Source organism: Drosophila takahashii, chromosome 2R, assembly GCF_030179915.1.
Source record: "Drosophila takahashii strain IR98-3 E-12201 chromosome 2R, DtakHiC1v2, whole genome shotgun sequence".
In the NCBI taxonomy this organism is placed as follows: Eukaryota; Metazoa; Arthropoda; class Insecta; order Diptera; family Drosophilidae; genus Drosophila; species Drosophila takahashii.
This window is the reverse complement of record NC_091679.1, coordinates 19,238,774-19,527,131: the sequence shown is the minus strand read 5'-3', so window position 1 is coordinate 19,527,131 and position 288,358 is coordinate 19,238,774. Positions and strand designations below refer to the sequence as shown.

The 288,358-nt window shown below is 36.7% G+C and overlaps 3 protein-coding genes and 4 long non-coding RNA genes across 28 annotated transcripts; 4 read left to right on the top strand and 3 right to left on the bottom strand.

Annotated features, from left to right (window-relative positions):
• Positions 1-25,973: 25,973 nt before the first annotated feature.
• Positions 25,974-26,977, bottom strand: LOC138912481 (uncharacterized). Of its 4 annotated transcripts, none has more exons than XR_011418028.1 (3): positions 26,707-26,977; positions 26,564-26,656; positions 25,974-26,516 (listed from the first exon to the last, which is right to left on the bottom strand). It is a non-coding gene; the product is annotated as an uncharacterized lncRNA (long non-coding RNA). The 4 variants fall into 4 exon arrangements; XR_011418026.1 differs by having other exon boundaries at positions 25,979-26,505; positions 26,707-26,965; XR_011418025.1 differs by having other exon boundaries at positions 25,979-26,505; positions 26,564-26,792; positions 26,887-26,949.
• Positions 26,978-121,722: 94,745 nt separating this feature from the next.
• On the bottom strand, positions 121,723-254,347 carry LOC108054391 (uncharacterized). 10 transcript variants are annotated; one of them, XR_011417745.1, is made up of 6 exons: positions 253,988-254,287; positions 253,865-253,931; positions 253,644-253,802; positions 253,474-253,545; positions 210,963-211,084; positions 121,732-121,883 (listed from the first exon to the last, which is right to left on the bottom strand). XR_011417745.1 is itself a non-coding variant. In XM_070212186.1 (5 exons), the coding sequence occupies exons 1-4, from the start codon at positions 254,117-254,119 to the stop codon at positions 253,481-253,483; spliced, it is 423 nt and encodes a 140-aa protein (XP_070068287.1). In that variant the 5' UTR covers positions 254,120-254,287; the 3' UTR covers positions 240,586-240,610; positions 253,474-253,480. The 10 variants fall into 10 exon arrangements, 8 of the variants coding, with proteins under 8 accessions (XP_070068290.1, XP_070068287.1, XP_070068288.1 ...); XM_070212186.1 differs by lacking the exons at positions 121,732-121,883; positions 210,963-211,084 and adding an exon at positions 240,586-240,610; XM_070212187.1 differs by lacking the exons at positions 121,732-121,883; positions 210,963-211,084 and adding an exon at positions 251,888-252,889.
• Positions 177,522-239,502, top strand: ap (apterous). Of its 5 annotated transcripts, XM_044392715.2 has the most exons (9): positions 177,522-178,553; positions 179,004-179,061; positions 199,118-199,329; positions 199,385-199,601; positions 200,619-200,758; positions 237,298-237,471; positions 237,525-237,781; positions 238,008-238,204; positions 238,284-239,502. In XM_044392715.2, exons 2-9 carry the CDS (start codon positions 179,026-179,028, stop codon positions 238,455-238,457), a joined length of 1,407 nt encoding a protein of 468 aa, XP_044248650.1. In that variant the 5' UTR covers positions 177,522-178,553; positions 179,004-179,025; the 3' UTR covers positions 238,458-239,502. The 5 variants fall into 5 exon arrangements, with proteins under 5 accessions (XP_044248650.1, XP_044248649.1, XP_044248648.1 ...); XM_044392714.2 differs by lacking the exon at positions 179,004-179,061 and having other exon boundaries at positions 199,121-199,329; XM_044392713.2 differs by lacking the exon at positions 179,004-179,061.
• LOC138912245 (uncharacterized) lies at positions 253,493-255,974 on the top strand. Its single transcript, XR_011417747.1, has 3 exons — positions 253,493-253,610; positions 254,808-254,994; positions 255,062-255,974. It is a non-coding gene; the product is annotated as an uncharacterized lncRNA (long non-coding RNA).
• Positions 255,975-266,330: 10,356 nt separating this feature from the next.
• Positions 266,331-268,748, bottom strand: LOC138911816 (uncharacterized). Of its 5 annotated transcripts, none has more exons than XM_070212181.1 (5): positions 268,431-268,730; positions 268,308-268,374; positions 268,087-268,245; positions 267,917-267,988; positions 266,331-267,332 (listed from the first exon to the last, which is right to left on the bottom strand). In XM_070212181.1, the coding sequence occupies exons 1-4, from the start codon at positions 268,560-268,562 to the stop codon at positions 267,924-267,926; spliced, it is 423 nt and encodes a 140-aa protein (XP_070068282.1). In that variant the 5' UTR covers positions 268,563-268,730; the 3' UTR covers positions 266,331-267,332; positions 267,917-267,923. The 5 variants fall into 5 exon arrangements, 4 of the variants coding, with proteins under 4 accessions (XP_070068282.1, XP_044248726.2, XP_070068281.1 ...); XM_044392791.2 differs by lacking the exon at positions 266,331-267,332 and adding an exon at positions 267,345-267,735 and having other exon boundaries at positions 268,431-268,729; XM_070212180.1 differs by lacking the exon at positions 266,331-267,332 and having other exon boundaries at positions 267,784-267,988; positions 268,431-268,727.
• Positions 267,936-270,439, top strand: LOC138912246 (uncharacterized). Its single transcript, XR_011417748.1, has 3 exons — positions 267,936-268,053; positions 269,251-269,437; positions 269,505-270,439. It is a non-coding gene; the product is annotated as an uncharacterized lncRNA (long non-coding RNA).
• A 13,092-nt stretch (positions 270,440-283,531) lies between these two features.
• On the top strand, positions 283,532-284,561 carry LOC108054606 (uncharacterized). Of its 2 annotated transcripts, XR_011417985.1 has the most exons (3): positions 283,539-283,785; positions 283,837-284,287; positions 284,345-284,561. It is a non-coding gene; the product is annotated as an uncharacterized lncRNA (long non-coding RNA). The 2 variants fall into 2 exon arrangements; XR_001769764.2 differs by having other exon boundaries at positions 283,532-283,785; positions 283,837-284,561.
• The last annotated feature ends 3,797 nt before the right edge of the window (positions 284,562-288,358 follow it).

Below are 288,358 nucleotides of genomic sequence, written 5' to 3'. Positions count from 1 at the left end.
TGTAGCTTCATGTCCACTGTTGATGCCAGATATCTTAGTACATGCTTGATACCGGCCATATGTTCGGTATGTGGGTCCTGATTCCGTTGAGCCAGTTTGGAAACGGAATGCAAAATGTCCGGCCTGGTTGTAAGTGCAAGCCACATTAGCTCGCCAACAGCTGACTGGTATAGAGTTGGATCAACCTTTTTGCACTGATTGCTAGTGCATGCTACCTGGAATCCTGCGGTCCTGGAATCCAGTGGTGTGGGCGCCTGTCTGCAATCCTCAATGCCGTGTGCATGCAGCAGATCCTTTATATACTGCGAATGGCCCAGGGAAATTGGTCCTAGCTCTCCTTCACGCTCTATCTCCATGCCCAAGAAAAGGTTTAGAGAGCCTTTGTCCACGCATTCGAAAGACTTAGAGATACACGATTTGATTCTGACCAGATCCTCCTTTGACTGACAGGCTACCAGAATGTCATCGACATATATGAGGATTAGCGAGAGGTTTCCATTTCCAGTCTGCTTGTAAAGACATGGTTCGTTCTCGCAAGCAATGAAGCCGAGCTTAACCAGGGTACTGTCAAGCATGGAATTCCATTCCCTTCCTGACTGCTTTAATCCGTATATCGCCTTGTTGAGAAGCAAACTTTTACCAGGATGACTCTGATCGATGTACCCCTCCGGTTGCTTCATGTATACCGTCTCACTAAGACCGCTGTTTAAATACGTTGTACATACGTCCATCTGATGCAGGTACAGACCGAGCTCTGCTGCTAAGGCCAATATAAAACGCACGCTCTCTAGCCTGCAAACTGGAGAGAAAGTTTCTTGATAGTTAACGCCGTACTGCTGGGAGCATCCTTTTGCAACCAGACGTGCCTTGAAGCGTTCTATTTGGCCATCCTTGTCGCGCTTAACGTTGAATACCCATTTGCATCCGATCGCACGCTGATTTCTTGGTAAATCTGTCATCTGCCAGGTTTGGTTTGCGAGAAGAGAATCATATTCCCTTTGCATAGCTACGCGCCATTCGGATGCATACGGACTGCTCATAGCCTCTTTAAATGTTGCTGGTATCGGGACATCGTTTGACACTAAGGCACCTAGGATGTTGTACTGCTTTTTGGGACGACCAGGCTTGCCAGTCCGGATGAGCTTCGGCCGACCAGGCCCTACACGTATCTCATTTTGGTCATCTTTCTCATCCTGTTCTTCCTTGTCCTTTTCGTCCTTGTCCTTTTTGTCCTTATCCTTTTCGTCAGATTCTGATGCACTCTCGAACTGATCGGAACTTTCACTAGAGCTGTCCTCTCCACCAGTTTCGCTTGAATCGTGACCAATCCTATCACTCTCCGGGAAAAGATCGAAAAAAGCTTTATTGTCGTCTCCTGCATCATGATTCTCATCAAATAGGACATCTCTTTTTTCGACTACTAGTCGCGTAGTTGAATCGTACAGGCGATAACCTTTTGCCGCCACCGAGTATCCAACCATTGTATATTCTTTGCCTTTTGGTTGAAACTTGCTTCCCTTTCGTGGACCCTTGTCCAGAGCAACTGCAATAGAACCAAATACCTTTAGATGGTTTATAAAAGGTTTCTTACCAGTCCACGCTTCTATTGGGGTCATGCAATTTACTGCGCTGGTTGGAGAACGATTCCGAAGGTAAACAGCAGTATTAACAGCTTCAGCCCATAAGGATTCGCATAATCCCGAATGCACGAGTAGGCATCTAGACATTTCCACTAATGTCCTATTAGCCCTCTCAGCAACTCCATTCTGCTGTGGTGTGTAAGCTACAGTAAGCTGCCTAGCGATACCATGATGACGAAGAAAATCATCGAACTCTTTGTTGACGAATTCTCCTCCGTTGTCCGTGCGAAGACATTTCAGCTTTCTATCCGTCTGCCGTTCAACCAGATTCTTAAACTCCATGAACTTTGATAGCACTTCGTCCTTCTTCCGCAAAAAATACACAAAAATCCTCCTGGATTTGTCATCGATGAATGTCAGGAAGTACTTCGATCCCGCCAGCGATTGTGTGGGAAACGGGCCACATACATCTGCATGTATCAGTTCCAAAAGCTCATTGGCTCTGTTGGCGGTAGCTGCTGGAAACGGTAGTTGGTGGATTTTGCTGAGCATGCAAGTCCTACACTTGAAATCCTGTGGAAGAATCATATTTTCCACACCACGCACCATACCTTTGGAAACAATTTCCCTCAGACTAGAAAAATTGAGGTGACCATATCTCTTGTGCAATAAAACGCCGTCAATTACGGTGGCAGAAAAACATTTGCTGTTTGTGCTTTGAAACAAATATAAATTGCCAATTCTGTTGGCACTGACAATGCATTCGCCGTCTTGCATGACCATTGCGTTTTGCAGACCGAATTTTACCGTGCACCTGTTTTTCACCGCACTGCTAACTGACATAAAATTGCCATGCATTTTTGGAACATAAAGCACATTCTTTAATGTTAATGTACACAGCTCTGTCTGCAACTTTACATCACCTTTTCCTTCAGCTTCAAGGAAACCAGCATTGGCAAGCCCGATCATCTCTGTGTGTTTTTCTAGTTTAGTGAAAAGCTCTTTTTCACAACACATATGGCTTGTTGCCCCACTGTCCAGACACCACATCGAGTTTTGGAAATTGCTAGCGTCCAACGCATTTAGCAAGCTGCACTGTCGGTTCGATGTGCGAATGTGGTTGTCTCTGTCTACCGCTTGCGGACACTGGGACTTTATATGTCCACGCTCGCCACACTTGAAACAGACGATATTATTCCTTTTCTTCTGCTCATTCGTCTTCGAATACGAATTTTGTTTCTGTGTTGCGACAAACGCCTTGGTATTGTCGTCCTGCTCATTTGCGATTCCCCTTCGTTCGCCTTCTTCTTTGAGCTTAATGCAGAGAGTTTCAAACGAGGGCAATTCATCTCTGGTCTCGATAGCCACCACGAAATTTTCGAATTGTTCTGGAAGGCTCGACAGAAGAACAATTGTGCGTAGCTCCTCGTTTAGATCGATTCCAACTGAGGTTAGACCATCCAAAACCTCCAGGAATTCGTTAATATAGCTGGATATGTTTTGGCCATGTCCCATTCGCTTTCCAAGCAATTTCTTGTACAACTGTACCTTCCGTACCGGACCACGAGGCTGATGTACTTTTTTAGCTTTCCCCATGCTTCTTTCGAGTGCTGACAATTTTTTATGTAGGCCAACTGCGATGTTTTTACAGTTAATGTAATTGTCGCCAAAGCCTTTTGGTCTTGAGCACTCCAATCGACTCCTTCAGGTGCATTTGTAGCAGTCAAATCTCCGGACGTTACACTCCACAATCCAGAATGCACCAACACAGATCGCATCTGTATGCTCCACGAATCATAGTTATTGTCTTCTAACTTATCTATTTGATATAGACCACTCATATTTGTCTTTTGAGTTACACAAAGTTCTTAACTTTCAAACACTCTTCCGATTTAACCGTGCCTGGGCCCATAACCTATTGAGCTGGCAAATCTAATAATATAAACCGCCCTACGTGTGTTCACATGAAGAGTTTATTTGCAACTAACTTAAAAGAGAATACAATTATCATACATTGATATTGCTCCATCTTCGTAAGAGCGAGACCTCTACAGTACATGCCAGCATTGCCAGACTTCTACAAACGCAATTATTTTCTACATGCTATTTGGTCTTACTTTAATACTATTTCGTATACAGAGTATTCTATGTTAGCAATCATGTTAAGCTATTTTGTGGAAATGTTGGTATATTTCATACTATTTCATACTATTTTTGCAAAGGCAGTAGAAATATTATTAATTCCTTTTTAAAAAGCGAAATCTAAAATTGTTGCTTCTTTACTTTTAATATATTATTACCAATATTTTTTAATAATATTATTTTATAAAAATAACAGAAGCTAATTTTTAATTTAACAATATTCAGTTTTTGAGGCATACCGGCCTGTTCCAGTTTTCACTGGGAAGTGAATTTGTTAACATTATCGGATTTCCCGTTAACATTTTATAATATTTCCCTTTGGTCCCTTTTCAGTTTTGCAAGGCTCCCGACAGAATAGTAGGGGAGAGGTCTGTAGGTTGAGACAGTCTGTAAGTTGAGACACTCAATTTTTTCAAAACTTTTCCACTTTTTTTTTATTTTTTTTTTTGTAGTCCTTTTTAGTGACAAAACTTTTGGGGAAAACATTATAAGCCAGGCTCTAGCCAGATTTAAGCTGTGAGAGTCGTGTATCATTTTGCACCAAAAAAGTTTTTGTCTACTTTTTTCAAAATTCCATTTAAAATTAATAACGTCCTTAAATTAACTTGGTAAGAGATTTAAAACATTAGTATATTAACTGTTAACTAATTAAAAAAAGAATCAGCTTAATGTGACAGTCAGAACAAAAGTTATTAATTTTTTCCCGAAACATCCCATTTTGTGTAAGTTGAGACACTTTGAGCGTGTAAGTTGAGACACCCGTTTTTCATTCAAAAAGGCCTGAGGCCAACAGAGGTCGCTTTCTGCCTAGTACATTTCTTTGATATTAGGGGAAAAGTGAATGTTCAAAGAGCCTTTTGATTTTGATTGTTATTTGGTCTAAGTTCTTAAAAAATGGATGGGAAATGATTTAGGACGAGCTAAAATTGATTAAATTAACATAAATTAATAGTTCCTTATAGTTTGGAGTACTTTTTGTGTGAGTATTATTGACTTTAAAAAGTGTCTCAACCTACAGACCTCTTTTTCAAATTGTCATTTTTTGGCACTTTTCAAAAAAAATTATTTTTTAGTTTTCCCAAGGGAAAAAAATTTTTTTTTTGCTTTATTTTACAGCTAAAAGACTAAGCTTTCGATCGGTACCTAACACGTGAAGTTTCAAAAGCGAATGCCCAAATGGGAGACTAAAAACAAAAGGTGTCTCAACCTACAGACCTCTCCCCTATTTAAAATCAGTGTGAGAAACATAGTGTTGCAAACTGCTAGGGCATACAGAGATGTCAAAGTCGAAAAAGAAAGTCCCTACACACAAAAAAAAAACTTGGTAAAATCAACTGTAATAATTGTCAAACAGGCCCCAACCAGCAAAATTGTCAATTCTACTAAGTAAATAGTCATTCCGCAACAACGAAATACAGACAATTAGCAAAGACACAAACCCAAAGCAAAAACAAAATACACGTTACTATTTTAATAGTTACGTAACTATCTTTGTTGGTCAATTTTACCAAGCAAATTTTTTTGTGTGTATCAAATGTCCCCATTCAAATTTCACATGAAATAATGTGGTATTCCGAGCCAAAATATTTATTTCGTTAATTAGGATAAGATATCTTTCTTATAAAACAACCATTAACCTTATCGGATAAGTTTAGAATAAGTCCCAACGATATACAGTTGCGAAAAAAATAATAGCACCACTTCCGTTTTCTTTAAATAAAACGTTACGATGCGCTAATATTCTTGTGTATAAAGGATATATTTTATGAGATTTGACTAAAACTAACTTCTCCTGATATCCAGACATCAAATTGATTACCATTTGGCAATACAAGGACATGTGCAAAATTTTCCAAGTCGGAAAAGAAAAATATTCAAAAAAGAAACATATTAGATGGAAAACGGTCATGAAAACCGGTTGGATTGGTTAGGTTTTGGATCATCTTCATTAAGAATGGCATAAACTTTGAAGGATAACACAGAAAAACCGAGTCCTGGCCCATTTTTCCTTCAAAAATGTTATATCACAAAGCACAAAGAATCTTATCAGGGCCAAAAATAAACTAAAACACGTGCTTAAAATATCAGCGAATATTTTAATAGTTGTATAATGTTTCAATAAACAAAATTATAAAACATGCACTTAAAAAAAAAATCCTATCCGAAATGCGAAACACATTTACAAGGGCATAGGGCTCGTCAAAAAAACTAAAAAATTAATGCCCGCAAACTTATGAGAATGTGTGAAGGCAAAGTTAAATTGGGTAAGAAGAAATCCTTTTTATAAGTCATGTGTCTTCTAAACACCTAAATTGACCAAAAACATGGTACCAAAACATCCATTTATTGAGCATGGACCTAGTATTAACATAAGCTTGTTTTTCCTTCTTGAAGTAAGATCAATACGGATGAATACATCGTTCATGAATCATCCTATGATGTAAATAGTAATACGGTAGTAATTCGTAGCTTAAACTGAATACAAAATACTTCCTAAATGAATCTTTGACCAATAAAATCCGGCCAGGATCACGGTCAGGATAGCAAAGAAAGAGTTCGAAAGTACTCAGTAAGCAATATACAACCCTAGTCAAAAGTATTTTCTCAAATTTGAATGTTAACTGTACTCATATTTTGAACTTATAATATAAACATTTTGGCACCTATGGAAAGAGCACTTCAATTCCGTTTAAATGACACAAAAATTTTCTTAACCCATTAAGCACCCTTTGAAAAGTGAGCAATTGTCAAGGCTAGAATGTATCGGGTTTTAAGGTTCAACCACAAAATAATTATTAATAAGTCATATATGGGACGTTCCATGTCAACCCGGCCACCCCACTTTTTTCTTTTTATACCCTTGCAGAGGGTATTATGATTTCAGTCAGAAGTTTGCAACGCAGTGAAGGAGACGTTTCCGACCCCATAAAGTATATATATTCTTGATCAGCATCACAAGACGAGTCGATCTAGCCATGTCCGTCTGACCGTCCGTCTGTCCGTCTGTCCGTCTGTCTGTCTGTCTGTCTGTCCGTCTGTCCGTCTGTCTGTTTCTACGCAAACTAGTCTCTCAGTTTTTGAGCTATCGGGACGAAACTTTCGCAAAAGTCTTCTTTCTATTGCAGGTAGTATATATGTCGATATTCATAGCTAATTCCTCAAGAGAGATCCCACTTTGAAACCAGCGGCATAAAATCCGTTAAATCTAGGGCTTTTTGAGAAAAATATAATGGTATTTTTGCAGACTGGCCCTTTAGACGAAATCCTACTTTCAGACTTAAAAAACGCTATCGTTTGGTCATCTACGGTCTAATAAAATCTATTTTTTTTCTCGTAATCGGCTATGGAAAGACCGATTTTTCTGCTTTTGAACCATGCTAATTGTTTCTTCCGTTCGCAGGATAAAAATTATTTTGTGTTTTCTTTTCAACGCGATTATACGGCAAAAGAGTGGTAACATTGACAATTTGCAATCAATGTGGTACTGTCCACATAGAAAAAAAATCAAAAAAGGGGGTGGCCGGGTTGATATGGAACGTCCCATATGCAAATAATTTCGATTCCGATGATGAAATTACACACAAAAAAATTTGCTTGGTAAAATTGACCAACAAAGATAGTTACGTAACTATTAAAATAGTTACGTGTATTTTGTTTTTGCTTTGGGTTTGTGTCTTTGCTAATTGTGTGTATTTTGTTGTTGTGAAATGACTATTTACTTAGTAGAATTGACAATTTTGCTGGTTGGGGCCTGTTTGACAATTATTACAGTTGATTTTACCAAGTTTTTTTTTTGTGTGTAGGAACAAAAAACATCAAGGAATAGCATAAAAATATAATTGACTTATAAAGCTATCGCGGAGTTTATTTAAATAGTTAATTTGCATACTGCCGAATTTAAATCTGCCTGTCATATGCTTGGCGGAAAGTTTCCGTGTGAATTTTTCGGAAGCTACACACAAAAAAATTTGCTTGGTAAAATTTACCAACAAAGATAGTTACGTAACTATTAAAATAGTTACGTGTATTTTGTTTTTGCTTTGGGTTTGTGTCTTTGCTAATTGTGTGTATTTTGTTGTTGTGAAATGACTATTTACTTAGTAGAATTGACAATTTTGCTGGTTGGGGCCTGTTTGACAATTATTACAGTTGATTTTACTAAGTTTTTTTTTTTTGTGTGTAACAAAGTAACAACAGAGGGAAATTCGATTTCGTGCAGTTCTTACGGAAGTGAGTCTTGGAATAGGTCTGGGAAATTCCAATCCGTGCGAATCTTTCTGAAGTGAAAACTAGAACAGGGCCGATAAACTCCAGTTTTAAAGATACAAATCAAATTTTTTTTTTAACTTTTAAATCAGACATTTTCATCCTACGCCCACGCCGCATGTTTAAATTTAATGACAAGGATTTAAAGAAAATGTTATTTGCGTTGGTAAGACTGTAATACAATTTCGGTTTTTGTTAAAACTTGAATGGGACCATGTCTACATCAACCACCCACGCCGCATGTATACTTTTAAAGTCAAGGATCTAAAAAAATTTAGTTGTTTATAAGTATTAAATATTCAATGCCTTTTGCAACAAAAATGAAGTATCTTCTTGTTTGATGTTTTTTGGCAAATAGGAGCAGCATGCAAATGCAATGGCATAGAATTTTCTTTTTCTTTCGCCAATTTAGATGCTCTTTTAAGCTTTAACCGTGGTCCTGCATCAGAATAAGTGAGGCAATTGCGACAAGGTTTGTCACTTGGAGTGTCCTATTCCAAAATTTAAAATGTTAGGTTCTTTGAAAGCCACTGGGAATGATTTTCCTTGAGCCGGTCCATTACTCTGTGACATTTCTGCAAATTACGATTATAGAGGGCAAAAAACTGCTTAAGCTTCTTTTTAACTATTGTGTGCTGACTATCGTCTCTTTCCGTTTTTAGGGGTGACCGCCCCTCTCGTCGATGTGGTGGTGTCCTAATTGCCGTAAAATCCGACTTATCGTCCCATGCGTTGTTCATTGCTGACACGGCCGATATTGAGTTTATTGCTGTAAAAATATGCCTGCAAAACTCCAACCTCTTTGTAACTTGCTCGTATATTCCTCCATGTTCCGAAGCTTCTACTTATTTGCAGCACCTCGCCGCTATTAGGAACATTTCTTCATCCGCTGATGCTTCAGATCACCTTATTGTTTTGGGTGACTTCAATATTCCTCAACTATCCTGGCTGCCATATGATCTTGCTGCACTAGTTCCCAGCGATCAGAATGATTTCCTAGATGGTCTTATCGCCCTATCCCTTGGCCAAGTAAATTCCATACCCAATCAGAAAGGGAGATTCCTAGACCTTATATTTGTATCTGACTTTTGCGATACCACTATAACGCGCTGTACTCCGCTGTCCAGTCTTTCTTTTGTCTTAAAGTGCATTAAACAACCGACAAAATGAGGTATCGTTTATAAGAATCGGTCAAATAGGTCTCCAAGATCTAGGACGGCTTCAATGCGTTCTAGCGCGGATTGGCCAATGGAGTATGTACACACAAAAAAATTTGCTTGGTAAAATTGACCAACAAAGATAGTTACGTAACTATTAAAATAGTTACGTGTATTTTGATTTTGCTTTGGGTTTATGTCTTTGCTAATTGTGTGTATTTTGTTGTTGTGAAATGACTATTTACTTAGTAGAATTGACCATTTTGCTGGTTGGGGCCTGTTTGACAATTATTACAGTTGATTTTACCAAGTTTTTTTTTTGTGTGTAGAGTAAAAGGGTATACTAGATTCGTGCAAAAGTATGTAACAGAAGGAAGCGTTTCCGACCCTATAAACTATATATATTCTTGATCAGGATCATTAGCCGAGTCGATCTAGCCATGTCCGTCTGTCCGTCTGTCTGTCTGTATGAACGCTGAGATCTCGGAAACTATAAAAGCTAGAAGATTGACATTTTGCATACAGATTCTAGGAGTTCCTACGCATCGCAAGTTTGTTTCAAAAGGGTGCCACGCCCCCTCTAACGCCCACAATTGCTTATATAAGATTTTAAAAATTTCAATATTTCGGGAAAGTAAAAATGCAGTTTTATGGTGTTTATTAATACCTATCGAAATGTAGAAGACATTTTTTAAATCGGACCATTCGTTAAAAAGTTACGGCGGATCAAAGTTTTTATCTCCTTCGCACTTCCTTTAGCTGAGTAACGGGTATCTGATAGTCGGGGCACCCGATTATAGCGTTCTCTCTTGTTTTTACTACTTTTCATAGTTAAATCAAATAAATAAATCATTGAATTTAATAAAAAGCATATTTAAACCTTCGTTCAAATATAAAAATAATGAAATCGAAGGGAATTATATGTGAAACGATATTACTGATGCTGAAAACCAAAATCGCAATATTAGTTTTTATTGTTATAAATAGTAAGTTATATACATAGTATAATCAATGTTTTTTCTGATCCAATTAAATACTTTCGCAATTTATCCGGAATATAAACCATTTATTTTGAATAAAAAGTTTATTTGACACAATTATTTTTAAAGTCAAGATTCAAATAATATTAAATTAAATTTCCATAAATTGTATAAGTGAAAAGTAGCATTTTTAGTTTTAAAAAGTTATATGTGTTATGGATCGTGTTAACTTTACATTTAAATTGAACCTTTCCACTCGCGGGTAACATGGTGCGATTGATCAATGGGTAAGGCAAAGATCTCGGAAACTACAAAAGCTAGAAAGTTGAGATTTCCCACACATATTCTTTGGCTTCCTACGCAGCGCAAGTTTATTTTAGCCGAGCGCCACGCCCCCTCTAACGCCCACAATCGCCCACTAACGATTTTAAAATGGGTCCTGCGCTTACATCTTTAAAGATTTCCGAGAAGAATTTTGTTGTGTAGATTTATACCTATCGAAATGTAAAAGACATTTTTCAAATCGGACCATTCATTAAAAAGTTATACGCATTCAAAAGTGTCAATATATATCTATCTCCCTCGCACTCCCTTTATCTGAGTTTCGATTATTAGTCGGGACACCAACCCGAGTACAGCGTTCGCACTTCCTTTAGCTGAGTGACGGGTATTAGATAGTCGGGACACCAACCCGACTATAGCGTTCTCTCTTGTTTCATGTTAGGATCTATTTCGCTGGGAAAAATAATTGAAACAATGGTAAAATAGTGACATTTACCATTTTTTTTTTACCAGTATACTAACTCAACTTTCGATTGTAGCGAAACGTGAAGGAATATTTTAATGCAGTTAATTCTTTCATTATTATTTCTTCTGCACTCATACAAATACTTTTCTACATTTTAGAAAATCGCCCTAAAAAAATTATCGCCCTTAAACTGAGAACAATTTTCTATTTTCACGACAAATTTGTCATAAATTCAAGGCAGATGACAATAAAAAAATCTTTTTAGGGTTAATTTTTCTATTTATCTAATATTTATGGCGATTTGTTTCGATTTGCTTCGTTTTGACCTTTTCTAAATCCAACGGCAAATTGCCCTAATTATACCCGTTACTCGTAGAGTAAAAGGGTATATTAGATTCGTGCAAAAGTATGTAACAGGTAGAAGGAAGCGTTTCCGACCCTTTAAACTAAATATATTCTTGATCACGGGCACTAGCCGAGTCGATCTAGCCATGTCCGTCTGTCCGTCTCTCCGTCTGTCCGTCTGTATGAACGCTGAGATCTCAGAAACTACAAAAGCTAGAAGGTTGAGATATCCCACACATATTCTTTGGCTCCCTACGCAGCGCAAGTTTAATTTAGCCGAGCGCCATGCCCCCACTAACGCCCACAATCGCCCACTAACGATTTTAAAATGGGTTCTGCGCCCACATCTTTAAAGATTTCCGAGAAGTATAAATGCAATTTTGTTGTGTATATTTATACCTTTTGAAATGTAGAAGACATTTTTCAAACCGGACCATTCATTAAAAAGTTATACGCAATCAAAATTTATATATCTATCTCACTCGCACTATCCAGTACAGCGTTCGCACACCCTTTAGCTGAGTGACGGGTATTAGATAGTCGGGACACCAACCCGACTATAGCGTTGTCTCTTGTTATACCCGTTACTCGTAGAGTAAAAGGGTATATTGTATTCGTGCAAAAGTATGTAACAGCTAGAAGGAAGCGTTTCCGACCCCATAAAGTATATATATTCTTGATCAGGATCACTTGCCGAGTCGATCCGTCTGTCTGTCTGTCTGTCTGTCTGTCCGTATGAACGCTGAGATCTCGGAAACTATAAAAGATAGAAGATTGGCATTTTGCATGAATATTCTAGGAGCTCCTACGCAGCGCAAGTTTGTTTCAAAAAGGTGCCACGCCCCCTCTAACGCCCACAAGCCCCCTTTAACGCCTACAGTTTTGAAGCTATTATGAAAATGGTAACTGATATGTATTCGCTTCGTCAATACCTATCGATTGGCCAAGTAAAAAATAGCCACGCCCACTCTAACGCCCACAAACCCAATAAACGCTTTAACCTGGAGCGGCTACATTTCCGCCTTTCATGACCAGTAGTACCAATATCTGGCGGTAGATGGCGCAATACAATATACACTAGCGCCATCTATGAAATGGCATTGGAAAAAATCTGTCTTTTTTTTCTGTGGTCACTCTAATTCACAATATGTTAATGCAAATTTTAAATTATTTGAAATGGGGCTCGCATTTTGTCTCTTTTTGCTCGTATACGTTTTTCACAAGTGCATTCACCTGCGCTAGAGAGAGACGGAAGATGTGCAAGGCAGAATTAAAAGTTCTAGAAAGCCTCTTCTAGAAAGAGATCCCTGGGTAAAAATCGAGCGGCGAAAAACATATAAGAAGGCATATTTCTATTAAGTTGTTTAGCTGAGTAACGGGTATCTAATAGTCGAGGCACTCGACTATAGCGTTCTCTCTTGTTTTTTTCTAAAAATGTTCTAAATACAAGGGCGTATTCCTTAAAAATCATTCAAAAAGTGTGAAATTTGGTAGCCGAGCGGTCTAATCACTTGCGCTTTTAACTTTCCTATATGAGGACTAAGGTCGTGGGGTTGTGGGCTCGAACCCTGAGTGATTCAACTTGATTTTTTTATTTTCTTTAAGGTTATAATACTAAGGACATTTTTTCGTATTTTAAATTTAAGTAGTCTTTAAGCCTTAAAAACGTATGGGAATTCTAAGTCGTCAGAATATATATAAACATCGGCTGGCCGAAGTTAACTTCCTTTCTTGTTTTTAATCAAATTTTAACGCTTTAAATTAGGGTTTTAAAATGTCATAAAATCGTATAATGTTCGAATATTCCTATGAGAGCCATAAGATATGGTGGTCCGACCCGGCTCGTTCCGACATATGTACTACCTGCAGTAAAAATAAGACTTTTGGGAAAGTTTCATCGCGATAGCTTTAGAACTGAGAGACAAGTTCGCACGGAAATGGATAGACAGACATGGCTAGATGCACTCGGCTATTGGTGCTGATCAAGAATATATATACTTTATGTGATCGGAAACGTCTTCTTCACTGCGTTGCAAACTTCTGACTGAAATGAACTTCGGTTTATTTTGTTTTGAGTGTAGTAATCGCAATTCATACAAAAAACTGTTTTTTTATTTGGAATGGACTTTGTTCAGTTGAAAAGCACAATCGCTCAACGCACGCAATTAAAAAAGGAAAGGTAAATTTAGGTAATTTGCAATGTAAATGACAGCATGCCGCGCAGTATAAATACAAGGGTTGCAGGAAGAAGTGTTGGTCCAAGTTGACCAAAAGGGCCATGTTCGGAGCCAGATGGCCGAAGAGGTGAGCAGAGCAGCAGCCCAGTGAGCATTGACTCTGACTTGGCGTCACGGCAGCCGTACAGTATTGGCTTAGGTGGGGCAGAACCACTCTGAGACGCCGTTAATCACACCAATGAATGAGCAGCGAGCCAGGTGGAGTCGAGCCAAAAACCGCTTCGGAAAACAAATTCATTGCGTTTTACACAAGTGTCACGCGGCATGATAACTAAATGAAGTTAAATTGAAACAAATTGCAGAGAATCCGGACGAAGAGCACGCACACAACAATTACAAATTGGACCCGGCTAGGTCCATCGCCTTGCCGTCTTCCATGCCGACTGGCCAGTAATCCGATCTCGGTCTGGATCTGGGGAGGGAAATGTCGCTAAGCAGGCCCTCACATTCGTGTGGAAAGTGAAATTAGCCGGTGCCGGCTCTCTTGGCGGAGCTGATTTGCTACCCTCTGCCACTCACCATGTCCCATTTCTCGGTTTCTGTTCTCTCGGATTTGCTTGTCTCTGCGGTAATTGCCTTCCCTTAAATGACTTTGGTCCAGTTCAAATCGATCCACACTACTCCATTTCCGAGCTTTGTTTGCAGCCCGACCGTTGCTGCTGTTTTTAATTAATTTTGAAAACATTTAACAAAGAAATGCGCATGCCTGTGACCTTGAGCAATTAGGCCCGTCGGTCTCGTCTGGCGATTCCGTATCCGCATTCGCAATGGATGTGCCATATACCTACATGTCAGGGTCTCCATCTCCGCAGTGTGGGAGGTTTTGTGTATCAAATGCTAGTAATTAACACTTGATATTTTCAAGAGCATTAGTCTTTGTATACCCCTCCCTTTCGCTCTCCCTTTCGTACTTATTCTATCTCTATCTCTATCGGGTGTGTCTGGTCTGAGTGACTGGGGCTGTACCTGCGAATTTCAATTGAAGAGCCCGCCCAGCCTGTAGCTGCAAAGCCGTTTGTGGTTCAACGAACTTTAGGGGATCGATATAGCAATTTAAGCACACATGCACGGTGTGCTTTATGGAATTTTAAAATGGAAATGCCAAGGAAATACGTTGCACTGTCAAAGATAAAAACGTTTTCTTTTCGCCAAAATAAAGATTTGCAAATTTAAATAAACTTGGTGACAGTCTAAGTATGAATAAAACATTTGTATGATATTCCGGCCGGTAGCCAGACAATCAACAAAGACCGGCTAAAATCACAAAGGAATTGTTGAATGGAGATCAGAACAACAATTGCATCCTAAACTGCCAACTGTAAATGCAACTGCAACTATAAACGGTTAACCTGAACGTAATCGTTCGGTTTCTCGTTAATGGAAATAAAGGTCTGAAAGAACCAGGGCTTGAGCTGGTATCTGTATCGAATTCATACCACTAGCCATGGATTGCGTCGTGGCCAAAAACGGTTGCCTGTGGCGCTGATGCCACGGGTGATGATTCTGGTTGGGACGGCGGCAGTAACGCCGGACACTATATGGCTAACTCCTGTGCCTCCATTTCGATAGCATCCTCATTCACCCCTTCATTTTGATTTCTTTCCCAAGCACCCTCTCGCATTTGTGCGCACAGGCGCACTGCGAAGGAAATGGCGGACTCCGACCCAAGTCACAGCTTTTTTTTTTGCAGCTTCGAGTGTCTCTATCGCGGAGAACATATAACTAATGACATTCGAAGGACAAGCAAAGCCAGCTGCTGTCAAACGTAACCAATGCTGAGACCCTGCAGCAGCTAGAAAAACACAAATAAATTAATAGAAAACTTGGCTGCGCTCGGATGTCAGCATGGACTGGGCCCAGACTCAAGTAAAAATGGTCATCGACTAACGAAATCTCGACCGCGTACCTGGACAACCCTCGACGGTTGGTGGTCGGTAACCATGCGGGGTTCTTCGTCAATGTCCACTAACCGCAACTCTGTTATATCCCCCATCCCGTCGGCATTAAGCACTGAAATGTGCGGACATGTGTCCAGCTTTGGTAAACGACGCCCTGCGGCTACCAACCAATCGCACTGATGGGAGCTCGGATGCATGAGATGTGTATATGCGTACTTCCTCAAGGTGTAGCGGAAAACGAGAAGCTTTAGGCGTAGCCTGATAATGATAGAACTTAACCATCATACTTATTTATTTAAAATTATTTTATCACTGCTTATGCGGTTATTCCACTACATTGTTCGGCTCATTCATTAGAGCAATTTTTTGTCAGCCTATACGATTTTTCGTAGGTGCGAACAAAACAGATATATGTCGGCTGCAATGAGCAATCAATGAGCAAAATTGTAAAAACGGATGGACACTTTTGGTATTTTAAAATGTTTCAATACGGTACTAACTCGACCGATGAGCAATGAGCAAAATTTAATCTAAAAAGTAAAATTTTGTTCATTCATTAGAGCTACCGTGAAATGGGATTAATAATAAAAATTGATTTGATGCTTTTTGTTTGTATTGTCAAGCCTCTTGCAACTAATTAGGTGCTAGAAACAAATAAGAACAATACAATTATTATTTTAGCCGCCTAATTACTCCGTTGCGAACTAAAAATAAAGCTCACACTTCAAAATTAAGTCATAAATGCGTCTATAAATTTATATAAAATGACCTTTCTAGATATTACTGCCGGATATGAAAAAATTAACAAGAGAGAACGCTATCGTCGGGTTGGTGTCCCGACTATCTAATACCCGTCACTCAGCTAATGGGAGTGCGAACGCTGTACTCGGGTTGGTGTCCCGACTAATAATCGTAACTCAGCTAAAGGGAGTGCGAGGGAGATAGATATATTAATTTTGATTGCTTATAACTTTTTAATGAATGGTCCGATTTAAAAAATGTCTTCTACATTTTGATGGGTATAAATATACACAACAAAATTGCATTTATACTTCTCGGAAATCTTTAAAGAATAGGAAGCCAAAGAATATGTGTGGAAAATCTCAACCTTCTAGCTTTTGTAGTTTCCGAGATCTCAGCGTTCATACGGGCAGACAGACGGACATGGCTAGATCGACTCGGCTAGTGACCCTGACCAAGAATATATATACTTTATGGGGTGGGAAACGCTTCCTTCTAGCTGTTACATACTTTTGCACGAATACAATATACCCTTTTACTTTACGAGTAACGGGTATAAATATTGCAAAAAAATAATATTTATTATTTTATCTCAGGGGACGGCAAGTAAAATAATATGTGTCCCACGAGTGGTGCTGGTCAAAGAGAGCTAAATCAAATAATAAAAAGGTGTAAAACTAAAATAAAAATTAATTTTTAATGCCGAATAAGAACATTTAACATAAATTCTCATAAATTATAAGTAATATTTAAGTACAAGTTTCGCTCTTAATAACACTGTGCAGCATTTTTAGTGCTTTTTAAATTTACCTCGATGAATGCTATATTTTTGGATTCGTTACGAATTCCCAAGTTAAACTGCGTTTTCCAAAAAGTTCCCCGACGCAAGGATTCTTAGCAAAAGGACCTCAAAGTTCGAAAAATGCTGAAATTGGCCAACTTTGCGGAGCTCTCAGAGGCAAATGGATGCATAATTTGATTCGATGTTAAAGTTTTTTAAAAGATACACCCTTTATCTTTTAAACCCCATACCTAAAAAATTTTAAAGATTTTTTTTAAGGCAGAAACAAATTCTAGAAAACATAGTCAAAAAACATAAAAGTATACAGATGCGGTCAAAATGGTAGTAGTGTTGCCGCCCTGTGTATTTAAAAGTTTGTTGTTGTAATTGATCTTTTCCTGGTAATATTGTATTGATTATAATTTTACTATTAGACTAATTGGATAAGAAAAAATTACAACATCAAACTTTTAAAAACACAAGGCGGCAACACTGCTACTGTGTTGACCGCAGCTGTATGTTTTTCAGTTTTTTGACTATGTTTTTTGGAATTTATTTCTGCCTTAAAAAAAAATCCTAAAATTATTTTATGTATGGGGTTTGAAAGATAAAGGGTGTATCTTTTAAAAAACTTTAACTTCGAACCAAGCCATGCATCCATTTGCCTCTGAGAGCTCCGCAAAGTTGGTCAATTTCAGCATTTTTCGAACTTTGAGGTCCTTTTGCTAAGAATCCTTGCGTCGGGGAACTCTTTGGAAAACGCAGTTTAACTTGGAAATTCGTAACGAATCCAAAAATATAGCATTCATCGAGGTTAATTTTTGATGCTGCATAGTGTAATTATGTTTTATTTCGACTGTTTTTCTCATCCAAATCAATCAATTCGTCAAGTCAAGGAAACACCATCAGCAGCATTTTCATAGTTCACCCCATCTTGGCGAAAAACTCTCGAATAAATGTAAATACTTCAGGTTTCACGGAATTGAAGTGCAGGTAGCGAACAATAAATAAAATTTCAAGTAAGCCACACGGACACAAGAACAATGGGAACACATAAAGGAGCGACGGGAGTGGGTCGAGGCAGAGGGTTGCCGCCACCTGCATTAATGTCGCGTTCTTTGTCCAGGTTGGTTTTGGGTCTTGACCCGGGTTCCTGGTTGGATAGGGGAGGCTATTTTATTCAATGGGTAGGGTACCATCGCTTCTTGCCATTAGTTGCCATTTGTATGCGAAGCACAGAATTGATTTTTTCCGTTTTGGTATTTGGATTCACATTTTTATTTCTATCGCTCGCTCTCTAGCACCCTGTAACCGCGGTGACCCACGGCCGTGGGGCGAAATTTCTGCAACACGTCTCACATCCTTCAGCTCCCCTTTTCGTTCCCCATCCCATCCCCCAATTGTGTCGCAATCTCGCTCTCATACTCTGATCAGTTTCACACGAAAATTCTTATGCTTATTCTTTTCTACACGCCGCAAGGACCAATCGCATAATGGGGCGTGGTGACGACGACTTCCACGCGAATTCTGCGTACTCAGCCCTGGCTGTAGTCGTTCTACAGCCTCTCTCTCTCTATTTGATGTTGCTGTTTATGTTTCGCTATTGCGCAGCTACACGACGCAATCAGAGGCGGGTGGGGAAGGGACGACCGTTTTTTTCTAGTACAAAATAGCTTTCCCTAAGCTGGCATGGTAGGATTGTCTTTCACGATTCGTATTTGGCTTGGCAGCCATTTTCCTATATTTCGTTTCTTTTGGTTTGAGGCTGTCACCGCCACCAACATCGCTTCGATTTTGCAAAGGCGCTATGCTTTACGGATGCCTTTTAAAATGGAAAGAGGAAAATCAATGACATACTCTTCCGAAGTTACATCACAAAAAAAAATGGAAATACTAAACTTTTACACAGAGAAAAAAGATCACTGTTGACGGCAGTACACGTCGTGATGAAGCCGACCACAACACACAAAAAACAAGAGGGAACGTTATAGTCGGGTGCCCCGACTATCAGATACCCGTTACAGGTAAAGGGAGTGCGAGGGAGATGGAGATAGAGAAAGAAAACGTTGATCACGCATAACTTTTTAAAGAATGGTCCGACTTGAAAAATTTCTTCTACATTTCGATAGGTATTGATAAACACAATAAAACTGCATTTTTACTTTTCCAAAAATATTAAAATTTTTAAAATCGTATATAAGCGATTGTGGGCGTTAGAGGAGGCGTGGCATCATTTTGAAACAAACTTGCGCTGCGTAGGAACTCCTAAAATCTGCATGCAAAATGCCAATCTTCTAGCTTTTATAGTTTCTGAGATCTCAGCGTTCATACAGACAGACAGACGGACAGACGGACAGACGGACAGACAGACGGACAGACGGACATGGCTAGATCGACTCGGCTAGTGATCCTGATCAAGAATATATATACTTTATGGGGTCGGAAACGCTTCCTTCTCCCTGTTACATACTTTTGCACGAATACAATATACCCTTTTACTCTACGAGTAACGGGTATAAAAACTATGTAAAATCAACATAGATAAATAGTACACTCATAGAAACTTTTACTTTAATAACTAGCAAGAAGTTATTGTCCCACGTTGAAATTGGTAGGGATTTCTTTGTTATACCAAACTGCATTTTTATACCCGTTAGTCGTAGAGTAAAAGGGAATATTGTATTCGTACAAAAGTATGTAACAGCTAGAAGGAAGCGTTTCCGACCCCATTCTTGATCAGGGTCACTAACCGAGTCGATCTAGCCATGTCCGTCTGTCCGTCCATATGAACGCTCAGATCTCGGAAACTACAAAAAGTAGAAGGTTAATATTTTCCACACATATTCTCGGGCCTCCTAAGCAGCGCAAGTTTATTTCAGACGAGCGCCACGCCGCCTCTAACGCCCACAATCGCCCACTAACGATTTTATAGTGTGTCCTGCGCCCACATCTTTAAAGATTTCCGAGAAGTATAAATGCAATTTTGTTGTGTATATTTATACCTATCGAAATGTAGAAGACATTTTTCAAATCGGACCATTGATTAAAAAGTTATACGCAATCAAAATGTATGTATCTATTAGATAGTCGGGACACCAACCCGAGTACAGCGTTCGCACTCCCTTTAGCTAAGTGACGGGTATTAGATAGTCGGGACACCAACCCGACTATAGCATTCTCTCTTGTTCGTATTAGTTTTACCTAAATGGGAACGGTCGTTCTCCCGGAATGCATGAAGAACGAAAACTGTTCGTCTAATGTAATTTAATGTATAACAATGAAAGACTGCTTTGTTTTTTTTATTGTTTTATTAAATTATGCAGAAACTTTCAGGAGCCAACAAGAAATATGTATAGAACATTATACTATTTTTGTATAAATATTAAAAATACCGATTTGCAGAAAACCGCGAATGAAATATTTTTTTTAAGTTTGGACTATATTTTGCACTCCAACCAAATTACCCATAAAAACACTGTGCAACAAAATTAACGTTTTTTAAATTAACCTTTATGGATGCTATATTTTTAAATTCGTTACGAATTCCCAAGTTAAACTGCGTTTTTCAAAATTTTCGTATTTAATAAGTCTAATAGCACAATTATAGTCAATACAATATTACCAAAAGAAGATAAATTACAAAAAAAAAAACGTTTAATAACACAGGGCTTCAACACTACTACTATTTTGACCGCAGCTGTATGCTTTTATGTTTATACCCTTGTAGAGGGTATTATAATTTCAGTTAGATGTTTGCAACGCAGTGAAGGAGACGTTTCCGACCACATAAAGTATATATATTCCTGATCAGCATCAATAGCCGAGTCCATCTAGCCATGTCCGTCTGTCCGTTTGTATGCGAACTAGTCTCTCATCGGACCACTATATCTTAAGGCTCTCATAGGAATATTCAAACAAATATAAGAAAATTCATTGTAACTTTGTAGGAAGTAGACGTATTGACTTTTGACAACTTAAAAACCGTGTGCACCGAGTGAGCATTAAACTATAGGTATTCACCTTATCTGCAAGGGTATATAAGATTCGGCCGGCCGAAGGTAGCTTCCTTTCTTGTTATACCCGTTACTCGTAGAGTGAAAGGGTATATTGTATTCGTGCAAAAGTATGTAACAGCTAGAAGGAAGCGTTTCCGACCCCATAAAGTATATATATTCTTGATCAGGGTCACTAGCCGAGTCGATCTAGCCATGTCCGTCTGTCCATCCGTTTGAACGCTGAGATCTCGGAAACTACAAAAGGTAGAAGGTTAAGATTTTCCACACATATTCTTGGGCCTCCTACGCAGCGAAATGTGGAAGACATTTTTCAAATCGGACCATTCATTAAAAAGTTAAACGCAATCAAAATTTATGTATCTATCTTCCTCGCACTCCCTTTAGCTGAGGTTCGAATATTAGATAGTCGGGACACCAACCCGAGTACAGCGTTCGCACTCCTTTTAGCTGAGTGACGGGTATTAGATAGTCGGGACACCAACCCGACTATAGCGTTCTCTCTTGTTTTTGACTCTGTCTGTCTGTCTGTCTGGGAAAATCAAGGAAAGACTCTTCCAAAGTTACATCACAGAAAAAATTGAAATTTTAAACTTTTACACAGAGAAAACAAGAAAGGAAGCTAGCTTCGGCCAGCCGAAGCTTATATACCCTTGCAGATCATTCCCATTAACTTACAAATAGCAAAAATTTTAAATTTCGATTGTTTTGACATTAATCTTTCTATCCTTCCCAATGGCAGCTATATAATGTAGTCATCCGATTTTTGTTAAATTCGAAATTCCGAAATATTAAACAAAAATCATATCCTAGAGTAGAAGAGAATACAATGAAAATCAACGGAGCTATAACACAGGCCGACAGTGTTTTTGGTGCAGCCTTATGGGCATTAAATTGTGTTAATATAGACGGGGGGTATAAGCATATCTGCATACTTAGTTTTCGCGTATAACGGGTGGTATTTGTGCAATCGCGGTTTGAAAAAAATAGCAACATTTTATATTTTCATTTAAGATATCTTCGAGGGTCTGTGCTCAGTTGTAATAAAACCTATGCCAAAAAATTGCTTAGATGCCCTTCTAAATAATTGCATTTAAGGTTCCATCATAATTTGAGTCAATCAAAGCCTATGAGTTATTGAAGTAATTTGTTCACCTCTATTCCCAACCAACTTGATGCGGTGAACAGGCTTAAAACAAGAAAGGAAGCTAGCTTCGGCCAGCCGAAGCTTATATACCCTTGCAGATCATTCCTATTAATTAACAAATCGCAAAAATGTTCAATTTTCTAATATTTCTCATTAATTTTCCGATCGTTCCTATGGCAGCTATATGATATAGTCGTCCGATTTTGATCAAATTAAAATTGAAATTCGGAAATATTTAAAAAGAGTCATATCCTAGAGTAAAAGATAATACAATAAAAACCAAAGAAGCTAGAATTTATTTCCTATTACTTTTCCATTAATTTTCCGATCGTTCCTATGGCAGCTATATGATTAAATTAAAATTGAAATTCGGAAATATTTAAAAAGAGTCATATTCTAGAGTAGAAGATAATACAATAAAAACCAAAGAAGCTAGAATTTATTTCCTATTACTTTTCCATTAATTTTCCGATCGTTCCTATGGCACCTATATGATATAGTAGTCCGATTTTTTAAATAATTAATTCGAAATTCAGAAATATTTAAAAAATAACATCCCCAAAAATAGAAGGTAATATTTCAAAAAACACCGAAGCTAGAATTTTTTAAAGTTTTTTTTATCCGATTGTTCCTATGGGAGCTATAAGATATAGTTGTCCGATCCGGTCGGCTCCGACATATATACTACCTGCAATAGAAAGAAGACTTTTGCGAAAGTTTCGTCCCGATAGCTCAAAGACTGAGAGACTAGTTTGCGTAGAAACAGACAGACGGACAGACGGACAGACAGACAGACGGACAGACGGACAGACGGACGGACAGACGGACATGGCTAGATCGACTCGTCTTGTGATGCTGATCAAGAATATATATACTTTATGGGGTCGGAAAAGTCTCCTTCACTGCGTTGCAAACTTCTGACTGAAATCATAATACCCTCTGCAAGGGTATAAAAATACAAGGAAAAATATGTGCCCAAAAATATTTGACAGGCATCTAGAGGCGTCTTTCACCGAATTTTCAAGATAAATAAGACCATTATACGTCGAAGGATGGAATTTAAAGAATTTTTTTCATAGGAACGTAAAAAGTAACAAGTATTTTTGAGTAACTATTACGTAACGAGTTGGTCGTGACTTCACACAGTAGGTTTTTTAAAGATAACAGTGGCGTAGCCTTAAAATTGTGGGGGGAGATATTTAACAGGCATACAAACCCCTTGAAAATACAAATTTTCGATGTTCGGCGCCTACTGCTAAACAAATTGAAAGGCAAATTTCTAAGAATGTGTCAGATATTTATGTAAAATGGAATTTCAAAATTCTTGTTACTTTTCCCGTTCTTACGGAAAAAATTCTATAAATTCCATCCTTCCAAGTACAATAGTGGGTTTTATCTCAAAAATTCGGGAAAATTCGTCTCTAGATGCCTGTCAAATATTTTACGGCACATATTATACCCTTGCAGAGGGTATTATGATTTCAGTCAGAAGTTTGCAACGCAGTGAAGGAGACGTTTCCGACCCCATAAAGTATATATATTCTTGATCAGCATCACAAGACGAGTCGATCTAGCCATGTCCGTCTGTCCGTCTGTCCTTCTGTCCTTCTGTCCTTCTGTCCGTCTGTCCGTCCGTCTGTCCGTCTGTCTGTTTCTACGCAAACTAGTCTCTCAGTTTTTGAGCTATCGGGATGAAACTTTTCCAAAAGTCTTCTTTCTATTGCAGGTAGTATATATGTCGGAACCGACCGGATCGGACAATTATATCTTATAGCTCCCATAGGAACGATCGGAAAAAAAAACTTTAAAAAATTCTAGCTTCGGTTTTTTTTCAAGTATTACCTTCTACTCTTGGGAATATTATTTTTTATATATTTCTGAATTTCGCATTAAATATTTTAAAAATCGGATCACTATATCATATAGCTGCCATAGGAACGGTCGAAAAATTAAATGGAAATTAATAGGAAAACAAATTATATCTTTGTTGATTTTTATTACATTCTCTTCTGTTCTGGGATATGACTATTTTTAAATATTTCCGAATTTCGATTTTAATTTTAAAAAGATCGAACTACTATATCATATAACTTCCATAGAAACGATCGAAAAATTAATATAAAATAATAGGAAATTTAACATTTTTGCGATTTGTAAATTAATAGGAATAATCTGCAAGGGTATATAAGCTTCGGCTTGCCGAAGCTAGCTTCCTTTCTTGTTTGGCATAGGTTTTAATACAGTTGGGCAAAGACCTTCGAAGACATCTTAAATCAAAACATTAAATGTTGCTATTTTTTTCAAACCGCGATTGCACAAATACCACCCGTTAAACGCGAAAACGAAGTATGCAGATGTTCTTATATACGTCTATATTAACATATTTTAATGCCCATAGGCCTGCACCTTTTAATAAAGTCCATTTTGTTGACCTGTGTAATTTGTTTCCCATTAATTTTTCGATCTTTTTTATGGCTGCTATATAATATAGTCGTCCGATTTTGATCAAATTAAAATTGAAATTTTTAAAAAGAGACATATCCTAGAGTAGAAGAGAATACAATGAAAACCAAAGAAGCTAAAATTTATTTCCTATTACTTTCCCTTTAATTTTCCGATCGTTCCAATGGCAGCTATATGATATAGTCGTCCGATTTTTAAAATATTTAATTCGAAGTTCAGAAATTTTTAAAAATAACATCCCCAAAAGTAGAAAGTAATATATCAAAAAACACCGAAGCTAGAATTTTTTACCGTTTTCTTTTCCGATCCTTCCTATGGGAGCTATGAGATATAGTTGTCTGATCCGGTCGGTTCCGACATATATACTACCTGCAATAGAAAGAAAGTTTCATCCCGATAGCTCAAAAACTGAGAGACTAGTTTGCGTAGAAACGGACGGACAGACGGACATGGCTAGCTCGACTCGTCAAGTGGGGTCTAGTGGGGTCGGAAACGTCTCCTTCACTGCGTTGCAAACTTCTGACTGAAATCATAATACCCTCTGCAAGGGTATAAAAAGGTCACTGTGGACGGCAATCCACGTAGTATTGAAGGCGACCACTACACTGTCTGTCTGTCTGAGTGACGGGTATTTGATAGTCCGAACACCAACTATAACGTTCTTTCTTGTTCTTCGTGTGTATTCATTTTGTGTTTGCTACTGAGACTTGCGTCATTAAAAACAAATATGTTTCCTATTTGAGTGGTCTACGACTGAGACTGCTAGCGAACTGGGGAGGATCCCTGCGACAGCGAGGCATTTGAATTACCAAGTGGTGTCAAATGACACGGCCTGCGTGCTTTAATCCGTGGAAATACCTGCGGCGATGCTGGTAACCAGACCACACCCCAAACCTCGTCAAGGTTATTATACGGTCGCATGCTGGGCCCTAATGGTGGCGTGGTGGATGGTGGCTCAGTTCGAATTGTGCGAAAATTTGTAAAAGTCAAAATCTATCTTTTCAGTAAACAGAAGCTGTGGCCAAGAGTTCGAGTTCAGGTGGTTCAGATTTGCTGTACCCCTCGGGTAGCTCAGTGTGCGTGTGCTGCTCAGCGGGTGGGTGTGAGAGTGGGCTAGTGGCTCTAAACATGATAGCCCGACTGACGGGAATGCTTCGTACAGGAGCTCAGACGGGGGCTTTGTAGTTGTGTGTTTGTGCAGTTCTCGGTTCTTGATTATGTAAAATCCCGTGCACGTGCTCAAAGCAAAGATTTTTTCAATGCGAACAAGCCGCACGTGTACCCAGGCCAACGTATGTAGCGTACGTGGCATTGGACTACCGCAGCCTTCTGCCAATCCACCCCTTGACGTGCCCACCCACCCGAGATCAGGCTGCAGCTCAACGGGGAGTTTGTTTGCCGTGCCTTGTAGCTTTTATTCTATTATACAAGTTTATTATGAAAATCGGCAGTAAGTACGTGCGTCCGTCAAGTCAAAGAAAGTCCCTCCCACTCTCCTTCCCTCCTTTACCTTAGCCCTCACTCACATCCAAGCACAGTTCCGATTCCGGGAGCAGTTCCAACGTGGTTGCCAGCGAGCGAATTTTACTATTAGGCAGTCATTAGAGCAGAAGGAGCAAACCAAGCCGAGCTGCGAGGACGAGTACTTTAGGTACGGCGCTTGATGTTTGACATACGATGCACGGGCACTATACTATACGGTTGGCTGTGAGACTCGAATAAGTGCTGCGCAAAGCACTGCTCTCTGGCTGTTCCGTGTCGAAAGTGTGTAATAAAGCGAAACGCTCCCGCAAATTGAGCCATGCTACTTGAACCCTCAATTATGTGGCCATTGCAGCCTCAGATTCTCCGCCACACACCGGCCTTAGACCTCCAGCTCCGATTCGACTTACGCTTTACGGGCCAATGCAACATATGTATGTCTGTATTTGCTCCATAGCTTTTACTGCCGATTTGCACGCTTTAATTAAAGGAGCGCCTTTGCGTTGTTGGGTACTTATCATTGCTCTGTTTGGCAGCTGATTAAATTAAAATAAATCATTTAAAAAGGCGTTTGTGCACTTACAATGCCGTTGCTACCGTTTCGTGGCGTCAGGTGCAGAATAAGTCAACCGTTTTCAATGCAGACCAAAGCCCATCAAAGCGCCCCTGCACCCTTCTAATAATGTCACATCGATGTTATGTTCCATTGCTAATGATTATACGCACTGTCAACAAGCGCTTCCGGTGAACTCATATCTGCCCAGCGACCTCAGCTGACACCAAGGAGATTATCCTATGGACAAATAACAGCGCTGCCTGACCCAGCAGTCGAATTAAAATCATGCTCCTCGTTTGTTTTAAAATTAATTTTAAAGATCAACCAAATATATGTACATCAAAAATCACCTTTGATTTAAAAAATTCTCTATTATAAGAATAATGATTGCGTTTGAATATGGAAAATGCAACGAATTTCAAGTTTCAGGTTAGCTGTCTTGACAAGCGCCCCCCAGGTGCCTATACTCATTATCTCCATACACTCTTGCGTGCAAAGGACAAACTATACTTGGTGTGAGGATCACTACTCATCCTAGCCAGAAGAAAATGATTCAAAAATGGATAGGAAAAGGATTTATTTGCATCGTATCATGTCTCCGAAAGTTCAAGCTACGAGGCTTGATTTGCACACCCAACCTATGGCTACACTCAAAATAAATTGTACCCCAAATTTTAGTAAATCGCCATTCAAATTTCTTTTTGCTAAATACAAGAAAGTTATTTCTAAGTCTTCACACAAAAAAATTTGCTTGGTAAAATTGACCAACAAAGATAGTTACGTAACTATTTTAATACTTGTTTGTACTTTGTTTTTGCTTTGGGTTTGTGTCTTTGCTAATTGTGTGTATTTTGTTGTTGTGAAATGACTATTTACTTAGTAGAATTGACAATTTTGCTGGTTGGGGCCTGTTTGACAAAAAAGTAGAAAGTTTTTCTAAAAAATTTAAATATTTGTTTTCACACTGCAGGAAACGAAATTAGTTTTGGACCAGTAGAATGTTAAGTGCGTCAGGAAAGTTAACTAGTTTAAGTCATGTCCATTTCCATGTAACGAACTGGTCCATTTTACATAGGCTTGTTGCTACTACACACAAAAAAATTTGCTTGGTAAAATTGACCAACAAAGATAGTTACGTAACTATTAAAATAGTTACGTGTATTTTGTTTTTGCTTTGGGTTTGTGTCTTTGCTAATTGTGTGTATTTTGTTGTTGTGAAATGACAATTTACTTAGTAGAATTGACAATTTTGCTGGTTGGGGCCTGTTTGACAATTATTACAGTTGATTTTACCAAGTTTTTTCTTTGTGTGTAGTTTTGCACTAGTGGCTGTTAACCAATTTACACTGTTAAACTACACTAAAAAAATATTTTCTCGAAAAATCGAAAAAACTGGTCTATCAACCATTAAATCATTGTATTTTACTCATACTTGAAGATGTGTAATTTGACGCTCTCCTAATTGGTGCGGTTTATAAATTTCAGAGTGATATATTTTTAAAACAGTGATTTTTCACATATGCACACTGGGCCAGCCGATCAGATTTTTGGCCAAAAATACGTTTTTCTTTTTTAAGAAAATGACCAAATTGAGTTTGGGATCCTTTTTATAATACATTAAACTAATTTATGCCAAAGTTTCAAAGAATTCGGGCAAGTAGTTTTCTTTTACCATATTTTCAAAGTGAAAAATTCATAAAATATTGATGGAAATGAAAAAAAATTTAGAAGTCAAAGATGCTGATGTTGCTGTTCGACTTCTTTCCGAAACTTGCAGAAGGGATTATTTTCAACAAGTAAAAAATATAATATAGCTCGTATGTCTTACTTGTTTGCTAAAATAAATGTAATTGTTAATTTTTACGCTTTTTTTCAGCAAATGAGTACTTTGCTTTTCGAGTGCCTTCGAGTGCCATCCCCAAATTAGTTCATTCCTTCAAAAAAAAATTCGTTGATCAATTTACTAAAAGCGTAGCCCACCGACTCGATGCGGCTTTGCCTTAGTTTTCGGTAATTTAAGTTTTAATTGAAGGCTTAACTCGAAGTCGAGCTATTTTGAAGAGCTTAGCTAAGAGAGCCCAAGAGTATGCCATACTTTATTTCTTCAGGTTTTGGTGAACATTTTGCGCTCAAAAATTTGATTTTAGTGTGACTAACATCTAAAATCTACTTTTTACGTACACTAATCGATTATGGTATTTTCCAAACCTATATCTATCTATTTAATCAGGACTATGCAAATAAAAATGTAGCATACTTTTGTGATGACTTCAGAATATGTCAAATTAACATTAAACAAATCAAAAAACAATATTTTTAAACAATTTTTTTTACATAATTTGATTATATAAAACTTAAAAGGTAACAAGAACAAAAAAATAGAAATTTTTTTAAAATCGATTGTTTGATAAACGTTGATGTGGGAGCCTCCGAAAGTTGCACTTTTTAACGGTTCATAAATCTTAAATGACATAATATTTTTTAGTGATGTTAATTTTTTTTAGTTTGTTTTATCTCATACTTTATTGTTTTCGAAAATGGAAGAAGTGCGTCTTCTAGTTATTTTTTTAAAAATAAAAAAACCGAAAAGTACGTAAAATTTTCCGACTTTGGTCTGGATTATCTATATCATATAAAATTCCAAGAAATTTTACTTTTAGTTCGTTGGAAAGTTCAATCTTTTAAGAAAAAAACGCAAAAAACTGCATCCTTCTAACTGTCCTAGGAAAAAAATTACAGATTTTTGGCCAAAAAATTAACTTTCTGGCCCAGTGTGCATATGGGCAATTCTCTGGGGATGTCAACCAAGCACTGATATTTAATTCTAGTTAGATGGATCCTCAACTAAGCTAAGTAATTTGAGTATCCTTGGATAATTTTCCAGGACAATACCTGTTATATGGACAAAGAAGTCATTTTTTGATATTTTTAGGTATTTTTTAAGTGGCTCCTAAATGGGTTTATTGACGTTAAGCTTGCAGAAAAACCACCTACGAAAATGACGGAAAAAACTGTCGCGTGTAGCGTGTGACAGTTACTTCGATGCCAATAAAAAACAAGAGAGAACGCTATAGTCGGGGTTGTGTCTCGACTCTCTAATACCCGTCACTCAGGGATCGACTCGGCTAGTGATCCTGATCAAGAATATATGGGCAATTCTCTGTTGTCGCACGCGACGTTCGTACGCTTTGCAGGTTAAAACAACTATCTTCCAATACTTCTTTTCTTTTGGCACTAGGCTCAAATTAAAGGTCTTGATTAGCACTAAAATATGTGCTAGGGCTGACTTTGGGACATTTTTCGTGTTCAAGATACATATATCAAAAAACCAAGACTTTCGCACGCGACACCAATAGAAAATTATTGAGTGGTGCTATTTTGCTATTTGTATTGCGAAAAAATTTATTGCGACTTGAATCTAAAGTAAAGAAGTAAGTGCATTCATTTGATTTAACTAATTCCATATAATCAAAAACCATTATTAGAGGGAAACGACAATACAGTCATGGGTTAAGCTTCTAATAGCTCTTAGATTCTACACAAGCGGCAGTTTTCTTATAACGGTTGTCGATTTTTGTGGTGTTAGCGTGGCCACAGCCAGTCGAGCTGTTAAGGAATTTTTATTTGTTATAACGTCTTTTTCAAAACAATTTATGAAGCATCTGCATATTGAAGATCTTCAAGAAAATGTTGCTGATTTTTATGAAATGAAAGTAACAGGAGCCATAGATTGCGCGCATGTAACAATTCAATCTCCCGGAGGCGATTCCGAAGACACCGGTTCTACAATAATTGTCTCCTGTTCACGGGTATCATTTTTACCGCGAAATTTTCTTTCTGCCGACATTGTTTTTTTATTAATTTGAAATTTTGTTTATATCATCAGCTGTTAGTATGACTGTTTATGTTTTTTTTTCGATAGATTTTTGACTAATTTTTGACAATTAGTTAACTCTTCTGTTGTGGTGCTGCCACCTAATCTCAAATTGGTACGCCTTTTATTTGGAGTTTTATATGACGGACGAAAAAACGAAAACCGATTTGCCACCTGGATAAATTTACCCTTCCATTAGCTAAATTTTACTTTGCAGGTCGACGAGAACACGGCCCTAAACAAAGTTAAAAATAAAACTAAAGCATCATCTAGCAAACAAAAAACAAAAAAAATAATTTACAATGACTGGGGATTGAACCGAGAACCTCGAGTGTTTGATTTGTTCAAGGCTATATTTTTAGATCAAATGTATGTAGTTCAAGTGCAACTAGTTAAATTCCAGTTGTCTTTTAACTATACTTTAACATGTATTTCTACCAATTAAATATTTTTATGGTTTTTTTCGTCAGAAAGGTACCAGTCCGAGACAAGTTTCTATATTACTAGTTTTGTACTATTTATTTTTTCGACTAGCACAAACTTTCTAAGCCGTTGGTGGCCCTCGAATAATGCGATTGAGGTTCGAGTCCACTCTGAGGCGAAGTGGTTTTATTTTTATCTTCATTTTTATACCCTTGCAGAGGAAATAAATTCTAGCTTCTTTGGTTTTTATTGTATTATCGTCTACTCTAGGATATGACTCTTTTTAAATATTTCCGAATTTCAATTTTAATTTAATCAAAATCGGACGACTATATCATATAGCTGCCATAGGAACGATCGGAAAATTAATGGAAAAGTAATAGGTAATAAATTCTAGCTTCTTTGGTTTTTATTGTATTATCTTCTACTCTAGGATATGACTCTTTTTAAATATTTCCGAATTTCAATTTTAATTTGATCAAAATCGGACGACTATATCATATAGCTGCCATAGGAACGATCGGAAAATTAATGAGAAATATTAGAAAATTGAACATTTTTGCGATTTGTTAATTAATAGGAATGATCTGCAAGGGTATATAAGCTTCGGCTGGCCGAAGCTAGCTTCCTTTCTTGTTATACCCGTTACTCGTAGAGTAAAAGGGTATATTAGATTCGTGCAAAAGTATGTAACAGGTAGAAGGAAGCGTTTCCGACCCTATAAACTATATATATTCTTGATCGGGATCACTAGCCGAGTCGATCTAGCCATGTCCGTCTGTCCGTCTGTCCGTCTGTCCGTCTGTCCGTCTGTCTGTCTGTCCGTCTGTCTGTCCGTCTGTCTGTCTGTATGAACGCTGAGATCTCGGAAACTATAAAAGCTAGAAGATTGACATTTTGCATGCAGATTCTAGGAGTTCCTACGCAGCGCAAGTTTGTTTCAAAAGGGTGCCACGCCCCCTCTAACGCCCACAATCGCTTATATACGATTTTAAAAATTTTAATATTTTGGAAGAGTAAAAATGCAGTTTTATTGTGTTTATCAATACCTATCGAAATGTAGAAGAAATTTTTCAAATCGGACCATTCGTTAAAAAGTTATGCGTGATCAACGTTTTCTATCTCTATCTCCATCTCCCTCGCACTCCCTTTACCTGAGTAACGGGTATCTGATAGTCGGGGCATCCGACTATAACGTTCCCTCTTGTTTTGTACTATTTATTTTTTCGACTAGCACAAACTTTCTAAGCCGTTGGTGGCCCGCGAATAATGCGATTGAGGTTCGAGTCCACTCTGAGGCGAAGTGGTTTTATTTTTATCTTCATTTTTATACCCTTGCAGAGGGTATTATGATTTCAGTCAGAAGTTTGCAACGCAGTGAAGGAGACGTTTCCGACCCCATAAAGTATATATATTCTTGATCAGCATCACTAGACGAGTCGATCTAGCCATGTCCGTCTGTCCGTCTGTCCGTCTGTCTGTTTCTACGCAAACTAGTCTCTCAGTTTTTGAGCTATCGGGACGAAACTTTCGCAAAAGTCTTCTTACTATTGCATGTAGTATATATGTCGGAGCCGACCGGATCGGACAACTATATCTTATAGCTCCCATAGGAACAATCGGAAAAAAAAACTTTAAAAATTCTAGCTTCGGTGTTTTTTGAAATATTACCTTCTACTTTTGGGGATGTTATTTTTTAAATATTTCTGAATTTCGAATTAATTATTTAAAAAATCGGACTACTATATCATATAGCTGCCATAGGAACGATCGGAAAATTAATGGAAAAGTAATAGGAAATAAATTCTAGCTTCTTTGGTTTTTATTGTATTATCTTCTACTCTAGGATATGACTCTTTTTTAATATTTCCGAATTTCAATTTTAATTTGATCAAAATCGGACGACTATATCATATAGCTGCCATAGGAACGATCGGAAAATTAATGAGAAATATTAGAAAATTGAACATTTTTGCGATTTGTTAATTAATAGGAATGATCTGCAAGGGTATATAATAGCTTCCTTTCTTGTTTTTTATATTTTACTTTATTTTTTTTTTGTTTTATTTTTATTTTTTTAAATTTTTTTTTGTGTTTTTATTGTTTGTTTTTAATTTTGTACGTTCTAAAAGCAGAAGCATTTTGAGCAAATCTTTTAAATTCATTACTTTTGAATTAAAAGTTTATGAAATACGCATCCGAGATTACTTTTATAATTTTATTTAATTTTTAATTTTTATTGAAGTATACAATTTAAATGCAATTCAGGAACCAAAAATAACAATAATTTTAGTTTTTAAACAAAAAAGCAAGCACACAATCCCTAGAAATGATTTACACCGAAATCATTCAATCCTTTAATGGTCTTTATCTTTCTTTCAATTTTAAAAATTTATATTAAATTAACAATGTTTAAAAACAAAAAATTGCTTTAAAAAAAATGTTGTTTTCAATCGGAGTTGAACTCGGTCCGACAAGATTCGCAGTTGAGCGACTACACCCCTAGCCCACAGTGCCTTGTTTCGAGACGTCAGACAGATGCGACATTGAGCCTATTTCGCAGTAGAGCAAACGAAATTGCACACTAACACAACCAAAGAATCTAACACGGACAACGCACACTACACACAAAAAAAAAACTATGTAAAATCAACTATTTAATAGTGAAAACTGTCCCAACCCATAAAAAATAGAAAATGCCCCAAAAAATAGTAGATTACCTATAAAATAGTAGATGACCTACAAAATAGTATTTAACCCGAAAAAAATTGTTGATTTTTTTAATTTATGTTTTTAACTTTTTTTATTTTTAATTTAATTTGTTATATAAATTTATATGGAAGTTATTTATAGACACTTACATTTCACAGATACTTAAACTTACAAATCAGGTTTTTTGCCTCCGCTGGGAATCGAACCGGGGCCGCAACCATCGGAGTCAAGCACTCTAACCACTAGGCCACAGAAGAATGCTTTTTGTATAGGAAAATCTATAGACTTGAAATCAACATTTAACAAAAAAAAAAAAGAAAAATATCATCTGCAAAAGCGGGATTTGAACTCACGACCCAGAGATTATGGGTCGGATACTCTAACCACCCTAAGTCCAGAAAAATAGTTGACATACAATTATTAATCGTATTTTTAAAACAACAATATATATGAAGGAAAAAAATGTGTGACTAGCGCATTAAATTATAAGTATTATACTTGTAGCGTTAGGAAGAAGATATAAATAAATAAATAAATAAATAAATAGTTGTGCTACGATATTAATTGTGGTGTTACTATTTAATGCCCCAAAAAATAAAACAACAAAATACACGCAAACAAATAAAATAGTTTTGCTACGATATTAATTGAGACGTTACTATTAACTTGCCAAATCAATAAAACAACAATATACATGCAAATTTCGTAAATAGGTTTTCTACTATTTTTATTGTTAAATACTATTCAATGACCCAAAAAATAAAGCAACAAAATACATGAAAAATTCAGAAAATAGTGAAATACTATTTTTCTATGTTAATTTTACATAGTTTTTTTTTTTTGTGTAGGAAAATTATAAATCCACTTTCTGAATCCACACCAAAAATTTTGCCGTACATTCAGTTGTATGGGCGTTACACCTCTTAGTGTTTATATTCTCTTTGCTCTGGCACACCAAAATATTCAATGCCAGAAACTTGTCAGCTGCCGGGCGGCTGTACACCAAGAAAAACAAGAAAGGAAGCTAGCTTCGGCCAGCCGAAGCTTATATACCCTTGCAGATCATTCCTATTAATTAACAAATCGCAAAAATGTTCAATTTTCTAATATTTCTCATTAATTTTCCGATCGTTCCTATGGCAGCTATATGATATAGTCGTCCGATTTTGATCAAATTAAAATTGAAATTCGGAAATATTTAAAAAGAGTTATATCCTAGAGTAGAAGATAATACAATAAAAACCAAAGAAGCTAGAATTTATTTCCTATTACTTTTCCATTAATTTTCCGATCGTTCCTACGGCAGCTATATGATATAGTGTCCGATTTTTTAAATAATTAATTCGAAATTCAGAAATATTTAAAAAATAACATCCCCAAAAGTAGAAGGTAATATTTCAAAAAACACCGAAGCTAGAATTTTTTAAAGTTTTTTTCTTCCGATCCTTCCTATGGGAGCTATATGATATAGTTGTCCGATCCGGTCGGCTCCGACATATATACTACCTGCAATAGAAAGAAGACTTTTGCGAAAGTTTCGTCCCGATAGCTCAAAAACTGAGAGACTAGTTTGCGTAGAAACAGACAGACGGACAGACGGACAGACGGACAGACAGACAGACGGACAGACGGACAGACGGACGGACAGACGGACAGACGGACAGACGGACATGGCTAGATCGACTCGTCTTGTGATGCTGATCAAGAATATATATACTTTATGGGGTCGGAGACATCTCCTTCACTGCGTTGCAAACTTCTGACTGAAATCATAATACCCTCTGCAAGGGTATAAAAACCGTTCTCATCGATGTTGATTTTAGTATTTTTGATCACAAAACCTAGCCGAGATCGAAAATACTAAAATCAACATCGATGTCGTCTCGGTTTTGAGAATGGTTTTTAAGTATGTGTGCTATCGATATCGAGATGATTCTCGGTTTCAACATCGAATCGATGTCGATTTTAAGATACAAATTGAATAAGAAGAAGAAAAAAATAATTGAGGAATCGGGAATTTTGCCTCTTGCACCCCCTCCTGTCCCCGACGGTGTTGTTTTGTTGGTTCCCCCCGTTTCTCAACTTATTATACCCTTGCAGAGGGTATTATGATTTCAGTCAGAAGTTTGCAACGCAGTGAAGGAGACGTTTCCGACCCCATAAAGTATATATATTCTTGATCAGCATCACAAGACGAGCCGATCTAGCCATGTCCGTCTGTCCGTCTGTCCGTCCGTCTGTCCGTCTGTCCGTCTGTCTGTTTCTACGCAAAGCAAAAAATTAACTTTCTGGCCCAGTGTGCATATGGGCAATTCTCTGGGGATGTCAACCAAGCACTGATATTTAATTCTAGTTAGATGGATCCTCAACTAAGCTAAGTAATTTGAGTATCCTTGGATAATTTTCCAGGACAATACCTGTTATATGGACAAAGAAGTCATTTTTTGATATTTTTAGGTATTTTTTAAGTGGCTCCTAAATGGGTTTATTGACGTTAAGCTTGCAGAAAAACCACCTACGAAAATGACGGAAAAAACTGTCGCGTGTAGCGTGTGACAGTTACTTCGATGCCAATAAAAAACAAGAGAGAACGCTATAGTCGGGGTTGTGTCTCGACTCTCTAATACCCGTCACTCAGGGATCGACTCGGCTAGTGATCCTGATCAAGAATATATGGGCAATTCTCTGTTGTCGCACGCGACGTTCGTACGCTTTGCAGGTTAAAACAACTATCTTCCAATACTTCTTTTCTTTTGGCACTAGGCTCAAATTAAAGGTCTTGATTAGCACTAAAATATGTGCTAGGGCTGACTTTGGGACATTTTTCGTGTTCAAGATACATATATCAAAAAACCAAGACTTTCGCACGCGACACCAATAGAAAATTATTGAGTGGTGCTATTTTGCTATTTGTTTTGCGAAAAAATTTATTGCGACTTGAATCTAAAGTAAAGAAGTAAGTGCATTCATTTGATTTAACTAATTCCATATAATCAAAAACCATTATTAGAGGGAAACGACAATACAGTCATGGGTTAAGCTTCTAATAGCTCTTAGATTCTACACAAGCGGCAGTTTTCTTATAACGGTTGTCGATTTTTGTGGTGTTAGCGTGGCCACAGCCAGTCGAGCTGTTAAGGAATTTTTATTTGTTATAACGTCTTTTTCAAAACAATTTATGAAGCATCTGCATATTGAAGATCTTCAAGAAAATGTTGCTGATTTTTATGAAATGAAAGTAACAGGAGCCATAGATTGCGCGCATGTAACAATTCAATCTCCCGGAGGCGATTCCGAAGACACCGGTTCTACAATAATTGTCTCCTGTTCACGGGTATCATTTTTACCGCGAAATTTTCTTTCTGCCGACATTGTTTTTTTATTAATTTGAAATTTTGTTTATATCATCAGCTGTTAGTATGACTGTTTATGTTTTTTTTTCGATAGATTTTTGACTAATTTTTGACAATTAGTTAACTCTTCTGTTGTGGTGCTGCCACCTAATCTCAAATTGGTACGCCTTTTATTTGGAGTTTTATATGACGGACGAAAAAACGAAAACCGATTTGCCACCTGGATAAATTTACCCTTCCATTAGCTAAATTTTACTTTGCAGGTCGACGAGAACACGGCCCTAAACAAAGTTAAAAATAAAACTAAAGCACCATCTAGCAAACAAAAAACAAAAAAAATAATTTACAATGACTGGGGATTGAACCGAGAACCTCGAGTGTTTGATTTGTTCAAGGCTATATTTTTAGATCAAATGTATGTAGTTCAAGTGCAACTAGTTAAATTCCAGTTGTCTTTTAACTATACTTTAACATGTATTTCTACCAATTAAATATTTTTATGGTTTTTTTCGTCAGAAAGGTACCAGTCCGAGACAAGTTTCTATATTACTAGTTTTGTACTATTTATTTTTTCGACTAGCACAAGCTTTCTAAGCCGTTGGTGGCCCTCGAATAATGCGATTGAGGTTCGAGTCCACTCTGAGGCGAAGTGGTTTTATTTTTATCTTCATTTTTATACCCTTGCAGAGGAAATAAATTCTAGCTTCTTTGGTTTTTATTGTATTATCGTCTACTCTAGGATATGACTCTTTTTAAATATTTCCGAATTTCAATTTTAATTTAATCAAAATCGGACGACTATATCATATAGCTGCCATAGGAACGATCGGAAAATTAATGGAAAAGTAATAGGTAATAAATTCTAGCTTCTTTGGTTTTTATTGTATTATCTTCTACTCTAGGATATGACTCTTTTTAAATATTTCCGAATTTCAATTTTAATTTGATCAAAATCGGACGACTATATCATATAGCTGCCATAGGAACGATCGGAAAATTAATGAGAAATATTAGAAAATTGAACATTTTTGCGATTTGTTAATTAATAGGAATGATCTGCAAGGGTATATAAGCTTCGGCTGGCCGAAGCTAGCTTCCTTTCTTGTTATACCCGTTACTCGTAGAGTAAAAGGGTATATTAGATTCGTGCAAAAGTATGTAACAGGTAGAAGGAAGCGTTTCCGACCCTATAAACTATATATATTCTTGATCGGGATCACTAGCCGAGTCGATCTAGCCATGTCCGTCTGTCCGTCTGTCCGTCTGTCCGTCTGTCCGTCTGTCTGTCTGTCCGTCTGTCTGTCCGTCTGTATGAACGCTGAGATCTCGGAAACTATAAAAGCTAGAAGATTGACATTTTGCATGCAGATTCTAGGAGTTCCTACGCAGCGCAAGTTTGTTTGGTGCCACGCCCCCTCTAACGCCCACAATCGCTTATATACGATTTTAAAAATTTCAATATTTTGGAAAAGTAAAAATGCAGTTTTATTGTGTTTATCAATACATATCGAAATGTAGAAGAAATTTTTTAAATCGGACCATTCGTTAAAAAGTTACGGCGGATCAAAGTTTTTCTCCATCTCCTTCGCACTTCCTTTAGCTGAGTAACGGGTATCTGATAGTCGGGGCACCCGACTATAGCGTTCTCTCTTGTTTTAAATTAGAATTAGATGGGTGAACATTATAAACTTATAAACATATAATGTATTTTACATTTGCTTTAAACGCATCAATTATTATCAAATATATACACTTTACATCTTAAAATATACACTTGGACTAATGTTTAGAAATATGACTAGTAATATTTTGGTCTTAGGTAGGAAATACCGTTTGTACATGCCAATTTATCGATTCAAATGACTCTCTCTCTGCTCACTACTCTCTCGCTCTGCTTTTGCTGACGTTCGTGATTGCTGCGAAAAACAAAAACAACGTGCTGCCAAAGAGGCCCCCCGCAACCCACGCAAACAAAAAGGATCATATAAAATCAACCGTGGGTCCAAAAAAAAAAAAAATACCTTACTAATTGTATGGCATAAAAACGGATGCGATCGCAAAATCGGTGCGGAAAAATTAATTAAGTGCCCCAACCGGAAGTCGGTTGGGGCTCATCTTCTGGGCTTTCTAAGATTTCCACAAACAATACTTTAAAAAAAACAAGAAAGGAAGCTACCTTCGGCCAGCCGAAGCTTATATACCCTTGCAGATAAAAGAATGCTCACTCGGTGCAGTTCCAGGGATTCCAGATTCAGCGTTTCTATTTATTTAAATTTTGTTTTTAGGTAGTCAAGAAGCAAAAAGCCTACTTCCTACAAAGTTACAATGAATTTTCTTATATTTGTTTGATTATTCCTATGGGAGCCTTAAGATATAGTGGTCCGATCCGGCTCGCTCCGACATATGTACTACCTGCAATAGAAAGAAGACTTTCGGAAGAGTTTCATCGCGATAGCTTTAAAACTGAGAGACTAGTTCGCATAGAAACGGACAGACGGACATGGCTAGATAGACTCGGCTATTGGTGCTGATCAAGAATATATATACTTTATGTGGTCGGAAACGTCTCCTTCACTGTGTTGCAAACATCTGACTGAAATTATAATACCCCCTACAAGGGTATAAATATCAACTTGTTTGGCTGAAAACTGTGGGAATGGTTGATGTTTTAATCAACCAATTTTGCATTTTTCGAGAGTCCTGGAAGTCCTTAGGAGCCGAATTTTAAAAAATCCTTTCTTAGTGCACACCTCCTCCGTCCGTCTGTCCGTCCGTATGAACGCTGAGATCTCGGAAACTACAAAAGCTAGAAGGTTGAGATTTTCCACACATGTTCTTGGGCTTCCTACGCAGCGCAAGTTTATTTTATCAAGGTGCTACGCCCCCTCTAACGCCCACAAACCGCAAAAAACCGTGTCGGCCACAGTGTTGTGTGTGTAGTACCAATTCCGTGCCATAGATGGCGCGTCGCCGCGTGCTCAACACTCCTGCTGGTGCTGAAAAAAGCTGGTCACTCTAATTTGGAATATGTGAATGCAAAATGTAAATTATTTGAAATGGGGCGCTCAAAAAACATACAAGAAGGCATATTTATATTAAAGTTGTTAAGCTGAGAAACGGGTATTTAATAGTCGAGGAATTTGACTATAGCGTTCCCTCTTGTTTTTTCCTAATAATTTCCATTTAATTTTTCGGCCGTTACTATAGCAGCTATATGATAAAGTGATCCGATTTTTAAAATATTTAATTCGAAATTCAGAAATATATTAAAAATAATATTCCCAGAAGTAGAAGGTAATATTTGGGAAAACACCGAAGCTAGAATTTGTTCAACTTTTTTCATTCCGATAGCTCAAAAACTGAGAGACTAGTTTGCATAGAAATAGGCGGACAGACGGACCAACGGACAGACCCTATAAACTATATATATTCTTGATCAGGGTCACTAGCCGAGTCGATCTAGCCATGTCCGTCTGTCCGTCTGTCCGTCTGTCCGCCTGTCCGCCTGTCCGTCTGTCCGTCTGTCTGCCCGTCTGTCTGTCTGTATGAACGCTGAGATCTCGGAAACTACAAAAGCTAGAAGGTTGAGATTTCCACACATATTCCTGGGCTTCCTACGCAGCGCAAGTTTATTTCAGCCGAGTGCCACGCCCCCTCTAACGCCCACAATGGCCCACTAACGATTTTAAAATGTGTCTGGCGCCCACACCATTAAAGATTTCCGATAAGTATAAATGCAATTTTGTTGTTCATATTTATACCTATCGAAATGTAGAAGCCATTTTTCAAATCGTACCATTCATTAAAAAGTTATACGCAATCAAAAAAATGTTATATATCCATCTCACTCGCACTCCCTTTAGCCAAGTGACAGGTATTAGATAGTCGGGACACGAACCCGACTATAACGTTCTCTGTTGTTTTTCTTTACTTTATTTAAACACATGGAGAACACATTTAGTTTCAAATTTTAACTGAAACAATAACTGAAATTATTATATAATTAACAAATGATAAATATAAAAATCAAATAACTTACTATCTTGGGAAAAACACCTTTGGTCGGTCGTGGGAATCGAACCCGTCGCCTCACAGTTTTCAGTCAATCACTCTACTAGCTGCGCCATGGAAGCATCACATGAGGCGCTGTACAAAGTTCAATCACATTTTGTTCTCTTGGAATACGAATACTAAAATCAAGATCGGTCGATGTTGATTTTTTTCGTTCTCAATTTTTCTGGGTGTACGCGTAGCGCAGACAGTTAAAGCGCTTGGTTAGAAATCGAACCGACGCTGGTTCGAGTCCCAGCGCTAAGTATTTTTTACAATTTCATAATTTTTTTTTATTGTTTGTTTATCCTTTTGTATACCCTTGCAGAGGGTATTATAATTTCAGTCAGATGTTTGCAATGCAGTGAAGGAGACGTTTCCGACCACATAAAGTATGTATATTCTTGATCAGCAGCAATAGCCGAGTCTATCTAGCCATGTCCGTCTGTCCCTTTCTATGCGAATTAGTCTCTCAGTTTTAAAGCTATCGCGATGAAACTTTCCCAAAAGTCTTCTTTCTATTGCAGGTAGTACATATGTCGGAGCGAGCCGGATCGGACCACTACACTGAGGAAACTTGAGAACGAAAAAACCAAGAACGAATCTTCTTGATTTCAATATTTTGTCTACTCACTTTTTTAAGCACAAACGTTCTTGAAATCAAGAATAAAAGCATTCTTGATCTGGCTTTTTGAGAATACATCATTCTTGACTTCGTTTATGAAGCATGAACACTATTGAAATCGTCCCCAAGCATTCTTGAAATCGTTCTCAACTTCGTCTCAGAGATGAAAAAAAATGAAAGAGATTAAAAATGAGAGATAAAATAACATTAGTGTTAAAATAATAATAATAATAGTGAAAATAAGCTATATAATAAATAAATACTTCGAATTTGTATGTACATACACCTTTGTAAAAAAAAGGGACGCCACGCTAAATGCATCTATGTATGTATACATTTGTGTGTTTAAGCAGGAGCGTTCTTGTGCTTGTAAGGTTCTGTTTTAAAAAAGTAATATGAAATAATACTTTAACTATTTTTAGGCGCTGGAGTGTCTTCTAGGACAAGACAGAGAACAATGAGGCGATTCCGGCAATTGGTTTACTTATTGTGTTCCGGGAGAAGCTGTTCGCAAAACTCGAAAGTACAAATGTATATATATAAATAATATACAATTTGTATTATTAATTGTTATTTAAACTATATATAAATCTTGCAGTTTCTGGGACGTAAGCAGGAAAAGAGCGAGAAACAAACATCGCTGATCGATCTACCTAGAGGAAGTAGTACGCTTGGCAAGGTACATTTTAAACTTATAAAGCTTTATATTTATCGTACGTTTTATGTATGTTACTTAAATTTATCCGTACGTACTTATAATAATATTGATAAGATTGCTATTAGACTTAAATATGTAATATGTATATGTAATTATGTTAATAATAAGAAAATTAAAAAAAAAAAAAAAGTGAATATATAAAATTTTTAATTTTTCTGAAAAATTCCTTTTTGGATCCCGAGTGGAACATTCTTGAAATCGAGAAGAACGTATTCTTGAAATCAAGCACACTTAATAATGCAATCAAGAAGAATCGTGCTCGAAATCAAGGAGAGTTTCGTCTCGGTAGAGGATATTTGACTAAAATCAAGTACGCCTAATCTTGAAATCGAGAACGCCTATTCTTGAAATCAAGAACGCCTATGCTTGAATCCAAGAATTTTTCTTCTTGAAACCAAGAAGACGTTCTTCTTGGTAAGAGAAGACTTATACTGAAATCAAGAACACTTATTTTCAAAAAAGTAGTCTCAAATCAAGAACACTCGTTCAAATTTTAGTAAAACCGTTCTTGGCTCACTTTTGAGCACGGAAATACTGAAATCAAGAACGTTGAGAACGGTTTTTTTTCTCGGTGTATATCTTAAGGCTCCCATAGGAATATTCAAACAAATATAAGAAAATTCATTGTAACTTTGTAGGAAGTAGGCGTTTTGACTTGGTTATCATCTGTGTTTTTTTTTTTAATTTTTTGGTGTCTATTTAGGGGTGCTATGAATTTTTGAAGTTAAGAACTTAAAAAATGTTCTCAAACTTTATGTTCCTTTTCATCATTTAAAATGCGAATTTAAAAAAACCCTACACTCAGAAAAAAAATCGCCCTGAATTTTAGAAAATCGCCATACTTTTTAAGCCAAAGGCAGCTCGCCTTGTCTTTTAGAAAAAATTATTCTATAAATCAGAAATAAAATTTCTTAAATTTAGGGTTAGTTTTTGGAAAATTGAATAAGAAGAAAAAAAAAAAATTATGATAAACATAAAAATCAAATAACTTACTATCTTGAAAAAAACATTTTGACGGCTCGCGGGTATCGAACCCCTTACCTCACAGTTTGCAGTCAAACACTCTACTAGCTGCGCTACGGAAGCATCACGAGAGGCGCTGTACAAAGTACATTCTCATTCTGTTCTCTTGGGTTCTAGGTTTATACTCTTATTTATCCATTATGTGTGTGTTAGTTTTCCTAACTCCTTATTTGTATTAAAGTATACATATTAATGCGCCAAAAAACAAAAAAAAAAAAACGCAAAAAATGTCCGCCTCGACGTGGGATCGAACACACGCTTCCAAATATAAGCGTAGAAAACAAATAATCCGCTCGCATTAGACCCCTAGGCTACCGATTGGGCCAATTTCCCAAAATGTAAGGCGATTTTTTCTTAGTTTGAAAGAAATAGTTCTGAATAACAGAAAATTTTTCTAAAAGTGGAGAACAAGAGAAGTTGATCTAATCAGGGTAAGTTTTTCTTATTATTTTATATTAGGGCGATTTTTATACCCTTGCAGAGGGTATTATGATTTCAGTCAGAAGTTTGCAACGCAGTGAAGGAGACGTTTCCGACCCCATAAAGTATATATATTCTTGATCAGCATCACTAGACGAGTCGATCTAGCCATGTCCGTCTGTCCGTCTGTCTGTTTCTACGCAAACTAGTCTCTCAGTTTTTGAGCTATCGGGATGAAACTTTCCCAAAAGTCTTCTTTCTATTGCAGGTAGTATATATGTCGGAACCAACCGGATCGGACAACTATATCTTATAGCTGCCATAGGAAGGATCGGAAAAGAAAACGTTAAAAAAATTCTAGCTTCGGTGTTTTTTGAAATATTACCTTCTACTTTTGGGGATGTTATTTTTTAAATATTTCTGAATTTCGAATTAAATATTTAAAAAATCGGACTACTATATCATATAGCTGCCATAGGAACGATCGGTAAATTAATGGAAAAGTAATAGGAAATAAATTCTAGCTTCTTTGGTTTTTATTGTATTATCTTCTGCTCTAGGATATGACTCTTTTTAAATATTTCCGAATTTCAATTTTAATTTGATCAAAATGGGACGACTATATCTTATAGCTGCCATAGAACGATCGGAAAATTAATGAGAAATATAAGAAAATTGAACATTTTTGCGATTTGTTAATTAATAGGAATGATCTGCAAGGGTATATAAGCTTCGGCTGGCCGAAGCTAGCTTCCTTTCTTGTTATACCCTTGCAGAGGGTATTATGATTTCAGTCAGAAGTTTGCAACGCAGTGAAGGAGACTTTTCCGACCCCATAAAGTATATATATTCTTGATCAGCATCACAAGACGAGTCGATCTAGCCATGTCCGTCTGTCCGTCCGTCTGTCCGTCTGTCTGTCTGTCCGTCTGTCCGTCTGTCTGTTTCTACGCAAACTAGTCTCTCAGTTTTTGAGATATCGGGACAAAACTTTCGCAAAAGTCTTCTTTCTATTGCAGGTAGTATATATGTCGGAGCCGACCGGATCGGACAACTATATCTTATAGCTCCCATAGGAACAATCGGAAAAAAAAACTTTAAAAAATTCTAGCTTCGGTGTTTTTTGAAATATTACCTTCTACTTTTGGGGATGTTATTTTTTAAATATTTCTGAATTTCGAATTAATTATTTAAAAAATCGGACTACTATATCATATAGCTGCCATAGGAACGATCGGAAAATTAATGGAAAAGTAATAGGAAATAAATTCTAGCTTCTTTGGTTTTTATTGTATTATCTTCTACTCTAGGATATGACTCTTTTTAAATATTTCCGAATTTCAATTTTAATTTAATCAAAATCGGACGACTATATCATATAGCTGCCATAGGAACGATCGGAAAATTAATGGAAAAGTAATAGGAAATAAATTCTAGCTTCTTTGGTTTTTATTGTATTGTCTTCTACTCTAGGATATGACTCTTTTTAAATATTTCCGAATATCAATTTTAATTTGATCAAAATCGGACGACTATATCATATAGCTGCCATAGGAACGATCGGAAAATTAATGAGAAATATTAGAAAATTGAACATTTTTGCGATTTGTTAATTAATAGGAATGATCTGCAAGGGTATATAAGCTTCGGCTGGCCGAAGCTAGCTTCCTTTCTTGTTATACCCTTGCAGAGGGTATTATGATTTCAGTCAGAAGTTTGCAACGCAGTGAAGGAGACGTTTCCGACCCCATAAAGTATATATATTCTTGATCAGCATCACAAGACGAGCCGATCTAGCCATGTCCGTCTGTCCGTCTGTCCGTCCGTCTGTCCGTCTGTCCGTCTGTCTGTTTCTACGCAAACTAGTCTCTCAGTTTTTGAGCTATCGGTACAAAACTTTCGCAAAAGTCTTCTTTCTATTGCAGGTAGTATATATGTCGGAGCCGACCGGATCGGACAACTATATCTTATAGCTCCCATAGGAACAATCGCAAAAAAAAAACTTTAAAAAATTCTAGCTTCGGTGTTTTTTGAAATATTACCTTCTACTTTTGGGGATGTTATTTTTTAAATATTTCTGAATTTCGAATTAATTATTTAAAAAATCGGACTACTATATCATATAGCTGCCATAGGAACGATCGGAAAATTAATGGAAAAGTAATAGGAAATAAATTCTAGCTTCTTTGGTTTTTATTGTATTGTCTTCTACTCTAGGATATGACTCTTTTTAAATATTTCCGAATATCAATTTTAATTTGATCAAAATCGGACGACTATATCATATAGCTGCCATAGGAACGATCGGAAAATTAATGCGAAATATTAGAAAATTGAACATTTTTGCGATTTGTTAATTAATAGGAATGATCTGCAAGGGTATATAAGCTTCGGCTGGCCGAAGCTAGCTTCCTTTCTTGTTATACCCTTGCAGAGGGTATTATGATTTCAGTCAGAAGTTTGCAACGCAGTGAAGGAGACGTTTCCGACCCCATAAAGTATATATATTCTTGATCAGCATCACAAGACGAGCCGATCTAGCCATGTCCGTCTGTCCGTCTGTCCGTCCGTCTGTCCGTCTGTCCGTCTGTCCGTCTGTCTGTTTCTACGCAAACTAGTCTCTCAGTTTTTGAGCTATCGGTACAAAACTTTCGCAAAAGTCTTCTTTCTATTGCAGGTAGTATATATGTCGGAGCCGACCGGATCGGACAACTATATCTTATAGCTCCCATAGGAACAATCGGATAAAAAAAACTTTAAAAAATTCTAGCTTCGGTGTTTTTTGAAATATTACCTTCTATTTTTGGGGATGTTATTTTTTAAATATTTCTGAATTTCGAATTAATTATTTAAAAAATCGGACTACTATATCATATAGGTGCCATAGGAACGATCGGAAAATTAATGGAAAAGTAATAGGAAATAAATTCTAGCTTCTTTGGTTTTTATTGTATTATCTTCTACTCTAGAATATGACTCTTTTTAAATATTTCCGAATTTCAATTTTAATTTAATCAAAATCGGACGACTATATCATATAGCTGCCATAGGAACGATCGGAAAATTAATGGAAAAGTAACAGGAAATAAATTCTAGCTTCTTAGGTTTTTATTGTATTATCTTCTACTCTAGGATATGACTCTTTTTAAATATTTCCGAATTTCAATTTTAATTTGATCAAAATCGGACGACTATATCATATAGGAACGATCGGAAAATTAATGAGAAATATTAGAAAATTGAACATTTTTGCGATTTATTAATTAATAGGAATGAACTGCAAGGGTATATAAGCTTCGGCTGGCCGAAGCTAGCTTCCTTTCTTCACGATGACCTAGAATATTAGGCTATACGTGACCTAAATAGTAGGGCAAATATACCAAAAATTTAAATTTTTAGGCAGAACAAGACCTAAAATGGAACTTTTAGTCCATTTAAAATGTTTTAGACTATGCATGACCTAAAATGTTGTCCATAATTTTTCTGGGTGTGTATTGATAAATTTTGCCAGCTCCCTTAAATGAAGCGGCTCTTTTTTGGTAAGTAATTCATTAACAGGGATCGAAAATAATGATTATTTTTTTTTAGTAAAAAATAAAAATCTCCATTTAATGATTATTTTGTAAGCAAAAAAAAAAAATATCGTTCAGAAATAATGATTATTTTGTGAGGTTTTTAGGCGTGTATTTTTAACGATGCCATTTATGCCAGCATATTTTCATTTTATCTCACTTTTACAACTTTGACGAAGTGTAGCTTCTAAACTAATGAATGGAACTCAATGCAGTGTATAAGAAAGTTGGAGGGCATTCTATTACCTTCAAAATTAGTTATGGTTGAAATCGGTTAACCACAACTCAAGTTAGAAATTAAAAAAGTGTCAAAAACATTTTTTATACTTAAAAAAAAATGTATCCATAAAAAAAATTTTAAGTGCCACTTTATTAATCAGAAAGACGTACCTTACCTGAAAACAAAGGTTTCATTCATGGTATATTTCATCGATTTTTTTGTTGTAAATTGGTGTAAGCGTCACTAGACGAGTCGATCTAGCCATGTCCGTCTGTCCGTCCGTTTCTACGCACACTAGTCTCTTAGTTTCTAAGCTATCGGGATGAAACTTTCCCAAAAGTCTTCTATTTACTGCAGGTAGTATATAAGTCGGAACTAGCCGGATCAGACATTTATATCTTATAGCTCCCTTGGGAAAAATCGAAAAAAAAAGTAAAAAAAAATCTAGCTTCGGTGTTTTTTGAAATATTAACTTCTACTCTTGGGAATGTTAATTTTTGATTATTAATGAACTTCGAATATAATTTAGAAAAAAACGGTACAATCTATATCAAGATAATTGTAGACCAGTGGTGACCAGCAGAGGCAGCGCGCAGGGCCCACGGCACTATGGGGCATTCTTCCTGTTTTTTTGGCATAAATGTGTTTTTTACAAGTATTCAAATTTTTGAACCATTATTGGAAACGTATTAAGAATAGATCAAAATGAAATGTTACATACCGCAAATGTTAAGTTAACAGTCCAATGTTAAAATAAGAGCTGTTAAAGTCAGGCGCAGCAAGCAAACACAAAGTGTTCATACTTTGCTTGATTTTGCAGGGCATATATAAATTAATATCTCTTCAACGACAAGACGTAGAACCATAAAACTTGAAATGGATATTTATTAAAACTGTCCTTACTTCGTGTTAATACTACTGTGATGCTTATTTCGTGAGTGTATTTGTAGCAATGGCTTCATATACCAAGTAGTCTCTCTTAAAGGTTTGGAAAAAGAAAGTTCAACTTTGAATAGAGATTAGAAGAAATGTTGAAATTTGTTGAGCCTGTGGGTTGAATCATTTTAAAGGGGGGTCAATTCTCGATTCGGGACATCCAGTCTTAATGTGCAATTTTGGCGACTTTAAGAGAAATTCAGTTTTTACGGCACTGCCAAAAATGGTCAAATTAACACTTTATTTGTCTTCTTCTTGTTTTGTAAGATGAAATGTTAAATAAATTTAATACAAAAGTCTTCGCCATAACATTATATTTGATTTAAAAACATTCCGCGTCTTATTTTCATGGAAAATATTTTTTTATACGGCATATCCAGTATTTGGCATACAAAAATGTCGGATTTTACAGGAAAAAGTCAATATCTCTTTAAAGAAGAAAGTTTTCAAAAAAATGTTTTTTTGTTTGTTTTAATATGTTTCTTCATTATTAGAAACCATAAAAGAAAAAAATGTTTAATTTTTGCTCAAAAAGATGTATTTAATTATTATAAACAAAATAATTAAAAAAATAACCAAACTCAAAAAAGTTGCTTTGTTTTGGAATTATTAATTATTGCCAAAAAAACAGGTCAAATACCCCATAGTGCACTGCACTATGGGTCATTTGACCACTTTTGTTGGCCGAAATTAATAACTCGGTTAATTCAAAAGATATTGACTTGAAACTTTACCAGTCGCCTTTTTTACCCCTACGCATATTACACAGGTCAACAAAATGGACTTTATTAAAAGGTGCAGGCTTATTGGCATTAAAACATGTTAATATAGACGTATATAAGCATAACTGCATACTTAGTTTTCGCGTTTAACGGGTGGTATTTGGGCAATCGCGGTTTGAAAAAAATAGCAACATTTAATTTTTTGATTTAAGATATCTTCGAGGGTCTGTGCTCAGTTGTAATAATACCTTTGCCAAAAAATTGCTTAGATGCCCTTCTACATTATTGCACTTAAGGTTCCATCATAATTTGAGTCAATCCCAGCCTATGAGCCATTGAAGTAATTTGTTCACCTCTATTCCCAACCAACTTAATGCGGTGAACACGCTTAAAAAAATACAAGGAAAAATATATGCCCTAAAATATTTTACAGGCATCTAGAGGCGTCTTTCACCGAATTTTTAAGACAAATAAGACCCTTGTACGTCGAAGGATGGAATTTATAGAATTTTTTCCGTAAGAACTTAAAAAGTAACAACTATTTTTAAATCCCATTTTACCTAAACATCTGACACATTCGTAAAAATGTGCCTTTCAATTTGGTTAGCAGTAGGCGCCGAACATAGACAAATTATATTTTTAAGGGGTTAATATGCCTTAAAAAAAATCCCCACCACACTTTTAAGGCGACGCCACTGTTATCTTTAAAAAGCCTACTGTGTAAAATCACGACAAACTCGTTACGTAAGAGTGACTCTAAAATACTTTTTACTTTTCCCATTCTTACGGAAAAAATTCTATAAATTCCATTTTTCGAAGTCAATAGTGGGATTTATCTCAAAAATTCGGTAAAAGGCGCCTCTAGATGCATGTAAAATATTTTAGGGCACATATTTTTCCTTGTATTTTTTTAAGCCTGTTCACAAATTACTTCAATGGCTCATAGGCTTTTATTAACTCAAATAATGATGGAACCTTAAATGCAATTATGTAGAAGGGCATCTAAGCAATTTTTTGGCATAGGTTTTATTACAACTGAGCACAGACCCTCGAAGATATCTTAAATGAAAATATAAAATGTTGCTACTTTTTTCAAACCGCGATTGCACAAATACCACCCGTTAAACTCGAAAACTAAGTATGCAGATATGCTTATATCCGTCTATATTAACACAATTTAATGCCCATAGGGCTGCACCAAAAACACTGTTGGCCTGTGTTATATATGAGAATCTTCCGGATAAAAGTTTCGTAAAAATTTCGTTTCGTTTCGTTTTAAAGCCACTAAAGTCCACTTAAGTTAGTCAATGACAAAGATAAGTATTTCTACTCTATTTTGATAATAATTTAAACCCAGAAAAGTCCTTACTTCCTTAGCCACCAGTGCAAACGATAGGAAAAGTGGCGATTCTTACCATATACATTTTAACAACAATTAAATAATCTACACACAAAAAAATTTGCTTGGTAAAATTGGCCAACAAAAATAGTTATGTAACTATTGAAATAGGTACGTGTATTTTGTTTTTGCTTTGGGTTTGTGTCTTTGCTAATTGTGTGTATTTTGTTGTTGTGAAATGACTATTTACTTAGTAGAATTGAAAATTTTGCTGGTTGGGGCCTGTTTGACAATTATTACAGTTGATTTTACCAAGTTTTTTTTTGTGTGTACAAATTCTAATAGGTTCCTCAAGTGGACTCCGCTGGACTCACTTTGTTGCTCTATTTCAAATTTAGTTTCCTTACAAAAATGTACTTGTGAGACCACTCCCTTTAACACTTATTTATAAGAACAAGAGAGAACGCTATAGTCGGGTGCCCCGACTATCAGATATCGGATTACTGTAAACCCAACATTGTTATATGGTCTTCTGTGAGCACATCCTCAAACAACGACTTTTAAAAAATGGGTTCTTCTAGCTGTTACATACTTTTGCACGAATACAGGATACACTTTTCCTCTACGAGTAACGGGTATACAAATTTCTATAAAAAAAAATTATAAGTGGCTTCAAGCTTAAATAAGCACCATCGTTAAAGCTAAAACAAGAGAGAACGAGACAGACAGACAGACAGACAGACAGACAGACAGACAGACAGACAGACAGACAGACAGACAGACATTTATCAAAAGTTTTGTATGTTATACAAAATGTTACCTCGAAAGTAACGAATTTTCTATTTCAACAAATCCTTCTCAGTTCTTTCTTCTGTCTTCATAGCTCGCCAAAATATTGATTAAGTTGTCGGAGCTTTTTCGGTGTCAATTTTCATATGGTGGCCTTATGGAAACAAATTCAAAGGCCATTAATTAAATTCACGAATCATAACCAAATTCTGTCCATCTCAGTCTTGGCTTTTGCTACCGAATGAGGATTTTTATAATTTGGTCCCCTGGGTCCTAATTTGTGACAACAATCTTATGTTGTAAAACACGAGTTCCATCTAGATTGTAAGCATTGCGCTAGATTGACTCTTTGTTATTATGGCACGAGAACTGAGAACCCGACATCGGAATCACCAGAAACTGCCGTTATGTGTCCCCAAGGCTTTGTAATATTTCTGGCAGCGTTGTCATAAAAATTATTACTGTACTCGTCGGAGGGAGATGACAGGATTGGACCGTACACACAAAAAAATTGTTTCTGGGCGAAATATTCTTTAATACAGAAAACTAATTTCAATACAGACAATTCATATACCCGAGTGTAGGAATAATTTTTCTATATTATATTCTAGCGGCCTTGTACATAAAAAATACACGTATTAAAATGTCTGACCAATTTTTGTATTAGAAAAATTGTCTCAAATCTTAACCACCTTTAAAAACTGAATTTAATTTCTTGTTTCAATAAATATTTTTTCTTGGTTAGAAGGCGCCTTTCTAAAAAAAATGTGTTAAAACGAAAAATGTGTGGTCAAATTCAAGAACATTTTTTTTATAAGTGTATATATGAGTTCAACATTGTTCTCAATTGTTTGTCGCTATCCCCGTGCGCCTTATGTAGTAAGAGTCAACGAGTTGCAATATTTACTCTTCATAGCATTAACAAAGTGGTCACTACTTGATTTGCTTCATTACGGGTTCGGGGATGCGTTTCCGAACCGAGTTCGTTGGGAACCCAGCTTCAAATAAAGTTATGAAGGCGATAATGTCCTTAAAAACGTGCTAAAGCCTGCGCTTGGGTGGGATGAGAGTTCGAAGTTGACGGTTTGGGATTGAGAGACCAAACAACCCTAATTGAAATTATGCGGTGTGTCTTTGCAGCGACTGCTCGTTTAGGCCGCGGTATTCCGGAGGGAGTACTATAGGATTTCAACGGGTGGGCTGCGAACCTTTTGCGGCGGAACTGATTAGCAGACAATATGTCAGAGCTTGCCAAAGGGAGGGTGAGCACTGTAGCTTCACCCTTCAACAGGGCTTGGGACTGCTCCTGGGACTGAGCTACTCGAGGGTCGCCTGATAACGGAAAAAGTCATGACAAATAAACGGATACATGTGTCGGCAATAGTTTTGCTTATTGCCGCGATAATAATCGACATGAACAACAATGGCCTTTGTCCTGGTCATGCTCCTGCGCCCGCTGCCTGGGTGCCCACACAAAGGACAATCGCGGGCCTTCTCCAAACGAAAATTACAGGATCGTTTATGGTGCACGGGGCAACCGCCTGGAAGCAGTCTCCCGGTAGCACCCGCTGCCAAAACAACCCTAAGGCGATTAATTCAAGTGCTCGCCCTTCCCGGACTATGTTTGCCCATGTGCACCCTGCTGTAGATGCTTATCGATTACACGGCGCGCGATGAAATCATTGCTCCGAATTAAATAAACGTCAAACTCGGTTTTCATCAAAACGTGTTTGATGTCTCAATGAGCGTCCCATTGGCAGGGGAACCCATTTGCATCGGAGACGCTGGCATTCTGGTTGTATGTCAACAAGTCGCAATTAGTTGGTTTAAACGAGCGGTCCCGCATACTGTCTTTCGGGTAGGGTGTCTGTATGACGTCATGCCCCGACTGGTCACTTTCTAGTTCGTTGGGAGCCAAGCAGATGCCGGCCGGCCTCAACTCTCGCTCACATTGTTCGGTCCCATATTTGTATTTGTCGCACAACATTGTTGTGATTACTGCGATAAAGCGGCTCAAAAAAACTAAATCACAATAAAACGAAGGCCGGACCGAGTCGGTCAGAAAGAAAGTGTGAATAGAGCCGAGCTCAACAATCAACAACAATGGGGTCGGCGGACCAACAATGAGAAATGCCCATAGGTTTATGAGTGAGCATAGCCATAAAAGCAATAGAAATAATAATTGTGTCCACGTCATGGGCACGTCAGACACTGTCGGGCAGCAATTGCACGACACTTTCTTGGGTGTAAATTAAGTTACTTCTTAGCCAGGGTAGTGCCGTGTGTGCTTCCGCTGGCTACTGGTCTTAGACCATGGCCAGCTTGTGTCTTTCTGTATCATCTGATTTTCTATTGTTCTTTGCATGCGTCAGCGGTAAATTAAGCCGTCAACATATCCATTGATTTTTCGAACAGTTGTTCTGCATTATCATTGCCGGTTTGCGTTGAACTTGTGGCCATTTCCTATTCCCAACTTCGTGGGACTAGTGATCCCCTACTTCCCGTCGAGAAATGCCGTCACGTTCGTGCTCACCAGCGGTCCACAAATTAAGTTTGAATTGGCTCCTCAAAAAGTAGGGCGTCGTAATGACACTGATGTGTTTGTGAAATTACGGGGCAAATTATAGGAGGGCAGCTCTAAAACCGAGGGACCTGTTGAGGGCAGGTAGGAAATGCGAAATTCGGTAGCCTGATTATTAAATACGAAAATATCTGACTCAATAGCTGGCTGCCATGATTGGAGCTGTCGGACATGGGGAGCCAAGATCGTACCAGTGCGCTACCTGCCCTACCTAATTCCCGAAATCACACGAAATAGGCGTAGCTATAAATTAGATGCTTATCTCGTTGCCGAAGGAGTAAAAGAAGCATCCAAAGTGTGTTTTGTTCTGCCGATCTTCGAGCTCTGGGTGGCTGTCGCCTTTGGGGCGATCCAATTAAGTGGTAATTTTTATCATTTTGGCGTCGCCAGCCGGCCCAGTTATGTAGCGATGCTTTTACTGCGAAATATTTGCTGGCAAACGGAAGCGATATGTTGACATTGTTCTGCGCAAAAATTCCAACGACTTTGGCGGAGCCTGGGAGTGGGATTCGGAGTTGGAAATCGAATCGCGCGGTCACACCCAGCTTTGTATCGACTCTCCGCTTGATTGACTTTACTCAAGGATGAGTTCATAAAAACGATTTAAGATTGAGCCGCTAATCAGTCCTATACATAATATAAGTTGCTTGCCTTGATTATATGGACACTACGGAAGTGTCATGGCGAGGGCAGGGGTTTTCTTTGGTGCAACATGATTTGTTTGTCTAAGGCATCTTCTCGACTCTTTGTTCTTGACAGGCGTAGGAGGTACACCAACACTAAGTGGGCTCCTGCTTCACGTTAACATGGTAACAGGTTATCCCAGGCTGATTTTTGGCCTTGCTTAAGGTTTGTCCATCGCATTAGTATTTTCGGTGTAAGGTGAGAAATACTTTGATCATATTGTTTACATACATACACTCCAAAAAAAAAACAGCCCGAAATCGCCATTAAATCAAGAAATTCGCCATTGATTTCAGTCGATAACGATCAGGGTTCGGAAAATGACACACAATGTACTATACAAACGTATAATACATGAAAATGATTGACACGCACTGTCTATTATACATGTCAGATATAAAATGTGAAGTATTCTATTTAAATAAAAGACACGAGAAAAATACATGTACTTTATTTTGACATGTACAATAAGTCGCGTACTTTATTTCTGACGTGTACGAAATAATTTCTATGTCGTACATCACTGTTATGTTAATACTTAACATACTTGTTCGGAAGCAAAATTTCCATTATCCGAATACATTATGATGCTGCTATATAAATGACCACATTTCCTAAAGAATTCCCGGTTTTTCATATTTTATGATAAAGAAAAAGGAAACTTTTCTAAACATTTTTACCCAATTGGCTTTTTACGACTAACATTAATAGCTCTCAACGGCCCTATTACACTTGCAGTTCCCCTGTTTTTTACATTATTCATCATTCTATATAAAAGATATAAGCCATTTTTTAAAATTATTTTTAAACATTTTATTTATTGAGTATCATTGTCATTATATACAATAGTGTTTAATAAGTTTTTGTTTAGTTTAACAATCAAAATGTTTTGTAATGTGTCGGAATTCAGTCTGGTTCTCAGTTTAGTTTAAACGTAAGGCAATGCACTAAATGCTCTCTCAACCGAAACTTGTGTCGCCGGTACGGAAAATGCTACTTCTGCTATTTTGGTCAAAAGTGGTTGTTTTTGAGAATTTTGCTTCCAGAATTGTACCACATCGTCGTCAATTTCCATTCTATCTGAATATTGCATATTTTCAATCAAATGCTCAATTGATTTTGATTGAACAGGACCGTAAGCAACAGCGCTTTCCTTTAGAATGCTCAAACGGCTTTTAGACGTGCTTGGCGCTTCTTTTTCCGGTTCTTCTTCTATGGCCTTATTGAATTTCAAAAAGTTGTAATTTGAAACCAATTTGTTCTAAATACAAAGTATAAATAATTAAAGCAAAATCTAAACCAAATCTGTAACTTATTTTTACCTTCGCAGTTTTTCGATCAACATCATTGAAAAATGTCGAGCCTTTAAAATTATATCGAGGATCCATAAAAATGGCAGCTAGGAAAGCATCATTCTCGAAAAGTACCTTTTTTCTTACCTGCATTGCCGAATCCAGTTGCTGCGCTAGCTTATACTTCTTGCCAAGTTGGCTAAGGTGGGCTTCGCAAAGAATCCATTCACGATAAAAATCTCCCATCACCATATCCTCTGTTTGAAGCATAGTGGAACATTTAGCTATGTGATGAAAGGAATAGATAAATTCATCGACAAAGTCCCAGTTGATAGTGGCTCCCGCTAAAAGTTGAGGCATTTTCTGATTCATTTTGCTAAGAGACTGCAGCATGTTAAATGTCGAACTCCACCGCGTTATATTATCCAGTACAGGAAGTGTTTCCTGATGCTTGCGGCACTCTGTACGAATTTTTTTAACAATTTTTCGGCACTCCTCTAACTCCTGGTTTATGGTTTTGATGACATCCCAAGAAGCCAGCTGTAAAGTGTGCGCAGCACAGTGGACGACGCTCAGAGAGTTTTTTAATTCCATGTCTATCTCCTCAAAATTATCCGATTGTTCGTCATTGTCAACACCGGCTTCCTCGCACTCTTTCAGCAACTTTGATGTTTTAACAACATTTGCACCTATATCTGTGGTCATGGAGTACACTTGATTCATTCCAATGCTGTAAATATTTAAGACATCTAGAATTTCCGACTTCAAGTATTGGGCAGTATGTCTTGAAAAAAGCTGAACCATTCCAATTGTATAAACATGGATTTTAAAGTTCTCCATAAATTGAATATTCAGTCCCATTAAACTTCTGTCGTTGCGCGAAGCTATGTCCATTTTCAAGCAAACCATTTTGTTTTTAGCTTTTATAGAAATTGCCTCTCGTACCTTCTGCGCAGTCACATCAAGATGGCTTACAACGTTCCTTGAGTTGAATTTTACGAATTTCAGTCGATGGCGATTTACCGTATTTTTTAGAAAGAAATTTTCTAAAATTTAGAAAAAAATGTACTGAAAAGCAGAAATACTTTTCTAAAGTCAAGAAAAATTTCCTTAACATTGAGAAATTTTCCTAAAATCCAGAAAGTACTTTTCTTGAACATAGAATTTATTTTCTTAAAATAAGAAATGTTTTTTTTTTTATTTTCAACAACAAACTTTTAAAAACACAAGCCAGCAACACTACTACTATTTTGATCGCAGCTGCATGCTTTTATGTTTTTGGCTATGTTTTCTAGAATTTGTTTCTCCCTTAAAAAAATCCTAGAATTATTATAAGTTTGGGTTAGGGTTTGAAAGATAAAGAGTGTATTTTTTTAAAAACTTTAACATCAAAACAAACCATGAATCCGTTTTGTCTGAAATCTTGAAAAGTGTGGGCGCCAGACTCCTTTTAAAATCGTTTGTGAGCGATTGTGGTCGATAGAGGGGGCTGAGATAAACTTGCGCTCAAGAATATATATCAGAGACCGTAAATAATCATTACACAGGTACACAGCCAAAAATTTCCACGAACCATTTCAAGTTTTCCATGATATTTGGGTGATCCTGAGTAAAAGTCCCATACAAAATTATTTTCCATCGCCTACAGGTTCCGCGGTATAGCTAAGAATACAAAAAACCGGTGTTGGTCGACATTTTGAATTACGTGGCCTATATAATTGGACTAACCTTTGTTATTTTCGGTAGGACCTACTCTCAATACATCACGGCATTCCTAAAAAATAGTCCCCATTGTGAACCATTGCCCATGTCTTTGGAATTCGACGCCAAAGTTGAAAATCCCAAAATTGTAGAGATTTTTCTGATGTAAAAACAATTCTGAGGATTAAATCTTGAATGGAAGTAATTTTAACTTTTCATTGTATCTATTGTTCATTGTATGCTTTAATTTCGGTTTAAAGCGTTTTCATGAGAATATTTTTTATTGGATTTCTTATACTAATAAAACCGATTTTTTTATTTCATTATCTACTCCTAAATGTTGTCAAATTTTAAAAAAGTCAAGGCATCCTACAGAATGGGAGTAAACATTTACATTTTTCTATGTATGTTCAGTGAACGTATTTTTGTTTCTTACTTCTAGAGGTTGCCATGACTTATTCAAAATTTGACAACATTTAGGAGTAGATAATGAAATAAAAAAATCGGTTTTATTAGTATAAGAAATCCAATAAAAAATATTCTCATGAAAACGTTTTAAGCCGAAATTAAAGCATACAATGAACAATAGATACAATGAAAAGTTAAAATTACTTCCATTCAAGATTTAATCCTCAGAATTGTTTTTACATCAGAAAAATCTCTACAATTTTGGGATTTTCAACTTTGGCGTCGAATTCCAAAGACATGGGCAATGGTTCACAATGGGGACTATTTTTTAGGAATGCCGTGATGTATTGAGAGTAGGTCCTACCGAAAATAACAAAGGTTAGTCCAATTATATAGGCCACGTAATTCAAAATGTCGACCAACACCGGTTTTTTGTATTCTTAGCTATACCGCGGAACCTGTAGGTGATGGAAAATAATTTTGTATGGGACTTTTACTCAGGAGCACCCAAATATCATGGAAAACTTGAAATGGTTCGTGGAAATTTCACAAAGTTTAATTTTGTGTTCCTGTGTTATTTGAGATTTTTATTTTAAAAGGCCTACTGAGTTTTTTACAAGTTTTAATCAACAATTTAACTGGTTTTTGTGCACTTTATAGACATGAACAAATAACAGTTAATTTGCTTTCCAGATTTGTTGAAATGCATATACTTTGTTTACAAGAGTAAAAAGAACGTTATTTTTGACGTTTAAAACGAAATATCACAGTACCCTTTTTAAAATAAAAATCTCAAATAATGATTATTTACGGTCCCTGATATATATACTTTATAGGGTCGGAGAAGCTTCCTTTTCCCTGTTACATATTTTTGCACGAATACAATATAACCTTTTACTCTACGAGTAACGGGTATAAATTAGAGCCCTGCATTAATTATTTTGAATTTTTTGTTTTATATGAATGAGTTAATTAGAATTTTGAGTTTAATAGAATTAAATGAATTTAAATTTTGAGTTTAATAGAATTGAATGAATGAATGGCAGGAATTCCGAATTAATTCAAACCAATTAATTCAAAAAATTGAAGAAGAAAGGGCCATAATTTGTGATTAAATCTGCCTAAATTTTATTTACTAAGCAGTTAACATTGATTTTTACAAATTTTTTCACTTTTTGTTCTCAAAAGAAAGCACAAAAAAAATTTGGCAAATTCAAAAAATTCATAAAAATTATTCATTCATCATTCAATTCGAAATGAATTAGAAAAACATTCAATTTATTTCACATAAAATTGAATTAAACAAATCAGAAATTTCATGGCATACTATGAAAAAAACTTGAATGATTTACGCAGGGCTCTACATTCAGAAAAAAAACCAAGCACATTGTGCTTGTTTCAAGCCCAAATGGTCTTGAAAGTGCGTCAGGTACGAAATGGGCTTGTTTTTTCATTTCAAGAACGTTTTATTCTTAAACCGACATTCTTAATTTGAGAACATTTTCGGGCGTAATTAAGTATGAAATGTTTTTGAACCCAGAATTAATTATGCTTAAATTAAGTATAAATTCTACTTAAACAACGTATAATTTATAAAAAAAACATTTTAAAATGATAAAAATTTAATGAAAATTGCTTTGGAGTGAAGGGGTTATATTATTATTTGTACAAATTTAATCCGATTTACTTGTAAATGAGGTATAAGTTATGCTCAAATGAAGTATGAAATATTCTTAATCTAATAGTATAAATCATTGTGTTGCTTTATTAGTTAACAATACTTATTTTGTATAATCTTAAACTTAATTACTGATAAATGTATAAAGATTTGTAGATAAAAATGTGTTTTATACTTACGAAACATTTTTGTTAAAATCACATACCTCTCCTAGGATTCGATCCCGCAACCTCACGCACCACAGTCGGACGTTCTAACAGCTCGGCCACGCTCGCTCTTACGCGGCGATGACCAAAAAACCTACATAAGTACTTTTATTTGCATACTTAATTTAAGTACAACGTGTACTTGTTTTGAGAATTTAATTCTTAGTTTTAAAAAATATAAAACAAAAACACCTCTTAACAAGGTTAAATGGAGTGACGATCGCACCATCAACATACAAAAGTTCTGATAGCACATTTTGTGACGAAAAATGCTTGTACATTCGACTAAATAAGTATACTTTATAAAATAATCTCATTCGGCACGCTGCAATAGAATATGCTTTTAAAGACCATATCATTCGAGGCGATTGTCAGTAAAAATACAAGTCGGACATTTATCCCTACCGGCCCCAAAAGCTCCAATTTTCAAAATTTTCACACTTTCAACGCCCTCTCTCCCAAACCAATGGATTGGTGCATAACTCGTTACCATTAAATATTTTGAATTCTGCGGCTATATAATAGTAGTCGCCTTCGCAAACTCTCCTGGTGCGCTTCGTCACTACGTGGACTTACGCGCACAGTGATTTATCTCCTTGTGATTTTATGTAAATGTTTTAAAACACAAAATCCGTAATTTGCTTTTTTCTCCCCGAATTAAACATAAAATCGGCTTGTTTTGAGAATTTAATTCTTAGCTATGAATTTAAATGTTTTTCAAATCGAATCGTATTTTGGCATATATGACGCACGTTTTTCACAGTATTTAATAACAATTATTAATTTCAAAATTTTCTCCAATTTAACAAAATTTGCTTGTTTTGAGGATCTAATTAATTTAATTTTTAATAATATTGAACTACTTGTGTTTTATAAACATATGTACCTACATTATACAGTTTTTGTGAACTAATATTGTCTTTTTTAGTCTAATTCCAATTCTATTTTACTTTATTCAATATTGGTACGCGTTAACTAAATTAATTAGTACATTTTAACATTGGCTTAAGCACAAATTGTACTTTTCAAAATGCTTTTTATTTTTTAATTTTAATACTACTGATGAGAATAATTCATTCTTATTTACAGAATACTAAAACCTAATTTTCTGAAATTAAGAACTTTTAGTAATCACATTAAGAATATTTGTGCTTACCAAGAAAAATTATTTTTTATACCCTTGCAGAGGGTATTATGATTTCAGTCAGAAGTTTGCAACGCAGTGAAGGAGACGTTTCCGACCCCATAAAGTATATATATTCTTGATCAGCATCACTAGACGAGTCGATCTAGCCATGTCCGTCTGTCCGTCTGTCCGTCTGACCGTCTGTCCGTCTGTCTGTTTCTACGCAAACTAGTCTCTCAGTTTTTGAGCTATCGGGATGAAACTTTCCCAAAAGTCTTCTTTCTATTGCAGGTAGTATATATGTCGGAACCGACCGGATCGGACAACTATATCTTATAGCTCCCATAGGAAGGATCGGAAAAGAAAACGTTAAAAAAATTCTAGCTTCGGTGTTTTTTGAAATATTACCTTCTACTTTTGGGGATGTTATTTTTTAAATATTTCTGAATTTTGAATTAAAAATTTAAAAAGTCGGACTAATATATCATATAGCTGCCATAGGAACAATCGGAAAATTAATGGAAAAGTAATAGGAAATAAATTCTACACTCAAAATAAAATTAACCCTAAAGTCAAGGAAATCGCCCTACTTTTGTCTTCAAGACAAGCTCGCCCTAAATTTTAGGGTCACATTTTTCTATATTTTTGATTTTTTTTGACGTCATATTTCTAAATTTTCGGGTAATTTTACTAAATTTAAGGGCAAAAATTTCTAAAAAGTAGGAAATTTTCCTAAAAAATACAAATTAAAAACAAAACAAAAAAACATGTTCAATCATGATTTTTTTTTGTATATACGTTTATATTATGTACTCCTCCCTATATACATACATATGCAGGCGTTGTGTGTCTTGTATATTGTGAATGTTAAAGGTTATGTATTTATTATTATGTATTTGCGCTTGGATTTCTTATCTAACCAAAGCCAAATGTTGTTATAAATGTGGACTACGGGACTGCGGAAGATTGGGAATGTAGAAATTATGATTAGTTAATATTTTATCTTCATGAAAAAAACTTACATTTTTACTTGTCCGTCGGTGAGAATCGAACCCAGGTCTCCCGCGCGAGGAGCGAACGGCCTACATACTGGGCCATTGTAGCACTTAAATTTGCTGTGGCAAACCGAGCATTGTATGTAAAGGGTCAAGCGGAGAATACATTTGAATACTAATTGCATAATTTTGACCATTCGCGTTTTACTTATTTACATACATATATACTTATGTATATATTTATGCTATCGCAATTTATATTATGTGTAGTATATAGTAAATAGCTAAATATAAACCAAATTATTTTCGGTTTACCGCTTGCCATCAATAAAAAAAAGGAATAAAAAAAAGAGTAAAAAAACAAATTTAAAAAAAAATTAAAAAAAAAAATGTTAAAAAAAGGTAAAAAATAGTTTGCTCTGGGACTCGAACCAGGGTCGATTCAATTTCTAACCAAGCGCTTTAACCATCTGCGCTACGAGTACAGCCGTCCGGCAGCTGACAAGTTCTGGCATTGAACGTTTTGGTGTGCCACACTCATAGAAATTTTTACCCTAAATCGCCCTAAAAAACTGACTTTTCGCCCGTGGATTTAGAAAATCGCCCATAAATCGTATCCGCTGGCGATTCGCCCGTGTATTTAGAAAAATTTTCTAAAAAATCCCGATGGAAATTTGGTTTAATTTAGGGTGATTTTTCTTGAAATAAGAAATATTTTCCTGTTTTTAGGGTAATTTGCCCTAATTATACCCGTTACTCGTAGAGTAAAAGGGTATACTAGATTCGTGCAAAAGTATGTAACAGGTAGAAGGAAGCGTTTCCGACCCTATAAACTATATATATTCTTGATCAGGATCACTAGCCGAGTCGATCTAGCCATGTCCGTCTGTCCGTCTGTCCGTCTGTCCGTCTGTCTGTCCGTCTGTCCGTCTGTCTGTCTGTATGAACGCTGAGATCTCGGAAACTATAAAAGCTAGAAGATTTCCATTTTGCATGCAGATTCTAGGAGTTCCTACGCAGCGCAAGTTTGTTTCAAAAGGGTGCCACGCCCCCTCTAACGCCCACAATCGCTAATATACGATTTTAAAAATTTCAATATTTCAGAAAAGTAAAAATGCAATTTTATGGTGTTTATCAATACCTATCGGAATGTAGAAGAAATTTTTTAAATCGGACCATTCGTTAAAAAGTTACGGCGGATCAAAGTTTTATCTCCATCTCCTTCGCACTTCCTTTAGCTGAGTAACGGGTATCTGATAGTCGGGGCACCCGACTATAGCGTTCTCTCTTGTTTTAAGGTGTATTTTTCTAAAATTAAGGGCGAATTTTCTGTTTTTATAGGCGAATGCCCTAAAAAATTAGACAAATTAAAAAAAATCGTGTTTGAGCATGCTTAACTGAATTTGGGAAGCATGTTTTTTTTTTAATCGTCTATATTCTGGGAGCTGGGACTGCTTTAATTAAACAACACCGGCGGAGGACACCGTTGCATATTATTGTATTGGTGTGTAACTTATATGGGAGCCGCGTTAAGAGGGGGGCCCGATCTATACAGCACAGCCGTTAGAACTGAAAAATCATGTTTGTAAATGAATTAGGGAAATAAATATGAGGAGAAAAAACAACTTACTTTTTTTGGTCATTGCGAGAATCGAACCCACGACCTCTCGGTTTAGAGTCTAACGTCCTACCGCTGCACCACAGACCCCTCGCGCAAGACGACGAACAAACTCTGCACACATCTTATTTTCTTGAGGTCTACGTTATAATATGACTAAAGGCAACTAAACCGTATATTTTTTTTCCTGACGACTGTGACAATTAGTCCCGTTTTCTTGCCCGCAAACACAAAGTATGCTTTTAACTCAGAACTCCCATACGTTTTTAAGGTTTAAAGACTACTTTAATTTAAAATTCGGACGAAAAAATGTCCTCAGTATTATAATGTTTACAAAAAAAAAAAAAAAAAAATAAAAATCAAGTTGAATCACACAGGGTTCGAACCCACAACCCCACGACCTTAGTCCTCACATAGCAAAGTTGAAAGCGCAAGTGATTAGACCGCTGGGCTACCGAATTTCACACTTTTGGAGTGATTTTTAAGGCGAATCGCCCTTGTATTTAGAAAAATTTTAGAAAAAAAATTAGGGCAATTCGCCGTTGGAGTTAGAAAAGGTCAAAACGAAGCAAATCGAAAAAAATCGCCCTAAATATTAGAAAAATAGAAAAATTAACCCTAAAAATATTTTTTTATGGTCACCTGCCTTAAATTTATGGCAAATTTGTCGTAAAAATAGAAAATTTTTCTCAGTTCAAAGGCGAAAAATTTTTTAGGGCGATTTTCTAAAATGTAGAAAATTATTTTTATGAGTGGCAGAGCATGTGAAAACAACTATTTCTATTTTTTAGAAAAACTTTCTACTTTTTAGAAAATGTTTCTATTATTAAGGGTTAGCTTAATTTTAGGGTTAGGGCACTCATTTTTAGAAAAAGTGTTGCCAAAATATTTTATTATTTTCGTTTGCCTTTCTATTTTTCAGAAAATTATTTCTAATTTTAAGGGCATTTTTTCTAGATTTTAGGGTGATTTTAGTTCATGGTAACCATTTTCTACATTTAAGAAAAACTTCCTGGATTTAAGGAAAACTTTCTTGACTTTAGAAAAATTTCCTTAGATTTAGAAATAACTTTCTTGTATTTAGAAAAAAGAAATTTTAATGGCGATTTTCTAAAATTTAGGGTTAAATTTATTTTGAGTGTGTGTGATTAATCCCAACCTTCTAGCTTTTGTAGTTTCGAGATCTCAGCGTTCATACAGACGGACAGACAGTCATGTCTATATCGACTCGACTAGTGACCCTGATCAAGAATATATATACTTTATAGGGACGGAAACGCTTCCTTCTACTTGTTACATACTTTTGCACGAATACAATATATGTACCTACACTCAAAAAAAAAACAGCCCGAAATCGCCATTAAATCAAGAAATTCGCCATGAATTTCAGTCGATGGCGATTTAGCGTATTTTTTAGAAAGGAATTTTCTAAAATTTAGAAAAAAATTTCTGAAAAGCAGAAATACTTTTCTAAAATCAAGAAAAATTGCCATAAAATTGCGAAAAATTTCCTTAAATCCAGAAAGTACTTTTCTTGAAAATAGAATTTTTTTTCTTAAAATAAGAAAGGACTTTTTTTATTTTCAGAAAATTTTATTTATTTTAATAAAATGTATACATATTTATTTTACTATTTTATTTCCTAAACAAGAAAGAGAAAAGAAAATAAAAAGGATGAAAAGAAAATTATTAATATTTCCTAAACAAAAAAGGAAAACAAAACAAAAAAGATAAAAATAAGATAATAAATATTTCCTAAAGAAAAAAGAGAAAAGAAAACAAAAAATGATAAAAATTACATTATAAATATTTCCTAAACAAAAAAGAAAAAAGAAAAGAAAACAAAAAAGATAAAAATTATTAATATTAATATTAAGTAGGTATTTAATATATTACCTATTATTAAAATTTACTTACTGCCAAATTATCAACAATACCTGAAATTGAAATTATTCCTGCAATCGAAAATAAAAATTAATATTAGAGAAGGATAGTATTTGCGGCCTGCAATAGTATGGCCTTTGCTTACCATAAATTTTCACACACTTACCAAATTTATATTTAAATTTATTTAAATTGCTTACCTATTAATTGCCTCTTAGAGGGATCGCACTTTAACTTTCTTAAATGGGCTCAACACAAACTTATTACTTTGAATGCTCATCCAAAACTGAGCACAAGGGTTCAAAATGCAGCGCAACGCAAGCAACTCTCTCGCGAGAGACTGCATTTCCAAAACAACAACGCAATAAAAGTTACAGCTACGCACAAGAAAATTCTCGATCATACGCACAAACACACATAAACATATACATACATACGCCAAAACTGTCGTCGCAACGCGCCGCGGACTAACCCCTTGTCTTCTTCTTTTTCGTTTCGAAAAAACAGTGAGAAGCATAAAAGAAATACAAAAAGTTTTTCTTAAATCTATGGTGATTTTCTAATTATACTTTTTTGTTTTCAAGAAAACATTTGTTTTAATTCAGAAAAATTCTTAAAATTTAGAAAAATTTACCGTATTTTTTATGGCGACTTTCTAGATTATAGGAAGGGCTGAAGTACATTTTTTCTTAGTTTAATGGCGAAATCGCCATTAATTTAAGAAAACTTTTGGAGAGCAAACTAGGAAAAAACACCATTGATTTAAGAAAAAAAAATCATTTTTCTAAATTTTAGAAAGGTTTTTCATAAAATTCTGTTTTTATGGTCTTTTTTCCTAGATTCAAGAAAACAATTTCTAAAATTCAGAAAATTTTCTAAAATTAAGAAAAAATTTCATTTTATGGCGATTTTCTAAAATTTAGGAAAAAAAATTTTTTGAGTGTACACCCAGAAAAAAATCCGTTCGAAACGTTCAAAAATCAAGCCCAAACGGGTTCAAAAAGTGCGTAAGCCCGTTTGTTGTCAGTTCATGAACGCTTGTTCATAAAGTTTGACCGAAATATTTGGCATGCTTTGCGAACGAATGGGGTCACTTTTAGAACATTTTGGGGTTAATTTGAGAACAAAAAGTTCATAAAAAAAGCAAAAAGCCAAAATGGTTTTTATACCCGTTACTCGTAGAGTAAAAGGGTATATTAGATTCGTGCAAAAGTATGTAACACCTAGAAGGAAGCGTTTCCGAGCCCGTAAAGTATATATATTCTTGATCAGGGGCACTAGCCGAGTCGATCTAGCTATGTCCGTCTGTCCGTCTGTATGAACGCTGAGATCTCGGAAACTACAAAAGCTAGAAAGTTGAGATTTCCCACACATATTCTTTGGCTTCCTACGCAGCGCAAGTTTATTTTAGCCGAGCGCCACGCCCCCTCTAACGCCCACAATCGCCCACTAACGATTTTAAAATGGGTCCTGCGCTTACATCTTTAAAGATTTCCGAGAAGTATAAATGCAATTTTGTTGTGTATATTTATACCTATCGAAATGTAAAAGACATTTTTCAAATCGGACCATTCATTAAAAAGTTATACGCAATCAAAATTTATATATCTATCTCACTCGCACTATCCAGTACAGCGTTCGCACACCCTTTAGCTGAGTGACGGGTATTAGATAGTCGGGACACCAACCCGACTATAGCGTTCTCTCTTGTTTTTTTTTAAGATTTTCCAAAATGTTGCAATGCAACTTTAAAAACAATTCAATTCTCTATACAAATCCAAAAGAAAGAGTGATCTGTGATAAATGGTTCTCCCACTACAGATTTATAAAGTGGATTTTTCGAAATATAATTTTAGCCAATAAGAAAAAAAGGTATTTTTACACATCTTTGAAATTTTTCTGAAAGCGCCCAATGGCCTAAGTTGTATATGTAACGATTGAAATTTTAAGAGCAACCAATTCTTAAAATATTAAAAAAAAAATAAAAATTTTAGATACATAATTACTATTTTTTTTAATTTTTTAAAAGTGGTCCAAAAAAAAGGGGATTTTTTGGATATTCTTGGACGTAAAATAGTGTTACACCCTAGATCCCCGTTTAATTCTTTTTTAAAAAAAAAGTTTAGATATTTAACTACACATTTTGAAAAAATTAGCCTGCCTTTTTGTGCCTCTTCTGAGAAAACCGCAGTTTAAGTTAGCAAGAAATGTTCATAATGATATATCGTCAGCCCTGGTTCATCCGCGCGCCCTAACATCATGAAGATATTTTACTTATGTGAAGGTATTGATGAAGATAATGATAAATTAATAAACTTTGGGTTTAAAATTTTAAATTATGTTATTTTACTAAAAGTACAGAAATGAAATAAATTCCGGTTTCTACCAGTTTTTTTGAAAATATGCTATATTTCCTTGATTGATTCTATGACATCTATAAGATATCATTGACCAATTAAAAAAAAAGGTAAGCATAGAGCTAAAATGATAAGTAATGACTTAATCCCAATTTATATGAACCAATATTGAAATAGAACCGAGACATTCCCCTTTGTAATAAGCGTTTATATGGCAGCTATAAGATATAGTTGACCTATTTGAATAATTTTTTTTTTAAATCAAGTTAAATTAAACAAAAATATTGGGAAACTTAGAACCCGATAAGTAATTTATTTATATTTTTCCTTAAAAAACAATTTTTTTCTTTAAAATTTTCTACAACAAAAAAAATTTCACTAAAAAAATTCACCTTATAATATTTTTTACATATATAATTGCCTTTAACAATGCCCCATCAAAAAAAATTCGATATAGGGCTCCGCTGATTTAAGGCAGACTTTTGGCTTTTTGGCCCACTGTGGGACGGTCTAACAGCTGGACCACGGAACCAATTTTTCAAGTACGGACAAACGGAGCACTAGACTTGCATGTTTGTCGGTCCGGGCAAAAAATAGTTTATGAACAGCGTTCGCAATCTCAGAACCATTGTTCATAATCTGACCACAATCGTTCAAAGCTCAACACTTTTCTGTGACGCCTTCATAATTTTACCAAAAAGTTCATGATTTGACCCCGCGGCTTTCGTTTTTCATGAACGAAAAAAAGCGAACGGATTGTTCTTAAATCAAGAAAAATGTTCTTAATTTTTTTCGTTCTTTTTTTTCTGGGTGTAATAAAAACAAATCTTGGCTCCTGCTAAGAAGAAATATAACCACTGAGAATATCATACAGTTCAAGAGAAACAAGGCATTGTTCAGAAGATAACTAAAACAAGCAAAACGTACGTCACTTCAAAACTTTACGGTAGAAATCAACCCTAACTCAACTCCTGCAAAAATCTGGGCAAACATGAATACATTCTGCGGAAGAAAAATTAGAAATGAAATACACTGCATAACATCTCCCACAACCCCAACCTTAAACATTGTAAATTCGAATCTATAGCCCAAGTCTTCGTCTCTCACTGGTCAGAATCGTCTTCGGACTCTAATTTTAGCGAATCATTACAAACCAACAAAAACAGATGCATTATTAGTCGAAAGTACACTGGTAAAAAAAATGGTAAATGTCACTATTTTACCATTATTTCAATTATTTTTCCCAGCGAAATAGATCCTAACATGAAAATAGTAAAATCGTATATGGCGCATACACAGAGAGAATTTTTCATGGACGGTGCACTTAAATTGAGAATTTTCTACTCAAAATAAAACCAAGTACTCACTTTAAGTACAAAATACTCACTTTCAGTACAAATTTTTTAAACAAAATACCTTGGAATTGAGTCTTTTTAGAGATTTTTTTCTCAAAAAACGGGGACAAATAAGAGAAAACAACATGGTGAAAGAAATAGGCTTCTTTTTTCAAAATTTGTCCTCAAAACTAGTATTTCCTCAAATTGAGAATACAAATACTTAATTTGAGAACGTCAGTCCTCTTGAAAAATTTTCTCTGTGTAGTTAATAATGTTTTAAATATTTTTTATAGTTAATTCAAAGATTTTTGTATTTGATTTGACTTTTTTTTTCACCCAGGATCTTGTAATTATAATTTACATTTGTTTTTTTTTCGAATGAGCGCCTAAAATATTTACTTTAATTTTGAGAATTATTGTCATTACAATCAAAAATATTACTGTGAACTTAAAAGAGCATTCTGCCTCGATAGGAATTAATATGGGCATGGCTCAGGGGTCAAGGGCTAGGTTCTGATACTATTTTGTGCTCGGGGGTACCAGGTTCAAGTCCCGCTGACACCACAACTTAATCTTACAAATACGCTTCTTAAAAACTTTTTACTTACTCTGCCTCAGACGGTTTTCGAACCGGGGTCCTCTCGCATCAGAGGTAGATGCCTTACCCATTGATCCATCGCACCATGTTACGCGCGAGTGGATAAGTTCAACTTAAATGTAAAGTTAACACGATCATTAACTCATATAACTTTTTAAAACTAAAAATTCTACTTTACACTTATATTTTTTATGGAAATTTAATTTAATATTATTTGAATCTTGACTTTCAAAATAATTGTGTCAAATAAACTTTTTATTCAAAATAAATGATTCATTTTCCGGATAAATTGCGAAAGTATTTAATTGGATCAGAAAAAACATTAATTATACTATGTATATAACTTACTATTTATAATAATAAAAACTAATATTTCGACTTCGGTTTTCAACATCAGTAATATCGTTTCAAATATATTTCCCTTCGATTTCATTATTATACCCGTTACTCGTGGAGTAAAAGGGTGTATTAGATTCGTGCAAAAGTATGTAACAGGTAAAAAAAAGCGTTTCCGACCTTATAAACTATATATATTCTTGATCAGGATCACTAGCCGAGTCGATCTAGCCATGTCCGTCTGTCCGTCTGTCTGTCTGTCTGTCCGTCTGTCTGTCTGTATGAACGCTGAGATCTCGGAAACTACAAGTGCTAGAATGTATATTATATTATTCTTGGGCTTCCTACGCAGCGCAAGTTTATTTAAGCCGAGTCCCACACCCCCTCTAACGCCCACAATCGCCCACTAACGATTTTAAAATGTGTCTGGCGTCCACACCTTTAAAGATTTCCGAGAAGTATAAATGCAATTTTGTATTTATATGTACCTATCAAAATGTAGAAGACATTTTTCAAATCGGACCATTCATTAAAAAGTTATACGCAATCAAAAAAAATGGTATATATCCATCTCGCTCGCACTCCCTTAAGCCGAGTGACGGGTATTAGATAGTCGGGACACGAACCCGACTAGCGTTCTCTTATGTTTTTATATTTGAACGAAGGTTTAAATATGCTTTTTATTAAATTCGATGATTTATTTATTTGATTTAACTATGAAAAGTAGTAAATGAAATCAACTAAAAAAATTTTTGATTTTACTAGGCGTTTTTTTTACCAGTGTAGAGTAACTTACATAGAGTTCAAAGCAGCACTAAATAGACTTAAGGGAAAGACCTCTGGTCTCGACCGCATTTCATATCCCATGCTCAAAAACCTCAGCCGATCACTAAATAACGATTAATAAATCTTTTTAATAACAATTTCGATAGCCACATCCCTCAGCAATTTAAGAATAGTACTTTAATACCAATTCATAAACCGAACACATCCAAAACAGCCGTAACCTCTTATCGTCCGATTTCGCTTAATCCTTGCATATGTATAGACAAAATCATAGCAAACCGACTCTGGTGGCTTGCTACTAACAGCAAGCTCCTAGACAGTCGACAACTCGGTTTCCGAAAGGGTATGTCCGTATCTGAAGGCTTACCCTGTTTGGCTTCCAGACTACCGCCGCCCTATCAACCAGAAGTCATTTTTCAGTTATTAGTCTCGACTTCGAGCTTATCCAGAGGTATCCACGCCATAATAGACGAGTTAAAAAGATGGAAGAAAAAAAATATTAAATTTGGTAAAGAATTTCCTAACCAACCGCAAAATCAAAGTCAAGGCAGCAATAGCTTTTCCTAAAACAAACCACTGTACAATGGTATCCCTCAAGGTTCGCCACTGTCTGTAATTCTCTTCCTAATTTCATACAAAAAATTTGTTGTCCGATCCGGTCGGTTCCGACTTATTTACTACCTGCAATAGAAAGAAGACTTTTGGGAAAGTTTCAAGCCGATAGCTTTAAAACTAAGAGACTAGTTTGCGTAGAAACGGGCAGACAGACGGACGGACAGACGGACAGACCGACATGGCTAGATCGACTCGTCTAAGGATGCTGATCAAGAATATATATACTTTATGGGGTCGGAAACGTCTCCTTCACTGCGTTGCAAACTTCTGACTGAAATCATAATACCCTCTGCAAGTGTATAAAAAGGCGTTTGCGGTGTTCACTGTACCTCCGCTAAAATGATCGGATTTCCATTTTGTTTTTACATTTCGCTTAAGAATTAAAAAAACCCGCCCCTATGAAGCCCTTTTTTTTATTTTAAAGATGCACTTACGTACCTAAAGTCTTAGAGGTTAGGGTACTAGTTTTAGCATAACTTCTAAAGTTTTTGTCCGATTGACTTAAGACTTTTTTGTATAATCTTAAAAAAAAAAACTTTAAAAAAAATCGAAATTTTTTTTTGCAAGATCCAACCAAGCCAACTCTTTTAAAATCTTAGGACTTACGATATCAAACAAGTACAGAAGGAAAGAACATATAGAGACCCTGGCAGTTCAAATATCAAAGAGACTCAACATCATTAAATGCTAAGGAAGTCAAAGATACAACTGTGACTCCAGATCTTTAATAAACACAATAAACTCTCTTATAATGTCCAAGATAGACTACTTTTTACCATTTTATGGAAACTGCCCACCCACATATTTAAAAAAGATAATAACCATCTACCACACAGCTCTAAGACTTGCGTTTGGAGCAGTTCGCACCACTCCCATTAAAAACCTCCTTTTCGAAATCGGAATAATGCCGATCGAGCTCAGAGTTAAGATGACCACTGCAAGGATTTGTAAGGTGTTCTCACACGCCAGAAACACTATATTGCAAACTGTCCTACAAAAAATAAAGAAATCTAAAAGAAAGCCCAGAGTAATCTCAACTCTACACAAAGCCTCAAAATTCATCTACGAAAATGAAATATTCAGCAGTCCAGCTAAATTAAAGAAGCAAAAATATCCCCCTCGGTTTTTCTCAGAAGACAATATAGATCTATCTTTACATTACACCACTAAATCCAACACCCCTCCAGCAGTATTTCAATCCAAATTTCTATACCTCAAGGAACAGTACGACAGCTATATATTTATTTACACAGATGGATCAAAGTCCGAAAACGGAGTATCCTATAGCATCACTACCGACACACGTACCTTAAAAACAGCAATTCTACCAACACACAGCTCAATATTTATGGCAGAAGCGGCAGCAATCTATGCTGCTTGCCAATACGCTGTCTTACAAAAGCAGAGATTCGTAGTTTGCTCGGATTCACTATCTTCTCTACAGTCAATAGCCAACATAGGCAATCAATCATTCTATAGGACAAGAATCCGAGATATCCTCAATAGCCATCAGGCGAACATCAAATTATTGTGGGTCCCAGGACACACAAATATAACCTGAAACGACACAGCTGATTCAGCTGCACAGGAAGCACACATACTTGTCGTCTTCTCGGTTTCAACATCGAATCTATGTCGATTTCAAGATAAAAATTGAATTAGAAGAAAAAAAAATAATGTAGGAATCGGGAATTATGCCTGTTGCACCCCCCACTGTCCGACGGTGTTGTTGTTGTTGGTTCCCCACGTTTCTCAACTTATTTTTCTCTCCTTTATTTAAACACATGGATGACGTCACTATGTTCGTACATAAACACTCATTTAGTTTCAAATTTTAACTGAAACAATAACTGAAATTATTATATAATTAACAAATGATAAATATAAAAATCAAATAACTTACTATCTTGGGAAAAACACGTTTGGTCGCTCGTGGGAATCGAACCCGTTGCCTCACAGTTTGCAGTCAAACACTATACTAGCTGCGCCAGGGAAGCATCACATGAGGCGCTCTACAAAGTTCATTCACATTTTGTTCTCTTGGGTTCTTGGTTTTTACTCTTATTTAGACATTTATGTGTGTGTTAGATTAACTAAATCCTAATTTGTTTTAAATATGAATATTAATGAGTAAAAAAATAAAAAGACGCAAAGAATTTCCGACTCGTTGTTGTCAGCGGGATTCGAACCCTTAGTATCAGAACCTAGCACATGACCCTTGGAGCAATGCCCATATTATTTCCTATTAAGGCAGAATAATAAGTTCACACTAATATTTTCGATTGTAATGACAATAAATAAATCCATTCTTAAAATTAAAGTAAACAATTTAGGCGTAGTTTTAAATTATAAGCAAAAGATTCAGGGCGGAAAAAAGAGTGAAATCAAAAACAAAAATCTTTCAATTTACTAAAAAATATTTAAAAACAAGAGAGAACGTCATAGTCGGGTTCGTGTCCCGACTATCTAATACCTGTCACTTGGCTAAAGGGAGTGCGAGTGAGATGGATATATAACATTTTTTTGATTGCGTATAACTTTTTAATGAATGGTACGATTTGAAAAATGGCTTCTACATTTCGATAGGTATAAATATGAACAACAAAATTGCATTTATACTTCTCGGAAATCTTTAATGGTGTGGGCGCCAGACACATTTTAAAATCGTTAGTGGGCCATTGTGGGCGTTAGAGGGGGCGTGGCACTCGGCTGAAATAAACTTGCGCTGCGTAGGAAGCCCAAGAATATGTGTGGAAATCTCAACCTTCTAGCTTTTGTAGTTTCCGAGATCTCAGCGTTCATACAGACAGACAGACGGGCAGACAGACGGACAGACGGACAGGCGGACAGGCGGACAGACGGACAGACGGACAGACGGACATGGCTAGATCGACTCGGCTAGTGACCCTGATCAAGAATATATATAGTTTATAGGGTCTGTCCGTTGGTCCGTCTGTCCGCCTATTTCTATGCAAACTAGTCTCTCAGTTTTTGAGCTATCGGAATGAAAAAAGTTGAACAAATTCTAGCTTCGGTGTTTTCCCAAATATTACCTTCTACTTCTGGGAATATTATTTTTAATATATTTCTGAATTTCGAATTAAATATTTTAAAAATCGGATCACTTTATCATATAGCTGCTATAGTAACGGCCGAAAAATTAAATGGAAATTATTAGGAAAAAACAAGAGGGAACGCTATAGTCAAATTCCTCGACTATTAAATACCCGTTTCTCAGCTTAACAACTTTAATATAAATATGCCTTCTTGTATGTTTTTTGAGCGCCCCATTTCAAATAATTTACATTTTGCATTCACATATTCCAAATTAGAGTGACCAGCTTTTTTCAGCACCAGCAGGAGTGTTGAGCACGCGGCGACGCGCCATCTATGGCACGGAATTGGTACTACACACACAACACTGTGGCCGACTTTTTGCGGTTTGTGGGCGTTAGAGGGGGCGTAGCACCTTGATAAAATAAACTTGCGCTGCGTAGGAAGCCCAAGAACATGTGTGGAAAATCTCAACCTTCTAGCTTTTGTAGTTTCCGAGATCTCAGCGTTCATACGGACGGACAGACGGACGGAGGAGGTGTGCACTAAGAAAGGATTTTTTAAAATTCGGCTCCTAAGGACTTCCAGGACTCTCGAAAAATGCAAAATTGGTTGATTAAAACATCAACCATTCCCACAGTTTTCAGCCAAACAAGTTGATATTTATACCCTTGTAGGGGGTATTATAATTTCAGTCAGATGTTTGCAACACAGTGAAGGAGACGTTTCCGACCACATAAAGTATATATATTCTTGATCAGCACCAATAGCCGAGTCTATCTAGCCATGTCCGTCTGTCCGTCTGTCCGTTTCTATGCGAACTAGTCTCTCAGTTTTAAAGCTATCGCGATGAAACTCTTCCGAAAGTCTTCTTTCTATTGCAGGTAGTACATATGTCGGAGCGAGCCGGATCGGACCACTATATCTTAAGGCTCCCATAGGAATAATCAAACAAATATAAGAAAATTCATTGTAACTTTGTAGGAAGTAGGCTTTTTGCTTCTTGACTACCTAAAAACAAAATTTAAATAAATAGAAACGCTGAATCTGGAATCCCTGGAACTGCACCGAGTGAGCATTCTTTTATCTGCAAGGGTATATAAGCTTCGGCTGGCCGAAGGTAGCTTCCTTTCTTGTTTTTTTTTAAGTATTGTTTGTGGAAATCTTAGAAAGCCCAGAAGATGAGCCCCAACCGACTTCCGGTTGGGGCACTTAATTAATTTTTCCGCACCGATTTTGCGATCGCATCCGTTTTTGTGCCATACAATTAGTAAGGTATTTTTTTTTTTTTGGACCCACGGTTGATTTTATATGATCCTTTTTGTTTGCGTGGGTTGCGGGGGGCCTCTTTGGCAGCACGTTGTTTTTGTTTTTCGCAGCAATCACGAACGTCAGCAAAAGCAGAGCGAGAGAGTAGTGAGCAGAGAGAGAGTCATTTGAATCGATAAATTGGCATGTACAAACGGTATTTCCTACCTAAGACCAAAATATTACTAGTCATATTTCTAAACATTAGTCCAAGTGTATATTTTAAGATGTAAAGTGTATATATTTGATAATAATTGATGCGTTTAAAGCAAATGTAAAATACATTATATGTTTATAAGTTTATAATGTTCACCCATCTAATTCTAATTTAAAACAAGAAAGGAAGCTAGCTTCGGCCAGCCGAAGCTTATATACCCTTGCAGATCATTCCTATTAATTAACAAATCGCAAAAATGTTCAATTTTCTAATATTTCTCATTAATTTTCCGATCGTTCCTATGGCAGCTATATGATATAGTCGTCCGATTTTGATCAAATTAAAATTGAAATTCGGAAATATTTAAAAAGAGTCATATCCTAGAGTAGAAGATAATACAATAAAAACTAAAGAAGCTAGAATTTATTACCTATTACTTTTCCATTAATTTTCCGATCGTTCCTATGGCAGCTATATGATATAGTCGTCCGATTTTGATTAAATTAAAATTGAAATTCGGAAATATTTAAAAAGAGTCATATCCTAGAGTAGACGATAATACAATAAAAACCAAAGAAGCTAGAATTTATTTCCTCTGCAAGGGTATAAAAATGAAGATAAAAATAAAACCACTTCGCCTCAGAGTGGACTCGAACCTCAATCGCATTATTCGCGGGCCACCAACGGCTTAGAAAGTTTGTGCTAGTCGAAAAAATAAATAGTACAAAACTAGTAATATAGAAACTTGTCTCGGACTGGTACCTTTCTGACGAAAAAAACCATAAAAATATTTAATTGGTAGAAATACATGTTAAAGTATAGTTAAAAGACAACTGGAATTTAACTAGTTGCACTTGAACTACATACATTTGATCTAAAAATATAGCCTTGAACAAATCAAACACTCGAGGTTCTCGGTTCAATCCCCAGTCATTGTAAATTATTTTTTTGTTTTTTGTTTGCTAGATGATGCTTTAGTTTTATTTTTAACTTTGTTTAGGGCCGTGTTCTCGTCGACCTGCAAAGTAAAATTTAGCTAATGGAAGGGTAAATTTATCCAGGTGGCAAATCGGTTTTCGTTTTTTCGTCCGTCATATAAAACTCCAAATAAAAGGCGTACCAATTTGAGATTAGGTGGCAGCACCACAACAGAAGAGTTAACTAATTGTCAAAAATTAGTCAAAAATCTATCGAAAAAAAAACATAAACAGTCATACTAACAGCTGATGATATAAACAAAATTTCAAATTAATAAAAAAACGAGGACGGAAGCTAACTTCGGCAAGCCGAAGTTTTAATACCCTTGCAGATTTCACTAATGAAAACTTGACTAAAAAAGCAAATTGAATTAATAAACAGCAAAATATTCTAAAATTGAAAAAAATAAAAATTTTAAATTTTTCACCCTATTGTTCCTATGGGAGCTATATGATATAGACGTCCGATCGGCACGCGCTTTTACCCTGATCAAGGTACGCACAAAAAAATACGATTTGGAAAGTTTCATGGGAATAGCTTATATTTTGCGCGAAATATCCTGAAAAACGTCAAATTTTGACCGATTTCACCCTATTGTTCCTATGGGAGCTATAAGATATAGACGTCCGATCGGCACGCGCTTTTACCCTGATCAAGGTATGCGTAAAAGAATAAGATTCATGTCAAAAGCTTTTACACTGAGCGAAATATCTTCATTTTGTGAAAGCTATATCCGATTGTTCCTATGGGAGCTATAGGATATAGACGTCCGATCGGGTCGGCTTTCAAACTTGATCTGCGTACACATGTTTTAGGACGACTGTGAAAGTTTCAAGGCGCTAGCTTTTAAACTGAGCTCGCAAACGGTATTGAAACAGACGGACAGACGGACAGACGGACAGACGGTCAGACGGACAGACGGACAGACGGACAGACGGACAGACGGACAGACGGACATGGCTATATCGACTCCCCTATTGATCCTGATCAAGAATATATATACTTTATGGGGTCGGAAACGTCTCCTTCACTGCGTTACAAACTTCTGACCAAAATTATAATACCCTCTGCAAGGGTATAACAATGTCGGCAGAAAGAAAATTTCGCGGTAAAAATGATACCCGTGAACAGGAGACAATTATTGTAGAACCGGTGTCTTCGGAATCGCCTCCGGGAGATTGAATTGTTACATGCGCGCAATCTATGGCTCCTGTTACTTTCATTTCATAAAAATCAGCAACATTTTCTTGAAGATCTTCAATATGCAGATGCTTCATAAATTGTTTTGAAAAAGACGTTATAACAAATAAAAATTCCTTAACAGCTCGACTGGCTGTGGCCACGCTAACACCACAAAAATCGACAACCGTTATAAGAAAACTGCCGCTTGTGTAGAATCTAAGAGCTATTAGAAGCTTAACCCATGACTGTATTGTCGTTTCCCTCTAATAATGGTTTTTGATTATATGGAATTAGTTAAATCAAATGAATGCACTTACTTCTTTACTTTAGATTCAAGTCGCAATAAATTTTTTCGCAAAACAAATAGCAAAATAGCACCACTCAATAATTTTCTATTGGTGTCGCGTGCGAAAGTCTTGGTTTTTTGATATATGTATCTTGAACACGAAAAATGTCCCAAAGTCAGCCCTAGCACATATTTTAGTGCTAATCAAGACCTTTAATTTGAGCCTAGTGCCAAAAGAAAAGAAGTATTGGAAGATAGTTGTTTTAACCTGCAAAGCGTACGAACGTCGCGTGCGACAACAGAGAATTGCCCATATATTCTTGATCAGGATCACTAGCCGAGTCGATCTAGCCATGTCCTACCGTCCGTCTGTCCGTCTGTCTGTCTGTCTGTCTGTCCGTCCGTATGAACGCTGAGATCTCGGAAACTACTAAAGCTCGAAAGTTGAGATTTCCCACACATAGTTTTGGGCTTCTTACGCAGCGCAAGTTTATTTCACCCGAGCGCCACGCCCCCTCTAACGCCCACAATCGCCCACTAATGATTTAAAAATGTGCCGCGCCCACACCTCTAAAGATTTCCGAGAAGTATAAATGTAATTGTTTGTGTATATTTATACCTATCGAAATGTAAAAGACATTTTTCAAATCGGACCATTCGTTAAAAAGTTATGCGCAATCATATGCGCAAATTATATATCCATCTCCCTCGCACTCCCTTTAGCTGAGTTACGATTATTAGTCGGGACACCAACCCGCGTTCGCACTTCCTTTAGCTGAGTGACGGGTATTAGATAGTCGGGACACCAACCCGACTATAGCGTTCTCTCTTGTTTTTTTTCCGATTGTTCCTATGGGAGCTATAAGATATAGTTGTCCGATCCGGTCGGCTCCGACATATATACTACCTGCAATAGAAAGAAGACTTTTGCGAAAGTTTCGTCCCGATAGCTCAAAAACTGAGAGACTAGTTTGCGTAGAAACAGACAGACGGACAGACGGACAGATGGACAGACGGACAGACGGATATGGCTAGATCGACTCGTCTTGTGATGCTGATCAAGAATATATATACTTTATGGGGTCGGAAACGTCTCCTTCACTGCGTTGCAAACTTCTGACTGAAATCATAATACCCTCTGCAAGGGTATAATAAGCCTTTTATAAAACCTCTCGAAAAAATTAGCTAAAAACAAGAAAGGAAGCTACCTTCGGCCAGCCGAAGCTTATATACCCTTGCAGATAAAAGAATGCTCACTCGGTGCAGTTCCAGGGATTCCAGATTCAGCGTTTCTATTTACTTAAATTTTATTTTTAAGTAGTCAAGAATCAAAACGCCTACTTACTACAAAGTTACAATGAATTTTCTTGTATTTGTTTGAATATTCCTATAGGTGCCTTAAGATATAGTGGTCCGATCCGGCTCGCTCCGACATATGTACTACCTGCAATAGAAAGAAGACTTTCGGGAAAGTTTCATCGCGATAGCTTTAAAACTGAGAGACTAGTTCGCATAGAAACGGACAGACGGACAGATGGACAGACGGACAGACGGACATGGCTAGATAGACTCGGCTATTGGTGCTGATCAAGAATATATATACTTTATGTGGTCGGAAACGTCTCCTTCACTGCGTTGCAAACATCTGACTGAAATTATAATACCCTCTACAAGGGTATAACAAGAGAGAACGGGTTGGTGTCCCGACTATCTAATACTCGTCACCCGCTGTACTCGGGTTGGTGTCCCGACTATCTAATATTCGATTTGAAAAATGTCTTCTACATTTCGATAGGTATAAATATACACAACAAAATTGCATTCATACTTCTCGGAAATCTTTAAAGATGTGGGCGCAGGATGCATTTTAAAATCGTTAGTGGGCGATTGTGGGCGTTAGAGGGGGCGTGGCGCTCGGCTGAAATAAACTTGCGCTGCGTAGGAGGCCCAAGAATATGTGTGGAAAATCTTAACCTTCTAGCTTTTAGCTTTTAGTAGTTTCTGAGATCTGAGCGTTTATACGGACAGACAGACGGACAGATGGACATGGCTAGACCGACTCGGCTAGTGACCCTGATCAAGAATATATATACTTTATGGGGTCGGAAACGCTTCCTTCTAGCTGTTACATACTTTTGCACGAATCTAATATACCCTTTTACTCTACGAGTAACGGGTATAACAAGATGTTTATTTAGGAGTTGACTTCTGGCAGAGTTTCGGTCTTTTAGCTAAGTTACTTAATAAAGAAGAAACAGTAGGGGAGTTAGATACAGGAGATGATTCCTCCAGAAAAGAGGACCCAAAAATGCATTTATTAACGAAAGATCAGAAAGTTAAACTTGGAGTAGTCGCCTTCGCAAACTCTCCTGGTGCGCTTCGTCACTACGTGGACTTACGCGCACAGTGATTTATCTCCTTGTGATTTTATGTAAATGTTTTAAAACACAAAATCCGTAATTTGCTTTTTTCTCCCCGAATTAAACATAAAATCGGCTTGTTTTGAGAATTTAATTCTTAGCTATGAATTTAAATGTTTTTCAAATCGAATCGTATTTTGGCATATATGACGCACGTTTTTCACAGTATTTAATAACAATTATTAATTTCAAAATTTTCTCCAATTTAACAAAATTTGCTTGTTTTGAGGATCTAATTAATTTAATTTTTAATAATATTGAACTACTTGTGTTTTATAAACATATGTACCTACATTATACAGTTTTTGTGAACTACACTCAGGGAAAAAATTGTTCTGATTGTGTCTGAAAACGTGTCTGTTTGAGTCTCAAAAATAGCTTTATACCGTTTGGTATCATTATAAGAATTTATGGTATTATTTTAAGAACGGATTTTTAAGACCGCTGTTCTTACTTTAAGAACGAAACGTACTTAAATTTATATTTATTTTTAGTAAAAAAATAATTTTGTTTGAATGCTCCTGTAAGCATTCTGCCATGGAAGGAAATAATAAGGCCATGGCCCAGGGGCCAAGGTGCTGGATTCTGGTATTATTTTGTGTTTGGGGGTACGAGGTTCAATTCCCGCTCACAACACAACTTATTTTTTTTTTGTAATTAGTAAATTAACAACTTAACTTTTTTAATACATTTTTGTTCTTAAAGTTATAAAGGAAATGTTAATTGAAATACATTTGAAAAACTTTTTACTTACTTTGACTTATTTGGGTTTTGAACCGGGGTCCTCTCGCATCAGAGTCAGACGCCTTACCAACTGGGCCATCGCACCGTGTTACGCGCGCGTGCATAAGTTCAACTTAGATCTAAATTTACTGGTCTTAAATCAATACCCTTTGGTATTAATATAAGAATGTGGTCTTAAAAAAATAAAAGAACAACACGGTAGTAATCTAAGAAATTCGGTCTTAGATTTTTTCGGTCTTTTTTTTCTGGGTGTAATATTGTCTTTTTTAGTCTAATTCCAATTCTATTTTACTTTATTCAATATTGGTACGCGTTAACTAAATTAATTAGTACATTTTAACATTGGCTTAAGCACAAATTGTACTTTTCAAAATGCTTTTTATTTTTTAATTTTAATACTACTGATGAGAATAATTCATTCTTATTTACAGAATACTAAAACCTAATTTTCTGAAATTAAGAACTTTTAGTAATCACATTAAGAATATTTGTGCTTACCAAGAAAAATTATTTTTTATACCCTTGCAGAGGGTATTATGATTTCAGTCAGAAGTTTGCAACGCAGTGAAGGAGACGTTTCCGACCCCATAAAGTATATATATTCTTGATCAGCATCACTAGACGAGTCGATCTAGCCATGTCCGTCTGTCCGTCTGTCCGTCTGACCGTCTGTCCGTCTGTCTGTTTCTACGCAAACTAGTCTCTCAGTTTTTGAGCTATCGGGATGAAACTTTCCCAAAAGTCTTCTTTCTATTGCAGGTAGTATATATGTCGGAACCGACCGGATCGGACAACTATATCTTATAGCTCCCATAGGAAGGATCGGAAAAGAAAACGTTAAAAAAATTCTAGCTTCGGTGTTTTTTGAAATATTACCTTCTACTTTTGGGGATGTTATTTTTTAAATATTTCTGAATTTTGAATTAAAAATTTAAAAAGTCGGACTAATATATCATATAGCTGCCATAGGAACAATCGGAAAATTAATGGAAAAGTAATAGGAAATAAATTCTACACTCAAAATAAAATTAACCCTAAAGTCAAGGAAATCGCCCTACTTTTGTCTTCAAGACAAGCTCGCCCTAAATTTTAGGGTCACATTTTTCTATATTTTTGATTTTTTTTGACGTCATATTTCTAAATTTTCGGGTAATTTTACTAAATTTAAGGGCAAAAATTTCTAAAAAGTAGGAAATTTTCCTAAAAAATACAAATTAAAAACAAAACAAAAAAACATGTTCAATCATGATTTTTTTTTGTATATACGTTTATATTATGTACTCCTCCCTATATACATACATATGCAGGCGTTGTGTGTCTTGTATATTGTGAATGTTAAAGGTTATGTATTTATTATTATGTATTTGCGCTTGGATTTCTTATCTAACCAAAGCCAAATGTTGTTATAAATGTGGACTACGGGACTGCGGAAGATTGGGAATGTAGAAATTATGATTAGTTAATATTTTATCTTCATGAAAAAAACTTACATTTTTACTTGTCCGTCGGTGAGAATCGAACCCAGGTCTCCCGCGCGAGGAGCGAACGGCCTACATACTGGGCCATTGTAGCACTTAAATTTGCTGTGGCAAACCGAGCATTGTATGTAAAGGGTCAAGCGGAGAATACATTTGAATACTAATTGCATAATTTTGACCATTCGCGTTTTACTTATTTACATACATATATACTTATGTATATATTTATGCTATCGCAATTTATATTATGTGTAGTATATAGTAAATAGCTAAATATAAACCAAATTATTTTCGGTTTACCGCTTGCCATCAATAAAAAAAAGGAATAAAAAAAAGAGTAAAAAAACAAATTTAAAAAAAAATTAAAAAAAAAAATGTTAAAAAAAGGTAAAAAATAGTTTGCTCTGGGACTCGAACCAGGGTCGATTCAATTTCTAACCAAGCGCTTTAACCATCTGCGCTACGAGTACAGCCGTCCGGCAGCTGACAAGTTCTGGCATTGAACGTTTTGGTGTGCCACACTCATAGAAATTTTTACCCTAAATCGCCCTAAAAAACTGACTTTTCGCCCGTGGATTTAGAAAATCGCCCATAAATCGTATCCGCTGGCGATTCGCCCGTGTATTTAGAAAAATTTTCTAAAAAATCCCGATGGAAATTTGGTTTAATTTAGGGTGATTTTTCTTGAAATAAGAAATATTTTCCTGTTTTTAGGGTAATTTGCCCTAATTATACCCGTTACTCGTAGAGTAAAAGGGTATACTAGATTCGTGCAAAAGTATGTAACAGGTAGAAGGAAGCGTTTCCGACCCTATAAACTATATATATTCTTGATCAGGATCACTAGCCGAGTCGATCTAGCCATGTCCGTCTGTCCGTCTGTCCGTCTGTCCGTCTGTCTGTCCGTCTGTCCGTCTGTCTGTCTGTATGAACGCTGAGATCTCGGAAACTATAAAAGCTAGAAGATTTCCATTTTGCATGCAGATTCTAGGAGTTCCTACGCAGCGCAAGTTTGTTTCAAAAGGGTGCCACGCCCCCTCTAACGCCCACAATCGCTAATATACGATTTTAAAAATTTCAATATTTCAGAAAAGTAAAAATGCAATTTTATGGTGTTTATCAATACCTATCGGAATGTAGAAGAAATTTTTTAAATCGGACCATTCGTTAAAAAGTTACGGCGGATCAAAGTTTTATCTCCATCTCCTTCGCACTTCCTTTAGCTGAGTAACGGGTATCTGATAGTCGGGGCACCCGACTATAGCGTTCTCTCTTGTTTTAAGGTGTATTTTTCTAAAATTAAGGGCGAATTTTCTGTTTTTATAGGCGAATGCCCTAAAAAATTAGACAAATTAAAAAAAATCGTGTTTGAGCATGCTTAACTGAATTTGGGAAGCATGTTTTTTTTTTAATCGTCTATATTCTGGGAGCTGGGACTGCTTTAATTAAACAACACCGGCGGAGGACACCGTTGCATATTATTGTATTGGTGTGTAACTTATATGGGAGCCGCGTTAAGAGGGGGGCCCGATCTATACAGCACAGCCGTTAGAACTGAAAAATCATGTTTGTAAATGAATTAGGGAAATAAATATGAGGAGAAAAAACAACTTACTTTTTTTGGTCATTGCGAGAATCGAACCCACGACCTCTCGGTTTAGAGTCTAACGTCCTACCGCTGCACCACAGACCCCTCGCGCAAGACGACGAACAAACTCTGCACACATCTTATTTTCTTGAGGTCTACGTTATAATATGACTAAAGGCAACTAAACCGTATATTTTTTTTCCTGACGACTGTGACAATTAGTCCCGTTTTCTTGCCCGCAAACACAAAGTATGCTTTTAACTCAGAACTCCCATACGTTTTTAAGGTTTAAAGACTACTTTAATTTAAAATTCGGACGAAAAAATGTCCTCAGTATTATAATGTTTACAAAAAAAAAAAAAAAAAACATAAAAATCAAGTTGAATCACACAGGGTTCGAACCCACAACCCCACGACCTTAGTCCTCACATAGCAAAGTTGAAAGCGCAAGTGATTAGACCGCTGGGCTACCGAATTTCACACTTTTGGAGTGATTTTTAAGGCGAATCGCCCTTGTATTTAGAAAAATTTTAGAAAAAAAATTAGGGCAATTCGCCGTTGGAGTTAGAAAAGGTCAAAACGAAGCAAATCGAAAAAAATCGCCCTAAATATTAGAAAAATAGAAAAATTAACCCTAAAAATATTTTTTTATGGTCACCTGCCTTAAATTTATGGCAAATTTGTCGTAAAAATAGAAAATTTTTCTCAGTTCAAAGGCGAAAAATTTTTTAGGGCGATTTTCTAAAATGTAGAAAATTATTTTTATGAGTGGCAGAGCATGTGAAAACAACTATTTCTATTTTTTAGAAAAACTTTCTACTTTTTAGAAAATGTTTCTATTATTAAGGGTTAGCTTAATTTTAGGGTTAGGGCACTCATTTTTAGAAAAAGTGTTGCCAAAATATTTTATTATTTTCGTTTGCCTTTCTATTTTTCAGAAAATTATTTCTAATTTTAAGGGCATTTTTTCTAGATTTTAGGGTGATTTTAGTTCATGGTAACCATTTTCTACATTTAAGAAAAACTTCCTGGATTTAAGGAAAACTTTCTTGACTTTAGAAAAATTTCCTTAGATTTAGAAATAACTTTCTTGTATTTAGAAAAAAGAAATTTTAATGGCGATTTTCTAAAATTTAGGGTTAAATTTATTTTGAGTGTGTGTGATTAATCCCAACCTTCTAGCTTTTGTAGTTTCGAGATCTCAGCGTTCATACAGACGGACAGACAGTCATGTCTATATCGACTCGACTAGTGACCCTGATCAAGAATATATATACTTTATAGGGACGGAAACGCTTCCTTCTACTTGTTACATACTTTTGCACGAATACAATATATGTACCTACACTCAAAAAAAAAACAGCCCGAAATCGCCATTAAATCAAGAAATTCGCCATGAATTTCAGTCGATGGCGATTTAGCGTATTTTTTAGAAAGGAATTTTCTAAAATTTAGAAAAAAATTTCTGAAAAGCAGAAATACTTTTCTAAAATCAAGAAAAATTGCCATAAAATTGCGAAAAATTTCCTTAAATCCAGAAAGTACTTTTCTTGAAAATAGAATTTTTTTTCTTAAAATAAGAAAGGACTTTTTTTATTTTCAGAAAATTTTATTTATTTTAATAAAATGTATACATATTTATTTTACTATTTTATTTCCTAAACAAGAAAGAGAAAAGAAAATAAAAAGGATGAAAAGAAAATTATTAATATTTCCTAAACAAAAAAGGAAAACAAAACAAAAAAGATAAAAATAAGATAATAAATATTTCCTAAAGAAAAAAGAGAAAAGAAAACAAAAAATGATAAAAATTACATTATAAATATTTCCTAAACAAAAAAGAAAAAAGAAAAGAAAACAAAAAAGATAAAAATTATTAATATTAATATTAAGTAGGTATTTAATATATTACCTATTATTAAAATTTACTTACTGCCAAATTATCAACAATACCTGAAATTGAAATTATTCCTGCAATCGAAAATAAAAATTAATATTAGAGAAGGATAGTATTTGCGGCCTGCAATAGTATGGCCTTTGCTTACCATAAATTTTCACACACTTACCAAATTTATATTTAAATTTATTTAAATTGCTTACCTATTAATTGCCTCTTAGAGGGATCGCACTTTAACTTTCTTAAATGGGCTCAACACAAACTTATTACTTTGAATGCTCATCCAAAACTGAGCACAAGGGTTCAAAATGCAGCGCAACGCAAGCAACTCTCTCGCGAGAGACTGCATTTCCAAAACAACAACGCAATAAAAGTTACAGCTACGCACAAGAAAATTCTCGATCATACGCACAAACACACATAAACATATACATACATACGCCAAAACTGTCGTCGCAACGCGCCGCGGACTAACCCCTTGTCTTCTTCTTTTTCGTTTCGAAAAAACAGTGAGAAGCATAAAAGAAATACAAAAAGTTTTTCTTAAATCTATGGTGATTTTCTAATTATACTTTTTTGTTTTCAAGAAAACATTTGTTTTAATTCAGAAAAATTCTTAAAATTTAGAAAAATTTACCGTATTTTTTATGGCGACTTTCTAGATTATAGGAAGGGCTGAAGTACATTTTTTCTTAGTTTAATGGCGAAATCGCCATTAATTTAAGAAAACTTTTGGAGAGCAAACTAGGAAAAAACACCATTGATTTAAGAAAAAAAAATCATTTTTCTAAATTTTAGAAAGGTTTTTCATAAAATTCTGTTTTTATGGTCTTTTTTCCTAGATTCAAGAAAACAATTTCTAAAATTCAGAAAATTTTCTAAAATTAAGAAAAAATTTCATTTTATGGCGATTTTCTAAAATTTAGGAAAAAAAATTTTTTGAGTGTACACCCAGAAAAAAATCCGTTCGAAACGTTCAAAAATCAAGCCCAAACGGGTTCAAAAAGTGCGTAAGCCCGTTTGTTGTCAGTTCATGAACGCTTGTTCATAAAGTTTGACCGAAATATTTGGCATGCTTTGCGAACGAATGGGGTCACTTTTAGAACATTTTGGGGTTAATTTGAGAACAAAAAGTTCATAAAAAAAGCAAAAAGCCAAAATGGTTTTTATACCCGTTACTCGTAGAGTAAAAGGGTATATTAGATTCGTGCAAAAGTATGTAACACCTAGAAGGAAGCGTTTCCGAGCCCGTAAAGTATATATATTCTTGATCAGGGGCACTAGCCGAGTCGATCTAGCTATGTCCGTCTGTCCGTCTGTATGAACGCTGAGATCTCGGAAACTACAAAAGCTAGAAAGTTGAGATTTCCCACACATATTCTTTGGCTTCCTACGCAGCGCAAGTTTATTTTAGCCGAGCGCCACGCCCCCTCTAACGCCCACAATCGCCCACTAACGATTTTAAAATGGGTCCTGCGCTTACATCTTTAAAGATTTCCGAGAAGTATAAATGCAATTTTGTTGTGTATATTTATACCTATCGAAATGTAAAAGACATTTTTCAAATCGGACCATTCATTAAAAAGTTATACGCAATCAAAATTTATATATCTATCTCACTCGCACTATCCAGTACAGCGTTCGCACACCCTTTAGCTGAGTGACGGGTATTAGATAGTCGGGACACCAACCCGACTATAGCGTTCTCTCTTGTTTTTTTTTAAGATTTTCCAAAATGTTGCAATGCAACTTTAAAAACAATTCAATTCTCTATACAAATCCAAAAGAAAGAGTGATCTGTGATAAATGGTTCTCCCACTACAGATTTATAAAGTGGATTTTTCGAAATATAATTTTAGCCAATAAGAAAAAAAGGTATTTTTACACATCTTTGAAATTTTTCTGAAAGCGCCCAATGGCCTAAGTTGTATATGTAACGATTGAAATTTTAAGAGCAACCAATTCTTAAAATATTAAAAAAAAAATAAAAATTTTAGATACATAATTACTATTTTTTTTAATTTTTTAAAAGTGGTCCAAAAAAAAGGGGATTTTTTGGATATTCTTGGACGTAAAATAGTGTTACACCCTAGATCCCCGTTTAATTCTTTTTTAAAAAAAAAGTTTAGATATTTAACTACACATTTTGAAAAAATTAGCCTGCCTTTTTGTGCCTCTTCTGAGAAAACCGCAGTTTAAGTTAGCAAGAAATGTTCATAATGATATATCGTCAGCCCTGGTTCATCCGCGCGCCCTAACATCATGAAGATATTTTACTTATGTGAAGGTATTGATGAAGATAATGATAAATTAATAAACTTTGGGTTTAAAATTTTAAATTATGTTATTTTACTAAAAGTACAGAAATGAAATAAATTCCGGTTTCTACCAGTTTTTTTGAAAATATGCTATATTTCCTTGATTGATTCTATGACATCTATAAGATATCATTGACCAATTAAAAAAAAAGGTAAGCATAGAGCTAAAATGATAAGTAATGACTTAATCCCAATTTATATGAACCAATATTGAAATAGAACCGAGACATTCCCCTTTGTAATAAGCGTTTATATGGCAGCTATAAGATATAGTTGACCTATTTGAATAATTTTTTTTTTTAAATCAAGTTAAATTAAACAAAAATATTGGGAAACTTAGAACCCGATAAGTAATTTATTTATATTTTTCCTTAAAAAACAATTTTTTTCTTTAAAATTTTCTACAACAAAAAAAATTTCACTAAAAAAATTCACCTTATAATATTTTTTACATATATAATTGCCTTTAACAATGCCCCATCAAAAAAAATTCGATATAGGGCTCCGCTGATTTAAGGCAGACTTTTGGCTTTTTGGCCCACTGTGGGACGGTCTAACAGCTGGACCACGGAACCAATTTTTCAAGTACGGACAAACGGAGCACTAGACTTGCATGTTTGTCGGTCCGGGCAAAAAATAGTTTATGAACAGCGTTCGCAATCTCAGAACCATTGTTCATAATCTGACCACAATCGTTCAAAGCTCAACACTTTTCTGTGACGCCTTCATAATTTTACCAAAAAGTTCATGATTTGACCCCGCGGCTTTCGTTTTTCATGAACGAAAAAAAGCGAACGGATTGTTCTTAAATCAAGAAAAATGTTCTTAATTTTTTTCGTTCTTTTTTTTCTGGGTGTAATAAAAACAAATCTTGGCTCCTGCTAAGAAGAAATATAACCACTGAGAATATCATACAGTTCAAGAGAAACAAGGCATTGTTCAGAAGATAACTAAAACAAGCAAAACGTACGTCACTTCAAAACTTTACGGTAGAAATCAACCCTAACTCAACTCCTGCAAAAATCTGGGCAAACATGAATACATTCTGCGGAAGAAAAATTAGAAATGAAATACACTGCATAACATCTCCCACAACCCCAACCTTAAACATTGTAAATTCGAATCTATAGCCCAAGTCTTCGTCTCTCACTGGTCAGAATCGTCTTCGGACTCTAATTTTAGCGAATCATTACAAACCAACAAAAACAGATGCATTATTAGTCGAAAGTACACTGGTAAAAAAAATGGTAAATGTCACTATTTTACCATTATTTCAATTATTTTTCCCAGCGAAATAGATCCTAACATGAAAATAGTAAAATCGTATATGGCGCATACACAGAGAGAATTTTTCATGGACGGTGCACTTAAATTGAGAATTTTCTACTCAAAATAAAACCAAGTACTCACTTTAAGTACAAAATACTCACTTTCAGTACAAATTTTTTAAACAAAATACCTTGGAATTGAGTCTTTTTAGAGATTTTTTTCTCAAAAAACGGGGACAAATAAGAGAAAACAACATGGTGAAAGAAATAGGCTTCTTTTTTCAAAATTTGTCCTCAAAACTAGTATTTCCTCAAATTGAGAATACAAATACTTAATTTGAGAACGTCAGTCCTCTTGAAAAATTTTCTCTGTGTAGTTAATAATGTTTTAAATATTTTTTATAGTTAATTCAAAGATTTTTGTATTTGATTTGACTTTTTTTTTCACCCAGGATCTTGTAATTATAATTTACATTTGTTTTTTTTTCGAATGAGCGCCTAAAATATTTACTTTAATTTTGAGAATTATTGTCATTACAATCAAAAATATTACTGTGAACTTAAAAGAGCATTCTGCCTCGATAGGAATTAATATGGGCATGGCTCAGGGGTCAAGGGCTAGGTTCTGATACTATTTTGTGCTCGGGGGTACCAGGTTCAAGTCCCGCTGACACCACAACTTAATCTTACAAATACGCTTCTAAAAAACTTTTTACTTACTCTGCCTCAGACGGTTTTCGAACCGGGGTCCTCTCGCATCAGAGGTAGATGCCTTACCCATTGATCCATCGCACCATGTTACGCGCGAGTGGATAAGTTCAACTTAAATGTAAAGTTAACACGATCATTAACTCATATAACTTTTTAAAACTAAAAATTCTACTTTACACTTATATTTTTTATGGAAATTTAATTTAATATTATTTGAATCTTGACTTTCAAAATAATTGTGTCAAATAAACTTTTTATTCAAAATAAATGATTCATTTTCCGGATAAATTGCGAAAGTATTTAATTGGATCAGAAAAAACATTAATTATACTATGTATATAACTTACTATTTATAATAATAAAAACTAATATTTCGACTTCGGTTTTCAACATCAGTAATATCGTTTCAAATATATTTCCCTTCGATTTCATTATTATACCCGTTACTCGTGGAGTAAAAGGGTGTATTAGATTCGTGCAAAAGTATGTAACAGGTAAAAAAAAGCGTTTCCGACCTTATAAACTATATATATTCTTGATCAGGATCACTAGCCGAGTCGATCTAGCCATGTCCGTCTGTCCGTCTGTCTGTCTGTCTGTCCGTCTGTCTGTCTGTATGAACGCTGAGATCTCGGAAACTACAAGTGCTAGAATGTATATTATATTATTCTTGGGCTTCCTACGCAGCGCAAGTTTATTTAAGCCGAGTCCCACACCCCCTCTAACGCCCACAATCGCCCACTAACGATTTTAAAATGTGTCTGGCGTCCACACCTTTAAAGATTTCCGAGAAGTATAAATGCAATTTTGTATTTATATGTACCTATCAAAATGTAGAAGACATTTTTCAAATCGGACCATTCATTAAAAAGTTATACGCAATCAAAAAAAATGGTATATATCCATCTCGCTCGCACTCCCTTAAGCCGAGTGACGGGTATTAGATAGTCGGGACACGAACCCGACTAGCGTTCTCTTATGTTTTTATATTTGAACGAAGGTTTAAATATGCTTTTTATTAAATTCGATGATTTATTTATTTGATTTAACTATGAAAAGTAGTAAATGAAATCAACTAAAAAAATTTTTGATTTTACTAGGCGTTTTTTTTACCAGTGTAGAGTAACTTACATAGAGTTCAAAGCAGCACTAAATAGACTTAAGGGAAAGACCTCTGGTCTCGACCGCATTTCATATCCCATGCTCAAAAACCTCAGCCGATCACTAAATAACGATTAATAAATCTTTTTAATAACAATTTCGATAGCCACATCCCTCAGCAATTTAAGAATAGTACTTTAATACCAATTCATAAACCGAACACATCCAAAACAGCCGTAACCTCTTATCGTCCGATTTCGCTTAATCCTTGCATATGTATAGACAAAATCATAGCAAACCGACTCTGGTGGCTTGCTACTAACAGCAAGCTCCTAGACAGTCGACAACTCGGTTTCCGAAAGGGTATGTCCGTATCTGAAGGCTTACCCTGTTTGGCTTCCAGACTACCGCCGCCCTATCAACCAGAAGTCATTTTTCAGTTATTAGTCTCGACTTCGAGCTTATCCAGAGGTATCCACGCCATAATAGACGAGTTAAAAAGATGGAAGAAAAAAAATATTAAATTTGGTAAAGAATTTCCTAACCAACCGCAAAATCAAAGTCAAGGCAGCAATAGCTTTTCCTAAAACAAACCACTGTACAATGGTATCCCTCAAGGTTCGCCACTGTCTGTAATTCTCTTCCTAATTTCATACAAAAAATTTGTTGTCCGATCCGGTCGGTTCCGACTTATTTACTACCTGCAATAGAAAGAAGACTTTTGGGAAAGTTTCAAGCCGATAGCTTTAAAACTAAGAGACTAGTTTGCGTAGAAACGGGCAGACAGACGGACGGACAGACGGACAGACCGACATGGCTAGATCGACTCGTCTAAGGATGCTGATCAAGAATATATATACTTTATGGGGTCGGAAACGTCTCCTTCACTGCGTTGCAAACTTCTGACTGAAATCATAATACCCTCTGCAAGTGTATAAAAAGGCGTTTGCGGTGTTCACTGTACCTCCGCTAAAATGATCGGATTTCCATTTTGTTTTTACATTTCGCTTAAGAATTAAAAAAACCCGCCCCTATGAAGCCCTTTTTTTTATTTTAAAGATGCACTTACGTACCTAAAGTCTTAGAGGTTAGGGTACTAGTTTTAGCATAACTTCTAAAGTTTTTGTCCGATTGACTTAAGACTTTTTTGTATAATCTTAAAAAAAAAAACTTTAAAAAAAATCGAAATTTTTTTTTGCAAGATCCAACCAAGCCAACTCTTTTAAAATCTTAGGACTTACGATATCAAACAAGTACAGAAGGAAAGAACATATAGAGACCCTGGCAGTTCAAATATCAAAGAGACTCAACATCATTAAATGCTAAGGAAGTCAAAGATACAACTGTGACTCCAGATCTTTAATAAACACAATAAACTCTCTTATAATGTCCAAGATAGACTACTTTTTACCATTTTATGGAAACTGCCCACCCACATATTTAAAAAAGATAATAACCATCTACCACACAGCTCTAAGACTTGCGTTTGGAGCAGTTCGCACCACTCCCATTAAAAACCTCCTTTTCGAAATCGGAATAATGCCGATCGAGCTCAGAGTTAAGATGACCACTGCAAGGATTTGTAAGGTGTTCTCACACGCCAGAAACACTATATTGCAAACTGTCCTACAAAAAATAAAGAAATCTAAAAGAAAGCCCAGAGTAATCTCAACTCTACACAAAGCCTCAAAATTCATCTACGAAAATGAAATATTCAGCAGTCCAGCTAAATTAAAGAAGCAAAAATATCCCCCTCGGTTTTTCTCAGAAGACAATATAGATCTATCTTTACATTACACCACTAAATCCAACACCCCTCCAGCAGTATTTCAATCCAAATTTCTATACCTCAAGGAACAGTACGACAGCTATATATTTATTTACACAGATGGATCAAAGTCCGAAAACGGAGTATCCTATAGCATCACTACCGACACACGTACCTTAAAAACAGCAATTCTACCAACACACAGCTCAATATTTATGGCAGAAGCGGCAGCAATCTATGCTGCTTGCCAATACGCTGTCTTACAAAAGCAGAGATTCGTAGTTTGCTCGGATTCACTATCTTCTCTACAGTCAATAGCCAACATAGGCAATCAATCATTCTATAGGACAAGAATCCGAGATATCCTCAATAGCCATCAGGCGAACATCAAATTATTGTGGGTCCCAGGACACACAAATATAACCTGAAACGACACAGCTGATTCAGCTGCACAGGAAGCACACATACTTGTCGTCTTCTCGGTTTCAACATCGAATCTATGTCGATTTCAAGATAAAAATTGAATTAGAAGAAAAAAAAATAATGTAGGAATCGGGAATTATGCCTGTTGCACCCCCCACTGTCCGACGGTGTTGTTGTTGTTGGTTCCCCACGTTTCTCAACTTATTTTTCTCTCCTTTATTTAAACACATGGATGACGTCACTATGTTCGTACATAAACACTCATTTAGTTTCAAATTTTAACTGAAACAATAACTGAAATTATTATATAATTAACAAATGATAAATATAAAAATCAAATAACTTACTATCTTGGGAAAAACACGTTTGGTCGCTCGTGGGAATCGAACCCGTTGCCTCACAGTTTGCAGTCAAACACTATACTAGCTGCGCCAGGGAAGCATCACATGAGGCGCTCTACAAAGTTCATTCACATTTTGTTCTCTTGGGTTCTTGGTTTTTACTCTTATTTAGACATTTATGTGTGTGTTAGATTAACTAAATCCTAATTTGTTTTAAATATGAATATTAATGAGTAAAAAAATAAAAAGACGCAAAGAATTTCCGACTCGTTGTTGTCAGCGGGATTCGAACCCTTAGTATCAGAACCTAGCACATGACCCTTGGAGCAATGCCCATATTATTTCCTATTAAGGCAGAATAATAAGTTCACACTAATATTTTCGATTGTAATGACAATAAATAAATCCATTCTTAAAATTAAAGTAAACAATTTAGGCGTAGTTTTAAATTATAAGCAAAAGATTCAGGGCGGAAAAAAGAGTGAAATCAAAAACAAAAATCTTTCAATTTACTAAAAAATATTTAAAAACAAGAGAGAACGTCATAGTCGGGTTCGTGTCCCGACTATCTAATACCTGTCACTTGGCTAAAGGGAGTGCGAGTGAGATGGATATATAACATTTTTTTGATTGCGTATAACTTTTTAATGAATGGTACGATTTGAAAAATGGCTTCTACATTTCGATAGGTATAAATATGAACAACAAAATTGCATTTATACTTCTCGGAAATCTTTAATGGTGTGGGCGCCAGACACATTTTAAAATCGTTAGTGGGCCATTGTGGGCGTTAGAGGGGGCGTGGCACTCGGCTGAAATAAACTTGCGCTGCGTAGGAAGCCCAAGAATATGTGTGGAAATCTCAACCTTCTAGCTTTTGTAGTTTCCGAGATCTCAGCGTTCATACAGACAGACAGACGGGCAGACAGACGGACAGACGGACAGGCGGACAGGCGGACAGACGGACAGACGGACAGACGGACATGGCTAGATCGACTCGGCTAGTGACCCTGATCAAGAATATATATAGTTTATAGGGTCTGTCCGTTGGTCCGTCTGTCCGCCTATTTCTATGCAAACTAGTCTCTCAGTTTTTGAGCTATCGGAATGAAAAAAGTTGAACAAATTCTAGCTTCGGTGTTTTCCCAAATATTACCTTCTACTTCTGGGAATATTATTTTTAATATATTTCTGAATTTCGAATTAAATATTTTAAAAATCGGATCACTTTATCATATAGCTGCTATAGTAACGGCCGAAAAATTAAATGGAAATTATTAGGAAAAAACAAGAGGGAACGCTATAGTCAAATTCCTCGACTATTAAATACCCGTTTCTCAGCTTAACAACTTTAATATAAATATGCCTTCTTGTATGTTTTTTGAGCGCCCCATTTCAAATAATTTACATTTTGCATTCACATATTCCAAATTAGAGTGACCAGCTTTTTTCAGCACCAGCAGGAGTGTTGAGCACGCGGCGACGCGCCATCTATGGCACGGAATTGGTACTACACACACAACACTGTGGCCGACTTTTTGCGGTTTGTGGGCGTTAGAGGGGGCGTAGCACCTTGATAAAATAAACTTGCGCTGCGTAGGAAGCCCAAGAACATGTGTGGAAAATCTCAACCTTCTAGCTTTTGTAGTTTCCGAGATCTCAGCGTTCATACGGACGGACAGACGGACGGAGGAGGTGTGCACTAAGAAAGGATTTTTTAAAATTCGGCTCCTAAGGACTTCCAGGACTCTCGAAAAATGCAAAATTGGTTGATTAAAACATCAACCATTCCCACAGTTTTCAGCCAAACAAGTTGATATTTATACCCTTGTAGGGGGTATTATAATTTCAGTCAGATGTTTGCAACACAGTGAAGGAGACGTTTCCGACCACATAAAGTATATATATTCTTGATCAGCACCAATAGCCGAGTCTATCTAGCCATGTCCGTCTGTCCGTCTGTCCGTTTCTATGCGAACTAGTCTCTCAGTTTTAAAGCTATCGCGATGAAACTCTTCCGAAAGTCTTCTTTCTATTGCAGGTAGTACATATGTCGGAGCGAGCCGGATCGGACCACTATATCTTAAGGCTCCCATAGGAATAATCAAACAAATATAAGAAAATTCATTGTAACTTTGTAGGAAGTAGGCTTTTTGCTTCTTGACTACCTAAAAACAAAATTTAAATAAATAGAAACGCTGAATCTGGAATCCCTGGAACTGCACCGAGTGAGCATTCTTTTATCTGCAAGGGTATATAAGCTTCGGCTGGCCGAAGGTAGCTTCCTTTCTTGTTTTTTTTTAAGTATTGTTTGTGGAAATCTTAGAAAGCCCAGAAGATGAGCCCCAACCGACTTCCGGTTGGGGCACTTAATTAATTTTTCCGCACCGATTTTGCGATCGCATCCGTTTTTGTGCCATACAATTAGTAAGGTATTTTTTTTTTTTTGGACCCACGGTTGATTTTATATGATCCTTTTTGTTTGCGTGGGTTGCGGGGGGCCTCTTTGGCAGCACGTTGTTTTTGTTTTTCGCAGCAATCACGAACGTCAGCAAAAGCAGAGCGAGAGAGTAGTGAGCAGAGAGAGAGTCATTTGAATCGATAAATTGGCATGTACAAACGGTATTTCCTACCTAAGACCAAAATATTACTAGTCATATTTCTAAACATTAGTCCAAGTGTATATTTTAAGATGTAAAGTGTATATATTTGATAATAATTGATGCGTTTAAAGCAAATGTAAAATACATTATATGTTTATAAGTTTATAATGTTCACCCATCTAATTCTAATTTAAAACAAGAAAGGAAGCTAGCTTCGGCCAGCCGAAGCTTATATACCCTTGCAGATCATTCCTATTAATTAACAAATCGCAAAAATGTTCAATTTTCTAATATTTCTCATTAATTTTCCGATCGTTCCTATGGCAGCTATATGATATAGTCGTCCGATTTTGATCAAATTAAAATTGAAATTCGGAAATATTTAAAAAGAGTCATATCCTAGAGTAGAAGATAATACAATAAAAACTAAAGAAGCTAGAATTTATTACCTATTACTTTTCCATTAATTTTCCGATCGTTCCTATGGCAGCTATATGATATAGTCGTCCGATTTTGATTAAATTAAAATTGAAATTCGGAAATATTTAAAAAGAGTCATATCCTAGAGTAGACGATAATACAATAAAAACCAAAGAAGCTAGAATTTATTTCCTCTGCAAGGGTATAAAAATGAAGATAAAAATAAAACCACTTCGCCTCAGAGTGGACTCGAACCTCAATCGCATTATTCGCGGGCCACCAACGGCTTAGAAAGTTTGTGCTAGTCGAAAAAATAAATAGTACAAAACTAGTAATATAGAAACTTGTCTCGGACTGGTACCTTTCTGACGAAAAAAACCATAAAAATATTTAATTGGTAGAAATACATGTTAAAGTATAGTTAAAAGACAACTGGAATTTAACTAGTTGCACTTGAACTACATACATTTGATCTAAAAATATAGCCTTGAACAAATCAAACACTCGAGGTTCTCGGTTCAATCCCCAGTCATTGTAAATTATTTTTTTTGTTTTTTGTTTGCTAGATGATGCTTTAGTTTTATTTTTAACTTTGTTTAGGGCCGTGTTCTCGTCGACCTGCAAAGTAAAATTTAGCTAATGGAAGGGTAAATTTATCCAGGTGGCAAATCGGTTTTCGTTTTTTCGTCCGTCATATAAAACTCCAAATAAAAGGCGTACCAATTTGAGATTAGGTGGCAGCACCACAACAGAAGAGTTAACTAATTGTCAAAAATTAGTCAAAAATCTATCGAAAAAAAAACATAAACAGTCATACTAACAGCTGATGATATAAACAAAATTTCAAATTAATAAAAAAACGAGGACGGAAGCTAACTTCGGCAAGCCGAAGTTTTAATACCCTTGCAGATTTCACTAATGAAAACTTGACTAAAAAAGCAAATTGAATTAATAAACAGCAAAATATTCTAAAATTGAAAAAAATAAAAATTTTAAATTTTTCACCCTATTGTTCCTATGGGAGCTATATGATATAGACGTCCGATCGGCACGCGCTTTTACCCTGATCAAGGTACGCACAAAAAAATACGATTTGGAAAGTTTCATGGGAATAGCTTATATTTTGCGCGAAATATCCTGAAAAACGTCAAATTTTGACCGATTTCACCCTATTGTTCCTATGGGAGCTATAAGATATAGACGTCCGATCGGCACGCGCTTTTACCCTGATCAAGGTATGCGTAAAAGAATAAGATTCATGTCAAAAGCTTTTACACTGAGCGAAATATCTTCATTTTGTGAAAGCTATATCCGATTGTTCCTATGGGAGCTATAGGATATAGACGTCCGATCGGGTCGGCTTTCAAACTTGATCTGCGTACACATGTTTTAGGACGACTGTGAAAGTTTCAAGGCGCTAGCTTTTAAACTGAGCTCGCAAACGGTATTGAAACAGACGGACAGACGGACAGACGGACAGACGGTCAGACGGACAGACGGACAGACGGACAGACGGACAGACGGACAGACGGACATGGCTATATCGACTCCCCTATTGATCCTGATCAAGAATATATATACTTTATGGGGTCGGAAACGTCTCCTTCACTGCGTTACAAACTTCTGACCAAAATTATAATACCCTCTGCAAGGGTATAACAATGTCGGCAGAAAGAAAATTTCGCGGTAAAAATGATACCCGTGAACAGGAGACAATTATTGTAGAACCGGTGTCTTCGGAATCGCCTCCGGGAGATTGAATTGTTACATGCGCGCAATCTATGGCTCCTGTTACTTTCATTTCATAAAAATCAGCAACATTTTCTTGAAGATCTTCAATATGCAGATGCTTCATAAATTGTTTTGAAAAAGACGTTATAACAAATAAAAATTCCTTAACAGCTCGACTGGCTGTGGCCACGCTAACACCACAAAAATCGACAACCGTTATAAGAAAACTGCCGCTTGTGTAGAATCTAAGAGCTATTAGAAGCTTAACCCATGACTGTATTGTCGTTTCCCTCTAATAATGGTTTTTGATTATATGGAATTAGTTAAATCAAATGAATGCACTTACTTCTTTACTTTAGATTCAAGTCGCAATAAATTTTTTCGCAAAACAAATAGCAAAATAGCACCACTCAATAATTTTCTATTGGTGTCGCGTGCGAAAGTCTTGGTTTTTTGATATATGTATCTTGAACACGAAAAATGTCCCAAAGTCAGCCCTAGCACATATTTTAGTGCTAATCAAGACCTTTAATTTGAGCCTAGTGCCAAAAGAAAAGAAGTATTGGAAGATAGTTGTTTTAACCTGCAAAGCGTACGAACGTCGCGTGCGACAACAGAGAATTGCCCATATATTCTTGATCAGGATCACTAGCCGAGTCGATCTAGCCATGTCCTACCGTCCGTCTGTCCGTCTGTCTGTCTGTCTGTCTGTCCGTCCGTATGAACGCTGAGATCTCGGAAACTACTAAAGCTCGAAAGTTGAGATTTCCCACACATAGTTTTGGGCTTCTTACGCAGCGCAAGTTTATTTCACCCGAGCGCCACGCCCCCTCTAACGCCCACAATCGCCCACTAATGATTTAAAAATGTGCCGCGCCCACACCTCTAAAGATTTCCGAGAAGTATAAATGTAATTGTTTGTGTATATTTATACCTATCGAAATGTAAAAGACATTTTTCAAATCGGACCATTCGTTAAAAAGTTATGCGCAATCATATGCGCAAATTATATATCCATCTCCCTCGCACTCCCTTTAGCTGAGTTACGATTATTAGTCGGGACACCAACCCGCGTTCGCACTTCCTTTAGCTGAGTGACGGGTATTAGATAGTCGGGACACCAACCCGACTATAGCGTTCTCTCTTGTTTTTTTTCCGATTGTTCCTATGGGAGCTATAAGATATAGTTGTCCGATCCGGTCGGCTCCGACATATATACTACCTGCAATAGAAAGAAGACTTTTGCGAAAGTTTCGTCCCGATAGCTCAAAAACTGAGAGACTAGTTTGCGTAGAAACAGACAGACGGACAGACGGACAGATGGACAGACGGACAGACGGATATGGCTAGATCGACTCGTCTTGTGATGCTGATCAAGAATATATATACTTTATGGGGTCGGAAACGTCTCCTTCACTGCGTTGCAAACTTCTGACTGAAATCATAATACCCTCTGCAAGGGTATAATAAGCCTTTTATAAAACCTCTCGAAAAAATTAGCTAAAAACAAGAAAGGAAGCTACCTTCGGCCAGCCGAAGCTTATATACCCTTGCAGATAAAAGAATGCTCACTCGGTGCAGTTCCAGGGATTCCAGATTCAGCGTTTCTATTTACTTAAATTTTATTTTTAAGTAGTCAAGAATCAAAACGCCTACTTACTACAAAGTTACAATGAATTTTCTTGTATTTGTTTGAATATTCCTATAGGTGCCTTAAGATATAGTGGTCCGATCCGGCTCGCTCCGACATATGTACTACCTGCAATAGAAAGAAGACTTTCGGGAAAGTTTCATCGCGATAGCTTTAAAACTGAGAGACTAGTTCGCATAGAAACGGACAGACGGACAGATGGACAGACGGACAGACGGACATGGCTAGATAGACTCGGCTATTGGTGCTGATCAAGAATATATATACTTTATGTGGTCGGAAACGTCTCCTTCACTGCGTTGCAAACATCTGACTGAAATTATAATACCCTCTACAAGGGTATAACAAGAGAGAACGGGTTGGTGTCCCGACTATCTAATACTCGTCACCCGCTGTACTCGGGTTGGTGTCCCGACTATCTAATATTCGATTTGAAAAATGTCTTCTACATTTCGATAGGTATAAATATACACAACAAAATTGCATTCATACTTCTCGGAAATCTTTAAAGATGTGGGCGCAGGATGCATTTTAAAATCGTTAGTGGGCGATTGTGGGCGTTAGAGGGGGCGTGGCGCTCGGCTGAAATAAACTTGCGCTGCGTAGGAGGCCCAAGAATATGTGTGGAAAATCTTAACCTTCTAGCTTTTAGCTTTTAGTAGTTTCTGAGATCTGAGCGTTTATACGGACAGACAGACGGACAGATGGACATGGCTAGACCGACTCGGCTAGTGACCCTGATCAAGAATATATATACTTTATGGGGTCGGAAACGCTTCCTTCTAGCTGTTACATACTTTTGCACGAATCTAATATACCCTTTTACTCTACGAGTAACGGGTATAACAAGATGTTTATTTAGGAGTTGACTTCTGGCAGAGTTTCGGTCTTTTAGCTAAGTTACTTAATAAAGAAGAAACAGTAGGGGAGTTAGATACAGGAGATGATTCCTCCAGAAAAGAGGACCCAAAAATGCATTTATTAACGAAAGATCAGAAAGTTAAACTTGGAGTAGTCATAAAAACATTTCCATCATTTGAACGTGAAGGACTGGGTCGTACATCTCTTATTGAACACTCAATGATTATAAATACAGATGATTATAACTCCAGTTAAACAAAGATTGGTCAATCTCTCCGGCCAAAGAGAAATGGATGTTTGAGGAAGTGGAAAAGATAACAGCCTAACACACAAAAAAAAACTATGTAAAATCAACGATTTAATAGTGAAAACTGCCCCAACCCATAAAAATTAAAACAATGCCCAAAACAAGAAAGGAAGCTAGCTTCGGCAAACCGAAGCTTATATACCCTTGCAGATCATTCTATTAATTTACAAATCGCAAAAATGTTAAATTTCTTATTATTTCACATTAATTTTTCGATCGTTTCTATCACAGCTATATAATATAGTAGTTCGATCTTTTAAAAATTAAAATCGAAATTTGGAAATATTTCAAAATAGTCATATCCCAGAGTAGAAGGGAATGTAATAAAAACCAACAAAGATATAATTTTTTTGCCATAAATATTCATTTAATTTTTCGACCGTTCCTATGGCAGCTATATGATATAGTGATCCGATTTAAAAAACAAAAAAACCGAAATTCAGAAATATATAAAAAAAAATATTCCCAAGAGTAGAAGGTAAAATTTCAAAAAACACCGGAGCTAGAATTTTTTTACGTTTTTTTTTTTTGATCCCTCCTATGGGAGCTATAAGATATAGTTGTCCGATCCGGTTGGTTCCGACATATATACTACCTGCAATAGAAATACGACTTTTACGAAAGTTTCATCCCGATAGCTTTAAAACTGAGAGACTAGTTTGCGTAGAAACGGACGGACAGACGGACAGACGGACGGACAGACGGACAGACGGACAGACGGACATGGCTAGATCGACTCGTCTTGTGATGCTGATCAAGAATATATATACTTTATGGGGTCGGAAATGTCTCCTTCACTGCGTTGCAAACTTCTGACTGAAATCATAATACCCTCTGCAAGGGTATAAAAATAGTAGGTTCCCTATAAAATGTTTAGGTAAAATATTTGTTTTCCTATTTAATTGTAGAACTCCAGAAAAATTGTATCCTGACCTTTTAATTGTTATTGGACCAGAAAAATTGGAAAATAACGCACAAAATAGAATAAATCCTAATGAATGGTAGGTTGCCCATAAAACAGTATAAATCCCGGAAAAATAGTAGTAATCCAAGAAAAAAAGTAGTAATCCCAGAAAAATTGTAGTAGTCCCAGAAAAATAGATTTGTGTACGATTAAATTGTATTTATTTATTTCATTTTTATTTTGCCTTTGGAACACTCGTTGCTGCAAAGGATTTTTATACCCTTGCAGAGGGTATTATGATTTCAGTCAGAAGTTTGCAACGCAGTGAAGGAGACGTTTCCGACCCCATAAAGTATATATATTCTTGATCAGCATCACAAGTCGAGCCGATCTAGCCATGTCCGTCTGTCCGTCCGTCTGTCCGTCTGTCTGTTTCTACGCAAACTAGTCTCTCAGTTTTTGAGCTATCGGTACAAAACTTTCGCAAAAGTCTTCTTTCTATTGCAGGTAGTATATATGTCGGAGCCGACCGGATCGGACAACTATATCTTATAGCTCCCATAGGAACAATCGGAAAAAAAAACTTTAAAAAATTCTAGCTTCGGTGTTTTTTGAAATATTACCTTCTACTTTTGGGGATGTTATTTTTTAAATATTTCTGAATTTCAAATTAATTATTTAAAAAATCGGACTACTATATCATATAGCTGCCATAGGAACGATCGGAAAATTAATGGAAAAGTAATAGGAAATAAATTCTAGCTTCTTTGGTTTATATTGTATTATCTTCTACTCTAGGATATGACTCTTTTTAAATATTTCCGAATTTCAATTTTAATTTAATCAAAATCGGACGACTATATCATATAGCTGCCATAGGAACGATCGGAAAATTAATGGAAAAGTAATAGGAAATAAATTCTAGCTTCTTTGGTTTTTATTGTATTATCTTCTACTCTAGGATATGACTCTTTTTAAATATTTCCGAATTTCAATTTTAATTTGATCAAAATCGGACGACTATATCATATAGCTGCCATAGGAACGATCGGAAAATTAATGAGAAATATTAGAAAATTAAACATTTTTGCGATTTGTTAATTAATAGGAATGATCTGCAAGGGTAAATAAGCTTCGGCTGGCCGAAGCTAGCTTCCTTTCTTGTTTTAAATTAGAATTAGATGGGTGAACATTATAAACTTATAAACATATAATGTATTTTACATTTGCTTTAAACGCATCAATTATTATCAAATATATACACTTTACATCTTAAAATATACACTTGGACTAATGTTTAGAAATATGACTAGTAATATTTTGGTCTTAGGTAGGAAATACCGTTTGTACATGCCAATTTATCGATTCAAATGACTCTCTCTCTGCTCACTACTCTCTCGCTCTGCTTTTGCTGACGTTCGTGATTGCTGCGAAAAACAAAAACAACGTGCTGCCAAAGAGGCCCCCCGCAACCCACGCAAACAAAAAGGATCATATAAAATCAACCGTGGGTCCAAAAAAAAAAAAAATACCTTACTAATTGTATGGCACAAAAACGGATGCGATCGCAAAATCGGTGCGGAAAAATTAATTAAGTGCCCCAACCGGAAGTCGGTTGGGGCTCATCTTCTGGGCTTTCTAAGATTTCCACAAACAATACTTTAAAAAAAACAAGAAAGGAAGCTACCTTCGGCCAGCCGAAGCTTATATACCCTTGCAGATAAAAGAATGCTCACTCGGTGCAGTTCCAGGGATTCCAGATTCAGCGTTTCTATTTATTTAAATTTTGTTTTTAGGTAGTCAAGAAGCAAAAAGCCTACTTCCTACAAAGTTACAATGAATTTTCTTATATTTGTTTGATTATTCCTATGGGAGCCTTAAGATATAGTGGTCCGATCCGGCTCGCTCCGACATATGTACTACCTGCAATAGAAAGAAGACTTTCGGAAGAGTTTCATCGCGATAGCTTTAAAACTGAGAGACTAGTTCGCATAGAAACGGACAGACGGACAGACGGACATGGCTAGATAGACTCGGCTATTGGTGCTGATCAAGAATATATATACTTTATGTGGTCGGAAACGTCTCCTTCACTGTGTTGCAAACATCTGACTGAAATTATAATACCCCCTACAAGGGTATAAATATCAACTTGTTTGGCTGAAAACTGTGGGAATGGTTGATGTTTTAATCAACCAATTTTGCATTTTTCGAGAGTCCTGGAAGTCCTTAGGAGCCGAATTTTAAAAAATCCTTTCTTAGTGCACACCTCCTCCGTCCGTCTGTCCGTCCGTATGAACGCTGAGATCTCGGAAACTACAAAAGCTAGAAGGTTGAGATTTTCCACACATGTTCTTGGGCTTCCTACGCAGCGCAAGTTATCAAGGTGCTACGCCCCCTCTAACGCCCACAAACCGCAAAAAACCGTGTCGGCCACAGTGTTGTGTGTGTAGTACCAATTCCGTGCCATAGATGGCGCGTCGCCGCGTGCTCAACACTCCTGCTGGTGCTGAAAAAAGCTGGTCACTCTAATTTGGAATATGTGAATGCAAAATGTAAATTATTTGAAATGGGGCGCTCAAAAAACATACAAGAAGGCATATTTATATTAAAGTTGTTAAGCTGAGAAACGGGTATTTAATAGTCGAGGAATTTGACTATAGCGTTCCCTCTTGTTTTTTCCTAATAATTTCCATTTAATTTTTCGGCCGTTACTATAGCAGCTATATGATAAAGTGATCCGATTTTTAAAATATTTAATTCGAAATTCAGAAATATATTAAAAATAATATTCCCAGAAGTAGAAGGTAATATTTGGGAAAACACCGAAGCTAGAATTTGTTCAACTTTTTTCATTCCGATAGCTCAAAAACTGAGAGACTAGTTTGCATAGAAATAGGCGGACAGACGGACCAACGGACAGACCCTATAAACTATATATATTCTTGATCAGGGTCACTAGCCGAGTCGATCTAGCCATGTCCGTCTGTCCGTCTGTCCGTCTGTCCGCCTGTCCGTCTGTCCGTCTGTCTGCCCGTCTGTCTGTCTGTATGAACGCTGAGATCTCGGAAACTACAAAAGCTAGAAGGTTGAGATTTCCACACATATTCTTGGGCTTCCTACGCAGCGCAAGTTTATTTCAGCCGAGTGCCACGCCCCCTCTAACGCCCACAATGGCCCACTAACGATTTTAAAATGTGTCTGGCGCCCACACCATTAAAGATTTCCGAGAAGTATAAATGCAATTTTGTTGTTCATATTTATACCTATCGAAATGTAAAAGCCATTTTTCAAATCGTACCATTCATTAAAAAGTTATACGCAATCAAAAAAATGTTATATATCCATCTCACTCGCACTCCCTTTAGCCAAGTGACAGGTATTAGATAGTCGGGACACGAACCCGACTATGACGTTCTCTCTTGTTTTTAAATATTTTTTAGTAAATTGAAAGATTTTTGTTTTTGATTTCACTCTTTTTTCCGCCCTGAATCTTTTGCTTATAATTTAAAACTACGCCTAAATTGTTTACTTTAATTTTAAGAATGGATTTATTTATTGTCATTACAATCGAAAATATTAGTGTGAACTTATTATTCTGCCTTAATAGGAAATAATATGGGCATTGCTCCAAGGGTCAAGTGCTAGGTTCTGATACTAAGGGTTCGAATCCCGCTGACAACAACGAGTCGGAAATTCTTTGCGTCTTTTTATTTTTTTACTCATTAATATTCATATTTAAAACAAATTAGGATTTAGTTAATCTAACACACACATAAATGTCTAAATAAGAGTAAAAACCAAGAACCCAAGAGAACAAAATGTGAATGAACTTTGTAGAGCGCCTCATGTGATGCTTCCCTGGCGCAGCTAGTATAGTGTTTGACTGCAAACTGTGAGGCAACGGGTTCGATTCCCACGAGCGACCAAACGTGTTTTTCCCAAGATAGTAAGTTATTTGATTTTTATATTTATCATTTGTTAATTATATAATAATTTCAGTTATTGTTTCAGTTAAAATTTGAAACTAAATGAGTGTTTATGTACGAACATAGTGACGTCATCCATGTGTTTAAATAAAGGAGAGAAAAATAAGTTGAGAAACGTGGGGAACCAACAACAACAACACCGTCGGACAGTGGGGGGTGCAACAGGCATAATTCCCGATTCCTACATTATTTTTTTTTCTTCTAATTCAATTTTTATCTTGAAATCGACATAGATTCGATGTTGAAACCGAGAAGACGACAAGTATGTGTGCTTCCTGTGCAGCTGAATCAGCTGTGTCGTTTCAGGTTATATTTGTGTGTCCTGGGACCCACAATAATTTGATGTTCGCCTGATGGCTATTGAGGATATCTCGGATTCTTGTCCTATAGAATGATTGATTGCCTATGTTGGCTATTGACTGTAGAGAAGATAGTGAATCCGAGCAAACTACGAATCTCTGCTTTTGTAAGACAGCGTATTGGCAAGCAGCATAGATTGCTGCCGCTTCTGCCATAAATATTGAGCTGTGTGTTGGTAGAATTGCTGTTTTTAAGGTACGTGTGTCGGTAGTGATGCTATAGGATACTCCGTTTTCGGACTTTGATCCATCTGTGTAAATAAATATATAGCTGTCGTACTGTTCCTTGAGGTATAGAAATTTGGATTGAAATACTGCTGGAGGGGTGTTGGATTTAGTGGTGTAATGTAAAGATAGATCTATATTGTCTTCTGAGAAAAACCGAGGGGGATATTTTTGCTTCTTTAATTTAGCTGGACTGCTGAATATTTCATTTTCGTAGATGAATTTTGAGGCTTTGTGTAGAGTTGAGATTACTCTGGGCTTTCTTTTAGATTTCTTTATTTTTTGTAGGACAGTTTGCAATATAGTGTTTCTGGCGTGTGAGAACACCTTACAAATCCTTGCAGTGGTCATCTTAACTCTGAGCTCGATCGGCATTATTCCGATTTCGAAAAGGAGGTTTTTAATGGGAGTGGTGCGAACTGCTCCAAACGCAAGTCTTAGAGCTGTGTGGTAGATGGTTATTATCTTTTTTAAATATGTGGGTGGGCAGTTTCCATAAAATGGTAAAAAGTAGTCTATCTTGGACATTATAAGAGAGTTTATTGTGTTTATTAAAGATCTGGAGTCACAGTTGTATCTTTGACTTCCTTAGCATTTAATGATGTTGAGTCTCTTTGATATTTGAACTGCCAGGGTCTCTATATGTTCTTTCCATCTGTACTTGTTTGATATCGTAAGTCCTAAGATTTTAAAAGAGTTGGCTTGGTTGGATCTTGCAAAAAAAAATTTCGATTTTTTTTAAAGTTTTTTTTTTTAAGATTATACAAAAAAGTCTTAAGTCAATCGGACAAAAACTTTAGAAGTTATGCTAAAACTAGTACCCTAACCTCTAAGACTTTAGGTACGTAAGTGCATCTTTAAAATAAAAAAAAGGGCTTCATAGGGGCGGGTTTTTTTAATTCTTAAGCGAAATGTAAAAACAAAATGGAAATCCGATCATTTTAGCGGAGGTACAGTGAACACCGCAAACGCCTTTTTATACACTTGCAGAGGGTATTATGATTTCAGTCAGAAGTTTGCAACGCAGTGAAGGAGACGTTTCCGACCCCATAAAGTATATATATTCTTGATCAGCATCCTTAGACGAGTCGATCTAGCCATGTCGGTCTGTCCGTCTGTCCGTCCGTCTGTCTGCCCGTTTCTACGCAAACTAGTCTCTTAGTTTTAAAGCTATCGGCTTGAAACTTTCCCAAAAGTCTTCTTTCTATTGCAGGTAGTAAATAAGTCGGAACCGACCGGATCGGACAACAAATTTTTTGTATGAAATTAGGAAGAGAATTACAGACAGTGGCGAACCTTGAGGGATACCATTGTACAGTGGTTTGTTTTAGGAAAAGCTATTGCTGCCTTGACTTTGATTTTGCGGTTGGTTAGGAAATTCTTTACCAAATTTAATATTTTTTTTCTTCCATCTTTTTAACTCGTCTATTATGGCGTGGATACCTCTGGATAAGCTCGAAGTCGAGACTAATAACTGAAAAATGACTTCTGGTTGATAGGGCGGCGGTAGTCTGGAAGCCAAACAGGGTAAGCCTTCAGATACGGACATACCCTTTCGGAAACCGAGTTGTCGACTGTCTAGGAGCTTGCTGTTAGTAGCAAGCCACCAGAGTCGGTTTGCTATGATTTTGTCTATACATATGCAAGGATTAAGCGAAATCGGACGATAAGAGGTTACGGCTGTTTTGGATGTGTTCGGTTTATGAATTGGTATTAAAGTACTATTCTTAAATTGCTGAGGGATGTGGCTATCGAAATTGTTATTAACGAGGACGCAAGCTAACTTCGGCAAGCCGAAGTTTTAATACCCTTGCAGATTTTACGAATTAAAACTTGACTAGACTAGCAACATGAATTAATAAACAACAAAATATTTTATAATTGAAAAAATAAAATTTTACAATTTTTCACCCTATTGTTCCTATGGGAGCTATGAAGGTACGCACAAAAAAATACGATTTGGAAAGTTTCATGGGAATAGCTAATATTTTGCGCGAAATATCCTGAAAAACGTCAAATTTTGACCGATTTCACCCTATTGTTCCTATGGGAGCTATAAGATATAGACGTCCGATCGGCACGCGCTTTTACCCTGATCAAGGTACGCACAAAAAAATACGATTTAGAAAGATTCATGCCAATAGCTCTTACACTGAGCGAAATATCTTCATTTTTGTGAAAGCTATATCCGATTGTTCCTATGGGAGCTATAGGATATAGACGTCCGATCGGGTCGGCTTTCAAACTTGATCTGCGTACACATGTTTTAGGACGACTGTGAAAGTTTCAAGGCGCTAGCTTTTAAACTGAGCTCGCAAACGGTATTGAAACAGACATACAGACGGACAGACGGACAGACGGACAGACGGACAGACGGACAGACGGACATGGCTATATCGACTCCCCTATTGATCCTGATCAAGAATATATATACTTTATGGGGTCGGAAACGTCTCCTTCACTGCGTTACAAACTTCTGACCAAAATTATAATACCCTCTGCAAGGGTATAAAAAGATTTATTAATCGTTATTTAGTGATCGGCTGAGGTTTTTGAGCATGGGATATGAAATGCGGTCGAGACCAGAGGTCTTTCCCTTAAGTCTATTTAGTGCTGCTTTGAACTCTATGTAAGTTACTCTACACTGGTAAAAAAAACGCCTAGTAAAATCAAAAATTTTTTTAGTTGATTTCATTTACTACTTTTCATAGTTAAATCAAATAAATAAATCATCGAATTTAATAAAAAGCATATTTAAACCTTCGTTCAAATATAAAAACATAAGAGAACGCTAGTCGGGTTCGTGTCCCGACTATCTAATACCCGTCACTCGGCTTAAGGGAGTGCGAGCGAGATGGATATATACCATTTTTTTTGATTGCGTATAACTTTTTAATGAATGGTCCGATTTGAAAAATGTCTTCTACATTTTGATAGGTACATATAAATACAAAATTGCATTTATACTTCTCGGAAATCTTTAAAGGTGTGGACGCCAGACACATTTTAAAATCGTTAGTGGGCGATTGTGGGCGTTAGAGGGGGTGTGGGACTCGGCTTAAATAAACTTGCGCTGCGTAGGAAGCCCAAGAATAATATAATATACATTCTAGCACTTGTAGTTTCCGAGATCTCAGCGTTCATACAGACAGACAGACAGACAGACGGACAGACGGACATGGCTAGATCGACTCGGCTAGTGATCCTGATCAAGAATATATATAGTTTATAAGGTCGGAAACGCTTTTTTTTACCTGTTACATACTTTTGCACGAATCTAATACACCCTTTTACTCCACGAGTAACGGGTATAATAATGAAATCGAAGGGAAATATATTTGAAACGATATTACTGATGTTGAAAACCGAAGTCGAAATATTAGTTTTTATTATTATAAATAGTAAGTTATATACATAGTATAATTAATGTTTTTTCTGATCCAATTAAATACTTTCGCAATTTATCCGGAAAATGAATCATTTATTTTGAATAAAAAGTTTATTTGACACAATTATTTTGAAAGTCAAGATTCAAATAATATTAAATTAAATTTCCATAAAAAATATAAGTGTAAAGTAGAATTTTTAGTTTTAAAAAGTTATATGAGTTAATGATCGTGTTAACTTTACATTTAAGTTGAACTTATCCACTCGCGCGTAACATGGTGCGATGGATCAATGGGTAAGGCATCTACCTCTGATGCGAGAGGACCCCGGTTCGAAAACCGTCTGAGGCAGAGTAAGTAAAAAGTTTTTAAGAAGCGTATTTGTAAGATTAAGTTGTGGTGTCAGCGGGACTTGAACCTGGTACCCCCGAGCACAAAATAGTATCAGAACCTAGCCCTTGACCCCTGAGCCATGCCCATATTAATTCCTATCGAGGCAGAATGCTCTTTTAAGTTCACAGTAATATTTTTGATTGTAATGACAATAATTCTCAAAATTAAAGTAAATATTTTAGGCGCTCATTCGAAAAAAAAACAAATGTAAATTATAATTACAAGATCCTGGGTGAAAAAAAAAGTCAAATCAAATACAAAAATCTTTGAATTAACTATAAAAAATATTTAAAACATTATTAACTACACAGAGAAAATTTTTCAAGAGGACTGACGTTCTCAAATTAAGTATTTGTATTCTCAATTTGAGGAAATACTAGTTTTGAGGACAAATTTTGAAAAAAGAAGCCTATTTCTTTCACCATGTTGTTTTCTCTTATTTGTCCCCGTTTTTTGAGAAAAAAATCTCTAAAAAGACTCAATTCCAAGGTATTTTGTTTAAAAAATTTGTACTGAAAGTGAGTATTTTGTACTTAAAGTGAGTACTTGGTTTTATTTTGAGTAGAAAATTCTCAATTTAAGTGCACCGTCCATGAAAAATTCTCTCTGTGTATGCGCCATATACGATTTTACTATTTTCATGTTAGGATCTATTTCGCTGGGAAAAATAATTGAAATAATGGTAAAATAGTGACATTTACCATTTTTTTTACCAGTGTACTTTCGACTAATAATGCATCTGTTTTTGTTGGTTTGTAATGATTCGCTAAAATTAGAGTCCGAAGACGATTCTGACCAGTGAGAGACGAAGACTTGGGCTATAGATTCGAATTTACAATGTTTAAGGTTGGGGTTGTGGGAGATGTTATGCAGTGTATTTCATTTCTAATTTTTCTTCCGCAGAATGTATTCATGTTTGCCCAGATTTTTGCAGGAGTTGAGTTAGGGTTGATTTCTACCGTAAAGTTTTGAAGTGACGTACGTTTTGCTTGTTTTAGTTATCTTCTGAACAATGCCTTGTTTCTCTTGAACTGTATGATATTCTCAGTGGTTATATTTCTTCTTAGCAGGAGCCAAGATTTGTTTTTATTACACCCAGAAAAAAAAGAACGAAAAAAATTAAGAACATTTTTCTTGATTTAAGAACAATCCGTTCGCTTTTTTTCGTTCATGAAAAACGAAAGCCGCGGGGTCAAATCATGAACTTTTTGGTAAAATTATGAAGGCGTCACAGAAAAGTGTTGAGCTTTGAACGATTGTGGTCAGATTATGAACAATGGTTCTGAGATTGCGAACGCTGTTCATAAACTATTTTTTGCCCGGACCGACAAACATGCAAGTCTAGTGCTCCGTTTGTCCGTACTTGAAAAATTGGTTCCGTGGTCCAGCTGTTAGACCGTCCCACAGTGGGCCAAAAAGCCAAAAGTCTGCCTTAAATCAGCGGAGCCCTATATCGAATTTTTTTTGATGGGGCATTGTTAAAGGCAATTATATATGTAAAAAATATTATAAGGTGAATTTTTTTAGTGAAATTTTTTTTGTTGTAGAAAATTTTAAAGAAAAAAATTGTTTTTTAAGGAAAAATATAAATAAATTACTTATCGGGTTCTAAGTTTCCCAATATTTTTGTTTAATTTAACTTGATTTAAAAAAAAAAATTATTCAAATAGGTCAACTATATCTTATAGCTGCCATATAAACGCTTATTACAAAGGGGAATGTCTCGGTTCTATTTCAATATTGGTTCATATAAATTGGGATTAAGTCATTACTTATCATTTTAGCTCTATGCTTACCTTTTTTTTTAATTGGTCAATGATATCTTATAGATGTCATAGAATCAATCAAGGAAATATAGCATATTTTCAAAAAAACTGGTAGAAACCGGAATTTATTTCATTTCTGTACTTTTAGTAAAATAACATAATTTAAAATTTTAAACCCAAAGTTTATTAATTTATCATTATCTTCATCAATACCTTCACATAAGTAAAATATCTTCATGATGTTAGGGCGCGCGGATGAACCAGGGCTGACGATATATCATTATGAACATTTCTTGCTAACTTAAACTGCGGTTTTCTCAGAAGAGGCACAAAAAGGCAGGCTAATTTTTTCAAAATGTGTAGTTAAATATCTAAACTTTTTTTTTAAAAAAGAATTAAACGGGGATCTAGGGTGTAACACTATTTTACGTCCAAGAATATCCAAAAAATCCCCTTTTTTTTGGACCACTTTTAAAAAATTAAAAAAAATAGTAATTATGTATCTAAAATTTTTATTTTTTTTTTAATATTTTAAGAATTGGTTGCTCTTAAAATTTCAATCGTTACATATACAACTTAGGCCATTGGGCGCTTTCAGAAAAATTTCAAAGATGTGTAAAAATACCTTTTTTTCTTATTGGCTAAAATTATATTTCGAAAAATCCACTTTATAAATCTGTAGTGGGAGAACCATTTATCACAGATCACTCTTTCTTTTGGATTTGTATAGAGAATTGAATTGTTTTTAAAGTTGCATTGCAACATTTTGGAAAATCTTAAAAAAAAACAAGAGAGAACGCTATAGTCGGGTTGGTGTCCCGACTATCTAATACCCGTCACTCAGCTAAAGGGTGTGCGAACGCTGTACTGGATAGTGCGAGTGAGATAGATATATAAATTTTGATTGCGTATAACTTTTTAATGAATGGTCCGATTTGAAAAATGTCTTCTACATTTCGATAGGTATAAATATACACAACAAAATTTCATTTATACTTCTCGGAAATCTTTAAAGATGTGGGCGCAGGACCCATTTTAAAATCGTTAGTGGGCGATTGTGGGCGTTAGAGGGGGCGTGGCGCTCGGCTAAAATAAACTTGCGCTGCGTAGGAAGCCAAAGAATATGTGGGGAAAATCTCAACCTTCTAGCTTTTGTAGTTTCCGAGATCTCAGCGTTCATACAGACGGACAGACGGACAGACGGACAGACGGACATGGCTAGATCGACTCGGCTGGTGATCCTGATCAAGAATATATATACTTTATAGGGTCGGAAACGCTTCCTTCTCCCTGTTACATACTTTTGCACGAATCTAATATACCCTTTTACTCTACGAGTAACGGGTATAAAAACTTTAAAAAATTCTAGCTTCGGTGCTTTTTGAAATATTACCTTCTACTTTTGGGGATGTTATTTTTTAAATATTTCTGAATTTCGAATTAATTATTTAAAAAATCGGACTTATATATCATATAGCTGCCATAGGAACGATCGGAAAATTAATGGAAAAGTAATAGGAAATAAATTCTAGCTTCTTTGGTTTTTATTGTATTATCTTCTACTCTAGAATATGACTCTTTTTAAATATTTCCGAATTTCAATTTTAATTTTATCAAAATCGGACGACTATATCATATAGCTGCCATAGGAACGATCGGAAAATTAATGGAAAAGTAATAGGAAATAAATTCTAGCTTCTTTGGTTTTTATTGTATTATCTTCTACTCAAGGAAATGACTCTTTTTAAATATTTCCGAATTTCAATTTTAATTTGATCAAAATCGGACGACTATATCATATAGCTGCCATAGGAACGATCGGAAAATTAATGAGAAATATTAGAAAATTGAACATTTTTGCGATTTGTTAATTAATAGGAATGATCTGCAAGGGTATATAAGCTTCGGCTGGCCGAAGCTAGCTTCCTTTCTTGTTATACCCTTGCAGAGGGTATTATGATTTCAGTCAGAAGTTTGCAACGCAGTGAAGGAGACGTTTCCGACCCCATAAAGTATATATATTCTTGATCAGCATCACAAGACGAGCCGATCTAGCCATGTCCGTCTGTCCGTCTGTCCGTCCGTCTGTCCGTCTGTCCGTCTGTCTGTTTCTACGCAAACTAGTCTCTCAGTTTTTGAGCTATCGGGACGAAACTTTCGCAAAAGTCTTCTTTCTATTGCAGGTAGTATATATGTCGGAGCCGACCGGATCGGACAACTATATCTTATAGCTCCCATAGGAACAATCGGAAAAAAAAAACTTTAAAAAATTCTAGCTTCGGTGCTTTTTGAAATATTACCTTCTACTTTTGGGGATGTTATTTTTTAAATATTTCTGAATTTCGAATTAATTATTTAAAAAATCGGACTTATATATCATATAGCTGCCATAGGAACGATCGGAAAATTAATGGAAAAGTAATAGGAAATAAATTCTAGCTTCTTTGGTTTTTATTGTATTATCTTCTACTCTAGAATATGACTCTTTTTAAATATTTCCGAATTTCAATTTTAATTTTATCAAAATCGGACGACTATATCATATAGCTGCCATAGGAACGATCGGAAAATTAATGGAAAAGTAATAGGAAATAAATTCTAGCTTCTTTGGTTTTTATTGTATTATCTTCTACTCAAGGAAATGACTCTTTTTAAATATTTCCGAATTTCAATTTTAATTTGATCAAAATCGGACGACTATATCATATAGCTGTCATAGGAACGATCGGAAAATTAATGAGAAATATTAGAAAATTGAACATTTTTGCGATTTGTTAATTAATAGGAATGATCTGCAAGGGTATATAAGCTTCGGCTGGCCGAAGCTAGCTTCCTTTCTTGTTTTTAAATATAAATATATAAGTATAAAAATCGTAGTATGCAGATACTTCATAAAATTCTTTACAGTTGTCTTACATAAAGGTATATTTTTGAGAAACATTTGTAAAATAAACATCTTGTTTTATTCTGGAATCAAAAAAAATTCTATTTCCTTAACTTAATCTTGAAACCTAATTGGGACTAAAAGTTTGGCGATAACGGAAGAAGACTCATTGCTAGCTGTTCGTATTTTCCCTGAACATTTGCGGGTTTTCTAAACAACTTTCGGTTGCCCCCGAATCCAAAAGCGCTTTAAAAGTTGTACCTTATATTATAATGTCAGTGTATAAACGGTTATCTGAACTCAAAATGACTGCTGATATTATTCTGATCCGATCTGCTCTTACATTTTTCCAGAAATCCCGACTTCTTAATGTAGATCGTTTGGGTTTGATCCGTATATTGAGTAATGGATTATTATATAGCTCTTTTTCGTTTTTATATAATAGTTCGTCTAAAGTTTGAGTTGCGGCATTACTGACTAATTTTAAAGGATAAGAGTTAAATTTAAAAATTTGGTCTACTTTAGCGACGTTAATATTGAACATATTGAATGGCTCTACTTTGTCGAATGCGCTGATCGAGGCTGGTTCTGCGCATCCTGCTTCCGGTTTCCCGACGGATTGCATTTTGGACACTGAGGCTTGTATACATCTTTAGCACCGCATCCGTAGCAATGCAAACGCATTTCGGCCAAACACTCTTTTTAACCGTGGCCGATCTGATCACAGTTAAAGCAAGTCACTTTTGTCCAATCCCTTTTTACTATCTGTGCCACGGATTCTTCTTCCTCTTCATTATCGGTTAGGATCTCGGATATATTTTTTTATATATTTCTGAATTTCGGTTTTTTTGTTTTTTAAATCGGATCACTATATCATATAGCTGCCATAGGAACGGTCGAAAAATTAAATGAATATTTATGGGAAAAAAATTATATCTTTGTTGGTTTTTATTACATTCCCTTCTACTCTGGGATATGACTATTTTGAAATATTTCCAAATTTCGATTTTAATTTTTAAAAGATCGAACTACTATATTATATAGCTGTGATAGAAACGATCGAAAAATTAATGTGAAATAATAAGAAATTTAACATTTTTGCGATTTGTAAATTAGTAGAATGATCTGCAAGGGTATATAAGCTTCGGTTTGCCGAAGCTAGCTTCCTTTCTTGTTTTGGGCATTGTTTTAATTTTTATGGGTTGGGGCAGTTTTCACTATTAAATCGTTGATTTTACATAGTTTTTTTTTTGTGTGTTAGGCTGTTATCTTTTCCACTTCCTCAAACATCCATTTCTCTTTGGCCGGAGAGATTGACCAATCTTTGTTTAACTGGAGTTATAATCATCTGTATTTATAATCATTGAGTGTTCAATAAGAGATGTACGACCCAGTCCTTCACGTTCAAATGATGGAAATGTTTTTATGACTACTCCAAGTTTAACTTTCTGATCTTTCGTTAATAAATGCATTTTTGGGTCCTCTTTTCTGGAGGAATCATCTCCTGTATCTAACTCCCCTACTGTTTCTTCTTTATTAAGTAACTTAGCTAAAAGACCGAAACTCTGCCAGAAGTCAACTCCTAAATAAACATCTTGTTATACCCGTTACTCGTAGAGTAAAAGGGTATATTAGATTCGTGCAAAAGTATGTAACAGCTAGAAGGAAGCGTTTCCGACCCCATAAAGTATATATATTCTTGATCAGGGTCACTAGCCGAGTCGATCTAGCCATGTCCATCTGTCCGTCTGTCTGTCCGTATAAACGCTCAGATCTCAGAAACTACTAAAAGCTAAAAGCTAGAAGGTTAAGATTTTCCACACATATTCTTGGGCCTCCTACGCAGCGCAAGTTTATTTCAGCCGAGCGCCACGCCCCCTCTAACGCCCACAATCGCCCACTAACGATTTTAAAATGCATCCTGCGCCCACATCTTTAAAGATTTCCGAGAAGTATGAATGCAATTTTGTTGTGTATATTTATACCTATCGAAATGTAGAAGACATTTTTCAAATCGAATATTAGATAGTCGGGACACCAACCCGAGTACAGCGGGTGACGAGTATTAGATAGTCGGGACACCAACCCGTTCTCTCTTGTTATACCCTTGTAGAGGGTATTATAATTTCAGTCAGATGTTTGCAACGCAGTGAAGGAGACGTTTCCGACCACATAAAGTATATATATTCTTGATCAGCACCAATAGCCGAGTCTATCTAGCCATGTCCGTCTGTCCGTCTGTCCATCTGTCCGTCTGTCCGTTTCTATGCGAACTAGTCTCTCAGTTTTAAAGCTATCGCGATGAAACTTACCCGAAAGTCTTCTTTCTATTGCAGGTAGTACATATGTCGGAGCGAGCCGGATCGGACCACTATATCTTAAGGCACCTATAGGAATATTCAAACAAATACAAGAAAATTCATTGTAACTTTGTAGTAAGTAGGCGTTTTGATTCTTGACTACTTAAAAATAAAATTTAAATAAATAGAAACGCTGAATCTGGAATCCCTGGAACTGCACCGAGTGAGCATTCTTTTATCTGCAAGGGTATATAAGCTTCGGCTGGCCGAAGGTAGCTTCCTTTCTTGTTTTTAGCTAATTTTTTCGAGAGGTTTTATAAAAGGCTTATTATACCCTTGCAGAGGGTATTATGATTTCAGTCAGAAGTTTGCAACGCAGTGAAGGAGACGTTTCCGACCCCATAAAGTATATATATTCTTGATCAGCATCACAAGACGAGTCGATCTAGCCATATCCGTCTGTCCGTCTGTCCATCTGTCCGTCTGTCTGTTTCTACGCAAACTAGTCTCTCAGTTTTTGAGCTATCGGGACGAAACTTTCGCAAAAGTCTTCTTTCTATTGCAGGTAGTATATATGTCGGAGCCGACCGGATCGGACAACTATATCTTATAGCTCCCATAGGAACAATCGAAAAAAAAAAACAAGAGAGAACGCTATAGTCGGGTTGGTGTCCCGACTATCTAATACCCGTCACTCAGCTAAAGGAAGTGCGAACGCGGGTTGGTGTCCCGACTAATAATCGTAACTCAGCTAAAGGGAGTGCGAGGGAGATAGATATATAATTTTTGATTGCGTATAACTTTTTAATGAATGGTCCGATTTGAAAAATGTCTTCTACATTTCGATAGGTATAAATATACACAACAAAATTTCATTTATACTTCTCGGAAATCTTTAAAGATGTGGGCGCAGGACCCATTTTAAAATCGTTAGTGGGCGATTGTGGGCGTTAGAGGGGGCGTGGCGCTCGGCTAAAATAAACTTGCGCTGCGTAGGAAGCCAAAGAATATGTGGGGAAAATCTCAACCTTCTAGCTTTTGTAGTTTCCGAGATCTCAGCGTTCATACAGACGGACAGACGGACAGACGGACAGACGGACAGACGGACATGGCTAGATCGACTCGGCTGGTGATCCTGATCAAGAATATATATACTTTATAGGGTCGGAAACGCTTCCTTCTCCCTGTTACATACTTTTGCACGAATCTAATATACCCTTTTACTCTACGAGTAACGGGTATAAAAACTTTAAAAAATTCTAGCTTCGGTGCTTTTTGAAATATTACCTTCTACTTTTGGGGATGTTATTTTTTAAATATTTCTGAATTTCGAATTAATTATTTAAAAAATCGGACTTATATATCATATAGCTGCCATAGGAACGATCGGAAAATTAATGGAAAAGTAATAGGAAATAAATTCTAGCTTCTTTGGTTTTTATTGTATTATCTTCTACTCTAGAATATGACTCTTTTTAAATATTTCCGAATTTCAATTTTAATTTTATCAAAATCGGACGACTATATCATATAGCTGCCATAGGAACGATCGGAAAATTAATGGAAAAGTAATAGGAAATAAATTCTAGCTTCTTTGGTTTTTATTGTATTATCTTCTACTCAAGGAAATGACTCTTTTTAAATATTTCCGAATTTCAATTTTAATTTGATCAAAATCGGACGACTATATCATATAGCTGTCATAGGAACGATCGGAAAATTAATGAGAAATATTAGAAAATTGAACATTTTTGCGATTTGTTAATTAATAGGAATGATCTGCAAGGGTATATAAGCTTCGGCTGGCCGAAGCTAGCTTCCTTTCTTGTTTTTAAATATAAATATATAAGTATAAAAATCGTAGTATGCAGATACTTCATAAAATTCTTTACAGTTGTCTTACATAAAGGTATATTTTTGAGAAACATTTGTAAAATAAACATCTTGTTTTATTCTGGAATCAAAAAAAATTCTATTTCCTTAACTTAATCTTGAAACCTAATTGGGACTAAAAGTTTGGCGATAACGGAAGAAGACTCATTGCTAGCTGTTCGTATTTTCCCTGAACATTTGCGGGTTTTCTAAACAACTTTCGGTTGCCCCCGAATCCAAAAGCGCTTTAAAAGTTGTACCTTATATTATAATGTCAGTGTATAAACGGTTATCTGAACTCAAAATGACTGCTGATATTATTCTGATCCGATCTGCTCTTACATTTTTCCAGAAATCCCGACTTCTTAATGTAGATCGTTTGGGTTTGATCCGTATATTGAGTAATGGATTATTATATAGCTCTTTTTCGTTTTTATATAATAGTTCGTCTAAAGTTTGAGTTGCGGCATTACTGACTAATTTTAAAGGATAAGAGTTAAATTTAAAAATTTGGTCTACTTTAGCGACGTTAATATTGAACATATTGAATGGCTCTACTTTGTCGAATGCGCTGATCGAGGCTGGTTCTGCGCATCCTGCTTCCGGTTTCCCGACGGATTGCATTTTGGACACTGAGGCTTGTATACATCTTTAGCACCGCATCCGTAGCAATGCAAACGCATTTCGGCCAAACACTCTTTTTAACCGTGGCCGATCTGATCACAGTTAAAGCAAGTCACTTTTGTCCAATCCCTTTTTACTATCTGTGCCACGGATTCTTCTTCCTCTTCATTATCGGTTAGGATCTCGGATACCTGTTATTTTCCGCACCTATTCCTAGGTATGTCATTGTTAGTTTCTCTGCAAAAATTGTCATGCTTAGTTCGCAGCGGTTTTTAATTTTTAGGTGAAGACGCTCGTATTTATGTGAGACTTTAGCATTGCGCTTTAAAATATCCACTATTTTATCTTCTGCTACTTCACTGGAAAGAAGGGATACTAGATCTTCAATGGCTGATTGGACATCGTCAAATGATTCACCTTCTCTTTGTCGCCTTCTCCTTATCACCTCCCACAAGTCGAACTCATCTTTCGTATCATCGAATCTTTGTCTGAATGCTACAGAAAAGGTTTGCCACGAAAAGAGCGGATTCTTCCGATGAAAGTTCCAGAACCAATCACTGGCTTTGGCTGAGAGCAACAGGTGCAGGTTATCGCAGAGTAGCCCATAGTCGTTATTCAAAGTGGAAGATGTTAAAGACCTCAACCGCACCCAAAAAACAATAGTCATCACTGTGCCCCTAATTAGGTGTCAATGTGTCACTATTGAGTTTCAAATTGTCTCTGATCAGAAGGTCATCAAGTTGACCCTATTCTGGTGTCATTTTAATATTTTCGAAAATTATAATTTGACCCTTTTTGCTGTCAAAGACACTTTTTCGCAGTTACTTGATCCACTTTTGGTATCAACATGACCCAAAAAAATTTTAATTCCGCACCGAAAAAATTAAAACCATTGTTTTTGTTTTGCATTTTTTTAAGATGAATCAATTAAATATTTTATTTTAGGTTATTTTTTTATTTTAATTACATAATACATATACTTTTTCTAAAATAATTTTACTCGTACAAACTGGGTTCCATCCGATAAGATGTGTAAGGGAATGGGCGGTTCTTGTTAATGATATTAAACGGTCTGAAACAAAAATTTAGAAAAGAATTAGTTTGAGACTGAAACTCTTTGGGTAATTTATTTAAGAATAATTGCCTAATGGAATCTACTATAACGGTGTTTACTATTTCTATAGTGCTTACATACGCACATACATATGTACATTAGGGTGGACTTATTTTGTATGAAATTTCTAAGGCCATGCTCTCACCCCTTCATATATAGCCTTTTTGTATCCTTAATCCATTAAAAAAAGAAAAAGTAAAAAATAATTAGTTTTAGGCGGTGCGCAACGGCTTTAAAGTTTATTACGCATATTTCAGATACATCTAGATGCCGTAGACTTAATTTTATATTTTGACAGTATTTTAAAAAGTATCTTAATCACTTTCCCGAGCTTTTTAACAAGGGATGAATTCGTTGATAAAATTCGAGTCCCTGGGAGACAATTACAACTTAAAAATAACAATAATAACGAATAATCAAGGACTTTTAGAGTACAACATATAAATATTACGGTCTCTGAAAAATAAGAGTCAATATCGTTGTATCCTAAGCCAGCATTTCTCTGACGAACATTTTTATTGGCGGACGCAAAAGTAATAGTTAGTCTTCAAAATTGAAAAATAGAATCTATTTTATTGTGAGTCACAAAAAAAAAATCGTGAGTCGGGGATCGAACTCGGACAAAAGCTCTACTGGCTAGGCTACGTCCAACTGCCGAATATGTAGACTGAAGTTATAAAACATAAAGGGTATCAAACTCCGTACTAAACTCGACGTACTTTGCCCAAAATATTGCTTTTTCTAATACTCTAAGCATTTGTATGTACATTGTACATTAGGGTGGACTTATTTTGTATGAAATTTCTAAGGCCATGCTCTCACCCCTTCATATATAGCATTTGTGTATCCTTAATCCATTAAAGAAAGAAAAAGTAAAAAATAAATAGTTTTAGGCGGTGCGCAACGGCTTTAAAGTTTATTACGCATATTTCAGATTCATCTAGATGCCGTAGACTTAATTTTATACTTTGACAGTATTCTAAAAAGTATCTTAATCACTTTCCCGAGCTTTTTAACAAGGGATGTAGTCGTTGATAAAATTCGAGTCCCTGGGAGACAATTACAACTTAAAAATAACAATAATAACGAATAATCAAGGACTTTTAGAGTAAAACTTATAAATATTACGGTCTCTGAAAAATAAGAGTCTTTCTTCTTCTGGCTTTCTTCTTTGACGAAAATTTGTATTGGCGAACGCAAAAGCGATAGTTAATCTTCAAAATTGTTAAATAGAATCTCTATTTTATTGTGAGTCACAAAAAAAAAATGATGAGTCGGGGATCGAACTCGGTTTTTTTTTGTTCGGAGACAGAAGCTCTACTGGCTAGGCTACGTCCAACTGTTAATATTCATGAAATAAATTTCTACTTGACTCTTTTATTCGAGCGAAACCAAAAAGTTGACATGTTAAAATCTGACAAGAAATGGAATGGGGTAAATTCCTAGTTTTACACTTAATTTTCAGCGAAACTTTAGGGCCATTGCGCACCGCCTAAACGATGAAATAAAATTTTTCTGTTTTCGCATAAATTTATTGGACACAGAAACCTACCATTTAAGATGCTGAGCTCAGTTGACCTTAAAGAAATCCACCCTATTGTACATACATAAGTATGTATTGATTAAATTAGGCTAAAATAACGGATCACTCAATGCAGCCATTCTAAATCAAATATTTTGCAAAAATTTAAATTATGTTAAAGACGAGGGGCACACAAAGAAAATTGTTGGCAAATTTCGTCTCCAAAATTAAACCTAGTGTTTTCTCCAGCTGTTGATCCCCAGCCGACATTGGGGCAGATCCGTTTTTCGCTTAAAGCATTTTGGTCGTAGCCTTTCATAGGTATTTGGGTGTTATTTTTTATATATTTATACCCGTTACTCGTAGAGTAAAAGGGTATACTAGATTCGTGCAAAAGTATGTAACAGCTAGAAGGAAGCGTTTCCGACCCCATAAAGTATATATATTCTTGATCAGGGTCACTAGCCGAGTCGATCTAGCCATGTCCGTCTGTCCGTCTGTCCGTCTGTATGAACGCTGAGATCTCAGAAACTACAAAAGCTAGAAGGTTGAGATTTCCCACACATATTCTTTGGCTTCCTACGCAGCGCAAGTTTATTTTAGCCGAGCGCCACGCCCCGTCTAACGCCCACAATCGCCCACTAACGATTTTAAAATGGGTCCTGCGCCCACATCTTTAAAGATTTCCGAGAAGTATAAATGCAATTTTGTTGTGTATATTTATACCTATCGAAATGTAGAAGACATTTTTTAAATCGGACCATTCATTAAAAAGTTATACGCAATCAAAAATTATATATCTATCTCCCTCGCACTCCCTTTAGCTGAGTAACGATTATTAGTCGGGACACCAACCCGACACAGCGTTCGCACTCCCTTTAGCTGAGTGACGGGTATTAGATAGTCGGGACAACAACCCGACTATAGCGTTCTCTCTTGTTTTTTTATGTTTTTAAGGTTTTTGGGGGTTAGATCTGTTCGAAATAAACGGTGAAAAAGAGTAAGAGTTTTTCTCTGCATTCGCTTAGCTAACCAAAATGATATAATTTGCTACCAGAACGGTGGAGTTAAGGTGGGAATAAGGTGAGGTTAGGGGTTACGTTGCGATTAAGGAGGTATTACATAGATTGGGGTAAAAGTAAGGTAAAAGTAAAAGTAAGGGAAAAGTAAGGGAAGGGTGAAGGTGAGAAAGGTAAGCTTCTTTTGGGCTTTAGTGAGGATAAGGTCAAGCTGACAAACAAGTTTTAATAAGAAAAAGTGAAGTTAAAGTAAGTAAGTATAGTAAGGAAAATTTTTTTTCAGGTGAGACTAAAGTTAGGTTAGCTAAGAAGAGGAAAAATTGGTGCTAAGGTGGGCTTTGACTAGGAAATAGTGAAAACAGCATAAAGGTGCTAAAAAAGTGTGCCGAGGGTTAGAATAAAATAGGTGGGGTTAAGGTGAGGTAATATTAGGGTTAATGCGGTGTTAAGGTAAGGTATGTTATGGTTAGAAGGATTAGAATATTAGTGCGTTTTAGGTGTGTTTACTGTTTATCTAAGGTTACGCGGGATTTTACTCTGATATTAATTTGAATTTGAATATATGTAAAAATCAGCATTAAATGCTTTGCTAATAGTAGCGGACAACGTCGCTTCGGGTATTGCAAGTAAAATATAAAATTATAGTAAATTTAACATTTTTGCAATTTGCAAATTAATAGAATGATCTGCAAGGGTATATAAGCTTCGGCTTACCGAAGCTAGCTTCCTTTCTTGTTTTACCAGTGTAACTTACCATTTTTAATACGATTCGGCGAAATTTCAACCAAAAAACTTTTCAAGGTAGTACACAGAGAAAATTATGCAACGTTTTAGGTGCCGTTTTCATATAAAAACGTTTTAAAAATAAAAATGAAAACGTTTTAAAAATGCAAAGTAGAATAAATTTGTATGAAACGTTTTACTTTTTAAAATGTTTCACCCCTTATTTTGCACCTAAAACTTTTGATAATTTTCTCTGTGTATGCTTTTTCAGACAAATAAGAAAACTTACTTTTCAGGCGCCGCCCTTTTCTCCCTTATGTTTTCACAAAAAGAAATTTACTGTATCCGGATTTATCCACCCCCAAATAAAAATACTGAATACACCCCACCCTTAATGTGCCAGGTATCTTTGCCTCAGAGACGACAATGGAGTCTAAGTCCCCGGGCCCAGTTGCCCACCCTTTTATAGCACACGGCTCAAAACACACGCTATTTGCGTTTCAAGCTATCTGTCAATGATGCTAGGCAACGAATTGAAAAATCCAAGCTCAAAAAATTATGTACAATTTTCTGTCTATTTAACTTTTATGGATGGTATCCCAGCTTAAGGTGGTGAAGAAAAAACGAGCTGGCCTGCGGGTGAAAAGAGGTCGGTGGTTGTGGGGCGTTGAAAATTTTTTTTGCCAGCGCCCACATAAAGAAACATAAAATCCTTTTCATTTTGAAATACAGAAAAAAACAGCGTTAGCTGTGAGCCGTCCCTTCCCTATTCGCTCTGAGCTCCGTTATGCTTGTCAAAAGTTTTTTTTTTTTTTTTTTTTTTTTTTTTTGATATGCATAACAAATATTTATTGAAGAGTGTTATGTGAAACTCAATTCACTTTCACCCATGAAAAAAAAATAAAATTAACAAAAAGTGAATAAAAAGATTGGTTACAAAAGTTTAGCAGTGTTGCAGTCTAGGCGTCTAAGTCTGGAATGAGTTTCCCACAAGCGTGCCGTCCAAGTATCCAATTGTCAGATGGGTGCAATCTTTTTAGTCTTCTTCTGTTCATAGGTCTGGAAAGTGTGAGGGCAAGTCTGTTTGTGTGGGAGATGAGTCTTGATCTGTAGCGAGTGGCAGAATTGGTGATAGATTTACAAACAGGATTAATTTTGAGATCTCGAAAAATAGTAGTGTTTCTTGTATAATATGGGGCGTTTATCATATGTCTTAAAATTTTGGATTGGCAGGATTCAACTCTTTTTATAGAAGTGTTACAGGCAGTGCCTTTTTTTCAAAAGTTTACGTTTCACTTCGAGTACGTTGTGTTGTTTTATTTGTTAGTGCTGCAGGAGCTTTATGTGCGTTGAGATTGGGCGAAGCATTATGTGGGATGAGGGTGCTGTGGCGGCTGTTTTGGGGAGGTGCCCTACAAAGCAACCTTTTGATGCAAAGAACACACAAGAGCAATACAAACTACTGCGTCGGTGACGGCAACGGTGTCTCGGTGACTGGTTTCACTACGGCGGGTGTACGGGGAAACACAGTTATGTAAATACGAAAATCCGATATTACGTTTCCATTCGTCGGTCGACAAGTGTGTGTGTGCGCTTGTTAGACAAGAGCTGTGCTTTGGCACTTAAAGTACGAAAGCAGGGCCAGCAGAAGATGCAGAAGCCACCCTGAACGCAAAACCAAAGCACTCGCTGGAAATCCTTTTACTAAAACACTACAACCAAATACCTAAGGAACTGAGCACTATCGAACAAAAAGTTAAAATGCCAAATTCAACGAAAATAAGTGAGAACGCTATAATAGAATAATTCGACTATCAGATACCCGTTACTCAGCTAAAGGGAGTGCGAGGAAGGGGGCGCCATCTAGCAGCTGTTTCATCATTTGCTTTAAAAAATTTTCTTCCAGTGCGTTCAATATTGAAAACCAAAACAATTTTGCACACTCTCCGACGAATACAGTATACCCTTTTACTCTAAAAATCACGGGTTTCACAAAATAAAAAGCTAGCATAGTGCCTCGACTATTAATAACCGTTACACAGCTACCTAACTTTAAAACATTAAAGTAAAAGGGTATATTGTATTCGTGCAAAAGTATGTAACAGGGAGAAGGAAGCGTTTGCGACCATATAAAATATATAAATTCTTGATCAGGGTCACTAGCCGAGTCAATATAGCCATGTCCGTCTGTCCGTCTGTCTGTCTGTCCGTACAAAAGCTAGAAGGTTGAGATTTCCCACACATATTATTGGGCTTCCTAAGCAGCGCACGTTAATTTCAGGCGGGCGCCACGCCCCCTCTAATAACAGACAGACAGACAGACAGACGGAATTGCCCCAGTATATTGGTTTTACTTTTTAATTTTCTATAAATCATCAAGGTAATTAAAAAAAGGGGAATGTCACATTTTAAAGCTTGGTGCTAACCGCATTCAACAATAAAAATAGAAATATGATAACGTGTCTCAAGATGGACAAAAAGAAGCTTTAAAAAAATGCTGACGAAATTGCGCCACTCTCCCCTACATTATTCCTTAAAATAAGTACAAACTGTACTGTATGAGTACAAACATTACTCATTTTTGGAAATTACTTGGATGGTATTTTAAAATGAGTATTGCCATTTCTCAAATTGAGTACTGAAAAATGATGGAATTGAGAAAAAAATTCTCAATCCGAAGAACTTCCTTTCTAACTCACACATTATTTTAAGTGCTATACAGTATATGTTAATTGTTTCATAATTATGTGAATAATAAACTGTTATAAATAAAACAAACTTACTTTTTGTTCGACCCAAGTCGCCTTCTCCTTCTTGTGTTTATGCACGGGCGCACTAACAGGCTGAGCCAAACAAGCATCACATTCAGCAATGTCCAAACCTCGCATAAGATTTCAATTGTAATGCTTGCAATCAATTGGATTTTAAAAATTAAATGGAATTGGGCTGATTATACCATAATAAAATTATTAACAAGAGGGAACGTTATAGTCGGATGCCCCGACTATCAGATACCCGTTACTCAGGTAAAGGGAGTGCGAGGGAGATGGAGATAGAGATAGAAAACGTTGATCACGCATAACTTTTTAACGAATGGTCCGATTTGAAAAATTTCTTCTACATTTCGATAGGTATTGATAAACACAATAAAACTGCATTTTTACTTTTCCAAAATATTAAAATTTTTAAAATCGTATATAAGCGATGGTGGGCGTTAGAGGGGGCGTGGCACCATTTTGAAACAAACTTGCGCTGCGTAGGAATTCCTAGAATCTGCATGCAAAATGCCAATCTTCTAGCTTCTATAGTTTCCGAGATCTCAGCGTTCATACGGACAGACGGACAGACAGACAGACAGACAGACAGACAGACGGACAGACGGACAGACGGACATGGCTAGATCGACTCGGCTAGTGATCCTGATCAAGAATATATATACTTTATGGGGTCGGAAACGCTTCCTTCTACCTGTTACATACTTTTGCACGAATACAATATACCCTTTTACTCTACGAGTAACGGGTATAAAAATAAAAAAAAACGCAGGACTCACCCCCGAAATTCGCGAAAAAATTATCTTCGATGGCCCGCGATTTCTTAAGAATTTACGTGCAAAAAGAAGTTCTCTTGTAATTGAATTTCAAAGTTCCCGGGTTTGCTATAAAAAACAAGTATGCTTTTCATATATGTATATATGTACCCTTTTCCTTTCTTGTCAAAATAGGACTAATTTAAAATTCCAAACATCTGAGTAATTGGTATTAGAGGGAAGTAGTCGTCACAACCGCGTAAAAATTATCCTCGATGGACAGCGATTTCTTAAGAACTCTCATAACCATGGATGACCACATGTGTATTTTTATTATGATAATCAGAAGAAATCGCGGTCCAAGGAGGATTATATATTTAACCTTTTTTTTAGTCTTTTCCACCCAAAACCAAACTTAAAGATTGAATTTGTTTTTCTGAGCGACACAGCGACACAACAACCCTTATTCAGCTAAAACTACTTGTTTAATACAGACCAAGAAAAAGTGCGCCGCAGGCGAAAAAAATGTAAGAAAAAATCGCGCGATTTTTTTGGGATTAAAGAGCAGCTTGGAGAAGATTTTCAGAACTCCACTGTATTCAAAAAGGCATCAAGTCATTCCCTTGTATCGTCGTTGAAACTACCTGCCCTCGAGCTCCCCAAATTTGACGGGAATTATGCTGGCTACAAAAACTTCATTACATCGTTTAAGCAAGTGATAGATCAACATGCAGGCTTATCGAATATTGAAAAATTCAATCAGCTTATCAGTTGCTTATCTGGAGCAGCTTTAGAAACAGTAAGGGCCTTTCAAATTACTCCCGATAACTACCCAAAGGCTCTCGAGCGCCTTAAGGAGCGCTATGATAACCCCACTCTGGTATTTTTAGATAGCATATCATCCTTGTTCAACCTGCCAGCCGTTACCAAACCAAATAGTAACCAACTTCGTAGCCTAATAGATAACGCAGCCGCTCTATATAACTCGCTGAGGTCATTGGGCTCTGAATCCGAAATTGCTCAGGCCATGCTAATTTCAATTATAATGCAGAAAGTTGATCCGCTCACCAGGAAGAAATGGAACGAGTCATTAAGCTTTGCGGGCCTACCCAAATGGAAGGAGTGTATAGAACTAATTGATAGGCATTGTAAATACCTGGAAACCTCCGACCAGACCGAAACTAGTCCAAAAGCGCACCAGGCAGTTAGTGGCGGTAGATATCGCTATCAGCAAGGACAACGTCTAGGGGCAAGCTTTAATTGTACCACTCAGACCTGCCTCTATTGTTCCGATGCTAATCATAAAATATTTAGCTGCCCCCAATTCAAAACTCTAACAGCCCTGCAGCGGTATGAGGTTGCTAAAAGACAATTGCTCTGTCTAAACTGCTTAGGCAAGGGACACCATTTGTCTAAGTGTCCTTCTAGCCTGAAATGTCGTTTGTGCTCTCGATCACATCACACCCTGCTTCATCATGAGAGTGCAAATTTAGCTCAGCAAACCCAGTCGGAACCAGTCACACTCACACAGGCTATTCACATGACCAAGTCATCTTGGCCACGGCCATGGTTTGGTAAGGGATGCAAACGGTAGTTATAGAATTGGTCGAGCATTACTTGATTCATGCTCGCAAGTCAACTTTCTTTCTGATAGTTTCGCTCAAGCCCTTCGGTTACCACGGAGTAACAGCAATATAAATATCTGCAGCATCGGGGACAGCCAAACTCGGATAAGACAACTGGCAACAACAGCAATTAAGTCTCGGGTTAACCATTTCGAACTTGCGCTTGAATTCTGTGTCACTAAGCATATCGCCTATCAGCCAGATGCCGATATAGACACCTCATCTTGGAATTGGCCTCGAAATATTCCACTAGCAGATGATACATTCTATAGAACGCGCCCAATAGATTTGCTGTTAGGAACTGAAGCATTTTTCGACATCATCTCAGTCGGACAAATCAAACTTGGTCCTAGCCTTTCTACCTTACAGAAAACCTTGTTTGGTTGGGTTGTCACTGGTCGCTGCAAACGGGCAGCAACACCGACAACATCGCACTGTTATTCTCTTACATTAGAGGAATCGATTAACAAAAACCTGGAAAAACTTTGGCAGTTGGATAAAGTGGAAAGGGCAGACAAGGTCTTCCCCGAACATCGTCGTTGTGAGCAAGCCTATCTGAAAACAGTACACCAGGAGACGAATGGTAGAGTAGTCGCACAGCTGCCGTTCAAGGATGATCCTTCAATGTTGGGCAAGTCCTACGACCCAGCTCTTCGCAGATTTGAAACACTTGAGCGTCGTTTAAAGGGATCACCTGAAGTCAAGGCTGCGTACGTGGATTTTATGCGAGAGTACGAAGAGCTCAATCATTTAACACTGGTTCCTAAGCCCAGATTAGATGAGCCTCACTTCTATATCCCCCACCACTGCGTATTCAAACCAAGTAGTACCACAACTAAATTGAGTGTTGTTTTCGACGCGTCGTGTAAGACTTCTACTAGAGTATCGTTGAATGACATACTTATGGTGGGACCAACAATACAGAGTGACTTGTACACATTGCTTATTCGCTTTCGGACCTTCAAATATGCCATTACCGCCGATGTTGTCAAGATGTTTAGACAGGTTTTGATTGATTCGCCACATCGCAAATTTCAGTATATTCTTTGGAGAGACTCACCAGAAAACGAGCTGAAAACGTATCAATTGAACACCGTTACCTACGGTACAGCGTCTGCGTCGTATCTTGCCATCCGCAGCATGTTTTATCTGGCCGACTTGTACGGAGCTAATAATAAGGCTGGCTCACAAGCGTTAAAATCATCATTCTATGTGGACGATTTTCTTTGTGGTCATGATGCCTTAGACGGACTTAGGGAAATTAAACGCGAAGTCACTGACATTTTGAATAGGGGTGGTTTCGAGCTAAGGAAATGGCACTCGAATCACAAGGAATTCGTGGACAACCATAACTTGAAACCTCTGAACATCGAAGACAGTACAGTTGCAAGTACGCTGGGTATGAATTGAAACCAAAAAGATGATGTATTTCTTTTTGAATTCACGCATAAAAAGGCAGTCTCGGTGACTAAACGTGCCATACTTTCGATTTCGTCATCACTCTTCGACCCTCTGGGATTGATTTCTCCGATCACCATAACAGCAAAAATTTTGTTACAGAAGTTATGGTTGATGAAGCTGAGTTGGGATGAATCGGGGCCACAAAACATCGAACATGGGTGGAAATCATTCATCGAATCGTTATCGGCACTTCTACACACGCACGATCGATCAGAATGGCAAGATTACTGTGAGATTGCTTACATCGAAATGCAGAGTGGCTCCAACACGAAAACTGTCTTTGCCAAAATTGGAATTGGCAGGGGCACATCTTTTGGCAAAACTGATCTTAAGAATCCGTGGAATCCTTACAAATCATCGGTACAAAATATTCCTACGGTCAGATTCGCAAATCGTTCGATATTTGCTAGGACAGCACTCTGCTACATTATCAACATTCGTGGAAAATCGTGTGTCCGAGATACAGGAGTTCTCTACTGATTGTACTTGGCGATACGTTCCGACAAAGGTCAATCCAGCGGATATGGTATCCAGAGGGTGCACCCCCTTAGAACTAGCCGACTCAATTTGGTTCACTGGACCCTCTTATCTACAACAACCAATAGAAGACTGGACAAAAGACAAACGAGGTCAGATAGATCCCGAAGTAGTCTCATGTGAGAGGCGCAAAGCAGCATTCGTCGCAAAAATATATGACTTGCTCAACTTAGTCGCAAACACTAGCTCTCATCTTCGTTGCCTTCGTATCGTAGCGTGGATGCTTCGGTGAGCAATCTTGCTCAGCAGCAAGGACGAGTTCGTTCAGCGCTACATCAAACATCTTCTCATCCGAAATTATCACGCGGGTCCGAAGGCGTTAGTTGCTCTTCGACTTCGTTTTTGGATTGTAAATGCTCGAGATGCAGCCAGACGCGTTGTTCGATCGTGCATACATTGCGTCCGTTATAAGCCACAGCTGCAGCGACAAATGGGAAAATTCTCCGGTGGAGCGTCCAACAGTTTCAAGACCATTTGCACGATGCGGTGTTGACTTCGCTGGACCAGTCAACATATACATGCGTACAACAAAGGGTTATATATGCATATTCGTATGCTTTGCATCAAAGGCCGTCCATATCGAATTGGTTTCGGACCTTTCAACGGAGGCATTTGTAGCGGCCTTAAAACGCATGATTGGAAGACGCGGACTACCAACCGATATATTTTGTGACAATGCCACAAATTTTGTTGGGGCTTGTACCAAATTGAAGGCTCTCCGCGAATTCTTGTTTAAAACCGAAACTACATCAGCTATTACATCCTTTTGCTCAAACGAATTTATAAACTTTCGATTTATTCCCCCCAGGGCTCCACATTTCGGAGGACTGTGGGAGTCCGCCGTAAAGAGTGCGAAAGGACTATTAAATCGTACTTTCATAAACGCGAGCCTAACCTTCGAAGAACTCAGCACAGTTCTTATCGACTTCGAAGCGATCCTAAATTCGCGACCAATATCGCCACTAGCATCTGATCCTAACGACTTGGAGGCCCTCACTCCGGGTCACTTCCTCGTAGGAAACTCGTTACGTGCGTTGCCTGAAGACCCGTCCAAAGGCGAAAACATCGACAATTTGGAGCGTTGGAGAAGAGTCAGCGCAATAAAGCAACATTTTTGGCGACGATGGGTCAATGAGTACGTATTAGAGCTGCAGATGCGATCGAGCTGGAACAAGGTGATGGACAACGTAGCCATTGGAAGCATGGTCATCGTTCATGAAGACAACGTGCCTCCACAACGCTGGATAATGGGTCGAGTCGAAGCTACTACGTCAGGCAAGGATCGTCGAGTTAGAGTGGCTGACGTTCGCACATCCAAGGGCATCATTAGGCGTCCTATACACAAGCTGGCCCTATTACCTGTCTGTTGAAATTCACGAGCGTAATTTCAATGGGGCCGGGATGTTGGATCAACACAGAAACATTTCTGCTACAACATATATAATCATTTCCGATAAACTTATGAATTGTATTTAAACCTCGCGCGTATCATTCTTGCATTTTTTATTCACCGTTCACCATTCTTGTATTCACCACGAGTTGGCCGCTGCGCCGACACGAAAATGGTCATTATTAAAATCACGATCGCCCAGAACACACACAATTCGCAACTCGAGTTTCATTTTTATCAAAATCGATAAATTCGACCTAATCACACCGCCCAAATCACAACCCCGGCAAGAAAACGCTCTTGTCCCTACAGTTCGTAAATGTTGCGCATTACAATGTTTAGGTACAGTTTTAAGTGCTTTCCCCCGCTTTTCCCTCAATTATGTTTATATTCTGTTATTTACTAATACTTCAAGATTTTAAAAATGTTTTCATCAGCTGCCGAAACGTGCTTATGCACTTGTGCCATTAAAAAATGCAACCTAACCTCATTTATTTTAGCAGGTCCATTTAGAAGAAAGTTTTTTTTATACCCTTGCAGAGGGTATTATGATTTCAGTCAGAAGTTTGCAACGCAGTGAAGGAGACGTTTCCGACCCCATAAAGTATATATATTCTTGATCAGCATCACTAGACGAGTCGATCTAGCCATGTCCCTCTGTCCGTCTGTCCGTTTCTATGCGAACTAGTCTCTCAGTTTTAAAGCTATCGCGATGAAACTTTCCCGAAAGTCTTCTTTCCATTGCAGGTAGTACATATGCCTGATCGGACCACTATATCTTAAGGCTTCCATAGGAATATTCAAACAAATATAAGAAAATTCATTGTAACTTTGTAGGAAGCAGGCGTTTTGATTCTTGACTACTTAAAAACAAAATTGAAATAGAAACGCTGAATCTGGAATCCCTGGAATTTCACCAAGTGAGCATTACTGTATCTGCAAGGGTATATAAGCTTCGACTGGCCGAAGGTAGCTTACTTTCTTGTTATACCTACTTCGGGTTATATTTAAAAATATGCTTTTTATAAAACCTCTCGAAAAAATTATCTAAAAAAAAATCCGTCGGCAAACCGTCTACCTGGCAGTGTTACCAATTAGCTAGAACTTTATAATACCAAATTTGTCCAAATTTCGGAGTTAGTTATCGAAATGTCTTGTTAAAGAATTATTTATTCAAATGAACCTAGTATTGTAGTTAAAAATGAAACTTATTTCTGGTAAAAATTTCATGGTAAAAGAAGTTGTAGTTATAGAGAAATTAATAAAAACAGGCCGCCTTTTGCACAAAATTGGCATCACTGTCGTGAAAATGTCCTATTTTTTCCGGGTAAAACGCCGGCTCTGAAGAAGAAGATATGTAAGTAAACAAGTACAAAATTTTCAGGGGTAAACATAGGTCACCAGCGCAAGACGCTATATTCTTGCGATTCATTCGCGATAATATCGACATTGCCAAAGGATTTACTCGGGGCGACCGCGTTCTGGTGACCACCGCATGGTTAAGGTTTGGAAGAATTGGAAGCAGTCGATAAAAAAAAGATTGCGACCAACAAAAAAGAGACCAGGGCGACAGGAGGTGGTCCCTTTCAAAAGGAAGCATTGACGGCTACCGAGGACGCCATAGCAGTCGCTATCGACCTCTACCAGATGGTAGAAGGAATAGCCGGGGCTCAGGCTTTCGGGTTAAGCAAGGAAGAAGAGCTTAATATTAATACAGCCTTAAAGAACGACATTTAAACAATTGACAAAAAGCTATTTAACTATGGGACGATTCTTGCCAACTTATAAAAGTAAATAAACAAACGCAGCCGCTGCAAACAGCTGTACAGGGCTGCAATAGGTAGCCTGTCGGGTAGTTAAAATTTTTCATTTTTATACCCGTTACTCGTAGAGTAAAAGGGTATGCTAGATTCGTGCAAAAGTATGTAACAGCTAGAAGGAAGCGTTTCCGACCCCATAAAGTATATATATTCTTGATCAGGGTCACTAGCCGAGTCGATCTAGCCATGTCCGTCTGTCCGTCTGTCTGTCTGTCTGTCTGTCCGTCTGTCCGTCTGTATGAACGCTGAGATCTCAGAAACTACAAAAGCTAGAAGGTTGAGATTTCCCACACATATTCTTTGGCTTCCTACGCAGCGCAAGTTTATTTTAGCCGAGCGCCACGCCCCCTCTAACGACCACAATCGCCCACTAACGATTTTAAAATGGGTCCTGCGCCCACATCTTTAAAGATTTCCGAGAAGTATAAATGCAATTTTGTTGTGTATATTTATACCTATCGAAATGTAGAAGACATTTTTCAAATCGGACCATTCATTAAAAAGTTATACGCAATCAAAAATTATATATCTATCTCCCTCGCACTCCCTTTAGCTGAGTTACGATTATTAGTCGGGACACCAACCCGACACAGCGTTCGCACTCCCTTTAGCTGAGTGACGGGTATTAGATAGTCGGGACAACAACCCGACTATAGCGTTCTCTCTTGTTTTCTTTTATTGTGTGCAATATACGCTTTAAACATATATTATTTTTGTAATTTTGCAATAAAAACATAAATTAAGTTTAAAACTTATTGGAAAATAGTCAAACAAGTCAAATAAAATTCGATAATTATTAAATATTTGATATTTAGTGCATGCATCCAGCCCTGGTCGTTTTTCGGTAAATTTTCCGAAAAAAGCATATCTTTCGAATTCCTGTGACACCAACAGAAAACCAACAGAAACCGGCGACGGATTTGGGGACGGTTGGTTTGGAAACCAACCCATCAAAACCGTAGGTGTCACAAAATCTATAGAGTTTTCTAGAAGTTTCGGAGTAAATTTGCTCTGATTTTAGGAACATTTGCTTCAAGGGCTACTATTCGGTTGGTTTAAAATCGTGTACTTGATTTTCAAACGGTTCCTGTGTCACCGAGATTTTCTTTTGGGGGGGAATTTAGTTGGAAGGCATTTCTGTGACACCCCCCATTGTATTCGTGCAAAAATATGTAACAGCTAGAAGGAAGCATTTCCGACCGTATAAAGTATATATATTCTTGATCAGGGTCACTAGCCGAGTCGATATAGCCATGTCCGTCCGTCCGTCCGTATGAACGCTGAGATCTTGGAAACTATAAAAGCTAGAGGATTGGTATTTGGCATGAATATTCTTGGAGTTCCTACCCAGCGCAAGTTTATTTCAAAAATGTGCCCCGCCCCCTCTAACGCCCACAATCGCTTATATACGATTTTAAAAATTTAAATATTTCGGAAAAGTAAAAAAAAAGTTAAGTTTAAAGTGAAAGTTTTCTATCTCCATCTCCCTCGCACTCCCTTTACCTGAGTAACGGGTATCTGATAGTCGGGGCACCCGACTATAACGTTCTCTCTTCTTGTAACATACATTTATCACTATGGACGGCAGTCCATGTAGGGACGAAGCGCACAAGGAAAGTGTGCGAAGGCGACTATACTAATATACACGAAGAAATGAAAATCTGCTGTGATGGTCCGATCATAATGAGTAATACACCAATCGAAAGGTATCGCAACAACTATCAGGATTGCATACCAAGACTTTAAGAAAATCAATTGCCTTGGAAGAAAGAGCAAAGAAAGTAAAAAAGTTAAAATTTCGAATTTGGAGCTGTTGGGGCGGGTGGGGATGAGGGGTCATATGATAAAATCCGACGCTCCGTTCAAAAGTTATAGCCAAAAGAAGACTTTCTTCTTCTTCCCCAAATAAAAATTTACTTCTGTTTGTCAGTTTGTGAGTTTGTCAGTTTGTCCCAAAACGTTGGTTTAAAATCCTGGAAATTTTATATGGTGTTAAACAGCTCCATATAAAAAACATTAGTTCTACCACTTTTGGAAAAAATCGCTTTTTTAGCGGGAAAAAAGCTACAAATGGCTAAATTTCGTAAGTTCGTAACTTCTGAACTACTAAAGCTAAAGTAGGTTTAAAAGGCATTTTGAAATACTTAAACACTTTTTAACTTAATTTGTTTTAATACAATAGTTGTTGCGTCGGCAACTTAAATATCGCCGCCGCGACCATGCATCTTGTCCCATTCGCACTCACAATTCATCGCCCCGTACTCAACGCGCCCAAAACCGCGGTGGCGGCGATGCGCCCCTGCAAGATCGCGAAAATTTTCGAGAATTTACCGCTTCGAAGCCGCGGTACTGATATCTCTTTCTCTCTTGCACGTCTCCGCTGCCAAAGCCACGCAGTGAAGTTGAGCAGTTGCAAAAAGTTGGCGAACGGCGTAGACGTGCGAGCAGACAAGGAGAGCACAAATGTAAGATTATGTAAATGAATTAACACAAATGCTAACATGAAATAAAGATTTCTGTTTGGTCTCAATGTGGCTCAACATGACCAACGACCAACAAATCAAGCAGTACTACAGTTTGGTAACAGTACCAGGCGTCCAGTTGCACCCACGGCAGATAATAAGTGCTGATCAGCATATTCTACATAGTCAATTTCAACGGTTGACTCGATGTCTCACTGACCCGCCAAGCGGTCAGCACATTCTGCAGTGTCAGCCGATCCAACTCCCGTAGTCAAAACATACTGACCTACTCCAGAATACAACCCATTCCACTATTCTTTACTTTTAACTTCCTCATCTCCAAGTAGTATATAACCATCTACCAAGCTCACAATAAATCAGTTATCAACACATCTTATAACTCCGCGGTCTTCCTTTCTGCCCTCCGGGAAGAGGTATAAGAGTATACAAACTTATATTGATCCACAAGCCACGCTTGGGATCAAACAATTTCAGTTGTTATTTTTCTGATCGACTGTTTCACAAATTGAACTACTCGAAGTCTGTGTTTTACGTGGAAGGAACGTCTCTCGCACCAGTCGCGAGCCAACATTCTGAAATATTTTTCCCGGCTGAAACGTGGAGCCATCAATCGGAATCTAACGGCGTGACTGCAACCTTCCGGGGCAAGTTCAAGTCAGCCTGCGCTAAAGGAAGAAGTGTCACGGTGTGAGACGTTGGCGGCCGGAAAATATTGGAACCAGGCGCAGCTTCAGCGCTGAGCGAGGAGCCCTAACCTAAACGCGGTTGCGGCTCAACATAACCTAGAGGCTTACGTAACCCGAGTCACGTGAGGAACCGACCAGGGGGAAACAAGGACACAGAGGAGGACAAATCTGAAGGTGATTTGACCACGCCTCCGGGCGGACTCCCCACTGACTCAACGTTAACAAGCATGCCGGAAGGACCAGGTGGAGCTGATCACTCAAGTGCAGATCAGCCAGTCGGGCTGATGTCTACGCCCCAATCAGTCGGCGCGGGAGTCATAAAGAAAACAAACGGCCAGCGATTGTTTAATCAAACCGGCGAGCTCGACATCACCGCCATTGGGAATCACCTGACCCAAAGCAACAAGTGCGGGCCAAGCATCAGTTTGCCCTTTCAGGCCAACACGGCGCACTTAAACAACTCGACGAACACATGGGGCTTGAGAAAGCCGGACTCGGTGCCAGATCCGTTTCATAACCAAGCGCCGCTACTAACGCGTGGCCACGGAGGCGCATATGAGGAATCAACACCGCCTAGGCAAAGCGGCTCCGAATCGGCTATGCACGTAGCCGCAAGACAAGTTCTTAACAGAGAACTTCCTGTATTCACCGGCAAGCCAGAGAAGTGGTTGCTTTTTATTAGCAACTATGAACAGTCTACAGACAGATGCGGCTTCAGTAATGAGGAGAACCTGATACGCCTTCAAAGGTCCCTTAAGGGAGCGGCACTTGAGGCCGCACGTGGTAAGCTAATGTGCCCGTCCACAGTTCCTTACGCGATCGGGACTTTCAGGATGCTATATGAACGTCCTGAGGTTATCTTCGCTAGTCTCCAGCGAAAACTAAGAGAAGAACCCGCCGTGAGATCCAACAACGTGGATTCGATAATCCGAGTAGCGCTGGCCGTGCAGAACTACTGCGCGACAATATCAGCGATAGGTCTACACGAGTACCTACATGATCCAGCTCTGCTATGGGAACTTGTTGAAAAACTACCGACGGACCTGAAGTTCGACTGGGGCCGACACCGGCTCTCAACTGGAGGAATCACTGCCAATCTGTCAATGTTCGACAACTGGCTGTTCAATGTCGCTATGTGCGCCAGCATGGTCACGCCATATGCGCCAAACATAGGGGAACGCAGAACCACAAGAGAACGGATACTTGTACATTCAGAAATTCCACCACCAGACGAACCCCAAAGGCAAACCCGTGATCGGACCAACAGAAGTGCATCTTGTCGTAAATGTGGACGCGGTTACTTACTGTCGCTATGTCCCGATTTCCTAGACATGTCTCGGAATCAGCGTTGGGACTTCGTGCGCAATAAAAACCTGTGTTACTGCTGCCTAGAAGATCACACAGTTTGAAGCTGCAGGTCAAAAAGGGATTGCGGAGTTGATGGCTGTAGAAGGACCCACCATGCCCTGTTGCACTCCTACCAAGCAACCGAGGAAGCAGGAAACGCTACAACAGGATCCCGAAGGCCTCCAGCCGTGCTGTTTCATGGAGGAGAATCATCGAAGGCGCTGTTCCGTTAATCAAGGTGCAGCTGTATGGTCGAAACTGCTACATAAATACCTTTGCGTTGGTTGATGAAGGCGCCGCTTGCACCCTGATAGAGAAGGATCTGGCCGACGAGTTGGGACTAGACGGCCCGGAAAAGGAGCTTTATCTGCGCTGGACTGGGGAAATTTCCCAAACGGAACCGGCCTCCAAGTTGGTGAACCTTTAAATCTCGGCTGCAAACCAGGGTGCAACACGCTATGATTTAAAGGGAGTAAGGACCGTCGCTCATTTAGACCTGCCTACCCAAAGCCTAGGAGAAGAACTTATAAAGTCGCGATCTGATCTTCAATCCATCCCAATGCCAACCTACCGCAATGCGAAGGCGAGACTCATCATCGGTCTAGATAACATCAAAACCAGCGTTCCGCTCGAGGTGCGAGAGCTAGAAGGAGACGATATCGTGGCAGTACGTTGCAGACTTGGTTGGTCCGCTTATGGACGGCAGTGTTCTGGTGAAGCTTCGCGCCCACGTATCTTGCACGTTTGCGAGTGCAATAACGGGGACCGCCTGCACGTTCTGGATGAGGCTATGAGAAACCACTTTGCGCTGGAATCTCTGGGCGTAACCGTCTCCAAGAAGCCCCTTAGATCGAAGGAGAATGAACGCGCTGCTTGTATAATGGAGGCTACGACAACCTTCGACCCCGAAGCTAAGCGTTGGCAAACCGGGCTACTCTGGAGATACGATAAAATGGTACTTCCTAACTCGTATCCTATGGCGCTGGGGCGTCTACGATGTCTGGAGGCTAAGATGGCAAAGGACCCGGCCCTTAGCCAATTCTTGATTGAAAGTATGAAGAGTTACCCGGAGAAGGGTACACTCGGCAGTTAGTTTGAGAGGAGATAGTCTCCAATTCAAACTCCTGGTATCTCCCGATCTTTACTGTTACCAACCCAAATAAGAAGAAAATCCGGATGGTATGGGACGCAGCGGCTGAAGTCAACGGAGTGTCCCTCAACCATGCTCTGCTGAAAGGACCGGACATACTGGTATCGCTAATGGGAGTGCTGATGCGGTTTCGCGAAGGAAAAGTAGCAGTCGCTGGGGACATTCGTGAGATGTTCCACCAAGTAAAGGTGCGACCTGAAGACCAAGGGTCCCAAATGTTTTTGTGGAGAGGAGGAGATACGTCACGCGATCCTGATATTTATGCGGAGCGCTTCTCCAAACAGTCGCCGGAAGCTGTCGCGGCTATATGCAGGAACACCTTTGTCGACGACTGGCTCGAGTCCGCCGATTCGGAGAGCGACATGATATCACTCGCCGGCACAGTAAAGAAAATCCATGAAGAAGGAGCGCGAGCTAGAGAACGGCGCCGCCACCTCTGCCAGATGTCTCGCAGCAATTAACGAAAATCAAGAAAAGGTTCTGGGATTATGGTGGATGCCAGGTTCTGACCTCCTCACGTATGTGGTCAAGCCGGAAATGACAGCGCTAGGATCGACAAATAAGTACTCAAAGAGGAGAGTTCTAAGTATAATCATGACCATTTTTTGACCCACTTGCCCTATTAGGATTTTTCATCATCCGGGCCAAAATCATATTGCAAAACATTCGCTTCAAGACAACGATGCAACCGAGTGGAGGCATTGGCTGGACCTATTGCCGCGACTAAAGGAAGTCAGGATACCCCGATGCATCCCACGGAAAAGCGGCTGCCTACAAAGTCAGCTACACACCTTCGTAGACGCTAGTCTTAATGCGTACGCTGCTGTGGTGTTTTTACGAACCGAGGCTGATGGCGAAGTTCAATGTCCCCTGGTCGCCTCCAAGACGCGCGTAGCGTCTCTAAAGCCTGTATCAGTTCCAAGGCTTGAACTACTAGCAGCGGTGCTGGGCTTGCGGCTGTCAAAGTCCGTGGAGGCCGAGATGACAATACATATCAATCAACGAATCTTTTGGTCAGACTCAAGAGACGTTCTATGTTGGATACGGTCTGATGCGCGCAAATTTAACCAATTCGTGGCAGTACGAGTTGGGGAAATAACGTTGCCGACGACGGTACCAAATGGACACGAGACCCAAGTTTCGACGGATCCTCACGGTGGTTCGTCGGCCCGGGATTTCTGTATCGAGGAGAAGACCAGTGGCCGGATATGAATCCCTCTACAAAGAACGAAGAGATCATCATGCACCACGAGAAGAGCCACACCGAAACACCCGCAATAGCCTGTATTGTACCGGATCCGCAACGCTTTAGCAAGCTGGAAAAACTGCGCTCCACGCAAAGCAAAGTTCTTCAATTCCTGCGTTTGGTAATTAAGGAACCCAAAGATGGCCATCTACAACAGCTGCTACACCTGAAGCGGGCAGTAGACTCGGATGTGATTCTGGTGCGAGTCAGTCAGGAAATGGAGTTTCCCGAAGAAATCAAAACCCTAAGAGCGGGTAACAACGTATACGATCGCTAGAGCCCATTGTTTAAGTGCTCCCCATTCCTAGACGAATCTGGCGTGATGCGAGTAAAAGGCCGCATAAACGCGATTGAGGAGTAGAGTTGGATGTGAAGCAGCCCATAATCCTATCGAGACGCCACCGGGTGACATATCTTATTGCGGATTACTACCACCGACGGTTTCACCATTTGAACGACGAGATCGTCGTCAATGAAATGAAACAGCGGTATTGGATCAAAGGACTAAGGGCCCTCGTAAGGGAGGTTGCCAAGGATTGTCCGAGGTGCCGCATACGTAACGCCCGACCCGCGCCTCCAGAAATGGGAAGTCTACCGCAGGAGCGTCTCTCTCCGTACACTCTCCCGTTTACATTCACCGGGGTGGACTACTTCGGACCTATCGATGTCGTAGTGGGACGTAGACGGGAGAAAAGATGGGGCGTGCTGTTTACCTGTCTCACGACTCGAGCAGTGCATCTGGAGGTTGCGGTCTCACTCTCTACGGACTCCTTTTTATGTATCCTGAAAACATTCGTAGCCCGGCGAGGTGTCCCGCGGCGGATCCTATCAGACAACGGAACAACCTTTCGAGGAGCAAACGGAGCCCTGCAGCATCATATAGAGCGCATATCAACGTCCGCAATCGAACGAGAATACCCAACGTTGGAGTTTAGCTTCAACCCTCCTGGTGCTTCGAGCCGCTTTCGCTGACGTGGAGCACACCCTGAACTGCCGACCGCTTACCTACGTGCCCCTGGACGACGCGGACGCGGAAGCTCTTACGCCTAACCATTTCTTAGTGGGCAACTCAAGTGGTTTGCGGGAAAGAGGATCACTAATCCAAGCTGGTGATCGACTGGCCAAAAGTTACAGAATCGCAAGTCAGCTAGCCGATCGCTTTTGGAAGAAATGGCTACGGGAATATCTTCCAACGCTCACGAGGAGAACTAAATGGTTCCAGCCTCCGCCGCTGCCGCTCGCTATTGGGGACCTGGTAATTATTGCAGACGAAAATGCCAAAAGGAACACGTGGCTGAGAGGTCGGATCGTTGACGTTCACCAAGGGGCCGATGGCCAAGTTCGCAGCGCCGTGGTGCGCACTGTGGACGGACTGGTTACCCGACCGTCGGTAAAGCTGGCCAAGATGGACATATTACCTGGTAACCCACCGCGAAAGCAGGTGAATTACGAGGGGGGGAATGTTGCGTCGGCAACTTAAATATCGCCGCCGCGACCATGCATCTTGTCCCATTCGCACTCACAATTCATCGCCCCGTACTCAACGCGCCCAAAACCGCGGTGGCGCCGATGCGCACCTGCAAGATCGCGAAAATGTTCGAGAATTTACCGCTTCGAAGCCGCGGTACTGACATCTCTTTCTCTCTTGCACGTCTCCGCTGCCAAAGCCACGCAGTGAAGTTGCGCAGTTGTAAAAAGTTGGCGAACGGCGTAGACGTGCGAGCAGACAAGGAGAGCACAAATGTAAGATTATGTAAATGAATTAACACAAATGCTAACATGAAATAAAGATTTCAGTTGTTATTTTTCTGATCGACTGTTTCACAAATTGAACTACTCGAAGTCTGTGTTTTACGTGGAAGGAACGTCTCTCGCACCAGTCGCGAGCCAACAATAGTTCAACAATCATGGTTGAACAATTTAAATTTAAATGTATATATTAGCTCCTATGAGAGCAAAAGTAAACAAACAAAAACTTCTGATATCAAATAAAACAAGAGAGAACGCTATTGTCGGGTTCGTGTCCCGACTATCTAATACCTGTCACTCGGCTAAAGGGAGTGCGTGGGAGAAGGATATATAACCTTTGTTTGATTGCTTATAACTTTTTAATGAATGGTCCGATTTGAAAAATGTCTTCTACATTTCGATAGGTATAAATATACATGTCGGAGACAGGGGTCTCTTAGCCGCTTCGCGAGTTGATTTGTCCGTCATGACTTAACTTCCACTTGGGTTTTCTTAGTAAGACGCGCAGCGAGTTGCAATTGTTCGTGTTGCCCGTTCGAAGGTTCTCGAAAGAATGAGTCCTGAACCCTCTACTACTTTGCACAACTCTACGTTGCAACCACAATTGCGCCACACTCGGCTAAGGTGGGTTCCCACCTAGCCACGCTCTTGAAACCCTTAAACGGTCTAAGAAGGTCACACTTCCTTTTCTCAATACTTTATTTAAAATGACAGGTTTCTCTCAGTTATATTTAACATTGATTTGTATTATTACTAATTCTCTCGACACGGCTATCCTGACTATCACACGTCCTCGTGTGCATGGCTTAACATTGGATTGGCATCACATTTTGCTAATCTGAAACAAATTTGAAGTTACTCATTAACTTAAATCATGACTTTTTTTTTTTTTTTTTTAAATCCCTCAATACACTTTTTGTGTCTTCAAATGTCAGTTTGGCAGGATAACTCTTTCTTATTAGTAGCTTGTACTCTTCTGCGCAAACCCGACCATTTGGCTTACAATTTATCACAACACAGTGCAGGCTCTTGCCGCCACTTGCGACGATATGAACCTTTAGTGCCACAATCTCTCATTAGATCAACTTAGCCTCTGTGTGTGATGTCCTGTGCACCCCTCTTAGGTGACAGATCTCAACTCATCTTCTGCGTCTATTTCAACGCCATCACTCTCCTTGAGCAACTCAGATGCAACTCGATTATCTGGTAGTTTTCTCAAGCTCTCATGCGGATACTTGTATGTTCTTTTACTAGTCAATGATTTCAACAGGTAACGATCACCTTCCAACAATTCTGTTACAACAAACGGTCCCTTGAACTTGGGATCCAATTTCGTTTGATGCCGTTCCTCACTTCTTAGCAAGACATGATCGCCAATCCCATGTTTCACAACTTTTGCCTTATTTTGATCAACTCTACTCTTGTCATATTTTGCATTCTTATTCATATTCTCTTTAGCTTCTGCCCTAGCTTCCTTACAATCTATCTTAGGTTCGGATATTATGGGTAACATGCCCAAAGGTCTTGCCTGCTTTCCTATTAGTAACTCTAAGGGACTGAAATTAGTCACCCGATTACTAGTACAGTTCATAGCTAATTGGATGTCCATCAATGCATCCTGCCAAGAGCGTTCGCTTGTCTCAACTGCCGTCAACATTCCTTTCAACGTGCTCATCACGCGCTCCACTTGGCCGTTTGCCCTGCTTGCCCCTGTTGCAATTAAATGTAACTGAATTTTATTTGATGAACAAAAATCACGGAATCGACCACTGGCAAAGCTCCTACCTTGATCTGCAATGATACGGCTAGGAACCCCAAAAAGTGATATACCTGCCTTTACTGCGTTGATACAATTTTCCGTATCCAAATTCAGTGTGTGATATAGGTAAACATACTTGGTGAATGCGTCTATTTGTACTATGATATACTCCTTTAAGTCATTTTTGCCGCTCAGCTTCCCACTAATATCAATATGTACGGTATGCCAGGGAATTTCTACCTTGGGAATGGGGTGCAGTTCCATTTGTACTTTGCCTGTTGAGGGTTTGGAGAGCTTACAGGTTATACAGTTTTCCACAAACTTTCTAACGTACTTCGACATACCTTCAAACCAATATTGTTCATAGACCTTGTTTAGAGTTTTCTGCCAGCCAAGATGCATTATAGCCTCGTGTACATGATTAATGACCGACCACCTAAAAGCTCTCGGAATCACTGGTAAGCAACGAGTCTTGCCGCTTCTCTGAATTTTGCGATACAACAATCCGGCTCTTACTTCGTAAGTTTTAGCTCTGTCAACTTGCATCTCACCTCCATTTATTTGTGTCATGATATCAACTATACCTAAGTCCCTCTGCTGTTCAGCGATTAGCCAATTATCCGTTATCGCTGCCAAGTCAACGCGAACCTCAACTACTTTGTTTATCGTTTTCGGGACATCTGGAATAGGATTTCGGGATAGGCAATCTACGTGTGCCATTTGAGTTCCCTTTCTATATTCTACGCTAAAATCGAATGCCTGCAAGAACGCCCACCATCGGTGTACTCGTGGTGATAGTTCAGCCTTTGTGCGACTCGCTTTTAAGGAATTGCAGTCAGTATGGACGACGAACTTTCTACCATGCAGGTAATGTCGAAAATGTTTAACAGCATTATACACGGCTAAAGTCTCTAGTTCATATGAATGATATTTTGATTCTGAAGCCGATGTACACTTACTGAAATACTCGATCACCCTACATGTGCCGTCAATCCTGTGAAGGAGCATTGCACCGTAGCCGTATGCAACTCGATCGGAAGCTCAGGGTTGAATATGGTCAGCACAGGGTCACTTGTCAACACGTCAATAATCTTTTTTCGTATTTGTTCATGATTTTCCTTCCAAGCAAATCCATTTACCTTAGAAGTTAATTGATACAGAATCGTGGAACAAACTTTCTGAAATATGAAGCCAAACCTATAAATTGTCTTAACTGCGTGGCAGTAGTTGGTTGGCTTAATGCGGATAGAGCTTCTATTTTTCTTGGATTGGGTTTAATTTCGCCATCTTTAATATAAAACCCGAGATACTCTATTCCTGTCTTGAAGAATGTGCACTTCTTTATATTGAATGAAAACCCGGCATCTGACCAGGCTTTAAGAACAACTTTCAATCTTGTAAAAGCTTCTTCTTTGGAGTTTGCGACTATTAACACATCATCAATATAGACAATTGCATACGAGTATGCCAAATCACCTTAAGCTCGTACAATCAATCTTTGAAATACTGACGAAGCGTTCTTCAAACCGAATGGCATAGCAAGGAACTCATATTGGCCTTCTGGAGTCACGAAAGCTGTCTTCTCGATGGAATCAGTGTGAATCGGTATCTGATAAAATCCGCTGGCCATGTCCAAACTGCTAAAGTATTTACTACCACGTAATCTATCTATCTGATCTGCTATTAATGGCAATGGATATTTATCAGACACCGTATTCGCATTTAATTCGCGAAAATCAATGCATAGTCTATCACTGCCATCTTTCTTTTTAACTAAAAGCATCGGACTAGCGAATGGAGAGCTACTTGGGCGGATGACATTGCTTTCAATCATTTGTTGAATTTTGTCCCTGACTATTAGTTTTTCTTCTGCACTTAGTCTATACGGACGTCTTTGTACAGTCTTATGTTCATCAATTAGACGAATTTCTAATTCTCCTGTAGTTATACGCCTGTGTGGCACGCCAGTTATAAATCGATCTGAGAATTCATTTAAAATATTTCTTAATATTATCTTATAATTATCAGCTAATTCCACATTATCGTTAAGCAGATTTTCGAAGTTTCATTACTCACTACATTGACAATTTGATTCCTATACATTGTTAATTTGTTAGCATCAATCATGACACCAAGACCTAGCTGCAATATTTCTCGACCAATTATAATATCGTACTTAAGGTAATTATCCTTTACTACATGAAATAGGACTTCTACATTAAATTCGGAAATATTTACAGTTGCCAATACTTGTAAGTTGCTTTTAACAATGTTGTCACCTATTCCTCTTAGCACTACCGTATTATAAATCCTTTTTCCAGCCAGCTTGTTGCAAAGTTTCTCCTTGAGCAAAGAGCATTCGGCACCCGAATCGAAGAAGAAAATAAAACTCTCACCCATTTGCTTCATAATACTAGTTGGCTCCAACACTGCACACATGTCGACTCGCTTCTCGTTGTTGAAGTTGTTCGCCGATGTCGTTCCCTTCATACATACAGATGCAATGTGACCAGGATTGCCACACTTGAAGCAAGTAACTGCTGACCTCTCTCGTCCAGCCAAAGGTTTGCCAGCATGATGATTTGGTTTTGCGACGTTTCTTTCTTCTTCCTTCTTCTTGCGGCACTCAAACGCTTTATGTCCTATCTTGCCGCAATAATGACATTTGATTTGCGCCTGCGCCTTAAACTTCTTCCTGTCCGGTCCTTGATCCAATCCAGAGTAGTCGCTCACTTTGTTGAATGCAAACGCCTTTAAGAGCTGCTGCAGTTCATTCCGAGTTTTTATGTTTGTAGTGAAAACGGAACTTTGCAGTCTGGGCTCGATTTGCGACGTGTGGGCCAACACTAATGAAACAGCTATCTCCTCTTGGCTCATTCCTTTCCACTTCGTCAGCAGTGACGTCACCAGCCTGCTGCCATATACTGACAAGGACTCGTTTGCACTCGGCCGTCCGTTGAGAATGTTGAGCAACACGGCAGACGGTGGCTCGATGCCTTCATAGCGGTGTAAAAACAAATCCTTAAATTCCAGCCACGACATTCCAGCGAAGCAAATTTGTGACAGCCATTGCGAAGAGTTTCCAAGCAGCGACTTGCTAAGCGCCATGACTAGTGCTCCGCCTTCCAGTGGACGCTCGGATAAGATCATATCCACGGTTTTACACCACGCTGCGGCATCGGCTCCAGGCGCATCAGGATTAAACATTGGCAATGTCACCGAAATATTTTGCGAGGCTGCAGTCGATGTTGTCTGCACAGTTTTTAGCAACTCTAGAAAGTTTCGGTTCTGTGTCTCTAAAATCGCCTGCAACACACTGTCAGAATGTTCTTGTGGCGATGGGGATCCCACTTCTGATGTCGGAGACAGGGGTCTCTTAGCCGCTTCGCGAGTTGATTTGTCCGTCATGACTTAACTTCCACTTGGGTTTTCTTAGTAAGACGCGCAGCGAGTTGCAATTGTTCGTGTTGCCCGTTCGAAGGTTCTCGAAAGAATGAGTCCTGAACCCTCTACTACTTTGCACAACTCTACGTTGCAACCACAATTGCGCCACACTCGGCTAAGGTGGGTTCCCACCTAGCCACTCTCTTGAAACCCTTAAACGGTCTAAGAAGGTCACACTTCCTTTTCTCAATACTTTATTTAAAATGACAGGTTTCTCTCAGTTATATTTAACATTGATTTGTATTATTACTAATTCTCTCGACATACACAACAAAATTGCATTTATACTTCTGGAATATCTTTAAAGGTGTGGCCGCCAGACACCTTTTAAAATTGGTAAAGGGCGATTGTGGGCGTTAGAGGGGGCGTGGCGCTCGTCTGAAATAAACTTGCGCTGCGTAGGAAGCCCAAGAATACATGTGGGAAATCTCAACCTTCTAGATTTTGCAGTTTCAACTTTCTTCTTCTTCAACCTTCTAGATTTTGGAGTTTCTGAGATCTCAGCGTTCATACGGACAGACAGAAAGACAGACGGACAGACAGACGGACAGACGGACATGGCTAGTGACCCTGATCAAGAATATATATACTTTTTAGGGTCGCAACCGCTTCCTTCTCCCTGTTACATACTTTTGCACGAATACAACATACCCTTTTACACTACGAGTAACGGGTATAAACACCTCTTAACGAGGTAAAAAACTAGTGACGATTGCACCTTCAACATACAAAAGTTCTGATATCGACATTTGTGACGAAAAATTATTACACTCGTCATTAAATACATTTTCTAAAATTTTCCTCTTCGGCATGCTGCAATTGAAAGTGCCTAGGGCGCACACTGGGGTGAGCGACCCCAAAAGTGACGATTAATTCAAAATACAAATTTTGGATTTGCTCAATGATGTTCATATGTGGCGCAAATAGATAAAATTCTGCATTAGAAAGAGAAAGAATTATGGTCCTAGGTCTTACAAAAACCTCACAATGTGCACCCAAAGTTGAAACTTTGTTTTTTCGTTTTTAAAAATACGATTAATTTATATTTATACCCTTGCAGAGGGTATTAAAATTTCAGTCAGATGTTTGCAACGCAGTGAAGGAGACGTATCCGACCACATAAAGTATATATATTCTTGATCAGCACCAAAAGCCGAGTCTATCTAGCCATGTCCGTCTGTCCGTCTGTCCGTTTCTATGCAAACTAGTCTCTCAGTTTTAAAGCTATCGCGATAAAACTTTCCCGAAAGTCTTCTTTCTATTGCAGGTAGTACATAGGTCGGTGCGAGCCGGATCGGACTACTATATCTTAAGGCTCCTATAGGAATATTCAAACAAATATAAGAAAATTCATTGTAACTTTGTAGAAAGTAGGCGTTTTGATTTTTGACAACTTAAAAACAAACTTTAATAATAGCCACGCTGAATCTGGAATCCCTGGAACTGCACTAAGTGAGCATAAAACTATAGGTGTTTGCTTTATCTGCAAGGATATATAGCCTAGCTGCCTTTCTTGTTTTTTTGTCACTTTGAGTGATGATTTATACAATAAAAACAAGAAAGAACGCTATAATCGGGTGCCCCGACTATCAGATACCCGTTACTCAGCTGTAGGGAGTGCAAGGGAGATAGAGATATAAACTTTGATGAGCCATAACTTTTTAACGAATGGTCAGATTTAAAAAATTTCTTCTACATTTCGATAGTTATTGGTAAGCACAACCAAACTGCGTTTTTACTTTTCCGAAATATTTAAATTTTTAAAATAGTATATAAGCGATTGTTGGCGTTAGAGGGGGCGTGGGACCTTTTTGAAATAAACTTGCGCTGCGTAGGAACTTCCAGAATCTGCATGCAAAATGCCAATCTTCTAGCTTTTATACACTCATAAAAATTAATTTCTAAATTTTGGAAATCTCGCCATTGAATCGGCCTACCTTTGAAAATAGAAAAAAAATTTCTTGTTATTAGAAAATTGGCCTTTGAATACAGAAAACCTTTCTTGATGGAAAAAATTCAAGAAAGAATTTTTCTTAAAAATAGAAAAATGAAAATCTCATATGTCTGTTTTGCCGTCGCAGCCAAAACATTTTTGTACGTATTTTAGGACAAAATCACCTTTGAATATATGAATGAAATTACCCTAGAATATAGGAAAGTAGCCATTGACTTCCTTCGGCTGCCGAATGTTAACGACAAGAAAAACGAAGTGGGACGAAGGGCCTACTCGGCTACTACCTGGCTACCGACTTCTCTGATCCCCCGAGCGTCAGTTGTGAAAAGAATTCGTGAGTGATGGACGTGATTTTCAAGCGGATAAGAGGTGAAGCCTTTTTCCAAATATTCAAAGGTATGTAAATATATAATTTTTTGTATAGCGGGCGTACAATTGTATGTATGTAATTAAAGGATAAATTTCAAATCTCTTTACCAAGCGTATATCAATTAATTTGAATTGTTTTTTAGCTAAGAGCTACGTACTTACATACATTTGTACATATATTTGTGGGTGTACAGTTCTATAATAACTTTATCTTATTACTCGCATTTTATTTATTTTTCAGAGTGAAAATACCTGCAGTTGCATCAGCAAAATAATTTGTTTGGCGAAGCTGTTATTTTGTTTTAAAACCTTCTAAGGTAAGAAAAATATGTTGTATTTGTTTGACATACTTATGTATGCATGTAAATATCTATGCATGTACGCGGCTCACCCGATCTAAAACCCGATTTTCAACCCTTTCATATTCTGCTCCTCTCTCTCGCTCGCTTGACCTACGCGTCGCGATGTTCTCTCTTCTCCTTCTTAAAAATGACATGATCTGCCCTGCTTACATTCGGTCTCCCTACGCGCAAAGGACTGTATGTAAATATATATGTATGTATGTACGTGTCTCTTCCGTGCCTCTCTCTCTCTCTGAAATTCAATTTTCAACCCTTCATTTTCTACCTGTCTTGCTCCTCTCTCTCGGTCGTCTGACCAACGTGTTTGTATTTTGGCTATTATTAACATACATTATTTCAAAAAAGTTGTTTATCTAAAAACAAATCATTGATATCTCAATAACTCTTTTTTTCTAGATGAGGAAAGGCGAAGAAAATGGATCACCTTAGGTCATATGAAGTTCAACAGACCTTGGGTAATAACAATGTTTTCTTGAGTCAAAAATGTGTTATTTAAAAATGTTTAAATGTTAAGTGTTAAATGTTTTAAATGTAAATAAATATAATATGCAAAAGAAAAAACCAAGTTACATTTTATTTTTAGGGTTTCAGTGTTAATATTAAACTTCCTTTCAAGAAATATTATTTCTTAAACCAAGAAATAAAATTTCTTGAAAGGAAATTTAAACAAGAAAGAATTTTTCTTGTTTAAAAAGTGGCTTTCTAAAAAACCCTTTCTTGTTTTAAGAAATTTAATTTCTTGAAACAAGAAACAAACCACCTTTGAAACAAGAATCGCCTTTCTTGTTTTAAGAAATATTTTTTCTTGTTTTTATGGTGGCTTTCTAAAAAACCCTTTCTTGTTTTAAGAAATTTAATTTCTTGAAACAAGAAACAAACCACCTTTGAAACAAGAATCGCCTTTCTTGTTTTAAGAAATATTTTTTCTTGTTTTAATGGTGCCTTTCAAAAAAACCATTTCTTGAAACAAAGGTGAGGTCGCCTTTGGCAAAAATTCAAGAAAGAATTTTCTAGATTTTAAGGAAATTCTTCGATTTTTTTTTATGAGTGTAGTTTCCGAAATCTCAGCGTTCATATAGACGGACAGACGGACATGGCTAGATCGACTCGGCTAGTGATCCTGATCAAGAATATATATACTTTATAGGGTCGGAAATGCTTCCTTCTAGCTGTTACATACTTTTGCACGAATACAACCCTTTTAATCTACGAGTAACGGGTATAATAAACAAAAAACACTTCTTGAAAATGGGAGTAATAAATTTGAACCCTTAACTAGCTTTACAAATTTTTATACCCTTGCAGAGAGTATTATGATTTCAGTCAGAAGTTTGCAACGCAGTGAAGGAGACGTTTCCGACCCCATAAAGTATATATATTCTTGATCAGCATCACAAGACGAGTCGATCTAGCCATATCCGTCTGTCCGTCTGTCCGTCCGTCTGTTTCTACGCAAACTAGTCTCTCAGTTTTTGAGCTATCGGGACGAAACTTTCGCAAAAGTCTTCTTTCTATTGCAGGCAGTATATATGTCGAAACCGACCGGATCAGACAACTATATCTTATAGCTCCCATAGGAAGGATCGGAAAAAAAAACTTTAAACAAGAAAGGAAGCTAGCTTCGGCCAGCCGAAGCTTATATACCCTTGCAGATCATTCCTATTAATTAACAAATCGCAAAAATGTTCAATTTTCTAATATTTCTCATTAATTTTCCGATCGTTCCTATGGCAGCTATATGATATAGTCGTCCGATTTTGATCAAATAAAAATTGAAATTCGGAATTATTTAAAAAAAGTCATATCCTAGAGTAGAAGATAATACAATAAAAACCAAAGAAGCAGCTATATGATATAGTAGTCCGATTTTTAAAATAATTAATTCGAAATTCAGAAATATTTAAAAAATAACATCCACAAAAGTAGAAGGTAATATTTCAAAAAACACCGAAGCTAGAATTTTTTAAAGTTTTTTTTTCCTATCCTTCCTATGGGAGCTATAAGATATAGTTGTCTGATCCGGTCGGTTCCGACATATATACTACCTGCAATAGAAAGAAGACTTTTGCGAAAGTTTCGTCCCGATAGCTCAAAAACTGAGAGACTAGTTTGCGTAGAAACTGACAGACGGACAGACGGACGGACAGACGGACGGACAGACGGACGGACAGACGGACATGGCTAGATCGACTCGTCTTGTGATGCTGATCAAGAATATATATACTTTATGGGGTCGGAAACGTCTCCTTCACTGCGTTGCAAATTTCTGACTGAAATCATAATACCCTCTGCAAGGGTATAAAAACTCTAGCTTCGGTATTTTTTGAAATATTACCTTCTACTTTTGGGGATGTTATTTTTTAAATATTTCTGAATTTCGAATTAATTATTTAAAAAATCGGACTACTATATCATATAGCTGCCATTGGAACGATCGGAAAATTAATGGAAAAGTAATAGGAAATAAATTCTAGCTTCTTTGGTTTTTATTGTACTATCTTCTACTCTAGGATATGACTCTTTTTAAATAATTCCGAATTTCAATTTTAATTTGATCAAAATCGGACGACTTTATCATATAGCTGCCATAGGAACGATCGGAAAATTAATGAGAAATATTAGAAAATTGAACATTTTTGCGATTTGTTAATTAATAGGAATGATCTGCAAGGGTATATAAGCTTCGGCTGGCCGAAGCTAGCTTCCTTTCTTGTTTTCTTTTAAAATTATGGATTTCATTAATAAATTTGAAATTGCCATTAAATCAAGAAATTCGCCATGCATTTCAGTCGATGGCGAGTTACCTTATTTTTTAGAAAGGAATTTTCTAAAATGTAGAAAAAAATTTCTGAAAAGCGTAAATACTTTTCTAAAATCAAGAAAAATTGCCATAAAATTGAGAAATATTCCTAAAATCCAGAAGGTACTTTTCTTGAATATAGAGTTTTTTTCTTTAAATAATAAAGGATTTTTTTTATTTTCAGAAAATTTTCTTTAATTAAATAAATGCATACATAACACTGTGCAGCATTTTTAGTGCTTTTTAAATTTACCTCGATGGATGCTATATTTTTGGATTCGTTACGAATTCCCAAGTTAAACTGCGTTTTCCAAAAAGTTCCCCGACGCAAGGATTCTGAGCAAAAGGACCTCAAAGTTCGAAAAATGCTGAAATTGGCCAACTTTGCGGAGCTCTCAGAGGCAAATGGATGCATGGTTTGATTCGATGTTAAAGTTTTTTAAAAGATACATCCTTTATCTTTTAAACCCCATACTTAAAAAATTTTTAAGATTTTTTTTAAGGCAGAAACAAATTCTAGAAAACATAGTCAAAAAACATAAAAGTATACAGCTGCGGTCAAAATGGTAGTAGTGTTGCCGCCCTGTGTATTTAAAAGTTTGTTGTTGTAATTGAACTTTTCCTGGTAATATTGTATTGATTATAATTTTACTATTAGACTAATTGGATAAGAAAAAATTACAACATGAAACTTTTAAAAACACAAGGCGGCAACACTGCTACTATTTTGACCGCAGCTGTATGTTTTTCAGTTTTTTGACTATGTTTTTTGGAATTTATTTCTGCCTTAAAAAAAATCCTAAAATTATTTTATGTATGGGGTTTGAAAGATAAAGGGTGTATCTTTTAAAAAACTTTAACATCGAATCAAACCATGCATCCATTTGCCTCTGAGAGCTCCGCAAAGTTGGCCAATTTCAGCATTTTTCGAACTTTGAGGTCCTTTTGCTAAGAATCCTTGCGTCGGGGAACTTTTTGGAAAACGCAGTTTAACTTAGGAATTCGTAACGCATCCAAAAATATAGCATTCATCGAGGTTTATTTTTGATGCTGCATAGTGTAATTTATTATTATTTATTATTATTATTATTTATTGTGTTGGCTTCCTAACGCTACAAGTTGTACAACTTATAAATTACTGCGCTAGTCACAACGGATAATCCATTTTATATTCGAACAATATTGGTTTTTAAATCTAATGACATACATTTTACATTAATTAGTGAAAATACAGAATGAATGTAAAGTCGAACTAAAACACAAAGTAAGAGGTTTTGGTGATAAGTCGCAATGTTAAGATAGGATAATACAGCTTATAGCAAACTGGAGCTGCTATTTTTTAGGTGTAAAAGAAGTTTTGTCTTAAATAGTGGCGGAATCGCCATTAATTTAAGAAACATTTTGAAGAGCAAAATAGGAAAAAAAAATCATTTTTCTAAATTTAAGAAAAGATTTTAATAAAACTCTGTTTCTATGCTTTTTATACCCGTTACTCGTAGAGTAAAAGGGTATACTAGATTCGTGCAAAAATATGTAACAGGTAGAAGGAAGCGTTTCCGACCCTATAAACTATATATATTCTTGATCAGGATCACTAGCCGAGTCGATCTAGCCATGTCCGTCTGTCCGTCTGTCTGTCCGTCTGTCTGTCCGTCTGTCGGTCTGTCCGTCTGTCCGTCTGTCTGTCTGTATGAACGCTGAGATCTCGGAAACTATAAAAGCTAGAAGATTGAAATTTTGCATGCAGATTCTAGGAGTTCCTACGCAGCGCAAGTTTGTTTCAAAAGGGTGCCACGCCCCCTCTAACGCCCACAATCGCTTATATACGATTTTACAAATTTCAATATTTCGGAAAAGTAAAAATGCAGTTTTAAGGTGTTTATCAATACCTATCAAAATGTAGAAGAAATTTTTTAAATCGGACCATTCGTTAAAAAGTTACGGCGGATCAAAGTTTTTATCCTTTAGCTGAGTAACGGGTATCTGATAGTCGGGGCACCCGACTATAGCGTTCTCTCTTGTTTATCCTAGATTCAAGAAAACAATTTCAAAAATTCAGAAAATTTTTTAAAGTTAAGAAAAATTTTCATTTTATGGCGATTTTCTAAAATTTAGGAAAAAAAATGTTTTTGAGTGTAGATACAAGCAATAAAAGCTTCTTTCCCATTCTTAGCATATTGCTTTTGGCGTATATTTACAATAAAGTAAGCCAATTCTTAGTTCTCTTAATATATAGTCTAAATAAATACATACACGATTCGGATACAATTTCAGCCTTATTAATGAAAAATTACGAATTTTTTGGTAAAAATACCAACATTTTCGGAATATGTACTGAAGCAAAAAGAATATTAACAAAAAAAATACTCTTCGGAAAGTCCAAATGATATTTTTTTTACTTTTATTGTCGTCTGATTTGATCGTCACTATTGTGGGGTCTCTTACCCCAGTATGGGGCGGGCCGAATTAGAAAATTTTAGAAAGTGTATTTAATGGCGACTGTATTAATTTTTCGTCATAAATGTTGATATCTGAACTTTTGTATGTTGAAGGTGCGATCGGCACTAGGTTTTTACCTCGTTAAGAGGTGTTTTTATTTGATTAGTTAATTATCAAGAAATAACATCTTTAAAAGAAGTATGGGGCTGTCCATATATTACGTAATCACCTAGGGGGGGGAGGGGGTCATTGAAATGATTATGTTTGATTACATGGGGAGGGGGGGTCTTTCACAATGATTACGTAATCATTTTATATGTATTTTTTTATTTAAAGAATTTTTTTAAAAACTTTTTTTCTTTAAATATATCTGCAAACTTAGATAGGAAAGCAGAGAAAAAATTTTTTTTAGTGGCTGGGCGGCGAGAAAGAGAATGTTTAGTGGTTCAATCACACGAAGAATGCGAAGACCTGGAATGGCTTGACGAAGAGTATGTTGGAGATAATTTCAGCGTATACGAACCGAATGTGTCATACCAAACTCCATTTATAAACAATATTAAAGATTGGGTTGCATCTCTGTTTGAATCCACATATTAAAACAAAAAAAAATTTATTCTTGGGATTACGTAATCATTGCGGGGGGGGGGGGTGTATTTATTGAAAGATTACGTTTGATCACCAAGGGGGGGAGGGGGTCAAAAATCAGCAAAAACGTGATTACGTAATATATGGACAGCCCCTTATACATAACATATCGATAAACAAAAAATACAGGGACAAAGGGGAAAGGGTAAAACGAGGTAGCAAGGCCTGGATCAACAGGTTTTTTTTGGAGGACTAGGATGAATTTATTTTCTTAGACTAATAACACCAGTTAACAAAAAAAAATCGATGAAATATACCATTGTTTTCTGGCAAGGTACGTCTTCCTGATTAAGAAAATGGCACTTAAAATTTTTTTTATGGATAAAATTTTTTTTTCAAGTGTAAATAACGTTTTTCACACTTTTTATACCCTTGCAGATTAATTTCAGTCAGAAGTTTGCAACGCAGTGAAGGAGACGTTTCCGACCCCATAAAGTATATATATTCTTGATCAGCATCACAAGACGAGTCGATCTAGCCATGTCCGTCTGTCCGTCTGTCCGTCCGTCTGTCTGTCCGTCTGTCCGTCCGTCTGTCCGTCTGTCTGTTTCTACGCAAACTAGTCTCTCAGTTTTTGAGCTATCGGGACGAAACTTTCGCAAAAGTCTTCTTTCTATTGCAGGTAGTATATATGTCGGAACCGACCGGATCAGACAACTATATCTTATAGCTCCCATAGGAAGGATAGGAAAAAAAAACTTTAAAAAATTCTAGCTTCGGTGTTTTTTGAAATATTACCTTCTACTTTTGGGGATGTTATTTTTTAAATATTTCTGAATTTCGAATTAATTATTTAAAAAATCGGACTACTATATCATATCAAATAAAAACACCTCTTAACGAGGTAAAAAACTAGTGACGATCGCACCTTCAACATACAAAAGTTCTGATATCAACATTTGTGACGAAAAATTACACTGTGCAGCATTTTTAGTGCTTTTTAAATTTACCTCGATGGATGCTATATTTTTGGATTCGTTACGAATTCCCAAGTTAAACTGCGTTTTCCAAAAAGTTTCCCGACGCAAGGATTCTTAGCAAAAGGACCTCAAAGTTCGAAAAATGCTGAAATTGGCCAACTTTGCGGAGCTCTCAGAGGCAAATGGATGCATGGTTTGATTCGATGTTAAAGTTTTTTAAAAGATACACACTTTATCTTTTAAACCCCATTCTTAAAAAATTTTTAAGATTTTTTTTAAGGCAGAAACAAATTCTAGAAAACATAGTCAAAAAACATAAAAGTATACAGCTGCGGTCAAAATGGTAGTGGTGTTGCCGCCCTGTGTATTTAAAAGTTTGTTGTTGTAATTGATCTTTTCCTGGTAATATTGTATTGATTATAATTTTACTATTAGACTTATTGGATAAGAAAAAATTACAACATCAAACTTTTAAAAACACAAGGCGGCAACACTGCTACTATTTTGACCGCAGCTGTTTGTTTTTTTAGTTTTTTGACTATGTTTTTTGTAATTTATTTCTGCCTTAAAAAAAATCCTAAAATTATTTTATGTATGGGGTTTGAAAGATAAAGGGTGTATCTTTTAAAAAACTTTAACTTCGAACCAAGCCATGCATCCATTTGCCTCTGAGAGCTCCGCAAAGTTGGTCAATTTCAGCATTTTTCGAACTTTGAGGTCCTTTTGCTAAGAATCCTTGCGTCGGGGAACTCTTTGGAAAACGCAGTTTAACTTGGGAATTCGTAACGAATCCAAAAATATAGCATTCATCGAGGTTAATTTTTGATGCTGCATAGTGTTATTACACTCGTCATTAAATAGACTTTCTAATATTTTCTCATTCGGCCCGCCCTAGCAGACTATTCCAGCCTTTTTCCCTTCACAGGCATTTTCTATTGCAGCGTGCCGAATGAAAAAATATTAGAAAGTCTATTTAATGACGAGTGTAATAATTTTTCGTCACAAATGTTTATATCAGAACTTTTGTATGTTGAAGGTGCGATCGTCACTAGTTTTTCACCTCGTTAAGAGGTGTTTTTATTTGATATCAGAAGTTTTTGTTTGTTTACATTTGCTCTCATAGGAGCTAATATATACATTTAAATTTAAATTGGTCAATCATAATTTGTAAGCCATTGTATTTAAACAAATTAAGTTAAAAAGTATTTCAAAATACCTTTTAAACGAGGTATGGCACATGTCTGTACCTTTAGTAGTGTAGAACTTACAAACTAACGAAATTTAGCCATTTTTAGCTTTTTTCCCGCTAAAGTAGCGGCTTTTTCCAAAAGTCGTAGAACAAAAGATTCCTATATGGAACTCTTAAGTGCAAATTTACTGATTCCATGACCCTAAAATACAGTTCGGATACCCTCACACAAAATTCAATACTCAGGAAGCTTTAGTTGTTCGAGCTGGCAAAAGTGGCTATTTTCGTATAAAAATAACTTTTAAACGTGACTTTTTACAGTAATGTGTTATATACCAAAATTTAAGGAATCTCAAGGGCTATACAGCTTAAAGTTTTCAAGAAAATCGTTAGAGCCGTTTTTGAGAAAAATAAAAAAAAGCTAAAAAAAAAGTTTTAAAAAATTGTCTTTTGTTCATATCTTTTTAATTATTACATTTACACAAATTGCATATAGAAGGCGTTTATAGCATTTAAAAATACCTTTCAAACAAGATGCAGCACAAGTCTGTAGCTTTAGTAGTATAGAAGTTACGGTTTTCCGAATTTTAGCTATTTATAGCTGTTTTCCCGCTAAACTAGCGAGTTTTTCCAAAAGTGGTAGAACAAAAGTTTTTTATATCAATGGGATGAACGTCATATTAAATTTTCAAAACTTAAGAAACATGTTTTGGACAAACTGACAAACTGACAAACTGACAAACAGAATTAAATTTTCATTTTGGGAAGAAGAAAGAAATCTTATTTTGGCTATAACTTTTGAACGGAGCGTCGGATTTTGACAAATGACCCCTCATTCGACGGGTATTTTCAAAAGGAATACAACTAAAACATTGCGAGGGGGCATTTATCCCCACCGGCCCCAACAGCTCCAAATTTCGAAATTTTCACTTTTTCACTTTCACCGCTCTCTCTCCCAAGCCAATTGATTTTCTTAAAGTCTTGGTATGCAATCCTTTAAGTTTTTGCAATACCTTTCGATTGGTGTATTACTCATTACGATCGGACTATCACAGCAGATTTTCAATTTTGCGGCTATATAATAGTAGTCGCCTTCGCACACTCTCCTGGTGCGCTTCGTCACTACATGGACTGCCGTCCATAGTGATAGCTGCCATAGGAACGATCGGAAAATTAATGGAAAAGTAATAGGAAATAAATTCTAGCTTCTTTGCTTTTTATTGAATTATCTTCTACTCTAAGATATGACTCATTTTAAATAATTCCGAATTTCAATTTTAATTTGATCAAAATCGGACGACTATATCATATAGCTGCCATAGGAACGATCGGAAAATTAATGAGAAATATTAGAAAATTGAACATTTTTCCGATTTGTTAATTAATAGGAATGATCTGCAAGGGTATATAAGCTTCGGCTGGCCGAAGCTAGCTTCCTTTCTTGTTTAATTTCTAACTTGAATTGTTAAATTACCTTAAAAATGAGTCATTTATGGTTGAAATCGGTTAACCAGAACTCAAGTTAGAAATTAAAAAAGTGTAAACAAATTTTTTTACACTTAAAAAAAATTTTATCCATAAAAAAAAATTTAAGTGCCATTTTCTTAATCAGGAAGACGTACCTTGCCAGAAAACAAAGGTTTCATTCATGGTATATTTCATCGATTTTTTTTTGTAAACTGGTGTAATGAGCGTCCACTTAAGGGCGCCTATTGCGTAATTTACAGTAATTTTTATCAACCGTGGAAGGATGAACATCCTATCACATTTATTTAATTTAATTTATTTATTTATATCTTCTTCCTAACGCTACAAGTATAATACTTATAATTTAATGCGCTAGTCACACATGACAAGTTAACTTTGTGTTAATAATTGACTTAACTCTAATTCACAAATTGTAATTATACTTATATTTAATCTAAAGCTAGGGTCGCTATGTTTATTTTATGTCCTGTTAGCTGCTTGGAAATGAGAAATTAATTTTGCCTTAAACTGCGCTGCACTACTAATATTTTGAATACAGTTTGGTAGTTGGTTCCATGACCTTATTGCATGAATAAAGAATTGCCGGTCAGAAAGCAGGGATCTATGCCTTATTGGAATGATAGTTTTTGATCTGAGCGAATTGGCAAATCTAAGCGTTTCAAAGAGGTAGCTTGGTTGTTTAGTAATAATTATTTTATGTAGGTATACTAACACTCTCATTTTCATCCAGTCTGCCGAGTGCAGTTCAAATATTTTGTAAGCAAATCCTGTGACGTGATCAAATCGATGCAGATTAAATACGAATCTCGCAATGCTATTATAGGCCACTTTAATTTTGTGCTGGCTGATTGAATCACTGTTTGCAAAAACTTCAATCCCATAAAAAAGTGCTGGGATCAGACACGATTTGGCAAGCAACAGACGTATGTTTGTGGGTAAATAATTTCTAACCTGGTAAATTGCTCTGAGTAATCCATACGTTTTCCCTACAGCTGCGTTAATGTGATCACTCCAGGTCAGCGTACTGTTAAAAACAAAGCCCAAGTTTGTGGCTTTTTCAACGTATTCAATAGGTATGCTGTTTAAAACTAAGGGCTGGATGGAGTTAATGCTAATTTTCTTTTTGTAAATTATGAGACACTTGGATTTTGCCGGATTAAGACCTATCCCGTTATCTTTTGCCCAGTTGCTTATTTGGACCAGTTCACTATTACATATATCTACACACTCATCTATTCTACGTAGGGGACGACTCACATACATTTGGACATCGTCTGCGTACATATGGACATTACAATTTGATAACGCAGAAGGAAGATCATTCACATAAAGAGTAAACAGCAACGGACCAAGAACAGAACCTCGAGGCACGCCACGTTTTAGAGATACAAAAGAAGACGAGACATTTGAGATTACAACAGACTGACGACGATTTAGTAGATATGAGGACATAAGTTTAACGGCAGTTTTTGAAAAATTGAACTGATTTTTTAATTTTGCACATAGAACATCATGATTAACAGTGTCAAAGGCTTTACTATAGTCAAGGAGTACAAGGAAGGTCACAAAGGATTTGTCAGCATAGTCACGTATATCATTTGAAATTTTTATGATAGCTGAAGTGCAACTACGATTTTTCCGGAATCCGGATTGCATATGGTTTAGTAAATCATTTTCTTGCATAAACAAATTAATTTGGGCTGCCATTATGTTTTCAAAGGCCTTGGACAAATAGGGAAGGATAGAGATGGGCCTATATTCATTGTTTGCCTTTCGGACGGGGACTATTTTGGCGATTTTCCAACTGTCTGGAAATGTAGATGTTGTTATGGCAGTATTAAAAATGTGTGTTATGTATTGTATGATTTTATGAAGCAATAATTTTAAAAATTAAGGGTTGATATCGTCCAGTCCAACTGCATCTGATTTAATTTTAAGGATGTTGAAATGCAGTTGGACTGGACGATATCAACCCTAAATTTTTAAAATTATTTTGTATTTTGTTATTATTTTGTATCAGTTGTAACATTTCAAAGCGAACTCACATTAAAACAAGAGAGAACGCTATAGTCGGGAGGGTGTCCCGACTATCTAATACCCGGATATATACAATTTTTATTGCGCATAACTTTTAATTGAATGGTCCGATTTGAAAAATGTATTCTACATTTTGATAGGTATTTAAAAACACTGTAAAATTGCATATAAATTTTAAAAATCTTAAAAGACAAATCGCCAGACACACCAAGAAAAAAAAATTACCTTGATTTAAGTCCACGTTCCTTAAATTAAGGAACGATGGACTAAAAATGGTTAAATAAGGCTATACATGGACTTAAAAGTTTTCATCCGATATACATTTTAAGTCTACATGGACTAAAAAAAGCCATTATTCCTTAAATCAAGGTCAATGGACTTAAATTAAGGAAATTTTTTTTTCTGAGGGCACATTTTAAAATCGTTTATGGCGATTGTGGGCGTGGCATCTCGATGAAACAATTTTGCGCTGCATAGGAAGCACAAGAATATGTGTGGGTAATCCCAATTTTGTAGCTTTTGTAGTTTTCGATCGGATCGGAACACTATATCTTAGTATTATATAGTATAGTTTTCAAAAGTAGGCCTTTAAAACTATTTTGTATAGAAATTGTTGTTGGAATTGATTTATACTTTTACACTTTACAAAGTTTGAATTTGCCAATCTAGGGGGACTTAAATCAGTAGGAGTCTTATTTTTAAAGATATCGGCTTCGAATTTGGAGTGAATATTCTAGTAAACCCAACGATTATGTTGAACATAAAAAAATGGGCGAGGCACTTTTGGGGGCGTTAAAAATTAAAAAAAAACAGTTCTTTTAAAATAAAAAACCTAACCAATATTAAAAAAAATTTCGAAACTTTTAACTATTTTTATATTTTTTGTTATATCTTTCGCCAACTTAAAAAATTTTGTTTTTAATTTTTGGAGGCCATCTTTTTTTTTTCTTTTGAAAATGTTTAATTTTGGTTATATGCTCATGTTTTTAGATGTAACTTCGAAGTTATAAGCTAAACAGCTGCAAATAAGGTTTTATATTAAAGATAATTGATAAAAAAACAAAAAAAAAATGTTGTTTATATTTTTAAGATTTTTTTTATTAAATGGTAACAATTTAAACTTCATGTGTACATCGTCTAGTGGAGACAGTGACTCAAAAATGTCTTCTTGAGCACTTATCAGCCGTTTTACGGTATGATCAATAAGGGATTGTAAACTTATTTCAGCATAGGATTCTCTTACTTTTATACCAGTAGGATAGCATAACATTTTTGACTCCTTAACGAGATCATAACATGGATATAATTTTGGACAGACAATTTTTGTGGTATTGTACTGGTGCATTGATAACACTGTGCAGCATTTTCAGTGCTTTTTAAATTTACCTCGATGGATGCTATATTTTGGGATGTATCTTTTAAAAAACTTTAACTTCGAACCAAGCCATGCATCCATTTGCCTCTGAGAGCTCCGCAAAGTTGGCCAATTTCAGCATTTTTCGAACTTTGAGGTCCTTTTGCTAAGAATCCTTGCGTCGGGAAACTCTTTGGAAAACGCAGTTTAACTTGGGAAAAGCAAGGAAGGAAGAAAAACAATTTTAAAAATTCCAAAACAATTCACAAAAACCTGATGAGTGTCCTAAAAATTAAGTACATAAGGTGTCTTTGGATCAAAAATGCATCGTAGAAGAAAATATTTTTATTTAATTTTTAAACGCTGTTCACAAATGAAGATTTTTAAACTTTGCTGTGACTTTAAAATTTTGAATGCGCCCACCTCCTCTTGTGGTTGAGTTAGATTGAATTTTCCAAAACGACCGTATAAAAGAGACATGTAACTATTTAATTCCGAAAAGATTACCAAAATTGGTTAACCACTATTGAAGATATATCCCAAAAGCTGAAGAAATTTTGTGATTTTCTTAAATTAAAGATACCGCAAATACCAGAGCTGATGGACTATAGGCGTAGTGGCGACTTATGCTTAGAAAAGCCTCATTTATCGAAATAAAATGGTGGCAGGCCTGGACACCGACCCATGACACATTTTGTCGGCCTGTGTAACCACTCGGTGAGACCCTTTTAAGTTAACAGTCACCTAAAAGGGTTTCTGAAAGACTACTGTTAAATAAAAGTCAAAAAAATGGGTTTTCTCTAGAAAGGAAAAAGTATAGGCCTGCTGTGATATGTGCATAAATTTTACATAGGAAATCAAGATAATTCTAAAATGGCTTTGTACATATAAATTTTTACAAAATTGTATTCTGAATTTAGGTTATCTGCTATTTTTTTTGTTTGCTTCAATATATTTATTAACTATATAGAAGAAACGAATTACCTTTCAAATTAGCTATACCATAAGAATAAATGAGAACTACCATAAGTCTTAAGATAAAAAATGTCTCAAAGAATTCCAACCAAGCCTATTCCTACAAAATGGATCTATTTCTATAATTGAAATATTTTGAATAAAAGCAAATAATGTTGTGAAGATATTCTTAGATAGTTAGGATTTGATTTAAAGCAACATAAACAAAATTTTAAACTGCTAAGGAGGTTTAACCTGTTAAAAATCTTTACTTTTTCCTGCAGCTAAAGAGATTCGCTTCTTATTACTTGGATTTGGTTATTAATTACTACATATGTAAGAAAGATATGCCAAAAGTGGCATATCGATATACACAACAAAATTGCATTTATACTTTTTGGAAATCTTTACAGGTGTGGGCGCCAGACACATTTTAAAATCGTTAGTGAGCGATTGTGGGCGTTAGATGGGGCGTGGCGTTCGGCTGAAATAAACTTGCGCTGCGTAGGAAGCCCAAGAATATGTGTGGAAAATCTCAACCTTCTAGCTTTTGTAGTTTCCGAGATCTCAGCGTTCATACGGACGGACGGACAGACGGACATGGCTACATCGACTCGGCTAGTGACCCTGATCAAGAATATATACTTTATAGGGTCGGAAACGCTTCCTTCTCCCTGTTACATACACACAAAAAAAAAAACTTAGTAAAATCAACTGTAATAATTGTCAAACAGGCCCCAACCAGCAAAATTGTCAATTCTACTAAGTAAATAGTCATTTCACAACAACAAAATACACACAATTAGCAAAGACACAAACCCAAAGCAAAAACAAAATACACGTAACTATTTTAATAGTTACATAACTATCTTTGTTGGTCAATTTTACCAAGCAAATTTTTTTGTGTGTACTTTTGCACGAATACAATATACCCTTTTACTCTACGAGTAACGTGTATAAAAAACAATGTTACGACTGAAGCATTACTGAACAGGTCACACACACGCACTCATACATACACAAAAGACCGTTTTCCTTAACAGACCGAGCAAAGTAGTCAGTAGAAACCTAAAACGAAATAACTCTGAAAAAACACACAAAAAAATTTGCTTGGTAAAATTGACAAACAAAGATAGTTACGTAACTATTAAAATAGTTACGTGTATTTTGTTTTTGCTTTGGGTTTGTGTCTTTGCTAATTGTGTGTATTTTGTTATTGTGAAATGACTGTTTATTTAGTAGAATTGACAATTTTGCTGGTTGGGGCCTGTTTGACAAATATTACAGTTGATTTTACTAAGTTTTTTTTTTTGTGTGAAGGGTTTTGCACTGAGCGTAACATCTGTTAAGCAAAAACCCTTTGAATGTGTTAGCTTACTCCCAGTTTTCATAGGGTTTGTAAATGACAGGTTTTTTTCCAACACTTTGAAAAGGTTGACCAAACCTTGCAAGCTCTGTTGAATGGCAATGAAATGGGAATTTAATTACATGCTTAACGCAGTATCACATTTTATATTTAAACAATAAGGTTTGGACAATATACTAATGTTTTAAAGAAAATTATAGTAAGGCTTTGTGTCGAAATAGAAATTTGTTTGTTTCTGTTCTGTCCATCTCATAACTTATGCAAACCATCCATAAGAATTGTAAAAAGATTTAAAACAAGAAAGTAAGTCTATATACCCTTGCAGATCATTCTATTAATTTACAAATCGCAAAAATGTTAAACTACCTTTTATTTCCATTTAATTTTTCGACCATTCCTACACACAAAAAAAAAACTTGGTAAAATCAACTGTAATAATTGTCAAACAGGCCCCAACCATAAAAATTGTCAATTCTACTAAGTAAATTTTTACTCTTACGTAATTCGTAAACGTAAGGGTAACTATAAAAAATAGTTATGCAACTGTAAAAAAGGGTAGAATGTGCCCGAACCATAAATAGAAGTTAACTTACTATTTTTATAGTAAATATACAATTATTTATAGTTATTTCACAGTAATTTATAAGTAATATTAAAAAGGTAGTTGTCCAATTACCTTTTCAAAAAGTGACTTTTTCCTACACCTCATAAAGGTGCGGGTTGCACTTGACTTCCATCTAGTGTGGAAGTATATTAAAGACTTACACACAAAAAAATTTGCTTGGTAAAATTGACCAACAAAGATAGTTACGTAACTAATAAAATAGTTACGTGTATTTTGTTTTTGCTTTGGGTTTGTGTCTTTGCTAATTGTGTGTATTTTGTTGTTGTGAAATGACTATTTACTTAGTAGAATTGACAATTTTGCTGGTTGGGGCCTGTTTGACAATTATTACAGTTGATTTTACCAAGTTTTTTTTTTGTGTGTAAGATAGAAAGTAAGTCTTAGGGCCGTTCTCTCGTCCCTACTTTAATTTACCTGCCGGGACAACAGAGCGATAAACAAAAAATGGTTTACTCGTCCTTATGTTAGCGCAGGTAGCGACAAATTTTGTCTCGGTACTTCATCCACCGTGCAAAGTTTGTGCGGTTGGATTGTGCGCAAGTGTTGCCAGACATTTGAGCGTTGTCAATCTGGTTCCACTCTTCATTCGAAAACAGATGATTCTATTTACAGTTAAATATAAATAAAAATTGCTAAAGTCATCCAATTTATTTTAAAATGAATTCCCGAGCGATTTGTCTGAAGTGCGAACCTATCGGCGCAGATATCAAGACCAAAGAAATTACTTCCAACATTACAGTGATGAAGAATTTTTTAAAAGGGTTCGGTTGCGAAAAAGCGGTGCTATTTGTTTTGCAAAAAATTGTTTTGCGACTTGAATCTAAAGTAAAGAAGTAAGTGCATTCATTTGATTCTACTAATCACTACACACAAAAAAAAACTTAGTAAAATCAACTGTAATAATTGTCAAACAGGCCCCAACCAGCAAAATTGTCAATTCTACTAAGTAAATAGTCATTTCACAACAACAAAATACACACAATTAGCAAAGACACAAACCCAAAGCAAAAACAAAATACACGTAACTATTTTAATAGTTACGTAACTATCTTTGTTTGTCAATTTTACCAAGCAAATTTTTTTGTGTGTATGGACGGCAGTCCTTGTAGTGACGAAGCGCACCAGGAGAGTCTGCGAAGGCGACTACTATTATATCAAATAAAAACACCTCTACAAAAGTTCTGATATCAACTTTTGTGACGAAAAATGATTTTAGATGCGACTAAATAAGTACACACAAAAAAAAACTTGGTAAAATCAACTGTAATAATTGTCAAACAGGCCCCAACCAGCAAAATTGTCAATTCTACTAAGTAAATAGTCATTTCACAACAACAAAATACACACAATTAGCAAAGACACAAACCCAAAGCAAAAACAAAATACACGTAACTATTAAAATAGTATATCTTTGTTGGTCTATTTTACCAAGCAAATTTTTTTGTGTGTACGCTACCTAAAATTTACTCGTTCGGCCCACTTTAGCAAATATTTAATATCTACACGAAAGTTTTCTGTTGTAGCGTGCCGAATGAATAGCAAATATTTAATATCTACACGAAAGTTTTCTGTTGTAGCGTGCTTTGGGTCATTGAATAGTATTTAACAATTAAAATAGTAGAAAACCTATTTACGAAATTTGCATGTATTTTGTTGGTTTATTCATTTGGCAAGTTAATAGTAACGTCTCAATTAATATCGTAGCAATACTATTTTATTTGTTTGCGTGTATTTTGTTGTTTTATTTTTTGGTGCATTAAATAGTAACACTACAATTAATATCGTAAAACAACTATTTTTTTCCTTCATATATTTTGTTGTTTTAAAGACACGATTATAAATTGTATGTCAACTATTTTTCTGGACTTAGGGTGGTTATAACCACTCTATAGAGTATCCGACTCATAATCTCTGGGTCGTGAGTTCAAATCCCGCTTTTGCAGATGATATTTTTCTTTTTTTTTTTTTGGTAAATGTTGATTTCAAGTCTATAGATTTTCCTCTACAAAAAGCATTCTTCTGTGGCCTAGTGGTTAGAGTGCTTGACTCCGATGGTTGCGGCCCCGGTTCGATTCCCAGCGGAGGCAAAAAACCTGATTTGTAAGTTTTAAGTAGGGGAGTGTAGGGTAAGGTGATGAACGATTCGTTTTTTGAATGTAGCTTTTGTAAAAATCAATATTTTTCAAAAGTGTAAACGCAGAAAGTTGCTTACATCTACTGAGCATATCCCTGTAAAATTCGAAATTCGAAATTCCAATGCAGCTAAATTTCACAGCGTTTGGCGTGAACCCTACTTTTTTTGCACTTTCAAAAGTTGTAGGGTAATGTGACGAACGATTTGTTCTTTAATGTAACTTCTCCAAAAATCAATATTTTTTAAAAGTGTAAAAGCAGAAAGTTGCTTACATTTACTGAGCATATTTCTAAAAAAATTTGGATTCGAAATTTCAACGTAGCCAAATCCCACAGCGTTTGGTGTAAACCATCCTTTTTACAAACAAAAAAATACATTTTTTTATATATTATTTACGGAAAGGTTATTTTCGATACGGAAAAGAAAAAAGTAATAAGATAATACCCAAACTTGCTAAAAAAAAATGGTCAAAGTGCAAATTTTTTTTTAAATTAAATTAAACTTACGTCACTATTAAAAACAACAATAAAACTGCAGCAGTAAATGTTATCTGGTATTATTATATTTTTTTTACAAATAATCAACGATAACAGTTAAAATTCTTGAATAAAAAAAGTTCGTCACAATACCCTACAAAAAGTTCGTCACGATACCCTACAAGGTAGACTTGGAGCAAAAACGGTGTCACTCTCAAACGGCGCAAAAGAAAAAAACGCGAGGTACCAAAAACTGTTGATAAAGATCTCATGTATACGTGCATATATTTGCCTGATTTTATTTTCCACTCATCTTTGCTCTGGCACTGCTGAAACACAAGTAAATTGAATGGGTTTGCTAGTTTGCGCACCACATTTTTAGCGAAAATTACCTCACGAACAAATTACGGGACTTCTTATTAATATTACTGTAAATACATTGTCGACACGATAAGGGGAGACGACTACATTTATTTGGAATTTTTGTCGTGACGTCATATATGAGATTCGACGAGTTCGTCACATTACCCTACTCGTCAAATTACCCTACACTCCCCTATCTGTGAAATGTAAGTGTCTACACACAAAAAAAAACTTGGTAAAATCAACTGTAATAATTGTCAAACAGGCCCCAACCAGCAAAATTGTCAATTCTACTAAGTAAATTGTCATTTCACAACAACAAAATACACACAATTAGCAAAGACACAAACCCAAAGCAAAAACAAAATACACGTAACTATTTTAATTAAAAACAAGAAAGGAAGCTAGCCTCGGCCAGCCGAAGCTTATATACCCTTGCAGATCATTCCAATTAATTAACAAATCGCAAAAATGTTCAATTTTCTAATATTTCTCATTAATTTTCCGATCGTTCCTATGGCAGCTATATGATATAGTCGCCCGATTTTGATCAAATTAAAATTGAAGTTCGGAAATATTTAAAAAGAGTCATATCCTAGAGTAGAAGATAATACAATAAAAACCAAAGAAGCTAGAATTTATTTCCTATTACTTTTCCATTAATTTTCCGATCGTTCCTATGGCAGCTATATGATATAGTAGTCCGATTTTTTAAATAATTAATTCGAAATTCAGAAATATTTAAAAAATAACATCCCCAAAAGTAGAAGGTAATATTTCAAAAAACGCCGAAGCTAGAATTTTTTAAAGTTTTTTTTTCCGATTGTTCCTATGAGAGCTATAAGATATAGTTGTCCGATCCGGTCGGCTCCGACATATATACTACCTGCAATAGAAAGAAGACTTTTGCGAAAGTTTGGTCCCGATAGCTCAAAAACTGAGAGACTAGTTTGCGTAGAAACAGACAGACGGACAGACGGACGGACAGACGGACATGGCTAGATCGACTCGTCTTGTGATGCTGATCAAGAATATATATACTTTATGGGGTCGGAAACGTCTCCTTCACTGCGTTGCAAACTTCTGACTGAAATCATAATACCCTCTGCAAGGGTATAAAAACAAAAATTTTTTTCGAGTTAAATACTATTTTGTATGTTATCTACTATTTTATAGGTAACTACACACACAAAAAAACTTGGTAAAATCAACTGTAATAATTGTCAAACAGGCCCCAACCAGCAAAATTGTCAATTCTACTAAGTAAATAGTCATTTCACAACAACAAAATACACACAATTAGCAAAGACACAAACCCAAAGCAAAAACAAAATACACGTAACTATTTTAATAGTTACGTAACTATCTTTGTTGGTCAATTTTACCAAGCAAATGTTTTTGTGTGTACCTTACCTTAACACCGCATTAACCCTAATATTACCTCACCTTAACCCCACCTATTTTATTCTAACCCTCGGCACACTTATTTAGCACCTTTATGCTGTTTCACTATTTCCTAGTCTTAACCCACCTTAGCACCAATTTTTCCTCTTCTTATCTAACCTAACTTTAGTCTCACCTGAAAAAAAATTTTCCTTACTATACTTACTTACTTTAACTTCACTTTTTCTTAGTAAAACTTGTTTGTCACCTTGACCTTATCCTCACTAAAGTCCAAACGAAGCTTACCTTTCTCACCTTCACCCTTCCCTTACATTACTTTTACCCTAATCTATGTAGTACCTCCTTAATCGCAACTTAACCCCTAACCTCACCTTATTCCCACCTTAACTCCACCGTTCTGGTAGCAAATTATATCATTTTGGTTAGCTAAGCGAATGCAGAGAAAAACTCTTACTTTTTTTACCGTTTATTACGAATAAATCTTACCCACAACAACCTTAAAAACGTAAAAAACAAGAGAGAACGTTATAGTCGGGTTGGTGTCCCGACTATCTAATACCCGTCACTCAGCTAAAGGGAGTGCGAGGGAGATAGATATATAAATTTTGATTGCGTATAACTTTTTAATGAATGGTCCGATTTGAAAAATGTCTTCTACATTTCGATAGGTATAAATATACACAACAATATTGCATTTATACTTCTCGGAAATCTTTAAAGATGTGGGCGCAGGACCCATTTTAAAATCGTTAGTGGGCGATTGTGGGCGTTAGGGGGGGCGTGGCGCTCGGCTAAAATAAACTTGCGCTGTGTAGGAAGCCAAAGAATATGTGTGGGAAATCTCAACCTTCTAGCTTTTTTAGTTTCTGAGATCTCAGCGTTCATACAGACGGACAGACGGAGAGACGGAGAGACGGACAGACGGACATGGCTAGATCGACTCGGCTAGTGCCCCTGATCAAGAATATATATACTTTATGGGGTCGGAAACGCTTTCTTCTAGCTGTTACATACTTTTGCACGAATCTAATATAAAACAAGAGAGAACGCTATAGTCGGGTTGTTGTCCCGACTATCTAATACCCGTCACTCAGCTAAAGGGAGTGCGAACGCTGTGTCGGGTTGGTGTCCCGACTAATAATCGTAACTCAGCTAAAGGGAGTGCGAGGGAGATAGATATATGTTGACAATTTATAAAGCGTATAACTTTTTAATGAATGGTCCGATTTGAAAAATGTCTTCTACATTTCGATAGGTATAAATATACACAACAAAATTGCATTTATACTTCTCGGAAATCTTTAAAGATGTGGGCGCAGGACCCATTTTAAAATCGTTAGTGGGCGATTGTGGGCGTTAGAGGGGGCGTGGCGCTCGGCTAAAATAAACTTGCGCTGCGTAGGAAGCCAAAGAATATGTGTGGGAAATCTCAACCTTCTAGCTTTTGTAGTTTCTGAGATCTCAGCGTTCATACAGACGGACAGACAGACAGACAGACAGACAGACAGACGGACAGACGGACAGACGGACATGGCTAGATCGACTCGGCTAGTGACCCTGATCAAGAATATATATACTTTATGGGGTCGGAAACGCTTCCTTCTAGCTGTTACATACTTTTGCACGAATCTAGTATACCCTTTTACTCTACGAGTAACGGGTATAAATATATTAAAAATAACACACAAATACCTATGAAAGGCTACGGCCAAAATGCTTTAAGCGAAAAACGGATCCGCTCGCAGGATCGGTAGGTAAACAAAAAAAAAAGTGCCCCAATGTCGGCTGGGGAACAACAGCTGGAGAAAACAGTAGGTGTAATTTTGGAGACGAAATTTGCCAACAATTTTCTTCGTGCGCCCCTCGTCTTTAACATAATTTAAATTTTTGCAAAATATTTGATTTAGAATGGCTCCGTTTTTTTATCCTAATTTAATCATTAATCATTTATCCTAATTTAATCATTACATACTTACATATGCATGTACATGCCAATTTATCGATGTGTGTGTCATTGCGGCTCTCGCATGCAAATGTGACGACTGAAAGTTTTTCCCTGCTCTCCCCTTGAAAGCAAATTCAAAATTTTTTAAAATCAAAACAAAAATTTCTTATGCATTTAATGGGTTGGCTACACACTTTGACTTAGAATTGCATCCATTAGATAATCCGTTCTGGTATCCAAATAGTACTAATTTTATCAGGTGTTTCTAAGCCAGAAAAAAAACATTGGCCGCCTCTCTTTCGCTTCAAATGACTCTCTCTCTGCTCACTACTCTCTCGCTTTGCTTTTGCTGACGTTCGTGAGTCCTGCGAAAAACAAAAACAACGTGCTGCCAAAGAGGCCCCCCGCAAACAAAAAGGATCATATAAAATCAACCGTGGGTCCAAAAAAAAAAAAATACCTTACTAATTGTATGGCATAGCTCCACACTTTAAAACCAAAACGGATGCGATCGCATAATCGGTGCGAAAAAATTAATCAAGTTCCCCAAGTCGGTTGGGGCTCATCTTCTGGGCTTTCGAAGATTTCCACAAACAAAGCTTAAAAAAAATATCAACTTGTTTGGTTGAAAACTGTGGGAATGGTTGATGTTTTAATCAACAAATTTTGCATTTTTCGAGAGTCCTGGGAGTCCTTAGGAGCCGAATTTTAAAAAATCCTTTCCTAGTGCACACCTCCTCTAACACACGATTCAGACCCAATTATTTCCAGAATTTTAGGTCTTATGGTTTGGGCTGGGGGAACATGACGCAAATCGACATCTACTCTTTTATAGTAATACTCGATCTACTATTTTTTGGGGCATTTTCTATTTTTTATGGGTTGGGACAGTTTTTACTATTAAATAGTTGGTTTTACATAGTTTTTTTTTTGTGTGTAGACAGTCGACTATAGCGTTCTCTCTTGTTTTATTTTAGTTTCCGCAGGCGAAGCTGCGGGCTACCGACCCTGGTAGTTCTTAATATTTCAAAGGAACGAACTACATTTTTATACCCTTGCAGAGGGTACACCCAGAAAAAATGTCAAAAAATGGCCTAGAATTTAGGTAAAATTGGCCTAAAACTGGAGCTAAGTCCTTGAAATTTAGGATTGTATGACCTAAAATGTTAGGCCATTAATGGCCTAAAATGGGGTAATTTTTGGCCTAGATTTTAGGTAATTGGCTGCCTTAAAATATGAGAAAACCCCTATCAAAAATTTTAGGCTTTCTTTGGCCTAAAAATTTGTACTGAAAAATGTTTCATATTATAAAGTAAATACAGAGAAATTTATAGCTAACTCGAGGTCAATGTCGGCTTAGTCTTCAAGAAGTCGTCATTATTCCAACACACAAAAACGAGCGAAGAGGCTTCACAGTTCAGCAGTGAAATCGCTGTTTTATTCAACGATGGAAGTGGGTTACCATGCAAGCCGCGCTATAACTGGTTGGGAATTATAGCGTCGCTAGAACGGTATCAGAGTTCCGTGCAAATTTATTTAGGTAAAATTCATTAATTTTAAGGCCCACGATGACCTAAAATATTAGGCTATACGGGACCTAAATAGTAGGGCAAATATACCAAAAATTTAAATTTTTAGGCAGTACATGACCTAAAAAGGAACTTTTAGTCCATTTAAAATGTTTTAGGCTACGCATGACCTAAAATGTTGTCCATCATTTTTCTGGGTGTATTATGATTTCAGTCAGAAGTTTGCAACGCAGTGAAGGAGACGTTTCCGACCCCATAAAGTATATATATTCTTGATCAGCATCACAAGACGAGTCGATCTAGCCATGTCCGTCTGTCCGTCCGTCTGTCCGTCTGTCTGTTTCTACGCAAACTAGTCTCTCAGTTTTTGAGTTATCGGGATGAAACTTTCCCAAAAGTCTTCTTTCTATTGCAGGTAGTATATATGTCGGAGCCGACCGGATCGGACAACTATATCTTATAGCTCCCATAGGAACGATCGGAAAAAAAACGTTAAAAAATTCTAGCTTCGGTGTTTTTTCAAGTATTACCTTCTACTCTAGGGAATATTATTTTTTATATATTTCTGAATTTCGAATTAAATATTTTAAAAATCGGATCACTATATCATATAGCTGCCATAGGAACGGTCGAAAAATTAAATGGAAATTAATAGGAAAACAAATTATATCTTTGTTAATTTTTATTACATTCTCTTCTACTCTGAGATATGACTATTTTTAAATATTTCCGAATTTCGATTTTAATTTTAAAAAGATCGAACTACTATATCATATAGCTGCCATAGAAACGATCGAAAAATTAATGTAAAATAATAGGAAATATAACATTTATGCGATTTGTAAATTAATAGGAAAAACCTGCAAGGGTATATAAGCTTCGGCTGGCCGAAGGTAGCTTCCTTTCTTGTTAAAAGTCTTTTTGCTTCCCTAGGAAGAAATCTGTGTCCACTCATCCAACTCATCCATATTGCCGAAATAAATCCCGACATAAGCGGGGATTTTTATAAGCTCAAAGCGACATCAACAGAAGCTGGGGAGCATCAAGCCACAAAACTTTAAGGCCAAGAATACAAAAAAAATACGATAAATAACCAAAAGCGCATAAAAATACGAATAAATAAGACCTGGTCGATGTTCTTAAGCATTCTGCCTCCTTTTCAGTGAGGTAAGGGAGTGGATATATCGACGAGAAGCAGCGGCGGACGTAACAGCAACAGTATTAACTAGAACTGAAGAAGCAGCAGCGACAAGCGTACTCTAAATGTGTGAGAGTGTGTTGGCCTTGTGCGTGTTTGAACTAGCGTACATCCTATGCGAGACGAAATTTCTGTCATGGGCTCCAGATTTCTTCTGCCGCTCTTCTCCTGCTCCACCTGACTGCTGACTTTGCAATATTCATGTTTAGCTACCGGCCAGCGGCCCAAACCACTCTCTAAGGGTGGGCGTGGCGCATAGGGTGGTGGTTAGTCTATAGCGCTGGCTGCGCACCACGCCCTCTCTGGCCACTGGTTGTGCGTTAGAGGGGGAGCGAGCTACTGACGCAATCAGCTGAGAGTGCCGCCATTTGCCACTACGGTAAGCTACCCGCTGAGCGTGTGCGCAAGCAGGCCGACAACAGTCGCGCGACAGCGTGGTGTTGGTGTCGCACTTACTCACACCGGCGCGCGCAAACTACACAAAATACGGGGCTGTTGAGTTTTTGGGCTTATGGTTCTGCGCTCGCATTGCGTTTAAGCATTCCCAGTTTCTCAGCTGCGCCGACTGGTTGTTCTCGCGCCCCTAAGCAGATCGGTTGCAGGCTGTAATCGGTAATCGAATTTCGAAAACAAGTCGGTTTCTATTTTGAAGCCCTACGCGGGCGAGAAAATAACAACATTGATAGAGTTTTTGCGGATCGGGATTGAGTGATTAATCTAAACCTGCCTGGGGTTAAGGATTGCCAGAACAAAGCCTGCGACGGACTACGTACCTCGCTAGCAGCGTTTTAAGCTATCATAGCAGATGAGAAGGCGATTGACGAAACGGACCAAAACAAAAGTGGGACCGGGAATTGACTGGCCATAAATTATACAACGCCTCTATAATGCCTTATCATTAGCACGCATCATTTTCTGCCGCAGGAAGACACCGACAAAGGCCGACTACAACTCAATTTGGACCTGATGTGCCATTCTCGCGCTGTCTCGTAAAATATTGTCATAAATTAACTTTATACTCTGTTCCCTGACCGCTCGTTGTCACCGTCCCGAAATCGGCTGTCCACCTGTGCGGTCGGAGTTCAGACGGCCCCTAATCGACCTTATCATCCTACCTGACGCTGAGTCAAGTGTTTCAGTGAGTGCTTCATGCATGGTCGTGTGTGACCCTAAGTTCCTTAAATTACCTTGATGCTGAGGTAAATAAGCGCCAGCAAATTTAGTATTTATGCAATAATAATAGGCATACCAATGGTGCCAATCTGTAAGACAACGCTGAAGTGATGCTTGCCTGACAAGCAATAAATCTAGTTATATTTACACATATTATCGGCGGGCCATATCGGGTCGATCGCGACAAGTGTCAAGTGTTCTTTAGTACAACTGTCCCAGTCGAAAAGGATTATCCGGGAACAACAGTGCACAGAATTGTTCGAGAGGCGGTAGGCTTGCGAACGCAGCTCACAGCCTAAACAACGACAAACATATCACACCCGACGGATATCATCCTTGGAAATAGACCTCGGGTCATTCCAAAAGACGCACATGGGCGTCTGCACCGAGGAGCGCCCTGTGATGCATTGGGTAAGTGTCCCGCCGGACTCCAAAAAATGCACGGCTGCCAGCGATAACCGTAAATGATTCGCACAGCTATCCGCCCCTGCTCATCCTTACGCTGTCGTTTGTGATTAATCTTGTTCCGAGCCCGGGTTACTGGGAGTTATCAATGCCAGACCGAAAGCTAGGCCATTAACCGACAGCTGCGGTCAGTAGCGATAAGACCCTGATTCAAATGGATTCTTAGATTATTTCAATATTTCTCAATCATTAGGTACATAGTTCTTATCTGCAAAATCTAATTTGATTCCCCTTAGACTTAGACAGCCACCGACTTCGTACGTATCATGAGGGAACTTCTATATAAATACAAGCAATGCCTTTTCCACTTTATAAGTTAACATATAAGATCAATAATCATTGATCATATTAAGGCTATCAATAAAGCTACGACCATCTACTTCTCTACCGTTACAGAGCTCAATTCATACAAGGATCCATGAGGGGATTTGTTGTGAAATGTGGTAATCAAAAAGTTAGCAATTTGTTCTGGATTCCCAACCCAAAACCAAATCCAAGATTTGCACTGGCTCTATTTGATACCTATCAATTTGCGTATCAGATGATATATATATGCATAAGCTAAAAAAAAAAACCGTTCTCAACGTTATTGATTTCGGTATATCCGTCCTCAAAAGTGATCTAAATCAAAGCTAACTTTCTTTGGCATTAAAAAATCAAATACTTTGCGATATTTCCTGTAAAAACTGGTTCGATTAATTTAATTTAAACGTTTTGTATATTCTTAAATGCCATTTAAGTGACATCGACTAATTTTTATGCGCGTTCAAAATTAAGGACACAACAAGGAATAAAATACACGTATTTTTCTCGTGTCTTTTATTTTAAATAGAATACTACACATTTTATTTCAGACATGTACCTATAATAAATAAGGAATAGTATCAATCACTTTCTATCCGGCGACGGATTTGGGTACGGTTTGGAAACCAACCCATCAAACGAAGGCGTCACAGAATCTGTAAAGTTTTCTAGGAGTTTCGGAGTAAAGCTCGTATTTTACACACAAAAAAAAAACTTGGTAAAATCAACTGTAATAATTGTCAAACAGGCCCCAAGCAGCAAAATTGTCAATTCTACTTAGTAAATAGTCATTTCACAACAACAAAATACACACAATTAGCAAAGACACACACCCAAAGCAAAAACAAAGTACACGGAACTATTTTAATAGTTACGTAACTATCTTTGTTGGTCAATTTTACCAAGCAATTTTTTTTTGTGTGTATGCAAAAGGAAAAGGAAGCGTTTCCGACCCTGTAAAGTATATATTATTGATCAGGGTCACTAGACGAGACGATATAGCCATGTCTGTCTGTAAGTCTGTATGTCTGTCTGTATGAAGGCTGAGATCTCAGAAACTACAAAAACTGGAAAGTAGGGATTACCCATACATATTCTTGGGCTTCCTACGCAGCGCAAGTTTATTTCAGCCAAGCGCCACGCCCCCTCTAACGCCCACAAACAATTTTAAAATGTGTCTGACGCCCACATTTTTAAAGATTTCGGAGTAGCTGAGTATCGGGTATCTGATAGTTGGGGCATCCGACATGTTCTCATATCCATAAAAGAAATACAAAGTAGAAAATAATTAGATTTAAGCAGTGCGCAAAGGCTTTAAAGTTTATTAAATATATTTTAGATTTATCTTGATGCCGTAGACTTGATTTTATACTTTGACAGTGTTTCAAAAAGTATATAAATCTTTTTCCCAAGCTTTTTAACAAGGGGTGAAGTCGTTGATGAAATTCAAGTCCCTGGGAGATAAATACAACTAAAAATCAAGAAAGGAAGCTACCTTCGGCCAGCCGAAGCTTATATACCCTTGTCGATTAAAGAATGCTTACTCGGTGCAGTTCCAGGGATTCCAGATTCAGCGTTTCTATTTATTTAAATTTTGTTTTTAAGTAGTCAAGAATCAAAACGCCTACACACAAAAAAAATCTTGGTAAAATCAACTGTAATAATTGTCAAACAGGCCCCAACCAGCAAAATTGTCAATTCTACTAAGTAAATAGTCATTTCACAACAACAAAATATACACAATTAGCAAAGACACAAACCCAAAGCAAAAACAAAATACACGTAACTATTTTAATAGTTACGTAACTATCTTTGTTGGTCAATTTTACCAAGCAAATTTTTTTGTGTGTACTTCCTACAAAGTTACAATGAATTTTCTTATATTTGTTTTAATGTTCCTATGGGAGTCTTAAGATATAGTAGTCTGATCCGGCTCGCTCCGACATATGTACTCCCTGCAATAGAAAGAAGACTTTCGGGAAAGTTTCATCGCGATAGCTTTAAAACTGAGGGACTAGTTCGCATAGAAACGGACAGACGGACAGACGGATATGGCTAGATGGACTCGGCTATTGATGCTGATCAAGAATATATATACTTTATGTGGTCGGAAACGTCTCCTTCACTGCGTTGCAAACATCTGACTGAAATTATAATACCTTCTGCAAGGGTATAATAATACTTAAAATCGTTGAAACCAAAGTTATAATATCTAATCTCTATTTAAGTGTGAGTCACGCAAAAAAAAAACATGGTGGGTCGGGTATCAAACTCGGTCCTTTTAGTTTGGAGACAGAAGCTCTACAGCGTACGCTAAGTCCAACTGTAAATACTCTTGAAGTAATCTTGTACTTGGCTCCTTAATTCCAGCGGAACAAAAAAGTTGACAGGTTAAGGAAGGAAGAAAAATATTACGTTTCGATAAGTTATTTTTACTCAAACTTTGAGACTTTTGCGCACCTCCTAAACGTGAAATTTTTTTTTTCGTTTTCGCATACATTTTTTAAACTCAGAAACCTACCATTTCAGATGCTGAGCTCACACAGCCAAAAATTTGCTTAAGTTTTTTCTAGTTGTTCATGATATTTGGGTGCCACTGATTAAAAGTCTCGTACAAACTTATATTCCATCATTTACAGGTTCAAAACAAGAGAGAACCCTTTAGTAGGGTGGGTGTCCCGACTATCTAATACCCGTCCCTCAGCTAAAGGGATTGCGAGGGAGACAGATATATAAAATTTTGATTGCGCATAAATTTTTAATGAATGGTCTGATTCGAAAAATGTCTTCTAAATTTCGATAGGTAGGCGTGGCGCACGGCTAAAATAAACTTGCGTTGCGTAGGAAGCCAAAAAAAATGTGTGGGAAATCTTAACCTTCTAGCTTTTGTAGTTTCCGAGATCTCAGCGTTCATACGGACAGACAAACAGGAAGGCAGACAAACGGACAGACGGACATGGCTAGATCGACTCGTCCAGTGACCCTGATCAAGAATATATATGTGTACTTCATGGGGTCGGAAACGCTTCCTTCTAGCTGTTACAATATACCCTTTTAACGAGAATAAAAATAAGGAATAAAATGCCGACATTTGGAATTGTGTGGCCTATATAATAAGATAATTAAACTATTTTCGCTGAGATCTGCTCTCAGTACATCACGGCATTCCCAAAAAATAGTCCCCACTGTCAACCATTGCCCATGTCTTTGGAATTCGACGCCGAAGTTGAAAGTCCAACAATTTTCACGATTTTTCTGATGGAAAACCAATTCTAAAAATTAAATCTTAATTCTTTATTCATGGAATCTATTTTCTAATGTATGCTTTAATTTCGGGCTAAAGCCTTTTTTATTAGGATGTTTTATTGGATTTATTATAACAATAAAACCTTTTTATACCCTTGCAGAGGGTATTAAGATTTCAGTCAGAAGTTTGCAACGCAGTGAAGGAGACTTTTCCGACCCTATAAAGTATATATATTCTTGATCAGCATCACTAGACGAGTCGATCTAGCCATGTCCGTCTGTCCGTCCGTCTCTCTGTCCGTTTCCCAAAAGTCTTCTTTTTATTGCAGGTCGGAACCAGCCGGATCGGGCAACTATATCCTATAGCTCCCATAGGAATAATAGGAAAAATAATGAAAAAAATTCTAGCTTCGGTGTTTTTTGAAATATTACTTACTAATATTCTACTTTTGTAAACAATGTTTTTTATATATTTCTGAGTTTCGGATAAAATTAAAAAAAATCGGACGACTATATCATATAGCTGCCATAGAAATGAACAGAAAATTAATGGGAAAATAAAAGAAAAACAAGAAAGGAAGCTATATATATATACCTTTGCAATTCATTCTATTAATTTACAAATCGCAAAAATGTTACATTTCTTATTATTTCACATTAATTTTTCGATCGTTGCTATCACAGCTATATGATATAGTAGTTCGATCTTTTAAAAATTAAAATCGAAATTCGGAAATATTTCAAAATAGTCATATCCCAGATATTTTCCCATTAATTTCCATTTAATTTTTCGACCGTTCCTATGGCAGCTATATGATATAGTAATCCGATTTAAAAAACAAAAAAACCGAAATTCAGAAATATATAAAAAAAAATATTCCCAAGAGTAGAAGGTAAAATTTCAAAAAACACCGGAGCTAGAATTTTTTACGTTTTTTTTTTTGGTTCTTCCTATGGGAGCTATAAGATATAGTTGTCCGATCCGGTTGGTTCCGACATATATACTACCTGCAATAGAAATACGACTTTTACGAAAGTTTCATCCCGATAGCTTTAAAACTGAGAGACTAGTTTGCGTAGAAACGGACGGACAGACGGACATGGCTAGATCGACTCGTCTTGTGATGCTGATCAAAAATATATATACTTTATGGGTTCGGAAATGTCTCCTTCACTGCGTTGCAAACTTCTGACTGAAATCATAATACCCTCTGCAAGGGTATAAAAATTATAGTCTCTTTGGTTTTTATTGTATTCTCTCCTACTTTTAAATATATATATTTTTTTAATACTTCCGAATTTCGAATTAAATTTAACAAAAATCGGACAACATTATTATATAGCTGCCATAAGAAGGTCAGAAAAAATAATAGGAAATTTAAAATGTTTGCGATTTGTAAATTAATAGGAATGATCTGCAAGGGTATATAAGCTTCGGCTGGCCGAAGCTAGCTTCTTTTCTTGTTATACCCTTGCAGAGGGTATTATGATTTCAGTCAGAAGTTTGCAACGCAGTGAAGGAGACGTTTCCGACCCCATAAAGTATATATATTCTTGATCAGCATCACAAGACGAGTCGATCTAGCCATGTCCGTCTGTCCGTCTGTCCGTCTGTCCTTCTGTCCGTCTGTCCGTCTGTCTGTTTCTACGCAAACTAGTCTCTCAGTTTATGAGCTATCGGGATGAAACTTTCCCAAAAGTCTTCTTTCTATTGCAGGTAGTATATATGTCGGAACCGACCGGATCGGACAACTATATCTTATAGCTCCCATAGGAACGATCGGGAAAAAAAAACGTTAAAAATTCTAGCTTCAGTGTTTTTTCAAGTATTACCCTCTACTCTTGGGAATATTATTTTTTATATATTTCTGAATTTCGAATTAAATAATTTAAAAATCGGATCACTATATCATATAGCTGCCATAGGAACGGTCGAAAAATTAAATGGAAATTAAAAGGAAAACAAATTATATCTTTGTTGATTTTTATTACATTCTCTTCTACTCTGGGATATGACTATTTTTAAATATTTCCGAATTTCGATTTTAATTTTAAAAAGATCGAACTACTATATCATATAGTTGCCATAGAAACGATCGAAAAATTAATGTAAAATAATAGGAAATTTAACATTTTTGCGATTTGTAAATTAATAGGAAAAATCTGCAAGGGTATATAAGCTTCGGCTGGCCGAAGCTAGCTTCCTTTCTTGTTTTTTATCTTATTATATACTCCTAAATGTTGTCAAATTTCAAATAATTCTTGGCAACCTCTAGAACTAAGAAATGATATAACTTCACTGAACATGGATAGAAAAACGTACATGTATACTCGATGCGATCAAATACTAGTAGGGTTGCCGCCCTGTGTTTCAAAAGTTTGTTGTTCTAATGTATCTTCTGGTAATATTGTATTGATTATAATTGTACTATTAGACTAATTGGATAATAAAAGTAACAACAACAAACTTTTGAAAACACAGGGCGGCAACCCTACTACTATTTAGCCCGCAGCTGTATACTTTTATGTTTTTTGACTATGTTTTCTAGAATTTGTTTCTCTCTTTAAAAAAATCCTTAAATTATTCTAAGTATTGGGTTTTAAAGATAAATAGTGTATCTTTTAAAAAACTTTAACATCAAAACAAACCATTAATCCGTTTGCTCTTAGACCTCCGGAAAGTTGGCCAATTTCAGCCTTTTTCGAACTTTGAGGTCCTTGTGCTATAAATCCTTGTGTCGGGGAACTTTTTGGAAAAAGCAGTTTAACTTGGAAATTCGTAACGAATTCAAAATTGCATAGTGTAATTTATGAAATTAGAGAGAATATTTTGTATAAGTAACGAAAAGGTAAATAAGAACCAAATAATCTTGGGGATGAGCTAACGGGAAGGTATCCACAGTAGACAGCTCTGATAAGGGAAACCAATTGTTATTCGAAGCAATGTTTTGCTTTATTTATTTGACTAATTTAAGAAAAGGCATAAATAAAGCAATTCGATATTACTGTATTTTTGTTTTCATTAATTTTTCACCTTGATTAGAATAATATTAATAATAAGGAATGCAGGTAAAAAGGGATGCCGTGAATAAAATTGTTTAAACATTTCTATTTGTTAAAACAATATGAGGCACGTGTAAGGAAGAGCAAGAGAATATATTGATTTTAATATTTTTATACTCTTGTATAGGGTATTATAATTTCAGTCAGATGTTTTCAACGCAGTGAAGGAGACGTTTCCGACCACATAAAGTATATATATTCTTGATCAGCACCAATAGCCGAGTCTATCTAGCCATGTCCGTCTGTCCGTTTCTATGCGAACTAGTCTCTCAGTTTTAAAGATATCGTGATGAAACTTTCCCGAAAGTCTTCTTTCTATTGCATGTAGTACATATGTCGGAGCGAGCCGGATCGGACCACTATATCTTAAGGCTCCCATAGGAAAATTCAAACAAATATAAGAAAATTCATTGTAACTTTGTAGGAAGTAGGCGTTTTGATTCTTGACTACTTAAAAACAAAATTGGAATTCCTGGAACTGCACCGAGTAAGCATTACTTTATCTACAAGGGTATATAAGCTTCGGCTGGCCGAAGGTAGCTTCCTTTCTTGTTTTTATTACTTTCAATGCGATTTGAATTTAAAAACACAAAAATCTGAAAGAAAATGTTTTAAATCTGTTGCGGAAATGTAAATTAAATATTCCTTCAGCAAAAGGATATCAGTATTATCATGAATTTGAATCTAAGCGAATCTCACTTCTTTAGTCAGCTGCAATGCACACACACGCACATATCTAAGGATTGTGTTTGTAAAAAACTAATTTTGTGGCTTATATATATTTCGTCCATGTGTGCGTGCACCGAAGCGAATTAATGTTCAACAAATTGTCAATAACTCAACGTTTGAAAACTAACAAATAGTTTGCAGATCGGGTTTTTATAAACATTTCGACTGTAAAATTCAGCTTAATGCGATTTCTGTTTACCGATATTTTAAAATTTAACGTTTATCTAAAAGAAATGCGCAAAAGAAAAGATTTGCGATATAATCGATTTTTTAACCGCGCATTTTAAATGTGTTTTGACTGTGGTATTTTCATTTTTCCCCTTGGCTTGTCACACTTAAAGTGCGACGGCAGGACATACAAACATGTACGACTTTATGCAAAGTCCGCCAGCCGTGACGTCAGAATGACACATAAAATTTGGAAATATTGGGGACTTGGTAAAGGAGGCTGCAATTCAAAAAAAATTTAAATGCAGTTATTTGCGGACATGCCATAAGATTATGAACATCACATTTTTAAACCATCTTAACAATATTTATAACAGAGAAATGGAAAAAGAAAGAATTAAAAAAAAGAAATCGAATTTTGGGGCATTTTGGGGTCGTTTATTGTTCTAACTTGTACCTCGCACGCGGCTCCTAACTATTATAAGAACTAATGTGATTTTTAAAAATTTGTATGTCAATCCGTTCTGGGTGAAACTTGCTACTGACCGTTTTTAAAAGGGAGCCTTTTATAGTCGTGTATAGATTGTTTTGATTATTTCTATGGGAAAGCTTCATCGCGATAGCTTTAAAGCTGAGAGACTAGTTCGCATGGAAACGGACAGAAGACACGGCTAGATGGACTTGGCTATTATAAAACTAATTTCTGTTTTTAGGCGTGTATTTTTAACGAAGCCATTTATGTCAGCATTTTTGCGATTTTCCCAAGTTTTTCAACTTTGACAAATTTTAGCTTCTAAACTAATGAATGGATCTCTATGCTGTGTATAAGAAAGTAAAATGAGTCCTCGATGACCAAAATCGGTTAATCACAGCTCGAGTTAGAAATTAAAAAAGTTTTTTACACTTTAAAAAAAATTGGTATTATACAAAAAATTGTAAGTGCCCTTTTCCTAATCAAAAAGATGTTCCTTACCGGAAAATAAAAGTTTCACGAAGTGCGTATTTCATCAATTTGTATACCCGTTACTCGTAGAGTAAAAGGGTATATTGTATTCGTGCAAAAGTATGTAACAGATAGAAGGAAGCGTTTCCGACCCCATAAAGTGTATATATTCTTGATCAGGGTCACTAGCCGAGTCGATAGAGCCATGTCCGTCTCTCCGTCTGTACGTCTGTCCGTCTGTCTGTCCGTATGAACGCTGAGATCTCGGAGTTCCTACGCAGGGCAAGTTTGTTTTAAAAGGGTGCCACGCCCCCTCTAACGCCCACAATCGCTTATATATGATTTTAAAAATTTCAATATTTCGTAAAAGTAAAAATGCAGTTTTATTGTGTTTATTAATACCTATCGAAATGTAGAAGAAATTTTTTAAATCGGACCATTCGTTAAATAGTTACGGCGAGTCAAAGTTTTTATCTCCATCTCCTTCGCACTCCCTTTAGCTGAGTAACGGGTATCTAATAGTCTTGTTTTTTGTAAACTGGTGTAATAGTAGAAATCATTCAAAAAATTAGAAATGTTGTAAATGTATGTTTAATATAAGCGCAACAAGACATTTTTGGGGCTAGAATGTTCAAGGAGAATGAAGAAGACAATCTTTCCATTGTTGGTGGATCGCCTGGGGGCTAAACACAAGAAAATCGGGTGGCAAAATTGCTATTTTTTCGCATTGCTTTTGCCATTGTCATTGCTTTGAGATATTCCCGAAGTAAATCGCTGTTGATTAGGTCGACAGCTTGGCAGTGTTGGGAAAGGTACTGTGTTTTTGTACCTAGGTAAGGTAAAAGGTATTGGGCAAATTAAATACCTAGGTAAGGTAAAGGTACTTCAATTTCCCAGTACCTAGGTAAAGGTAAAAGGTAAATATATTGTTTTTTTATTTTTTATAAAAGCTGAGCTCAAGGAACCGAAAAAACGATTTTTAATTTTCCTTACAAAGTTCCATATTTGTCTTAGCTTTCATGGCCTCGTAGTCCGTGTAACTGCTTGGATGAACCCTCTAAAGTTGTTGAAATTAAATCCAATTATTTATAAATATAAGCTTAAATAATTTTGTGTATATATTTTTAAAACACGCGGCATGAATAATTGTATGCACGTATCACTTCATTAATATATTTATGAAACCCTCATGTACATATTTGGCGCGCAAAAATTCCGTATGTAGAAACATTGACTATATGTATATTGTGCATATGTATATGCCGTTTGTTTACGTACATTCGGCATTTTTGCGCGGCAAATACACTTTGGTTTCATAAATAATTTGATGTAGTGATGGGAACATACATTCGTGCACAAAATTATATAAAATAAAACCGCGATTAGTTTTCATTCTCAAATATGTACATACATATGTAAGTAATGTGTATATGTACATTAGGGTGGACTTATTTTGTATGAAATTTCTAAGGCCATGCTCTCACCCCTTCATATATAGCCTTTTTGTATCCTTAATCCATTAAAGAAAGAAAAAGTAAAAAATAATTTGTTTTAGGCGGTGCGCAACGGCTTTAAAGTTTATTACGCATATTTCAGATTCATCTAGATGCCGTATACCTTATTTTATACTTTGACAGTATTTTAAAAAGTATCTTAATCACTTTCCCGAGCTTTTTAACAAGGGATGAAGTTGTTGATAAAATTCAAGTCCCTGGGAGACAATTACAACTTAAAAATAACAATAATAACGAATAATCAAGGACTTTTAGAGTACAACTTATAAATATTACGGTCTCTGAAAAATAAGAGTCAATATCGTTGTATCCTAAGCCAGCATTTCTTCGACGAAAATTTTTATTGGCGAACGCAAAAGTGATAGTTAATCTTCAAAATTGTAAAATAGAATCTCTATTTTATTGTGAGTCACAAAAAAAAAATGGTGAGTCGGGGATCGAACTCGGTCCTTTTTGTTCGAAGACAGAAGCTCTACTGGCTAGGCTACGTCCAACTGTTAATATTCATGAAATAAATTTCTACTTGACTCTTTCATTCGAGCGAAACCAAAAAGTTAACATGTTAAAATCACTTTCTCGTTTAAATTTTCTTTTTCGGCCATGTCTGTCGCGCAAAGTCAAATTGTTTTGTGCATTTGAGAAAATTGCAATGCAAAGGTAACTTTACAAAACAAACATGAGAACGGCTAATTTGCAATGACTTTTAATGCTGCGTTCCGACTATTACAATTTCGAAACGAAATGATATAATGACGTGTAGATGTGGTGGATTTAGCTTATTTCAGTCTCGCAGTCAGATGTGGCTAGTTTAAATCAGAGCAATGTTTAATACCTATGTAAGTACCTTAATAGTTCCAAAGGTATATAAAAATTTGTAGCTAGGTAAGGTAAAAGGTACCCAATTATTTTTATACCTAGGTAAGGTAAAAGGTACCACTAAATTGTACCTAGGTAAAAGTATCTAGGTATGTCCCAACACTGCAGCTTGGTCTTCACATATTGTCGGGAAATATTAAACCTTATGGGCTGGGACATCTTCATAGGGAATTCTTCCTAACTCCGCGCAAGTCCACAGTGTTGTTCCTTCGATGTCTTGTGCTTCCGTTTTCCTGCAGTTTTGGTACCCTTGCAGAGGGTAGGGGAGTGTAGGGTAATTTGACGAGTAGGGTAATGTGACGAACTCGTCGAATCTCATATATGACGTCACGACAAAAATTTCAAATAAATGTAGTCGTCTCCCCTTATCGTATCGACAATGTATTTACAGTAATATTAATAAGAAGTCCCGTAATTTGTTCGTGAGGTAATTTTCGCTAAAAATGTGATGCGCAAACTAGCAAACCTATTCAATTTACTTGTGTTTCAGCAGTACCAGAGCAAAGATGAGTGGAAAATAAAATCAGGCAAATATATGCACGTATACATGAGATCTTTATCAACAGTTTTTGGTACCTCGCGTTTTTTTCTTTTGCGCCGTTTGAGAGTGACACCGTTTTTGCTCCAAGTCTACCTTGTAGGGTATCGTGACGAACTTTTTGTAGGGTATTGTGACGAACTTTTTTTATTCAAGAATTTTAATTGTTATCGTTAATTATTTGTAAAAAAAATATAATAATACCGGATAACATTTACTGCTGCAGTTTTATTGTTGTTTTTAATAGTGAGGTCAGTTTAATTTAATTAAACAAAAAAAATTTTTTTTAATTTAAAAAATTGCACTTTGACTATTTTTTTTTGTAAGTTTCGGTATTATCTTATTACTTCTTTCTTTTCCGTATCGAAAATAACTTTTCCGTAAGTTATATATAAAAAAATTTTTTTTTTGTTTGTGAAAAGGATGATTTACACCAAACGCTCTGTGATTTGGCTACGTTGAAATTTCGAATACAAATTTTTCAGAAATATGCTCAGTAAATGTAAGTAACTTTCTGCTTTTACATTTTTAAAAAATATTGATTTTTGGAGAAGTTACATTAAAGAACAAATCGTTCGTCATATTACCCTACAACTTTTGAAAGTGCAAAAAAAGAAGGGTTCACGCCAAACGCTGTGGCACTTGGCTCCATTGGAATTTCGAATCCGAATTTTACAGGGATATGCTCAGTAGATGTAAGCAACTTTCTGCGTTTACACTTTTGAAAAATATTGATTGATAGAAAAGTTACATTAAAAAAACGAATTGTTCGTCACCTTACCCTACACTCCCCTATTATGATTTCAGTCAGAAGTTTGCAACGCAGTGAAGGAGACGTTTCCGACCCTACAAAGTATATATATTCTTGATCAGCATCACTAGACTAGTCGATTTTTTTTATATCCAGACAAACTAGCGGGGTTTTCCAAAAGTTTTCTATCTTAAGCTTCTTAACATACTAATAAAGACTCCAAGACCTTTAATTCAAAAAGGGACTCATGAAAACTGACAAAATTGTTAACCGTTCATTTTAAAAAGCCCCCTATCTTGTTTTGCGTATAATTTTTGAACGGAATTTCGAATTTAGCATTAGTCGTTTAAAAACTAGAATCCGTAGAAATCGGACCTTTTTTTATATCCCGCCAAACTAGCAGGGTTTTCCAAAAGTTTTCTATCTTAAGCTTCTTAACATACTAATGATGACCCCAAGACCTTTAATTCAAAAATGTTGACCAAAATGTTAATTTTAAAAAGCCGCCTATCTTGTTATACCCTTGTAGAGGGTATTATAATTTCACTCAGATGTTTGCAACGCAGTGAAGGAGACGGTTCCGACCACATAAAGTATATATATTCTTGATCAGCACCGATAGCCGAGTATATCTAGCCATGTCCGTCTGTCCGTTTCTATGCGAACTAGTCTCTCAGTTTTAAAGATATCGTGATGAAACTTTCCCGAAAGTCTTCTTTCTATTGCATGTAGTACATATGTCGGAGCGAGCCGGATCGGACCACTATATCTTAAGGCTCCCATAGGAATATTCAAACAAATATAAGAAAATTCATTGTAACTTTGTAGGAAGTAGGCGTTTTGATTCTTGACTACTTAAAAACAAAATTTAAATAAATAGAAACGCTGAATCTGGCATTCCTGGAACTGCACCGAGTGAGCATTCTTTTATCTACAAGGGTTTATAAGCTTCGGCTGGCCGAAGGTAGCTTCCTTTCTTGTTTTGTGTATTATTTTTGAACGCAATTTCGGATTTTAGCATATGACCTCTTATTTTTCGCGTTTTATCAGCGAAAATAAGAATGATAAATAAAACAAGAGAGAACGCTATAGTCGAGTGCCTCGACTATTAGATACCCGTTTCTCAGCTAAACAACTTAATAGAAATATGCCTTCTTATATGTTTTTCGCCGCTCGATTTTTACCCAGGGATCTCTTTCTAGAAGAGGCTTTCTAGAACTTTCAATTCAGCCTAGCACATCTTCCGTCTCTCTCTAGCGCAGGTGAATGCACTTGTGAAAAACTTATACGAGCAAAAAGAGACAAAATGCGCGCCCCATTTCAAATAATTTAAAATTTGCATTAACATAATGTGAATTAGAGTGACCACAGAAAAAGTCAGATTTTTTCCAATGCCATTTTCTAGATGGCGTTAGTGTATATTGTATTGCGCCATCTACCGCCAGATATTGGTACTACTGGTCATGAAAGGCGGAAATGTAGGCGCTGCAGGTTAAAGCGTTTATTGGGTTTGTGGGCGTTAGAGTGGGCGTGGCTATTTTTTACTTGGCCAATCGATAGGTATTGACGAAGCAAATACATATCAGTTACTATTTTCATAATAGCTTCAAAACTGTCGGCGTTAGAGGGGTCTTGTGGGCGTTAGAGGGGGCGTGGCACCTTTTTGAAACAAACTTGCGCTGCGTAGGAGCTCCTAGAATCTGCATGCAAAGTGCCAATCTTCTAGCTTTTATAGTTTCCGAGATCTCAGCGTTCATACGGACAGACAGACAGACAGACAGACAGACAGACGGACAGACGGACAGACAGACGGACAGACGGACATGGCTAGATCGACTCGGCTAGTGATCCTGATCAAGAATATATATACTTTATGGGGTCGGAAACGCTTCCTTCTAGCTGTTACATACTTTTGCACGAATACAATATACCCTTTTACTCTACGAGTAACGGGTATAAACATCGAAAGGAAGCTAGCTTCGGCTAGTCGAAGCTTATATACCCTTGCAGATCATTTTTATTAAATTACAAATCGCAAAAATGTTAAAATTTGTATTATTCCGACATAATTTTTTCTATCCTTCCTACGGCAGCTGTATAATATAGTTGTCCGATATTTGTTAAATTTGGTTCGAAGTTCGGAAATATAAAGAAACAGTCATGTCCTAGAGTGGAAGAGAACACAATAAAAACCAAGGAAGCTATAATTTATTTCCTAGTATTTTCCCATTTATTTTCCAAACGTTCCTATGCACACAAAAAAAAAACTATGTAAAATAAACTATTTCATAGTAAAAACTGCCCCAACCCGTAAAAAATGGAAAATGGCCAAAAAAAATAGTAGATCACCAACAAAATAAGTAGTATTTAACCCGAAAAAAAATTGTTGGTTTTTTAAATTTATTTTTTTAACTATTTTTTATTTATTTATTTACTATGTTATATTAATTTATATGGAAGTTATAGACACTTACATTTCACAGATACTTAAACTTACAAATCAGGTTTTTTTCCAACCGGGGCCGCAACCATCGGAGCCGAGCACTCTATCCACTAGGCCACAGAAGAATGATTTTCGTAGAGGAAAATCTATAGACTTAAAATCAACATTAAACAAAAACAAAAAAAACATCATCTGCAAAAGCGAGATTTGAACTCACGACCCAGAGATTAAGAGTCGGATACTCTAACCACCCTATGTCCAGAAAAATAGTTGATATACAATTTATAAATGTACTTTAAAACAACAAAATATATGAAGGAAAACAAGAAAGGAAGCTAACTTCGGCAAGCCAAAGTTAAATACCTTTGCAGATAAAATAAAAAGTCAAAGATATACGCGGCATTTTTAATAATTTGTACAAATTTTTATTGTTGAGCTGAACCGAAAACTTTTTTTGTTATTATTATTATTATCTTTGAACTTAGCTCTGAGCACTGAACTGAACTCATAAACACTTTGAACTCAACTGAACTGAATACGTTTTGGTTGTTATGATTTCAAATTCAAGTTCAAAATCACCACGCCTACATGACATTTAAAATAAAGTCTTACTATTCCTATGGGAGCCATACGATATAGTGGTCCAAACTGGCTCGTTCCGACATATGTACTACCTGCAATAGAAAGAAGACTTTTGGGAAAGTTTCACAGCGATAGCTTTAAAACTGAGAGACTAGTTCGCATAGAAACGGACAGACGGACATGGCTAGATGGACTCGGCTATTGATGCTGATCAAGAATATATATACTTTATGTGGTCCTTCACTACGTTGCATACATCTGACCAAAATTAAGGTGTGTTTCAAAATTATACGACACCAACACACTTTTTTTTTTGCAAATTTGTAGAGTTGTTTTTGTTTATAGAAAGCGAAACATTTAAATGCAGATGGAAAGAACAATGTATGATGTGTACGAAAAAAATACCACGCGTCTTTGATCCTCTATTTAAGGACTTACCGCTAATTTTTCGAAATATAGTCTACTTTTCGGCTATGTGCGATTGTTTCATAATTATACGACACCATCGATTTTCTCCGGTTCCGATGATCAAACTTAACCGAGATTTTTTTCGTAAACTAAAAGATTCCATTTTGAGAGTATCCTGCCCAAAGGTCCTTCCAATCCTCGACCCATACATAAATATTGAATATTTCTCTCTATACCTTAAAAAAAGTAGTTTTTTGGAGTCATATCCCACAATTCGTCTTAACTTTTGTCTGGTCAATATTCTTAACACTATCGAATCAAATAAGGATCCTATTCAGTTCTTTACCTTATGCATTCCAAAAATATTCAATTTTTGTCGATACTTCGTCTGAAAATGAAAAATTTTTTCTTCAAAACCTTAATAAACTTTTTACATTTCATGCTGGAACATTAGAAACGCGACCCACAGTGAATGAAATCCCATAAAGAAAGCACTCAAATTTATATGAAAAAATTTCAAAACAAGAGAGAACGCTATAGTCGGGTGCCCCGACGGTTGCTTAGCTAAAGGGAGTGCGATAGAGATGGAGATATAAAATTTTGATCGGGCATAACTTTTAAACGAATGGTCTGATTTGAAAAATTTCTTCTACGTTTCGAAAGGTATAAAGAAACACAACAAAATAGCAATTATACTTCTCAAAAATCTCTAAAAATGTGGGAGCCAGACACATTTTAAAATTGTTTGTGGGCGTTAGAGGGGGCGTGGCGCTTAGCTAATATATACTTGCGCTGCGTAGGAAGCCCAAAAATATGTGTGGGTAATTCCAACTTTCTAGCTTTTATAGTTTCCGAGATCTCAGCGTTCATACGGACAGACAGATGGACATGGCTATATCGACTCGGCTAGTGACCCTGATCAAGAATATATATACCATATAGGGTCGGAAACGCTTCCTTCTCCTTGCATACAATATAACCTTTTACTCTACACACAAAAAAATTAGCTAAGTAAAATTAACCAATGAAGATAGATCAGAAACTATAAAAAATAGTAAGGGAGAGTGGGGCAATTTCGTCAGCATTTTTTCATCTTGAGACACGTTATCATATTTTTATTTTTATTGTTGAATACGGTTGGCACCAAGCTTTAAGATATGACATTCCCCTTTTTTTTTAATTACCTTGGTGATTTATAAAAAATTAAAAAGTAAAACCAATATACTGGGGCAATCCGGGCACATAGGGGGGTAAAATCGCCACACCACTGGGGCAATTTCGTCACCTGAAAAATGTAGGGAATTTTACGCCTGTAAATATGCTACACTGATCAAACGTACCATTTTTGTTGACGTCCTATGTTTGTTGCTGCTGCCGGTAGTCTTTTCGTTAGCCAGCTCGTCAAATAAAAAAATATGTATTTAAAATAGGTGCGAAGCATAGCATAGGGTGGCGAATTTTCCCCACACAGTACTTTTTTAGAAATAATTATTTTTCTTCCGAAATTAGGCGCGATGTTAAAAATTACTAACGCTGAAATGCACATTATAGCACTGTGTATTATATAAAAAAACCGCTATCTTATAAGACTTATGAATACCAAGATATTGCAGGTGACGAAAATGGCCCAGTGACGAAATTACCCCACTCTCCCCTACTTTAACAATAAAAATAGTCGTCCGTGTATTTGTTTTTGCTTTGGGAACTATTAAAAAGTTGTGTGTATTTTGATTTTGTACCTTAACACTATTTTAAATTGTTGTTTAACTATAAACAATAGTTACCTTAACGTAACTTCTTAGGGCCTGTCCATATATTACGTAATCATCTAGGGGGGGGGGTCCACCAAATGATTACTCTAGTGCAATTTTTTTTTTTTTGTATGAAGAATTGATTACATGGGGGGGGGTCAAAAATCGCCGAAATTGTGATTACGTAATATATGGACAGCCCCTTACCATAAAAGTATGCAACAGTAATTTCACAAATCTTCTGCGACGCCTTATTTCTAATTCCCAACTGAGTCTAGCCCTTCATGAACCAAGCCCAAGTCAGATTCTGAGTCATTACTATTTTTTATAGTAGCCCTTACGTTTACGTATTACTTAAGAGTAACTATTTTCTTGGTAGAATTGACAGTTTTTGTGGTTGGGGACTGTTTGACAATTATAACATTTAAGTTAAGTTTTTTTTTGGTGTGTACGAGTAACGGGTATAAAAACTTCAAAGTGGCGCAGACTGAGCATCGCGTTTCTAATGTTCCAGCATGAAATGTAAAAAGTTTATTAAGGTTTTGAAGACGAAGAAGTATCGACCAAAATCGAATTGAGATAAATACGGTGTTTTTCCAAACGGGCAGTTCTTAAGGGGGGAGATACATATAAAACTGTAATTTTTTCAAGTTTTTCGTGATTTTTTTAACAAATAAGGAATTGTGCTGGGATTTCGTAACTTGGCATGTTGATTAAATTGTTCTTATATAATTTTACCCAATTTTTATTTTGCTTCTATCTTTCGAAATGGCGGCCCTGGGAAATTTTTTGTCAAGCTATATTAAAAAAAAGTAGGCCAGCTGCGGATCGTCCACAGGTCGCTGTGTAGATACGATTTTTATGAAACTAAGTTTATTTTGTTAAGAAATAATGTAGAAACTGTCTGAACCTAACTTACGTAGAATATCTCAAAAACTATGGTTGTGGCACACTTTCAAACCTTTTTTTATTGTTTTTGGCTATCAAAAAATACTTAAACGTACAAATTTCTACAAATTTTAGACAGTGGCTAATTTTATTACAAACATTTCTGTAAAAGCAGCATGATGATCGAGGCATTACTTTACACGATCCGCAGCTGGGGAAAACGTGGTTTCGAGAAAAAGGCATTTAAAGTAACGGAATATATCTACTGCACAAGGAAGGAGGGTGCCGTCATCCTGGTATAAGTTCCAAAATAGGCAGAATTTCTTTCACACATTTTTAGTGAGTTATTCTACCAATTTAAGGAATAAAAAAAATTTCATTTTTTATTTTTTCTATATAAATCTCCCCCTTAAAAAAATGATTTTGGAGGTCTGTTTCGTGGACGTAATGAATGAACTGAACAGGATTCTTATTTGATTCAAATGTTTTAAGAATATGGACCAGACGAAAGTTAAGACGAATTGCGGAATATGACTTCAAACAAGAAAGGAAGCTAGCTTCGGCCAGCCGAAGCTTATATACCTTTGCAGATAAAGTAAATACCTATAGTTTAATGCTCACTCGGTGCAGTTCCAGGGATTCCATATTCAGCGTGCCTATTTTAATTTTGTTTTTACGTTATCAAAAATCAAAACGCCTACTTCCTACAAAGTTACAATGAATTTTCTTATATTTGTTTGAATATTCCTATGGGAGCCTTAAGATATAGTGGTCCGATCCGGCTCGCTCCGACATATGTACTACCTGCAATAGAAAGAAGACTTTCGGGAAAGTTTCATCGCGATAACTTTAAAACTGAGAGACTAGTTCGCATAGAAAAGGACAGACGGACAGACGGACATGGCTAGATCGGCTCGTCTAGTGATGCTGATCAAGAATATATATACTTTATGTGGTCGGAAACGTCTCCTTCACTGCGTTGCAAACATCTGACTGAAATTATAATACCCTCTGCAAGGGTATAAAAATGAGAATGAAATGATAATGAGAAATATTCATTATTTATGTATGGGTCGAAGATTGGAAGGATCAAATATCCAGCCCATAGCTTGATTACTCATAAAATCGAATCGTTTAGTTTATATTTAGGCAGAAAAAAATTTCGGTTAAGTTTGATCACTGTAACCGGAAAAAATCAATTTTGTCGTATAATTAAAAAACAATTGCAAATAGCCAAAAAATAGACTATATTTCGAAAAATTAGCGGTAAGACTTTAAAAAGAGGATGGTATTTTTTTTCTTACACATGATACATTGTTCTTTCGATCTGCATTTAAATATTTTGCTTTCTATAAACAACTACAATTCTACAAAATTAAAAAAATGTCTTGGTGTCGTATAGTTTTGAAATATACATAAAGAAAACAAGCAGTTTAAAACACGTACATTACCACCTTATCGGAGCGGGTTATATTTTCCGATGTATTCATCTATATATTTTTTTACTTACTAATCAGGATGGCGAAACTTTGAGCCAAAATGGGCATGACGTCTCTAGTACAAATGTACAAATACAGATTTAAGATCCACTTAAGGTAAATACGTATTTGTAAATGTCACAGAAAAGGTCTACAGAAAAACCAGAAGTTTCGTGTTGTACAAAGAAAACCTCTCATCCTTTTAACACAAAAGGGGGTAGTTGGGGATAAACAGGCACGCATTTGCAATCTATTTTTCACTAATTAATCAAAAATAAATAAACTGGATCATCGATGATTCGCGGCGACAGGCCCAGCCCAGGCAAGGCGATTGCAGGTGGAGTGGGGAAGAGCGTTGAACGTGAGTCCCACAGATGATCTTCTGCTTAATAAAGGGCGACGTGATGTCTACCCTCTTAATTTACTTAAAATAAAGACACAAGTTAGGCTATGTTGTATTCTTTAATTAGTAAAGCTTGGAGATGGCTTGCGAATGGTTGGTGCGGGATGAGCTGGGAATGGATTTGGTCGGAAAGGCAACTAGGCAATCGGGTGTCTCTCATATGTTGACGAGTTTTAAATGTCGCGCAGCGCTTTCTTGGAAAAATTAAAAATTCCTTTTCCTTTTAATTAAAACGAACTTTATCTTCCCCTTTGATTTTGCCGCCATTGAAAATAAAAAGCATCATTTATAAAACCATCCCTAAGGAATTGCTAATTTTTTTTAGTGCAGAGTGAAGCACAGCTTATCTGTTTTTACACCCTAGTAGAAGGGTAATACTTAAAGAGTATCTACATATCCGACTTTTTGCTTTTCCGATAATTGTAGCAGCAGAGCGCAAGATTTCTTGGGCCCGGCGCAAGGGAAAAAAGTCCAACACCACCTGTAGCACATCAAGGGAGCAGTCAATGTGGCAGTGCTGCAGGTGCAAGTAACAATCACCCATTATTCCGAGCATGCTCCTCATCCGCGTGTCCTGATATTTGTGATCATAGTACAAAGCCATTGGGCAATGCTTACGGCACCGAATCATTTAGAAGGTAAGAAAGTTTTTTTGTCCAAGTCTATCACTTCAAATTATATTCAATTCTCCAGCTATGAAACAGCGGAGCGCGCCACCTTCGAGGACTCCACGGCAAAATTTTCGATCAGCCGCAGTCGTACAGATTGCACGGAGGTGAGCGACGAGACGACGTCGGGAATATCATTTAAAACGGAGCCCTTCGGGCCGCCCAGCAGTCCCGAGTCTACCAACGATAGCAAAATTGGGCGCAGCCTTGATGACTGTTCCGGGTGTGGGCGGCAAATTCAGGTAATGATTAATTTAAGCGATTCGATTGATTAAATAATAATAAATGTACACTTTATGTTATTTTTCATTTGCTTATGCTAAAAAAGGTTATTTTAAATTACACTGTGCAACCAAATGAATGATTTTGAAATTTACCTCCATGGATGCTATATTTTTGGATTCGTTACAAATTCCCAAGTTAAACTGTGTTTTCCAATAAGTTACCCGACGCAAGAATTCTTAGCACAAGGACCTCAAAGTTCGAAAAATGCTGAAATTGGCCAACTTTTTTTCCAGAGGTCTTAAAGGCAAACGAATTCATGATTTGTTTTGATGTTAAAGTTTTTTAAAAGATACACTCTTTATCTATTAATTCCCATACTTAGAATAATTAGATGATTTTTTTGAAGGGAGAAACAAATTTTAAAAAGCATAGTTAAAAAAAAATAAAAGTATACAGCTCAGGTCAAAATAGTAGTAGTGTTGCCGGCCTGTGTTTTTAAAAGTTTGTTGTTCTGTTGTTGTTCTACTCTGGGATATGGCTCTTTTTTAATATTTCCGAATTTCGGTTTTAATTTTATCAAAATCGAACTACTATATCATATAGCTGCCATAGGAACGATCGGAAAACTGATAAGAAATAATAGGAAATTTAACATGTTTGCGACTTGTAAATTAATAGGAATAATCTGCAAGGGTATATAAGCTTCGGCTGGCCGAAGCTAGCTTCCTTTCTTGTTTTAAGTCTGTTCACCGCATCAAATTGGTTGTGAATAACGGTGAACAAAGCTTCTAAGCTTTATGTGACTTAAATAATGATGGAAGATTTAATGCAATTATATAGAATCCTAGCAATTTTTTGACATAGTTATCAGTACAGTACAATACAGAATCTCGAAGATGTCTGAAATGAAAACATTAAATGTTCCTATTTATTTCAAAACGCGATTTCACAACTAATAAAAATAAGAATAATAAAATAATAAAAAAAAAGATTTTCTGAAAATAAAAAAGTGTTTTTACGAACCCTATTTCTAGGATCGTTTCTACCTCTCCGCTGTGGAAAAACGATGGCACGCCAGCTGCTTACAGTGCTACGCCTGTCGGCAACCGCTGGAACGGGAATCCTCATGCTACTCACGTGACGGCAACATTTATTGCAAAAACGATTATTATAGGTAAGTCGCTAAGCCATTGGGCCAGAGCCTTACCATTGAAGAAAATTCCTATACTATACGGAGCAGTGTTTGAATCTCCGGCTAGGAGCTTCTGGGAAGCGAGTGCGAAGAGGGAAGAACTGATGAATCAGATAAAGCTGCGACTGCATGCCAAGACATTGACTAGAAAATTATTTCCAAACACGCGAGTGTTTATGCACGCGGATGCCTTTAAAATCTGTTCATTGTTTTCGAGCCACTGTGCGAAGACGAAGGCGGCAAACGCGATCGCGAATTCGCCAGGGGAAGCAGACCGCAACGAAGACATCAGCGACCGTCCGTTCGTGTGTGTTTTCTGCTGTTTGCTATTCAGCGCATTCTTAACAAGAAAGAAAGTTAGCTTCGGCCAGCCGAAGCTTATATACCCTTGCAGATCGTTCCTATTAACTTACAAATCGCAAAAATTTTAAATTTCGTATTATTTTAATATTATTTTTTCTATCCTGCCCTATTATAGCTGGGTAAGAATTTCCCTACTGCGCATATGAAATTTTAGATTTTCTTCAAACTCGGGTACTTTGAAGAGTTTGCCTTGGCTATCACCTGTGATTTTTTTGCCATTTGTAGGTGCCCATTTGTGGGCGCTATGAATTTTTGAAGATAAGAACTTAAAAAATGTTCTCAAACTTCAAATTAGTATATCTCGAGAAAGGCTTAGAAGAACAACGTGCAACTTTACACGTTTTTAAATGTGTACTGGGGGAGTTAGAAAATAATTTTCTTAAGTTTTTTGTTGTCCAATAAGTATGAATTTTAATTATTTGAAATTTTTTATCGCGGTTTTGAATGTCTTCTTCATCTTTTAAAAGAAACTTAACTATCCAAGATTGTCCATCTCATAACCAACTTAATTTATCCGAAGAAACATTTTTGTTTCTTTTCATCATTTCCAAGATATATATTTTTTATGCGAATTTAGAAAAACCCTATTTATATTTCCAATAAAAACAATTCTTATATGTTTAAGGTAAAAGTTTGCAGAATTCGATTACTCACTGATATTATGCACATATATTAATATCATAATTTTACCACCGTCCCTTCATATAGCTGCCATACAAATCGATGGATTTTCTTATTGTTAAGAAGGTAGGCTTTGAAAAAATTTTTAGTTTCAGATTGTAATTTTAATTTTTCAAAGCCTACTTTCTTAACAATAACAAAACTCATCGATTTGAGTTCTTATTTCAAAAAACACCGAAGCTAGAATTTTATTAACGTTTCCTTCCTATGGGAGCTATAAGATATAGTTGTCCGATCCGGTCGGTTCCGACTTATATACTATCTGCAATAGAAAGAAGACTTTTGGGAAAGTTTTAAGCCGATAGCTTTAAAACTGAGAGACTAGTTTGCGTAGAAACGGACAGACAGACGGACGGACAGACGGCCAGACGGACAGACGGGCATGGCTAGATCGACTCGTCTAGTGATGCTGATCAAGAATATATATACTTTATGGGGTCGGAAACGTCTCCTTCACCGCGTTGCAAAGTTCTGACTGAAATCATAATACCCTCTGCAAGGGTATAAAAACGCCCTACTCACCTGCTCAAGTCTCCTCACCGTCCGACCACCAACTTCTAGAGGACTGGGACATGTGGCTTCGCTAGCGTTGACAGTCTGGGTGGGTTTTCTAGCCCACAGCTCCCTCACTCCTCCACACACAGCCGCCGATGGCAGAAGCTGCAGTACTGCGATTTCGCGCATCGCAGCAGTCACGCAAGCTCCCAGAATGATCAGTACGAAATGTAACAGCAACGGATTATAACTACACGGAAATTCAATTCATTACTGCAGTCTTCTACAATTGTGAGACCTCAATTTTTGTTGAGTTTTTTCAGGGCTACTAATACGGCGGCGAGAGGTCCAGTAGGACAGGGCTAGAACCTGTTCTGCGGTACCGAATTAGTTTTCCATTCATGACAGAAACCATCGACTTAAGAAGCATAAATCCCCCACCCTGAAAACAAAATGGACTAAAAGGGGGCCTAATTACCTGAAAGCCATGCATTACCTAAAATGTTGGTCATGTGGAATATATTTTGTACGCAGCCTTAGATTTATTTTTGGTAATCGTTACGTAAAACAAGAAAGGAAGCTACCTTCGTCCAGCCGAAGCTTATATACCCTTGCAGATCATTCCTATTAACTTACAAATCGCAAAAAATTTTAAATTTTGTATTGTTTTTACATTAATTTTTCTGTCCTTCCCTACACCCAGAAAAATGATAGACAACATTTTAGGTCATGCATAGCCTAAAACATTTTAAATGGACTAAAAGTTCCTTTTTAGGTCATGTACTGCCTAAAAATTTAAATTTTTGGTATATTTGCCCTACTTTTTAGGTCCCGTATAGCCTAATATTTTAGGTCATCGTGGGCCTTAAAATTAATGCATTTTACCTAAATAAATTTGCACGGAACTCTGATACCGTTCTAGCGACGCTATAATTCCCAACCAGTTATAGCGCGGCTTGCATGGTAACCCACTTCGATCGTTGAATAAAACAGAGATTTCACTGCTGAACAGTGAAGCCTCTTCGCTCGTTTTTGTGTGTTGGAATAATGACGACTTCTTGAAGACTAAGCCGACATTGACCTCGAGTTAGCTATAAATTTCTCTGTATTTACTTTATAATATGAAACATTTTTCAGTACAAATTTTTAGGCCAAAGAAAGCCTAAAATTTTGGATAAGGGTTTTCTCATATTTTAAGGCAGCCAATTACCTAAAATCTAGGCCAAAAATTACCCCATTTTAGGCCATTAATGGCCTAACATTTTAGGTCATACAATCCTAAATTTTAGGCCATTCAAGGACTTAGCCCCAGTTTTAGGCCAATTTTAGGTCATTTGTAAATCCTAGAGTAGGAGAGAATATAATAAAAATCAACGGAGCTAGAATTCGTTTCCAATTAATCTCCAATTAATTTTTCGATCGTTCCTATGGCAGTTATATGATATAGTCGTCCGATTTTGATCAAATTAAAATTGAAATTCGGAAATATTTAAAAAGAGTCATATCCTAGAGTAGAAGAAAATACAATAAAAACCAAAGAAGCTAGAATTTATTTTCTATTACTTTTCCATTAATTTTCCGATCGTTCCTATGGCAGCTATATGATATAGTCGTCCGATTTTTTTAATATTTTATTCGAAATTCAGAAATATTTAAAAAATAACATCCCCAAGAGTAGAAGGTAATATTTCAAAAAACACCGAAGCTAAAATTTGTTAACGATTTTTTTTCCGATCCTTCCTATGGCAGCTATAAGATATAGTTCTCAGATCCGGTCGGTTCCGACTTATATACTAGAGGTCTGCATGAATGCATTCATTTCTCAGTCAACAGTACTGTACAGCAGTGTACTGCACTCAAGTATACTGAACTCATTTCTATCTGAACAGTATTTTCCATAACTCAAAAAATAGTGTACAACATTTTGGTGTTCTCATTTAGAGTGAGTGACAGTAAAAGTTGTACTCTCTATAAGTGAGTTCTATGCAATGTATCGTTTTACAACATTGTACACAAAACAAAATTATGGGTGCATATCGTGTGTTCTGTCAAACAACTGGGTTGCACCTAAGTTCCTTGAAAATTTAGTAGTTTGCAAAGCTTTGACATGGCAGCTTCTAAGGAAAACGACTCAAGCGCAATAAATTCGCAAGAATTGGTAAGTGATGATTAAAATAAATATTACATTGCCAATTGAGGTTAATGTATTGTTAAATCCGTTAAATAACTAAATATCTGCGTTTGTTTAGATGATTGTGTTTGTCCTTATATTAGTATAGAGTCGCCTAAACTGTGTTTGTATGTATGTATATAAAAATATGTGGTATTAAAGTATAACTGTGTTAAATCAGAATGCATCGTTGGAGAACTTAAATGAAGCGACCAGTTTTAAGCAACATGCGGCCAATATCAAATGCAAACTATTGAATGGACAATTCAAACTTTCGGCCAAACGAGGACGAAGCAAGGTTTGGGAGACTTTTTCCCGGATAGTCGACAAAAGCGGTGCCGAGCTAAATGATTTCGTTGCGTGCAACATTTGCAAAAGCGTGTACAAGTTCGAAAAAAGCACGTCAAATTTAGTTAAACACAGGTGCTACATCATGACGAGCTCCCGCAACCGCATCCATCCCGATGTTGATGTGGACACCGAAACAAAAAAAAAGTGCACCAAGCTAGTCACTGAATGGACCGTCCAAAATGGCCGACCTTTCAGTATTATAGCAGACTCCGGATTAAAGAACTTAGCACAATTTTTTATTTCTGTTGGTGCAAATGTCGGTCAAAATGTTAATATAGACTCATTATTGCCACATCCAACTAGTGTCTCACGAAACATCGGAGCACTTTATGAATTTCATTTTAATGAAATTAAAAAAGAAATAGTACATTGTAAGGCATTTGGATATAGCATAACCTCTGATATTTGGACAGACGATTTTTTTAAAGAATCGTACATATCCCTGACGATGCATTACATAAAGGAAGGAACCCTTAAAAACCGCTTGCTGGCAATAAAATCGATGAAGGGAGTTTCTTGTACCGGTAAGAATTATAAAATTTGTATAATTGCTTTGGTTTTAATATTAACAAAAACTGTATCTTAGGTGATAAAATAAGAAACAAAATAGAAAGTATTCTGGTCGATTTTGGATGCGATTTATCGGTGGATGCCCCAATAATTGTTACAGACAGAGGATCTAACATGAAAGCTGCATTCAGTGGATTAAATACATTAAATTGTGTTAACCACTTAGTACACAATGTTGTTGAAAAAGTGGTCAACCAGGTTCCTGAAATGAAGGAAATGGTAGATCGCTGCAGCAAAATTGTTAAATATTTCAAGAAATCAGGACAAAACAGCAGCCTAAAAAGTACTCTGAAAAGCTACTGTCCTACTCGATGGAATACGATATATAATCTTTTCCAATCAGTTGAGATTAATTGGATGGAAATAACAAATATATTAATGGAGAAAAATCAAATAAGTAGGATGCAGAACATTAACTTAGCCAACTTAAGTGCATTGGTTAGCCTTTTAGCTCCATATGAAAACTGTTCAAAAATACTAGAGGGCAACAGTTATCCTACTTTGCATCTTACTTTTCCCCACATTAACAATTTGAAAAAGATGTCCATAGTCAAAGAAAATGATGTGGAAATAGTCAAAAAATTTAAACTTTCGCTTCAAAACCTTTTGAAGACTGTTGTTGAAGATAATTTAAAGAATTTCCACATGGTCGCTCTCTTTTTGTTTCCACCGACAAATAAATTATCTCAATTTTTAGATTGTCAAAAACAAAAAACCATTGAAGAATGTGAGAAAATCATGATGAATATTCATTTAAATAGCCCAGTTCCCGAAAAAGAATGCCTGGAATCCAAACCACCAATAGATTCAATTTTCTTCGATTACTATCAACCCACTCAAGATACCAGCATATTGTCCCGTGTATCAAATGAAATTGTATCGTATCAAAATATTAACATAGCCTACGCTGAAGAATTTAATGTCTTGCAATGGTGGGAAAACAATAAGGAACAATTTCCGCTGTTATATAAGACCAGCTTAAAGATTTTAGCGGCTCCTGCGAGTAGTGCTGCATCTGAACGTGCTTTTTCAATAGCCAAAAATTTAATATCCGAAAAACGCAGCAAAATAGCCACCAGCGAGGATATGGTTAACAAAATAATGTTCTTGCATTCCAATATTGACGCTTTTAATGAATCCTTGTTAAAATAAAATGTTTAGAATTAATAATCACATATAACAAATAAATATATTTTTCACCCTAGCTAACAAATGTTGTTCTCAATTAAAACTTACTGAACAGTGTGTGAACTGCTCACCAATGCAGTGTACTCATTGTGTGCTGTACAATGTGTGTTTGAGTGAGCACAGTAGCTGTCATTACTGGCATTAGAACAATATTCACTCACATTCATTGAAAGTTGTACAGGAAAACTTGCACTCATTTTTAGAATGAATGATTCATTTGACCCTTTGGATGCATTCATGCAGGCCTCTATTATATACTACCTGCAATAGAAAGAAGACTTTTGGGAAAGTTTCAAGCCGATAGCTTCAAAACTGAGAGACTAGTTTGCATAGAAACGGACGGACAGACGGACATGGCTAGATCGACTCGTCTAGTGATGCTGATCAAGAATATATATACTTTATGGGATCGGAACCGTCTCCTTCACTGCGTTGCAAACTTCTGACTGAAATCATAATACCCTCTGCAAGGGTATAAAAATGGCTAGTGGACTAGATTTTTAGGTCAGAATTAGGTATTTTCTAAAAAGTTAAAATTTTTACTATTGATAGTAACATATTTGCTTATTTTAATTGCTTATCGAGTATTACTATAAAAGAGTAGATGTCATTTTGCATCATGTTCCCCCAGCCCAAACCATAAGAAATAAAATTCTGTAAAAAATTGGTTCTAAATCGTGTCTTAGAGGAGGTGTACACTAAGAAAGGACTTTTTCAAATTCGGCTCCTAAGGACTCCCAGGACTCTCAAAAAATCATTCCCACAGTTTAAAAAAAAACGGGGACGAAAGCTAACTTCGGCAATCCGAAGTTTTAATACCCTTGCAGATTTCACGAATGAAAACTTGACTAGAATAGCAACATGAATCACCATGACGGCAGTCCATGTAGTGACGAAGCGCACCAGGAGAGTGTGCGAAGGCGACTACTATTATATAGCCGCAAAATTGAAAATCTGCTGTGATAGTCCGATCGTAATGAGTAATACACCAATCGAAAGGTATTGCAAAAACTTAAAGGATTGCATACCAAGACTTTAAGAAAATCAATTGGCTTGGGAGAGATAGCGGTGAAAGTGAAATAGAGCAAGGGTCGAAATTTGGAGCTGTTGGGGCCGGTGGGGATAAATGCCCCCTCGCAATGCTTTAGTTGTATTCCTATTGAAAATACCCGTCATATGATAAAATCCGACGATCCGTTCAAAAGTTATAGCCAAAATAAGATTTTCTACGTCTTCCCAAAATGAAAATTAAATTCTGTTTGTCAGTTTGTCCAAAACATGATTTTTAAGTTTTGAAAATTTGATATGACGTTGATCATATCGATATAAAAAACTTTTGTTCTACCACTTCTGGAAAAACTCGCTAGTTTAGCGGGAAAACAGCTATAAATAGCTAAAATCCGGAATACCGTAACTTCTATACTACTAAACCAGACTTGTGCTGCATCTCGTTTGAAAGGTATTTTTAAATGCTATAAACGCCTTCTTTATGAAATTTGTGTAAATGTAATAGTTAAAATAATATGAACAGAAGAACATTTTTTTAAACTTTTTTTTTAGCTTCTTTTTAATTTTCTCAAAAACGGCTCTAACGATTTTCGTTAAAACTTTAAACTGAATAGCCCTTGAGATTCCTTAAATTTTGGTATATACAGTGGCTCCATCGCATAATCGGACACCTACTTTCATAAAATAAACATGCAAAAAAAATGAATAAAATGGTTTAAATTCGTCGTTTTTTTTGCTTTTACTTATACATAATGCTAATATCTTCCAAAAACATAAACAAAAATTACATATTTTCCACGAAAACACTTAGTTTTCCAACAAAAACAACAAAAAATCCGATTTTTAAGGTTCAACGAATAATCGGACACTCGCTAAATATGGTTATTTTTTATGGAACTTGCTGCAAACTTGGGGTTTTTGGCATTGAGATTACTTTGTAGTAGAAATTAAGAGAAGAAACCATCACTACACTGGAAAAAAAAGTTTAAATGGCTCCAAGGAAAGCCATTTTCTGTGAAACTTCGTCAGTTGATTGGAAAACTCAATTTCGAACTGAAAACTGTTCGGAAATTCACTGGATTGGTCGGAGAAGTCATTTTATGAAAGTAGGTGTCCGATTATGCGATGGAGCCACTGTAGCTCTAACGATTTTCGTTAAAACTTTAAACTGAAAAGCCCTTGAGATTCCTTAAAGTCACGTTTAAAAGTTATTTTTATACGAAAATAGACACTTTTGCCAGCACAAACTACTAACGCTCCCTGAGTATTGAATTTTGTGTGAGGGTATCCGAACTGTATTTTAGGGTCATGGAATCAGTAAATTTGCACTTAAGAGTTCCATATAGGAATCTTTTGTTCTACGACTTTTGGAAAAAGCCACTACTTTAGCGGGAAAAGCTAAAAATAGCTACATTTCGTTAGTTTGTAAGTTCTACACTACTAAAGGTACAGACATGTGCTATACCTCGTTTAAAGGTATTTTGAAATACTTCAACGCCTTTTAAACTGAATTCGTTAAAATACAATAATTTAAAAATTATGATTTATGACCAATTTAAATTTAAATGTTTATATTAGCACCTATGAGAGCAAAAGTAAACAAACAAAAACTTCTGATATCAAATAAAAACACTGCTAAACGAGGTAAAAAACTAGTGACGATCGCACCTTCAACGTACAAAAGTTCTGATATCAACTTTTGTGACGAAAAATGATTTTAGATGGGACTAAATAAGTACGCTACCTAAAATTTATTCATTAGGCACGCTACAACAGAAAACTTTCGTGTGGACATTAAATATTTGCTAAAGCGGGCCGAACGAGTAAATTTTAGGTAGCGTACTTACTTAGTCGCATCTAAAATCATTTTTCGTCACAAAAATTGATAGCAGAACTTTTGTACGTTGAAGGTGCGATTGTCACTAGTTTTTTACCTCGTTAAGAGGTGTTTTTATTTGATATTATATAGCTACCATAGGGAAGGATAGAAAAATTAATGTCAGAACCATACGAAATTTAACATTTTTGCTATTTGTAAGTTAATGGGAATGATCTGCAAGGGTATATAAGCTTCGGCTGGCCGAAGCTAGCTTCCTTTCTTGTTATACCCTTGCAGAGGGTATTATGATTTCAGTCAGAAGTTTGCAACGCAGTGAAGGAGACGTTTCCGACCCCATAAAGTATATATCAAGAATCAGCATCACAAGACGAGTCGATCTAGCCATGTGCGTCTGTCCGTCTGTCCTTCTGTCCGTCTGTCCGTCTGTCTGTTTCTACGCAAACTAGTCTCTCAGTTTTTGAGCTATCGGGATGAAACTTTCCCAAAAGTCTTCTTTCTATTGCAGGTAGTATATATGTCGGAACCGACCGGATCGGACAACTATATCTTATAGCTCCCATAGGAACGATCGGAAAAAAAAACATTAAAAAATTCTAGCTTCGGTGTTTTTTCAAGTATTACCTTCTACTCTTGGGAATATTATTTTTTATATATTTCTGAATTTCGAATTAAATATTTTAAAAATCAGATCACTATATCATATAGCTGCCATAGGAACGGTCGAAAAATTAAAAGGAAATTAATAGGAAAACAAATTATATCTTTGTTGATTTTTATTACATTCTCTTCTACTCTGGGATATGACTATTTTTAAATATTTCCGAATTTCGATTTTAATTTTAAAAAGATCGAACTACTATATCATATAGCTGCCATAGAAACGATCGAAAAATTAATGTAACATAATAGGAAATTTAACATTTTTGCGATTTGTAAATTAATAGGAAAAACCTGCAAGGGTATATAAGCTTCGGCTGGTTGAAGGTAGCTTCCTTTCTTGTTTTTAAATTGTGTTAAAGACGAGGCACCCACTGTTTTCACCCAAAAGAGTTGGAGCTTGTTTTTTAATTTTCATTATTTCCGGAAATATTTAACTCCAGCTGTTGATCCCCAGCCGACATTGGGGCACTTCTTTTTTTGTTTACCTATACAAAAAAAAATGGATAGGAATCGTAGGTCAATTTGACCTTTTTTAAAATCCTTCTTAACTTGATATGGGGCCAGGTAAATGTGATATGGTCGAAAATATAAAAACGATTCTGCGAAAATTTTCCTTATTCCTGACCAAAACTTATACTAGTGCGAGCGAGAAAACATGCTTGAAGTATGTCAGTTCGAATTTCGAATACGTCTTTCTCGCTTCCACTCATGCCATTTTGCTCGCCATATTGATTCCTGCGCTCTTTTTCGAAGTTAGAGAATCTCCGAGAGAGAGAATTCGGCAAAATGATATTATTGAATGTAAATTTTATGAATATTTCAGGTAGAATGGATATGAGCATGAATTACCTGAAAATTACCTGGACTTATCCATTTTACGGCGACGTGCTTTTTTTTGTGTGTACCGATCCTGCCAGCGGATCCGTTTTTCGCTTAAAGCATTTTGGTCGTAGCCTTTCATAGGTATTTGTGTGGGTTAGATCTGTTCGAAATAAACGGTAAAAAAGAGTAAGAGTTTATCTTCCGTTCGCTTAGCTAACCAAAACTATATAAATAGGTCACCAGAACGGTGGAGTTAAGATAAGGGAATAAGGTGAGGTTAGGGGTTAAGTTGTCATTAAGAAGGTATTAGATAGATTAGGGTAAAAGTATTGTAAGGGAAGGGTGAAGGTGAAAAAGGTAAGGTTAGTTTGGACTTTACTGAGGATAAGGTCAAGGTGACAAACAAGTTTTACTAAGAAAAAGTGAAGTTAAAGTAAGTAAGTTAAAGTAAGTACAGTAAGAAAAATTTTTTTTTCAGATGAGACTAAAGTTAGGGATGCATGTCATAACGCCCGGTGTCATAACGCCCTCGGGCGTTACATGCGCCTACATGGTAGAAAAACAACGTCCCGGGGCCTATTAATGCAAATAGTACATTTTAGCACATCAGCCATTTGGCTGAACTGCAAAGTATTTTCCACATCTTCATCTTCTGAATCAGAGCCGGAACATAACTCCTGAAATGTTTAACTGACTAAAATATGAAAAAGCATGATAGGTATCATAACAAACGGTACTCTCTTCTTGGTAATCTCATTGAATCGAATGCGCTTTACAACAAAAAGTAATTCTCTTATCGGTATTCTCATTAACTCAAATTGCGGGCGTTATGACACTTTTAAAAGTGTCATAACGCCCGAGGGCACTATGACATTTTTTGAAAAGGCGTTATGACACTCGTAAAAGTGTCATAAGGCGTACGGGCCCCGGTCTTCTGCGCGAGAGTCCAATAGGGTAGCCTCTGATCTACGGATCGACTTAAGATCCCTGCGGCAAAACCAAAGGCTGATTCTACACACAAAAAAATCTGCTTGGTAAAATTGACCAACAAAGATAGTTTTGTGTTTTGGGTTTGTGTCTTTGCTAATGGTGTGTAACTTGTTGTTGTGAAATGACTATTTACTTAGTAGAATTGACAATTTTGCTGGTTGGGGCCTGTTTGACAATTATTACAGTTGATTTTACCATTTTTTTTTTTGTGTGTAGGGTCACATGCGAATTCTTTTTGTAGAATAGTTCACTATTACCTTAAAGGTAGGAAAATAGTCCACGTTTCTATTGATTTTATATATTGAAACTTTTTCATCACTAGCTTTAAGCTAAGTTTAAAAAAATGTTTATATATTAAACTTAAAACACGAATAATTTTTTCATTAATATTAAGAACCATTATTTGTTTTAAATTGTGAGTAAAAGTCGATTTCAACCTATACCTAAAATTTAGGTCTCTTATAGGCCACCCTGTAAAAATCTTTGTAGCTTTACCTAAAAAGTAGGAACATAGTCCACATTCTAATATTTTCCGGTAACTCATTACCTAAATCTGAAATTTAAGTCTATTTAAATTTTTTAGGTCATACGTTACCTAAAAATTAGTCCCACATTTCTCTGGGTGCATGCAAGTCACGCTCGACACTCGTATATCGCCTCAAATGATTCTTGTGACATTTATTACCGCTCCATATTTCAAAATACACGCTGTCGGATTGGGAGACGCAGTTGCAGCCCGTGTCTGAGATTGGCGGCGAAGCCGATTGGATTTGGGATCGTACTAACCGTACTATCAGTGTGGGACCGATCGCAAGATTCCAGCAGCGCGACCGCTGCGCTCCGCTGGCAATCTCACAAACAGTCAGTAGGGGTCGGATCCAGAGAGTTAGGAGGACAGGGGCGCCTTGTCATGTTATATACAATTCATTTCGCCGTAATGTTTTATTTTGTTTCATTCTGGTGACTTTTAGCGCTGTTGCTCGGCATTATCAATCACATCGAACCTGCGACTCACCCTACTCAATTCTCCCCCATTCGTCGTTGATTTATACTGCAGATGTCAATTATGACATCCCCCAGTCGAATTGTGGCAGCGGGGAATAGAGCAGGCGAACTCATGCCATATGTACCGTTAACTGAATCTAGTGGGTGAAACGCGTCGCAGGGCAAATTTAAACTAAAACAAGAGAGAACGCTATTGTCGGGTGCCCTGACTATCAGTTACTCAGCTAAAGAAAGTGCGAGAGAGAAATCTTGAAAGGGGAGTTTGTGGGCGTTAGAGGGGGCGTGGCGCTCTGCTGAAATAAACTTGCGCTGCGTAGAAGATTATCACTATGGACGGCAGTCCATGTAGTGACGAGGCGCACCAGGAGAGTGTGCAAAGGCGACTACTCGTCATTAAATACACTTTCTTAAATTTTCCTCTTCGGCACGCTGCAAAAAAAAATGCGTGTGAAGGGTGAAAAAGAAAAAGGCTGGAATAGTTTGCTAGGAGGGCCAAATGAGAAAATTTTAGAAAGTGTATTTAATGACGAGTATAATAACACAGTGCAACATGAAAAATGTAACCGCAATTCTGATTTCATGGGCGGAAAGAACTCATCGAAATAAGCTAAAACCCATTTGGGTTTCTCTGGCTTAGCTCGCGTTTACCTTTTATAGCGAGTTAAAGTTTTACATACAAAATTTATTTGTAACGGCCATATCTTGTGAACCGATTAAAATTTCACTATCAAGTCTTCAGTGATTATGTAGCTATGAACCCAAGGAACTAAATTGACAAATGACTCTTGCGCACTTAGCACCTAGTGCACCTAGCGCGTTAAAAAACAAATTTGCCTAATTTTTCGATTTTTAACGCGCTAGGTGTACGTCTTCGCAAGAGTCATTTGTCAATTTAGTTCCTTGGCTTCATAGCTACATAATCACTGAGGACTTGATAGTAAAATTTTAATCGGTTCACAAGATATGGCCGTTACAAATAAATTTTGTATGTAAAACTTTAACTCGCTATAATAGGTAAACGCGAGCTAAGCCAGAGAAACCCAAATGGGTTTTAGCTTATTTCGATGAGTTCTTTCCGCCAATGAAATCAGAATTGCGGTTACATTTTATAACCCTAAAAATGTTGATATCAAAACTTTTGTATGTTGAAGGTGCGATCGTCACTAGTTTCTTACCTCGTTAAGAGGTGTTTTTATTTGATACATACACACAAAAAAATTTGCTTGGTAAAATTGACCAACAAAGATAGTTACGTAACTATTAAAATAGTTACGTGTATTTTGTTTTTGCTTTGGGTTTGCGTCTTTGCTAATTGTGTGTATTTTGTTGTTGTGAAATGACAATTTACTTAGTAGAATTGACAATTTTGCTGGTTGGGGCCTGTTTGACAATTATTACAGTTGATTTTACCAAGTTTTTTTTTTGTGTGTATATACTTTAACGGGTATAAAAATGAACGCACATCAGCGCATCCAATGATAAAAGCCCGTGTTTTTTGTCAATTTAAAGCGCGAAGAATGTTGTACCAATAGCCCAAGAAAAAGATATCATTTTGAATACAAGGGGGCATGCATGTGTACAAACCGTATTTTAATTATTTTAGACGCCCATCTGTTTATTGCCTGGTAACGAAACATTTTAGGTAAATACGCTAAGCAGCTTTCTGTTTTCACTGTCGTTTTTCACTAGACTTTTTAGCTTTGTAAGTAGCTTCCGTTTTAAAAAGGAATTACATTTGATATATTATTTAAAAGTTTTTAACATTTACCTATACAATTATAATTTCGTTAAATGCGACCAATTAAATTTTTTCTCGAAAAAATTGAATATAACATTAGAGAAATAATGTAAGAATTTATCAAACTTTTGTTGCCGACTCAAAGTCAAGAAATGCCAAACGTATTTCAGTTTTGTACGGGGTTTTGGTACATTTCGATCTCTGGACAGACCGACAGTGCAGATTTTGCGAATTGGTGTTATTCCGTTTGTTCATGTCCAATCGATTTCCTAGTTGTACCCGTTACTCGTAGAGTATAAGGTTATCACTATGGACGGCAGTCCATGTAGTGACGAAGGGCACCAGGAGAGTGTGCGAAGGCTCCACTGTGGAGCCACTGTATACACGAAGAAATGAAAATCTACTGTGATGGTCCGATCATAATGAATGATACACCTATCGAAAGGTATTGCGAAAACTAACAGGATTGCATACCAAGACTCTAAGAAAATCAATTGGCTTGGGAGAGAGAGCGGTGAAAGTGAAAAAGTGAATATTTCGAAATTTGGAGCTGTTGGGGCCGGTGGGGATAAATGCCCCCTCTCAATGTTTTAGTTGTATTCCTTTTGAAAATACCCGTCGAATGAGGGGTCATTTGTCAAAATCCGACGCTCCGTTCAAAAGTTATAGCCAAAATAAGATTTTCTTCGTCTTCCCAAAATGCAAATTTAATTCTGTTTGTCAGTTTGTCCAAAACATGTTTTCCAAGTTTTGAAAATTTGATATGACGTTCATCACATCGATATAAAAAACTTTTGTTCTACCACTTTTGGAAAAACCCGCTAGTTTAGCAGGAAAACAGCTATAAGTAGCTAAAATTCGGAAAGCCGTAACTTCTATACTACTAAAGCTACAGACTTGTGCTGCATTGAAAGGTATTTTTAAATGCTATAAACGCCATTTATATGCAATTTGTGTAAATGTAATAGTTAAAAAAATATGAACAAAAGACCATTTTTTAAAACTTTTTTTTTAGCTTTTTTTTATTTTTTTCAAAAACGGCTCTAACGATTTTCTTTTAAACTTTAAACTGTATAGCCCTTGAGATTCCTTAAATTTTGGTATGTAACACATTACTGTAAAAAGTCACGTTTAAAAGTTATTTTTATACGAAAATAGACACTTTTGCAAGCTCGAACTACTAACGCTCCCTGAGTATTGAATTTTGTGTGAGGGTATCCGAACTGTATTTTAGGGTCATGGAATCAGTAAATTAGCACTTAAGCGTTTCATATAGGAATCTTTTGTTCTACGACTTTTGAAAAAAGTCGCTACTTTAGCGGGAAAAAGCTAAAAATAGCTACATTTCGTTAGTTTGTAAGTTCTACACTACTAAAGGTACAGACATGTGCTATACCTCGTTTAAAAGGTATTTTGAAATACTTCAACGCCTTTTTAACTGAATTCGTTAAAATACAATAGTTTAAAAACTATGATTTATGCCCAATTTAAATTTAAATGTTTATATTAGCACCTATGAGAGCAAAAGTAAACAAACAAAAACTTCTGATATCAAATAAAAACACCTCTTAACGAGGTAAAAATCTAGTGACGATCGCACCTTCAACATACAAAAGTTCTGATATCAACATTTGTGACGAAAAATTATTACACTTGTCATTAAATAGACTTTCTAATATTTTCTCATTCGGCACTGCATTCGCTGCAATAGAAAATGCCTGTGAAGGGAAAAAGGCTGAAATAGTTTGCTAGGGCGGTCCGAATGAGAAAATATTAGAAAGTTTATTTAATTCACTAAATTCACAGATTATACAAAAAAGTTTTAAGTCAATCGGACAAAAACTTTAGAAGCTATGCTAAAAGAAGAGAGAACGCTATAGTCGGGTGCCCCGACTATCAGATACCCGTTACTCAGCTTAAGAGAGTGCGAAGGAGTTAGAGATAAAAACTTTGATCCGCCGTAACTTTTTAACGAATGGTCTGATTTAAAAAATTTCTTCTACATTTCGATAGGTATTGATAAACACAATAAAACTGCATTTTTACTTTTCCGAAATATTGAAATTTTTAAAATCGTGTATAAGCGATTGTGGGCGTTAGAGGGGGCGTGGCACCATACTTTATAGGGTCGGAAATGCTTCCTTCAAGCTATTACATACTTTTGCACGAATACAATATACCCTCTTACTCTACGAGTAACGGGTATAATTACCCTAGCCTCTAAGACCTTACGTACCTAAGTGCATCTTTAAGTGCGTTTTTCTCGAAACCACGTTTTGAAAGTCCGTGGTAGCCGGCATTTCTAAACGGGTCAACCAATTGTTTTCAAATTTGTCGCATATTTTTTTGATGCATAAAAAAAACCCGCCCCCTGGGAAGCGCTTTATTTTATTTTTTAACTTTAAGTATTTTTTTAACCCAAAGTCAAATTTTTTAGGTAAAAAACGCATTTTTGGCTTTGGAAAGGCCAAAAAAATTCTTAAAATAAATAAAAAATCGCGTTTCCCAGGGGGCGGGTTTTTTCTTTTCTTAAGCAAAATGTAAACGCAGAATGGAAATCCGATAATTTTTGGAGGAGATGCAGTGGTTACCGTAAAACGCCTTTTTTTAATAGTGTTCCAGCAATCGCATTGCCACCGATATATTAGCCGATAGTATCGGCTATAAAAATTATATATAAATGACACTTTATAATATACAATTGGTATAATTTAAATCCATCCAACCAATTTTTATACCCTTGCAGAGGGTATTATGATTTCAGTCAGAAGTTTGCAACGCAGTGAAGGAGACGTTTCCGACCCCATAAAGTATATATATTCTTGATCAGCATCACAAGACGAGTCGATCTAGCCATGTCCGTCTGTCCGTCTGTCCGTCTGTCCGTCTGTCCGTCTGTCCGTCTGTCCGTCTGTCCGTCCGTCTGTCCGTCTGTCCGTCTGTCTGTTTCTACGCAAACTAGTCTCTCAGTTTTTGAGCTATCGGAATGAAACTTTCCCAAAAGTCTTCTTTCTATTGCAGGTAGTATATATGTCGGAGCCGACCGGATCGGACAACTATATCTTATAGCTCCCATAAGAACAATCGGAAAAAAAAACTTTAAAAAATTCTAGCTTCGGTGTTTTTTGAAATATTACCTTCTACTTTTGGGGATGTTATTTTTTAAATATATCTGAATTTCGAATTAATTATTTAAAAAATCGGACTACTATATCATATAGCTGCCATAGGAACGATCGGAAAATTAATGGAAAAGTAATAGGAAATAAATTCTAGCTTCTTTGGTTTTTATTGTATTATCTTCTACTCTAGGATATGACTCTTTTTAAATATTTTCGAATTTCAATTTTAATTTGATCAAAATCGGACGACTATATCATATAGCTGCCATAGGAACGATCGGAAAATTAATGAGAAATATTAGAAAATTGGAATGATCTGCAAGGGTATATAAGCTTCGGCTGGCCGAAGCTAGCTTCCTTTCTTGTTATAGAAAAAATCGCGAAGTTAATTGATTTTTTGATGCCAAAGACCCTACCATAGTGCTCTCTCGATCGGTATCCACTTTAAAACAAACAAAGTTATAATGTTTTTATAGCCGTATTCTAAAGATCAGGAGGATTTTTTCTCTGAGTGAATGTGTGAGCATCTGCATATTCTGTATCCCAATGTCAGTAAGGCCAGTTGCTCTTATGGATGTATGTCCACTGCTCGACTCTGGGTGTGACATAAAAGTCGAGGCAGCAAGTGCTTATCTATCGCGCTGATGTTGTGTTGATGGCACAGCGGATAAGACGGCTGAACCAGCATCAGATTGGAGCTAGGAGGATTTTATAGCAGCAACACACTTTATTGTTTCGGTACAGAGGCACTGTCACAATTTTTAATTCATGTAGCCCTTAAAGAAATGGAGTAGAGTAGATCTGCTGCTGACTGCATGTGCTTCACTATCAGAGAGCAATGCCAAAGTGTCGATGAAATGTCTTAATCAGCGTTGGGGACGACCTCTGTCTATGCCTCGTAAAACACTCTACCAATTTAATAAGGTTTGACTACGGTGACCAGAAAAGTAGGTAAGTATAAAAAAAGGTTGGCATAGAATGTTTACAGTTATAAAAATCAGCGAAGCGCGACCATTTAATTGTGGTTAGTAAGAGAAGGAGACTCGAGCAACGAATTTATGGCCCCTCGGAAATCGTTGGTTATGCAATAAAATAATTTTTTCTACCTCACAATGAAGAGAGGGGAAAACCATTAAATAAATGGAGTATAAGAGCCTTACAACGCCGCCACTAAAGACTCTGCGTGATGAAATTGGAAACCGACAAAAACCAGAGACTGATTTTAAGAAGAAGGGTACACCAATTCAGTTTCACGTTGGGTTTTTATGTTCTAGTCACCGCCCTCCAGTGCTCAAAACGGTAGGCTCCAGCTTAAGCATGAGACTAAAATACCATCAAAGAACTGAATATAAATTGGATTTAATGGCTCTAAGAAACATGCACCCAGCGCACACACTCTCACGCCTGACAAAAAACGCTGAGAGAAGCACCGTATATATATTTTATGGACACTCGCTGGCGGTATCGTGTAGCGCCGGCCTGCCATTACAGGTCACAAAAGACAGCCACAATAACCTAAACAAGTCGTCTTCGCGATTCTACGTTAAGTTAATGGTTGAGCTTAAAGTAGGTTTTTAACTGAAACAAGAAAGGAAGGAAGCTTCGGCCTACCTCATATATCGTCCAGCCTTATATACCCTCATTCCTTTTAAATTACAAAATTGTAAATTTCTTTTTATTGTGACCTTAATTTGTATATCTTTCTATGGCAGCTATATAATGTAGTTGTCCGATTATCTTTAAATTTAATTCAAAATTCTGAAATATTAAAAAAATTCATATCCCAGAGAAGAAGAGAATTTGAATAGAATTTATATTAATATCCATTTAATTTTCAAAAATTCGAAATTCAGAAATAGAAGTTAATATATTTAAAAAAAACCCAAAGCTATCGGCCCTGATCTAGTTTTCACTTCCGAAAGATTCACACGGATTCAAATTTCCCAGACCTGTTCCAAGACTCACTTCCGAAAGAACTGCACGAAATCGAATTTCCCTCTGTTGTTAACTTCCGAAAAATTCACACGGATAGCTTTATAAGTCAATAATATTATTATGCTATTCCTTGATGTTTTATGTTCCTAATTGCATCATCGGAATCGAAATTATTTGCATACATGACTTATTAATAATTATTTTGTGGTTGAACCTTAAAACCCGGTAAATTCTAGCCTTGACAATTAATGCGAATCCGCCGCCAATGTTCTAAATTCCGCTCGGATTTGGTAAAAATGGCCTAGAGTTGTCACGGTATGGATATAAGTAAGTATTTCGTTGGGACTTATTCTAAACATACCCGATAAGGTTCATGGTTCCTTTATAAGAAAGATAATTTATCCTAATTATCGAAATAAGTGTTTTGGCTCGGAATACCACATAACTCATGTGAAATTTAAACGGGGACATTTGATAGGGACTTTGTTTTTCGACTTTGGCATCTCTGTATGCTCTAGCAGTTTGCAACACTATGTTTCCCTTGCAAAACTGCAAAGGGACCAAAGAGAAATATTATAAAATGTCCCTAACAAATAAGGGAAATTTAGTACTGTTAACGGGAAATCCGATAATGTTAACAAATTCACTTCCGAGTGAAAACTGGAAAAGGCCGGTGAGTCAAAATCTGCCAAGTGGGCCACCCCTGTTCCGAAAGTCCGATTTTCATCGAACTTTTTTACTTTTCCGGTTCACAACGAAAATATAAGAACTTCATTTGAACGGTTTTGCGAAATTTTGAGTTTTACCGGAGTTATAGGGGTCAAAACATGGCATTTTTGACACTTTTTCGAAAAAGTTGCACTCAGTCATTAATTCATAACTTCGGAACGGTAAGAGATATCTTTATGATGTTTTCACTAATCGCTCAAGAATTATTATGGCTTTCCATAAAAAAATGTAAAAAAAAATTAAAATTTATTTTTCTTAAAAATAAATCAACATTTTTTTTTATTTTTTATTTTTTTCAGTGTTCTTCACCAGCTATAGAGTTTAAAACCATTTGAAAATAAAGTTTGATTCATTACAAAAAAGATCCAAAAAAAAAAAGAGTGGCCCGGACAAAGGTTTTTCGCAATATCGATTTGAAGAAGGGCGCACAGCGGTTTTCCATACAAAAACGGCTTGCTCGTGAAAATTGGCTGGTCAACACATGCCGTTGCGCGCGTAGCGTCAGCCGACTGCAGCTGTCAATGAGGCACTTCTTGTCGTTTTGTATGGGAATCCGCTGTGCGCCCTTCTTCAAATCGATATTGCGAAAAACCTTTGGCCGGGCCACTCTTTTTTTTTTTTTGATCTTTTTCGTAATGAATCAAACTTTATTTTCAAATGGTTTTAAACTCTATAGCTGGTGAAGAACACTGAAAAAAATAAAAACTAAAAAAAAATGTTGATTTATTTTTAAGAAAAAAAATTTTTGATTTTTTTTTACATTTTTTTATGGAAAGCCATAATAATTCTTGAGCGATTAGTGAAAACATCATAAAGATATCTCATACCGTTCCGAAGTTATGAATTAATGACTGAGTGCAACTTTTTCAAAAAAGTGTCAAAAATGCCATGTTTTGACCCCTATAACTCCGGTAAAACTCAAAATTTCGCAAAACCGTTCAAATGAAGTTCTTATATTTTCGTTGTGAACCGGAAAAGTAAAAAAGTTCGATGAAAATCGGACCTTCGGAACAGGGGTGGCCCACTTGGCAGATTTTGACTCCGGTATAAATTTGTTTACGATTTTTTCCAATCCTTCATTTGGGAGCTATAAGATATACAGGCCTGTTCCAGTTTTCACTCGGAAGTGAATTTGTTAACATTATCGGATTTCCCTTTAACAGAACTAAATTTCCCTTTCTTGCTAGGGACATTTTATAAAATTTCCCATTGGTCCCTGCGCAGTTTTGAAAGGCTCCCGACAGAATAGTATTAAAAATCAGTGTGGGAATCATAGTATTGCAAACTGCAAGAGCATACAGAGCTGCCAAAGTCGAAAAACAAAGTCCCTATCAAATGTCCCCGTTCAAATTTCACATGAAAAAATGTGGTATTCCGAGCCAAAACACTTATTTCGTTAATTAGGATAAATTATCTTTCTAATAAAAGAACCATTAACCTTATCGGATAAATTTAGAATAAGTCCCAAGGAAATTCTAACTTATATCCATACCGTGACAACTCTAGGCCATTTTTACCAAATCCGAGCGGAATTTAGAACAAGGGCGGCGGATTTGCATTAATTGTCATAGCTAGAATTTACCGGGTTTTAAGGTGCAACCACAAAATAATTATTAATAAGTCATATATGCAAATAATTTCGATTCCGATGATGCAATTAGGAACATAAAACATCAAGGAATAGCATAAAAATATAATTGACTTATAAAGCTAGTATATTTAAAGAATTAATTTTTATACTGCCGAATTTAAATCCGCCTGTCATATGCTTGGCGGAAAGTTTCCGTGTGAATTTTTCAGAAGTTAACAGAGTAACAACAGAGGGAAATTCGATTCCGTGCAGTTCTTTCGGAAGTGAGTCTTGGAACAGGTCTGGGAAATTCGAATCCGTGTGAAACTTTCGGAAGTGAAAACTAGAACAGGGCCGATAGTTGTCCGATCCGGCCGGTTCCGACTTATATAGTACCTGAAATAGAAAGAAGACTTTTGGAAAAGTTTCATCCATATAGCTCAAAAACTGAGAGCCTACCCAGCAGAAAACGGAATCAGTTTTGGATTAGTAAAACACTAGTTGGGACAGGAAGGTTAATTAGTTCAAGTTATGTCCATTTCCTTGTAACGAACTGATCCATTTTTCATAGGTTTGTCATCGGAAACAGCTAGTTCATTTGTAACTAGTTTTGCACTACTGACTGTTAACCAATTTACTGTTACAGCTGTTAAACTACGCCGAAAAAATATTTTCTCGAAAAAATATAAAAACTGGTCTGTCAACCATTAAATTTTTGGATTTCACTCGTGCTTGGTAGCCAATTGGAAAGCGCGGTCCCTTTAAGGAATTCTGATTTTTAATTTGTAATCAAATACGGCAAATGATAAATAAATGGAACTGAAACAAACTTACTTTTTTAAGGCAAGTTGAACTCTCTAGGACTTGAACAGGGAACTTTTGAATTAGTAGACCCACTAACTGATTGAGCTATACACGGATGACATTTTGTAATGCACTAACAAGGCTCATATATTTGAGTGTAAGAACTTAAAAAATTTTTCAAACTTCAAATATATCTCGAAAACGGATTTTAGGATCAACACAACTTAACACGTTTTTAAATGTGTACCAGGGGAATAAAGAAAATATTTTCTCAAATTTTTTGATGACTGAGAAGTATAAATTTTAAGTATTTTCAATGTCCTTTCGCGGTTTTAGAAGTCTTCTTCATCCTGTAAAATAAATTCAACTATCCAAGATTGTCCATCTCATAGCCAACTTAATTTACCCGTAGAAAATTTTTGATCTTTTTTTGTCATTTCCGAGATATCTAAATTTGTCCACTTTCAAAAGTCCCTTTAAATAAGGTGACTTACATTTTAGCCATAAAAATTAATTTGGTTTGTCATTAATTGTAGCCGACCATAAAACAAAGTAAAATTTTTAATTTTCCAGCTTTATGAGAGCAACAAAGCAAGCTGTGTAAAAATACTTACCGAGCTATGCGAGAAGCACACATATACTGTGTTTATACAATGCCGAATTCACGCTATCATTTCACGCTTTCGGCCGATTCGTGTCTGTATAAACGTCATTTTGCGAATTCGGCAACACACGAAAGTTGACTATAGGGGGATTCCCTAAACTGTTGAATTGCTGAATTTTTGAAAATTCAACAAAAAATTTCAGCAATTAAGGGAACGACCCAAAATGGTTGCTGTTGAATTTTTAAACAGCTGTTATTTGTTGAAAAGTTTCACGGAACTTAAAGCATGTAAAATTTGATTTATTTTGCTAGTTACTATCTAAAAGTGTTACCAAGGTAAAAAGAACCACAAATATGCTTTCTAAGTTGATTTTAAAATAAATAATGCGTACTGGTGATCCTAAAATGTTACAGAGTTGCCACGAATTTTAAAAAAAGGTGACAACTCTGGCTTTTCAGCAATTCAACAAAATTTTCATCAGCCCCGAAGCTGATGAATTGCTGAAATTTCTGAAAGTTGACTTTGTATGGAACAGCTGATTAACAGCTGACCAAAATTCAACAATTCAGCAATTCAACAGTTTAGGGAATCCCCCTTATGATTTCAGCCCAAAAGTGTGATAAGAAATCTGGTAACTCTGTAAAAAATGATCGACGTTGCTAGATCGCTAAAAATTGATGGCCTTTTATAGGCTATTTCTCTAATCAGTGGTATTAAAAATTAAATATTTTTACCGGTCCGGCATCCCTATCAGCTGAGAGTGAATAAAAGCATGAATTCTCGGCTGTCGTATAAACTGGGGCTATTTCTATATCGCACTTTCAAGAAATCGTGATTCCTATCGTAAAAACATAGTAATATATGCACAAAAGAGCTTTTGCCGAGTATTTACGACAAAAAGGGTCTCGATTGAACTCAGACCCAACCGAGCAAACCAAATCGCTCATCGGTTGAGCAAGGAGCAACCCAGGGGCAAACGAAATTTTAGTGACAGCTACGTATGTGTATGTGAGTGTTTTTTTTTTCTGAAAACAAGCACAAGTTAGACCTTTTTACGAGGTCTGCTTCTGAATTACAGATTGGAAAGCGCTTGAGATTCCTCAAATTTTGAGGTTTTGCGCATATCAAACCAAACAAGAGAGAACGCTATAATCGGGTTGGTGTCCCGACTATCTAATACCCGTCACTCAGCTAAAGGGAGTGCGAACGCTGTACTCGGGTTGGTGTCCCGACTTTCTAATAATCGTAACTCAGCTAAAGGGAGTGCGAGGGAGATAGATATATTCACAATTTTGATTGCGTATAACTTTTTAATGAATGGTCCGATTTTAAAAATGTCTTCCGCATTTCGATAGGTATAAATATACACAACAAAATAACATTTATACACACAAAAAACTACTTGGTAAAATCAACTGTAATAATTGTCAAACATGCCCCATCCAGCAAAATTGTCAATTCTACTAAGTAAATAGTTATTCAACAACAACAAAATACAAACAATTAGGAAAGACACAAACCCAAAGCAAAAACAAAATACACGTAACTATATTAATAGTTACGTAACTAACTTTGTTGGTCAATTTTACCAAGCAAATTTTTTTTGGGTTTACATCTCGGAAATCTTTAAAGATGTTAGTGGGCGGTTGTGGGCGTTAGAGGGGGCGTGGCGCTCGGTTGAAATAAACTTGCGCTGCGTAGGAGGCCCAAGAATATGTATGGAAAACCTTCTAGCTTTTGTAGTTTCCGAGATCTCAGCGTTCATACAGACGGACATGGCTAGATCGACTCGGCTAGTGACCCCGATCAAGAATATATATACTTTATTGGGTCGGAACCGCTTCCTTTTAGCTGTTACATACTTTTGCACGAATACAATATACCCTTTTTCTCAACGAGTAACAGGTATAAAAATAATAGAAATAACCATTTTAACTTTGTAGAAAGTAGGCGTTTTTATTTTTGACATTGTAAAAACAACATTTTAAGTAAGGGTATATAAACTTTGGCAGGCCGAAGCTAACTTCCTTTCTTGTTTTTAATATTTCCGAGTCTCGAATTAAATTTAACAAAAATCGGACGACTATATTATAAAGCTGCAATAGGGAAGGATAGAAAAAATAATGTTAAAATATTACGAAATTTAAAATTTTTGCGATTTGTAAGTTAAAAGGAACGATCTGCAGGGGTATATAAGCTTCGGCTGGCCGAAGCTAGCTTTCTTTCTTGTTTTTAGTGTGGTTTAACAGCTGTAACTGTTACTTGGTTAACAGCAACTAGTGCAAAACTAGTAACAAATGAACTAGTTGTTTCCGATGACAAGCATATGAAAAGTGGACCAGTTTGTTACAAGGGAGTGGACAAAACTTTAAGTAGTTAACTTGCTTGCCAAACTATTATTTTACTGGTACACAACTAATTCCGTTTCAGATTCCTGCAGGTTAATTACACTTTTTAAAAAGTTCTCGTTCGACCGAAATGTAACAAAATCTGGCAATTTTTAAACTTTTATCGCTAAACTAGCGGGCTCTTCAAAAATTGCTTGACACAGTAAACATAAGTACACGAGCCTAAAACAGCGATTTGATGCTTACAAACCCACCAACAAAGAAACGAAAATTATCATTATGAAAAGAGCTCTAAAATTTATTTTGGGCATAACTTTTGAACGGAATTTCCGATTTTTTATCACCCACATTCAACGCGTATTAAGTGTATACTTTAAAAAACCTTTTTTTTCCTAGAATATACCTGAAGTTGCATGTAAAATTGTAAAATCGATTGTGGGTTCAAACCATTGATGTTTACCAACCCTAACTAGAATAGTAATCCAATTCTAAACATTAAATTTTACCATTTCACCGCTCTTTCTCCCTAACCAATTAATCTTCTTAAATTCTTCGTAGCAATCAATTACGTTTTTGCGATACATTTCGACAGAAAATAGCACCTTCTATACAAAAGTTCTGATATCATCATTTGTGACGAATATTTATTAAAAGTTATATGAGAAATGGATGATACTAAAGTCATTCGATGCTTTTGGTTATGCGGTTATTCCACTACATTGTTCGGGTCATTCATTAGTGCAATTTTTTCTCAGCATATACAATTTTACGTAGGTGCGAGCAAGACAGATATATGTCGGCTGCAATAAGCAATCAATGAGCAAATTGTAAAAACCGATGGGCTTTTGGTATTTTTTTTTTAGTATTGTAAAATGCCTCAATACGGTACTACCTGAACCGATGAGCAATGAGCAAAATTGAATCTAAAAAGTACAATTTTGCTCATTTATTAGAGCTACTGTGAAATGGGATCAATAATAAAAATTGATTTGATTTTTTTTGGTTGAATTGCCAAACCTTTTGCGTCTAATAAGGTGCTATAAACAAATATGAACAATACAAAAATTATTTTAGTGGCCTAATTACTCCGTTGCCAACTAAAAATAACTCGCATATTTCTATATAAAGACATAACTGCGTCTATAAATTTATATAAAATTGCCTTCCTAAAAATTAATGCCGGGTATGATCAAATTAAAAACAATTACAGATGTACTTTAAACAGCCCAAAACAATTTAAAAACTTGGTAAAAGTGTCTGATTTTTTGGCAACACACACTATTAATTTTACAGCCTTCAACCTTAATGATTTAACCAGTCAAAGTTATTTGAATTATAAAGTTTAAATTTAACGTCTAAATTTTAAGTGACCATGCCATCTTATCCAAACAAATCCCAAAAATAGCATATATATTTGTCCCTTTCTAAGCCTCCAATGAATGTTCTAATGAATGAGCCAAACAATGTAGTGGAATAACCGCATTAATGCGGTTGGCTCATTCATTAGAGCATTCATTGGAGGCTTAGAAAGGGACAAATATATATGCTATTTTTGGGATTTGTTTGGATAAGATGGCATGGTCACTTAAAATTTAGACGTTAAATTTAAACTTTATAATTCAAATAACTTTGACTGGTTAAATCATTAAGGTTGAAGGCTGTAAAATTAATAGTGTGTGTTGCCAAAAAATCAGACACTTTTACCAAGTTTTTAAATTGTTTTGGGCTGTTTAAAGTACATCTGTAATTGTTTTTAATTTTATCATACCCGGCATTAATTTTTAGGAAGGCAATTTTATATAAATTTATAGACGCAGTTATGTCTTTATATAGAAATATGCGAGTTATTTTTAGTTGGCAACGGAGTAATTAGGCCACTAAAATAATTTTTGTATTGTTTATATTTGTTTATAGCACCTTATTAGACGCAAAAGGTTTGGCAATTCAACCAAAAAAAATCAAATCAATTTTTATTATTGATCCCATTTCACAGTAGCTCTAATAAATGAGCAAAATTGTACTTTTTAGATTCAATTTTGCTCATTGCTCATCGGTTCAGGTAGTACCGTATTGAGGCATTTTACAATACTAAAAAAAAATACCAAAAGTGCCCATCGGTTTTTACAATTTGCTCATTGATTGCTTATTGCAGCCGACATATATCTGTCTTGCTCGCACCTACGTAAAATTGTATATGCTGAGAAAAAATTGCACTAATGAATGACCCGAACAATGTAGTGGAATAACCGCATAACCAAGTTCGATTTTTACATCGTAACAGCTATGAGTATTATTTTAAAAATCGCTTATTAATCATTATGTCATGAGTTTTATATAAAACTTTACAAAAAAAACGCATTCTCTGAGTTTTTTTTTCCTTGAAAAATAACAGTTATTCCTTGATCAAGGAAATCGAGTTTTAAATACAAAACAAAACATAAAACTTATTCTCTGAGTTCTCAAAGTCGTTTGGTGGTGGCTGTGCAGGTGATAAAAATGTTATTAAAAATTGGGTATGGTTTACATATGAGCTGTTGTCTTCTTTTTAACATTTTTACCAAGTAAGATCGACCATGGTAAGTATGATTAGTTTATTAATTTACAACTGACATAGAAAAATCCATATTTTTATAGAAGGCGGTCTACACATTCATTCATTTAGCGTTCAGAACTCCGACGCTTATGATAAGGACATTACAAAATCTTAAAGCGAAATCGAAATCGAAAATTTGCCTCCCAAGCAGGTGGCTTTAAATACAAATACAATGAATTATTTTGAAAAGAACAAATTCTTATACTCATACCTGTACGAAATGGCAAAAGTGATTCACACCGTTTCTGCAATCCAAGGCAGATCCTTTTATGCTCTGAATATATTATACTCGTATTTGTAAAGCTTAACAAAAAATTTAAATAAAGTCAAACTTAAATATTATATGTTAATATCAGCTAATTTCATTTTTGCAGTCTTTTGTTGAAATTGGTTTTGACAACTATCACAACATATATATGATGGACGTTGATGCACTAACGAGAAGTACAAACAAGTGGCCCAACGACACCAAGCACGTGCTTGTTACGCGCGGGGCCCTTTTGTAAATTTGGGCAAAAATGCGAGTTCGCGAGGAAGAATACATAAAACCAATAAAGACGGGACAAATAATAAAAAAAAAAAAAAAAAAAACATGCAGTTAGGAATGAAGCAAATGAGTTAAAATGTTAGTTTTTAATACCGGGATAGAAGTTGATGTGCAAATTAAATGATAAAGAACGTTATAGTTATTACATAGAACGCGAAAGGGCTCGTGCAGACCAAAATTTGATGTACATCGAGGTAAATTAAGAGGTTGATAATTACGTGTTAGTCTAACGGGAACATTAAAAGTTAGGCGGCTAACAAGTTCTACAGAATCAATATCACCTCTTATAAGATTATGCATAAAAATGGTACCCAGCATTTTTCTACGATTTGCAAGTGTGGGCAGATTAAGCAATAATAATCTACTCTGGTAGGAAGGTAGCCTTACGTTTTGATCCCAGTTCAAACTACGAAGGGCAAAAAGGAGAAATTTTTTTTGTACCGACTCTATACGGTCAATGTGGACTTGGTATTGTGGGCTCCAAACCGAAGAACAATATTCCAATATAGGACGGACAAGGGAGGTAAATAATAATTTGGTTATATAAGGGTCATCAAATTCTTTTGACCAACGCTTTATAAACCCAAGAACACTCATAGCTTTATTGACTGTCGACATTATGTGGCAGTCAAATTTAAGCTTCGGGTCCAGAAGAACGCCTAAGTCATTTACTGAATATATACGGTCAAGTGGCAAATTCTGAAGCGAATAACTTATAAAGGTTGGGGTAACCCTATAAAAGGTCATTACGTTGCATTTTAGGCAGTTCAAATTTAAGAGGTTATACTCACACCATACTTGAAAATGATCAATGTCTGATTGTAAGCCAAAACCAGACTCTATATTATTATAAGTCAAACAAAGCTTAACATCATCAGCATACATTAGTACACGAGAATGTGTTACAATAGAGGGAAGATCGTTAATAAACAAAGTAAACAGCAAAGGGCCCAAATGACTACCCTGAGGTACTCCAGATGTCACATGGATCGTTTTTGAAACAGCGTTCTTAAATATAACCCTCTGAGTCCTCCCATTCAAATAGCTTGAAATCCAAGTTAATAGATTACATGGAAACCCAAGCAAATCTAATTTGAATAAAAGAAGAGAGTGGTTAACAGAGTCAAAGGCTTTACTGAAATCTGTATATACAACGTCAGTCTGCATTTTATTGTTAAATCCATTTATTACAATTGATGACAATTCAAGTAGGTTGGTGGTAGTCGATCTTCGCTTCACAAAACCGTGCTGACACGGTGATATTAGCGAGGAACATAAATGTTGCAAATGAGAAGTGATAATACGTTCAAAGGCTTTTGGAATAGCCGACAATTTAGAAATACCTCTATAATTCTGGGCATCCGCCTTCGCACCCTTTTTGTGAAGTGGAATAATAAAAGAATCCTTCCAGATAGTTGGAAAAACTGATGATGAAATAGACAATTGAAAAAGTTTAAGAATAGGTTTGCAGATGGTTGATGCACAAAACTTAAGCATATCGACAAAGTTTTAAAAAATGTAAAAAAAAATTAATAATATGTTCACCCTGAACTGGATTTGAACCCTTGTTCTTATCCCTCGTTTTGTGGAGCTGATACTTATCCACTAGGCCAGTATAGACATATTGCCTACTCTACCAAATGTATATAGGGGAGAGTGGGGGAATCTCGTCACAATTTCGTCACCTGCAATATCTCGGAATCCATAAGTCGTAAAAATATATAATTTTTTTGTTTTAGTCCTTCAAGACGGCCAGACACAACCAATGCGTTTTTTTTTGCACAGAAGGCCAAGATAATTAAGCTATAATATTAAATGTGTTTTAACAGTTCAAAAGCTACATTTAGTTCTCGACGAAATTTTTTCTGTATGCCACAATTCAAAAGGAATAAGATACACGATTTTTTATATAATACACAGTGCATTTCTGCGTTAGTGATGTTTAACTTCGCGCCTAATTTCGGAAGAAAAATAATTATTTCTAAAAAAGTACTGTGTGGGGAAATTTCGAAACCCTATGCTTAGGGTAAATTCGCACCTATTTTAGATACATCTTTTTTTATTTGACGAGCTGGCTAATGAACAGACTACCGGCAGCAGCAACAAATATAGGACGTCAACAAAAATGGTACGCTTGATCAGTGTAGCATATTTATAGGCGTAAAATTCCCCACATTTTTCAGGTGACGTATGTTTTGTTCTTTCTGCGACGTAAATTAATAAATTAATTATACTTACAGTGGTCGATCATACTTGGAAAAAATCTTAAAAATAAACCAACAGCGTCCATACTAAACTAAATTTGTAATAAAATTTGTATCCCCTACACAGCCGCCACTAAACGACTTTGAGTTTTATTTTTGATCGAAATAATAAAACTTAAGAAATAACGGTTATTTTTCAAGCGGAAAAAAAACTCAGGGAATAAGTTTTATTGGTCAAGTTTTATATAAAACTCACAGAATAACGATTATTTTATGAGTTTTAAATAAAAATTGTAAAAGTAAAAATCATTGCAAATATGTAAAATAGAGTGCTTAATAATGCCAGCGGTGAAGTTGGTTTTTTTCTACGAGTCTTCCTTGTCGCTGATTTTTTCGTTTGAAATATCAAAAATATCAGTTATTTTTGTTCCCTGATATAAACCCTCTGTAGAACTTCTGAAGCATCACAAGAGACTTGATTGGGTGAGCAATGCCTTGACTTGGCTTTCTGCCACTACCTAGACATTTGGCTTTGGAATAAGAGAAAATAAAAATTTTGGGGCCGAAAGATAATGAAAATGTTTAATGTCCAATCTTACGCCGAATTTATGGGCAAGAGCCCATTCCTAAATAAGAAAGAAAAAAACGGCCGGTAAACAACAGATCCGTTTCACCCGCCACAGACTAACAATGGGTTGCTATCTAATCAGCATTAATAATATATGTAACTATTTCCACATTTTCATTAGGCATAGGCTCGCGTTTCGTGGAAACCGGAAGAGTCCTATTAAAGAACGCTTAGAAATGCTAATACGAATGCAAATGAAATTATCAAGCTGACTTGAGTCAGCTGAGTTTCCAAAAATTGAAACCACCGAGTTTGAAGAAACCACACTACAAGAAACAGCTATCCAAGCTAATTTTCCTATGCATTAAACATATAAAAAACACAAATATTTGCCATAAAACTCTTAAATCGATTCAAAACTTGCAGTTGTAGTCAAAACAAAAGCAAACACACAAAACTACAAATTCAAATAATTGTTGTATACAGCAGCATGTCGCCGAGGTCCTAAAATCGAATTATCGCAACGGGATGTCATATTCAACAGGAGAGGGGGAAGAATGGGGTTAGGACCAAGAAGCAGGCGCGCTCGAAACGGTCTCACGATAACTGACGAACGGAAAGGGAAACCACTGCTATCGGTGGTGGAGTGGCAGATCTGGGAATATTGTTGTTCCTGGTGAACTTATACACGTGTAATAGGAAGAGCAGATCCCAGCGGGTGACTCTTGAAACCTCATCCTTCAATCCCTCAACGCGTTACAAATACTCTCACGTTACAAAACGTAAGCCCCCTGCTTTCCCCTGCCCTTTTCCATTCACAATTCCGGTGTTATTGCAGCGTCCAGCCGGGCCACACGTCGGTATGCACTTCAGTGTGCACAGCGCAGCTCACTTGCCCTCTAAACAGAGCTCAGCAAGCCCTGTGCGTGTCCCGGAGTTTCAGCATGGCTTTTAACCTAAGGTTTCAGTCATCAAGTGGCGGTTAGTGGTTCGAGTGGAGCGTCGCTGCCCTTGGTCACGATGCAGTAAGGCATCTAAGCTGCTCATTGATTTCAGTCTATTTTTGTATTTAATGCCGAGACTTGGCAAATACCGTTTGATACCTACGAGACTATTCTTAGACCCCGTACTGTCGGATCATAGTCATTTGCATTTGGTAATCTGGAGTAGCAAGTGGGTCACGCCTTCAAAAAGATATAATTATAAGAAAATTTAAGAAAGTGTTTTTAGTCGATTTTATAATAATTTTCCGACACATAAGGTGATATTAGACCTTTGTATGTAACTAGTTTTTTACTTTGTTAAGAGGTGTTCTTCTGTGATATCGAAAGTATTGGTTTATAGCCATATTAATCCGGCCACACTAGTTTTTTTAATTACACTATGCAACATCTCAAATTTACCTCAAATTTAAATTCCCAAGTTAAACTGCGTTTTCCAAAAAGTTCCCCGATCCAAGAATTCTTAGCACAAGGACCTCAAAGTTCGAAAAATGCTGAAATTGGCCAACTTTCCGGAGGTCTCGGAGGCAAAGGGATTCATGGTTTTTTTTATGTTAAAGTTTTTTAAAAGATACACTCTTTATCTTTCAAACCCCATAGTTAGAATAATTTTAGGATTTTTTTAAAGGAGAAACAAATTCTAGAAAACATAGTCAAAAACAAGAAAGGAAGCTTGCTTCGGCCGAAGCTTATATACCCTTGCAGATCATTCCTATTAACTTACAAATCGCAAAAATTTTAAATTTCGTATTTTTTTGACAATTTTTTTTTTATCCTTCCCTATGGCAGCTATATAATATCCGAATTTTGTTTAATTTAATTCAAAATTTGGAAATATTAAAAAAAATCATATTATAGAGTAGAAGAGAATACAATACAAACCAACGGAGCTATAATTTGTTTGCAATTAATTTCCCATTACTTTTCCGATCATTCCTACTGCAGCATATGACATAGTCGTCCGATTTTGATCAAATTAAAATTGAAATTCGGAAATATTTAAAAAGAGTCATGCCCTAGAGTAGAAGAGAATACAATAAAAACCAAAGAAGCTACAATTTATTTCCTATTGCTTTCCCATTAATTTTCCGATCGTTCCTATGGCAGCTATCACTATGGACGGCAGTCCATGTAGTGACGAAGCGCACCAGGAGAGTGTGCGAACTACTATTATATAGCCGCAAAATTGAAAATCTGCTGTGGTAGTCCGATCGTAATGAGTAATACACCAATCGAAAGGTATTGCAAAAAATTAAAGGATTGCATACCAAGACTTTAAGAAAATCAATTGGCCTGGGAGAGAGAGCGGTGAAAGTGAAAAAGTGCAAATTTTGAAATTTGGACTTTTAATTGTGTTCCTATTGAAAATACCCGTCGAATGAGGGGTCATATGATAAAATCCGACGAAGTTATAGCCAAAATAAGATTTTCTACGTCTTCCCAAAATGAAAATTTAATTCTGTTTGTCAGTTTGTCCAAAACATGTTTTTTAAGTTTTGAAAATTTGATATGAGGTTCATCACATCGATATAAAAAACTTTTGTTCTACCACTTTTGGAAAAACTCGCTAGTTTAGCGGGAAAACAGCTATAAATAGCTAAAATTCGGAAAGCCGTAACTTCTATACTACTAAAGCTACAGACTGGCGCTTCTCGTTTGAAAGGTATTTCTAAATGCTATAAACTCCTTCTATATGCAATTTGTGTAAATGTAATAGTTAAAAAAATATGAACAAAAGACAATTTTTTAAAACTTTTCTTTTAGCTTTTTTTTATTTTTTTAAAAAGCGGCTCTAACGATTTTCTTTAAAACTTTTAACTGTATAGCCCTTGAGATTCTTTTAATTTTGGTATATAACACATTACTGTAAAAAGTCACGTTTAAAAGTTATTTTTCTACGAAAATAGCCACTTTTGCAAGCTTGAACTACTAACGCTCCCTGAGTATTGAATTTTGTGTGAGGGTATCCGAACTGTATTTTAGGGTCATGGAATCAGTTAATTTGCACTTAAGAGTTCCGTATAGGAATCTTTTGTTCTACGACTTTTTGAAAAAGCCGCTACTTTAGCGGAAAAAGCTAAAAATAGCTACATTTCGTAAGTTTGTAAGTTCTACACTACTAAAGATACAGACATGTGCTATACCTCGTTTAAAAGGTATTTTGAAATACTTCAACGCCTTTTTAACTTAATTCGTTAAAATACAATAGTTTAAAAACTATGATTTATGCCCAATTTAAATTTAAATGTTTATATTAGCACCTATGAGAGCAAAAGTAAACAAACAAAAACTTCTGATATCAAATAAAAACACCTCTTAACGAGGTAAAAATCTAGTGACGATCGCACCTTCAACATACAAAAGTTCTGATATCAACATTTGTGACGAAAAATTATTACACTTGTCATTAAATAGACTTTCTAATATTTTCTCATTCGGCACTGCATTCGCTGCAATAGAAAATGCCTGTGAAGGGAAAAAGGCTGAAATAGTTTGCTAGGGCGGTCCGAATGAGAAAATATTAGAAAGTTTATTTAATTCACAAAATTCACAGATTATACAAAAAAGTCTTAAGTCAATCGGACAAAAACTTTAGAAGCTATGCTAAAACAAGAGAGAACGCTATAGTCGGGTGCCCCGACTATCAGATACCCGTTACTCAGCTTAAGAGAGTGCGAAGGAGTTAGAGATAAAAACTTTGATCCGCCGTAACTTTTTGACGAATGGTCCGATTTAAAAAATTTCTTCTACATTTCGGTAAGTATTAATAAACGCAATAAAACTGCATTTTTACTTTTCCAAAATATTTAAACTTTTAAAATCGTATATAAGCTATTGTGGGCGTTAGAGGGGGCGTGGCACCTTTTTGAAACAAACTTCAGCTGCATAGGAACTCCTAGAATCTGCATGCAAAACGCCAATCTTCTAGCTTTTATAGTTTCCGAGATCTCAGCGTTCATACATACGGGTGGACAGACAGACATGGCTATATCGACTCGGCTACTGACCCTGATTAAGAATACATATACTTTATAGGGTCGGAAATGCTTCCTTCTAGCTGTTACATACTTTTGTACGAATACAATATACCCTTTTACTCTACGAGTAACGGGTATAAAAAGCAAGAAAAACATGAAAGAATTGCAGTTCTATATGTATCTCACCCCTTAAGGAATCACCGTTCATCATCGAAAAATTTTCCAAATCGGACCATTCTATAAAAGTTTAAGAGCAAATATTGGAATCAAAGTAAATAGGAGGATTGGAATCAGATCACGTCACAAACTGGAAGGCATTTCGATAAGCACGAAGAGAGCAAAAACAAGAGAATCCAGAATGTATGTGAAAGTATCAGATTTCGAGAGCTCGAAAACATAATCATATATTATACGTTGTCACTTTGACATTTCTCCTGCTATTTTACATGGCAATAATCATAATTCATTTTTCTCCCCTTCTCTTGGTCGCTTCCTGAAGAAGGGGCGTGTCAGAGCAGTGGAAGAGGCTCGAAATGAACTGAACTTCACTGAAGTTGCGGTCTGGGACAGTTTTATGAGTTGGTAGCTGTGACCGCGTCGCCGTCCTCAGAATACATGTTTAATATTATTTATGGGATTTACCGCGCAGCAGCAGAAGGTATGTACAAACTCGTACAGACGAACATATATACATATGTAGATATATACATCTGAAGGGCTTGTCTAAAGACGGAGCTCGACTGAAAGATCGGCAGAAAACCACAGCCGCACCGACACGTGTAGCGACAAGATGTGCAACAAGGGGATGTGACAAAAATCTCGGTGTCACATCCCAAATAATTTTCAACAAAATGCAAACATAAATGCGGAACGGGAAAGGGGCAGGAATGGAAATGGGAATGAGATGAATATGCATTTCGAAATGTTCTTCGTATGAATATGATAAATTTGTATGGAATTGAAATTGGGTTGGTGTTTTCTGTTAGCTTGATTTGTCCGCTTATATCTCGAAGGATCCACGCCAGTACTGCAAAATGTGAGAATGAGTCTGTTGAGCGTCGTTGAATCTGAAACGAAATGCGCCAATTATTTTGATTAATGTCAAAGAAATCGCGTGTCTCGTGCATTTGATGTTGGTCTTCTTTTTCTCCGATCCCCGGGTTTCCATCCAAGATGCTGGCTTGCTGGCTCATTTCTGGCACGAAACCAGCGACTCCCTAGTGATTACGGACGGATGCTGGTAATCTTTGATCTGTCATTTGCAAAAGTGAAAACAGTAGCCAGCGATGAAACGAAGCAGCACCAAGTCGAAGGTGCAGACCGTCATCATCGCGGGATGACTAGGAAGATTACGAAGAGTAGGCGTTTATGGGCAAGTCATTGGGCTTGCTCTCTAGATCTGGTCCGTCGGAGAGTCTTTATTATCGAGCGCAGCTTCCTGTCAAACATATGATTACTGGTTCTGTGGGGGAGACTTCCACAGAAGCGCCCCATGCGTTTAGGCCTCAATTTCTTAACCATCACGCCACATAATTGCGCATGCTTTGTGGTCTTGCAGTAGGCTCGGTTATGCTGTTTCCTTGCAAATATTCGTATAATTTAAATGATAGTAGTCAATCCACATTATCGTTCGCAGTTTTTTTGGTACTCGCCGCTGCTCCCGCTGCCTGGCTTCGATTAGCTCCAACGAGCTGGTTATGCGCGCCCGGAATCTTGTATTTCACCTCAACTGCTTTTGCTGCACCGTCTGCCATACGCCCCTGACAAAGGGAGATCAGTACGGTATCATCGATGCGCTCATATACTGCAGGTAAGACGCCCCTAAAACGTACTCAATTTGCCACTACTAAAGATTACCTGCAGGACCCACTACAGTATAGCGAGGGAGAGTGACGCCGCATCGTCCAGCATGAGCGCCACGTACCCGTACAGCGCCCAGTACGGATCGCCGCACAACGACTCCTCGAGCCCGCACTCGGACCCTAGTCGGAGCATTGTTCCTACGGGCATATTTGTGCCCGCGTCCCACGTCATTACCGGACTGCCGCAGCCTGCTCGTCAAAAGGGCAGGCCACGCAAGCGCAAGCCCAAGGACATGGAGGCGTTCACCGCAAGCATAGGTAGGTTGTAAATTCCAAGTTTTTCGCGATCAGGTTGCCAGCCATAAAAACGGCAACATGCGGTCGGGCTTTTTATGGCCACAGCACATCGCATCTGGAACTGTCTCGAAAGCTTGATACTGGCGCCGTTAGAGCTGCGTCAGCAGCAGCTTTTATGTGGCTGCCTCATAAAACTCGAAAGGTGCTGTAAAATCAAGAAACTACAAGCTCTTTGGTTTGATTCCAGATCTCAACACGGAGTACGTGGACTTTGGCCGTGGCTCGCACTTGAGCTCCTCGTCGCGGACAAAGCGAATGCGGACTTCGTTTAAACATCACCAACTGCGTACCATGAAGTCCTACTTCGCTATCAATCACAATCCCGACGCCAAGGATCTGAAGCAGTTGTCGCAGAAAACGGGTTTACCAAAGAGAGTCCTACAGGTGGGTAAGCCCAACTAATCTAGTCCAAGCATCCCAGCTGATGAAAGTCGTGCACTGGCTATTATTTTTCTCTGTATAGGTCTGGTTTCAAAATGCTAGGGCCAAATGGCGCCGCATGATGATGAAGCAGGATGGCAGCGGTATGCTGGAAAAGGGCGACGGCGCTCTAGACCTCGACAGCATTTCGGTGCACAGTCCTACGTCCTTCATATTAGGCGGCCCAAACAGTACCCCCCCACTTAACCTGGACTAACGGATGCTCAGGGAAAGCAGAAATAGAATGATAGGGGCAAACGAACATGGCGCTGCAATAAACTTTTACATCGTACGACCATATCCCTGTTGTCACTTCGTTTATCCTATCCGAGATTCCGGACCAAGATTGTGTGAAGATCCGGCATGGATAATTCTTGAATGGTACTGACTCGTTGGAATGAAATAAAATCGAAAAACAAGCTTGGCATTCAAAAATTCGATGGAATAAGTCGTATGCGTAGATAATATTGACAAGCTTCCTGTCTGTTCAATTGCGCATAAGTTATGTATTTTTGTAGTTGCTTATTGGCCATTGTCAGCACCTCACGGCTAGTTCTTGCCTCCGATGTTGTTTCTGTAGATCTTTCGTTAATTTGTAAATATGTACTGGAATTTTATATGTATACTTACACGGATACTGTTAATATATTATAACTATTATTATTATTATTTAAAGAGCTTACGACATTATGTATGTACATAATGTGCGTGCATCTACTTATAATGATATTCATATACTCTCAGAAATCAAAATTACCTAAAAGTTTCTGAAATTACCTAAATTTTAGTAAAAATTAGCTCATTGTTGATTGTACGATATACATTCTAAATAAGGATCAAGTATCTGAGGGATACATATCCTTAACCATATTTATAGGTAATTTTTCCTAAAATTTATATAAAACTCCCATCGTTTGGTAATTTTTAAATTTAAATTTAAAATTTAGGTATTTTTTCGAAAGTTTTAGGTCATTTTGTTTTTTTTGGATCTATGTTTATACATATTTTTATATATGTATCTAATATTTATTACCCAAATTAAATAGTTAGAGATGAATTTAGTTTAGCGAGGGCAGTCCATACAATAGTGCATATGAACATGTAGTATCAAGATAAAGTAATAGGTTCGCCTACGTTGACAGACAGATTCGAGAAACTGTCATTATTGTCGAGGCACTGGAGACAGAGAGATTTGTACTTACAAATAATTTAATTATAAGTCTTACAATAGAAGCCAAATAAAAATTATTGAAACAATCAAACCATTTATTTTAATTTTTACTTTTTTACTCATATAAATCTCCGAGTGTATCTTATTTGATTGTTTTAAGGGAGACATACATATAGAAAACAAAAAATTCATTTTTATACCCTTGTAGAGGGTATTATAATTTCAGTCAGATGTTTGCAACGCAGTGAAGGAGACGTTTCCGACCACATAAAGTATATATATTCTTGATCAGCATCACTAGACGAGCCGATCTAGCCATGTCCGTCTGTCCGTCTGTCCGTCTGACCTTTTCTATGCGAACTAGTCTCTCAGTTTTAAAGATATCGCGATGAAACTTTCCCGAAAGTCTTCTTTCTATTGCAGGTAGTACATATGTCGGAGCGAGCCGAATCGGACCACTATATCTTAAGGCTCCCATAGTAATATTCAAAGATATATAAGAAAATTCATTGTTACTTTGTAGGAAGTAGGCGTTTTAATTCTTGACTCTTTAAAAACAAAATTCAAAAATAGAAACGCTGAATCTGGAATCCCTGGAACTGCACAGAGTGAGCATTACTTTATCTGCAAGGCTATATATAGGGTATATAGGGTATATATATAAGCTTCGGCTGGCCGAAGGTAGCTTCCTTTCTTGTTTTTTATTATTTAAATTGATAGAATAACTCTTTGAGAATGTTTTTTATAAGTTTTGCAAAGAAATTCGAGCAATTTTGGAACATATGCCAGGATGACGGCACAAGGTGGGTAGTAGATATATTTCATTACTTTGAATCCGTTCTTCTCGAAACCATGTTTTCCTCAGCTGCGGATCGTGTGTCTCAAAAAGTAATGCTTCGATCATCATGCTGCTTTTACAGAAATTTTAGTAATGAAAGTGCCCACTGTCTGAACCTACTTTAAGAGGTTATATACCTTTTTTGAGCGAAAAAATTGGGGGAACTTTGGATTTTTTTTCAGGTGTGTAGCAATTGTTTTATGACACTGAAGTTATTATTTATTGATAGTACATGTTTTTATCGAAACAACAAGCGTTTGTTCTTGAAAAAATATGAATAATTTACGAAGTTATGGCAATTTTTTCGGAACCCTTTTTTATAGCGGCTTGCGGTGTCCACGATGGAAGTCCAGCAGGTCAACTGATATCAAAAAACCAAACAATTTTTATTAGTATAGTATTTTTTCCAATTCGTGAACGATTATTTTCAAGCATATTTGGTTTTTCTGCACACAGTAAAAATTTTTCCAAAAAGTTGATTTTTTGAGTTCTAAAAACTTTTATTAAAAAAATTCTGTTCTGCGAAATCAAAATTGGCGCAAAAAAACTGAATCGTTCACGAACTCGGCACAATCATTACAAATAATTAAAAAAAAAATTGAAGAAGATCGATCAAATAGTTCTTGTGCAATCGTGGTTACAGCGAAGGCACTTTTGGAAAAACACGACTTTTGAGATAATCGCATTCAAAGTTGTACGTTGAGTATATGCAACTATTGAAGTCGAGCGCGTCAAAACGCTGTTTTCCTATCGAAATATTATTCGGATCTCTATGAAAATTTGGGAAGATGTTCTCTAGGAGATATACTTTAGGATTCAAAAAAAACAAGAAAGGAAGCTACCTTCGGCCAGCCGAAGCTTATATACCCTTGCAGATAAAGTAATGCTCACTCGGTGCAATTCCAGGGATTCCAGATTCAGCGTTTCTATTTCAATTTTGTTTTTAAGTAGTCAAGAATCAAAACGCCTACCTTCTACAAAGTTACAATGAATTTTCTTATATTTGTTTGAATATTCCTATAGAAGCCTTAAGATATAGTGGTCCGATCTGGCTCGCTCCGACATATGTACTACCTGCAATAGAAAGAAGACTTTCGGCAAAGTTTCATCGCGAAAGCTTTAAAACTGAGAGACTAGTTCGCATAGAAACGGACAGGCGGACAGACGAACAGACAGACAGACGGACAGACGGACAGACGGACAGACGGACAGACGGACATGGCTAGATAGACTCGGCTGTTGGTGCTGATCAAGAATATATATACTTTATGTGGTCGGAAACGTCTCCTTCACTGCGTTGCAAACATCTGACTGAAATTATAATACCCTCTACAAGGGTATAAAAATTTTTGTTTTTTTTTTTAAAATAAGGTATATAACCCCTTAGGGCTAGTACTCAACCCAACAAAAAGTCGTCCAAAACAAAAACTTCATATGAAACAAAATTTGTTGACGTTGTTTTTCATATGAAGTTTTTTGTTTTGGACGACTTTTTGTTGGGTTGAGTACTAAGCCTTAAGTTGAAATTCGTAAGTTTAACCATTTTTTGTTAAAGCCTAGTACCTACCTCAATCAAAAAGGCAACGAAATGAAAATTCCTATACAAAATTGAAAATTTCACGACAAAAATTTTTTAGTATAAATATAAAGAACTTGCGGAACGAATGTTTTTGAAAGATGAAATAAACAAATTCATGTATTTTGACTGCGAAGTTGTGAAACGAAACTTTCAAAAATGAATCAAAACAGAGGTCCTCAAAGAAAGAGGCGCCTGGAGTCGTTTTCTCGCGATGAAAAGAGATGCATAACACTAGTTTACAGCCAAACTGCTCCAAGGCAATTGATGGCAAATTCTGTTAGTGTTCGACCCCCAAATCACGAAAATAACAGTAATTTTTTTTTCGATGGCACAGTTTTTTTTTATACCCTTGTAGAGGGTATTATAATTTCAGTCAGATGTTTGCAACGCAGTGAAGGAGACGTTTCCGACCACATAAAGTATATATATTCTTGATCAGCACCAATAGCCGAGTCTATCTAGCCATGTCCGTCTGTCCGTCTGTCCGTCTGTCTGTCTGTCCGTCTGTCCGTTTCTATGCGAACTAGTCTCTCAGTTTTAAAGCTATCGCGATGAAACTTTCCCGAAAGTCTTCTTTCTATTGCAGGTAGTACATATGTCGGAGCAAGCCGGATCGGACCACTATATCTTAAGGCTCCCATAGGAATATTCAAACATATATAAGAAAATTCTTGTTAATTTGTAGGAAGTAGGCGTTTTAATTCTTGACTACTTAAAAACAAAATTCAAAAATAGGAACACTGAATCTGGAATCCCTGGAACTGCACCGAGTGAGTATTACTTTATCTGCAAGGGTATATAAGCTTCGGCTGGCCGAAGGTAGCTTCCTTTCTTGTTTAAAGATGTTTTAAAGTTCAAAATGTTAAATATCGGACTTTTTCGAATTTCTTCCTATATCTCCGCAAATATCCACCCAATTGGGCCAGTTTTTGTTTCATTAAAAAGTCAATATATCAGAGCTTAGCTTTGCCATACAGATCAATATGATTGGATAAGTAATGGCAGCGCAGCAGCTCGACAAAGATGAAAAATGTGTTTTTTGGTCCTCTGTAGGTCGGCTGTATGTATCGTAAAAACTCGAAATAAATCCGTTCAAAAATTATAATGGGTACAAACTTAAAGTTTACATCCTTCCGGACAAAACAAGCCGAGTATGGCCCAAATTCATAAAAAATTGGATTTATGGTGGATTTTTAAAGTTCGGATTTTTAAACTTTTTTCGGTTGACAAAGTTCAAATTTTAGTTTTATCCTAGGCGGCTACATGTAAACAAAAATGAGTGGTGATGGCAGCCGGGTCAAAAAATAGCTAAATCAGATATTTAAAAGCTAGAAAATTATAAAAATGAATTTAATTTTTAAAAATTCCTTAAAAAATATAAAATTGCTTGCGTTATGACTGTAATAAGTAATATCATTATCACACACAATCACAAGCACAATCCTCTTTTTTTATTCGTAGTCTTATTTTCGTTTTTTGATACTGCAGTACTTATGAAAAAAAGCATGCTTTTTTTGAAAGTATGGTTATTTCATAAGAATGATTTATTCAAATGGATATTACTTATTAAAAATACTCACAGTCATAAAGCAAGCAATTTTATATTTTTTAAGGAATTTTTAAAAATTAAATTCATTTTTATAATTTTATAGCTTTTAAATATCTGATTTAGCTATTTTTTTTTTAGTGGTATTTTCGTGATTTGGGGGTCGAGCACTAACAGAATTTGCCATCAATTGCTTTGGAGCTCTCCAAGAATATTATTTTGTAAACTAGTGTAATCAGCCAGGTTCGTCAGCATCCAGTTCTTTGGGACCTGTTTTTTAAGTTTGATGTTGGAACTTTTTTTATCCAATTAGTCAAATAGTTTATTTATAACACAGGCCAACAGTGTTTTTGGTGCAGCCCTATGGGCATTAAATTGTGTTAATATAGACGGATATAACCATATCTGCATACTTAGTTTTCGAGTTTAACGGGTGGTATTTGTGCAATCGCGGTTTGAAAAAAGTAGCAACATTTTATATTTTGATTTAAGATATCTTCGAGGGTCTGTCTTCAGTTGTAATAAAACCTATGCCAAAAAATTGCTTAGATGCCCTTCTACATTATTGCATTTAAGGTTCCATCATAATTTGAGTCAATCAAAGCCTATAAGCCATTGAAGTAATTTGTTCACCTCTATTCCCAACCAACTTGATGCGGTGAACAGGCTTAAAAAAATACAAGGAAAAATATGTGCCCTAAAATATTTGACACTCATCTAGAGGCGTCTTTTCCCGAATTTTTGAGATAAATCCCACTATTGTACTTCGAAGAATAGAATTTATAGAATTTTTTCCGTACGAATGGGAGAAGTAACAAGTATTTTAAAGTCACTGTTACGTAACGAGTTTGTCGTGATTTCACACAGTAGGTTTTTTAAAGATAACAGTGGCGTAGCCTTAAAATTGTAGGGGGGATTTTTTATTAAGCATATTAACCCCTTAAAAATATAATTTGTCTATGTTCGGCGCCTACTGCTCACCAAATTGAAAGGCACATTTTTACGAATGTGTCAGATATTTATGTAAAATGGGATTTAAAAATAGTTGTTACTTTTTAAGTTCTTACGAAAAAAATTCTATAAATTCCATCCTTCGACGTACAATGGTCTTATTTGTCTTAAAAATTCGGTGAAAGACGCCTCTAGATGCCTGTTAAATATTTTAGGGCATATATTTTTCCTTGTATTTTTTTAAACGTGTTCACCGCATCAAGTTGGTTGGGAACAGAGGTGAACAAATTACTTCAATGGCTCATAGGCTTTGATTGACTCAAATTATGATGAAACCTTAAATGCAATAATGTAGAAGGGCATCTAAGCAATTTTTTGGCATAAGTTTTATTACAACTGAGCACAGACCCTCGAAGATATCTTAAATCAAAAAATTAAATGTTGCTATTTTTTTCAAACCGCGATTGCCCAAATACCACCCGTTAAACGCGAAAACTAAGTATGCTGATATGCTTATATCCGTCTATATTAACATATTTTGATGCCAATAGGCCTGCACCTTTTAATAAAGTCCATTTTGTTGACCTGTGTAATCAATGCAATATTACCAGGAAACGATAAATTACAACAACAAACTTTTAAAAACACAGGGCGGCAACACTACTACTTTTTTGACCGCAGCTGTATGTTTTTAAGTTTTTTGACTATGTTTTCTGGAATTTATTTCTGCCTTAAAAAAATCCCTAAAATTATATAAGTATGGGTCTTGAAAGATAAAGAGTGTATCTTTTAAAAAACGTTAACATCGAATCAAACCATGAATCTGTTTGCCTCTGAGAGCTCCGGAAAGTTGGCCAATTTTTGCATTTTTCGAACTTTGAGGTCATTTTGCTAAGAATCCTTGCGTCGGGGAACTTTTTGGAAAACGCAGATTAACTTGGGAATTCGTAACGAATCCAAAAATATAGCATCCATCGAGGTAAATTTAAAAAGCACTAAAAATGCTTCACAGTGTAATTGATCCACCTTTCAAATTATTGCTTTAGACAGGAAGTGGGCGTGGCAGAGGCGTACTTACAAATCGGCAAAGTCAGAATTTAAAAACAAATCCATTTTTTTCCGACAAAAAAAACTTTTTTTAAAAAGTTTTCGTTTGTTTTACGTTTTTTTTTTATGTTATAATTTAAAAAAAAAATTAAAAAAATAAATTGGGGATTAAAAAAAAAATTTTTTTTAATGTTGTTTTGTTTATTTTTTTTTATGTTTTAATTTTTAATAACTAAAAAAACAAAAAAAAATTAAAGTTTTTTTTAAAAAAAATTTTAATTTTAAATGTTTTTTGAAATAATGGTCACAATTTGGTAAACTTGGTAAATCCAATAGACCTAACATATCTGGACTATAATTACTAGATTCTAACTCTGTGGCAAGGTTGTGATTTTATGACCCTAAAATACAGTTTGGATTCGCACATACTAAATTCAATGCTTAGGCAGCGTAAGTTGTTTTGAGCTGTCAAAAGTGGCTATTTTCGTTTCTGAATAACTTTTAAACGTGACATTATATATACCAAAACTTAAAGAATCTCAAGGGCTATACATTTTGAAGTTTTAAAGGAAATCGTTAGAGCCGTTTTTGAGAAAAATAAAAAAAAACTAAAAAAAAAAGTTTAAAACAAATTTGTTCTGGGCCTTTTTTTTTATAAAGTGTTAGAACTAAAGTTTCTTATATCGAGCTGTTGAACATCAAATTTTCAGGACTTTAAAACCATGTTTTGGACAAATCTTTCTTTCTTAAAACCGCGGACGCAGCTACAACTTTTCTAATATCAAGAAGAAAGTCCAAACAACGTTTAAGGGAAGTATAAAAAAAAATAGTATTAAATAGTTATACCCGTTATTCGTAGAGTAAAAGGGTATATTGTATTCGAGCAAAAGTATGTAACAGCTAGAAGGAAGCGTTTCCGACCCCATAAAGTATATATATTCTTGATCAGGGTCACTAGCCGAGTCAATCTAGCCATGTCCGTCTGTCCGCTTTTCTGTCCGTCCGTATGAACGCTGAGATCTCGGAAACTACAAAAGGTAGAAGGTTAAGATTTTCCACACATATTCTTGGGCCTCCTACGCAGCGCAAGTTTATTTCAGCTGAGCGCCACGCCCACAATCGCCCACTAACGATTTTAAAATGTGTCCGGCGCCCACATCTTTAAAGATTTCCGAGAAGTATAAATGCAATTTTGTTGTGTATATTTATACCTATCGAAATGTAGAAGACATTTTTCAAATCGGACCATTCATTAAAAAGTTATACGCAATCAAAATTTATTTATCTATCTCCCTCGCACTCCCTTTAGCTGAGGTTCGAATATTAGATAGTCGGGACCCCAACCCGAGTACAGCGTTCGCACTCCCTTTAACTGAGTAACGGGTATTAGATAGTCGGGACACCAACCCGACTATAGCGTTCTCTCTTGTTTTTTTTTATTTTCCGTCAAAGTTGAAAAATATGGAAAAAATGGATGTTTCGCAAATAACGCATAACTAACTCGATACCTAGTTTTTAAGATATACCCCCCGGAAGTGCGAAAAATTACCTTAAAAGGGTGTGTTTTTTTTAAGTGAAAAACTTTGAAAGGGCATATCTTTAACAAACATTTTTTGGTGAAGCGCTTGTAGTATTATCGTAAATTGGGAGGCGCCATCAAGGACTCATATAGGGAACTATATTGAGGGGCATACAGAAAAGGGGGACGAGAGTAACAGACCCTAACGTCAACCTGATTTGGGGCATCTCCCAGATTCGCCATGGCTTACCGCCAGAACAATGCGGCATAGTTGGTCTTTCCGATTTCGACCATCGTACTGACCAGAAGTATTTTCTTGCAAGTGTCCTCCAAATTCCTAAGTAAAAGGAAAAAAAAGCCATCAAAAGTTAGCTCAGCGCTAAGTCCAATTGGGTGAGTTGGGAAATCGAAGAATATTCCGGTTGGATTTCTTATGAAGGAAATTTGCTTTTGGATATAGGCTTGGCGCTTTACAAATCATCTTAAAGTTACGAGATCGAGTCCAGAGGCACCAGAGAAGAGAGAGGGACGATAGAGCGAAAGAGGGAAATGTTGGTGGACCTGACCTACCGCATCGTCTGAGGGAACGAGTGGAATTGAAATTGAGCGGAATTGGCGTTTAATTGTTCTGAGCGCATCAGTAATCGCGTTGCTGCCCAAGAGGGCGCTCAAAAAAAATCCGAACGACCCAGTGGCGGAAATTTGCCTTCGAGAATCGATTCTGACCGCCATACTTCGAAGCCGGAATGCATTCGGTTTCATACCACAACACTGTTTACGATTCCATAAGGTTGGCCGCGTTTTCCGCTAGTGTACCTTCAAAATCGCATACTTTGAATCGAGAAAGTAGGCGATAGCCGAGCACACTTCGTGCTGCATTACCGTCCTATATACTGTTGCATATAGGGTGGTAATCTATTCGCTTTACTGAGTGGCATACCAAGTATATGAGGCTGTAATGCAAGTGCATTACTGAATAGGATACCTGGTTTATAGGTTTGTAGTGCACCCGTTTTACTGACTGGCTTACCCTGTATATAGGGTTGTAATGCAAATGCTTTACGAACTGGTATACCACGTAATAGGGGTTTATTCGAAGCCAAATTAAAGAATGTGATTTTCAACTAAAAATTATAATTTTATTATTTGTTTTATTAAGACAATTGGCATCATTGTAACGTAGAATAAGCTACTTAGTCCATTTTTTATTACAGCATCTATATTTAAGAATAAATGGGAAATTAGTTGTCAATTTATTAAGAATGTTTAGCTGTACTTCCCTGCAGGAAACGGAATCAGTTTTGGACTATTAAAATACTAGTTGGGTCAAGAAGGTTAACTAGTTCAAGTTATGTCCATTTCCTTGTAACGTAGTGGTCCATTTTTCATATGCTTGTCGTCGGAAACAACTAGTCCATTTGCTACTAGTTTTGCACTAGTGACTGTTAACCAATTTATGGTTACAGCTGTTAAACTACACTAAAAAAAATATTTGCACGAAAAAACTAAAAATTATCTCTAAACCATCAAGTTATTGGATTTCACTAGTACTTGACGATGCCTAACTTGACGCTCTCCTAATTTAGTATCCAATCAATAGGCGCGGTCCTTAGAGAATTTCTGATAATTATTATGTAATCAAATACAGTAAATGATAATTAAATGGAATTAAAACAAACTTACTTTTTTTGAGGCAAGTCGCCCTCTCTAGGACTTGAACCCGGGACCTTTGGATTTGTAGACACACTAACTGATTGAGCCATACACGCATCACATTTTGTAATGCCCTAACAAGGTTTATGAATTTTAGTGTGACATAATTCAAAAACAGTGATTTTTCACATATATATTGCCTCGGACAGATTAAACAAAGTTTAAAATAAAACTAAAACATCACCTAGCAAACAAAAAACAAAAAAAAATGCACAGAGACTGGGGATTGAACCGAGGACCTCGAGTGTTTGATTTGTTTATTGTTAAATTTCCCAAGACATTTACCCTATAGGCTATATTTTTGGATCATATGTGTTTCATTTGCAACTAGTTAAATTCCAGTTGCCTTTTAACTAGACCCTAACATGTATTTGTTCTACCAGTTAAATATTTTTAAGGTTTTTTTTGTCAGAAAGGTACTAGTCCGAGGCAAGTTTATTTTTTACTAGTTTTGTATTAATCATTTTTTCGACTAGCACAAATTTTCTAGACCCTGTGTAGTCCAAATGCATTCAGACAAATTCCTGTTGCTTTATATTAGTTATTTAACTAGTTGTTTTTCAGACTAGTTCGCATTTTTCCTGCAGGGTTCCCATATAATACATGAAAATTTTCACTATATTTCACCATAACACGTCAGATTCTGCCAAGTTCCAAAACACAAGTGACGCGTGGCAAGAAAAAAGCGCGTTAAAAAAGAGTAGACAACAAATTACACAAACAACATGCCGTGGAAACCAAAACTTGCTGAAAAAAACATAGGCTCTCGGATGTGTGCGTACGTATAAAATCATATACTGTGTTTATACGATGCCGAATTCACGCTATCATTTCACGCTTTCGGCCGATTCGTGCTTGTATAAACGCCAATTCGTGAATTCGGCAACACACGAAAGTTGACTATGATTTCAGCCCAAAAGCGTGATTTGGTGATATGCAATCTGGTAACTCTGTAAAAAATGAGCGACGTTGCCAGATCGCTAGAAATTGAAGACCTTTTATAGGCTATTTCTCTAATCAGTGGTATTAAAAATTAGATATTTTTACCGGTCCGGCATCCCTAACAGCTGAGAGTGAATAAAAGCATGAATTCTCGGCTGTCGTATAAACAGGGGTTATTTCTATTTCGCGCTTTCAAGAAATCGTGATTGCTATCGTATAAACATAGTAATAGAAACGTTCAACAGAAAAAAGAACGTCCGACCCTAACGATTCCCGAAGTCTCGATGGAAAGGGAGAGCGAGAAACGAAATCAATGCCCCATTACAATCCTACGTTCCAGAAGCGGAGAAACGATCGATTACGAATATACCTTCTCGAATGCATTCTATCTCCATACCCAATTTCGGCCGAATGCAGATTGCTTTGATCATCGTTAAAAGAAAACAAGAGAGAACGCTATAGTCGGGTGCCCCGACTATCAGATACCCGTTACTCAGCTAAAGGGAGTGTGAAGGAGGTGGAGATAAAAACTTTGATCCGCCGTAACTTTTTGACGAATGGTCCGATTTAAAAAATTTCTTCTACATTTCGATAAGTATTAATAAACGCAATAAAACTGCATTTTTACTTTTCCGAAATATTAAAATTTTTAAAATCGTATACAAGCGCGTTAGAGGGGGCGTGGCACCTTTTTGAAACAAACTTGCGCTGCGTAGGAACTCCTAGAATCTGCATGCAAAATGTCAATCTTCTAGCTTTTATAGTTTCCGAGATCTCAGCGTTCATACAGACAGACAGACGGACGGACGGACAGACGGACAGACGGACATGGCTAGATCGACTCGGCTAGTGATCCTGATCAAGAATATATATAGTTTATAGGGTCGGAAACGCTTCCTTCTACCTGTTACATACTTTTGCACGAATCTAGTATACCCTTTTACTCTACGAGTAACGCACTGTGGGGCGCCTAGAACAAAAAGCCTGCCAACATGTTTTTTTTTTTTTAAGATTTTCCAAAATGTTGCAATGCAACTTTAAAAACAATTGAATTCTCTATACAAATCAAAAGGAAAGAGTGATCTGTGATGAATGGTTCTCCCACTAGAGATTTACAAAGTGGATTTTTCGAAATATAATTTTAGCCAATAAGAAAAAAAGATATTTTTACACATCTTTGAAATTTTTCTAAAAGCGCCCAAGGCCCTAAGTTGTATATGTAACGATTGAAATTTTAAGAGCAACCAATTCTTAAAATACTAAAAAAACAATAAAAATTTTAGATACATAATTACTATATTTTTTTAATTTTTTAAAAGGGGTCCAAAAAAATTGGGATTTTTTGGATATTTTTGGGCGTAAAGTAGTGTTACACCCTAGATCCCCGTTTAATTCTTTTTTTTAAAAAAAGTTTAGATATTTAACTACATATTCTGAAAAAATTAGCCTGCCCTTTTGTGCCTCTTCTGAGAAAACCGCAGTTTAAGTTAGCAAGAAATGTTCATAATTTGAAATATCGTCAGCCCTGGTTCATTCGCGCGCCCTAACATCATGAAGATAATTTACTTATGTGAAGGTATTGATGAAGATAATGATAAATTATTAAACAAATTTGGGTTTAAAATTTTAAATTATGTTATTTCACTAAAAATACAGATATGAAATAAATACCGGTTTCTACCAGTTTTTTTTTGAAAAAATGCTATATTTCCTTGATTGATTCTATGACATCTATAAGATATCATTGACCAATTCAAAAAAAAAGATAAGCATAGAGCTAAAATAATAAATAATGACTTAATCCCAATTTATATGAACCAATATTGAAATAGAACCGAGACATTCCCCTTTGTAATAAGCGTTTATATGGCAGCTATAAGATATAGTTGACCGATTTGAATAATTTTTTTTTTCAAAAATCAAGTTAAATTAAAAAAAAAATATTGGGAAACTTAGAACCCTATAAGTAATTTATTTATATATTTTTTCTTAAAAAAACAATTTTTTGTTTCTTAAAAATTTTCTACAACAATAAAATTTGACTAAAAAAATCACTTTATGATGTTTTTTTCATATTTAATTGCCTTTAACAATGTCCCATCAAAAAATATTCGATATAGGGCTCCGCTGATTTAAGGCAGACTTTTGGCTTTTTCGCCCCACTGTGCGTCAGCATTTTTTGAGGGCGTTAGCTTGCGCTTGGAAATATTTATGTAGCGATCCATGCCTGTCTGCATGGCCGAACCCGCTTGCGGATTTGTCATTTCTTCAACCGTAGCTTTGTTTTTGCCGTTTGACCCGATTTTTGCACTTAATAGTGTTGTTGCTTTACCCGCTGCAGAAGAAGAAAGTGGAGTCGTTATTGCAATGTTGGCGATAGAGGCCGTTGTAGTTGACGTAGTAGTTGCTGTTGTTGTTGTACCAGGTGGCTGAAGCTCGGTTGGAGTTTTGCATTGCTCACTCCATAGCGTTTGAGCGTTGAGAAGCAGGGCGGGAGAGCAAGAACTAGCTCTCTGGTTTTCGGCGGTCAGTAAACTTGCATTTTCTTGCACTTTCGGTTCTAGAGTATTATTCGTAAAGGACAAATAAGCATTGTTGCGGGCCAAAGAAAGACGACGTTTGTCTTGCTCTCTCTGAATTTTTTTACGGGCTTCGTCTTGTTGTTTTTGGCGTTGAGTGCGCTGATCCACGTTCTTAATCATTTGCTTATTGTTAGTGCGTAAAGATTAATTAATTAATAAATTAAAACTTTAGTTTACAATATGCGATTAGCATCGCGAAACGCAAGGCCACGCTGTTCTAAATTTTCGAACGTTTTTAACTGGGTGAAAGACTGTTTTTCTTTTGTTTTTCCGGAGCGTTAAGAAAACACGTCTACACTCGACCGACAATGAATTGGCTGATTATTTAGGCATGCAACACAATCTTCCCGTAAGGATAATAAAAGGCGAATTTTAGGAAAGAGTAGCAAGACCACCACGACCATTTGCCATCGAGCCACAGTCCGGATAAATTTAAGTGTTGCATGCGCACTCTTTTCAAAGCTATCACCATCGCCAGGGTATACTAATAAAGACTGTTTTCATTTGTTAGTATAATTAAACAATAACACAGGCCGACAAAATGTGACATGGCCTGCCACCATTTTATTTCGATAAATGAGGCTTTTCTAAGCATAAGTTGCCACTATGCCTATAGTCCATCAGCTCTGGTATTTGCGGTATCTTTACTTTAAGAAAATCACAAATTTTCTTCGGCTTTTGGGATATATCTTTAAGAGTGGTCAACCAATTTTGGTAATCTTTTCGGAATTAAATAGTTGGGCACTGTTTGTGAATCGTCACTGTGAAGGAAGTAAGAAAAACAATTTTAAAAATTCCAAAACAATTCACAAAAACCTGATGAGTGTCCTAAACAGTAAGGACATAAAGTGTCTTTGGATCAAAAATGCATTGTAGAAGAAAATATTTGTTGCAGTTGGAGTCGATTGTCAGATAGATTTTATCGATAGGTCAGGACGATAAGGCGATGGTTTTGGTGGCGCCCCCCTGTAAGGAATCTGGAGGACGATCTGGCCATTTGGAGTAATCCCGGTTCGCTCAGGGATTACTCTCCCGTGGCCTTGAATCTGTCCGATGACCCAGTTTTGGGAGAGGCAAGGGAATATGGCAATACCGCCATGATGATAGGCAGATTAAGATAGTCGCAGCCATATTGTCATGAAAGCTGGACGCAGCGATAAGTTCCTTCATTAAGTGTGTGCCAAATCCAGAAAAAAGTGAGAGTTTAGAATGTTAAGTGTCATAGTTATTTTATTAACAATTAATTGTCTGTAGGGCAACCGGGGTCCCAACAAAAAGGGCCCCGGAAGATTTATTTTGGGAATTTGCTCTGGAGATTCTTACACAAGGTTCGACCTATACTCACCTTAACCTCATCCGGGAACCTGATGTGGTGATGTCCCCGAAGTCCACTTAACCCAGCTTGAGGAACTTGGACCTGTGGATTTGGACCGGCTTAACTTGATTTGTTCCGACACCGCCAAAGCCAGGCAACAATCCCCGGTGAGTCCGTTTCGGGATATCCGTCCTACTCACCCTCGGGATCATTCCCCGATATTTTGCGCGGCGGTGGGGGGCTACGCCTTCTTGAAAGCCACCACCGTTCCTCCGGCTCCAGGCCTAAATTGCAACTGGCCTCCAGCGGAATAGAATCGTCCGGGGTATAATATCGGCCTTTGTCCAGCCCCGAAGTCACTAAATAATAGAATAGTAAATTATATGAGTACAATTGTCAATGTTAATCTTAACCTAAATACTTCCCGTGTTGCTTTTGTGAAGTTTTCCGGATTTAGACCCGAAGACCGCAGTTGTGCTCGTTGTTGCCTGTGAACAAGGTCGCGAGTATTAGTTTCGGCGGGGAGTTTACAGCGCGCACTTACCTTACTTTGGCCTGTCCCTTCTTTTCCCCAGGAGCTCCTCAGGATTAGGTGACCCGACACACGAATAGTGTGTGTCCTTATTGTGCGCCTCGTTCCCTTGTGAGCTCCACCAATACATGAGTGGTGGAGCATATTTTTCGCGGCGCCTGTAGCCTTTTTCCGAGGAATTAAAACCTCTGCTTTGACCGCGTAAGTTTTGAGACGGCGGCCAACTTTGGTAGTGAAGGCTTAAAGAAGGGTAAATTTCCGTCATTTATATTAATTTGCCTTTGTTTACCTTTTGTTTGTTAGAGATAACCGATAGTTTAGTGATGTGAGACCGTGTAGCAATCGATGTTTATGTTGCGAGCTGTGGCATTAGGGGGAATCCGCCCTGAGAAAATACTGAGCTAGCGGCACTGCCAAAAAAAAAATAGCAGTTCGTAACATATTTTTATTTAATTTTTAAACGCTGTTCACAAATGAAGATTTTTAAACTTTGCTGTGACTTTAAAATTTTGAATGCTACCACCTCCTCTTGTGGTTGAGTTAGATTGAATTTTCCAAAACGACCGTATAAAAGAGACATGTAACTATTTCATTCCGAAAAGATTACCAAAATTGGTTGACCACTCTTGAAGATATATCCCAAAAGCCGAAGAAAATTTGTGATTTTCTTAAATTAAAGATACCGCAAATACCAGAGCTGATGGACTATAGGCGTAGTGGCAACTTATGCTTAGAAAAGCCTCATTTATCGAAATAAAATGGTGGCAGGCCTGTACATCGACCCATGTCACATTTTGTCGGCCTGTGTAATTAATCGTTCAAAATCTCCCAGATTCGCCATGGGCTACCGCCAGAACTATGGCGGCATAGTCGGTCTTTCCAATTTCGACCGTCGTACTGACCACAAGTATTTTCTTTCAAGAGTCTTCCAAAGTTCTAAGTAAAAGAAACAAAATTATACGAAAGTGAAAGTTCGGCGTGCAGCCACCAAAAGTTAGTTTAGCGCTAAGTCCAATTGGGTGAGTTGGGAAGTCGAAGAATATTCCCGTTGGATTTCTAATGAGGGAAATTTGCTTTTGGATATAGGCTTGGCGCTTTACAAATCATCTTAAAGTTACAAGATCGAGTCCAGATGCACCAGAGAAGAGAGAGGGACGATAGAGCGAAAGAGGGAAATGTTGGCGGACCTGACCTACCGCATCGTCTGAGGGAACGAGTGGAATTGAAATTGAGCGGAATTGGCGTTTAATTGTTCTGAGCGCATCAGTAATCGCGCTGCTGCCCAAGAGGGCGCTCAAAAAAAATCCGAACGAGTGGGTTTTGTGTGTCGCCGAAAAACTCGCAGCCAGAAGAAAAATTGTTTTTGCATGTGTGTGTGGTGAAAAGCGGGAAAAACCCGCGAAAAAATAGGCTCCATCGGCGTCCAATTTTGCCTTGATCATTAAAAGATAGAAAAGTAATTTTAACCTAAAAGAAAAGAATTTTAATTCTAATGCCTTGAAAAGAAAAGTAATTCCATGCAGTAATTTAAAGCTGTTCAATTAAGTGGAAGCAATTTAAATAAGCAAAGTAAAGTAGAATTAAGTAAAACTTAAGTTAAATTATGTAATCTCCTCTAAATAATGGCGTGCGAAAGAAATAACGATGATGAAAGAGGGCAATAAGGCAGAACGGAGAAGGTTTGAGTGATTTTTATACCCGTTACTCGTAGAGTAAAAGGGTATATTGTATTCGTGCAAAAGTATGTAACAGGTAGAAGGAAGCGTTTCCGACCCCATAAAGTATATATATTCTTGATCAGGATCACTAGCCGAGTCGATCTAGCCATGTCCGTCTGTCCGTCTGTCCGTCTGTCTGTCTGTCTGTCTGTCTGTCTGTCTGTCTGTCTGTCTGTCTGTCTGTCCGTCTGTCCGTATGAACGCTGAGATCTCGGAAACTATAAAAGCTAGAAGATTGACATTTTGCATGCAGATTCTAGGAGTTCCTACGCAGCGCAAGTTTGTTTCAAAAGGGTGCCACGCCCCCTCTAACGCCCACAATCGCATATATACGATTTTAAAAATTTCAATATTTTGGAAAAGTAAAAATGCAGTTTTATTGTGTTTATCAATACCTATCGAAATGTAGAAGAAATTTTTTAAATCGGACCATTCGTTAAAAAGTTACGGCGGATCAAAGTTTTTCTCCATCTCTTTCGCACTCCCTTTAGCTGAGTAACGGGTATCTGATAGTCGGGGCACCCGACTATAGCGTTCTCTCTTGTTTTTATTGGTTTTGAGTGATTTTCTGGCCGGCGACTCGGGGCAATTTTTTTTTATGTGAAATAAAGTGTAAGAACATATTAGAATCCTTTTTACAGCGTTTCAGGACCACCTCAGGACCAAAGCGCTTTCTACGAGGGAGTCAACAATACTGATTGGTAAGCGAAAATCTTTCGTTCATGTAAAATTTTAATTCCGGAAAGGTAAAAGAAGAAAGGAGATAAATCCAAAAAACAAAAAAAAATTCAGAAAGAAATTTGCCCGAGAAATTCGTTGGTATTAAAGTAAATTAATAATTAGTTCAAAGAAGAAAGGAAATGTTAATGGCTGATTATTTAGGCATGCAACACAATCTTCCAGTAAGGATAAATAAAATGCAGTTTGTATTTGTTGGTATAAATGAACAATTATTAATCGTTCCAGAAGTGGCGCCCAACGTGGGGCCTCGTTAATACGTAGCTCAAAAATAGCAATATAAAAAAATTAGCCAAGATTGATAATTCAGGGTGACGTAGGGTTAGGGCGAGGGATTTTTACTCGGTTACCTACTGTTGGAGTTTCACTCGACTTCTCACTCAAAGCACGCTCTCACTTCGCTCACGTTTAACTCAAACGCATCGGAAACAGACACCGAATTATGAATAGTCGGTCATCTGTCCACGGTTGAGGGAAATACTTAGGCGAAAAAAACTAGATTTTCTACAATATTAAAATCTATAGTGTAGTGACCAGTTAAGCTTTTACGATGAAGAACTATTCACCCCACCCTCGCATAGATAAATATAACTTCACGGCGCCAGAGGCCTAGGAAATTTACTCTCTACTAATCTAATCTAATGTCAATACCAATAAGTTGAGATAAGCAGATCAGAAGATTCGCGACGGCCCAAAAATCATACGATTAAACCGTTGCTTAGAACTGCAGCATAGTTGAAGTTGAAGGCAGATGTTATTCAAATCACCTTACTCAACGCGGGAACAACAACACATCTAGTGCCACCCAGCGCCAACTCGGATCGTGCCGCCGCAAGGTGCAGCGAAGGCACCCATACATTGGTCGTGGACTAGGGACAGACTAGCCACCACCAAAGGCTTCCCCCGGCGGACACCGTCCGTATCAATCTATTTGCCTTTGAAAGAAGCTCTCTGATTGGCATGAGTGCGGTATTTTTATACCCTTGTAGAGGGAATTATAATTTCAGTCAGATGTTTGCAACGCAGTGAAGGAGACGTTTCCGACCACATCAAGTATATATATTCTTGATCAGCACCAATAGCCGAGTCTATCTAGCCATGTCCGTCTGTCCGTCTGTCCCTCTGTCCGTCTGTCCGTTTCTATGCGAACTAGTCTCTCAGTTTTAAAGCCATCTCGATGAAACTTTCCCGAAAGTCTTCTTTCTAGTGCAGGTAGTACATATGTCGGAGCGAGCCGGATCGGCTATATCTTAAGGCTCCCATAGAAATATTCAAACAAATATTAGAAAATTCATTGTAACTTTGTAGGAAGTAGGCGTTTTGATTCTTGACTACTTATGTATAAACAAAATTAAAATAGAAACGCTGAATGTGGAATCCCTGGAACTGCACCGAGTGAGCATTACTTTATCTACAAGGGTATATAAGCTTCGGCTGGCCGAAGGTAGCTTCCTTTCTTGTTATAGGTCATTTAATGTAGGTATTATTATAAATTTTGACCAACAGCTACTCAACGTGAACTTGGGCCCAACTTTGCAACGCGTCTTATGGAACATAAAGAAAAGGTCGTGAGTACACATTAATACGAACAATGCGTAAATACCTATTTTAAAAACCTATAAATGCCGCCATGTCGTAATTCTAAGTCGAGAGAAATTCATTCATCCATTAAAATACTGTTAGTCTTGCTCATAAATTTAAAAATCGATTGAAAAAGAATACTATTGAACACGAAATGAAACAGTAAAACTTATGTGTTAGGAAATTCTTGAATTTTTATACCCTTGTAGAGGGTATTATAATTTCAGTCAGATGTTTGCAACGCAGTGAAGGAGACGTTTCCGACCACATAAAGTATATATATTCTTGATCAGCACCAACAGCCGAGTCTATCTAGCCATGTCCGTCTGTCCGTCTGCCTGTCTGTCCGTCTGTCCGTTTCTATGCGAACTAATCTCTCAGTTTTAAAGCTATCGCGATGAAACTTTCCCGAAAGTCTTCTTTCTATTGCAGGTAGTACATATGTCGGAGCGAGCCGGATCGGACCACTATATCTTAAGGCTCCCATAGGAATATTCAAACAAATATAAGAAAATTCATTGTAACTTTGTAGGAAGTAGGCGTTTTGATTCTTGACTACTTAAAAACAAAATTCAAAAATAGGAACACTGAATCTGGAATCCCTGGAACTGCACCGAGTGAGTATTACTTTATCTGCAAGGGTATATAAGCTTCGGCTGGCCGAAGGTAGCTTCCTTTCTTGTTTAAAGATGTTTTAAAGTTCAAAATGTTAAATATCGGACTTTTTCGAATTTCTTCCTATATCTCCGCAAATATCCACCCAATTGGGCCAGTTTTTGTTTCATTAAAAAGTCAATATATCAGAGCTTAGCTTTGCCATACAGATCAATATGATTGGATAAGTAATGGCAGCGCAGCAGCTCGACAAAGATGAAAAATGTGTTTTTTGGTCCTCTGTAGGTCGGCTGTATGTATCGTAAAAACTCGAAATAAATCCGTTCAAAAATTATAATGGGTACAAACTTAAAGTTTACATCCTTCCGGACAAAACAAGCCGAGTATGGCCCAAATTCATAAAAAATTGGATTTATGGTGGATTTTTAAAGTTCGGATTTTTAAACTTTTTTCGGTTAACAAAGTTCAAATTTTAGTTTTATCCTAGGCGGCTACATGTAAACAAAAATGAGTGGTGATGGCAGCCGGGTCAAAAAATAGCTAAATCAGATATTTAAAAGCTAGAAAATTATAAAAATGAATTTAATTTTTAAAAATTCCTTAAAAAATATAAAATTGCTTGCGTTATGACTGTAATAAGTAATATCATTATCACACACAATCACAAGCACAATCCTCTTTTTTTATTCGTAGTCTTATTTTCGTTTTTTGATACTGCAGTACTTATTAAAAAAAGCATGCTTTTTTTGAAAGTATGGTTATTTCATAAGAATGATTTATTCAAATGGATATTACTTATTAAAAATACTCACAGTCATAAAGCAAGCAATTTTATATTTTTTAAGGAATTTTTAAAAATTAAATTCATTTTTATAATTTTATAGCTTTTAAATATCTGATTTAGCTATTTTTTTTTTAGTGGTATTTTCGTGATTTGGGGGTCGAGCACTAACAGAATTTGCCATCAATTGCTTTGGAGCTCTCCAAGAATATTATTTTGTAAACTAGTGTAATCAGCCAGGTTCGTCAGCATCCAGTTCTTTGGGACCTGTTTTTTAAGTTTGATGTTGGAACTTTTTTTATCCAATTAGTCAAATAGTTTATTTATAATCAATGCAATATTACCAGGAAACGATAAATTACAACAACAAACTTTTAAAAACACAGGGCGGCAACACTACTACTTTTTTGACCGCAGCTGTATGTTTTTAAGTTTTTTGACTATGTTTTCTGGAATTTATTTCTGCCTTAAAAAAATCCCTAAAATTATATAAGTATGGGTCTTGAAAGATAAAGAGTGTATCTTTTAAAAAACGTTAACATCGAATCAAACCATGAATCTGTTTGCCTCTGAGAGCTCCGGAAAGTTGGCCAATTTTTGCATTTTTCGAACTTTGAGGTCATTTTGCTAAGAATCCTTCCGTCGGGGAACTTTTTGGAAAACGCAGATTAACTTGGGAATTCGTAACGAATCCAAAAATATAGCATCCATCGAGGTAAATTTAAAAAGCACTAAAAATGCTTCACAGTGTAATTGATCCACCTTTCAAATTATTGCTTTAGACAGGAAGTGGGCGTGGCAGAGGCGTACTTACAAATCGGCAAAGTCAGAATTTAAAAACAAATCCATTTTTTTCCGACAAAAAAAACTTTTTTTAAAAAGTTTTCGTTTGTTTTACGTTTTTTTTTTATGTTATAATTTAAAAAAAAAATTAAAAAAATAAATTGGGGATTAAAAAAAAAAATTTTTTTAATGTTGTTTTGTTTATTTTTTTTTATGTTTTAATTTTTAATAACTAAAAAAACAAAAAAAAATTAAAGTTTTTTTTAAAAAAACTTTTAATTTTAAATGTTTTTTGAAATAATGGTCACAATTTGGTAAACTTGGTAAATCCAATAGACCTAACATATCTGGACTATAATTACTAGATTCTAACTCTGTGGCAAGGTTGTGATTTTATGACCCTAAAATACAGTTTGGATTCGCACATACTAAATTCAATGCTTAGGCAGCGTAAGTTGTTTTGAGCTGTCAAAAGTGGCTATTTTCGTTTCTGAATAACTTTTAAACGTGACATTATATATACCAAAACTTAAAGAATCTCAAGGGCTATACATTTTGAAGTTTTAAAGGAAATCGTTAGAGCCGTTTTTGAGAAAAATAAAAAAAAACTAAAAAAAAAAGTTTAAAACAAATTTGTTCTGGGCCTTTTTTTTTATAAAGTGTTAGAACTAAAGTTTCTTATATCGAGCTGTTGAACATCAAATTTTCAGGACTTTAAAACCATGTTTTGGACAAATCTTTCTTTCTTAAAACCGCGGACGCAGCTACAACTTTTCTAATATCAAGAAGAAAGTCCAAACAACGTTTAAGGGAAGTATAAAAAAAAATAGTATTAAATAGTTATACCCGTTATTCGTAGAGTAAAAGGGTATATTGTATTCGAGCAAAAGTATGTAACAGCTAGAAGGAAGCGTTTCCGACCCCATAAAGTATATATATTCTTGATCAGGGTCACTAGCCGAGTCAATCTAGCCATGTCCGTCTGTCCGCTTTTCTGTCCGTCCGTATGAACGCTGAGATCTCGGAAACTACAAAAGGTAGAAGGTTAAGATTTTCCACACATATTCTTGGGCCTCCTACGCAGCGCAAGTTTATTTCAGCTGAGCGCCACGCCCACAATCGCCCACTAACGATTTTAAAATGTGTCCGGCGCCCACATCTTTAAAGATTTCCGAGAAGTATAAATGCAATTTTGTTGTGTATATTTATACCTATCGAAATGTAGAAGACATTTTTCAAATCGGACCATTCATTAAAAAGTTATACGCAATCAAAATTTATTTATCTATCTCCCTCGCACTCCCTTTAGCTGAGGTTCGAATATTAGATAGTCGGGACCCCAACCCGAGTACAGCGTTCGCACTCCCTTTAACTGAGTAACGGGTATTAGATAGTCGGGACACCAACCCGACTATAGCGTTCTCTCTTGTTTTTTTTTATTTTCCGTCAAAGTTGAAAAATATGGAAAAAATGGATGTTTCGCAAATAACGCATAACTAACTCGATACCTAGTTTTTAAGATATACCCCCCGGAAGTGCGAAAAATTACCTTAAAAGGGTGTGTTTTTTTTAAGTGAAAAACTTTGAAAGGGCATATCTTTAACAAACATTTTTTGGTGAAGCGCTTGTAGTATTATCGTAAATTGGGAGGCGCCATCAAGGACTCATATAGGGAACTATATTGAGGGGCATACAGAAAAGGGGGACGAGAGTAACAGACCCTAACGTCAACCTGATTTGGGGCATCTCCCAGATTCGCCATGGCTTACCGCCAGAACAATGCGGCATAGTTGGTCTTTCCGATTTCGACCATCGTACTGACCAGAAGTATTTTCTTGCAAGTGTCCTCCAAATTCCTAAGTAAAAGGAAAAAAAAGCCATCAAAAGTTAGCTCAGCGCTAAGTCCAATTGGGTGAGTTGGGAAATCGAAGAATATTCCGGTTGGATTTCTTATGAAGGAAATTTGCTTTTGGATATAGGCTTGGCGCTTTACAAATCATCTTAAAGTTACGAGATCGAGTCCAGAGGCACCAGAGAAGAGAGAGGGACGATAGAGCGAAAGAGGGAAATGTTGGTGGACCTGACCTACCGCATCGTCTGAGGGAACGAGTGGAATTGAAATTGAGCGGAATTGGCGTTTAATTGTTCTGAGCGCATCAGTAATCGCGTTGCTGCCCAAGAGGGCGCTCAAAAAAAATCCGAACGACCCAGTGGCGGAAATTTGCCTTCGAGAATCGATTCTGACCGCCATACTTCGAAGCCGGAATGCATTCGGTTTCATACCACAACACTGTTTACGATTCCATAAGGTTGGCCGCGTTTTCCGCTAGTGTACCTTCAAAATCGCATACTTTGAATCAAGAAAGTAGGCGATAGCCGAGCACACTTCGTGCTGCATTACCGTCCTATATACTGTTGCATATAGGGTGGTAATCTATTCGCTTTACTGAGTGGCATACCAAGTATATGAGGCTGTAATGCAAGTGCATTACTGAATAGGATACCTGGTTTATAGGTTTGTAGTGCACCCGTTTTACTGACTGGCTTACCCTGTATATAGGGTTGTAATGCAAATGCTTTACGAACTGGTATACCACGTAATAGGGGTTTATTCGAAGCCAAATTAAAGAATGTGATTTTCAACTAAAAATTATAATTTTATTATTTGTTTTATTAAGACAATTGGCATCATTGTAACGTAGAATAAGCTACTTAGTCCATTTTTTATTACAGCATCTATATTTAAGAATAAATGGGAAATTAGTTGTCAATTTATTAAGAATGTTTAGCTGTACTTCCCTGCAGGAAACGGAATCAGTTTTGGACTATTAAAATACTAGTTGGGTCAAGAAGGTTAACTAGTTCAAGTTATGTCCATTTCCTTGTAACGTAGTGGTCCATTTTTCATATGCTTGTCGTCGGAAACAACTAGTCCATTTGCTACTAGTTTTGCACTAGTGACTGTTAACCAATTTATGGTTACAGCTGTTAAACTACACTAAAAAAAATATTTGCACGAAAAAACTAAAAATTAATCTCTAAACCATCAAGTTATTGGATTTCACTAGTACTTGACGATGCCTAACTTGACGCTCTCCTAATTTAGTATCCAATCAATAGGCGCGGTCCTTAGAGAATTTCTGATAATTATTATGTAATCAAATACAGTAAATGATAATTAAATGGAATTAAAACAAACTTACTTTTTTTGAGGCAAGTCGCCCTCTCTAGGACTTGAACCCGGGACCTTTGGATTTGTAGACACACTAACTGATTGAGCCATACACGCATCACATTTTGTAATGCCCTAACAAGGTTTATGAATTTTAGTGTGACATAATTCAAAAACAGTGATTTTTCACATATATATTGCCTCGGACAGATTAAACAAAGTTTAAAATAAAACTAAAACATCACCTAGCAAACAAAAAACAAAAAAAAATGCACAGAGACTGGGGATTGAACCGAGGACCTCGAGTGTTTGATTTGTTTATTGTTAAATTTCCCAAGACATTTACCCTATAGGCTATATTTTTGGATCATATGTGTTTCATTTGCAACTAGTTAAATTCCAGTTGCCTTTTAACTAGACCCTAACATGTATTTGTTCTACCAGTTAAATATTTTTAAGGTTTTTTTTGTCAGAAAGGTACTAGTCCGAGGCAAGTTTATTTTTTACTAGTTTTGTATTAATCATTTTTTCGACTAGCACAAATTTTCTAGACCCTGTGTAGTCCAAATGCATTCAGACAAATTCCTGTTGCTTTATATTAGTTATTTAACTAGTTGTTTTTCAGACTAGTTCGCATTTTTCCTGCAGGGTTCCCATATAATACATGAAAATTTTCACTATATTTCACCATAACACGTCAGATTCTGCCAAGTTCCAAAACACAAGTGACGCGTGGCAAGAAAAAAGCGCGTTAAAAAAGAGTAGACAACAAATTACACAAACAACATGCCGTGGAAACCAAAACTTGCTGAAAAAAACATAGGCTCTCGGATGTGTGCGTACGTATAAAATCATAGAAACGTTCAACAGAAAAAAGAACGTCCGACCCTAACGATTCCCGAAGTCTCGATGGAAAGGGAGAGCGAGAAACGAAAACAATGCCCCATTACAATCCTACGTTCCAGAAGCGGAGAAACGATCGATTACGAATATACCTTCTCGAATGCATTCTATCTCCATACCCAATTTCGGCCGAATGCAGATTGCTTTGATCATCGTTAAAAGAAAACAAGAGAGAACGCTATAGTCGGGTGCCCCGACTATCAGATACCCGTTACTCAGCTAAAGGGAGTGTGAAGGAGGTGGAGATAAAAACTTTGATCCGCCGTAACTTTTTGACGAATGGTCCGATTTAAAAAATTTCTTCTACATTTCGATAAGTATTAATAAACGCAATAAAACTGCATTTTTACTTTTCCGAAATATTAAAATTTTTAAAATCGTATACAAGCGCGTTAGAGGGGGCGTGGCACCTTTTTGAAACAAACTTGCGCTGCGTAGGAACTCCTAGAATCTGCATGCAAAATGTCAATCTTCTAGCTTTTATAGTTTCCGAGATCTCAGCGTTCATACAGACAGACAGACGGACGGACGGACAGACGGACAGACGGACATGGCTAGATCGACTCGGCTAGTGATCCTGATCAAGAATATATATAGTTTATAGGGTCGGAAACGCTTCCTTCTACCTGTTACATACTTTTGCACGAATCTAGTATACCCTTTTACTCTACGAGTAACGCACTGTGGGGCGCCTAGAACAAAAAGCCTGCCAACATGTTTTTTTTTTTTTTAAGATTTTCCAAAATGTTGCAATGCAACTTTAAAAACAATTGAATTCTCTATACAAATCAAAAGGAAAGAGTGATCTGTGATGAATGGTTCTCCCACTAGAGATTTACAAAGTGGATTTTTCGAAATATAATTTTAGCCAATAAGAAAAAAAGATATTTTTACACATCTTTGAAATTTTTCTAAAAGCGCCCAAGGCCCTAAGTTGTATATGTAACGATTGAAATTTTAAGAGCAACCAATTCTTAAAATACTAAAAAAACAATAAAAATTTTAGATACATAATTACTATATTTTTTTAATTTTTTAAAAGGGGTCCAAAAAAATTGGGATTTTTTGGATATTTTTGGGCGTAAAGTAGTGTTACACCCTAGATCCCCGTTTAATTCTTTTTTTTAAAAAAAGTTTAGATATTTAACTACATATTCTGAAAAAATTAGCCTGCCCTTTTGTGCCTCTTCTGAGAAAACCGCAGTTTAAGTTAGCAAGAAATGTTCATAATTTGAAATATCGTCAGCCCTGGTTCATTCGCGCGCCCTAACATCATGAAGATAATTTACTTATGTGAAGGTATTGATGAAGATAATGATAAATTAATAAACAAATTTGGGTTTAAAATTTTAAATTATGTTATTTCACTAAAAATACAGATATGAAATAAATACCGGTTTCTACCAGTTTTTTTTTGAAAAAATGCTATATTTCCTTGATTGATTCTATGACATCTATAAGATATCATTGACCAATTCAAAAAAAAAGATAAGCATAGAGCTAAAATAATAAATAATGACTTAATCCCAATTTATATGAACCAATATTGAAATAGAACCGAGACATTCCCCTTTGTAATAAGCGTTTATATGGCAGCTATAAGATATAGTTGACCGATTTGAATAATTTTTTTTTTCAAAAATCAAGTTAAATTAAAAAAAAAATATTGGGAAACTTAGAACCCTATAAGTAATTTATTTATATATTTTTTCTTAAAAAAACAATTTTTTGTTTCTTAAAAATTTTCTACAACAATAAAATTTGACTAAAAAAATCACTTTATGATGTTTTTTTCATATTTAATTGCCTTTAACAATGTCCCATCAAAAAATATTCGATATAGGGCTCCGCTGATTTAAGGCAGACTTTTGGCTTTTTCGCCCCACTGTGCGTCAGCATTTTTTGAGGGCGTTAGCTTGCGCTTGGAAATATTTATGTAGCGATCCATGCCTGTCTGCATGGCCGAACCCGCTTGCGGATTTGTCATTTCTTCAACCGTAGCTTTGTTTTTGCCGTTTGACCCGATTTTTGCACTTAATAGTGTTGTTGCTTTACCCGCTGCAGAAGAAGAAAGTGGAGTCGTTATTGCAATGTTGGCGATAGAGGCCGTTGTAGTTGACGTAGTAGTTGCTGTTGTTGTTGTACCAGGTGGCTGAAGCTCGGTTGGAGTTTTGCATTGCTCACTCCATAGCGTTTGAGCGTTGAGAAGCAGGGCGGGAGAGCAAGAACTAGCTCTCTGGTTTTCGGCGGTCAGTAAACTTGCATTTTCTTGCACTTTCGGTTCTAGAGTATTATTCGTAAAGGACAAATAAGCATTGTTGCGGGCCAAAGAAAGACGACGTTTGTCTTGCTCTCTCTGAATTTTTTTACGGGCTTCGTCTTGTTGTTTTTGGCGTTGAGTGCGCTGATCCACGTTCTTAATCATTTGCTTATTGTTAGTGCGTAAAGATTAATTAATTAATAAATTAAAACTTTAGTTTACAATATGCGATTAGCATCGCGAAACGCAAGGCCACGCTGTTCTAAATTTTCGAACGTTTTTAACTGGGTGAAAGACTGTTTTTCTTTTGTTTTTCCGGAGCGTTAAGAAAACACGTCTACACTCGACCGACAATGAATTGGCTGATTATTTAGGCATGCAACACAATCTTCCCGTAAGGATAATAAAAGGCGAATTTTAGGAAAGAGTAGCAAGACCACCACGACCATTTGCCATCGAGCCACAGTCCGGATAAATTTAAGTGTTGCATGCGCACTCTTTTCAAAGCTATCACCATCGCCAGGGTATACTAATAAAGACTGTTTTCATTTGTTAGTATAATTAAACAATAACACAGGCCGACAAAATGTGACATGGCCTGCCACCATTTTATTTCGATAAATGAGGCTTTTCTAAGCATAAGTTGCCACTATGCCTATAGTCCATCAGCTCTGGTATTTGCGGTATCTTTACTTTAAGAAAATCACAAATTTTCTTCGGCTTTTGGGATATATCTTTAAGAGTGGTCAACCAATTTTGGTAATCTTTTCGGAATTAAATAGTTGGGCACTGTTTGTGAATCGTCACTGTGAAGGAAGTAAGAAAAACAATTTTAAAAATTCCAAAACAATTCACAAAAACCTGATGAGTGTCCTAAACAGTAAGGACATAAAGTGTCTTTGGATCAAAAATGCATTGTAGAAGAAAATATTTGTTGCAGTTGGAGTCGATTGTCAGATAGATTTTATCGATAGGTCAGGACGATAAGGCGATGGTTTTGGTGGCGCCCCCCTGTAAGGAATCTGGAGGACGATCTGGCCATTTGGAGTAATCCCGGTTCGCTCAGGGATTACTCTCCCGTGGCCTTGAATCTGTCCGATGACCCAGTTTTGGGAGAGGCAAGGGAATATGGCAATACCGCCATGATGATAGGCAGATTAAGATAGTCGCAGCCATATTGTCATGAAAGCTGGACGCAGCGATAAGTTCCTTCATTAAGTGTGTGCCAAATCCAGAAAAAAGTGAGAGTTTAGAATGTTAAGTGTCATAGTTATTTTATTAACAATTAATTGTCTGTAGGGCAACCGGGGTCCCAACAAAAAGGGCCCCGGAAGATTTATTTTGGGAATTTGCTCTGGAGATTCTTACACAAGGTTCGACCTATACTCACCTTAACCTCATCCGGGAACCTGATGTGGTGATGTCCCCGAAGTCCACTTAACCCAGCTTGAGGAACTTGGACCTGTGGATTTGGACCGGCTTAACTTGATTTGTTCCGACACCGCCAAAGCCAGGCAACAATCCCCGGTGAGTCCGTTTCGGGATATCCGTCCTACTCACCCTCGGGATCATTCCCCGATATTTTGCGCGGCGGTGGGGGGCTACGCCTTCTTGAAAGCCACCACCGTTCCTCCGGCTCCAGGCCTAAATTGCAACTGGCCTCCAGCGGAATAGAATCGTCCGGGGTATAATATCGGCCTTTGTCCAGCCCCGAAGTCACTAAATAATAGAATAGTAAATTATATGAGTACAATTGTCAATGTTAATCTTAACCTAAATACTTCCCGTGTTGCTTTTGTGAAGTTTTCCGGATTTAGACCCGAAGACCGCAGTTGTGCTCGTTGTTGCCTGTGAACAAGGTCGCGAGTATTAGTTTCGGCGGGGAGTTTACAGCGCGCACTTACCTTACTTTGGCCTGTCCCTTCTTTTCCCCAGGAGCTCCTCAGGATTAGGTGACCCGACACACGAATAGTGTGTGTCCTTATTGTGCGCCTCGTTCCCTTGTGAGCTCCACCAATACATGAGTGGTGGAGCATATTTTTCGCGGCGCCTGTAGCCTTTTTCCGAGGAATTAAAACCTCTGCTTTGACCGCGTAAGTTTTGAGACGGCGGCCAACTTTGGTAGTGAAGGCTTAAAGAAGGGTAAATTTCCGTCATTTATATTAATTTGCCTTTGTTTACCTTTTGTTTGTTAGAGATAACCGATAGTTTAGTGATGTGAGACCGTGTAGCAATCGATGTTTATGTTGCGAGCTGTGGCATTAGGGGGAATCCGCCCTGAGAAAATACTGAGCTAGCGGCACTGCCAAAAAAAAAATAGCAGTTCGTAACATATTTTTATTTAATTTTTAAACGCTGTTCACAAATGAAGATTTTTAAACTTTGCTGTGACTTTAAAATTTTGAATGCTACCACCTCCTCTTGTGGTTGAGTTAGATTGAATTTTCCAAAACGACCGTATAAAAGAGACATGTAACTATTTCATTCCGAAAAGATTACCAAAATTGGTTGACCACTCTTGAAGATATATCCCAAAAGCCGAAGAAAATTTGTGATTTTCTTAAATTAAAGATACCGCAAATACCAGAGCTGATGGACTATAGGCGTAGTGGCAACTTATGCTTAGAAAAGCCTAATTTATCGAAATAAAATGGTGGCAGGCCTGTACATCGACCCATGTCACATTTTGTCGGCCTGTGTAATTAATCGTTCAAAATCTCCCAGATTCGCCATGGGCTACCGCCAGAACTATGGCGGCATAGTCGGTCTTTCCAATTTCGACCGTCGTACTGACCACAAGTATTTTCTTTCAAGAGTCTTCCAAAGTTCTAAGTAAAAGAAACAAAATTATACGAAAGTGAAAGTTCGGCGTGCAGCCACCAAAAGTTAGTTTAGCGCTAAGTCCAATTGGGTGAGTTGGGAAGTCGAAGAATATTCCCGTTGGATTTCTAATGAGGGAAATTTGCTTTTGGATATAGGCTTGGCGCTTTACAAATCATCTTAAAGTTACAAGATCGAGTCCAGATGCACCAGAGAAGAGAGAGGGACGATAGAGCGAAAGAGGGAAATGTTGGCGGACCTGACCTACCGCATCGTCTGAGGGAACGAGTGGAATTGAAATTGAGCGGAATTGGCGTTTAATTGTTCTGAGCGCATCAGTAATCGCGCTGCTGCCCAAGAGGGCGCTCAAAAAAAATCCGAACGAGTGGGTTTTGTGTGTCGCCGAAAAACTCGCAGCCAGAAGAAAAATTGTTTTTGCATGTGTGTGTGGTGAAAAGCGGGAAAAACCCGCGAAAAAATAGGCTCCATCGGCGTCCAATTTTGCCTTGATCATTAAAAGATAGAAAAGTAATTTTAACCTAAAAGAAAAGAATTTTAATTCTAATGCCTTGAAAAGAAAAGTAATTCCATGCAGTAATTTAAAGCTGTTCAATTAAGTGGAAGCAATTTAAATAAGCAAAGTAAAGTAGAATTAAGTAAAACTTAAGTTAAATTATGTAATCTCCTCTAAATAATGGCGTGCGAAAGAAATAACGATGATGAAAGAGGGCAATAAGGCAGAACGGAGAAGGTTTGAGTGATTTTTATACCCGTTACTCGTAGAGTAAAAGGGTATATTGTATTCGTGCAAAAGTATGTAACAGGTAGAAGGAAGCGTTTCCGACCCCATAAAGTATATATATTCTTGATCAGGATCACTAGCCGAGTCGATCTAGCCATGTCCGTCTGTCCGTCTGTCCGTCTGTCTGTCTGTCTGTCTGTCTGTCTGTCTGTCTGTCTGTCTGTCTGTCTGTCTGTCCGTCTGTCCGTATGAACGCTGAGATCTCGGAAACTATAAAAGCTAGAAGATTGACATTTTGCATGCAGATTCTAGGAGTTCCTACGCAGCGCAAGTTTGTTTCAAAAGGGTGCCACGCCCCCTCTAACGCCCACAATCGCATATATACGATTTTAAAAATTTCAATATTTTGGAAAAGTAAAAATGCAGTTTTATTGTGTTTATCAATACCTATCGAAATGTAGAAGAAATTTTTTAAATCGGACCATTCGTTAAAAAGTTACGGCGGATCAAAGTTTTTCTCCATCTCTTTCGCACTCCCTTTAGCTGAGTAACGGGTATCTGATAGTCGGGGCACCCGACTATAGCGTTCTCTCTTGTTTTTATTGGTTTTGAGTGATTTTCTGGCCGGCGACTCGGGGCAATTTTTTTTTATGTGAAATAAAGTGTAAGAACATATTAGAATCCTTTTTACAGCGTTTCAGGACCACCTCAGGACCAAAGCGCTTTCTACGAGGGAGTCAACAATACTGATTGGTAAGCGAAAATCTTTCGTTCATGTAAAATTTTAATTCCGGAAAGGTAAAAGAAGAAAGGAGATAAATCCAAAAAACAAAAAAAAATTCAGAAAGAAATTTGCCCGAGAAATTCGTTGGTATTAAAGTAAATTAATAATTAGTTCAAAGAAGAAAGGAAATGTTAATGGCTGATTATTTAGGCATGCAACACAATCTTCCAGTAAGGATAAATAAAATGCAGTTTGTATTTGTTGGTATAAATGAACAATTATTAATCGTTCCAGAAGTGGCGCCCAACGTGGGGCCTCGTTAATACGTAGCTCAAAAATAGCAATATAAAAAAATTAGCCAAGATTGATAATTCAGGGTGACGTAGGGTTAGGGCGAGGGATTTTTACTCGGTTACCTACTGTTGGAGTTTCACTCGACTTCTCACTCAAAGCACGCTCTCACTTCGCTCACGTTTAACTCAAACGCATCGGAAACAGACACCGAATTATGAATAGTCGGTCATCTGTCCACGGTTGAGGGAAATACTTAGGCGAAAAAAACTAGATTTTCTACAATATTAAAATCTATAGTGTAGTGACCAGTTAAGCTTTTACGATGAAGAACTATTCACCCCACCCTCGCATAGATAAATATAACTTCACGGCGCCAGAGGCCTAGGAAATTTACTCTCTACTAATCTAATCTAATGTCAATACCAATAAGTTGAGATAAGCAGATCAGAAGATTCGCGACGGCCCAAAAATCATACGATTAAACCGTTGCTTAGAACTGCAGCATAGTTGAAGTTGAAGGCAGATGTTATTCAAATCACCTTACTCAACGCGGGAACAACAACACATCTAGTGCCACCCAGCGCCAACTCGGATCGTGCCGCCGCAAGGTGCAGCGAAGGCACCCATACATTGGTCGTGGACTAGGGACAGACTAGCCACCACCAAAGGCTTCCCCCGGCGGACACCGTCCGTATCAATCTATTTGCCTTTGAAAGAAGCTCTCTGATTGGCATGAGTGCGGTATTTTTATACCCTTGTAGAGGGAATTATAATTTCAGTCAGATGTTTGCAACGCAGTGAAGGAGACGTTTCCGACCACATCAAGTATATATATTCTTGATCAGCACCAATAGCCGAGTCTATCTAGCCATGTCCGTCTGTCCGTCTGTCCCTCTGTCCGTCTGTCCGTTTCTATGCGAACTAGTCTCTCAGTTTTAAAGCCATCTCGATGAAACTTTCCCGAAAGTCTTCTTTCTAGTGCAGGTAGTACATATGTCGGAGCGAGCCGGATCGGCTATATCTTAAGGCTCCCATAGAAATATTCAAACAAATATTAGAAAATTCATTGTAACTTTGTAGGAAGTAGGCGTTTTGATTCTTGACTACTTATGTATAAACAAAATTAAAATAGAAACGCTGAATGTGGAATCCCTGGAACTGCACCGAGTGAGCATTACTTTATCTACAAGGGTATATAAGCTTCGGCTGGCCGAAGGTAGCTTCCTTTCTTGTTATAGGTCATTTAATGTAGGTATTATTATAAATTTTGACCAACAGCTACTCAACGTGAACTTGGGCCCAACTTTGCAACGCGTCTTATGGAACATAAAGAAAAGGTCGTGAGTACACATTAATACGAACAATGCGTAAATACCTATTTTAAAAACCTATAAATGCCGCCATGTCGTAATTCTAAGTCGAGAGAAATTCATTCATCCATTAAAATACTGTTAGTCTTGCTCATAAATTTAAAAATCGATTGAAAAAGAATACTATTGAACACGAAATGAAACAGTAAAACTTATGTGTTAGGAAATTCTTGAATTTTTATACCCTTGTAGAGGGTATTATAATTTCAGTCAGATGTTTGCAACGCAGTGAAGGAGACGTTTCCGACCACATAAAGTATATATATTCTTGATCAGCACCAACAGCCGAGTCTATCTAGCCATGTCCGTCTGTCCGTCTGCCTGTCTGTCCGTCTGTCCGTTTCTATGCGAACTAATCTCTCAGTTTTAAAGCTATCGCGATGAAACTTTCCCGAAAGTCTTCTTTCTATTGCAGGTAGTACATATGTCGGAGCGAGCCGGATCGGACCACTATATCTTAAGGCTCCCATAGGAATATTCAAACAAATATAAGAAAATTCATTGTAACTTTGTAGGAAGTAGGCGTTTTGATTCTTGACTACTTAAAAACAAAATTTAAATAAATAGAAACGCTGAATCTGGAATCCCTGGAACTGCACCGAGTGAGCATTCTTTTATCTGCAAGGGTATATAAGCTTCGGCTGGCCGAAGGTAGCTTCCTTTCTTGTTAAAAATTAAATCAATGGAAAGTAATGTGGATAAACTATAACTATAAATGAATTATAGGACTTGTTCAAAAATGAAGTTTGAATAAATAATAACCATGGTCTGTCGAGTACTTCTGTCAATCACTTCCTTAATAATGTGGTAGAGATCATTTTATCTTGGCCTAGGGATAATGCAAGAATATAAGCAACATTGTTATGGAAGGGAGAATAAAGACTTGCGGAATAATAGCTTCTAGATTCCCAAAAGGAATTTATCAGATTCTCAGTTGCTTTTCAGCGTGTCGAGCGCTTCAATATCATGTTAACTGTTTTTATAGCTTAGCCTTTAGTCTCGATTGATTGTTATTTTGATTTTTACGCACTAATAAATTGTGGTAGCGTGCAATCGTACCATCTCAAGCAAGGAAGAACCCCGACATCCGTCGAGCTAGACCCGAGCCTAGCAAGAGTGCGTAGCCCAAGCTTGAAGGTACAAAGGTCCTCTCTAGTAGCATTTACCATCCGCTGTTAGATGGCCGGCTATCGAATGATAGAGTTAGAATGAGGTCTTCAGCACCCCCGTACACTACACATTTTGGGGCCCACCCGTGGCTCGACAGTTTACACACTTGTTTGAGTACACAAAGCTTTAGGACTGAACCATCCTTTTTGAAAAACAATAAAACTAATTTCATTAAATTAACATATTGAATTGAGACCATCGATTTGGAGAAGATAGTCAAGTTTAGGATTATGCGATTTTAGTCCAGACTAGAATTGATCGACCGAACATAGCCATCAGGAAACCATAGGAGCTCATCACCATATGTTTCTAAACTCTGATTTGTTTACATTTTGATTTTCTTGGAATACAATATACTCTTACCTTAACGTCTGTATATTGTCCGATTTCATAGTGAACAAAAAAACGAAAGACCATAGACCAAATAAAACCCTTTTACAACTATAAATTCAACTGAGAAATTTCTGATAAAAGTGATCGACATAAAGAAAGACAGACCTAATAATTAAATAAATATATATTTTGATTATAAAAAGAATAAATTAATATAAATTCTCAACAAAAAATAGCTCAGAAAGGTTACCAGAAGTGCTACAAGAAACTGAAAACTGCTGTTCTATATGCAAAGCAGCATTTGCACCAACAGTTTTGACAGCAACAGCACCTTTCAGACATACTTTTCACAAGCAATGTGTTCTTGATCACCTAAAGAGCACACAGTCGTGTCCTATTTGTAATACAGATTGCAACGAAATGAATCTATCTTATTCTAATAACACCTTGTACGCTGAACCAAATGCCGCAACAGCTGGACCATCTAGCATTAGCGAATATCAAGATAACAATGACAGCGCAAGTTACCAAGTAAGAAGGAACACCAGATCAACCAGAAACCGAGGTACACCTCTAAGGCGAGGAATGTCAACTAGAAATACACAAAGAGGAAATTTGGATAGAATCCTAACAGAGCCACCAGCCACGACCGGTATGACGTTAAGTACTCAGTAGACATTACTAACTATATCCAGTCTACCATAAGCTCACAGCAGGCCCAACTAGTTGATCAACTCACCTCTTACCTGGCGAAGACTATTGAAACATCTATTAAAAGTCAATTGGAAAACTTACAATTATCTCAGCCCACTCAAACCAAATCTCACATCTGTTATTAATCCACCGTTTAGGGAGAACCTTAGGAAAGACCCAGAACAACACCAGCACCATCAAAACAATTCAGGTGATAATTTCGAAAGAATAGGTCTAAACAGAAGCAATACAAGCTCTTATGTAAGCCCAGAAAAAGTATCAGGAATTATCCAAAAATGGGGATTAAAGTTTGACGGCAGCAAAACCAGCCTCATGATGGACGAATTTTTGTACAGGATAGGCTCACTTACCAAACAAAATCTAGGCAATGATTACGCGTTACTATGTGACCATTTGTATCTTTTGTTTTCGGGAAAAGTTAGTGATTGGTACTGGAAATTCCATCGCAACAATCCAAATTTCAATTGGAATGAGTTTTGTTTCGAATTTCGAAAAAGATTCGAAGATATCGAGACAGACTACGACATTTGGGAGGGAATAAGAAAACGTAGACAAGGCGAAAACGAATCCTTTGAAGACTTCCAGAAAACTATAGAACGTCTGGCAGACCGACTTCAGAATGGAATGTACGAGGCACAATTAGTCCAATTATTAGTTCGAAATGCAAAGCCTAGCCTAGCTCAACATGAGTTGCTGCATTTTAAAATCGCTAATAGAGCACAGCTTAGATTCGAAATCCGCAGGCATGAGCAGTTTTATAATAATCTCAGAACGTTCAAGCCAAAACCTTTTCGCTCTTACGTAAACGAAATAGCTACGGAAGACGATAAGACAGCTGTAGTAAACGAAGGAGAAGAAGTGAATCAAATTCAACGTAGGCCTATTACTTGTTGGAACTGTGCCAATCAAGGGCACAGGTACGATGATTGCATGGCTAAGAAAACTATCCGTTGCTTCGGTTGTGGAGCTAATGAACAATACAAAACAACTTGTTCGAATTGTAATCCGGGAAACCAGCCAAAGGATGTTCCCCTGAGCAACAAGGAGATACATCCATAAAATCTGGAGTTACAAAACCGAATCCAACCATTTAAACCAGTGAGTGCCAGGAAGCAGAAAATTTAAATCAGCCTGAGATTCATTTTTCCTTTGTTCCTTTACATATAAGAATACAAAATTACATGAGTAAGCGAAAATAAATATTTGAAAAGGTAGATATTATTGAAGCTTGTTTGAAACCCAAACGATCTACTAGGAGATCAAGAGAGTTTTGGAAGAAAGTTCATCACGATCGACGGAAGTTAGTTTCCGCTGTAGTTTTAAGCTCGGATCAGAGACTTTATACTGATATTCCTATAGAAGGTCAGACTTATAAAGCGTTGCTAGATTCCGGAGCTACAATTAGTTGTGTAGGGAACTTAGCTGCGTAGAACTTACTAAAACACAAAAACATAATAAAATGTTCTGGCGTAGTAAAAGCTGCGAATGGAACTGTAAGTAAAGTAGTATCAAAGCTTATAACTTCTGTAACATATGGAGATAAGGTAGAAGATCTCGAAATATTTATAATCCCCGATCTAAAACAAGACGTATATCTAGGTATCGATTTTTGCAAAAGTTCGGTCTGCTAAAACAAATAATAGTACAATAGTTTGGAACTAGATATGGGAACGTTGATGAAAATGAGGAGCCTCCAAATTATCACCAACTGAATGAAGAAGAACGACTTAGACTTGAAGCAGTTATCAAAAACTTTCCGTCTTTTGGGTCTAAAGGTTTAGGCCCTACTAGTTTGTCCAAACACACCATAGATATCGGGAGTAGCAGTCCTGTTAAGCAGCGGCATTGGCCGGTTTCACCAGCTGTAGAAAAGATAAAAAAAAAGATAGATAAGAACTAACCCAGATAAGGTAAAAGCTATTGCAGAATTCCCAGTGCAGAATTCCCAGTGATTAAGCAGTTAAGGAGATTTCTAGGATTGTCCGGTTGGTACCGTCGTTTTATAGAGAACTTCGCTACACTCAAAATAAAATTAACCCTAAAGTCAAGGAAATCGCCCTACTATTGTCTTCAAGACAAGCTCGCCCTAAATTTTAGGATAAAATTTTCCTATATTTTTGATTTTTTTCGAGGTCCGTTTTCTAAAATGTAGGGTAATTTTAATAAATTTAAGGGTAACATTTTCTTAAAAGTAGGAAATTTTACTAAAAAATAGAAATAAAAAACAAAACAAAAAAACACGTTCAATCATGATTTATTTTTTTATATACGTTTATATTATGTACTTACATTTCCTTGTAACATTTCCTTGTAACGTAGTGGCCCATTTTTCATATGCTTGTCGTCGGAAACAACTAGTCCAATTGCTACTAGTTTTGCACTAGTGACTGTTAACCAATTTATGATTACAGCTGTTAAACTACACTAAAAAAAATATTTTCAAGAATAAACTAAAAATTAATCTCTAAACCATCAAGTGATTGGATTTCACTAGTACTTGACGATGCCTAGCCTAACTTGACGCTCTCCTAATTTAGTATCCAATTAATAGGCGCGGTCCTTAGAGAATTTCTGATAATTATTATGTAATCAAATACAGTAAATGATAATTAAATGGAATTAAAACAAACTTACTTTTTTTGAGGCAAGTCGCCCTCTCTAGGACTTGAACCCGGGACCTTTGGATTTGTAGAGACACTAACTGATTGAGCCATACACGCATCACATTTTGTATTGCCCTAACAAGGTTTATGAATTTTAGTGTGACATAATTCAAAAACAGCGATTTTTCACATATATATTGCCTCGGACAGATTAAACAAAGTTTTAAATAAAACTAAAGCATCACCTAGCAAACAAAAAACAAAAAAAAATGTACAGAGACTGGGGATTGAACCGAGGACCTCGAGTGTTTGATTTGTTTAGTGCTAAATTTCCCAAGACATTTACACGCAGAGAAAAAAACGGAACAATATGGAACTGATATTGTTTCATATCAATTTTTCCATAACAAAATGGTATGATTTCATATCAATATGGTACAAAATCATATGTTCGGAAATATCATTTTAATATGAAAACAGATGGACCGAAATTGATATGAAAAAATACCCAATGGTGGATTATTTTTGGTATTTTTTTTTCTCTGTGCACTCTAGGCTATATTTTTGGATCATATGTGTTTCATTTGCAATTAGTTAAATTCCAGTTGCCTTTTAACTAGACCCTAACTTGTATTTGTTCTACCAGTTAACTACTTTTAAGGTTTTTTTTTGTCAGAAAGGTACTAGTCCGAGACAAGTTTCTTTTTTACTAGTTTTGTATTAATCATTTTTTCGACTAGCACAAATTTTCTAGACCCTGTGTAGTCCAAATGCATGCAGACCAATTCCGGTTGCTTTATATTAGTTGTATAACTAGTTGTTTTTCAGACTAGTTCGCATTTTTCCTGCAGGGATGGGACTGCGGGGGAATGGGGGAATGTATAAATTATGATTAGTTAATATTTTATCTTCATGAAAAAAACTTGCATTTTTACTTGTCCGTCGTGAGAATCGAACCCGGGTCTCCCGCGCGAGGAGCGAACGGTACGAACATACTGGGCCATTGTAGCACTTAAACTTTCTGTGGAAAACCGAGCATTGTATGTAAAGGGTGAAGCGGACAACACATTTGAATACTATTGCATAATTTTGACCATTTGCGTTTTACTTATTTACATACGTATATACATACATATGTATATATTTATGCTAACGCAATTTATATTATGTGTAGTATATAGTAAATAGCTGAATATAAACCTAATTATTTTCGGTTTACCGCTTGCCACCAATAAAAAAAGGAATAAAAAAAAAAGTAAAAAAAATAAATAAAAAGAAACATAAAATAACATACAAAAAAAGAGTAAAAACAAGAGAGAACGCTATAGTCGGGTGCCCTGACTATCAGATACCCGTTACTCAGCTAAAGGGAGTGCGAAGGAGTTGGGGAAAAAAAACTTTGATCCGCCGTAACTTTTTAACGAATGGTCCGATTTTTACTTTTCCGAAATATTGAAATTTTTAAAATCGTATATTAGCGATTGTGGGCGTTAGAGGGGGCGTGGCACCCTTTTGAAACAAACTTGCGCTGCGTAGGAACTCCTAGAATCTGCATGCAAAATGTCAAACTTCTGTCTAGTCAGACGGACAGACGGACATGGCTAGATTGACTCGGCTAGTGATCCTGATCAAGAATATATATAGTTTATAGGGTCGGAAACGCTTCCTTCTACCTGTTACATACTTTTGCACGAATAAAATATACCCTTTTACTCTACGAGTAACGGGTATAAAAAATGGTTAAAAAATTTTGCTCTGGGACTCGATTCGATTGCTATCCAAGTGCTTTAACCGTCTGGGCCACGAGAACAGCCGGCCGGCAGCTGACAAGTTCTGGCATTGAACATTTTGGTGTGCCAGAGCATATGAAAACAAATATTTCTATTTTTTAGAAAACATTTCTACTTTTTAGAAAATGTTTCTATTACTTAGGGTTGGTTTAATTTTAGGGTTAGGGCACTAATTTTTAGAAAAGGTGTTTCCAAAATATTTTATTATTTTCGTTTGCCTTTCTATTTTTCAGAAAATAATTTCTAATTTTAAGGGCATTTTTTCAAGATTTTAGGGTGTTTTTAGTTCATGGTAACCATTTTCTACACTTAAGAAAAACTTCCTAGATTTGAGAAAAACTTTCTTGACTTAAGAAAAATTTCCTTAGATTTAGAAATAACTTTCTTGTATTTAGAAAAAAGAAATTTTTTAGGGCGATTTTCTAAAATTTAGGGTAAAATTTATTTTGAGTATACTATAAGTTTTCCCTTGACTGAAATTTTGAAAAAGAAAAAGTTGCTTGAGTGAAATGAAGGAGCGCAACTCGCTTTTGAAAACTTAAAATCATGCCTTACAGCCTCGGCCATTCTCATTGCCAGCTCTTATGGTATTGGTTGCGTGTTGGCTCAAGAGCGAAATGGAGTAGAACAACCGATTTCTTATATGTCTGAGAAATTGTCTAAAACACAACGGAACTATTCTGCATCCGAATTAGAATGTCTGGCCGTAATTAAGGGAATTAAGAAATTCCGTGCGTATATTGAGGGCCAGGATTTCTTAGTTATAACGGATCACGCAGCTCTTCAATGGTTAATGCGACAGAAGGACCTGTCAGGGAGATTAGCTCGATGGTCAATGAAGTTGAGAACCTTTACATTTACTATCAAACACCGTAGCGGTTCTCAGAATGTTGTAGCTGACACCTTGTCTCGGGAAAGCGATCCAGCCATTGATGAGTTTTGCCAAAATGGTTCGCAAGTTGACTTAGACTCTGCACACTTTAAATCTTCGGAATACTTGGACTTGCTAGAGAATATATCCGCCATCCAGTCCAAATTTCACGATCTTCAAGTTAGGGATGGGTACATTTATAAGAAAACCTCGTTTCCATCATAAGAGACTAACCAGGAAAACCTCTGGAAACTCTGGATTCCTACAGCTTTAGTGCCAGATATTTTATACCAGGCTCATGATTCACCTAGTTCGGCTCATTGTGGTATGAGCAAAACTGTAGAAAAACTTAAGCGATATTTGTTTTGGGCATACATGGTCACGCAAATACGCAACTATATATCTGACTGCGTAGTTTGCCGTACCACAAAAAGTCCAAACACTACTCTTAGACCACCAATGAAAAAACCTTTGACTTCAGATAGGCTATTTCAAAAGCTATATATTGACCTGTTAGGGCCATATCCTCGCACGAAGAAGGGCAATATAGGTTTACTCATTGTAGTCGACCACAACACGCGTTTCCATTTTCTGTGTCCACTTAAAAAGTTCACGGCTCCTAAAATTTGCGAGTATTTGGAGGGGGCTATATTCTATACTTTCGGGGTTCCAGAAGTGATACTTTCTGATAATGGTAGTCAATTTAAATCGAGTTATTTCCAGGCTTTTCTTACCAGTTTCGGAGTACAACAAAAACTCACAGCTATCTATTTGTATTTGTATTTTATTATTACGTGTCATCCTAACGCTACAAGTTTGGAACTTATAAATTTATGCGCTAGTCACAGATAGGTGCAAATATTTACTTATTATATGACTTAAAACTAATTTTATATATAAAAGAAAAACTAACCTAAGTAGCTTTCTAATTTTACTTTAATTTACCTAATAGTGTTTTTAAGGTGTGAAAGTAGCTTTGTTTTGAATTGCATAGAACTGCTAATATTCTTTATATGGCTGGGGAGCTGATTCCATGATCGAATATCATTTATTAAAAATTGTCTCTCGGCTGTCAATGATCTAGGTCTTATGCAAGTTAGGTTGTTTGCTCTTCTAGAGGCTGTAAATTGGAGTTTTTCAAATAGATACGAAGGTTCTTTTTCGAAAATAATTTTATGGAGATAAATTAAGTTACGCATCTTTATCCATTCATTAAGGTCGACATTATATAAATAACAAATATTGTGTTGTAATAGGTTAACTTGTTCGTCAACTTCGGAAAGGGAATAAATGTTATTCCAATTGCACAAGTTAAAGGCTAAGTCCAAAAGGTCGTAATTGATACCTCTAAAATCCCTAAAAGCTATTGCATGGTCAAAATATTGTAGGTCAAGTGCATAAGTCAAGAATATTAAGTCATGTTTTGAAAAGGACGGGACAATAAGCTGGTCATATTTAGCTATTCTGTCTGTGTCAGACACAAAAAATAGGTCTAGGAGCGAGTTGCGAGTTTTGGTAAAATGTGTTGGGGATACGGAATTTACTAACTTCATGCCCAGCGATTTTATTTTTTCTGCAAGGTGGGACTCCCTTATAATGTGTTAAATTTAAGTCTGAATAATTTAATGACACGTCTGGGAAAATATTTAAAAACTGCTCATAGTTAATCCGGCAATTTGGTCGGTATATACACCCAATTAGCAGTTTATCGGCATTTCTTCGACATCTAATTTCTACAAACAAGTATTCAATTACACTGCTAGTCGGATGTTTACAAACAAACGTGGAACTTAACTTTTTACTCACATATATTGCAACCCCACCCCCGTGACTATCACGGTCAGAGCGATGCAAATTATAGCCATCACATTCAACTAAGACATCACATAAATTTGGGACAAACCAAGTTTCAGACACACATATAATATCGACGCTTGAATTGATAAAGAGGTATCTGAATTCTTCAATTTTTCGTGTGAGGCTTTGGGCGTTTAAATGACAGATGCTTAGACCTGATCTATTCTTTCCGAGAATCCTTAACATGGCATGGCTGTTTGATCGATTTGAATTTATATTATAGCTGTCACCCATTTTGAATTGTTCATTTGAGAAATTAGCTGCGCACGCTGTTTACAAATAGACATGAAACTAAGATACACCATATTGATAAACAAACTAAATTAGAAAGACTGATTCTATGCCTAAATAAATATAATAATGTTAATGAAAATATTTCGTATGTTGGATATAAATATAAACGGCTTTTAGGCGCGAAAAGAATTTTCTGTTAAAGCCCCAGCACTAGCAGTGTCCAGGGCAACCAATTTATCGGGTGTGCAAATTTCCATTTGAGCTAGCTCAGTCAAGCTCTGCACGCAAATCGCCTCTCCTCCTACTCTCTCCTTTACGTAGATATCTCCACGCCTAGAGAAAACAGCTGTTAGTCGCTTTTGCCTCTTGAGATGCATCGCCCGCTTAAAAATTTCATGTTTTGGTTTCGTCAGCTGTTCGTTTATATATACAAACGCTGGCGAGTCTAGGCCGATAAGCTTTAAGCTCAGTTGCGTTTTCTTCTCTCTCCGGTACGCCCCGATCGCACGCAGCAGTGCTGCTTTATCGTGCACTTGTTCCTTTTTTTTTTAAATAATTGGATCCACAATTGTATGCCCCGACTGTCGCGGTCGCATTCGAAAAATGGATCGTATTTTCGGCGGCGGGGTCAGTTGAAGTGAGAAGCACAGTGCGTTGAAAAGTGCTCTCACGATCTCCCCCTGGACTTGTGGGACACCATGCCAGCGCAATTCACAGGCAACTTCAGACTCAGCCTGTGCGTTGCAGGAGGCTAACGCCAGCGAGAGACTAAATAGATCAGTATTAGCAGCCGTAAGGGCCTATATTGGAAATGATCACACAAATTGGGAAGACAACATAAATGCTATTAGTGGTTCATTAAGGGCATCTCTTCACAGGAGTACAGGTTCATCGCCGTATTTCCTAGCGTTTGGGCAGAATATGATCCTCAACGGCAGGGATTACGGTCTTCTGCGTAGCTTGAACCTATTAGCAGATGACACTAGGATACAAAAGCCAGATGCTTTACAGCTACAGAGGTGGAAAGCTAAACAAAACGAAAAATACAATCTACGAGCCCGGGAAATACAGTTTAAAGCCGGCGACCTAGTTTACGCCAGAAATTTTACTCAAAGTAACACGATAAAGAAATTCAGTAGTAAACTAGCTCTAGTGTTTATTCCAGCCAGAGCTTGCAAGAAACGTAGTCCATATTACTATGAATTAGAGAACGAAAAGGGGAAAATTTAGGAGTATTCCATCTAAAAGATATACAGAAGAGGAAGATTTCAGATAATGCTTCCAAGAAATAATCTTGTCTCCATTATCTGTGGTTGTAGTGACCAGTTAAGCTTTTACGATAAAGAATTATTCACCCCACCCTCGCATAGATAAATATAACTTCACGGCGCCAGAGGCCTAGGAAATTTACTCTCTACCAATACCAATGTCAACACCAATAAGTTGAGATAAGCAGATCAGAAGATTCGCGACGGCCCAAAAATCATACGAATAAACAGTTGCTTAGAACTGCAGCGGAAAGATCTGCGACAGTGGCTTATCTGCACTTTGGTTCATATTTTGCATTCATTCTCTGATATACGTTCTTGGCAAAACGTATGATCATTCGACTGTGGCCTAAGTTACATATTTAAACACGTGTTAACTTTACACGATTATATAATCGCGATCTGCGGCCAATTATTTAGCCAGGCGGTTATTAATATTATTAAGTGAATTTGTGAGAGTGAGTGCAAGGTAAAAAAATACAAAATTCGTGGATTTCCCAATCTAACTGATTTTTCTTAGGGATCCGCAAAGAAAGGCGTGACGTTATACGTATACCCGTAGACCCCACCAAGGGAGTCTTATCCTACTTTAGGCCGGTTACAGTCTGAACGTCTTAGGCCACCCAATCCCAATTGCCTAAGCTCCTATTTGCCCAAATTCTTGGTAAAAGTAGCCCAGTGGAGAACATAACCTCGGCCGGCGTGCTGACGCAACCACCCACGTATGTTGGCAATTGGGCACCAACAGTTGAAGGCAGATGTTATTCAAATCACCTTACTCAACGCGGGAACAACAACACATCTAGTGCCACCCAGCGCCAACTTGGATCGTGCCGCCGCAAGGTGCAGCGAAGGCACCCATACATTGGTCGTGGACTAGGGACAGACTAGCCACCACCAAAGGCTTCCCCCGGCGGACACCGTCCGTATCAATCTATTTGCATTTGAAAGAAGCTCTCTGATTGGCATGAGTGCGGTATTTTTATAGGTCATTAAATGTAGGTATTATTATAAATTTTGACCAACAGCTCCTCAACGTCAACTTGAACTTGGGCCCAACTTTGCAACGAAAAAGAATACTATTGAACACAAAATGAAAAGGTAAAACTTATGTGTTAGGAAATTCTTGAATTTTGTATAAATGAAATCAATGGAAAGTAATGTGGATAAATATAACTATAAATGAATTATAGGACTTGTTTAAAAATGAAGTTTGAATAAATAATAACCATGGTCTGTCGAGTACTTCTGCCAATCGCTTCCTTAATAATGTGGTAGAGATCATTTAATCTTGGCCTAGGGACAATGCAAGAATATAAGTAACATTGTCATGGAAGGGAGGGTAAAGACTTGCGGAATAATAACATCTAGATTCCCAAAAGGAATTTATCAGATTCTCAGTTGCTTTTCAGCGTGTCGGAACGCTTCAATACCATATTAATTGTTTTTAAAGCTTAGCCTTTAGTCTCGATTGATTGTTATTTTGATTTTTACGCACTAATAAATTGTGGTAGCGTGCAATCGTACCATCTCAAGCAAGGAAGAACCCCGACATCCGACGAGCTAGACCCGAGCCTAGCAAGAGTGCGTAGCCCAAGCTTGAATGTACAAAGGTCCTCTCTAGTAGCATTTACCATCCGCTGTTAGATGGCCGACTATCGAATGATAGAGTTAGAATGAGCTCTACAGCACCCCCGTACACTACAATAGGTTGGGTCATTTAGGCGCATAGGATATGCAGGCAATCTCGTTTCGAATTGCTGAACGCTTGGGATTTCAGTGTGAATTTTATTAAATAAATCCACTGACCGCGTTGGACGGTGAAATGAATAGGCCTGAAGTGCAGGGTATTAAGCGACCGCTCAGATTTCAGCGAGGCAATTGCGACTGCAGCCGCTGACCGCGAATCGCTCACATTGTTGTTGTTGAGGGACAAGAAAATCTCTCTTAAATTGGAGAAGAAATTTAATTACTTTTCAGTGCGTTTGCAAAGAGAGGCATATCGGCTGGGGAAATCTGTCGCAGGAGAGAAAATTTTCTTGAGGAAGTGCGGAAAAACCAGCCTTACCAGAGAACTGTCCCATTTAGAAAGCAAGTAGCCGAATTGATAGGAGATATTCCAATGGAAGATGCATTTGAGTTCACAGAAGAAGAAATAAGTAGAGAAGTAGGCGCTGTAGCACTCATCTGTTTCAATTGTCGAAAGGAAGGGCATCGGCACAAAGATTGCGTGGAACAGCGCAAAGTGTTCTGTCACGGTTGTGGGGCTCCGAATACTTATAGGCATACTTGAATTAGATGCCAAAAATTAGGGAGTCTCCAGATACGGGAATCAATGAAGACTTAGGGTTGGTGGCCGAGAATAGAACGGCAATAAAAATAGATTTTTCTCGGGCTAAGGCATCGTCTAGAAATGCAAAGAGCTTGAGGGCCTATTGGAGGGCAATTTAAACCATAAATTCAATAAAACTTAAAGATAAGGATGATCGCCCGTACGCGGAAGTTATAATGTCCCTGCAGGAAAAATGCGAACTAGTATGAAAAACAACTAGTTATACAACTAATATAAAGCAACCGGAATTTGTCTGAACGCATTTGGACTACACAAGGTCTAGAAAATTTATGCTAGTCGAAAAAATAATTAATACAAAACTAGTAAAAAAGAAACTTGTCACGGACTGGTACCTTTCTGACAAAAAAAAACCTTAAAAATATTTAACTGGTAGAACAAATACAGGTTAGGGTCTAGTTAAAATGCAACTTGAATTTAACTGGTTGCAAATGAAACACATATGATCCAAAAATATAGCCTAGAGTGTAAATGTCTTGGGAAATTTAACACTAAACAAATCAAACACTCGAGGTCCTCGGTTCAATCCCCAGTCTCTGTAAATTTTTTTTTTGTTTTTTGTTTGCTAGGTGATGCTTTAGTTTTATTTTAAACTTTGTTTAATCTGTCCAAGGCAATATATATGTGAAAAATCACTGTTTTTGAATTATGTCACACTAAAATTCATAAACCTTGTTAGGGCATTACAAAATGTGATGCGTGTATGGCTCAATCAGTTAGTGTGTCTACAAATCCAAAGGTCCCGGGTTCGAGTCCTAGAGAGGGCGACTTGCCTCAAAAAAAGTAAGTTTGTTTTAATTTCATTTAATTATAATTTACTGTATTTGATTACATAATAATTATCAGAAATTCTCTAAGGACCGCGCCTATTGATTGGATACTAAATTAGGAGAGCGTCAAGTTAGGCATCGTCAAGTACTAGTGAAATCCAATAACTTGATGGTTTAGAGATTAATTTTTAGTTTTTTTGTGAAAATATTTTTTTCAGTGTAGTTTAACAGCTGTAACCGTAAATTGGTTAACAGTAACTAGTGCAAAACTAGTAGCAAATGGACTAGTTGTTTCCGACGACAAGCATATGAAAAATGGACCACTTCGTTACAAGGAAATGGACATAACATGAACTAGTTAACCTTTTTGACCCAACTAGTATTTTAATAGTCCAAAACTGATTCCGTTTCCTGCAGGGGTTAGATAGAGTACCCTGCAGGAAACGGAATCAGTTTTGGACCATTAAAATACTAGTTGGGTCAAGAACTAGTCAAGTTATGTCCATTTCCTTGTAACGAAGTGGTCCATTTTTCATATGCTTGTCGTCGAAAACAACTAGTCCATTTGCTACTAGTTTTGCGTTAGTGACTGTTAACCAATTTACGGTTACAGCTGTTAAACTACACTAAAAAAAATATTTTCACGAAAAAAACTAAAAATTAATCTTTAAACCATTAAGTGATTGGATTTCACTAGTAGTTGACGATGCCTAACTTGACGCTCTTCTACTTTAGTAGCCAATTAATAGGCGAGGTTCTTAGAAGAATTCTGATAATTATTACGTAATCAAATACAGTAAATGATCATTAAATGGAATTAAAACAAACTTACTTTTTTTGAGGCAAGTCGCCCTCTCTAGAACTTGAACCCGGGACCTTTGGATTTGTAGACACACTAACTGATTGAGCCATACACGCATCACATGGTGTAATGCCCTAACAATTTTAGTGTGACATAATTCAAAAACAGTGATTTTTCACAAATATATTGCCTCGGACAGATTAAACAAAGTTTAAAATAAAACTAAAGCATCACCTAGCAAACAGAAAACAAAAAAATGTACAGAGACTGGGGATTGAACCGAGGACCTCGAGTGTTTGATTTGTTTAGTGTTCAATTTCCCAAGACATTTACACTCTAGGCTATATTTTTGGATCATATGTGTTTCATTTGCAACTAGTTAAATTCCAGTTGCCTTTTAACTAGACCCTAACATGTATTTGTTCTACCAGTTAAATATTTTTAAGGTTTTTTTTTGTCAGAAAGGTACTAGTCCGAGACAAGTTTCTTTTTTACTAGTTTTGTATTAATCATTTTTTCGACTAGCACAAATTTTCTAGACCCTGTGTAGTCCAAATGCATTCAGACAAATTCCGGTTGCTTTATATTAGTTGTACAACTAGAAAAACCACGCTCATCTCGCATGAGATAGATGTAGGTGAAGCTAAGCCAGTTAAGCAGCGACATTTTCCGGTGTCACGAGCGATTGAGACGTTACTATATGAGGAGGTGGATTGGATGTTAAAGTTAGGGGTTATAGAAGAATTACAGAGCCCATGGTCATCTCCGGTTGTGTTGGTCCAAAAGCCGAGAAAGGTCCGGTTATGCCTAGATAGTCGCAAGGTGAATGCGGTTACAAAAAGAGATGCTAATCAGCTGCCACAGATTAATGGTATTTTATCTCGGCTTCCAAAGGCCATGTTTATTTCCAGCCTAGATCTCAAAGACGCCTACTGGCAGATCCCATTAGAAGCAGAGTCTAGGGAGAAAACGGCTTTTACGATCCCAGGCAAGCCTTTATACCAGTATAAGGTCATGCCATTTGGATTAACGAATGCGTCTCAGACCATGACTCGCCTTATGGAGAAGGTAATTCTAGCTAATTTGCGAAATGAGTTTTTGTCTACCTTGACGACCTTCT

What these genes read in the sequence shown, in the direction of transcription:
- ap (XM_044392713.2), top strand. Translation starts at nt 178,515, where the DNA reads ATGGGCGTCTGCACCGAGGAGCGCCCTGTGATGCATTGG. An exon ending in GGTGTGGGCGGCAAATTCAG is followed by an intron (nt 199,602 to 200,618) that starts GTAATGATTAAT and finishes CCCTATTTCTAG; the next exon opens with GATCGTTTCTACCTCTCCGC. An exon ending in TACCAAAGAGAGTCCTACAG is followed by an intron (nt 238,205 to 238,283) that starts GTGGGTAAGCCC and finishes TTCTCTGTATAG; the next exon opens with GTCTGGTTTCAAAATGCTAG.
- LOC108054391 (XM_044392787.2), bottom strand. Translation starts at nt 254,240, where the DNA reads ATGACGGAAATTTACCCTTCTTTAAGCCTTCACTACCAAAGTTGGCCG. An exon ending in AAAAGAAGGGACAGGCCAAA is followed by an intron (nt 253,932 to 253,992) that starts GTAAGGTAAGTG and finishes CCTTGTTCACAG; the next exon opens with GCAACAACGAGCACAACTGC. An exon ending in GCAACACGGGAAGTATTTAG is followed by an intron (nt 253,803 to 253,856) that starts GTTAAGATTAAC and finishes TCTATTATTTAG; the next exon opens with TGACTTCGGGGCTGGACAAA.
- LOC138911816 (XM_070212179.1), bottom strand. Translation starts at nt 268,683, where the DNA reads ATGACGGAAATTTACCCTTCTTTAAGCCTTCACTACCAAAGTTGGCCG. An exon ending in AAAAGAAGGGACAGGCCAAA is followed by an intron (nt 268,375 to 268,435) that starts GTAAGGTAAGTG and finishes CCTTGTTCACAG; the next exon opens with GCAACAACGAGCACAACTGC. An exon ending in GCAACACGGGAAGTATTTAG is followed by an intron (nt 268,246 to 268,299) that starts GTTAAGATTAAC and finishes TCTATTATTTAG; the next exon opens with TGACTTCGGGGCTGGACAAA.